Source organism: Apostichopus japonicus, chromosome 17 (genome assembly GCF_037975245.1).
Source record: "Apostichopus japonicus isolate 1M-3 chromosome 17, ASM3797524v1, whole genome shotgun sequence".
Classification (NCBI taxonomy): Eukaryota; Metazoa; Echinodermata; class Holothuroidea; order Aspidochirotida; family Stichopodidae; genus Apostichopus; species Apostichopus japonicus.
This window is the reverse complement of record NC_092577.1, coordinates 10,872,984-11,129,703: the sequence shown is the minus strand read 5'-3', so window position 1 is coordinate 11,129,703 and position 256,720 is coordinate 10,872,984. Positions and strand designations below refer to the sequence as shown.

Sequence of the window (256,720 nt, the reverse complement as noted above, 5' to 3'; positions counted from 1 at the left end):
TGGTAATCCTACATTTTTTACTTAATATGTTTATTTTTGTGTGAGCGCTACGCCTTTCCAAGTTGTCCCCACAAATTCAGAGTGATCCGACCCTACTCTCATAGGAAGGGTGCTACTTGTAATTTTCCCAAACCTAAAAAGGAAATATATTTGCCTGGTCACTGCGTTTTTGACTAGTTACATTTGCGTTAAAGGTGTGTCTTGATGCATACTTCAGGAGACGGACAGTGTTTGAAAATGCATTTATTTATATTATGTTTATCACAACATAAATTTGTTGTATCTTCGAAAAATTCGCTGCTTAAGAATCCAGCAACTGTAAAATATTCTTCGGACATACCTATATTACTTCAGCCAACACATCCTGGTTCTTAATAATGTGTTTAATTATGTTATCATCTTTCTGTGCCTATGAACTGCTCTGTTTTGATTGTCGTACAGTACAACGTATAAGAGTCAAGTTATTTGTTTATTGTTTACTCCATGGCGTATGTGTGTGTGTATGTGTGAGTGCGTTTGTGACGCCCAGCTTGTAAACACGATATATCAAGAAGAGAAGATCAGGCCAATTTCATATTTAGTGTGTAAAAGTACCACATTAAGTACAAGAAGCCTATTGTTTTTGGTGGAGGTCAAAGTCATTTGGGATCACCAGGGGTCAAATTATATAAACCTTGTAAATACGATATCTCATGAAGAGAAGATCAGACCAAATTCATATTTGATATGTAGAAGTACCACATTCAGTAGTATATTGTTTTTGGTGGAGGTCGAAGGTCATTTGGGGTCACCAGGGGTCAAATTGTGAAAACATTGGTCACACGATATCTCAAGAAGGGAATCATCGGCAGACCTCATATTTGTGGTGTAGGAGTACCACATTGTATAAAAGAAACCTATTGTTTTGGTGGAGGGCAAGGGTCATTTGGGGTCACCCGGGGTCAAATTATGTAAACCTTTTAAACACGACATCTCAAGAAGAAAAACTTGGGCCGACCTCTAATTTATTGTGTAGAAGTACCACATTTAGTTAAAGAAGCATATTGTATTTGGTGGAGTTAAAGGTCATTTGGGGTCATCAGAGGTCAAATCGTGAAACCCTTGTAAATATGTACACCCTCACTATACATTACATCAGATTTATGAAGAAACTTCTCATGTTACATCATCGAAAATACAATGCATTTTTGCATTCTGGTTCATAGTCTGTTTGTTTGTTTGTTTATGTATTTTTTCACGTAAATATTTGCAATGTATAGGGAAGTCTTCTGAAAAGCCTATACTGGTTTAACAACACAGAATAGGCTACTCCCAGTGAGAAGAAAGAAAATAAGGTGAAAATAATGATAATAATATGTATATGTTTCAGTTACCACTAATTAATAGTTAATAAGGAATCATAAGTTCTTTGATAAGGCATTTTCTAAGTATGGAGCTTGATTTCTTAGTTTTGAAAGCATTTGATAGTGAGTTCCATGTTTAGATTGTACGGTATATTATTCTGAGCATAACACTGCGTGCAAAATATAAGTAATAATGTGCGTTGCTAGCCGTTCTTGCATTATGATTATGGAACTCTCGGTTGCTATTTAAAAAAAACTGTTTGGTAATAAACCATTCCAAACCTTGTTTGTAAATGTCGCAAAATTAACTTTTATGATATCATCTAATCTCAATAAATCGAGTTCTCACAAAAAATGGGCTAGTAAGTAGTATGTTCACACGATGCTGTGTGAGATATATGACGTATTGCACACTTTTGTAGTGGCTTAAAGGTGAACTGTTTGTACCAGACCAAATAATCAAGCAGCATCATAAATGCAGTGCTATTTAAGTTTGATAAAGCATTCTGAGTATATTCTGGGGGAGGAAATGTTTTAGCGCTGCTAAAATGCTAACACATCTTGCGACGCTGGAGCAACATTTTGTAATATGGTCACTCCATGAAAATTTGCTATCAATATTAATCCCTAGAAATTTAATAGTTGATACTTCCTTAATTTGTTTACCGTCCATTAATACATCATTATTCCAATAATATGTTCTTCTTCCATGTTATCGTATATAGTGAGTTTTGTCTTATGAGGGGTGTAACAAGAAAGGATTGAGCCAGAAACCAGGACTTGAGAAACAGTACATGCGTTTTGGATATTATCCAAGTCATAAAGCAAAAGAAGTGGAGATGGGCAGGGCATTTAGCTAGGTGTCAGGATAAGAGATGGACACATAAATTGACAGATTGGACACCAAGGGGTTATGTTAGAGGCAGAGGTAGGCAGAGTAGGAGATGGATGGATGACATAAGATAATATGGTGGGGTCACATGGAAGAGAACAGCTCAGGACAGAGTTCATTGGAAAATTGGTGAAGAGGCCTTCCTTCTGCAGTGGAGCGAAATAGGCTAGATAATAAGTGGGTTTCGTCTACACTAAGTGATAACTTATTAGCAGCAAACCAGTCAGAAAATGTATTTAATTCAGTAGAGACAACATTCTATGTGCGTTTTTCAACTTGAAGAAAATAGAGGTATCATCGCCTGCGGCAAACAAAATAGTAGTAGCAATTTATGACAATTGGTAAATGTCATTGACATGTATAATTAATAACAGTGGTCCTAATATTGAGCCCTGCGGAACAGCACAACTGGTGTCAGCGTGTTCGGATTTGGGGCTGATATATGATATATATTGTTAACTATTTGATACCGTATATAGCTGCTTAACCAGTCAAGAGTTGTTTCTCTTACGCCTATTTACCGATTGTATGGAAATGTTCACGTATCGTCTACGTGTTAAAGGCTCACTTCAGTTTGAAAAGGTTATATTCTGTAAGATATTCTGTTATATTTTGGTATATTCTGTTATTTTCTGGAATATATTCTGTTATATATTCTGTTATATATTCCGGAATATATTCTGTCATATTCTGTATATTCTGTAAAGAAGTATTTTGGTTAACATTTTAGAAGCAAATATTTTATGATTTAAGCCAAAAAATACTGTGTACCAAATTTCTCCAGTTGAACATTTCCACCAAAAGAATGGGTTTGCCTTTCTTGCAAAATTTTAGACAAAATTTGCAAAATGATTTTCCTATTCCATAATGCGTAGATGCTTCGCACTGTTTAATTTACCAAAATAAAACGTAATATCTCTGTTTAGTTTCTGAAAATGTTCCACTCTCATAGCAGGCTGAGTGAGAGAATGAGTACAGGTCTGCATAAAATTGTGTTAATGCAGTCTTTGAGCCTGAGAAATTGTTAATTTGGCTTTTACGCATACTGTCAAGTTACAGCAAATATACGTAATTCATCATTTTATCTGTGTTTTGTGCGAATATTGCTTATAAAATGTCGTTATTCCATGTACATTGTCAGATTTAAAAGCACAAATGTGCACTCTGTGCAAGTATTACACGTGCGTAATACGCTCTCATTGACAGTTATACAATGCCATTAATACGCATTCACACCAGTAGAATCACTGAGGCCGAGTGGCACGGACTTAGGTCTGCACTGAACAATAGATACATTACAGGTTAGTATAGAGTATACAGTTAATTTACGAGTGACGCACCTTTCAATATATGGGGGTCCTCAAGAGAGGAGGAGAGAGGGATATTGTGACTTCCATGCATGTAGGGCACTAGGAAAGCGGAAGTTGAAATCGATGTCGCCCTTCCAAAATACATGGACAGTTATACAATGCCTTTAATACGCATTCACACCAGTAGAATCACTGTGGCCGAGTGGCCGGACTTAGGTCTGCAATTAACAATGGATACATACAGGTTAGTATAGACTGAATTATCGAGTGATGCACCTTTCAATATATATATATAGGTCCTCAAGTGAGAAGGAGGGGCAGTGGGACTTGTCAGGCGCATATTGGAGAGAGAGGGAGGCACTGAGTGGTAAACAGGCCGTAATTTTCAACCCTACACATAAATAAAATTAGTTTTTATCACAGTATTGGGTGTAGATCTTTAATTATAGAACTAATTTCAAAGCCTGAATGATGACTCAGAAGGCTCTGTTTCAGGTCAAAAATTATGTGGGAGGAAACCCAAGTACAGAGGGAGGAAATCCAGACCATCCTACAAAAGAGTCGGGTCCAACGATCCAGAACCACACCTTTGGACCCGCGCCTGTATTGACGAACAGTGATGAAGAAAAACAAAAAAGTCTTGACAGAAGAATACCATATTTTGACTTCCGTACATTAAGAGCACTAGGAGCGCAGAACTTGAAAAAAACGATGGCGCCCTACCAAAATACAAAGTTGCCCCAAATGCAAAGCAAGTAAGCTGGTAGTAGTAACTAGCAATCAAATCGTAGTAGATGGGAGCGATTAAATACCATCGGACTTTCGACTTGCTAACAGCAATATATGTATGTATAAGAGTGTTACATTCAGCAACATGGGAGTCCTTAGACAAATACATGATATTTCACATTCTGACATGACATTATGGACGAAATAAATTGAATAATTTGCAGAGACGTTCACACTAACAAACCTTTCTGTACCTTCAAAGTTTAGTTAAAAGTAATTTGTTTTGTTCCTACAAAGTGAATGAAGGATACTTAGTCAATGGCGTACGCAAAGGGTGTGGCCTTGGTTTTAGGCTGCTTGTAGAGACATATAGTCTAGATATGCCTCCGAATGCACCAGTTGACCTCTTAATTTTAATTTCCGGGTGGGAAAGGGGAGGGGGGACATACTCTAACATAAAAATTCATGTCACTACCTAAATCAGTCGGGGGAATGTTCGAGTTGTTATTATTTATTAACACAATCTTGCGTTAAGAGCTACTTGTATCGACCTAAGTTTATACTTCAGAATGCACCACTTGATGTTTAAAACTTAATTTATTTCTTCGATCCTGACATATTTGATCATTTTTTAATCCACAATAACTAGGGATAGTTTGGAGCATGAAAGCCTTTGGGCAAAGCACTTTTTGGAATCTTCTAGTAATGTTTAATAATTCTCAATATATGGTCGATACTCATAAAATTAAACTTCAAATTTACAAAGAAAATTCAAGTTATAGTTTCAAAAATGAGGAGACATAAGAGTAAGCTCCTGTCTTTCATTTTCTGGAAGATTCCTCTTTTTTTTTTTTTTTTTATGTATCTGGACTATATCGTACGATATTTAGTTCATGCATTTAAGGTATTTGTTTAATACATGAAAAAAATTATTTATTAAATATTACCCTGCGATGCACAGTAAAACTTATACAGTCAAGGAGTAGACATGATTCATAATAAACCTTAATAACTCCTTTCACCAACCCAATAAGGAGTTCAGCTTCATATGACAATGGTGTTTGTAGGACAGAAGTAAATATGTCCCTCATTCTTTACTACCAGTAAATTAAAGGGAATACTGCGGCTGCATTTCAACTGTTTTTTGTTGTGTTATATATGTATTTTAGATCCTCTTGCAGGCAGGAACTCGCGAAGAAGCCTCATTGACTTATCAAGGCCGCAAGCTGACCGAAGCCAGTCTCTTACATTCATATTTAACGTCCATGATTATGAATTGTCAACAACTCTGTAACTGGACGACTAACATTAGTCTTGGGTGACTTGAACCGGGGACCTTATGATACGAAGGCACCGGCGTTAACCACTGAACTAACACTCCCATAATGTTGGGGTATGGTTGGGGATGGGGATGGGGTTTGGTTTTAAAGGGTTGTATGGGAATGGGGTTGTATGGGGTATGGGGTATGGGTTTGGGATATGATCGGGTAAGGGAGGGGACAGGGTAAGATGAGGCAGTGGTCGGGTTATTTCTTTCTAAATTACATTCTACTGTTAACAGGACTATTACAACATATTTTCTGCTCATTGTGCCGCCCGGGGGTCAAATTGGGATTATAACGTTGCCACATCAGCGACCTCCATTTAAATTGTTGACATTGTGTGGCCTTGATAAGACTTTTATGTTCATGGAATGAAAAAAGGTATCAATATCAATTTAAAACGAGTATTTAGATGTCCCTGATCATATGTGCATACTTGGCAATATACTCTATTTTTTACTCATCAGTTTGGGGAAGTGGCCACCATTTTGTCCTCTCAGACATTAATGCGCAACTATGACGCATGGGAACAATATATTTGTGTAAGGATCTCGTGGAAGAAATACAAAGAAGCGGTGTTTTATATTTTACCACTCTTGTTTGGTGGCGCCATGCATTTCAACATGCAACTACATAGTTCAAGATCAAATCAAAATAAAAGCATAATAAAGAGAGCAGTGGCTATGAATAGTCAGCGGACTTTATGCTCACCTGTAAATTAATGAAAAGAAGCAATACTAAGGCAAATAAAATAACTATAAACTACCTGCACGTATCAGAGACAATGTTATCATCACCTAAAACCAATTCCAAAAGGAACATACAATGAGCATCATTATGACATTAACAATTCAACGACCAGTGGTGTTAATCCATTGTAGTACAATATTTACAGTACAAGTAGTTAAGACCATTACGTCATTGGCACGTGTACCAATTACAAAAACTTTAAAAAAAAATATATTGACCACATACTACTTTGACTACCCAACATATTCAAGTTGTGATGTACAATATTGCTTCAAGTTGCAAGCTCTAAAAGAGTAATGCATCACTGAAAAACACATGGGGCAATTACTGTACTCACTTGAACTTGGAGAAGGTTAATAGTTTCAGCTATAAACATACTATCCCTTTAAGACGTAGTCATCAATCATAAAGTTAACATGTATCTCTTAACAACATATGAAACAAGACTGCTGCTAAAATGCATCCTATTAAGAAGCAAGAGAATATTAACTCAAAGTACACATGAGTTCGACTTCAAAACAATCTCCCAGAATGTTATTTTCCTCACGTGGATACACGTTTCTACAGTGAAACTGCTACAAAGTTATCTTTAAACCATTATATCCACTTAAGTCATGGTATACATCTGTACTTAAGGAAACCCCATAAATACTATGAAGATTAATCACCAATAAAAGAAAGTTATCTGTGCTGTATTTAACGCTAGCTTAAGTAAACTCCCACACAACCCAAGAATAGAAAGATAGTACAACCTAGTCTTACCCAACGGACCTGGAAAAAGTCCGCAATCAGCACGAAGTTATGAAGTTACAAGGCTCAACTAAGAACATTCAAACTTTAAAAAAGTTGATAGTTAACTCTTATCCTCATATCATATCTTTTTTAGTTTACAACATCTGATCTTCAGATTTACAAAGTTCAACAAATATTCATACAATTTTGTTCTTGAACCATTGTTCTGTGTGGACAGTGTGGAAATGAGTCCTTGCTGCACTGTGTATGGAAAGCTGAGGCTCCTTCACATTTGTTAATTTGTATTATCAAACCAATTTACAGTTTCCATTCATTCTCCATGATGTTGCAACGAATTCGACAACCTTTGAGTCACTTTTTCCCATGGTCTAGACGTCTGTCATCAATTACTTAAAACTTTTCGCTAATATCAATAGCAGAAACCCTTTTAAATACGGAGGGCTTTTGTCGTTTATAATTGGTTTCATTAATGAAAACGTGAGCCAGGAATACAATATGTCGCATCAATTGTACTTTGTTAAGACAGTACAGCCTAGATTTGGCTTCTTTTTTATATTTGGCGGGATGTGACACACTACTTTAACAAAAAAAAATATGGTTTGTTGACTTGTTTGGCTTTCACCTTTAATAAGGTGTATTTTTTACGACCTTCCATATATTGATCACTATCACCAAGTGCGATGGACATCAAACATAAACCCAAGGAGAAGTAGGTATTTTTATGATTTCACCTTTTATGACCATCAATAACCTTTGACCTACTGATGTTAATAACAATTTTACCCCATAGTACATGTTACCACTTCACCAAGTTGGAGAAAAAATCAGCAAAGTATCTGTGACGGAATCGTAACCTAGGAACCATTACTAACGAACCAACAGTCAAACGCATTACCATGACAACAGCCCAACTATTAAAAAAATTACCTGTACATCGAAGATGCATCTATATCTCCCTTTTTCGCAGCTGCAGAACATTTTAGAGTTACCACTCAGTCCCCCGCCCCCTCCCCCTCCCACCTACACCACCCATGAAAAACAAAGTTGACGTGCTGCTGAGATGAAAAATACATTGTTTGTGAGAAAAATAAAAGCCAATCATATTTACGCTGAAAATTTCGCCAAGGATTGTTCGGATTAAAAGAGAAGAAAGAATCAAAAGTAAAATTGTTTTTAATGATGATTAAAGCTTATCAAAATTTCTTATATGTTGATTTGCTATTACATGTATGTAACTGATTTTGGTTCTGAAGTTTTATATTGTATGTTCGATCAATTTTGTACAGATGGATAAAATAACTTTCAATAAACTTATACAGTTACCAACAGAATACCGTTAGACTGTATGTTAACATGTTCCTTCAAAGGACTAATATACAGGAAATAGAAATGTATATGAAAACTAAAATTAGCCTAAGCATTTATCTCATATGTTTAAATTTGCTGGAAAATTGATAGCTGGTCATTACATTAGAACTAATATCTGTGAAATCTTCCATTGTAATATGTTATTTTAATAATCGGTGTATTATTATGTGCATATCTATTACTATTTGGGAACGGTTAATATTTGAGTATCAAGTACTACCGATAAGATGTACCTTAGGTACAGTCAGAGGTGGATATAACTACATAGAGGTGTTCTTTTCAATATATAGCTTAAAATAAGGAATGTGTGTATCAAGTATTATGTATAGTTTTAAGTATATATCAAAAACTATGTACCTGTATAGAAGAACAGGCCTAGTCATAGGTGCATGTACAGCGATACTATTTGACAATAATTAGTTTTAATTTGTTTGGTGGTTGTATCGAATACTGCGGATATGATATATCGGTTTAGGTACAGTCAACGTTTAATCGTTACTTCTGTTAAACATAAAACTCAACTCTATAAAAACAATTATAAGCAAATGCATTTTCGTCATCGCAAAGCTCATCCTTCCAATATACAAAAATAACCTTAGAAATGTTATTAGACATGCAAACAAAATCTTTAAGCTACATCAACGCAAATGTACACAACTCTTTTATCTCTTGCAAAAGGTGTTCTCCTATCTGAACTTAAGATCGCAAAAATTACACATGCTTTTAAATCTGGCATAGAGCAGCTGATTACACAAAATTCTTAGTTATACTTGACGGAGTGCGTATTAACGCATCTGATCATGCTAAATTTCTAGGATTGTATATTGATGCAAAACTCAACTGGCAAAACATGTGTTTATCATCAGCAAAAATGTTGCATATGCAAATAGTATAATTAATAGCTTGAAACTATTCTTACCTAAAGTCACTTTACTGACAATTTATAATGCACTTGGTTTGCCTCATTTAAACTACAACATCATCGTGTAGGGTAATTCTCACATGTAAACACTTTGTAGCTTATACAAGATCCAGCAATTGACATTTGTAATGCTTCATTTATCTAACATTCTGTGCGCTTTTCAAACACCTTGCTTACCTGCTTAGCCTAATTGAGCTCTATAATTATAAATTGGTAATTTTCTCCTCAGTTTTATTTCATTCATACAACACTCGAACTTAACATATGTTACAAACTCCTATGTCCAAAACTTAATTTGTATCATTCTGAGGTTAGATGTTCTGGTGTCGCCCTCTAGATTTCTCTTAGTGAAATTGTTAGTAATAACAAATCAATTTCATCTGATGAAAGACACCTGAAACATATTCTAGTCAGCGAATAATTTTCGTATAGTTCTGCCTTATAGTGAGCATTGTACTAATATGTCCTTTCACAGTTCTGTCAAACCCCTATGTGTGTGCTTTTCTATTTGTTTCTCTTGATGTTTTCTTTTCTTGATATAAAATTTAATTTTCTAGTTTCACTTTGTAAGGGACCAGACTCGAAAAGTTATCTTACTTCTGGTCCCGCTGCCTCATTGCTATAAATATGTTTAAACAAAAGCACATCATTGTGATTTAATGGTAGAAAAAAAACTCAACAAAACGGTGTTCATGGCAATACAAGGATGTCATGTTCAATAATTACGGTAGTTTAATTACCTTTTAGGTTGGTATCAATTACTTTGGCTATGATGAACTGGTTAAGTCCAATAGGCGCAGTCATTATTTGTAAACTATCAAATCGTTTTCTGAAATAGTGGTATTCAGGGAAGTTTAAGAAGATTATGCAGTGATCGACCATAATCACACGGTTGCCAGAAAGAGTAGCCAACATACAAATGTTTCTTTATTGGAATCATAAATCGGCTGACTGGAGTTTAAATTGAATTCAATTCGGCACATTCTTCATTCATTACTCATTGCTATATCTCGCTAAGTACATATTAGTCTATGCCATGGGCTACATTAAAAGAGGGGCCCACCTCCACACATGGGCTATTCCCGAAAACAACTGAAGATCAATGACTCAGAACTAACTTGATTATCATAAATTTCAACCAGCTGCTTAACTATATATATTGACAAAGAATAATATAATAAATTCAAACATTGCAATAGAACCTTAAGAAGTCATATTTCTCGCTGAACAAATTTCTGCATTTTAATCTAGTTCACCCTGAAGTTCTAACGTTGCCTCAAATAATGACTTGAAATTATTTCCTATAACTACGCCTCTTCTAGGTCGAACGTTTTGAAAGATGCCACCGTTGTTGATATTAGAAGTTTTTCCATTCCGTTCTCTTCTATCGTTGACACACAGTCAGCGTTATGATCTAAGTCTCTTTTTGTGAGTAACTTTCGACCATCCTGACTGTATTGTACCAGAATACAGCTCACCCCCATTGCCAGGATCATCCACAAATTCTGCCGCTGTGAACGTACATTCGAATGATGTGATTTGTCTTCTTTCCATAGCATGTATATGAACTCATTATTGTCTGTGCAGACACTGATAGGTCTACAATGTAACCCATAGCTCTCTGGTTTGGTGAATTCATGCATCAGCTTACTCTGTGATTCCTCCATGGTGACTGCATATGCTCTACCACGCGAGTTGTCACAGACCAGGAGACTATCTCTATGCACAGTTATATCATAAGATGCATCGATTACATTTGGTAGTGTAATCATGTGACTGTAATTCAACTGATCAGTAAATACATACACATGTCTTCTGTCTGTTCCTACTATAATATGATTCTTCACAGGATCAGTAGTTACACAAGTCACGCACTGATCAGATGGCCACCTAGTCATGACGTCACGAATGTTCTTCCTGCTAAATGCACCATCACGTACATCGTAAATACCGATGTCATACCAATAATTCCATGTTACAGCTTTGAAATCAGATAGCATACCACAGATGGGCATGCCAGTTTCAATCTTGATCTGATCATGTCGTTGTATTTCACCTTTCCTGTTGAGCACAGTAATATGTGAGTACCCTTCATATGCCTTATGAGTTATGATTATCTTGACATCTCCTCTGCTTGTAAAATAAGTAACAAACTCACCTTTAACTTTGATTCCTGCAACTTCAACCACTGGCTCTTCATGTAGAGCAATCGTGACGTCCTTAATAACCTTCGTTATATCACTTATAACTAGATCAGATAAAGATTCTAACTCTTGGAATTTTTTTTTTATATCTTCTATCAGAGGTTCACATGCTACTCTAATATCAGGAATACACTGAGCGTTTGTCCAATCGTCTTTAGAAGCAAGAATAGATGTGGTCGTTGCTGTGAAGTTCTCATACCGTTTAATGATCTGTTCACAATTTTCTATTAATTGTTTAAATTCATCTTCATTTTGATTAACAAGCAGGTCTTTTGCTGTTGTCAAATTCTTTAAGTTAGCATCTAGGCTGCCAAGTTTTCTAAAGAGTGCGCCCTCAGTTATATCACATTTGTTTATAAAATCTTTCGATTCCCTGTCATATTTTTGATTCGCTGTTGTCCTAATTTTATCATATTTCTTCCTCACTTGTCTCAACTCCTCTTCCAAATAAACAGTTATCTGACAGTCGTTTTCCCTTCTCCTGCATTCGATGCTCTCCAAACCAATTTTACGTTCCTTAGTAAATTCCGCAAGTTGATCTTTGATCTTGTGTGTCTGCTGCTTGTGCTGATTTATCAATGTTTCCTTCTTTTTCATGGCTTTTTCATTCAGCTTCTTCTTAGTAATTTGTATTTTCGTTGGTAAGCCGTATAGTTTACCTTTGTATTTATTTAGTTCAGCAAGTTCTTTTTTCAGTAATTGTCTTTCACGTTCTGCTATTTCAGTGACGTCATGCAGGTCATGACCTTTGTGTTTACTATATGTACAAGCCAAACACACTGGGACATTTCCGCAAGAATTGCAGCATAACTGTGCTTCATTTCTTTCATGAATATGGCACCTAGGGTCTTCCGTAAGTGACGTTAATTTATCGAGTGTCATGTTCTTTCCTTCTATGTTATCTAATCTCAAAATGTGGGTTTTGTGATCTGTAAACATTCTACTGCTAACGTGAACCTTGTAACATTGCTCACACAAGTAACCTTTGCACTTAAAACAATAAGCTGAAACTTCTGTATTCTTCAAACAGCTTACACATTGCTTTAAATCTTTATTTTCAAAAGACTTTTGCAATTGTATGAACTCAAGAACACTCTTCACGTGGAAGTCAGTCTTGAAATCGTCAACTCCATTTTCTGGTATGACGTGTTCCTGTTTACACAATGGACACTTAAGCATTCCATCATGGCTTCCTTGAATGACTGTCTTCAAGCAATTTCTACAATATCGATGAAGACACGGTAACTGTTTCGGTTCTTGAAATTGATCCAAACAAACGGAACACAGGAAAAAGTTCTCTGCCAGATCCGTGAGGAGAGTTGACGAAGCCATTGAGCTGATTGACGAGATTCTGCAATTTATAAAATAGACAAAATTAAAAACTATTTGAGTAATATTCAAATGATAGTAATTTCAATCATTTCCATAAAAATGTTTTAATAATTCAAGAAAGAGTAACCCAGGGAACAAAATAGTTTTTTATTAGGTGAACTTGCTGTAAATGTAGTAAAATTGTCCAGCTTTGCACGAACACCTTTTCTTGCTTGTAATGGATAAAAATGGGGTGGGGTAGGAGGGGGGCTTGGAAGGGGAGCTTAGGGAGGGGGATGGATGGCATCTAGTTGTAGAATGCTTAAGAAAGCCTTAAAAAATTAACATTTGTACAACTTTAATGGATAGACTTCTTAATCTGAATAATTTCCAAAGACGAATGACCAACAATTGTCGGAGTACGGATCGAGTTCAGACTGTGTGGTCTGGAGAGCGGTCTCTTCCTTTTTTTTATATTTTACTTACTCGTGAAGTATATATAGCAATACAATTTAGTGCACTGCATCATAGTTTGAACATAAAACAAAAAGGAAACAGTCACAGTAAACCATAGAAGCTATACACTGCGAGACTATCAGTTGTGTGTAAGAATGTCAGTTGTTACAACATAAAGAGTGTGAGGGTTCAATAGCAACGGTTTTGGGAGGTGATGGGTGGGGTGTGGGGGGACATAGTAGGTTCTGATAGAATTATGTTTCCATTCAGACTTCTGTATTCACCAATCGACGAGATGATGCGTTCATTAAAAGACGGTTTCATTCATACTTAGTAAAGATTCCTAAATCCTATTGGTCCATTCAGGTCAGCTGACCGTGGTTAATCCTGTGAGTAACGCACGGTAAAATTACCGGCGGATGAATACAATTGTTACCATGTTACCATGTTTTGTCTTCTGCTTTGATGAGCTATCGAAATACATCAAAAACACAAAATGGCTAATATAACGTTTGATTTGAACTTCGATTTGCGCACTTTAGACGAGGTAGACACTCAGGAAAACAATGGAAGATTTGCAAACCTGGTTGAGAAAGATTTAATTCACAGAAACGATCTTGTTCAAAAGTCTTGCAAGATGCCATCAGAGGTAAAGGACGCGAAAACATGGATCCGCACTCGAGTCTAGGCCAAAGTGTAGGCTGCACAGCTGTTGCCTCCAACAATGACATTAACGTTACTGCTGCTGTTAGGGCTGAAACGTCTGACATGTCCAAACTGTTTTCCAAATGTTCTTTCCAAAGTCCTGTGAATGTTTACTTCCAAAATTCATAGTTATATCCGTATTAAAACACCAAACAGTTGTGGATGCTTTGAGTTTAAATATATCCAGTATCTGTCCGTAATTAAATGTTCGCAAGGCCGTTATGCTGATCATAGTGTTATAAATTTAAAGTTAAACGACCGCAGTGCCAAGCACTGTGTAGTGTGTACGTTCAAGTGAGTGTACGTGTTCAATACAAGGCCTACTATGTTATCGTATGACTGTATACCATACGTACCTGTTTGTTCCTAGAATGGTTGCTATGGGAACCAGAAGCTGTAGGGTATTGATATGATGAAGCCAACTAGTAATTGTTTGTAGTTCCTTATGTTTGGCAATATTGCGGCCATAAAACTATTTTTGAAAGGTCTCAATAATATTAGTTAAAATGTTATTATGGTTCATCTTTTATGAATGACAGCCTTTCAAAGACGTTTCCTTTATAATTATTCACTATCATTCAGTATTACTTTATAATTGCACATGTACATTATTGTTATGCTGGTTGTTAATCGTTAATTCGACTTACGGGGCATCACTTTAATAAATCTTCGGTTATATGTAACCAAAAATGTTTTGTTTTATGATTTTTCCCCCACACAAACGGTAGTGTATGAATGAACGGGGTTAATCAACGGTCTAGCGTGCGTTACTCACATGATTAATGCACTCCGGGTGTTAATGCTATCGCTGGATGCACTCGGGCTCCGCCCTCGTGCATCGCTTGCATTATCCCCCGATCGTGCATTAATCCTGTGAGTAACGCACGCTAGACCGTTGATTAACCCCTTATTTATTTATATTTGGAAGTAGACACGGTAGATGTTGTTTTACGTGTGTCCTCGGATTCATCAATATCCTGACAAAATCTACAAAATATTGCCGTCACCGGTGAAACCTTATACTCATAAATGTAAATTTTTCAACACTACAAGTTCATCTTACTGTGACGTGGGAAATTCAAATAATAAATTCCCACTCGGGTTCTGTTAACACTTATGAAAAAAAAAAATGAAATGTAACAGTATGCTTATAAATAACGAAAATTTTCTATTGTACACTACAATTCACATAAGCTGCTTTGCTACATTAACTGTCTTTTACATAACAAAATCTGAACGTTTACTGGTGCCCTTCTTTTACTCAACAGAAAATGTTTCTTTTAACTAACGAAGTCGGTTTTTTTCTCCACGACACTTACCAGCTGTCATGTATGCATACATCTTTATACATCAATGCATAAATATCAGTGTATAATATTAAACAAAGTTGTAAGACAGTGTCCAAAGTATCCTTCTAATCCAAGAACAGCTACTCGAACAATACCCACATAATAAAGTAATAAGCCTACATTAGTTTTCCTGACGATAGAAACGGGCGGTTCCTGTCTGCGTTATTAGAGCGTAACTTACTGTTAGTTCGTTATGTTCATACCAACTGCTCCTCTGGTGACTTGAAGCTGTTGTCGTCTTACGATTTGGAGTAAACGTCAGTATGTCAAGTTTAATTTAAACTTTTTTGGTCTATTTTTCCTCTAATACTAGCAGAAACAGATTCCTTACGCATTCCACGTTGAAAGGAAAATGGCGTGCACTGTGGCAGATCTGTCACATGACCGATGGATTTATAAGATTTACATAGTTAGACTTTGACACTGTAAAGTACACGAAGTTAAACGTGTAAATAAAATGTTTTCAAACGTAAGACAGTTGCACTTCAGTTACTTGGACTTCATCACGATAAGCGTGTTCTTACTTTACCGCTATGATATCTGAAACACAATCATACTTTTCATCTGCTCAGATTGTTTGCATTAAACAACAACTAAACTTGCGGCTCAAATTATCCGCGTAATAAATGAATTCCATCCTTTACATATAGAGTTCGAATTTATAATGATGATCTTTCGCATCTTCTCCCGCTCTGACGATAGAAAGGGGCGGTGCCTCTCTGCGTAATTAGAGCGTAACTTACCATTGGTTCCTTATGTTCATACAAACTGCTCTTCTGGTCACTCGAAGCTGCTGTCGTCTTACTAATCGTAGTACACGTCAGATTATATCAAGTTACTTTCAACTTTCTTGGTATTTTTACCCTACAATACTAGCAGAAACAGTTTTGATATGCATTCTACGTTGACAGGAAAATGGGATGTACAGTGACAGACCTATAGCTCAATGTCACGCGACATATTTGTCAATACATTTTAGTTAGTTTTTTACCCCGTTAACTACACGAAGTTACACGTAGTATTAACAAACCAATTTTTCAAACACAAGTCAGTTGTAAGTTAGGAATCATCACGATGAGCGTGTTATTACTTTCCTCCTATGATATCTTAAATCTCAACAACCAAACTTGCCGCTATATTTATCAGCGTTGTAACTGAATTTCATTCATTCTTAAAAATTTAAAGTTCGAATTTATATCATTTATATTTACACTTCTTTTCCCACTGCAACTTTGTGATTCTTTACTTGATGTTAGTAAAAAACAATTCTACATCGAAATCATAATGAAGAATATTGATTAGGCAAGGCAATTGTTTCTGTCATTATCCCACTATAGCGCCATCACTTACAACTGCCATATCCAAGAAAGGCTTTCTGTGGATACTTCCTCAAAAGTGATATTATTATCCCTATCAATGGATGCAATTAACTGCCTTGATCTGTCTTGATTTGCTTAAGAAAATGGCATAATAAAATCATATTTTAAAATTTCCCAAATGTGATAAGTAGTCATTTGAATGAGTTGAAAGTAAGCAGAAGATACAAAAAGATGGTCATAACATATCCATCAGTTGGTATCGTTTCTAAATTAATATATCCATTTATGTTCCCGTTTTTGTAGGAACCTCACATTAAACAAAAATGAATTATTGCGATATTATCAGTTATGATCAATCAAAGACATCCTTTCTCTGTGACACAGTACTATATATGACAGACCTCCTTTTATCGTAGTGTGGGAGGCAATCGTGTTGAAAACACAAAGCAATGAAAGAAACTCGTAGGTCGTAACTTCTCCACTCATCATATTAACAACAGCTATTCCATTTTCTTCGAACAAATGATGTTAATGTGGAATAAACATGATCATGCATTCCGCTTTTTGGAGGAAGAAGAGATATTGTTCCATTCATTCTTCACCAACTCATTGAAGCCATTTTACCCTTAATTCAATAATACAATTTCACTGAAAAAAACTACTTCACAAACGTCATTGTTGAACAATATAGACACTCATTTTACCGAATTACCAAACACACCATAGCATATACTGGATACATCATTAACGGCATACGCCAATTGTTAGTTAAGGTTTCTATTTGGGAAGCTGGATTAAGCAGACTTTACCATAACAGCAGAGACTAATTACTTGTATTAAACTGACGTTGAACATTTAATGCGTCTATGCGTGTGTTTCTTAGTGTTGTGGAATGTACCCGTCCAGACAAACCCGATTATTTAGCACGAATACAGGTGCAATCGTCTGACGCAAATCACGCATTCTGTTTAGTTTCAAAGACCGTTCCGATCAAGATCATATATTTGTTTCTATTTACTAAAATAAGTGAAAAACTAAGTATCCTCTGACAAAATATTAACTTAAATTAGCAAATTTTATTTATGGTTTGTTACACCCACTTACGATTGAAATTAAATAGGTTCATATGCTATGTTACTGACATGAGATATAATATCTCAATCTGTATTAAAAAACATATATATATATATATATATATATATATCATACATGTTTCTAGAGACAGACGTTAAATATTAAGAGTAATAAAGAGAATGACTGTGTGTTAGAAGACTAACAACCTTAAATAATGCTTCACAAATACAGACACATAGCAGAACTTGTCAATGAAGGCAGAAGTGTAAAGCTAAATATAATGAGATATCCTAACATCAGTTTTGATGTCATGTTATGAATAAATGTCGAATGACTAATTGAATTATGTAATAAAGATAAATATATTTATATATATATATATATATATCTATATGTATATATATACATATATATATTTATATATATAAATATATATATATATATATATATATATATTGAATGTGTAGCAAGTGGTATGACAGATATATAGTAAATCAATAAAGAATAACACACCAGAAAAATTCCACTTCACGACCGGTTTCGTCCTTTTGGGACTCATCAGGCGGAGGTAGGAATCGAACCCCGGATCTTCGTGTCACGAACCTAAGCCCGTACCACTCGACCACAGTGATTCTACTGTAAGTTGTGTTAAAGCGTATAAATTGGCTTTGAATAACTGTCATTAAGGGCGTATTACCCAAGTATTAAGATTGTACAGGATTCGATTCCTACCTTCGCCTGATGAGTCCCAAAAGGACGAAACCGGTCGTGAAGTGGAATTTTTCTGGTGTGTTATTCTTTATTGATTTACTATATATATATATATATATATATATATATATATCAGATACCCCCCCCCAACTGGACACCGTCAAAGGAGGGAACACCGAAGAATGGCAAAAAAATCACCAACAGAACGGATGCAAAAGGAGACACATCGACAGAGGAACAATACACCAACAACCCTATAATCCCCGGTAATCCCTACGAAGAGCCTATATATTCATGGAGCATAACTTGAAGCTATCAGGTGTCTGATGATCGCTCAACACATGAAACTCTGAGTTATAACTACTAGTGTTCCACTAGTCTCAACTAGTCTACATAAATATACATATATATATATATATATATATATATATATATATATATATATATATATATATATATATATATATATATATATAATATATATATATATATATATAATATATATATATATAATATATATATATATATATATATAAATATATATATAAATATATATATAATATATATATATATTTATATATATATATATATATATAGATATATATAAATAGATGTATATATATATAAATAGATATATATATAAATAGATATATATATAAATAGATATATATATATATGTATATATATATATATTTATATATATATATATATATATATATATATATATATATGTATATATATGTATATATATATATAGGAATAACGGGAAAACTGTTAAACAACTATGCTGAATTTAGAGAAAGGCTGGATCTAGAGTGAGATACAATCATTGAATTAGGTAAGTGATTGGAAGTAAAACAGCCAATGTTTGGTTTTTGCAGAGCTTTCGAGCAAAACTAGCTCTTCTTCAGTGCATGATCACCGAAAGTGACAAGGAGTAGCAGGTATTGAAACTATTTTATAGAAAAGATTATTATCGGATTATTTTAATCCGCGTCGGATTATTTTAATCCGATTCTGTCGTAATTGCAAAGGAATTGTTTTGGTTTTTCTGGGATGGCAAATCTTTTCTGATGTTTAAACCGAATGGTGCCGTGGTCTTTAGGTTTAGTTCCCAGAAATTTTCTTTTCCTTTCTTAGATTTATCTGTCAAGAATCGTTCTGGTCAATGGCAATAACACGGGCTAGAGTACACTCTAGCCTCTGCCTTGGGCTACTTTCAAGAGGGCCCAACTTCAGACACAGAATATTCTCGGAAACATGTTGGACGTTAAAATCAGTGATAATTCTTACCAGGAAGATATTACTTGGATATCACTTCTCCCAACTGCTGAAATAACATTCATACTTTTGTTCTTTTTGGAGATTATCTGTCTGTCAGGAAATGAAAACAAACACAATAAAACAAGTAAAGAAATCAAACATTGCGATAATGATAATAATAATAATAATAATAATAATCGGGCACTAATTTTACGAAATGTTTAAGTAAATCCCGCAAAGGCTTATTGATAACAACTTTCACGTCGGGAGGCTTCCAAATCAACATTTTAACTCAAATTTGGAATCCTTTTCAATCTAGAGAGTCATTTCAGATGGGGAAACCGTAGATTGCTCTTTGATGAAAATCCACCTTACCATTATCCGGCCGGAAATGCAACCACGAACCTCTCAATCGCCTAGCCTCATTGCTTTAAATGTCATCTCCTTTATCCACTCGACCACAGCACTTGTATTTGGATAGAAAATTAAAGTCTTATTTCTCGATGAACTTGAACTTAAAATAATTTCCTTAATCTACGACACTACTAGGTTGTACGTGTACAACTCTTCACATCTCCTTGTTGCTATTAGAAGTTTTTCTAAACTGTTCCCTTCATATGTTGACACGCGGTAAACGTTATCATCTAATATTCTTGTTGTGAGTAACTGTCGGCCATCCTGACTGTATTGTACCAGAATACATCTCCGCCGATGTAAGATGTCTGCTTTCCATATCATGTAAATGAACTCATTATTGTCTGTGCAGACACTGATAGGTCTCCAGTGCAATCCATCAAGACCTGGTTTGGTGAATTCATACATCAGCTTACTCTGTGATTCCACCATGGTGACTGCATATGCTCTACCACACGCCTTGTCACAGACAAGGAGACTACCTCTATGTGCAGAGATATCATGCGAATCATCGATTACATCTGGTAGTGTAATGTTGTGACTGTAATTCAACTGATCAGTAAATACATACACATCTCTTTTGTTAGTACCGACAATAATATGATTCTTCACAGAATCAGTAGTGACACAACTCACGAACTGATCATGTGGCCACTTGATAATGACGTTACGAATATTCTTCCTGCTCTTTGCCCCATCACGTACATCATAAATACAGATTTCATCAGGCCAACAAAATGTTATAAATTTGAACTCAGAAAGCAGACGACAATAACGCCAATGTTGTATAGTCATGACCTTATCAATGTGTAGTTGTATTTCACTTTTTCTGTTGCACACAGTGATGTGTGAATACCCAGCCTTTTCAGTAATGAAAATCCTGGTATCTCCTCTGCTTATAACACCAATGATAGAGTTAATTTTAACTTTGGCCACTGCTTGTGCAATCGTGACGTTGTCAATAATAACCTTTGTTACATCACTGAGAACAAAATCAGATAAAGATTCTAACTCTTGATATTCCTTTTTCATTTCTTCTATCAGAGATTCAAAGGCTGCTCTAATATCAGGAATACACTGAGCGTCTGTCCAATCATCTTTAGTAGCAAGAATAGATGATGTCGTTGCTGTGAGGTTCTCGTATCGTTTAGTAATCTGTTCGCAATATTCTCTTATTTGTTTTAGTTCATTTTCATTTTGATTTACAAGCTGGTCTTTTGCTGTTGTCAAATTCTTGAAGTTAGCATCTAGGCTTCCAAGTTTTCTAAAGAGCTCGCCCTCAGTTTTATCACATTTGTTTATAAACTCTTCAGATTCGTTGTCATATTTTTGATTCGTTGTTTTCCTGAGTTTATCATATTTCTTTCTCACTTGGCTCAACTCCTCTTCCAAATTAAGAGTTATCCGAATGTTGTTTTCTATTCTTTTGCTTCCGATGTCCTCTAAACCTCTTTTTCGTTCCTTAGTACATTCCGCAAGTTTATCTTTAATCTTGTGTGTCTGCTGCTTGTGCTGATTTATCAATCTTTCTGTTTTTTTCACGACATTTTCATTCAGCTTCTGTGTAGTAGCTTTTATTTTCGTTGGTAGGCCATATAGTTTACTTTTGTATTTGGTTAGTTCAGCAAGTTCTTGTTTTAGTAGTTTTCTTTCACTTTCTGCTATTTCAGTAACGTCATGCAGGTCATGACCTTTGTGCTTAATATATGTACAAGCTATGCACACTGGTACATTTCCGCAAGAACTGCAGCATAATTGTGCTTCCTTCTTTGCATGGATATGGCACCTGGGATCTTCCGTTAGTGATGTTAATTTATCCAGTGTCATATTCTTTCCTTCTATATTATCCAATCTCAGAATGTGGCTTTTGTGATCTGTAAACATTTTACTGGTTACATGAACTTTGTAACATTGGTCACACAAGTAATCTCTGCACTTAAAACAATAAGCTGAAACTTCAGTATTCTTGAAACAGCTTACACACTTCTTGAAATCTTTATTTTCAATACACTTTCGCAAATGTATGAACTCAATCATACTCTTCATATGGAAGTCTGTCTTGAAATCGTCAACACCATTTTCTGGTATCACGTATTCCTGTTTACACAATGGACACTTAAGCGTCCCATCATAACTGGCTTGAATGACTGTCTCCAAGCAATTTCTACAATATCGATGCAGACACGGTAACTGTTTCGGTTCTTTAAATTGATCCAAGCAAACAGAGCACAGGAAGAAGTTCTCTGCCAGATCCGTGAGAGGAGTTGACGAAGCCATTTGTCTTGATGACGAGATTCTGCAATTTACAAAATAATATAGAAATTAACAAATACTGCTGCGGTCGTCGAGAGCATGAGTAAGACTAAAACATTAATTAAATTAGATGTTAAGTGCAGTTCTCTAGGTATATCATTATGCAGTTATTCAATTACCGGGATGGGAGGCGGGGTGGGATTGAGTATTGTCAAGGGTAAACTTTTGTTCAAAGACTTTGATTAGTATTAGTTTAAGTGGATGGTTGCCGGACAAATACCCCCCGGACAAATACCCCCGGACATATACCCCCGGACTCATACCCCCGGGACAAGTACCCCCGGACGATCACCCCCCGGACAAAAACCCCCGAGGACGAATACCTCCGAGGACAATTACCCCCGGACAAATATCCCCCGGACATACACCACCGAGGACAAATACCCCCGAGGATAAGTACCCCCAGACAACTACCCCCGGGACAACTACCCCGGACATACATCGAGGACAAATACCCCCGAGGACAATTAACCCCACCCCCAGCAATTACCTCCGGGGAAACTCTACCCGCACAAATACACCAGCACAGATTCCTCACCCAGGTTACTACCCGAACTAAACCAGAATACGCCCCAGCCCCCCCCCCCCCCCCACGAGCCCGTTAACCAAGCGGACCTTTAGCTGGTGAACTACGTAGTACGAAAGCCCATTAGGGCCATGAAAGACAATTTTCTTAATCTGGTATATCAGATTATTTTTCTGATATATCAGATTATTATTCTGATATGAAACGTTATTATAACTAGGGAAAATTAAATTGATTTCTTAGATTATCATCATTCTTTTTGCAAACAGAATGACCAGAGAATAGGTTTTTTCAAATGGTAGTGACGTCGTGGTCTCAAGCCTCTTTCTTTACTTATGTTTTATACAATCGTACATACTATTATGAAACCTTACAGGCAATTCTGTTGGTGTAACGGGCTTCACCGTAACCGGGTTTGACTATGATAGCCCAGCGGTCCATGAAACAATGCATGGGGGTACGGATGATGATCATGCACACTAAACTAGAGGGGTGGACCGTGGTTGTGCTTGCCCCGCCCCTCCCTTCTGCTCCTCCCATCCTAAAATGGCGTGCACTTACAGGAAAAAATAGCTTAGAATAAGCAAAACAAGAAGAGCGTGGAGGCCGAGTGGCTAATGCTTTTGTTTTATATATAATCCTGTTATGTTGTGTCCTTGGGCAAGGCACTTTTATCTCGACTGCCCCTATCCATTCAGGTGTATAAATGGGTACCTGTGAGGTAACTAATCTGTGTGCGCTGGATTCTCAGCAGCCAGCCTGATGACCAGGGATTCAAAGTGCTATGAGATGGCTGTGCCATATAAAGCGCTATACAAAAACTAACATAGCATAACAAATCATCAAGTAAAATTGCTCAGAAGAAAACTTGAAAATGGTAAGCCGCAATAAGCCTGAATTGTTCGGAGATTAATAATACAGAATAGTGTCACTATAACAAATAGTAAATTAATAGTTACCAGGCGCGTATCCAGGGGGGCGTTGGGGGCGCGCCCCCCCGGGTAAGGAAAAGAGGAGAGAAAAAAAGAGAAGAAAAAAGGGAAAAAGAGGGAGAAAAAAGAAAAGGAGGAGAGGAAGGAAGGGAAAAGAAAAAGAAGAAAGAGAGAAAAAGGAGAAAAGGAGGAAGTAGAAGATAAACGCCAAGACCTCGGGAAGAGAAAGAGGAACAGTCATAATTACAGCACTGATCCCTATTATATACACATGGTAGCCAGTGACAGATCGAAGATTACAGAGGGGACGTGCGCCTCACCCTACCCCTTACACCGACAACTCCATTTTTAGCTCATACCAGCATGCTTGTGTGAGCTATTGATACAGTGCGGCGTCTATCACTCTATCCGTCAACAATTGGTAAAACCGCTCCCACTCACGCAGTATTTAATGGAATTTCATGAAACTTGGACACAAGGACCATTGGGTATAGGGCCATCAGAGATGGTCCGAAATTGGGGTCAATGGTCACCTGTGGGCCGTAATGGGCCATTTTGTGGAAATACACAAAATGCTTCTTCTCCTACAGATTCTATGGTACAATGTTGAGGGTTTGTCACGATAGTACTATGGAAGTTTTACCTTCAGGGTGTTCATGAATTTGAGATCAAAGATCAACTAGGGATCTTTTGTGGCCCGGGCCGCCGCCCTATATTTTCAAATTGCTCCTGTTCGTACAGTGTATGACCAGTTATGATGAAACTTGGTCACAACGTTCCTCGGGATGAGGGTTATGAGGGGTGTTCGGAAAATTGAGGTCAAATGTCATTTAGGGGGTCATCAGGGGTCATTCTTTGTAATATTTTCAAATATCTCAATCTCCTCAAGATTTTGATGGATCATATTCAAAGTTGAACTGATGATTGTTGGATTGTAAATGAATAAGATGATGCCTAATAATTTTTGGTCAAAAGTTAATTAATTACAATGAATCCCCATTGTTTAAAAAAATCTGAGCCTTCACCTTTTGCCAAAGCTCCTTTAATTTGTCTCCCAGTCTCTGTAGTGTTTGTTTACATTTGTGGTTAAGCTCTGCAGAGGCTGTTAGTGGAATTAAAGCAGGACTGGGAGTTGTTATTAACTGTTGAACTGTAAGCATGAGAGCCCTATAGCCAATCAGCACTTGCGGATTCTTAGAAGTCTTTGAGCCTGAGGTATGTAGGCAGCCAGCCAAAATTTTGGCAAGGAGTGCTTCAGTATGGAACGCGAAAAGGGCAACCATATTTCGTTGTATAAACTAAGTTTGTTGCAGTCTAAACTAAAGTTGTTGCTGCTGTTTTACCACGTTGTTGCTCAAACTCACGTTGTTATTTTAACTTCCGTTGTCTAAACATACGTCATTGTCTAAACTTACGTTGTTGCTATCGGCGCTGTTCAAAATTGCTCAACCGCGTAATGTAAACCAGAATGCAAAATGCATTGAGGTATCGATGACTTCAGTACACTAGAAAGGTGTTAGTATAAGCAGAACTAGCTGTTACTATAGAAATGGCCCGAACCACCATTTTGATACGTTAAATAAACACAAGTCAGTCTATTGTACGTGGCTATACACACCTGCACCAAAAACAATAGGGGTCTTGGAGGTCCAAGTCCATTTGGAGTCACCAAACGCAAACTTGTGGAAACCTTGTTTTATAAGCTACCGTATCTCCCACAGCCAGCCTATCAGATAACATGTGCGTTAGTACAACTCATACGAATAGGAGGCTGCACGGTAAACAACTTTTAAAATGTTTTAATGTTATACTTATAGGCTATGCATATACGCTGTGAATGTCGGAAATCAAGTACAACGTCGAGTGTCTAGACAAAGTACCAGCATAAAAATACTGCATTTTTAAACTAATTTCATTGAGCCCCTCCAACAATGTGTAGAGATAATCTGGGAATGTCGGTAATCAAGTAAAAGGAGTGTCGAGACAAAATGCCAGCATAAAATACTGTACTTAAAATTGAATTATTGAACCATTACATGATGTCTGGATATATGTCTGGAAAACGAATGACAGTAATATTACTAAAGACAAATGTTTTCGTCCCGATCGAACACCAATTGCGTTTATTATATGACCTATACTTTTACTAGTGTTTATAGTTGAGAAGATGCGATATTATCACTGCCTGTACTTTGTGAATTCTCTACACAATATATATATATGGCGGATGCCATCCAGTGCCCTAGCTTCGCTGTTTTACAAGGGCGGCCGTCCGACCTTCATTTCGCCTGCCCTGCCACTCTTTCCTCCTCTCCAACTCCGTATATAGTACCTCGATGCTTTGACCTGCAGCGATTTCACCAGCTACCCCAACTCTTCAAATATCCCCGCAAATGTAGTGTGCATATCTCGCTAAATTCCACGCAATTTGTATTAGGCCTGTTCAAACTTCGGAGTTTCAACTGAAAATCCTGAAAATTTGTGGAGAAAAGATCATATCACCTTACCTACAACCAGGGACGTAGCTAAGGCCTGATGATTGGGGGGGGGGGGGGGTGTAGTGTCTGAAATTCCAACTGGATGGGTTTTGGAGCAAGAAAATTCCGACTGCTGCCTTGTACCCACCCCCCCCCCCGTACTACTCGTCAACATTAACATGTCGAACGCGCGCATAGCGCGCGGAAATTTTTTTTCGATACATTTGTACACAGGCCCTCACTTCACAAACTTATTAATCACTTTGGCTAAGCAAGTTAGCAACTGAGTAAAGTTATCTGCTTCTAGGCTACATAGACTACTAACTACAAAAGCTATGTTAATGTAACAAAGGGGAAATTGTTTTTCCAACAAATTATATTCGACGACATAGTGAATTACCAAAATATACAGTGCTTTTTACTGGCACGCTTAATATTGTTTTCTTGGGGGGGGGGGGGCTATTTATCACTCACATGAAAAACTTTCAATTGTTTACTTCATTCCAACTGAGCATTCAGAATGAGGTGAACAATTAAACATTTTACAGAAAAATGTCCAATTGACGAGATAGGCTATGATAAGTAATTGTCAATTAAACATTTTCAGAAATTTTTTCAATTGCTCAGTTAAAGCAACTGAGCAATCCAACATTTTTGATAAGATTTTATCTTGTTATCTAAACAATTTACTGAAAAATATCAACTTATGGGGCAAAGTTTTTCTTATTGATGGCACTTTTAAGCTTCCGTAGATAAACATTGCGCGTATACCATACAATGTATATCCTGAACTTACTTGAAGCTAGCGAACAGGGTCAACCAAACCAATAGCAAAATTAATACATGAATTAACCGAATTGAAGCTGGCGAACTTTGTACAGTAGTTCTATTAGAATTTTTTTTTTAGAGTATTCAAAATCATACGAAGTTTTGTATGGTGGAGTATAAGGATCGCGAGATACAATTTCTCAATGTGACAAGGAAAACGTGGTAAATATCACTGATCAAAGGTCAATTTTGACCGAAAATTTTAGGTCAATCACAAATTACAAGAATATGTGAAAATGAGAGTGCGACAGTCGGAAAATTAGAGTGCGACAGTTGGAAAAATTAGAGTGCGACAGTCGGAAATTCCGACTGTGGCACTGAAATTTTCCAACTATCGTCAGTTTTACCAAGATTGGGGGGATGAGACACCCCCACACCCCCCCCCCCCCCTCTAGCGACGTCCTTGCCTACAACACATTTACCCTGGATGCTTTTCAGTATTTAGAAACAACCAACTCCACGAAAATGATAGTATTTAAATAACATTTTTACGCAATGTCGAAACTTCAACGACTACTTTTGACGATGTATGACTGCAGTAGTTTATGCACACGAATTAGTGTTGCACCAGAATCATGACTTGAAGCACGTGGTCAAAGGGACCGCAAAACTTTACGCAAGTTTGCAACGAAGAAATAACTGTGGTATAAATGCACATTTTACATTATCAACTCTCAATATGGAGAGAACAAAACATACTGTGAGATTTAAAGTCCTTTTCAGTATCAGAGATGTTGTGGTAGCTTCCCACAAAATTCATAGATTTTCTCAACTCATAACTTTCTGTGATAAAACAATTATTCAAATATGACATTAACAATATAAATGTAAATAACGTCCTCGGAGTTGTATCAACTATCATGTAAATATCGTTAACAACGTGATTTTGTTCGACAAATCAGGTTGTTAAGGATATTTACATGGCTGTTGCTACAAATCCGGCATGACATTAACGATACCCCCCCCCCCCCCCTTTTCGCGTTACGTAGTTAAACCATCATACTTTGCGTTCATTGAGCACTGAAGATGCAAGCATGTTTGCAGACAATGGGTAAGGGACTATTAACCAAACAAATCTCGGGAAATTTGAGAAAACATCATTGGCTGTATTTAGCATGAAAATCTCTGTAATAGATATGTTGTTAGCACTGCACGGAAGCAACTTGCGGTTGATTGTTATAATTGTTTTGAAAAGAAAGAATTATGTTCGTTCACAATGTGTTCACAACGGAACTTTAGATAGCAACGAAAGTGTAGACATCAACGTGAGTTTAGACATCAACCGTAAGTTAACTTAGCAACGAAAGTTTTAGACATCAACGTGAGTTTAGACATCAACCGTAAGGTTTATAAATCAACGTGAGTTTAGACATTAAGGCGCGTTTAGTCGTCAACGTGACTTTAGACATCAACGTAAGTTTAGACATCAACGAACAACAGCAACATGGTAAACTAGCAGCAACAGCTTTAGATTAGACAGCAACAAACTTAGTTGAGGCAACGAAACAAACTTAGTTTAGGCAACGAAATACGGTTGCCCTTTTCGCGTTCCATACTTCAGGTCTGCTCAGGTAGAGGGGAGAAAGTTTAATAGGGTAGGTCAGTGGTATTGTTTGAGAGAGTGGGTAAAACAGGATTTAAAGGGGGAAAATAGGAATTATAGCCAGTGGTGTGGCCAGTATTCTGCTAACGGAGGGGGGGGGGGGTATCCCTCATGGGCCCAAAATTGGTGGAATCTGAAAATGGCATGAAATTTGGTGGGCCATAAAGTTTTGTGGGCCCTACATTTTAAAGCTCGAAAAGGTATGAGCTTCTGCACCATTGGTGCTCTAGTTGACGTTTCCATTTTTCCTCTCTCACTAATGTATCTATATATATATATATATATATACTATATATGGTCTAGCATAACGCGTGTGTGTGTCTGGACGCCTTGAACAATTGTTCAATTGTGCAATGGAACAAACTGTGGCTGGTCTTGAACTCGACCGAGTCGTCGGGGAACATGACGCATTTCGGGAAGGGGCGACCGCCCCCCCCCCACCCGAGCAAATTTTCTCTATGATATCGCTAGTAATTTAAAAATAGACAATGCTTAGATGCAACTTACAAGGCCTGTGTGTCATTTCCAGCGATCTGGGAGGCTTTTTCGGCCAAAATTTTCTTGTACGCTTCGCGCCAACTCATGGTGGCGCTTCGCTTAGATAGTTTGCCTACAGGCTTCGCCCTTCCGTTGGCAAATTACTCGCTACACGCCTGTTCGAATTTGTAAAGCAAAGAGCAGACATCACATAATATCAGTGAGCATGAAAATGCATGTTCAAAAATGAACAGCCTCAAAACTGTCTATGTGTGTAGTCAAAGGCGTAGGAGCCCAATTGGATTTGGGGGCTGTATAACGACTTGCCCGAAAAAATATAACCAAAATTTCAACATGTTAATGTCAATAGGCGGAGTGTATAGCCTAGTGGTTAAGGCCGGCGTCTCCCAGTCATGAGATCCCCGGTTCGATTTCCCGCCGACAGCAAGGTGTGTCGTCTGGCAAGGGTGTTGTTCAATAACAACTTCCCGACGTGGACGTCAAATGGATGTGTCCGTGAAAGTTGCGCAGTCATCCGCAGGATGCTAATGTAAACAACGAAATGTCTTATGTAGATGGAGAAAAAGCATACAGGTCCAATTATGTCAAAACTCTCTTTTACAGTAGTAATGGCGAATTAGTCTGCCAAGCTTAGAACTTTATTTTAATTACCAAGGAGATAATTTTTAAACTATTCATTTATTCTCAGCATATTGCCCGAATTTTCAGGGGAACAACTTTGGTGGGGGGGGGGGCTGCAGCCCCGCCTCCTACGCCTTTGTGTGTAGTGTTCGGTTTCGAAATATCTGATATCGGAAATATCTGGTATTTTTCATTTCCTTCAACGAAGTTTTATAATTGCCGTTATAAGAGGTTGTAATATTTGTACACCAATAAATTAACTGTGTCTGAATTTTCGAAAACTTCCTGAGCAACATTCTTCATCATACTTCCCTCTACTCGTAGCAATTTTGACCGGTCTGTTAGGGGTTGAAGGAGGTTTTTCTATATTGGTTGTCCATAGATTGAATTTTGTGCAACATTATGTATATGTTTTGAAGTGATTGTCTTCACGAGAAATGTGAATTTTCAAATTCTGAACAAATAATGGGCTTTAAACTTTGAAAAGTGGGGTTTTCGGATATTTTGGGCCGTGACGTAGAATCACCTACAAAAGCAATGATCAACAGGACATGCAATGAGGTCGAACATGATGTGTGACTGGTTACAATCTTCAAAAAGGTTATGGATGGAAAAAAAAAGTATTGGGAAATACTTGGTTCTCAGGCAAAAGTGTACATCTGGTTGGTCATTTTCAAGCCCGAGAAGTGCCATTTCCGGTGATCTAGGGGGTATCAAAACCTGAAATTTTCTTGTACGCTCCGCGCCAACCGATGGTGGCGCTCCGCTTAGATAGTAATTCACGCCCCCGGGTTAGAAAATCCTGGATACGCCCCTGGTTACTACCAGCATTGAGCAATTCCCAAACAAACCCCCGGGCCTCGGTCCATTGTCGAACCCAATCCAGGAGTTTTGGGGGGCTTATATATGAAAAGCTCGAATCTTTTTAAAAGTCGGGAGGAGGTTATAAGGGCCAGGGCACACGACGACCTAGTGGTGCCAGTTTAACCGTCACCCTGACCCAATTGTAAATATGCTCTCGGAGTTGCCCGAAGGACCAGTGTACACTGTTAAAAAAATTTCTGTAAATTAACAGAAAACGATTGGAAAAAAAGTTTCCAATCGTTTCCTGTTATTTTTACAGACATTCTGTAAAAAGTAATTAACTGGAAAATAATGTTTTCTTTTTACATAGTTTTCCAGTTAAAATTTTTACAAGAATAATCTGTTAAATAGAATAACATAAAAATTCTGTTTTATTTAGCATTTTTCTCATGTATATTTAACTGAATTCTTCTGATAAAATTACAATTTATTCCTGTTTGTTTACAGACAGTTTTATTGTGTTTTACTACCAAATTTTGTCTTTTTACAAGTTTTCGATGTTAATTTACCAAATCGTCTGATAAAATTACAATTTTTGTCTGTTTTTTTACAGACGGTTTTACTTCTAAATTCTGTCTTTTTACAAGTTTTCGATGTTAATTTACCAAATTGTCTGATAAAATTACAATTTTTGTCTGTTTTTTTACAGACGGTTTTACTTCTAAATTCTGTCTTTTTACAAGTTTTTGATGTTAATCGTTCAGTCAATTTGCTTAAATCTTCTGATAAAATTCAAATTTATGTTTTTTTTTACAGACGCTTTTAACGTGTTTGTCTACTAAATCTGTCCTTTAACAATTTTTTTTATGTGAATTATTAATGGTTTATCAATTCCATAAAAAAGAAACATAAGTGTGAAAATTTGATATTGACAATTAAAATAAATTGATGGGTTTTATCCGTCTTAGTTTACGGCAAAGTTTCTACAAAAAGTAAGTACATACTTAAGGAATACGCCAAAAATATACGGTAGAAGTACGTTGAAATGCTCATGTTTATTTTCACCCTTTATTTACACAACTTCTTCATTCATCTTGGAGTGAGGTCTTCCCCAAAAACATGCACATACAAAGGTGCTTTTAACCTATCACTTTTCACCACTTTACTAAAACTAAAAGCTTCTTAAGTAGATCCTAGAAACACAAAAACTCAATTATAAAACAACAAGTAGAGAACTTAAACTTCAACACTGAAACAATAATTCTACTTTTCAAGATTTGAGAAAAGACTGGTGACTGATATCACAAACTTCAGGCCAAGGCAATTACAAACCAGTTACAAAAGTCTGTATAGGAACAATAAGAGATACAGGTTTTGCAACTGTTCTCAAGAGGTGGTAAGATCACCTTACACCAAAAGCAACACATTGAAAGCTACTTCATTTGTTGCTATCTTTGGTTAGGGCCAATTAAGTTGCCCAAAAAAACCACAAACTATGTGACCCTTAATTTTACAAACTGACTGCAATTATAAACTTTCTAAATGGCATATACTGCAAAAAGCTCTTCACCGAATATTAAGCTAAAGTAAGATTTTTCATACAATAATATCCTTGTAATGTATTTATAATCATATACTATATTATGTCAACCTCCTCACAGTATTAAAAATTCTCCATAGAGTTGGTCAAGGCATGTGCCTTATGACCAACTATTCAACAACAACTATATGATCATCTTCTGTATATCACTTTCAAACATTATTTTTCAACCCATGAAGTGGAAGACCCCAGTTTGGGACGACAAACACCCTGAAACTATCCCAAAGTGGTCATTTCAAATGGAATACAATCATTAGCCAAAACCTTATTACATGGTAGGCTTAAGGGTTAATTGACGTTATAAGCTTCAAACTTTCTAATTATTATTACACAACTTTCAAACATTTTCATATAAAGCTGAGCCATGATATCATGAACATGCAATCATTTATGCAATGCAAATGTCAAAATGGAAACTAAAAACACAGAACTTAGTAAATCAACAAGGAAGTAACTTAAAGTCCAAAACTGAAACAGTAAACCTCTTTTTCAATGTTGAAAAAATTGGTGCATGCCAATATAAACTTCAGGCCCTGTCAATTCCAAACCAGATGTCTATGAATACCAAGACTAAAATATAAATTCCAGCCAGAAATGGATATTCTCACAAGTACATTAATAATTATTTGATGGAGTATTTCACTGGGGTAGGGGATGTAGAAAGGGAAAACTTGGTCTTAATGCATAGGCAGTGCAATTCCTATAGACCCTACACTACACACAGTAATAGACAAGCATACGTTAGTATAGTTTTGTGGCACTACACACTGTAATCACACTTTTTTTTAAATGAAGTAGTTTAAATAATATCACATAGTATAAACTCACCACTGAAAACGAAAAAACGTTAGTATAGTTTTGTGGCACTACACACTGTAATCACACTTTTTTTTAAATGAAGTAGTTTAAATAATATCACATAGTATAAACTCACCACTGAAAACGAAAAATGGCAAACATTTCACCATTTAAGGAATGGTTCAATGTGCATGAGCACTGGTATTAAAATGAACCCATTGTCCTTGTAAACATTTATACTTATTAGAAAGTTTCCTTTTGTGGCTACTGCCTTAATGCATGCTATGATCAGGAAATCCACTGGATGAAATTTTTCTTCAATTGAATAGCACTCTAGGAAGAGGATAGAAGGGGGCACAAATTTGCAGTCAATTCTTTGGGCAATTTGAAATGTAAGGTCATAGAAGGTGTCACATTTACTATCAAAAGTGAACTTTTAGCAGGCAGGTGTAACAATATAGTGTTAGTAATAGAACTTCATATTAATCAATACTTTATATGTCTGAATAACATGCCAACATGAATGAATAGAATTCCATAAACAAACTCTACAGTCTCATCTCCTGCTTGCTTCAAGTCCACCTTAGGTAGAAAATGTGATGCAAAGCCCATGAAAATGCATAGATTTCAGTTCTCTTTAATTATCTAAAACAAAATTTCATCTGAAACCATTCTGCTTTAGAGGCACAGAATATGGAGATTGGGGTGCAGATTATTTCATGTCTGTGTACTCAGTACTGATCGTAGTACATAAAAACATCATCCACCTGAACGTTCCTTACATATAAGCTGAATGTCTATATACATGAAGGAAACACTAAGAGTGGCTAAAGGCGACATTGAGGTTCCAGCCAGAAGTAACCATCTTAACTTGATTTTAAATGAGTTGAATAAAAACAAAAAAACAAACGTTTCTAAATGGTTCCTGTAGTAACTAAACTCGAAATAAGTCCACTGATCACCATACTACACTGTTTGATTTTTTTATTACTTTGTTGACTCATCCTTGATATGTCCCAAAAGAGACAACACTTTGGGATTTATGGCTGAGGATTTCCTACTTTTTCCTGATGTGGGTGGGTTGATTCCAACAAAGCACCTGCCAAAAAAAAAAGAGTTGATTTTTGTTACTTTTGGTGGGAATTAATATTTTCATCATTGACCTTGACACTTGACCAGTAGAAAACCATGTCTTTAAAACATGATACTTCTGAAAATTTGTTGCACATTAATTATTCACTTCACTGTTTCAGGTATAAATTAAATGGCTTCTCACACTGCTTTCATATTAGTTTGTATTTATAATTATGAAAGTCATAATGATTGTGGTCAAAACATTTTCAAGCATATTTCCTAATTCACAATTCTTTTATAACTTTTTTTTAGAGAACAGTTGTTGTTTATAACAGTCAATTCCACAAGAAGACTGTCCATGAAATCAATTTGGAATGTACAGTTTGAAGGATTAAAGCCTGGGTCCCATCTATACAATTCTACAAGCAGTAAATTTTAAACAAAGTCTGACGATGAAACACAAGAATCAACTTCAAAATCGACAAAATGCAGGTGGATTGTAGTTGAAAGGAAATAGGACACTGATCTTCTTGGAGCAACGATCAGGATCGACTTTTTCAACTGTGCATTTTGTTGCAAGTTTAATCCCAATGTTGATGGGACTAAGGCTCTACAAATGTCACTGCATAAATATTCTACGATCTTCAAATTAATGATGCTGTTACTATTTAACACTAAACACCTACTGCAGCAGTTCATCTAAACTGAGGTAAATAATTGTTAAGTTAGACTATGACCAAATTTCAAGTAACAGTACCTTCAATGGTATTCTAAGTTGGGATCATGATCTTCTCTCTAGACTGACAAATTATGACTTACTTGTGTAACTACTCAACTGAATTTTACACTGGTTCAAGTCTTTCCCAAGTGTTGGTAGAAACACACTATACAAGGAAAACACTACCATGAGTTACAACTCCAATCCCAGCTATAACCACTACTGTACAAATATTCATTCATATTCCATTAACACTTACCTCTGGATGAACTCCAATGTCACACAGCTGTCTGCAGGATACTGAATGTTTAAAACATAGTATGTGGCAAAGAGGTAGGCAAGGGCACTCTGAAAATCAGCAATAAGATGATTGACAACTACCTTGTCAACTGCGATCATATACTTCCGCCCGGCCAACAGTGTGGTTCCTGTGATATCAATATTCAAACAAAGATAAAAATGTCAATCCGAGTTTCACTTTGTCATTATTTTCCGAAATTGAATTTTTTTTTAGTGCTGTTACGGACTAAGAATATGTTTCCATTCTTTTACTGAAGGATTATCATGTAACATTCTCAAGAGTAGTAACTATTTTAGGGACCTTAAAAAAGGTATGTCCATTAAACACTTAACCTAGAAACTGCAATGACAAGATCAAAAGTGAATTGCAAGCAGAACCCACTGATTTTTCACTGAATGATGCAAAGCCTAAATCAGTGGACAACCCCTCCCCCACATTGGAAGAAAAAAATTCTCTGCCCTGCCTCTGTAAGAATAGGTATCACACCAAACAAGATCATTGGTCATCTATCTATTGCCTTGCATCTTGGATTCTATGCAAACCTTATGCATAACTTGAAAGGCCAAATGCAATTACCCCATTCTGACTACAAACCCTCTATACTAATTCATAAATATGTACACGTCATTCTTTTAATCTCAAAACAATGTTTCTGTTACATTTTTACCTTTACTACTGGACATTAACATTCTGAACCAACCTGAATGAGAGATTTGAAGGATTTAGCTGATGCTTCCAAGTAAGAGTTGGATGATTGCTTATGCCATTACACCAAACTGAGTCTAAATTACTGCCGCCAGACTAATCCCTAAATTTTGACAATGGTTTGTGGCATATTTAGAGCCACTTCCCATCATAGCCAGAAGATGTAACTTCAATAAATGAATCTTCTCTTTCATCTAAATATCACATTATACTAAATCTTGGCAAACTGCTTCTCAGTATCTAACAAGTATCTACCACACTGAAAGCTAGTACATTTATTCCCATGTCACATTTAGAACACTTTTGATAAGTATATACCTCTATTGCACAATTTGGAAAGGAAGACTTTGCATTTGAATTAAGAAACAGGAATTCCTACTTTAGTCTGAGCCTAGCAAGGGATCAATGGTAGGAAAAGACAGGCTTGGTAAAACAATCAGTAGTATTCAAAAAAAATGTTGAGCAGGATCCAAGGGATACTTTAAATCTGATGTGCTTAAATATTGTTGATGAAAATAACAAAGCTCTGTAAACAGAAACACCCGAAATGTACATTCAAGAAGCTTACCCGAAACAACACTACAGGGTGATGGAGAGTTCAAGCCAGAAACAGCCTCCTGATCACTGCTTGTCTCCTGGGAAAGTAAAATATGTGCAACTTGTATTTTAAAACCTGAAACTTATACAAAGTTGTCTGGTGGCAGAAATTGGATAACAATTTGATCTGGGCCCCATTCTACAAAGAGTAACCCACAATCTTAGATTTGATTCAGTCTGTGTTTAACTTTAAATCACACTCAAGACAAAGAAAAACTCTGTATGGAACAGGGCCCTAGTTAGGATATTATATAGCAGTTATATGTATATATATATATATATATATATATATATATATATATATATAGCAGTTAATTGTCACCTTAGTGTAGGTCAAAGTTCACTTCAGTAGCCATCATGATGGCAGTCTACATGACTACTCATTACTAAATAATGTTTAATTATTGGCCATATACAGCACACATTTTGACCAAGTCTGTATAAACACACTTAAAAGAACACATGTGGCATTACACCTCGAGTACACACATTGCTTTTGGCATGATCTAAGAACATATTCTGCACCTGTGGCATAGTCAGGTTGTTGTCATGGGGCTGATTTGCAACTCTATGTAAGGTGTCCTGAAAGGCTGATCAACATAACACTACAGAGACTATAACAATGTGACACTGAAATTTTACTTAAAATCCCCACTTTGCCATCCCTTGCTTAAAATGAGGCTTTCAACTAATCTATGGTTAGTTCAACTTTACCAGGGTGAAATTGCACTTTTTACTGTAGTCTTCAACCTTATCTTGCTATAATATTTGCCAAGTAATTTACCAGCATGACAACCTTTGCAAATAAATGAAATAGAAAAAAAATATCAGTTCACTTTATAGAAATACTCACCTTTGATAGGTACAACAGGGTATCTACTTTCTCCCCAAAGTAGCAAGTAAGTAGCCAGATTAATCCAGGCATCTCAGGAGTAAGATCGTTTGTTTCTGCTCTGGCAACTTCTATGGCATCAAAAACATCTTTTAAAGCTGGCTTTTTGGTAGCAACTTTCCTCAAATAGTGCATAACAGACTGACCTTTGGTATCTAAAGATTTAGAAAGAGTAGGCATCAGTTCAATACCAACCAATTCATGAAAGTGGCTCATCATACCAATGCTTTCCAGGAGAAATGGGTATTCTTCTATTATCCCTATGAGGGTTATGCTGTTTGTATTGATCATTGTGCGGATAGTGAAATACAACAGTTTCATGTTCATCTGAATGATGTCTTCATCCCACTTATCTTCATTTTCATACATTTCCTTTAGTTCAAGGGTTCTCCTTTTTTGAGATGTTTCGTCTTCCCTCTCTGGCAACCCTTTTGGTTGCCAGTTCTGACAACCATAAGAGTCTCGTTTTTTTGCTCGCTTAGGCTTCTGTTCTGAAGACTCATCATCTGATGTGCTGGTCAATGAAGACGTTCCTGGCAGATATGTTTCAGTCCGCCTCAGGTTGTTGATTCTGTTTTCCATTTGCTTAAGTACAGATTCAAAGCCATCTCCAATAACTTCCCCGCCTATGTCATCTCTAAAGCTTGCTGGGTAAGAATCAACAATTGTTTTTGAAATAATGGCAAGATTCTTACGGCCCGGATTGCGATTTTTCTTCATGATGTCATCACATATTATTCGTATCATTTCCCTTCTGTCTCTTGGTGATGGCCTTGTACATTTCTTTAATGAATCACTTAAGTTCTTAGGCATTTTGTTCCACTGGACTGTAAAAGTTTCCACCCAGTGCTTCTTTAGTGAGGTAGGAGTTCCTGGACTTGAGCTGGATGACTCTGAAGAAGCAACTGATCCGACTAGTTGAAAATCTTCCATTCCCAACTCCAGTTGGTGATTTAGTTCACTTGGGGTAGTAGCTGGCGAAAAAAAGGAAAAACTGAACATCAGGGCCTTGTTTCACAAAGAGTTATGCTCAGTCAAGTTTGATATGTAGAACATAAGTTAGCAATAAATCAAACTAAGACTGAGGGTAACTCTTCATGAAATGGGGCGAGGACTACCTCTAAAACTAACAGAAATGTTTTCAATGAATAAAAACATTAAATTTCCAAGAAATATGTAAGAACTAGTGTAGTCTCTTGTTGCCACATGTGTACATAACCAGTCTTACAATGATATGAAAGCATTAGCTACAAGCCAACAAACTTGCATTTCCTCATTTCTCTAAACAACTGCAATTGAAATTGATACAGAATACAAGTAGTGTACAGTATGCCATTGGCACAACGAAAACACTGTCTATCTGAAAACAAGGATGAGAATGTGTGGACATAAAAGCACTGGAATGTTTATTAATTACAAATTTAGAGTCTTGTACATATTTACACTGCAAAGTTTCAACTGTCCATGAATGATTACCTCAACTATAAAGCAGATAAACTTGCAAGATTACATGTAGGCTGTTCAAGCATGATCTAGTCACAAACTCTTCATTTCAGAACTGTAATGACTTTTGGTAGTGATTTTTTTGTCCTTTTGGTAAACATGATAGTTTCCAGGTCACATATTGCCTCCTCACTCTGCAAGTACTGTGCTGTGCACACTAAATTGGCCTACTAAAAGAAATGTACAAAATACTGGGGTCTGGACGATACAGTACCTTCAACCCTTGTAGACCAAGCTTTCAAAAGCTTTCTCCGCTGAATTGGTTTCAAATTTTGGAGATCCTCTTCTGTAACATACTTTAAATCTGCAACACTTTCAACTCCTGCTCTTATGAGCAGTTCTAGCACCTCCTTAATCTTGTAGGTGGGCAGTAGTGGAAAGACATCACTCACAGCACTCTCAATTGGACCAAGAAGAACAGTATCATCTGAAGATGTATCTGACAGTTCCATTTTGAATCAACACAAACCACTCTGCCAACAGCAAGAAACATATAGCTGACTGATTTTGTTAATGTGAACGTCTGTCACTATTGAGTTGACACCTCAAACTGACAAATACTAACTATACTATTTTTACACAATGGCTCAAGCAATAAATAATGACCACTGCATTGACCATTCCTTTACTATAGCTCAGATTACTTTGTTTTCCTGCACTATCAAGAATGTAGATCTTTGTTCAAGGAAAGATAACTACTCAGTACATTATAAAGCCTGAATAAATATGTATTAAATAGCAAATGCAGTCCCAAAATTTGAATTTGGTGGACTATGATAGGCCAAGTGAGGAGTGAGTGTTCACTCACATGAAAACAGAACTAAATGAATAAATTGTTGAATTGAGGCTAGGTGCAACATTTCATCCAAATGCTCTAAAATTTCTCAGAGAAGCACCAGCATTGATATTTGATAGGTTTATATGATGTTTGAAGCATTGTTGGGGAAACTGCATATATGCCTTACATGCAATAAACATACACAACTTAGAACGATATATGCTGAATGTACGGTATTGGACCCTGTGTAAACATGTGACATATTGAACACATGAGGCAAGGTAAATGCATGCACATACATTCATACCATGGCCAAATACCATCATCATTGTTGAGAAAGTCATGAGTGGAAACAATTATGCTTCAGTGGAAGCAGGAGTCTTCCTTGAACTGGATAAGCTGACAATGGATAATAGTCACAAAGTTCTGAAACCTTCAGACAGTCTATATCATTTGATGGTTGCAGCAAGTACACACCTAGTTCCTCAAGAAGGGTAGCATTATGCAGTTTAACAACAAGAAATGCATCATTGTTACATAAAAGAGTCAACAGAATACAGCCAAATTGCAAGACTGAATCTGTACATTTGCATGCCACAAACAAACCTGCACTGTACTGAGTACCATAGACCTTTAATTTGTTACTCACTGTGGCTGAATCAACCTGTAACTCTTTTGACTGCAGGGAAGCCCTAATTTCAGGACTAAAAATCTCAGGATTTAGTTGCTCACCTTTTTCAATGAAATTTTTTTCAGGAAACATACTCCCTGCACTATTATATGCCTGCAGCTGCTGATGTCTTTCTGACAGCGTATGTGTTACATTAACAAAGTTATGGCAATTCCTAGCACACCGTTTGAAGTAAGAGTGTTTGCTTTCAAACCTCAGTGTCCACACTCTGATTAAAGGGCCAAACTTAACTGTCAACTCTGGATAATGACAAAGAAAGTGATGTTTTGGTCTAAGCTTCACATCAGGAAAGATTTGTTTTCTTTCCTCATGGTACTCTTCTATTAACACCTTCAGATAAACAATTTCATCCCATGATATTTGAGGAGCACAAACAAGCTGAACAATCTCTCTTAAACGCAGAAATTGTTTCCAAACATTGTCAGATTTATCCAAAATTTGCTGGCCCACCAAAATTGGGAGAAGTTTAAGCAAACACCAGTTCTCAACTGCATTTCCACCAAGTCTGCTTTTATTTGAATTTATCTGAGCAGGCTTGTTATTGATGTCACTACCAGTGAACTTAAACAGTTCTAACTTTCTGTTTAAGTCTTGGTACGTAAACCAATGTCTCTGATTAACCCAGTAATCGATATAGAGTTTCAAATCATAATCCACTACCCCTTCAAAAAGGTCATGGCCCAAGCAAGGTGGCAGGCCAGGATTACAGACATGGAAGTAATTTAAATTATTGAAGAGGGAGTTAAATTTAATACCCTCAAAGCTATCTTCACCAGACTGTTGGAGATGTTCTACACATCTGTCATATTCGGTGGGACTTCTGCACTTTCCCAGAGCATATGGCTCACCTGACTGAAATTCAGCTGAACTCAGTAAGCAATACCTACAATAATGTTTAGATGAAAAGCTTTCAACAAATCCGCCAATAGTGTGTGAGCCTAAATTATCTCCTAGTATGCATGCCAATGAACCTTTCCGAATTTGCCCACCTTTGACCTGTACACCAGTTTCTTCTAGTAATTTCAAGTCTCTTAATAGCCTTTTAAATACTTTTTCTTGTCCATACTTCTTGAAATCAACCTCTCTACAAAGAAGTGCAAGTTGCAATGACTCTACCTGGGACCTATACTGAGGAGGAATGTTTCCCAGAGTGAAATACACAGCCAATATTTTATGTTTCTTTTTGGCAGATCCAAGTGGATTCACTACTTCAAAGGCATCTTGGAATAAAATAACCGACAATGCATTTTCCTCACTTCCAAAAAGTGTATTTTCTTTGAAAATTTTCCCATCTGTTATATCTGTAAACACTGGTAGCTGCATGTTGTGGGCTCTCCTGTCTGATTTTATTGGAATCAAGTCATTATCAATGAGAACTTTAATTGTCTGCAAGATGGGAACATAATGACAGTAATGCATTTTTCCTGAAATATCCCTCCCAAGGGGAACAGCTTCTGGGGAAACAAAATTCAGTGACTTAAAGTACTCTTTTCTTCTATGTTTTGAGCGCAGTTCTCCCTTCTTACTGTCCAAAGCAACATCCCACTCATTTCCCAAGTTAAGGTCATCTAATAATGAATGAATACGGTCATTACAAATGTTTTCGGCCCTTAATTTTGCTGTAAGCCTAACTTTAAGAGATTCTAGGCAAATGTCATGTATGGTTCTTAGTTCCTCTACAATAATTTGTACGGTTGATTCTGGGACTAATTGTTTCCCTTGCAGCTTAAGTAGAAATAATGCAAAACTTTTCAAAAATTCCCCTTTTGACTGATCAGAATTACTCTCAACTTCTATGACATTGTCATGTTCAGTTTCCCCAAATTCCATATCCAAACTTTCTTCTGCAGTAGTGGGCTTATTAGCATTGCCAGTTTCTACATCATAATTATTTGCTGTTTCTGAAATTACAGCATCAAATCTGAAACTTTTGCGAGCATTTTTCACACGTTTTGCACACCAATTTCTGTGGCAACGAGACAAATGAACACAAAATGTTGCCTTTTTGTGGTACCTTCTCTTGCATGAAACATACGGGCATTCAACTGTCTGACCATTATTCATGTGACTTTTGAGATGACTTAAAAATGCATGCAAATCAGAGCATTCTTTCTTACAGTATGCAATAGCACACTTCAGTGGTACATTAACAGAATGAAATCTGTTTGACTGCTCTACATGTCTCTGGTTACGATGCTTCCTTGTTATATGAACTTTCAGTGCTGTAAAAGTTGAAAATATGTATCTGCATCCTTGAAAACAGCACCGAAATTGAGAATTGGCTTGATTTCTATGGCGCCGTCCATGAGCCACATACTCACTCACTGAACGTGTTGTTACCTTGCAAATGTTGCAAAGTCCAACAAACATTTTTAGTCTCACGACGTACAGAACTATGAGAATACGAGTAGGAAAACCCTGCCAATTTGGAAAAGTTTGAATAACCTACTTATAAACCCACACCAATTTCATTTGCACTAACTTCGGTTGTTAAAGCTACAGTGAATTTACACAATTTTTATATGTTTGAAGTTGAACATGTACTGAGTACAGCTACAGTACAAGATATAGGAAAGCTCTTGCCTACTTGCTTCTTTTTGTACACATGATTTTGTCTAGATGCATAATCAATGCAAATGGTTGTGTCAAAATGATTGACAGACTGTGGTACTGGTAGTGTGGACAGGCTCAGTCCAACTCATACTGGTTCTCACACAGTAAAACTACTGTAGCATTACTGTTAGGCCCTAGCTTTGTTGGGTATCATAGGTTTTCAAAGCTAATGAGTAATGTTGGCTTAAACTTAATCAACAATTCGGTTAAAAGTAGCCTATTAATATTAATAGCCTAGGCTACAGCCGCACAGGCAATAGCAAAAACCTAAGTTTTTAAATTGTATATGGGCCAAGCCTATAGGCCTAGGCTATTATTTTATTTCATCAATATCGCTCCGGACTAAGACCACCGTTAGCCACTGATGCCTAACGTTATGCTAGGCCCTTCGCTATTAGGCCTAGCCTATAACTATAAAGCTCAGTTATCGCATCCGTTATACAAAAACATTTAACAGATTTTCCGAAACGGCAAGAAAAAACCTTCTAAGAATTTGTTATTGATGAATAGTCAATGTTTCTACCAACTTATTTGCTAACAAAACTTGAATGAACTTCCACTACACCCACCTCAGTCGAATATTGCAGAATTCTCCTGCGTCATCAGTGAAAAGGCAGCTGGTGTTGTGTACTGCATGCTGGACGCAAGTAGTAGTAGTGTGTACGTACGTACGTGGTCGGAGTTCGGTGCGCTGTTGTATTGTACGTATAACTGAAAAAGTTTCTTGTGCACTGATACGTCAGGCCGTGGACTGTTATTTTGGCGGGAAACGTTAATATGCATATGTTACACTCGTGAACCCAGGTGGAAACCGTGACCTTAGGTCACCGAGCCATTGCGAAACCACTGGACTGCATTAGGTGTGCCATACGCGCTGTACGTTGTTTTTCACGCCAATGCAACCTTTAACAACATCAATCTGTCTCACCCACATGCTCGCTGTATCACGAAATCGATCGGCATTTACTCAAATTTAAATTATTTGAAATAAAAATGCCCAAATTAAATAGAATGTTTTTCGTCTTTTTAGTGCGCATTCAATGCCAATTGAAGACAGTTAATAATGATCACAATTTTTTTAAACCCCAGAGCTTCCGTGCATGGGCATCGCCCAAAGGTCCCGAAAACACATTGACTAACCTAGGGCCCGAAGCGGGTCCCTGGACCACACACCCGAGATGAGCGCATCCCATATATTGTTCAGTCAGATTGTGCTTGAAGAAACATACGATGAATTGGTCTATAAAAGGACCCTATAGTGTTGCTAATTGAAATACTAAATATTTGTTTTTCCGCAAAAATGAAAAGTTTCTGTTTAAAAACATTTTTTTGTCGTAGTAAATACAAATTGATGGTAAAAAAAAACAGTGCGATCATGTTATTGCAATAAAACAGATATAAGTTGTAAATAACAGGATTTTTCAACTGTTACTTTAATTTACAGTTACTTCTGTAAAAATATTAATGATTGCAGTCAAATTTTGTTAAAAAATAGAAAATAATTGTTTTCTAAATAAACAGAAAATATAGGTTATATTACATTTTGTTTTTGTAGTAATACAAACTGTTTGTAAAAATACAGTAATTTTTGGTTAATGGGAAAAAACCGGAAATTTATGTTAAAAAAGTCTGTAAACTGACAGATATTTTTAACAGTGTATATGTTGAGCCCCGCGGGAAACTAAACTCGAAAAAAAGACGGGCGTATCCGTCGCTGTATCCGTCTCCTAAAGTTAACGGCATATGTCCAGGGGTATATTCGTCCGGGGGTATTTATCCGGGGGGTAATTGTCTAGGGGGGTAATTGTCTAGGGGGTATGCGTCCGAGGGGGTACTTGCCCGGGTGGGTACTTGTCCGGGGGGTTTTGTCCTCGGGGGTAATTGTCCGGGGGGGTTCTGTCCGGGTGGTAGTTGTCCTGGGGGTAGTTGTCCGGGATGGTATTTGTCCGGGGGGTATCTCTCCTGGTGGTAATCGTCCGGGGGGTTATTGTCTGGGGGGTATTTGTCCGGTCACGGACTGCATATGATCTACCACGCGAATTGTCACAGACCAGGAGACTACCTCTATGTACAGTGATATCATGCGCTGCACCGATTACATCTGGTAATGTAAACATGTGACTGGGATTCATTTGATCAGTCAATACATAAACATCTCTGCTGTTAGTACCTACTATAATATGACTCGTCACAGGATCTGTAGTTACACAGGTCACGTACTGATCAGATGGCCACCTAGTAATGACGTCACAAATGTTCTTCCTGCTAAATGCACCATCACGTACATCGTAAATACCGATGTCATACCAACCATCCCATGTAACAGCTTTGGATTCAGAAAACATTAAGCAGATGGGTATGTCCATATCAATGTCGATCTGATCATGTCGTTGTATTTCACCGTTACTGTTCAACACAGTAATGTATGAGTAACCTTCAGTTGCCTTATAAGTGATGACAATCTTGACATCTCCTCTGGTCATAATATCAGTGATGCGTACACCGCTAACTTTGATTCCTGCAACATCAACCACTGACTCTTTATGCTGAGCAATCTTGACGTTATCTCTAATTACCTTCGTTATATCACTGATATCGAAATCAGATAAAAGTTCTACCTCTGGGAATTCTTTTTTCAATTCTTTTACAAGGTGTTCACATGCTACTCTAATATCAGGAATACAGTGAGCGTTTGTCCAATCGTCTTTAGAAGCAAGAATAGATGAGGTCGTTGTTGTGAGGTTCTCGTATCTTTTAATAATCTGTTCGTAAAATTCTCTTAATTGTTTTAGTTCATCTTTATTTTGCCCTACAAGCAGGTCTTTTGCTGTTGTCAAACTCCTCAAATTAACATATAGGCTGCGAAGTTTTGTTAAGAGTGCGCCCTCGGTTTCATCACATTTGTTAATAAAATCTTCAGATTTGTTGTCATATTCTTGATTTGCTGTTTTCCTGATTTTATCATATTTCTTTCTCACTTGTACCAATTCTGAGTGATCTGACGGTCGTTATCTCTTTTTCTGTTTTCGATGGCCTCTAAACCCCTCTTTCGTTCCGTAGTACAATCTGCAAGTTTATCTTTAATCTTGTGTGTCTGTCGCTGGTACTGGATTATCAATCTTCCTGTCTTTTTCATGGCATTTTCATTCAGCCTCTGTTGAGTAATTTGTAGTTTCGTTGGCAATTCGTATAGTTTACCCTTGTATTTGGTTAGTTCAGCAAGTTCTTGGTTCAGTAATTTTCTTTCACGTTCTGCTATTTCAGTTACATCATGCAGGTCATGACCTTTGTATATATCAAAATGCATTTAAACTTGCAGATATAGTGTTATCGCGCCAAAGAGACATTGTGGTGGGAGTGTAAAAGTGAAAAATGCAAGAGTCAGTAGCAGTACCCTGGGTGGTCCTGCCTACCTTCCCACCCCACCACCCCCCCCCCCTCCCGCAACAGAAATACCGAACGAAACGAGGATCTTAAAGAAATCGTAAAAAGTAAAAAATAATTACCCAAGGTGTATTCAATACTTGGTAGGCTACTTATATTTATACCAGCGTGTGATCTACTTATCATAAGGTTTTCTTCTCTAGCCATATCAACCAGAGAACGACATTTCTCTGAACATGCTAAATTTGGTTCATTGAATGACACTATTAGTCAACGCTCCGCACATCACGAAAACTTGATTGTCGTCATTAATATAAACACAACATCTCCATTTGGGTCAATTACTAAAGATATATGAGGTATATGTGTGTCTACCTTCCCACTCGTACTGCTATGCTCATGCGAATGTTCGATATTGTTATTATATACAGGGCAATAGCCATCTGGAGAATGAGGACACATGTTTCCTCCCCTCTCCTCGGTCAAACATACAGTACTTCGGATTTTTTTTCCGAATTGTTTACATGTTATAACACACGCACGTTTGGAATATTAGATATCTCTTATTATTTGTAGATATCTAATATTAAATTCAGATTTCTGAAATTAAATATTTATTGTTAAAATGGGTCTCCATACGCACGTAAAGTAGTATCCACAAGTGTAGTAACAATAATGGAATGATAGCATAAGTTTGCGTCTAAATCCTCTTACCGTTATACCTCTTGATAGACACGCCAATGTGCCTAAGAGGCAGGTCTTCTTATATCCATGAAACACCATCATTTGTCATGACAATATCATCGTTGTGCAGTTACAAATATACTATACAATATATTGCCATTTCTGACTATCAAAAAAGAGAGCAGTTTCTTCTAGTTGCCAGAGTCTTTAGCCTACCGTTCGTTTTTATATAGTCATGCTAACTGCAACCCCCCCTCCCCACCCCTTGCTGCACCTATGTGGAAGGACCAAGCGCGAATGAAGGATAAAGGGAAGGGATGTGGTACTTGGGTCATTAAAACAGACTCTCATATGTAGGGCTGCTGGGGTTCCTTCCCCAGCAAAATCAACCAATATGCATCAAGTGATGTGCTGTGAGTCATATTTAGATTATAAAGAGGTCCATATTAAGCTGTAAACATAAAGTTTTGCTCAATAAAATACGGTTGAACACCCTAGCCATGCGCCTAGCTGCGTAATTTGAAGTATAATAACTTCGATTTCAGCATAAATTATATGTATGTATGAATTGTATGTATTTTAGATCCTCCTGCAAGCAGGAAATCACGTCATTGGCTTATCAAAGACGCAAGCTGACCGAAATCAGTCTCTTAGATTCATATTTAACGTTTATGATTTAGAATGGTCAATTGTCAACAACTCTGTTATCGGAAGACATACAATATAATACCTCTATTATAAAAATTGTCATTCCCGTTTTTAGAAAATCTAAAGACACAATGTTTGCATTGGGTTAGTATTTTATCAATATTTACTCAAAATGTATTAAATTGATCACACTTCTTGCTATAAATGCCACTAAAAGAAACCGTTTTATATAGGCTAGATGAACTCCATTTGTACTTATCACTTACTTCCATCTTTACAACATTATTTTGTTTGCTTCGATGTTGTTATCACATATACATTGCACTGCAGTCTCGTTTCATTGTCTCCCGTGTACATTTTGGTGACTTTTAATTGTTTTCCCTCGTAAAACATTTGATTATATTCAACCGGCGATATGTCCATAACCAGATAGATATGATGTCAGTGGCGGCGGAACCGGGGGGGGGGCTTGGGGGCCCCAATGAAAAAGTTGAGGGGGCAAATGCATGATAAGCCCCACCCCCCCAATATTTACTAAGGCTCCGAAACGTGCACCTGCCCATACACTTGTCGATCTGTCCGATGCACACGTATACTATATAGATGTAATAATTTTAGTAAATGCTGGGGGACCCTCGGCCCGTCCCCTGGCTATAGACCACATTGTCACCCCAACCGCGTCTTCACGCCCCGTGAAAAGTGGAAGCAGTGAGTGTGAGTACCGGAAAGCGCAACACAACTTCGTCTTAGGCACTACTCACTTTACACTACGAGTACACGCAAGGTGTGGAACATGGATCTATGTTTAAACGCAATCAATTATTAAACGAACAAAAACACAATATTAGCATTTCACCTGTACTGTGGTGCTTGGTTCATAGAAATTTGTTGGCAACTGCACATGGTTTTGGAATTACCCATTTGTTGACATTAAGAAATGCTTTCTGTTTTTTTCTTATAATATTTATTTAATTATTGCATTTAAAGTAGTAATTTACTACACTGAAAAACGTCTTTGCGAGTACACTACTAGTATAATAGCTACTCTCTTAAAAAACCACCGAATATACAAATTACAATGTTTTTACAGATTTTTACGTGCAGTCTGAGAAATTGCAGACTTGAAACCCATATTTTAGGGCTAGGTATTCGCAGCATGAAACACTCGGAAAGTGCCATTTCCGGCCATCTGTGGGTTTCAAAAACCCAAACATTTTTGTACGCTTCGCGCCAACCGATGGTGGCGCTCCGCTTAGATAGTCTCCACACATTAGCCCCCCCCCCCCCCCAATAATTTTCCCGTTCCGCCGCGCCTGCGTGATGTTGAATTAGCCTAGAACACTTCAATTTTTGTTCCAATTATGCTTTGAAATGAAACTATGCCCGCTTATGATCAACTCAAGAAAGGTACTTAAATTCAGATTTGTACTTATGCTGAAGTTTCAAATTTCAGTAGTTATACCAGATTCATTCTGTTGAAATCTATAAGAAATCAATGATTTTCAATTCATCAAATTGCGGAAAACTGTTCATCATGATCGAAATGTTATTAGTATGACAGCTGCTGGCAGTACAAACAGAAACCCCAGTCTAGCCAATTCCGCGCTACATTATGGAATACGGCCGTTACAATGGAACACAATGTACAGATTCCCAATGAGGATCTACTTGCTAGCAATTGCATATATCGAACGATTTCTGTTCCATGGCAAATGACAAACGGCAGACATTGACAAATATATTGGAGTGAATGTTCACTTACCTATTCTATCGTCAAGATCTAACACAAAGGTTGATATCAATAATAGTGTACTTCAAAAAAGATAACAACTGCAACAAAACACAGTTTACAATAATTTTTCTTGTAAGAATTACCGGTATCAATTTACATGCGGCTAAACTAAGAACTGTACTCTGTCTATATGCAAGTATAGTACATTTCAATACAGCTTGTATTGACGTATTTTGACGAAGTTGCAACATAGAGGGGAATTCCTGATAAATGGCGGCAATAATCCATCGGGGTAAGCTCGATATCGTTCACTGTCGTTGCACATATTTAGTACTACGGTTTGACCACATACTCTGATGTGTTTTCATATGTTAATTACAATTCTCGATGTTGGATGGTTCGGGAAGTGTTATCTGAAGTGTGAACAGAAATTTAAGACGGACTCATTTAGTCCGCTTTGCGTTGTTAGGACTTTTCCGACGCAGCGTTTTATATTATGTTGTGTTTTCATATGCTAATTACAATTCTCGATGTTGGATGGTTAAGGAAGTGTTTTTGTTTTAAGGAGTTAACAGCAGTTTAAGACGGACTAATTTAGTCCGCTTTGATTTTGTTAGTAAGAGCTAATCAAAATCCTTATCGTGTGTCTTGTGATATGTCAGCTGATACAGAAACTGCTTGGCTCGGCGTTATGTACATGCAAATACTGTGTATATGCAGGGAACAGCTCCCTGGTTTATGTTACGTTTGTACGTTTTTACAATTCGTCTGCATAACGTTCTGCATAACAAGAGAACGATGGCTGAAAGTCTAAAGAACTTTGCAGCCAACAGTTGGCAAGCTGACGTCAAATGAATTTGTAAAAGCAGTATTGAGGGTGGCAAATTTCCAAGAGAAAATAAATCAATCTGGTGAATTTGGTTATGATACTTGGAGGTGAACTTTTGGGATGTATGTATATATACATATATAACAATCAAAGTGGAGCGCCACCATTGGTTGGCGAGCTGCAACGTACAAGAAAATTTCTGGTTTTGATAGCCCCCCCCCCCCCAGATGACCGGAAATGACACTTCTCGGGCTTGAAAATGACCAACAAGATGTACACTTTTGTCTGAGAACCAAGTTTTCCCCAATTTTTTTTTTATTTCATTCATAACCTTTTTCAATATTTTCACCAGTCACACATCATGTTTGACCTTATCGCATCTCCTATGGACCATTGCTTTTGTAGGTAATTCTACGTGACGGCCCACAATACCCGTCAGCCCCACTTTTCAAGGTTTTAAGCCCATTATTTGTCAGAATTTGACAAAAAATTCACTTCAAAACATAATGTTGCACAAAATTTCATCCATGGACAATCAATATAGAAAAAAACCTTCAACCTTAAATTACCAGACTTGTCAAAATTGCACGAGTAGACGGAAGTATGATGAAGAATGTTGGTCAGGGAATTTTCGAAAATTCAGACACAGTTAATTTATTGGTGTACAAATATGAAAACCTCTTATAACAGCTACTATAAAACTTCGATATCATAAAAAAAATACAAAAATATGCTCGAGGGAAGGCGGTTCCTCCTTCGCCCCCCCCCCCCCCTTGGCTACGCACCTACACTCATACACAAGAAATGTACAGACATTATGATATTAATCATGAGTGACTACATGCTATACGGTCACAGGTCACAGAAATGACCACGAAGAGTCATTTACCTTGTGCAGCATGTGTTGGATGAAGTTTTAGCCACCGCCAAATACGTTTTGGATAAATAATCTCAGGCATTATTTTCTATTTATAGCCACAACAAAAACATATGCCACCAAATATTGGGGGATATTACATACTATATCCCCCACCTAAAATATTTGGGGATATGCCCCCCCCCCCTCCGCTCCCCGATCGTCGCCCATGATTCCTGTATTCAAGATTCACCAACAGATCGACTATATGCCTAGAATTTGCTTCCATGATTCAATACACAAACGATGAAGGTAATTCTAGGCATGTTACTAATAATCATTTTAGATCATCACTATATATGACAAGAAAGTATACATAACTTCCTCAAGTGAAAGGAATGCCAACTATGACAATTTAGGACAAGGCTCTTCAATACCATGCTACTACTAGTTTGCCTAAGACTAGAAGTGATTTACGTAGCACCCATGAAGGATAGATCGACAGCTACTTTATACTGGTATCTGTTATGTTATGATACCATTTATTTCATGGTTTTTGTTGTTGTCATGAAACAAAGAAATGAAATCAACACCAGTGTAGGATCGATGGGCAGACTAACGTTAGGCCTATCAATGTGCAATGTCGGCATAAAAGCCTAGGCCTTTGGTCTAACCTCGAGTCTTGGAGTAGTTTTTTTTTAAACATGGCCTAACTAAGCCCAAAGCATGTGTCTATGGCTGCTGGTAGTACTGGCGAACACACAAACAAATGTAGCGTGTAATGTAGCTTATATATTGGCCTCTTAGTATATAGGCCATATGTAATGCTACAATATTGCCTAGTCTCAGATCCCTTCGTGTATTTTGTACACCTAACAAAGCGAGTTGGCATTTGTATATTTCCAGCTATTTAGCGTCAGTATGGCACTCGATTTAGTAGCACCTATAGTCTCATTACAACTCTTTAAAAATTTGGAATAAAATATTTTATAATAAAGCATCTTGCTTGTTTTATTTTATTTTATGTTGATGCAAGTATGGTGAGGCCTTCTTTTAGGATGGAAAATCATGTAAAGTAGGATTGCATGTGTTCTCAAACCTTTGTAGTGTGTGTGTTTGTAACTATGCCATACCAAGAACATGGCTCCAGGCTTACACTGAAATAAATGGAATATCAGATGGCTTATTAGTCAGTTGAGTTCCAGTGTAGACAATTAATGTGAACCATAGTGTGATCGACAGGAAATTTAAAATACTGTATAAACCAAACAAATTTGGTTTCGATTTGTTGCAGATCAAAGTGCAGGCCCATCGTCGCCAAAGAAAAGGATATTTGCGATGCTTCATCTCCAGATATTTCACTGGCACAACAAAAACTTGTGGAAAATCAGGGCTCAAGTTTCTGAAAGCCTGAAGATGTGGTAGCGGGCAGACAGAACAGCTGTCTCAGTGTCTGACACGAGATGCTGAAAAACAGCTAAAAGAAGCTGCTGAACAGAGATGTGATGAAAGGATTAAAATGATATTGTCCAAGACATTCTGTTTACACATCATAGAGGAAGACTACTTCTTCCTATAAGCAATTGGATTTGGGTGTTGGTCATGTTGTCAGTGACGAGGAAGTCATATAACTCAGAAAGGATTGTTTTTGTAACCAAAGCATAACCTGGTTAGTGTTTTGTTTTGTTTATGTTTATCATTTTCTTTCATTTTAAAATTTGTTTATTCATTTGATCTTTTCCTTACCATTTCTTATTATTTTTTTTATTCACCTGACAATGAATAACTTACTTTCGTAGACTGAGGAGTTCCCTAAAGTTTCAAGGTGGCCCTGTGTGACCCTGTCTTTTTTAAACAAAGTAATTGTTTTGTGTGGTCCCTGTTTACTAGATACACATGGGCTGGCTCTAAGCCTCTATCACTTTTGAGAACTGTAGTGGAAAAATACAGCTAAATATCTATTTTGTTTTGGTAGAAATATTCCTGGTGATGGATGTGTATCTTCAAATTTGTTCAAGGACACTGATGAGACCAATTTATAAGTTTAGATACGAGGTTAAGTAATGTGTCTGGTAATTATTTTGTAAATTATTTTGTAACGTAATTGACAGCTGATAGGTCAATGGACCCCAGATACCAGGGAGTGAAGAGCAAGCTGGTTTAGAGCCGTCCATTGAGCTCACCTACTCCAGAGACGTCCCCCAACAGAGTGAACCTGCCCGGATGTAGCCCAAAGCAGCAATTATACTTCACGACTTTGTATTTGGTTGACCCGCGCCGCGATTGTGTTATTATTTCGTTTGGACTTTTAAGCATTTTATTTTCCAATAAGTTCAGTGGATTTCTTGTTTGACGTAACAGCTCTAGTAAGATCTGTAAGTTACCCACTTATATTATTAACATATTTCGTTTAGTTTTAAGTGTTTTGTGTGGTCCCTGTTTTCTAGGTACACATGTGCTGGCTCCAAGCCTCTATCACTTTTGAGAACTGTAGTAGAAAAATACAGCTTAATATCTATTTTGTTTTGGTAGAAATATTCCTGGTGATGGATGTGTATCTTCAAATTTGTTCAAGGACACTGATGAGACCAATTTATAAGTTTAGATACGAGGTTAAGTAATGTGTCTGGTAATTATTTTGTAAATTATTTTGTAACGTAATTGACAGCTGATAGGTCAATGGACCCCAGATACCAGGGAGTGAAGAGCAAGCTGGTCTAGAGCCGTCCATTGAGCTCACCTACTCCAGAGACGTCCCCCAACAGAGTGAACCTGCCCGGATGTAACCCAAAGAAGCAATTATACTTTACGACTTTGTATTTGGTTGACCCGCGCCGCGATTGTGTTATTATTTCGTTTGGACTTTTAAGCATTTTATTTTCCAATAAGTTCAGTGGATTTCTTGTTTGACGTAACAGCTCTAGTAAGATCTGTAAGTTACCCACTTATATCATTAACATATTTCTTTTAGTTTTAAGTGATCCCATTGTTTTTAACACAAGTCTCATGTGCATGGCAATCCTACATTTTTTCTATATATATTTATTTTTGTGTGAGCGCTACGCCTTTTCAAGTTGTCCCCACAATTTCAGAGTGATCCGACCCTACTCTCATGGGAAGGGTGCTACTTGTAATTTTCCCAAACCTAAAAAGAAATATATTTGCCTGGTCACTGCGTTTTTGACTAGTTACATTTGCGTTAAAGGAGTGTCTTGAGGCATACTTCAGGAGACGGACAGTGTTTGAAAATGCATTTATTTATATTATGTTTATCACAACATAAATTTGTTGTATCTTCGAAAAATTCGCTGCTTAAGAATCCAGCAACTGTAAAATATTCTTCGGATATACCTATATTACTTCAGCCAACACATCCTGGTTCTTATTAATGTGTTTAATTATGTTATCATCTTTCTGTGACTAGGAACTGCTCTGTTTTAATTGTCGCACAGTACAACGTATAAGAGTGACGTTATTTGTTTATTGCTTACTCTATGGCGTATGTATGTGCTTTTGTGTGTATGGGTGAGCGCGTTTGTGACGCCCAGCTTGTAAACACGATATATCAAGAAAAGAAGATCAGACCAATTTCATATTTAGTGTGTAAAAGTACCACATTAGGTACAAGAAGCCTATTGTTTTTGGTGGAGGTCAAAGTCATTTGGGATCACCAGGGGTCAAATTATATAAACCTTGTAAATACGATATCTCAAGAAGGGAATCATCGACAGACCTCATATTTGTGGTGTAGGAGTACCACATTGTTTAAAAGAAACCTATTGTTTTTGGTGGAGGGCAAGGGTCATTTGGGGTCACCTGGGGTCAAATTATGTAAACCTTTTAAACACGACATCTCAAGAAGAAAAACTTGGGCCGACCTCTAATTTAGTGTGTAGAAGTACCACATTTAGTTCAAGAAGCATATTGTATTTGGTGGAGTTAAAGGTCATTTGGGGTCATCAGAGGTCAAATCGTGAAACCCTTGTAAATATGTACACCCTCACTATACATTACGTCAGATTTATGAAGAAAACTTCTCATGTTACATCATTGAAAACACAATGCATTTTTGCATTCTGGTTCATAGTCTGTTTGTTTGTTTATTTATGTATTTTTTCACGTAAATATTTGCAATGAATTGGGAAGTCTTCTGAATAGCCTATACTGGCTTAACAACACAGAATACTCCCAGAGAGAAGAGAGAAAAAAGTTAAAGTTATGATAATAATATGTATATGTTTCAGTTACCACTAATTCATAGTTAATAAGAAATCATAATTTCTTTGATAAGGCATTTTCTAAGTATGGAGCTTGATTTCTTAGTTTTGAAAGCATTTGATATAGTGAGTCCCATGTTTAGATTGCACGGTATATTATGCTTAGTATAACAGTGCGTGCATAATATAAGTTATAATGCGCGTTGCTAGCCGTTTTTGCATAATGATTATGGAACTCTCTGTTGCTATTTATAAAATTTCGGAAACTGTTTGGTAATAAACCATTCCAAACCTTGTATGAAAATGTCGCAAAATTGACTTTTATGATATCATCTAATCTCAATAAATCGAGTTTCTTACCAAAAAATGGGCTTGTAAGTAGTATGTTCACGCGATGCTGAGTGAGATATATGACGTATTGCACACTTTTGAAGTGGCTTAAAGGTGAACTGTTTGTACCAGACCAAATAATCAAGCAGTATCATAAATGCAGTGCTATTTAAGTTTGATAAAGCATTCTTAGTATATTCTGGGGAGGAAATATTTTAGCTATGCTAAAATTCCAATACCTCTTACGACGCTGGAGCAACCTTTTGTAATATGGTCACTCCATGAAAGTCTACTATCAATAGTAATCCCTAGAAATTTAGTAGTTGATACTTCCTTAATTTGTTTACCGTCCATTGATACATCATTATTTCAATAATGTGTTCTTCTTCCATTTCATCGTATATAGTGAGTTTTGTCTTATGAGGGGTGTAACAAGAAAGGATAAAGCCAGAAACCAGGACTTTAGAAACAGTACATGCGTTTTGGATAATTTCCAAGTCATAAAGCAAAAGAAGTGGAGATGTGTGGAGAATTTAGCTAGATGTCAGGTTAAGAGATGGACACAGAAATTGACAGATTGGACACCAAGGGGTTATGTAAGAGGCAGAGGTAGGCAGAGTAGGAGATGGATGGATGACAGAGAATATAATGGGGTCCCATGGAAGAGAACAGCTCAGTACAGAGTTAATTGGAAAATTGGTGAAGAGGCCTTCATTCTGCAGTGGAGCGAAATAGGCTAGATAAGAAGTGAGTTTTGTCTACATTAAGTGATAACTTATTAGCAGCAAACCAATCAGAAAATGTATTTAATTCAGTAGAGACAGCATTCTGTATTCTATGTGCGTTTTCCAACTTGATGAAAATAGAGGTATCATCGGCAAACAAAATAGTATTAGCAACTTATGACACTTGGCAAATGTCAAATGACAAATGTCATTGACATATATAATGGATTGCAGCAAATATACTGAGACCTGTGCACTGTGTAAAAGTATTACACGTGCGTAATACGCTCTAATTGACAGTTATACAATGCCATTAATTCGCATTCACACCAGTAGAATCACTTTGGCCGAGTGGAACGGACTTAGGTCTGCACTGAACAATGGATACATTACAGGTTAGTATAGAGTTAATTTACGAGTGACGCAACTTTCAACATATGGGTGTCTTAAAGAGAGGAGGAGATATGGATATTGTGACTTCCGTGCATGAAGAGCACTAGGGAAGCGAAACTTGAAATCGATGGCTTCCTACTAAAATACAAAGTTGCCCAAATGCAAGGAAATAAGCAGGTAGTCGTAACTAGCGATCTAATATAGTAGTAGCTGGGAGCAATTAAATAACATAGGACTTCCGACTTGCTATCAGCAATATATGTGTATAAGAGTGTTACATTTAGCATATGCGTTGAGATGGAAAATCAAGAACAGTGAAAAAACTTCCAGCCTCCACCGGGATTCGAACCCGGGCCTCCCGCTCTGTACGCGGACACCCTAACCACTAGGCTATGGACGCTGATTGTACGTCCAGAGGTTCGAAACAGGTAAGGAAGGTTGTAATTCCACTGTATGCGTTTGTCACCTGTATCGAACAATACTAGTTCTGATTTTGGTGACATATTTGCCTTACTCTAGAGATCAAACATGATTCTAACCAACTCGAATATCATTTGTGATTCCTAAAGCTGGATCTCGAAAGAGATACTTTGAACATACTTTATGCTAATGAAATGAAGGTTAAAGACAAAGGCTAATGTGCATATATAATTGAAAATCGTAATGAATTGGAAAATCAAGCACAGTGAAAAAACTTCCAGCCTCCACCGGGATTCGAACCCGGGCCTCCCGCTCTGTACGCGGACACCCGCTCTGTACGCGGACACCCGCTCAGTACGCGGACATAACTTTGCCAAATCAGAGCCTTCTATGAAATTCTTGGCATTGTGTGGCCTTGATAAGACTTTTATGTTCATCAAATGAAAGACATTTATTGCCACAACAGACAGACTGACGCATTACCACGACGGAAGCTCAAGTAGTTAAGAAAGAAACCTACGGATCTGAAAGGAGATGCAACTACATCTCCCTTTTTTGCTGCAGCAGACATCTTACGGTAACCACTCCCTCACCCCCCCCCCCCACCCCCACCCCCACCCACTCCCGCCCACACCAACCCCAAAGCTGAAGTAATGCAAAGAAGAAAAAGACAATATTTTAGAGAAAAATAAATGTCAGTCATATTTATGATTAATAAGTCGACAAGAATTTTTCAGATTAATAGAGAAGAATGAAGCACAAACAACATGTTTTTAAATTATGACTAAAACGTTTTGCAATTTCCTATATGTTAAATATTTTTTTTAAATATGTATAACATATTTTGGTTCTGAAGTTTTGAATGTTTTTGCTTGATCAATTTGATCAGAGGGATAGAATAACATTCAAAAAGTTAAAAGTTACAAACAAAACTACCTAAGAGTGTATACTGATATATTCCTTTAAAGGAATAATATACAGACGTGTATTTGAAAAATAAATTTAACCTAAACATTTATCTCACATTATTTAAACAGGAACCGTCAGAGGTGCATGTAAAACGATACTTTTCAAAAATGTGTTTTTATTGGGTTATGTGTGTTTATCAAGTACTGTGGATATGATATATAGGTTTAGGTACAGTCAAAAGTGTTTATGGCAATACAACGATGCCATTTTCAATATTAAGTTTAAACTTTGAGACAAACTAAATTTGACTATGATGTGCCGGTTAAGTACTACAGGCGCAGTCAGTATTGTATACTATGAAATCATTATCTTAAATAGTGGTATTTACGAAAAAAAGAAGTCTAAGAAGATTATGCAGTGATCGACCATATTCACATGGATGCCAGAAAGAGTGGTCGGAATATTTCCTTATAGGATTTGATAGTAAATATTATCCTCTGCCATGAGCTAAAAATTTAAGAGGTCATAATTCTCGATTAACAAATTTCTGTGTTTAGGTTGATTGCGCCCTGAAGTTTTAAATTGCTTCTAATAATATTGGCTTGAAATAATTTCTTACGTCCACGTCACTACTAGGTCGTACATGTACAGCTCTCCCCATCTATTTGTTGTTATTAGAAGTTTTTCCGGCCCGTTCTCTTCTAATGTTGACACGCGGTAAGCGTTACCTGCTACTCTTCTTGTTGTGAGTAATTGTCGGCCATTCTGACTGTATTGTACCAGAATACATCTCCACTGATATGAGATCTCTGCATTCCACAGCATGTAGATGAAACCATTATTGTCTGTGCAGACACTGGTAGGTCTCCAGGCCAATCCATCAAGATCTGGTTTGATGAATTCATACATCAGCTTACTCTGTGATTCCTCAATGGAGACTGCATATGATCTACCACGCGAGTTGTCACAGACCAGGAGACTACCTCTATGTACAGTGATATCATCAGATGCATCGATTACATCTGGTAGGGTAAACCTGTGACTGTAAATCAACTGATCAGTAAATACATACACAACTCTGCTGTCATTACCAACAATAATATGATTCTTCACAGGATCAATAGTTACACAACTCACGCACTGATGAGATGGCCAACTTGTAATGACATCACGAATGTTCTTCCTGCTAAATGCACCATCACGTACATCGTAAATACCGATGTGATACCAATAATCCCATGTTACAGCTTTCAACTCAGATAGCAGACTGCAGGTGAGTCTGCCAGTTTCACTCTTCATCTGATCCTGTCGTTGTATTTCACCTTTTCTGTTGAACACAGTGATTTGTAAATACCCTTCATATGCCTTATGAATAATGACAATCTTGACATCTCCTCTGCTTGTAATATTAGTGAAATATCCAACTTTAACTTTGATTCCTGCCACATCAACCACTGACTCTTTATGCTGAGCAATCGTAACAATGTCTCTAATAACCTTCGTTACATCACTGATAACGAAATCAGATAAAGAGTCCAACTCTGGAAATCCTTTTTCCATTTCTACCATCAGAGGATCACAGGCTGCTCTAATATCAGGAATACACTGAGCGTCTGTCCAATCGTCTTTAGTAGCAAGAATAGTTGAGGTCGTTGTTGTGAGGTTCTCGTATCGTTTAATAACCTGTTCGCAATATTCTGTTATGTGTTTTAGTTCATCTTCATTTTTATTTACATGCAGGTCTTTTGCTGTTGTCAATTTCTTCAAGTTAATATCTAGGCTTCCAAGTTTTCTAAAGAGCTCGCTCTCAGTTTTATCACATTTGTTTATAAACTCTTCAGATTCGTTGTCATATTTTTGATTCGTTGTTTTCCTGAGTTTATCATATTTCTTTCTCACTTGGCTCAACTCCTCTTCCAAATTAAGAGTTATCCGACGGTGGTTTTCTCTTCTTCTGCTTTCGATGTCCTCTAAACCTCTTTTTTGTTCCTTAGTACTTTCCGCAAGTTTATCTTTAATCTTGTGTGTCTGCTGCTTGTGCTGATTTATCAATCTTTCTGTTTTTTTCACGACATTTTCATTCAGCTTCTGTGTAGTAGCTTTTATTTTCGTTGGTAGGCCATATAGTTTACTTTTGTATTTGGTTAGTTCAGCAAGTTCTTGTTTTAGTAGTTTTCTTTCACGTTCTGCTATTTCAGTAACGTCATGCAGGTCATGACCTTTGTGCTTATTATATGTACAAGCTATGCACACTGGTACATTTCCGCAAGAACTGCAGCATAATTGTGCTTCCTTCTTTGCATGGATATGGCACCTGGGATCTTCCGTTAGTGATGTTATTTTATCCAGTGTCATATTCTTTACTTCTATATTATCCAATCTCAGAATGTGGCTTTTGTGATCTGTAAACATTTTACTGGTTACATGAACTTTGTAACATTGGTCACACAAGTAATCTCTGCACTTAAAACAATAAGCTGAAACTTCAGTATTCTTGAAACAGCTTACACACTTCTTGAAATCTTTATTTTCAATAGACTTTCGCAAATGTATGAACTCAATCATACTCTTCATATGGAAGTCTGTCTTGAAATCGTCAACACCATTTTCTGGTATCACGTATTCCTGTTTACACAATGGACACTTAAGCGTCCCATCATAACTGGCTTGAATGACTGTCTTCAAGCAATTTCTACAATATCGATGAAGACATGGTAACTGTTTCGGTTCTTTATATTGACCCAAGCAAACAGAACACATGAAGAAGTTCTCTGCCAGATCCGCGAGAGGAGTTGACGAAGCCATTGAGCTTGATTGACGAGATTCTGCAATTTACAAAATAATATAGAAATTTAAAAATACTGATGTAGACGTCCTGTTATTTTAACTACATTCAAATGTGTTAAAACAAATTTGTCACGAACATGGGGAAATAAAACATTAATTAAATCAGTTTTTAGTGAAGTTGCTCTCTCTATATTGTTCCCCCAGTCATGTAAATACGGTTGGGAACGGTTACATTTTGGAAGTTCAAAGACTTTTAATTGTATAAATTTTACTAGATCGACGGAGAAGGCTATACAATTCTTCCCTTATAAGATCTCTCTCTCTCTCTGTTCCACGTGCACGATATAGGGATAGTTACAATATCCACTAACCTACACTTAAACTTTTATAACCATTCTTATCGCGTCACAGAATTTCCAACAGATAAGGCAAAGAAAGAAGCCAAGAAAGTAAATAAGTAGCCATGACATATTTAATAATTGGTAAGCGATTTTTTTATATACCTAGGTGTGATCTGCTATTCGTAGATTTGTCTTTTTAGCCATATTGAGCACAAAAAAAAAACAATTCTCTGAACGTGTTGAATATTTATTCATATGTTAGCACTATGAGTCAAAGTTCCGCACATCATTCGAACTTGACTGACGTCATTAATATCAACACAACATCTCCATTTGGGTCAAATAAGAAATATGGATGAGTTACTGATTTTTGTACCTTCTCATTCGTACTGTTTTGCTTTTTTGAATGTTTGATAGTAATTATATACAGGGCAAAAGCCATCTGTAGAATGGAGATACCTGCTTCCTCCCCTCCCACGGTCAAGCATACTTCGGAAAATTTCTTACAACTTGATTACATGCTATAATACTCACGCGCATGGAATTTTATATATCTCCAATTAATTGTAGATATCTGCAATTAAATTTAGATATCTGAAATTGTGGATTCAATGTTAAAATGGTTTTCCAAACGCACGAAAAAGTAGTTTACACAATTGTAGTTACAATAATAGAATGATATCATCATTTTGCGTCTAAACCTCTTACCGATATCCCTCTAGCCACGCCATTGTGCTGAAGAGGAAGGTCTTCATATATCCATGAAACACCATCATTGCTCATATGAAAATATCCGCATGTTAACAACATTGTCTAGGTATTAATCAATATACACTTTATTCCAAAGTTTCTGTGTATAGCAACTTAGTATCAAGAATATATATGGGTCAATTCAGATTTTCAGTAGTTACCATATTCGTTCTGTTGATAGTCCATAAGATGTTCAATTCATCGAATTTCGGAAAACTGTTTTGTACCACCATGATGGAACATTAAGTTAACTCAATAATAACAGTTATGTCAAAGAACATTTAAAAATTTGGCTTATAAAACTGTATATAATTTTGTTTGCATTATTTCTAAGAAATTCCATAACTTGAATAGCTAAATAAAAGCGTTATCGTTTAAGTAACGTTGAAAGAGTAACGTACTTTATCTACGTGTGGATTAGTAAATAGTGTCGGCACCTATATGACAATACTACTAATTTGGACATGTGTATGTACTCAAAATTTTCTTATTTTCCATTAGTCCACAGTATGATCAGCGGCGTGAGCATGGAGTGCCGAGACCACATCCCTCTCCTACTGTCATATTTAGTCTAGGTCTTTGTCAAAATTTAACAATATTTATGTAAGACAATGTAAAATAGCAAAGAAATTCAGGGGTAGAATGGAATTCGAACCATTGACCTCTGGATTACAAGCCCAGCTATACCAAAGGAGCTATCCAGTCATTGTACTTGATTGCAATCCCTACATGGCCATTTCGTTGCTAGGGGCAGTGGCCGCAATACTTCGCATGCCGTATAACCAGGCATCACACCCCAGTTTCCTTCGATACAAACCAGAAAAAGGCCTGGACTGGATTTCATGATAAATTCAGATAGACTGAATAAGTCAAAAGAGAGTATGTCTGTTACAATGGAAGTCAATGTAGATACTCCAATGTGGATTTACGTAGTCGATCAATGTATATATCGAACGATTATTGTTTCAATGCAAATGGCCAATGGCAGACATTAAAACATAGAGTGGAGTGAATGTTCACTTACCTTATTATATCGTAAAGATCTCACACAAAGGTATTGCCTCGGAGTTGTTTTCAATAAATAGTGTGCTTCAAAACAAATAGTAACAACTGCACCAATACACAACTTGAAATCATTTTCTTATACCACTTACCGGTATCACGTTTACATGAGGCTATACTGTACTCTGTGTTAATGCAATTATAATACATTTCAATTCAAGGTTGCTTGTGTTTCACAACAGACCGGCAGAAAACCAATATATATAATTAAACATAACAATGTGGATGAATAAGGTGTAAGCTTTTACATGTTAGAACACTCGTAGGGGAAATTCATGAATGTGTCAATCAATCAATCACATCCAACGATTTTTCATAGTCAAGTTTTTCGATGGTATGGAAAATGTCCACTTATCTTAGACGTGTTAAATGTTCATTTAAGCTTGACAAGGTTATATCCTGTGAAGACGTGATATTGATTATCATTTTAGAAGAGCACATATGTGATCTTATCACAAAATGACTGTGTACTAAATTTTACCACTTAGATATTTGCACCAAAGGATTGGGTTCGCCTTCTTTGTATAACTTCAGATAAAACTTGCAAAAACTATTACTTGTCCTGTAATACGTAGATTCCCTCCGCACCGTTTAACTTATTAAAATTAAACATCATTCTGCATATTTTTGGAAAAATGTCGACTCGCAAAGCAGGCTGATTGAGCAAATTAATAACTAGTCTGCACAAATTTGTTCATACTGTCAAGTTGTTGAAGGCTAAGATTAATAATAAACTCACCCCCAAACTTATGTTACTTTGCTCCCTCGATATTCCGCAATTCGCAGTGTCCACTCGAAGTTCGGGTCCAAACAAAGATGGCGGCGCCTAACGATATCTTCACGTGTGTACAGTAAAACGTGGCTCACGTAATGGAGCCTCCATTCAGACTGACACTTAATCCAGGCCCGTCCTTCGTAGTAACTCACTGCTCTTCCTAACTGATAAATGTTTATTTATATAATAATTCGGTTACTTGTCCGAAACGTAATAATTGCTCGCTAGTAGTAATAACTGTAAATATGCTAGGGTCTGACTTGCTCGCTACCGCTGCGTATACAGTACTGTAACGGCTATGTAGCTCGCGGCGACGATGAATACAACTGCTCGTAGTCGCGGACTTGTAATAGATAATTGCGAGATGTAGGCTCGAATATGAAGAGATGAATGATGCCTTGACTGTATAAAATCTCCACTAATTACGCTCCAGCTACTGCTGAATATAGCGTTGATATGTAGTCATTAAAAAGGCTGATGATTAATACATCTCTCCGGCATCAAACAGGCGCGGCGGAACGGAAAAATTATTGGGGGGGCTAATGTGTGGAGACTATCTAAGCGGAGCGCCACCATTGGTTGGCGCGGAGCATACAAGAAAATTTTGGGTTATTTCAAACCCCCAGATGGCCGGAAACGGCACTTCCCGAGTGTTTTATGCTGCGAATACCTAGCCCTAAAATATGGGTCTCAAGTGTGCAATTTCTCAGATTGCACGTAAAAATCTGTAAAAACATTGTAATTTGTATATTCGAGAGTAGCTATTATACTCGTAGTGTACTCGCAAAGACGTTTTTGAGTGTAGTAAGGGCAGTGGCGGAGCTAGGGGTATTGGGGGGGCAAGAATGGTCTGTAGGGGCGCTTTCGACACGATCTAAGCGGAGCGCCACCACAGGTTGGCGCGGAGCGCACAGAAAAATTTTGAGTAAAGATACTCCCTAGATTGCAGGAAATGACCCTTTCCGGGCCTTGCTAATTTGCAGATAAACGGAGAATAAATAGGTGTCGTCGCCATTTTGTCGGAAAATTACACCAACAGAATATGACAAATGTCAATAGGTATATGAGAGCGCAATAAAATAGTCAATAATAGCGAATAAGTAAAAAGTATAGTGAAAAGCTGAAAAGGGCTCCAGCAGTCCATTTGAGTCTGTCAGGGGGGGGGCATCCGCCCCCCTGACTGTATATATGGACGCTCCGCCACTAAGTAAGGGGATGTTGGAGAACTGGCTGAAATGAGGCAAGTCATTGGCCTAAGACGAAGTTGTGTTACTCTTACTGGTACTCACACTCACTGCTTCCACTTTTCATGGGGCGTTTGGGACGCGGTTGGGGTGACAATGTGGTCTATAGCCAGGGGACGGGCCGAGGGTCCCCCAGCAAAACTACTAAAATTATTACACCTATATAGTATACGTGTGCATCGGACAGATCGACAAGTATGCATTGAAAAATGGGCAGATGCACGTTTCGGAGCCTTGGTAAATATTGGGGGGGCTTATCATGCATTTGCCCCCTCAACTTTTTCATTGGGGGGGCTGAGCCCCCCAAGCCCCCCCGGTTCCGCCGCCACTGGCATCAAATCTTGTATGCAAGTGGTGTCACGCTGGAAGATGCATAGCGAGAAGAGTACCGCTGATTACGCAAGGATGTGGGCAAGTCCATTATGCAAAAGGGTGATGATCACTACAAAGTTATAGCAATTATAACTAATTCAAATTTGTCTGTGTATTGTGAGAATATTGCGTATAAAAAGTGTTAATTATGTGTATATTGTCAGATTTAAAAGCAAACAGGCACATTATGTACAATTATAACATATGTACAGTTATACAAAGCCAATAACACCAGTAGAATCACTGCGGTCGAGTGGTACGGACTTAAGTCTGTGACACGAATGCCTACAGTGGGATTTCAACGTTCTTTACCGGTTTCATACCGCTGGGCACACAATAAGCGTCCAAAGCCTTCTTAAGTAGGATGTCTGCATATCACGCGGGATACCCGGGCTTGAATCCTGACTGGATTTTTTTCACTGTTCACTTACTAACTGTTTCGCCTACTTACAATGCTGTGACGTAGTGCATAAATAATATCCGCAGCAGTTGCTTACCAAAATATAAATAAATTCTAGAACAAAAGAAACAAACTCATCTACCACCACAATGGCCTCATCTGCGCCACTTAAGGACTTGAAAGAACTTCTTGTCGTGCTCTGTATGCTTGGATTAATTTAATGAGTACAGTTCTTCATCGATAATAAGGAATGCTTTAAAAAAGTCATTCAAACCATTGGTGGTAAAAACACGTCATTGTCCGTTATGTAAAAGAGATTGCAACGTATCAGAAAATAAAGTTTTGAAGCTTTCCCAAACTGATGTATTCTTGGGTTTTTACAATTGCAAAAAGTTATGCGAAAATGAAGACATGTGAGCTACACAAAGGATACACAATTTCAACGTTTTGTTTTACATGTAGAGAATTTGTGTCTGATCTTTGTCACAATGCCCCCGCCACAACCTTATGTTGTATTTCTTATAGAAATCTACCAATTTGCTTTATTTGTAGACACGGTAATCACAAAGAACATGAATATCATAGACAACAGACCAAAAAGCCAAACATTGACAGGAAATGTTAAGTTGGAAAAAGAAACGAGCCAAGTAAGAGAGAATATGATCGTGTCAAAGATACAGCTAAAAGAACATTTGACGACGAAACCGAAGAGTTTATTAAAAAGTGCGACGAAAATGAGAGAGTACTTACAAAGAACTCTCAAATTTAAATGTTAATTATAATGAAGATGAAATAAAAAGAATATCAGATTATTGTGACCAGATTATTTAACGGCACGAGAACTTCAAAGCAATGACTTCATGTATTCTCGCTTCTAAAGACGAGTAAACATACGTTCATTGTATCCCTGATATTACAGCAGCCTGTGCACCTCTTAAAGAAGACATGGAAAAGGAATTTCTACATCTAGAATCTTTTTCTGATTTTGCTACCGATGATACAAGAAGCGTTGCTGTTGTGGATGTTCAGGGAATCAAAATTGAAAGTTGGTGGATTAATGGCATTGCGTACAGCGATGATGATAGTTGTAACAGCTTGCTAGCCTCATGAAGTCGGTTTATATGATGTCCGCGATTGTTCATACAACAAGAAGGACTTCAATGACATCACCAATCGCAGGTTTACACATCGGCAGGTCAAGAGGTTTGACCAAGAATCCTGTTAACAATCACATGATTGTTGGTACAGACAGCAGAGAGGTGTATATCTATGATGATCGATTGATTTACAGTTACACCATATCACTCCCATCTGTAATTCGTGGTTTGCATGATATCACTGTATATAGAGGTAGTCTTCTGGTCTGTGACTACGATGGTAAGAGAGCATATGCAATTACCATTGAGGGATCAGGGAGTGTGGTGATGTGTGAATTCACGAAACCTGATATTAGCGATGCATGTAGACTTCTCAATGTGTGTACAGATACGAAAGACTTCGTTTACATATTATGGAGAGCAAACATCGCTGGTCATGAGAATCGTGTCGTCGTACGGTACAGTCATTATGGCAGACAACTACTGACTACATTCCCTGTAGACGGTCACTGTTGTTGTATGACCATATCATCAGTGAATGGGGTGGAAAAGCTTATATTAGCGACATATGTGTGTCGGGGAAGTTATATACTTACGATCTTGTAGTGCAATCATGATAGCTTTAATGAAATTCCTCAATATAGGTACCTATCGAACACTAGAATGTACACTATGTACACTAGAATGTATTTTAATACTAATTATAACATGAGCATGTAAGTTTCACAAGGAAGGAGGTTTTTCCCCCTTTTAATATATCTGGTTCTTTCGAGTCGATTTCATAAGTATTTCACAGATGATAGGGATTTGTCTCTAACTGCCAGTCCCACATTTGATCTTTAACGGTTGGGAGCACTCCCATAGGTGGTTTATGTTAACCTCATAACACTCTTATATTGTATTTATTGATGAATTAATTGATTTTTGCACTTTTCTATAGTGTTCAAACTTTCAAATACAATACGCATATATACGTGTATACGTTAGTACCATTTGTTCGCAGAGATCATCCTAACAAATCTGTGTTATTTTTAATTAATACAGTTTTTATTTGCATTGTGCCAATAACTTTTTACGACCAAAGATGGTTTTTAAATGCTGCAACCACTTTGAAACCTCACACTAAAGTAACTATGTCTGTAATGTTCGATCGACAAGGCAATCACTGTACATGAATGTGAAACAAACAGCTATATAAGTGTACGAGGAAATGTGCACTGAGAGGAAGCTGTATAAGTTTGTATAATGTGTTATACGAACATTCACGTATGTATAATGTTTCTTACTCAAATTTGTTGCTAATTCTTTTCAATTTCCTTTAAGTTACAGACAAACTTTCAAATTCTGTAACCTTAACCGTATTAGAGTAACGATTTTTGTGCTCATTACACTTACGTGTGATGTCGTTCTCTTACTCAGAGAACTTAAATCACATTTAGTCAAGGATACTGTTCTGTTCTTGTCAAAATTGCTTATTGCACTTATTTATTCAATGAAGACTGTTTGGATAAATTCTCAACGCATGGAAAAAAAATTGACGAGTATGACCAAATTCAAGCATGGAGCCAACATTGTAATCAACCAGCATGTAGTTATTAACTACCCATATCTGTATTTTTAAATATTTGGTGTGATCGCCTGCTAACAATTAACGCGTCATTGGTGTGACTCATTCAACTATACGTGGATTCAAGTTAGCAGTAATACACAGCTCAAATCTGTGAACATAAGCTCTCATCCAGAGAAATGCCTACGCAATGAGTTGCGAGTGTTCGCAGTAATGCTAGTAGAGAATCATCTTTATGTTCCCATCATTTTATCAAAATAAAACGTTTGGATGTTGCATTTGTGAATGATAACTCGAATTGTGTTCATAAATTATTTAAACCATTTATTATCAAATTATCTAAAGTTCTAAGCCAATTATCTAAGTCATCTCCAGTTTCTGGTATTTACTAAGTAAGACGCAATGGATTATGGAATAAAAAAATTTCACAGTGATTGGTTTTTAATATTAGAAAAATATTCACCAAACGGACTTCTTTCGTCACTGTAGGCTCACCTCAGTGACTGTTTCATTAACATTTGCCGCCAGTATTGAAGCAAAAATATCCCTATACAATTGTGTCATATTGGTAAAGGAAGCAAGTTATGAAAACTGGCATTGCTACGACTGATCGTTTCTGTTGATTTACTTGCAACTCTTAGTCCGACACTTCAAATAAACGTATGTACTATCCTGTTCGGGCCTGAGCTGGACGAAAGCCTTGGACAAGTGGCCATCTTCGATTACAAAAACATGCTGAAACAACGATCGGCGTTAGCTATCGTATGCATCGATTGTACTGTACATTACGATAAGATTAATCGATGTGGTCATGTGACAGGATCTCTCTTACGTATGGGAATTCCTGTCAAGTTGATCTCTTTTTAGTAATTACATTTTGTTTTGTTTATTACAAATTTGTTTTATGTTTTTATGAAAGAATAAGCCAAAATATTCCGTCGCTCAAATTCTGTTACAATAAAACAAAATCCGAATTGTGTTTATCCTGTACTGTTAAACGCTTTGGATTACTCCAAGAACGTTATCAATGCGCGGCTTCTTAAGCCGTTCTCATTCCAGCCCGACACGCAAAATTTAAACAGGCTATTATATCTGTCGAGCAAAACTGATGTATACAAACACAGGGTTAGGTAAATAACAAATAACAGCTTAAAAGTTGCCCATGAGAGGTAACATTTAAACTTTAAACCCATCTGTTCATCAGAAAATTTTGATACCAGCTCGGATCCCATTAAATTCTTTCTGCAGGTAGAAATGTAAGTTATACTTCTGTGTACATATAGGCATGTGTTATTTATCTTTATTATACAGAATAACATAGGGAGATCTTTACATGGGATAATATACAACGTAACATAGTGTTTCTAGACTGTTTGATTAACGACGTGGGAGGATAAGAGAGCTTGCAAGTTTTATTTGTCAAGTTTTGTTAAATTTCTGTACTCCATCAAATTTAGAACTCGTGAAAACAACATTGTCTCTGTCAGTAATGTCTTTCAAAAGTCTTACAGCGTTATATTTCAAATCTAACACTATATTTGAGAAAAAAATTGGTTCTGTTTAACTCACACTTGTTAATCGATTGACATATTTTAAACATTCATTTTCAGATGCATTCGAATTGATAGCAAATCAAATTAGGTTCATTCTCATACCAGCACATCTGAATCAGTACATTTCAACTAGCGGCATATTTGCTTGTAACATGACTTTTTATTCAACTCGAACTTATGATCCGAATGAAGTATCAGGTTGCTTTTCATATCCACGTCTTATCATAATCATGTCGACTCTATATCAGTTTTCATCTTAACAAAGAATACAGAAACTACCCATAGTACAGTCAGCAGTATCGGCGCTCTATGTTATCAACGCTGTAAGGCTTTAAGAGTGTCACATATTATTATTGAACATTAATGGAACCACCTTTTTCTACCGCAACTGGGTTAAGACCATCATCAAAACAAAGGTGTTTGTATATTTAAATATATTTTCACAGTACATGTACAGGCAATGCAAGTTGTCGGTAACAACCAAAGCATGCTAAAAGCGTTAAACAAAATAAGTTCAAAGTTGGAAGTAATTTTGGTGATTTTGAAGTATCAGGACTATTTGGAACGGCGGGTATGTCAGGGGTAAGACCTTTTAATTAGTATTAAGTTATAGCATATACCATGCTGTCTAACTAGAAAAGTATTCAAGGTACCTGAAGTCCCAAATATTTCAATGAAAATTAAAAAGTAAATTTGCTTCAACTTTGGCATTTAATCCACTCGAGTAAACAGTATTTGACAAACAGGGTAAGTAATCCAACCATTACAGTTGCAATCCACCTATCGCTCTGGAGCTAAAGCACTTGTTCATCCAAGAATACTTAACCGTGTCTTCAATATAGACAATATGGCTATTTAACCGATATCACCAAGATATTGTAAGCACACAGATTGGTCCTACTGTACTACGACAATTGACCAATATAAGTATATAAGTATGGTAAGTATATAATGATACACACACATATATTTGACATGTATACATGAAGTATTTCTGTCAATTGAAAGGGTATTAATTTATTTTCAAATTCCACTTTCTTCATACATAACCAACGTTTAGATGACTGCACCGTGGATGGTTTAACTGTTATAAATCATAGAACATGAAATACCCATGCGCATGAATCTACCATAAAACCATATCATGTCAGCTTCTAAAGAAGATCCTGCTAGGATCGAAACGTCAGGACCTCTAACTTTTACACATTCTCTTACACGGCTCATTAGTGGACGAGCAGTTTGATAACAGGTTTGCTTTATTTTGATAAAACCATATATTATACTTTTAGCTTATAACTAATGCAAACAATGTCTGTAGTATTAAACATATTTAAAGTATTACAAAGTGTCAGTTAACCTTGTGCTAAACCGTAGCTCAAAAACAGTATCATTAGTGTAAGCAGTACAATATATATTTTAGGCGTACACAAAGGTAAAGTTGAACGTTCTTTATTTAAGACGAGCGAACACGTTCCTAGGAAGGCAGTGTTCCACGAATTTAAAATCACGTCACGAGCGCCTTCCCAGCTGTGTGGTCCGACGAGTCTGTAGGTTGCCGGGACAACGGGGCTGAAGAGCATATGAAGAGCTAAACGAGGATCAGAGATGAGTAGGGAGACAAGGGAAGGATAGCATCCCATGTCTCGTGCCAAGGCATCATTGTATCCAATTGCTTGTATCTGTAAAATGAATGAAATTGTATGAACATATAAATTGATATGCGTGAGCAAGAATAAAATGGTTGACGGGATATTATACCGCAATGATTGGAATATCGCAATATTATTATATTTTTCTTTGGTGCGCGCGTCATATTGACCAAAGATGGTAGGACCCATGCAGTTTCTAAAATTCTGATTTCTATCTATAAAGCATCTTCAATTTGTCCTGCTAAGGCTGACCTTGTAGGCGATGTGCCTGTTCGTAGCTGTTTTACGATCTCCTGGGATACAATCCACCTTACATCAACTTCCTAAACTTTCCTTGAAAGCATGGTTGTGTTATAGAACACAAATGAGACTTATGCATGACACGAATGCATATTCATGTACAAGAGAATAAAGCAGCAATTTCATACCATTAGGACGTCTCTCCCGTACAGCGCATGCTCTTCTTTTCTTCGCCGCGCTACTGCTTCAATCATTTCTTCTTTAGGGGGCAGCAAACAGTTTCCTTTCCAGACCTGTACAGTCCACCGTGTTTGCATATCTTGTACGGATACTGGTGAGCCGGATGACACGTTCTTGAAGAAACCAATGCAAGCTAGAGTCTTGTGTTTCAAAGTAGCAGGAAAGATGAGTTTGTATAGATCTAGTCCTGCTTTGGAGACTACGGAAAAAAGGATCGGAGAGAAATATTAAGGATGAACAGAATGCGAATTGCAAAGGATTTCTTTATATCATTTTGGTTTTGTTTTCTCACATTTGTAAGCAGGCCAGGTAATATTCTCCACTTATAGCATACTTCTCATTCTAAGAGATCCGCGAGTATAAAGTTAGTTGGTAGCTTCTATTGACAACGTTTACAACGTTTACAAGAAATGTTCTATGGAACACGCCATCTCTTCAGAGGTCTTAAACGTTAATCGTTTTTCTTTGTTTCATTTGCAAAACCGTATGCCAAATTTCCGGGGGAGGGTGGAGCGGCAGAGCCGTAAGCACAGGATGGAAATCACCTATACCAGTTTACTAACACCCCTCAAAAAGTCTTTTTGAGATATGTAAATTGTCTCCTATCTTGTTACTTGTAAGTAACCCTTTACATATTGACTTTTAGTTAAAAAGGTTCTTATTTATTTGAAAAGAAAAATATTATTCCCTTTAGAAAGATAGCTAAAAAATTGAAAATAAAAAAAAAATCACATTTGCTGAGAAACATTCAAATACTGGAACTTCTGCAACAAAATACACAGATGATTTGTATTGTCAAGACATAATATTGTGGTTACTAGCTTCCTTTACTTAAAGTCGCATTTGTCACTGCTCATGAGATGTTGAGACTCTTTCCAACTGCCGGTTCCCAGCCGTTCCCCTCGGCTTAAATTAACTTTCCTATAGCAACTGTACAATACGTTTAGTGCAGTAAGTATAATTTATCTCTGTAATTTCACCTGATGACTGCGTACCTTTTCCTCTTATGTTGCAAATATTTAGTAACGTCCTCATGAACGGTACGGTTATTGTTTTTGATCATCCATTTAAATTTCAACTTATACAGTGACTTTGCGTATAACTGCCTTGAATTGCCTTTAGTATAAATTTGGTGTATTCCCGAATAATTTGGCGACTATATTTACCAATTAATTATTAATGTTAATTGACTCACATATTGGACTGTTATCAGTGAGATAGGGGAACTCCATCTTGTAACCTGTACAAAATACTACAGCATCCAGATCAGAAATCGAGCTGTCATCAATGAATGACACGCCATGTTCCGAGAACCCTTTCACTGCTGGTTTCGGTAATATTCTTCCGCATAATGCTTGATTGACAAAATTGTCGTTTGCAATAACACTTGTCGGTAATTTCCCATCAGATGAACAATCTCGAAACCCCATCTCATGTAGAGGAAATCTGTTCCCATCCCGCCGTTTTCGTAACCAAGAGATTAATGATGGCGGCAGATACTGTTGATATCTACAACCGTAGCTGACGTCAGAGGGCCACCCATTGGTAGCTAGTAATGCGTACATATCAAACCCGTGACGACTGCTCATGTATGTCTATCAAAGAGTCAAAGGATAAAAATGATTGCTGAGCCATTTGGATCAAACGCATAATTGTGATTCATTCATGTAAGTATTACAAATGTTTTTTCTCGAGCGGGTATTATGCTTTGAGGGTCGCAATAAATTAGATTATATATATGAAATTTTAGCTCATACGTGTCCTTTCGCTAGATATTTTAACATATGGGATGCGAATACATAATAACTATTAAATGAGTAAACTTTAATTTACATACTTTAGATACGCCACATGACTAAACATCGATAAACAAATGCCTGCATTTGCAAATCGATGATGATTTTCAATTTTTAGTACAGGCCTTAATATGAAACATAGATCAAACTGTTTAAGACTCTAGTAACCCGGCCAAGCATGTTTGAATACATGTGGTACACTGTGACCACCAGTGGATCACATCCAACCCCTTGAGAATGGTACAATGTCTGTCTTTCATAATGAAATTGTCTTGCCAATGAGCATATTTTCCTTTTGAGGATAGTGTTTCTCTTGGTTAATTCTAAGGAGTTCATATACTGGTCTGTATGTTAGAGTAAGTAGTCCAGCCATTTTTATTGATGAGACGCTGGTTTCTGAAAGCTACATCTAAATCCCCCTCATCTAAATAAATTAAAAAAGAACGAAAATACCATTCATTGATAGAAATAGCACTGATTGATTGATTGATAGCATTGGTTTGTAGTCTGAGCGGCCTACAAGATATCAAGCTTAATCCTTTAATGTAATGTGCAGTGAGTTTTCGGTACTTACCTGCTTAGATACGTTGCTGATATCAATGGCTATATCTCCACCAGAAACTCCACCTCCTAAGAAAGAAAAACAGAAAGAAAACCATAGTCAAGCTAGTGCTCTTTCAGTTCAATCCAAACCTGATACCTTACCAGAAAAACCGATAACAGGTTTTGGTAACGATCAGTGTAATATTTTAAACTGGAATGGCTCACGAGGCACTTAAAACCCCAACAAGTACAACATGATAATACCGTTATGAATTATACTTATGTATAAGTTAGGGACTAGGAACAAAACGTTATTTATTATATCAAGAACCATGCCATATTGACGAGCCAGTGACCTCGTGCAAACTGAACACCCGATACTCATAGCTGGTACAGGAACTACTGTTCATTTCCTGTTACACATGTTACGAACACAAAGTAGTAATTGATGATTCACGGTTGTGGGACATGAGCAGTAGTTGCTGTACCAGCTGTGAGAATCGGCTGTATTGAAAGATCTTTGTTCTGTGATCGTGTCCAGCATTATCATTCTCTTAAAGAATGAGTCCTCTTGATTCTTGAATTAAGAGTGAAAGTTTACGAACGTACCTACAGGTTAAAGTGGTAAGAGTGAAATGCAATCCTAAAGAGAACTGATTCGTCCCCAACGGATTTTCTTAGAAATGAAGATAGTTTGACACTAAAAATCACAAGAAATTGAAAATTGTCTTGACTAGGTAAATTGCTGATCAGTTAATTTTAATCTATAATATGCGATATTCTATTATATAAATTGAAAACTGATTTCGTCATCATCATTCTAAATTTAAATATTTACCTACAACAAGTACTGTTTTATCAGCGTATTCTTTATTGTTCCGGTAGGCACTTCCAGTACATGCATTCCCTCTATAAATTTCCTGTCCGGGATACATGGGTAAGTTTGCGTGAGTGTATTGTCCAGAACATATCATAACCGCGTCAAAAACGTCTTCCTGCACTCCACTCGATGACCGATACCGTAGTTTCCATTGACCAGTCGTTTCGTAATCATCGCTTGGTGACAGGTGTGTCACCTCTGAATTGAACTTAATGTATCTTTCCAAGTCAAAAGTCTTAGCGTAATCCTGCATATGGTTCAAATTGGAAATCAAAAAGTGAGAATATCACCTGCATATTATGTCATGTAGTTCTGAACAATCGTCACTGTTTGGATAAGAAGTGATCTAGTCGCAGTGAAAGAAAACAAGCATCGCAATTCTGCATTTTATACAATTTGAAGAAAAAAATTGCAAAATTTTAAAAGAAAAATAGGAGAAGGATATGGAGAGCAGCAAGTTGGGACAACCTTCCAGTGATAATACCACTTTATATTGCACTATTATATATGCTTCTAAGCACCCGTACTGACAGTATGAACAGTTTCTAACCAGTAACTGATTCTAACGCTATTACCACTCTATACTGTCCCCTCATATCATGCTTTAAAGCACTGGTACTGACAGTATAAACAGTTCCTAATTTTATCTGATTCTTATTCTAATGCCACTCAATACTGTCCTCTCATAGCATGCCTTAAAAAGCACTCGCGCTGACAGTATGAACAGTTCATATCCTAAAGAAAAAGGATAAACATACTACTCATACAAGTTCTTTGAAACATGAATTGTCTGAACTGCGTGATGAACTGAATGCAATGGCAAAATAAATACAAAACATTTCTGCTCTTGTGGAGTTCCATGCTTTCCAGCATGCAGCAGGATGTTGGGGTGGTGGGCAATATTTTATATGGTTTTGTGGCCAAGTGGATAACGGCAGTAGCCTTTGAAGCAATAAGGTTTATCGGTCGGGAGGTTCCGGGTTCGATACCCGGCCGGGGCATAGTAAGGTGGGTGTTTCTTCCAAGAGCGTCCAACGATTTTCCCGCTCTGAAGTGACTCACTAAATTGAAAAGATTCCAAATTTGAGTTACTTTGTTGAATTGAAAGCCATCCGACATGTGAGTTGTAATCCATAAGCCTCTGCGGGCTTCTCCCGATACTGAGATTTCACACTACGAATACGTACCCAATTAGCCCCTCTATCCCTGGAAGTAAAGACACATCATGCATCGCGTATGGCTGACGTTAATTCCGTGGTTATGTTGGACATTATTGGGTTAAAATGTTCCGGGACGATTTTACACCAGTTTCAAATTTTCTCTTACACAAATGAAATATTGAGTATTGTGGTATTATGAGGATTAGTGTGTAATACTACGGCCTTATAATGATCATTTTCATCTCTCTGATAGAAACTATCACCGCGGCACCAATCCCTCTTCTACATTAACAAAATTAACAAAAAGTTAGTAGTATATGTCGTGCTACTTCACCAACCCCCCCCCCCTCCTTCAGGCGTCATTTCGGGAGCCCTTTTTTTAACTGTTTGGGAGTGTTATCGAATCCAACAACATTTTTTTTTCATTTATTATTCGAAGAAATGTCTCTAACTTTCATAATAAGAAGGATTACATTAGTAAAGAAGAAGAAGAGCTAAATGCAATTTCCATATAAATCCGTGGGCAATAAATCCACGTTCATCTCACCAACACTGTCCTAAAATTGACACAAACACCAGGACGCATTTACACATACACACACGATGTACTCCACACCTATATACCTGCAACCAACACGTCGGACGTCGCATGCATTGTAGGGGTTGGGGTGGGGTGGGGTGGTGGTGAAGCAATGTGCATGCTTAATACCTGCATATACGCCAGACACTTTTGATGTGAAACAAATGCTGTCCAATCGTCTGGGCAAGGGAAGTCAGTAAATCCGAAAAACGTTCTACTGGTATTAATCTTCAAACTGTCATAGGATGACGCCGCTTCGGGATATCGCTGATCACCTGATTCACGATAGACCCATACACCACCTTTGATTGGGTAAATACGAAGTTAATTAGCACATTTGAATTTCTAATTGATAATTAATGGTTTTGCCGTCTATAAAGGGTAATGGCGACCCACAAATGGTATGGCGCATATCTTAATTATCACTGTGTGGAAATTCGATTATATTCGCGAATTAAATTGAATTATATACCCGTATAAACTTGAAAATATACATAGACATAATCCTAATTAGTCCCACTAATGTGTAAAACGAACACTAGTGGTATATTCATTTACAATGTGTGACACGAACACTAGTGATATCCGGACATCTACAATGCATTGTAGTTCCAGTAATAACTGTTGGTGCTAGTGCAGTTTACCAAACTAGTTCTAATAACCAAATACACTGTAACTTTAGTATTTCTGCTTATAAATCATGTCTTGAGTATACTGTAGTTTTAGAATAATTTCGACAATTAATTATCACTTGAATAGTATCCATGTCAATAGAATGTACTGTATTTTATTTAGCACTGGGATATATATATATATATATATACATATATATATATATATATATATATATATATATATATATATATATATATCATACATAACATGATTGTCGCCGAATACGAGAAGACAAAAGTTGTGATGCCCAGAGAGAATGAATCAATATAAAAACCACCAAAATTAAGCTTTACTAGTAACTAATGACCTACCAAGTTTGTCTGTTCTTTCGAAGGCCTGTGGCTTTAATCCTTCTTCCAAACAGGATTTAATCGCTGCTAAGCCGCTCGGTCCAGACCCGATAATGGCAACTCGCTCAAGTTGCTTCATTATGCTGTCACTTTTCTCTGACGACGTGATGCCACATCTCATACGGTTGTGCGTGAGGGTAGCCATACACAGCATGTAGCTTACTGTATGTATGAAAACATCAAATAAAGCGGTTTACACACGTTGAGTGATTTCGTAGCGACCAAGGGTTTGCACTCATTTTACTGGTCAGAGACTCCACAGACCATACGTTAGGAATTTGACCTGTGTATATAATATTGTCAACTTCTACCGTTAACGTATTCCACTTCACGTAGGTAGTCGTACATACAGAATAATTCCACCAATTCTATAACAAACCATGTCTTATACGGTTGTGTAAGAGGTTAGCCGTACACAGCATGTAGCTCCCTGCTTGTATCATGAAAACAACAACTAACGCAGTTGACACATGTTGAGTGATTTCGTAGCGACTAAGGATTTGCACTGTTTACATTGGTCAGAGACTCATAATACCATCTTATGAGTTTGACCTTACATCGTCAAGCTGTGAGCGTTGTGTTATGGTGAAGTGGTCAAGGCAGCGGACTTGAGATCGAAGGTTTGCGGTTTCGAATCCTGACCAGGTCACTACGTTCTGTCCTTGGGCAAGGCAACTTATCTCCATTGCCTTTTTCACCCAGGTGCACCCTCCCCGGGCACACGTAAATGTGTTGCAGAGCAGTGCCCCATGAAGGATTGTTTGAATTGTGCGAACTTTGGTATGTGGGTATGATAAGTTACCAAAGACCAGGGGTTAAGTTGTACAGTTTTGTGGGACTTCAAACAAGACGGTAATCTTTAACTTCAACTTTTCACTTGGTCACAGGCTCGTTACAAGGGAACTGGGATTGAAAGTGAAGCAGTTAAGTCGTTTGGTTTTCGTGCCCAGGTATTTATCTTTGCTGATTTTTTTCAAAAAAGTATCATAGGAATTTTACTGGCATCTCTATGCAGATTTAAATTTGGAATTGAAGGGAGTTATGGAGTTAGCATCTTTAAAGGTTTGGTATGCAAAATTCCATATACCGATCCCAGTGTTTATGAAAATGCGGCGCGATATTTCTGTGGTGGACAAATTAGTACGAATTTGTTTAGAAAAATCGTGTGTAATGGGTATGAATTTCGCGGTTAAACTTAAAATTATGCATCAAAATCGCGGGGCAAAAGTATGTTTACATACCTGTACATGAACATACCAACCTGGAATTTCAAGATATCGTAGATAGTTAGGACTTTTAGATTTAAAAAAAAAATGTACTACTGTGGGCATGATAATTACAGCTCATCACCATTCGAATGGCTTTCTTTGAGAACGTGTAGATGTTGTTAATAAGACGAAAAAGCATTTTCCCAGATAATGTTACAACATTAAAATTTAGAATGGATAAGGGATTCATATAATCTTTTCAGGAAATGGGATGATACTTAATTAACGATTTTTATGAAATATTCCAATGACCTTGGAAATATTAGAACACAGTTAGTCAATTTGATTTTTCCATGATTTATGGGAATCTAGGTAAACACCGAGAATCTTTAGTTTTCTTGTTCAAATTTACTTTACTGTTCTCCATAAATATGTCAATCGAATTGACTACGTTGAATGGGACGAAATATCATGAACATTGTTTTTACTTACAGTTAATGACAGCTCGTTAGCTCTAAACCATGCGGATACAGAACTTAACTCAGCCTCCATTTTGTTTGCCTGTCATTAAGTTCGGCAACGGTGTGGCATAAAAAAGCTTGTGCTTTGCTCCAGGTATTTGTGTGTCCTCTCTAGGGTTGTTATCCGTTCCTTTATTTCTTGTTGTTTTAAAAATATAGAGTCTATTTTATCCTAAAATTTCTGAAAAGCTGTGTCCATTGATGCATGGAGATCTCGTATGGATTGCTCCTGAAAATTGTGCACCGGTATATCTGCATAGGTATTGTAACGTAACGCTGGGGAGAGTAGTCGGGACTGTACATTGACTATTCAATCGCACAGTCACAGTACACAACGCCGCCACAGTACGTAGCAATTTCATTTTCACATTGGGGGCGGGCGGAAAGAAAAGTTAGTAAAAATTCACCGTGTCAGTTTCGTAAATCATTCTGGAAATTTGCTCCACAAAAGATCATAATTGCTAAAAATATTAATAACTGAAGCAAAGATAACACCAATTTAATTTCATACTATACATGTACATGTACGCATTGTCTGTTCACAGCTAACTGCGCGTTTCACGAAAGCATACACGCATACACATAAGTCTCACACCTTTGTGACCCCTGTTGGGATTTGAATGATTCGTGAAGTGTCTTTGGGCCTTGAGAGAAATGGGCATGTGCCAGTTTTTTCTTTCTTCATTCAGCCTGGTCCCTCAAGGTAAGGTTATGATTGTTCCTGAATTTTTACAATTTAATTTTAGATAACAATAATTCAATGTTTAATATCTACAATTTCAATTTTTTATAACTACAAGTCTATTTCAGATTTATCTAATTCCATTTCCGATATCAATAATTACATTCCAGATATTTAGAATTCAATGTAAGATATCTAAAATGGGATTTCAGATTTCTACACTTCAGTGTCAGATTTGTTGTACAATTCAATTCCAGATATCTGTAATTCAATTTTAGATATCTACAATTCAAATTACAGATATCTGAAATACTCATCAATTATAATTTCAGATATATTAAATTGTGGATTAAATGTTAAAATGGCTTTCCATACGTACGAGCTCCGTAACATGGGGAGGGTCCTACATGAGGGATGGGGACACGAAGAGTATCAACTTTGGAATCAAACTGAAGGACATTTAAAACGGATTACTAAACGCTAAATGTTAGTTTCTTAGTCATATTTTCAGTCTACATGAAGTTATTTTTCTTTTGAAAACACAAGGCGCATTGGCATATGATTGATCAGCTTACCTCATGATATCACGGTCGATCAACATAACGAATAGGTTCTTTGAATAATTTTATTCAGACTCACTACTGTCGATCCCACTTGTGAACTCCTCCGCATACCGTACTCGACTACAGATGTCACGACGACCTCTGCAAAGACACCCGATGGGAGCAGGCCATGGTACCATTTAAAGTGTTTATTGCACCCTCTCTTGCATGAGCAGCTAGTCCGTTATGATACGTCCACGCGAGATTACTCTTTGGCAGCGGGGCTGATTTATCTGTCTTCATTGTCCATCCATATTCCTGTGGTTCTGGAAGTTCAGACTGGGTTCGTGTGCTGTCTTATCAATCATGGTTGCATACACTGTTAAAGTGCAAAAGAATTGAATCTTCTGTAGGTGGCAGTTCAGGTGTGGTTCCTTGTTCTTGAGAAATTCAGCCAGAGTTGGGAAAAGATGACCCTTCATAAGCTGAAGAGTAGACTGCATTTAACAGATCTCTTACTTGTTTAATAACTGCATCTGGACTCTGTAAAATCAACTTCCCCAAATCGTGCTAGATAATCTATTGGGACGGTTTTGGACATTTTAAGCCATATATACTTTTCTTCTTAGTAAAGTACGGATGATTCGTAGTTCCCTCTCACTGAGGCTGAGGGGATATGTGGCGGAGTCTGACACATCTCGTCATCCCAGTTTGCTGCTATCTCGTGTATAAGTACCTATTTTGTGTCTTCGTCCACAGCTCATGCAAACTAAACTCTTGAAGCATCCTCTTGTAATAATAGATGCTCAATATGATAACTACTGTACTATGTGCATGGATCACTATGCGTTTCACACCCTCTTTCTTTGCAGCATATACTGCATGCAACAACGGTCGCGTGTCTGCTTCCTCTTTCAAGCTCTGCGAATTGAAGAAGCACAGCTATTGATACATTTAAGACACTCCTTGCTACATCTTGGAAACCTCATGCGAGGAACAATTTCATCGCTCCAAGTGGTGGATTGCTGTCTTCGCCAATTTACCAATTTTTCGTCCGAGTAGTTGAGCAAGAATGCTTTATTGTCAGATACATGGAAGAATGTTTTCGGATCAGAAACACAGAATTTATTACTGACTTCATAAGCCCCTCTCCCCCCGCCCCCTCCCGATGTTCTTCTTTTTTCGCTCGGCTGACTTCAAACTATCGGCATTTTATCTAGAACAGCCACAATGGACAATCTTGGTATTGCTGGCAAGATCCATACAAAATAACTGTCGGTACCGGTTAGCTACGTCAGGAAAAGGACCACATCCTCCCCACCCCCCAAAAAATATTTTCATCAATCAAATATGACATAAAATGTGACAGTTACCCATCATTGACAAATAACTTAACGAAATGATCTAGCATGGATCTATAAATGATCCATGTGCCGAATTTACTAGAGTTTATTGGTCTTAAAGTTAAACTGTAGATATCAGTGAAGTAGGTTGTACTATAATAGCTCATCTGTGCACATAGCCTACTAACAGAAGTACGTTCATTGTATAAACCTATTAAACAAAAATAATGATGAAACATGGTAACGTTTATATTGGACTATGGTTCTTGATACTCGGAACCTTAAGTACTGAGAATTCCTCGGCACTCCATTACAGCTAAATCATGGTTTTGATTGGACCATCAAGAGTTCGTGATCCGAAAAATTTGCTAGGTTGTTCCATACGAATAAAAGCAAATGGAAACCTTCGTACAATATTATTGCTACTCCAATATTTGACAAAATACACTGTTTCTCAATTTAGTAATGATCTTAATTGACAAACCTGCTTTGTTTTTTTTTTACTTTTTGATGACAATCACGAAGATAACCTTCAATTTGTCAGTAAGAAACAACCAAGTGCGGACATTAAGATTACAGTTGTCGAGGTGTAACCATACCTCCACACGAGTAACCCTTGTCAACATGGACACGAGTTGAGTTCCACTCAACGTTACCAGCCAATTGAACGGATGCATGAGAGTATTTACAACAACATTAAAGGGCAACAGTATACTTAGCATACCAACAAATTTACGTTCAAATGTGCGTTTAAATCGCACTTTGGGTACTTGATACTCGGAACCTCTAGCACTGAGAACTACTTACTACTCCAATGTTTGAATATACTTTTGTCAATCTATTACTGATCTTATTTGTCGTCTGTGCACAGCATACTTATCAAAAAAAAAACGTTTAAAAAACCTGTTTTTGCCTAGTGACGACAATCCTTGAAGCGTAACCTCGGTTTGTCAGTTAGAAATAACGATGTTTGGACATAATTTGCATAAAGTTTACATTTGTCGTAGTAGTAGTAGCATACTTCCACACGAACAACCCTTGTCAAAATGGACACGAGTTGAGTTCCATTCACAGTTAACATCACCTAAGCATATTATATGAGAATATTTACGACAACATCATACGTCTATTAATATAGGCTACATACGCTAAAGGGAATACAAACCAAAATATATCAATAACTATAGAGTAAGAATACAAAAACATTAAAATATACACGCCTTATTCAAAGCAAGTTTGTTTTGTTTTTATGGTTATGGATTCACCGCCTTTCATAGGATAATACAAAGAAAATTCTTATCTGGATGTTTTCGATGCCAGTAACTGTAAGCCATATTACATAAACTATACAATGGTTCAATCATTATTTTTCAATGATTATTTTGAAAAATAAGGGAAAGTGGTAGCAGATCATTCGAACTTCAAACGAACACGCTGTTTAATGATCAAGTCAATGTGGAGGATTACTAGATTACGATTGTTCCTGTTATCACCTTGGTTTCAAACATTTCAATAATCTACTTAGCTACCAGACCGTAAGTGTACAGCTTTCCCGAGTTATGTGTTGCTATTAGAAGTTTATCAGAATCATCAACTTCTAATGTGGTTATACAACGAGCATTATCATCAACTGATTTTGTTGTCAACAACTGTCGGCCATCTTGACTGTACTGTACCAGGAGACATCTCCGATGGCCTGAGGTACTTGCCCACCATAACATGTAGATGAATTGATTCTTGTCTATACACACACTGATAGGTCTCCAGTTGCATCCATCTAGTTCCGGTTTCGGGAATTCATACATCAGCTTACTCTTCGATCCCTCCATGGTGACTGCATATGCTCCCGCACTCATGTAGTCACATACCAAAAGGCTATCTCTACGCACAGCGATGCCCCACGATCCACTGATTGCATCCGGTAGTGTAATGGTGTGACTATAATTCAATTCATTATAAAATACGTAGAGGTATCTGAGGGTGGTACCAACAATGATGTGATGTTTGACAAGATCAGTAGCAACACACATTACCAACTGACCTGCTGACCAGCTTCTTGTCATGCCACTGATGTGCTTCCTGATGTGTGAACCATTACGGACATCATAAATACCGATTTCATCTGCTTGACAAACTGTTATAACTTTGAACTCTGATAAATTACAACAGTAACGGTTCGGGTAATGCATGCGGTTATCCATCTTGATGTGATCCTGTCGTAGAAGTTCTCCTCGTCCGGTGATGAGAGTGATGTGTGAGTGCTCACGTGATTCGGCACCAGTAATAACGATTTTACCATCCCCGTTGCTTATTATACTAGTGATCCACCAATTTTTGGCTTTGATTCCCTCAACATCAACATCTGACTCACTTTGGTCACTGATTCTTACGTCATCAAATTTAACTTTCTTGATTTTGCTAATTTTAAAATCAGACAAAGATTTTAATTCAGGAAAGTCATGTTTCATTTCTTCTATCAAAGTGTCACAAGCTGCTCTAATATCAGGAATACACTGAACGTCTTTCCAAACGTCATTAGAGGCAAGAACAGACGTAGTCGTTGCTGTGAAGTTCTCGTATCGTTTAATAATCTGGTCACAATAGTCTGACCTTTGCCTTAGTTCTTCTTCATATGGCTTTGCCAGCAAACCATTCGCCGTTGTCAGGTTTTTGAAACTGACATCTAAGCTTCTAAGTTTTTCCAAGAATGCTCCGTCTTTTTCATCGCATTTAACATTAAACTCTTCGCATTCTTTATCATATTTGTTTTCAGTTCTTTCTCTGATTTTATCATATTTCTCTTTCAATTGGCTCAACTCCTTTTCAAAATTAAGACTGGTTTGCTTGTTTTCATCTTTCCTTCTGTTTTCAATTTCCAATATCCCTCGTTTTCTTTCTTTGGTACGTTTGGCCAGTTTTTCTTTTATCTTGTGTGTCTGCTGTTTGTGCTGATTCATAAACTTTTCTGTTTTCTCATCAATATTTTCCTTTAGTGTTTGAGCAGCAATTCCGACTTTCTTAGGTAGTTCGTATAACTTAGCTCTGTACATGTTTAATTCAGCTAGTTTCGGCTTGAGCAATTCTCTTTCACCCTTTGCTAGTTCAGTTACGTCATGCAGGTCATGACCTTTGTGCTTACTGTATATACAGATAATACAAACTGGTACATTTCCGCAACTGCTGCAACATAAGTTGGCTTTCTCTTTCACATGTACAATGCACCTAGGATCCACTGTGAGTGCTGCTAACTTTTCCAGTGTTAAGTTCTTTGTTTCCTTATTATCCAATTTCAGAGTGAGTGGTTGATGATCTGTGAACATCTTACTGCTGGCGTGAACCTCGTTACAGTCATTACATAAAAAGTCCCTACACTTGAAACAGTATGCTGAAACTATTGTAGTCTTTGAACAGCTGATGCATTTCTTCAAATCTTTATTTTCAAAAGATTTTTGCAACTTTATGAACTCAACTACACTCTTCATATGAAAATCAGTTTTGAAATCGTCAACTCCATTTTCCGGTATGACATAATTCTGTTTACACATTGGACATTTAATTTTTCCATCTTGGCTGGCTCCAATGACTGCTCTCAAGCAATTCCTACAGTATCGATGGAGACATGGTAACTGTTTCGGTTCTTTAAATTGATCCAAGCAAACAGGACACAGGAAAAAGTTTTCTGCCAAGTCACTTAGAGGTGTTGACGAAGCAATCGTTGTGGCAGGCATGGTTTCTGCAATATACAAGGATACATATTAGATAGATGGATGGATGGATGGAATTGGCTATGCACATGAAAAGGAGCAGTATACTAATAATAAAAGTCTTAACCTCGCCTACTGTACATTATTGTGTTTCTGCTCACCCTATAATCTATAAAGAAACCGTCGTTTTGTCGAATTTAATTTATTTGTAACTTGAACCAACCTATTGCACCATGTTCTCAAGAAACAGAGAACCTACAATATCAGAAATACGCAATAGATTTGGCCTGTCGTAGTCAAAATTGGCGTGCATTTTTATTTTATCATTATAACTACTATCAGCAGTAGTGTCACTCGATGGCGTTTATGATGAACTATCAAATAGAACTTTGGATAAAGCAGTAAAAAATTGAATGATAATGTAAATAGCCTTGGTCTTAACAACCGATAAAAAAGCAGCTTCAATATGTGCTTGTATACACTTGGTTACCTCTCTAGTGTTAAAGGCTATAGAAGCGAATATTAACGGTTCCCTGGTAATGATACTCTCAAACTCGCTTTTTTATACTTCTTTTGTTCTGCACAACCTGTTATTTTTGTAACCTATAACGGTACCGTTTTTCGTATTTATATAATTTATTTGTAACTTTTACCTATTATATACGGATCCTGTCGCACGAATGTCCTCAAGAAAAAACAGAAACCGACAATATCAAAAACACGCGACAGACTTGCTCTCAAAGTCAAAATGGCGTGCTAATTTATTATATTAACTATTTATTATTATCAACCGTAGTGTAATCGGACGATTTTTTACCATGCATTATTAAATAGGACTTTGGAATAAGCAGTACGGAATTGAATGGTAATATATATAGCCTTTGTCATAATCAAACAATAAAAAAAAAAAACTTCAATTGCGGCTGCTGGGTCGCCTACATACGCTATTGAAATTTCATTCCTTTTATTCCTTTACGTTATAGGGCTAACCTTTTCACTACATCAGTTCCATTTTGGGACATCAATGACAATTTAAACGCCAGATAACTAGACATTCCAGATTGTTATTTTGTAACACTTGAAAAAACCTGGATATTAATGTATGTATGTATATGTGATCTTCCCGCAAGCAGGAACTCGCGAAAGAAGCCATGGAGGCTTATAGACTCGCAAGCTGACCGAAGCCAATCTCTCGGCACACATCCATTTAACGTCCATGTCGGGAAGTTGTTATTGAACAACACCCTTGCCAGACGACACACCTTGCTGTCGGAGGGGAATCGAACCGGGGATCTCATGACTGGGAGACGCCGGCGTTAACCACTAGGCTATACACTCCGCCTTAATTGAAAACTTGGATTACCGTTTGATAAACCTAGATTTTTAAAAACTCCTGCATTATCGTTCGATAAATCTGGATTTTAATGCAGTATTTATGTTTCATTCCTTTATTCTTTAACCTCATGGTGCTGAACGTTTCAGCCTTCCACTTCAATTTTCGGGTTCATCATAGTACATTATAGTTTGACCTATGCGTTTTCCACGAACTAAAGCAATGTACATCATTCCATGTACACGCAGAGCCAATACATGAAAATAATAACTTGTATAACTTACAAGGCATTAAGGCACGAATTAAAGTTTGTATGTGTGTAGACCCTTTTAGGTCCCCAGTAACCTCCATGAAGACCTGGTCTCATTAATTCATCTATCATCTTCCTCTTTTGATCCGTCCCTCCATGATGACTGTATATGCTGTATCGTAGAGTCACAGACCAGGAGACTACCTCTATGCACAGTGACACCATATGTGATTTAATGTGTTAGTGTGATGGTGCGACTGTTATTCAACAAGTACACACACACGTTTCTGTTGTTATTACCAACAATGATGTGATTTTTAACATGATCAGTAGCTACACACACCACTACCTGACCTGTTGGCAGATGTTCCTGACGTCACTGGTGCTTTTCCTCTCATCACGAGCATCATAAATATCGATTTCATCCGGAGTACAAATTGTTACAACATCGAGTTTTGATAACAAACAGCAGTACCGAAAATGTAGACTGCTGATTAGACCTAATCTGATCCTGTTTTTGTATTTCTCCGTATTTTGATGATGACAATAATGGGTGAGAACCCACTGAATGTCCAACCAGTGATAACAATGATGATATCCGTATTGCTTGTAATTCAATTGATCCAGCAGTCTTTAACTTTGATTCCCTTTACAACAACAACAGACTCTCTATTTCAGCTCTTTAACTAGCAAATATGCATCCAAGTTTACTAAAAGATCGCCCTCATATTTATCGCAAATATATTTTCAAACTATTAACGATGGTGATATCAATATGCATTCAAATTTACTAAAAGATCGCCCTCATTTTTATCGCAAATATTTTTTCAAACTATTCATATATGTCATCGTATTTACTTTGAGATGTTTCTATATTTCTCTCTTAATTGGTTCCTTATCAAATTCCTTATCAAAATAAACATTTGTTGGAGTGTTTTCATATTTTCTTATAGGTTTTCGATGTCCAGTATCCCTCGTTTTTCTTTCATTATTACACTTGTTAAGTTTATGATTAGTTTTCAGCAAAATGGATAAAGTGTTCTCTCTCAAGATAGCCATAGATGTAAAAATTAGTTTTTTTTTATTTCTCTTCTTTTTTTAAATTTTTAAGTTTTTTGTTTAGAGGGTGTTGGTTTAAGTGGATCATAACGGCAAGTGCCACTTTTTTTTACCGTTTCTCGCCGGGATAGTGTGTCTCGTCTTCTGACCTTTTATGATACAAATTCTGCAATTTAAAACTGTGCATCACTTTTAACTTATAAATGTGATGTCTTATCTACGATTTCGTATCACAAGGCATCGGGGACTAAAGGAGAAACAGTTCCAGCTAAATATAAATAGCACGTAGAAATTATATTCCGATTAAGTTTTCCAACATTTTGAAATGCAATGCAGTGACCTTTTATACTCTTCTGTACCTATATACTTCCTCAATTACGTAACATACTTAACTGAAACGATACCCTCGACTCGAATCCATTTGCCCGTGTTTATTCCCTTAACCAATTCGACCAACAATGCAGAAGAGCAGCCTTAAAAATTGTAAGATAAAAATAAACTGGACAGTCCAATTATGATCTAATCACTTTTGATGATTTTATTCATTGAACGCCGTACTCACGGATTTTTTATGAGGTCAGAATCATTAACTTCACGTTTATTTTAAAACTGTTCTACGGGGTGTAAACCTAAACGGCTAAAACCACTAAGTTGAAGTACAAGTTTTCAGTCCTTTAAATAAAAAAAAATGCAAAACCGTTTAGGCCATCAGCTGAACTCAAAAAGAAGCTGTAAATTCAGTTTCGTTCCAGCAACACTGGGACTAGATTGTTAAGGCATTTTTGGGTAGTTCAAGGCATCACAGACATATCAAAAGTTCTTCAAAAAATTGCCTGCAGTATATTTGTAACGCACCCTCGAAATTGGGTATGTTATATAGACATTACATTCTACGATGCTATGTATTTGGAACACCCTAGCGTTAGATTTGGTACAGTGGTACACACAAACCACTTTTTTCTTATATAATGTTTAATTACGACTGAATTATGTACTTTGAATAATAGTTGGGTCGGGGCTATAAGAATAGTGGGAGAGGATTCTGGGCTAAGGGTCAGGGAGGGGTGTTTTCAGGCATTACAAGTGGCCCCCCCCCTCCATTTTCGCCAAAATGGTAAAAGTGCACACTCTCAACTTTTGAAATATGTAATACAATTTTTACACATTATAACTTCATAAGGGTTTTAATTATAAAAATGTACCACTTTTAATAAACTCAGATATAATGCTCTGTAATAAATCAAATATTTTTCTAATTTTTGTCTGTGTTTTGAATGCATTTCGTTAATGAAAAGTTCCTCTCCATAATTGTTTCACTCCCCACCCCAACTGTTCTACACATGTGACCCCCCCCCCCTCTATTTTAAATGTTGCTAAATCCCTGCTTACAGTGAGATGTGCCAATGCCCCACGACTGCAGTGAGCTATTTCTTTTGTATAAATCAATATATAAGTTGGCACAGTAAGACGTCATGGCATATCGTAGATGTGAAATAAAGTTATAGTCGGTATATATCCGTTACCTTCGTACTCCTTCCACAGTCTTCTGCAAAACTAGGTACTTCCTCCCTGTTACGGAAACAACATGTAAATTATTCGTATTCCGGCAGAAAGAGTTTCCAAGGGAGTTAACGCATAAAAGAAAAGATGGACGAGGTTTCGAATGGTATTTTGAATAATAATATTTCTATATTCTACAAATAATATAAATAATAAAGGTGAATGGTACAAATAAGTGAATAAAAAAGACAGTTAACTTAAGGCGCCAGATAGAAAGAAATAACTTATCTATTAAGACTGGGTCTGAAGTCGATGCACTCAATGGTGTAGTAGAGCTGGGCCTTTGCGATGATACGAGGTAGTGAGTGCCTCATCATTTTTAAATGATTAAAAGTTCATCCAAGGACAGTTGTACTAGTTATAACGGGATCCACTTCAATTCACTGGATGGAAGTCAGATATGGTATGGAAAAGGGAAAGTCCATTCCGTAGTAGAAGTGAAGATAATTAGATGAAATAAAAGTCACTAAAGACTTAAGGATCCTTCAGTCAAAATTTGAAAAGATGCACAGAACGTATTAACAATAGGAATAAAACAGGTAACGCAATTTTACGGCAAAACAATAACGAACCGTATTATTGGAACAGGGTCAGAGGCGATGGTTCCCAACCAACGGTATATAAACCTCTGACTGGTATCAGGACGCAGTACTTGCGTCATCGTCATCAGTAAATGTAGTTGTGAATATGCAGGAGGTAAAGCATGACCATAACACTCCCCCCCCCCCCTCTCAGAAAAAAAAGGGTGTGATTTGAAAACATGTGGATATTTATCATTAGGTGTCTGGTAGGTAAGGTATTCTACGTAGAACTACTAATAGCTAAAATGAATATATGAATAAGATCATGTTTCCTGGTTCGATTAAACTTTGGAGAACAAAATAATGACAACATGACTTAAGAAAAGTTAACCCTCTACACAAACTTCAAACTTGAATAATATTTCAGACTAAGATATCAAGATTTAACACCATCACAGTTAATCCTCCAAATCATCTTCCCCTGCATCAACAATCTCAACATCTTCTTGGAAGTTGCTGCAATTTTTACATTTACAGAGGTCTCTACACGGCAACTGTGCATTCATACAGGAACATCTTCCTTGACATTTGCCGACCCTACAGCTACTGCTGACACACTGAAGCAAAACATCTGGGGCAGGTGGCTTTGACATCCAAGTGATTATAAGGTAAGCATTTTCAAGTTTCCATCCATGTCCTTCTGGTGAGAGTGCATCAATCCTTTGCTGTAATGCCCTACTGTAAATAGGAGCCTGGTAGGTGCAGCGCTTCACATGCAGGATCAGAGCATTTTTTGTTAGTCGTTAACTCTGCTCTGAGGATGGAGATGAACAGAACACCTTGTACCATGACATTGGATATTTTTGAGTCTCACATTTTATGATGGGGTACCGATATAATTACAATTCAGCTAGAAATATGTTGCAAATTACTTTAAGAATTTCAATGGAAAGATTAACCTGATATTGCATCTCAAAGCATTTAGAGAATTTGTAAACTTTTTCTTGGGGGAGGACCCCCATATTCCAAAAGTCCTAGATCCACCCCTGAACACTCAATGAACCACACATTGAAGACAGTACTTTACCTTTCAGGATCTGTATCAGTCTTCCTTGTCAAGAATCGTATGTAGTTCCTATAACATAGAGAGTGGTACCTCCCTTCAATGGCAACACAGTCTTTCCCTCTAAAACGCATAAACCTGGGCTCATCTATTTTCCGCTCGGCTGCTTGTTGAAGCAATCCTTTAATAAAATGATATAAAAAAAGCAAATTGTTTTGCATTTTCTATTGATAAAAATGTAAGTTTGAACAAGTAAGAACTAAGACAATTTCATTTATACACCACGTGATCTGCTCATCTTCTATGGACGAACAAAGACACATAGGTAGAGATATTATATTAGTTATTTTTCTAACTAATATAATATCTCTATCATTCAAATAATGGGCCACAGTAAGAAAACTATGAAGCCTGTATTTAACACTTAGGCTAGTGCCGCAGAAGGAGAATTTGAAACAAAGTTTCCATGCCTACCACCAAATAATAAAACATATCAGATGACCATGCCACTAATTAAATTATGTTCAGGTCATACATTGTGCCCTTTGACTTGGATTTTATCCCTCAAGAGCTCCTGATGTTGCATTATGCAATTTCTCTTAACACTTCAACTATGCCACTGAAAGATTGCACTCAGAACTCATGGCTCATTGGACAATTCATATCACATGATACAGATATCTCACTGGCGCACGACTTTTGAACGTAACACGGCAAGTTTCTTAACATACGCAATAAAAAATATAGTTTAATCATTCGAGCGGCATTGCTAACAAACTGCAGGAAAGCACATGGAGAACTTTTGTATCATTAATCTTTATTAATTTATGTATTCAATGCTGTAGAGAAATTTTAGTCCCGCAGTTGCTGGAACGAAACAAGCGAATTTCGACCTTCAGCTGATGGCCTAGTTAACAACTTTAGGAACTTTCCACCGTCAAGCTTTCTTTGAGTAAAATAGAGTACTGTTTGAATGATTGCATTTTTTGCTGAGCGATGGTTTACCGAGTAGACCGTACTATTGTATTGTACTAGTACAGCGTATGTGGCCAGGGCACAGTACAAGAAAATAATGTAAACAGATATTAGATCAATTTTTGATTAATTTTGTATACAAAACTTCAGCAATCAACAAATCATTCCATATCATTACTAATGAAAACCACAGCTATTCAACGTGTACTTTTTAAGAAAACTCACCCAAAAACTGAACCATGGGCATCAAAACCAAAGAAGTTATCCGCTCTCAACCACAGTCCCCTTACATCGAGACTGGGAGATCATCGTTAGGTGTGTATCACGGTTCCCACTATTAGGGGAACATAATGCTACTTTTGAAGAAAAGTCGACCAGGTAAAACCTGGTCACGGAAAACCACACAACCCAACCACTGGTCCGCTCTCAACCTCAGTCCCCTTACATCAAGACTGTGACTGTGTATCATCATCAGGTGTTTATCACGATTCCTCTTTATAAGAGAACAGATACTACACATGATCTTAGCCAAAAGGCCGAGAAGCGATAGGCGATAGGAGAAATGCATATTAATAAGTATTGTAGACTCAGAGCCAAGTCAGTTGGGCCTATTTATACAGATATTGTTTATTTAAGATGATAGTGACCACTATCACTCTAGTTTAGCAAAGACAAGTACAGTTTTCATTTAGTACTTTCATATAAATGCAATACTTTTAACAGCCTACATGGTAAGTTAAACACATTGAATTCATAATTATGCACCACAATCACAAAACGGGAATTCAACCCCCACAGTTTAGGTAACGCCTTCTCTATATGAATATGCAAATTAAACAATGTCCCGATGTATGTTAATTGACAGAAACCGGTTAATATATGTACTTGTAGATTCACAAAAAGGTTAAATAGTGAATATCAAGTTATTTACTCACCGTTGAAGACAGTTTATTCTGAATAAACGTTATTCAATTAAAAGTGCATTTTCACTTGTTATCCTCCGACCAATGGTGATTATTAATTTACGATATGATGGTACTTTTACTTCGATGCCAACCTGTTAGTTTACAAAACGGCCAGTGACGTGAATTAAAAATGAATGCACATGCTTTATAACAATTTCCTGTCATTTAAAACACTGTCATCATATACAAACGGCATGCCACAGTCATATTTCGTCAAAATTTCACATTAAATTGTTGTGCTTTTAACAGTGTAGCCACACGAGCATAGCCTTAGTTACATAATATATTTCTATCTGTAGGAGTTGTACCCAGGGCCGTCTTAAGAGATCACCGGGCCCTGGGCCCGGCAATGGAGCGGGGCCCCTCAATCAAGTGAGTTCGAAAAAAGTTGCGTGGAAAATTGACATCCTTAACAATCGCTCAGCCATAGACATGCCTGCATTTAGCACCCTCCCTATGTCGCCCATAAAGCATAATACTTTAGCTGAATAACATACGTATTACACAGACGCGGCGGAACGGGAACATTTTTGGGGGGGGGGGGCTAATGTGTGGAGACCATCTAAGCGGAGCGCCACCATCGGTTGGTGCGGAGCGTACAATAAAATTTTGGGTTGTTCAAACCCCCAGATGGCCGGAAAGGGCACTTCCCGAATGTTTTATGCTGCAATACCTAGCCCTAAAATATGGGTCTCAAGCCTGCAATTTCTCAGATTGCACGTAAAAGTTTGTAAAAACATTGTAATTTGTATATTCGATGGTGTTTTAAGAGAGAAGCTATTACTCGTAGTGTACTCGCAAAGACGTTTTTGAGTGTAGTAAGGGAATGTTGGAGAACTGGCTGAAATGAGGCAAGTCATTGGCCTAACACGAAGTTGTGTTGCGCTTACCGGTACTCACACTCACTGCTTCCAATTTTCACGGGGGTGAAGACGCGGTTGGGTGACAATGTGGTCTATAGCCAGGGGAAGGGCCGAGGGTCTCCTCAGTATTTACTAAAATTATTACACCTATATAGTATACGTGTGCATCGGACAGATCGACAAGTATGCATTGAAAAATGGGCAGATGCACGTTTCGGAGCCTTGGTAAATATTGGGGGGTGGGCTTATCATGCATTTTCCCCCTCAATTTTTTCATTGGGGGCTGAGCCCCCCCCCCCCCAAGCCCCCCACCGGTTCCGCCGCCACTGACGTGATATATCTAAAAGCTGAAATACATTATACAAAGAGTAATCTCCCAGTTGCCCTCCATCCCTTCCCTATAACAATACTGGACTCACCATTTGTAACAACCTTGTGTTGAGTCTTTCAACTGGGGAAACTAACGGAACTTGCGGCATTTTTTGATCGTAAACTGTTGTATGAATGGCTGAAAGTCAATCTTTTTGAGGATGTTGCTTTCTGTGCACATGAGAGAGGGCCTATTAAGTCGTCTTTGCCCCATTCTATTCCGGAGATTATTCTTATTTAGTATTAACCTTGAAAATGAACGTTACCTAGTACAATTTGTAACCATCATTCGTAGGGCAATTCGCGGACCCGAGTTGCCTGGTGTTGTAAGCCTTCGGGGCATTGTATATTCAAGGGATGCCAACTCAGATTCGAATATTTAATGTCAAACTCTCAAGTGTTTCACCAACTCTCGTCACAAGTTGTCAAGTATCGAATTCAATCAGGCATAATGGCCTATTCAATAAGTTTTCCTCCCATATTAAGACATGGGGTTACTACGATTGCGGGGCCACTGACATCGCGGGGCCCTGGGCCAGGGCCCAGTGGGCCCATGCGTTAAGACGGCCCTGGTTGTACCCGACTTAGTTCGAACAGGATTGCCCCCTTTGTTTCACAAAGTGTTTACTGCATTTCTACCCAGTTTTTACTACCAGAATATAAAATGGAACTGAATTACTAAAATCAAAAGGGGAAGGTATTTAATCATACGGTATCTATGCAATCTCATATTCGTTTCAATGGTTTTATACTGTTTCAATTAAAATTTGCTGGCATACCAAGGCTGTAGACCGAACACGTGTCATAATGATTGCCAGTTTCCTGATTAAAGGCCATTTCAATTGAATAATACAGTGAACTGCATATGACTAAACGCTACAAGGTTCTATATGACAAAAAAAAAACAATATAGCAAGATTGTACACAGTAGAAACGTATGAAGTTTCAATTATAAAAAAAAGACATGCGTGATACTTTTTGCAGGATTCCCCGTTTCCGAAAATTTCAATCTTCATAGACATTCCCTCAAAAGCCTAAAATGTATTTTAATTGCCTCGAATTTCAAATCCGTAACTGAACTTAGACGAAAAGGAATCGATTTGATCTTTCGTATTAAGTCACATCCTTAATGACAACTATCAGTTCTACAAACATATGTAATCCGTTCTTCCTATTCTTTGCTCCTCGGTCCACGTCCTGTATGGTCATGGTTTATGTGGTTGTATTTCCATCAATGCTACTTACACTTATCAAGCATCATACTTTCATTGTGCTACACTTTGTACTTTCATTCCACTGCCAAGTATTGCTGACAAAGGTCCCAGTCCTAAGTATTTTCTAGAAAAAAACTCCTTATTTGTCAATTATGAGTCATGTCCTATGTCTCTGCTTTTGTCGAATAATAATAATAAAAAAAAATAAATAAATAAAAATATATATATATATATATATATTGTACCTCTTTTGAGATCCGGCCTTACGAATCACAACTGATTTCGAATTGGTTAGCATCATGTTCGATACAGGTGACAAACGCGTACAGTGAAATTACGACCTTCCTTACCGGGTTTCGAACCTCTGAACATACAATCAGCGTCCATGGCCTATTTGGTTAGGGTGTCCGCGTACAAAGCGGGAGTCCCGGGTTCGAATCCCGGTGGAGGCTGGAAGTTTTTTCATTGTTTTGGATTGTCCTTCTCAAAACGTTTCCGTATATATATATATATATATATATATATATATATATATATATATATATATATATACATGGTTCAAAATCAGAGAATTTTAAACATGTTCCCTTTATGCAGTAAATAATATCAACCCAACCAACGAGACACATGGTAATAGATATACTACCTTTGACACCTATATTTTGAGCGCAATGAGTGATCTTCATCGCAGTGAATTAATGTCTATTTACATGATATTCGTACTTTTTTAATTTGGCAATCATTCCCTGTACAAGTAGTTATACCAGCAAATACAATAATACGTCTTGAGTTATTACCTAAAAATTTAACCATCACAAAGCGATGCTTCATTGTTTTAATTAATGTTTCTTCATTAAGTTTATACGTCTCTCGGGAATATTTTATTACATTTACCTTAAACTTTAAATACGGCAATATGTTCTATTATGAATAATTTATATGATGAAGATTCTTGTTTCTTTTTTTTTTGTCATGGAATTTATTTGTAGCTTAAAGTATACCGTGATGTGGCAGTGTTAGACTCACGAATGGTTATCTATTCCATGGACTTAATTAAACTATTGCAGGATAATTCACTACAATTTTTGCAGGAAAAAAAATTGTAGCACAAATGTCACAAATATGGATTTCTGAGTCAGCATAAAATGTAATGCAAAACAGGAACAGAATAAGAAATTAACTTATTAATAATAAAGTATTATAATGTATATATAAATCAAGTGACTGTAACATCATACCCGATGACTCCTTAAGTAACGACTCATATTTTGACATTAAAATTTAAAACTTACCGGTAACAATCAAAAGTCCTCCTGTATAGAGAAGATATGTATAATACGGTAGACTGTCTGTGACCGAAAAACGAAACGTTTATCAACTTTTAATCCCGAATCCCTCTTACATTGACACTGCAACAGCCATGTGATTAGACGGTGTTACGTAAAGTGAAAGGACTGGCACCTGTTCCCCCTGTGCCAAGGATTACATATATACGGCACTATGTAGCGACACAATGTATAGCCTTATGCACTGTACGGATATACAAAATATCATCTTACCCAAAATCGAATTACACATATCTCTGGTAGGACCTTACGTGCAAGCGAACGTCTTTCGTTAAAATATCTAATTATGTAAGAATAATTACACCCCCCCCCCCCCTCCACCCCACCCCCGACCTTCACAACACACAATGACCACAACAGATGTTGTGTATAACAAGTGAAAGTAAATTGTTTACAAAATAAGTTTATTAGGTATAGACATTTTTTTGTGAAATACTAGTCCTGTAGTAATTTGCATATGAAAGCTTTCATAATGTGTAAAAACTTGGTAATTTTATACGTGGACCCGCCACAATGAATATTTACGGTATTATGAACATTATAGAAGAAAATTCAAAGCAAAATTTTCAAATAAACGATGAGTTTATGTGATCACGTGACGTGGTATGGTCTTATGAGCAACTTACAAAGGAAGCAACAGTCTCTTAGATTAATAAAGATTTTTTTTTATTTACAGTTTAACGTCTTGTCTGTATATAATGCATGGTATTTTTGGCTTAAGATCATGTGTGAAATTTATCCCCGTTTTAAAGGGACTCGAGTTATATCCCTTGACCTATCACCGTAATGATCACATGGTCATGCAGTCCTAAATCTAAAGGTGTACTGGGCACTGAGAGTTGACTAGCAGGGTGCGAGGATGATGAAGATCGATAGAGGGTTTTCTTGACAACCACTAACCATTAATAAAATAGCGAATATAACTTTTTGATAAAAGGTTTCCGTTCTTGTACCTGTATTTGTGTCAGATTTTGTCGCAATCTGCTGGTATCAAATACAATATTATAATACTCAGCGGTAAAAATAAAATCTACATATTCGTCTGATACGTAACCAAAGTTCAACAGAGTAGCCATATAACGTGTTCATAATATACAGACAATTAGACAGTGTCGCCATATACCGTGCCATAATCGCATACCAGCTAATATCCAAATTAATTTTGCCTGCTATTTATGGAAAAGGTCTGCCTTTGATAGAAGTTGACAATCAAAAACATCACTAACCATGATGAATGAATATTAATTTATTCTCTGTCATTGATTGACAATGAAAGGTAACCGCATTGGAATCATCGGAGCTGGGCCGAGTGGGTTAGCAGCGATTAAGGCTTGTCTGGAAGAGGGATTCAAACCTGTTGCATTTGAAAGAACCGACCAGCTAGGTAAATCTAACCGACATTTTTTAGGCAATTTTTCTATCGAAAAAAAAAATTCGTTTATAGATTGTTAACGCAGTAGGCATTCAATGAGTGTGCGGGTTCATTATTGTTTTTGCTTTGTTTGTTTTTAATTGAAAGAGGGTTAGATGAAGGTGTCTTTAAAATCCCTCTTTTTGTTTTGTTTTTTCCGTTTTCTGTCTTGATAGCATATCTGCAAAGACGTATTACCTAAGCCATGATGACCCCCTCTATCCATGAGGATCGGGTTTGTTATAGCGTGGACTGTATGATACTAAAGGTCAAAGGTCAATCAGTGTGTCAGTATGTTCTGTTAAATTCATTTCAGAATTGAAATCGTCAAAACTCGACACTGACACCATCACAGGCCGAAGCGGGCGTTTTTTTCTTTCTCAAAAGCCACAGATTTGGTAGGAGGCAAATTAACTTTGTTTTAATGTAATTTCAGGTGGTTTAATTGAATCATATGTCTATATGATCTCCGAATTCTTCGAAAAGATCGATATTTGCATTGTTTTAGTAGTACTGGAATAATATGTTGTGAGTTAATTAAACTGAAATTAAACTGAAAATATGGCAATAGAACATTGTGAACTTATAATTACTTAAACGTAACATTTTTGGGAATTCTATATACGGAAACTAATTTCGTAACATATGGACAGAATATGTCGGTTTTAACTGCAAGTTTCGAATACGTTATCTGCGGATGTCAATGGTACAAATAGAAAGGATAAGAGAATGTTGTACCTTTTGAGACCAGCATTACGGAACCGATGACGTCATTTCCTTTTCCTTAAAGGAGCATTCCAGGGAGTAAGCATATTATGAAGATAAACATCTTGACATCCTGAATAGATATAGAAACAAAACTAAAATTCCATTTTTTTTTTTTTTTTGTATTATTAACATGGTTCCTTATATAGCGCAAATACTATAAAATATATATTTTTCATATGCGCTGTACATGATGAAGAATAAAACAAGAATAAGAATGAATTTTAAAAAAATATTATACTTTTGAGATATCTCAAAAGTATAATTCTGACTCAAGACATCTTTTAAAATGAATTGCAGTAAATATATCGTGCTTCCACTAGGTTCTTAAATGGGAAACAACCATGATTGCTTTCCGATTTTCTTTCACCTTAATCAACTGGGCTATTAATGTTGTAGATGTTAATTCTACTACCCAATGTATATGGCTTGATCAGTTTGTACTGTGAATAAGTGACAACCGTTAATCAGTATAAAAAGAAGTGTGTTATAACACTGCAACACATGTTAGACCTGTCAGCAGATGCTACTGTGGAAAATTTACTAACAGACAAATTCATTACTCAAAGGCTGTTTCAACTAATGACTGCTTTGGATCCTAAGCAACTGTCCATATCTTTGATTAGTAAGTATAGATGGTAAAGATGGTTCAAATTGCAAATGTTAAGCGTTTGGCTGTAAACTGTCATTCAACTTTCTGTTAAAATGTGTACGAAATTATCGAAACCTTTAGAGTAGCCTGGTTAGTCCAGTCAATCATTATGCATAGAATTGTTTGTTTAATTTGTTTTCTGTTTGTAAGTCCTTCTCAGTAGCTATTGGAATGTAACACATGTTAAGAAACTATAACACATCAGTTTTAACCGATCAACGGGTGCTCATCTTTACCAGTTTAAACTGATAAAACCATGAGAATCGGATGTTCCTATAGAATGGTGGGCTCATAATTGACGCACTTAAGGATTTGATTAACGATGTCCATCAACGAAAAATCCAAATCACTCAACTGTATGCGTTTTTCAAATGTTAAGTTCCTCAGAAATGTAATAATCTCAAAATAGTTATTGTTCAGTGCCTACGCAACGTACAATTGAGCAGGATTTGACCACAAAATGTCTGCCGTGTCAAGTTATTTCATACATTGACACATTCGTCAATAAGCTTACTGTAGTGTAGGCCTAAGTATACATTCATTGCACGCTAAGAACTGTTGGGCAAATTTAGTTGGGTAATAATTTTTTTGGCAAAAATTGCCCAACTCCTGAGAGTCAATTACTATGTTTGTAAGCAAAATGTTGCTTCATGCACTTAGCAAAGGGTTTGTGCCAAATAGTTGAGCACAAAGAGTGTTGCGTGCAACAAATTCGTTTGGCCTTCATTGTTCTGCACTGCAATCGCGCCATACCGTACCTGTGCGCAGTCTCAAGCTCCGAAAAGCGAACGGTGATTTGTCGTAATACTTGCTCTATGGCCGTAATTCATCATGTCAGAGCCTGAAGTCAAATCAGTTCTCACCAGATGGGGAATGGATGAGCTAATAGAGACTTTTGAAGGTAGTTATTTGTAATTTCCTTCGCCAAAACCGTAAAACTACGCATGTGCGGCATACACGATTTTAACTTCCGTCCGTTGGCCTAACGCGAGGCTAGGTCGCCGTTACTATTTGTTGTAGGCATATACGTTAGCCTAGAAGTAGTAACAGTAACGTTTTAAATTTTAGCTAAGCAAGTAGGTATTATTAGTGTTAAGATGTAATGTGAAGTCTTATGTTATGAATATGATAATGGGCTAGGCTAGTACACAGAAACTGTGGTCACGCTCCACCGAAAGTATGCACCAAGGGCCTAGTCTTGGCCAGACATTTCGTACTCATTCTTTGTGATAGTGATGATTTGGTGAGCCTAACACCATGATTAGCCTAGGCCTAGTTACAGAGTTTTTACCAGTTGAAATGTTGCTTAGGCCTAGGTTGCAATTGAGACCTGTAATAGGCTAGCTATGCTGGATTACTGGAGGTCCAACATAGGACCAGGCCATAGCCCAGCCTACCGCAAGTATGCTATATCACCACTCAGTTATGGTTTAGTTATTTTCCTCTAGTCTTATTGGGAAGTTGCTGCCACTGAGGGAGGGGGTGTCCCATGCATGACCACTTTGTAAAGCTCAAGCCTGTATAACATTTGACCTAGGCCGACATTGTGTGAATGAAAAGGACAATTACCCGTTCTTCGAGTTCTTTAAGGAAAATCTGTAAGTTTAAGAATAAATCATGTACTTATTTGAAAACCGTTAAGTATTGTGAGTTGCTACAGTATTTCAATTCCCAATCCGTTTTCATCCTGTATGGCCTAGTCTGTTCCTCGATTTGATGTAAACATTTCTTTATTAAACTATCTAATTAGCAGCACAAATATAGTGTTTAGATTACATTGATAAATTGGCAAAATCAGTCAAAATCCAAACCTACTATGTACAGCAGTTTCGCTGTTGTACATCTAGCCTCAAAAGCGCAGTGCACAATAGGTATAGTGTAATCAAATAGAACTTGCATATTAAACTGAGACTGCTCTGTTTCATTGATTATGAATCTGCTGTGCGACAAATAGTAACACGTACAATACTACAATAGCAGTAGGTTGGTTACGCGCAAAGTATGTTGGCGATTGTAGGCCTATGTAGGCTAACTATATGAACCGATGCATTATGAAAGTTTGTTATTGTAGTTTGCATGACTATCATGATAATAAGATTGGTTTTTGGAAAATTATAAGAAACTATTAAAAGTAGAATTTTGAATTTTCTATCAGGAATACCTGTAGGCCTCTACGGTAGAGATTTGCCCGCACCAAGTAGATATAAAGCGCCGGGCGGGATTTTTTAATAATTGCCAGGCGGAAATTCCTAGGGCTGGGTGGAACCGCCCGACAGGGGCACATCTCTGGAAGAAAAATGGACAGCTGACAAGTTTGCTTGTTTTGATTTTTTATTCAGGAGTTGGCTTGTGCTTTGTTAGTATTTACAGGAATGGTGGTCTATGTTTTCTTTAATTTGCATTCAGTTGGTCTTTTAAAGCCACCTAGGTTACCAATTTCAAACATTGGTCAGTAGTTTTCTCAAATTGTTTTGATCACATTATTCACATAAATATGAATAGGTGTTAAAGTAATAATGTTTTCTTTCTTGTTTGTTGTTTCTTTCAGACAATGAGATCGACCTTGAATCATTCAAACTTCTTGATGAAACTTCACTGAAAGAGCTGATTCCAAAAGTTGGGCTACAGATTGAAAAGCTATGTTAGTATTATGACCACTGTTTCTGCATACTTTACTTTACTACTTATAGTTACTATCATGTTATTAGTATGCTTCAAGTGTCTGGCTACATTACAAGAGGCAAGTGTAGAAGCTCTTCTTGGTCATTTAAAATACATACATGGCATTCATTCCGGAACTGGAACAAAAACTAGTGTGAGGGGGCCAATGGATGTGTGTGGATGGGGGGGGGGGGTTATTATCTACTTATAAGCCAGAGTGACACTATCTGTTGGTGCATATTGTACCCCCTGTGCTGGATTTGCCACAGGAAATATCCAAATAGACTCAAATTTTGCACCAAATGTGGGCATACTTACAAAACATCAAGTAATATTTGATAACCAGTGTCAAGTAAAAAGGGAATTATTGTAGTAAACACATTATTGCAGATATGTTTAAATTTTTGAAGGGATTGGGATAGTTAATTGTGAAATTGGTGGTATTTCATTTTCACAGGAGGCATTTTACACTAAAAGCACCAGTGGGAGACCAGCGAGCGGATGGTTGGAAGAGCATCTTAAATACAGTAGAAAACGAGTGAAGAAATACAGCACAACTGAAGAAGCAACATCACTAGAAGGCAAGCATGATAATGATGAAGACACTGGTGAGTGTGAAACACTTGAGTAACTTAGTCAACACTGAATTGAAGGGCCCCTCACCAGTGGAGGGTAGGGGTGGGGGAATAAAGAAAGAACCTTGATAAGAAAGCATTATTGTACTGCAAACTTGGGATGTTCCATAGGTTTATGAAAGGTTTTGATCCCCTTGGGTTATAGGAGCTGTTAGGGAGTGTAGAGAATGAGAAAATTCACCCGCACTAGGCAGTTGAACAATTTCTAAATGTTTTTTTTATTCTCTTGGTAGATGGAAGGGGGTCCCAACTGGCTGGTCAATTTTTAGTGAACATGTTGATATGTAAGGAAGATTCATTGTGCTGCAAGAATAATGTTTCACACTAACACAGTTTTTAATCCTGATGTTGATGTGAATGGGGGGGGGGGGGTTCAAGGTGGACTTGGGGATTTGAATCTTGGCACTCCATTAATATCTGGAAAAAGCCTGGATGGATGAGCAAATAGGAGTAACCTGGTAGTGGGGTGTTAATATAAGAAAAATTTGTGCATTGAATTTTACTACATTCAGATCACATTGCTGTCTTCAAAAAGTAGTGTTACAATAAGAAATGCTTTCCTCAACCAATAGTATCTGTCTATTTCGGTGCTAACATTAAGTTTCATCACAACTTAGTTTTATGGTTTCAATGTAAAGAGAAGCATATGCATTCATAGTGGCTTATGTGTGTGTGTGTGTATGCGTGGGCATATGCATGTGTGTATGTGCTCAAAACTAGAAGCTTAGTCAGATCTCATATTTAGTTGTAGGTGGACCATAGAACCCTATTATTACCTAATTAAAACCGCTATGCATTTTTGCATTCTGATTTCAGATGATTCTGTGTCTGAGGAGGACACCCAAAAGATGAAGACGTGGCTTCAACATAATGAGCAGCCACGTGCTACTATGGAAGAGTACATGCTAAAGACAGCAAAGAGAAGACAGATACTGATCAAATCAAAAGGCTTCAAAGAAGCTCTTGTGGAGTATCCAAAGATACTACTTCCAGGCATGGTAAGTATTGAAAAGTCAGCATATTGTAAATGCTACTAGGATGAATGGGTTTGTTCATTAATTTCTACCTCTGCAGCATAACTTTTGTGATGTTTTATGGAAGTAGCTGTTTTCTAAGTCACAGCTGTTGAGAATGGGAGGGTTCTTATGTCTCAATGACAGTGCTCTTGAAGCTGCTTGGAGCATAGAAAGAATGCAACTTTAACATAACTTTTAAGAATATTGTGCTGAACAGTGATTGACTCAGAACATTCCTTGATAATAGCTGTTTGACCCATTTTGTAAGGATTGTAGATGTTTCCAACATCTTGGAGCATTGATGACCTGATACCAGGTTTGTGCTATTAATTCATAAATGGTAATGGTTGAGTTTGGAAGACAAATATATGTCTTATTGTAATACGTTACATTTTGGCTGCCCTTGCAAATTCATTCAGGCTTCATGCACATCATTACAGGGGTGGTAAATGAAGGATTAGATATAGGCCTACAGATATATGCAGTGTGACAAGCTGAAATAAGACTAACCGGTATTCTCCAAAAAGATGAATACACAGTTTTGCTGAGTCAAAGCTGAAAGATTAAATGCACCAATTCTGCAAGAAAATGCTGCAAACATATGTAGTTATGGTCTACTTTCTCCAATTTGTGATTTGAACGATTGGAACGAATGGCAAGTTAGCCTTCAGGTGAAAAACGGTTTCTCATGCCTAAATTCCTGATATGTGCTTTAACTACAATTTCTTGTTTCTCAATGCCTTTTTGCATTGTGTCTTTCTAGTAGTTTTGTGTGATTGACATTGCACTAACCTCAGCATTACGTCAGTGCAATCAGTGATTTACCAAATTATTTCCCATTCCATTCTCCAAATGCTCTCCTTTAGTGAATAGTTTTCTTTACTCTCCCATCTTAATGTATATACAGATTGAACAAGATTTCCAAGTACTTCAACCAGAATCAGCAGAAAAATTGTATGAGAAGTGGCCAGCTGTCTGCAAGGTCATTTTATCATATACGGAAAAGAACTTTCCAGGATGGATGAAAGAACTTCCTTGGGACTGCACACTTTGTAAGTTGGATTAAGCATCACAAACCAGTAAAAAAGTTTTGTGTAATGTTACCAAAGGAGAAAAATTTAGACAAACAGCTTTTGACTAATAGTATGAAGTATGGGTGTGTTTGTGTGTGAAAAGAAGGATGTAATTGTCTATATTACCAATTGTAAAACCTTGGTAAATTCAAGGTTCATATGACACACACAGGAGACACACACATTGAGCAATTCCCTTAATCAACTGCCTTTGACTTATGTTTTAGCATATATTTTTCACCCCTAAAAATTTGGGCATCCCATCCCTGCAGTAAAATGGAAATGGCAACCCATGATTAAGGGCAGTGCACTCACAAGGGGTTTATGCAACTATTTATAAAACCCTGCAAGTTCGTAACAGTCTATATGTACATTTTTATTTTCTGCGTTTTGACAGTGACAGAAGAGGAACTTGGATTTTTTGCTCTGCCATATGTATTTCAGAGTCGGCACAAGAGAAAGAAGGGCAGAGGATATATGTCAGTTTCTGCCGGTGTAAAGGCATTCATAGACATCCGATCTGTAAGTATTGAATATTCATTCAGTTCATAGATGATGTAGGCTGGATATTTATGCAAATCTGCTGGCACCCTATGACCATGTGAAGCTACACTTGTGATATGCCACAATATGCTGTTAAACCAAGATTTATTCACAATATTTGTAGCATTATTTGTTATTACACAGTTAGTAGATATTGATACTTCAAGGTCAGCATCACAAGCTTTTTCATATCTTTGATGGTATCATCGGTCAACAGGGGATATCATGAATTTTGGTGTCACAAAATGTTTAGTATTGTCAATGTTTTTCATTACAGTGATGTCTACTCAGTTGCCAATATCAGTAAGCCATTTGTCTGATATGCATTCATTTATGCTAATAACAAAACTTTATTATGGTTATCGTGAAATAAATTATTGGCCTACACTTTTTCCATCGTTATATCTGCCATCAGTCTGTTGTCTGTCTGTCTGTTGGTCAGCTGTGTCTCTCTTTCAGTCAGCATTTATGTGAATGATTTATACATCCTTTATCATTACAGAACGTGACAAACATCAAGTCCTTTTGTGGAGATATAGATGAAACGGTACATCCACAGCCATTTACTGTAGTTCTTTGGGACTTGAAGCAGAAGTCTCGTCAATTTTTTGTGCTGATTGTGAGAAAGGCTCTACCAGCAACCTCACTGTTGAAAGCCATTGACACATGCTTCAAGATGCACTTTGTGTTCGATATTGAGTATCAGCCTGACTGTGAGGCATCATGGCAATTTCTGCAAAGCATTATTTATGAGTTGAACACAGCTATCACAAAGGAAATAAGCTCTGTGAAGGCTTTCCGTGCCTATTACAACTCAATGTAAAGTATTATACCACCAGCTGCTATACGTGTAACTGCTTGCATTGATAACCCTGTTCTACTGTGTTGGTTTGTAACTTTTCTGTTGTAAGTTCTATAATGGACTTTGTTTGCTGTAATGATTAAGTTCGCTTTTCATGAATATTATGTGTTAGTTTATCACTTTTATTCAACATGACTTGACTAGTTTGATGGTTAAGATTGAATTGTTTACCTGAATATTATTATTAATATAGCAGTTGATTATGATTGAATAGCTTGATTGTGATATTATGTATCATTGTTTATGACTGATTGGTTTGGTTACCATTGCCATGTTGGTACTGATTTATTATGTAAGCTACATGACTGACTAGTTTGACATCACAAATAGTATGATAGTTAATTACAATTAATTAGCTTGATCGACAGTCAGCATAAAGATATTTCATGGGTTATACATTGTAAGTTTGATCAACATAACATGTAATTACCATATAATGATTTATTAGTTCAACTACATGAATGATTCAAGTCTCTGACCATCAGGAATATGGTGGGTTTTGTTGGTCAACATTGTTGTTTAATTGATTGGTTTCTTAATTAGTATCGTGTGAAATCATATTGTTGTTGGGTTTTTTGAAGTCCTCAGATAGAGTGGTATTGATAAACCTGTTATTTTGATGAATTCTTTATTTAGGCATAGATACTTAATATGAGGTATGAAGTATATCATAAGTTGACATCAGCAGAGGCTATAAAAACTTAGGTACTCTGCCTGCACATGCAGGGATTGCAAAGTCAAGAAGCATTTGGATATATATAGCTCAATTTCAAAAGCCCTCCATGTATTGTGTTCCAGGCCCTGAGATTTTCCTGACCTAGCATTGCAATGAAAACTTAATTGTTAGATATGTTTGTTAAAACTGTCACTTAACATCTACCACCTCCTGAAAAATAAACAGTTATAATAATAACAACAACAACGATATAAGGGTTTATATGACCTCACTATGAAAAGGAATTTCATTAACATCATCAAACTCTTGCCATGTTAGTCAAAGATTTCAGGCCTGGTTTACTTGCAAACTCTACAAAATTTACAGGCTACATTTTACAGTGAATGATAACAATTTTTAATTTTTTGGTATCACATTTTTGCTTGTTCAATTTAAACCCAAGTGATAAATTCTTTTGGGGAATGTTTATGTATTCATATTATATATGTGCAGATACACTTAAAACTTATATCACAAGATAGAAAACAAAAGAATAAGTAACTGCAGGAGAAATTGTATAAATTGCAAAATGTTGCTTAAGAGAAAGTGAAAAATAAAGCAGTTTGCGAATCAGAAACTTACTTTGGTCCATTCTGTGATTTGATTTGCATGTTTGTAATTGCTGTATAATCTAAAAATCAACTGTAGCAAAAAGTGACCAACATTGGAGAATATAATAGTGCTAGAAATTGGGGAAACATAGCACGTAAGAATTATTAGCACTTTTTGCTGAACTGTGTTTAGCACAGATTTTTCCTAAACTTTTTGGTAAAAATATTCATAAATATTGGGTAAATGTGACATTGCCCATAGTTTAGCAACTCAAGTTTTGCCCAATTTTTAAGAAAAATGTTACCCAAAAGTTTAGGAAACACCTGTGCTAAACACAGTTAAGCAAAAAATGCTAAAAAAGTTTCACGTGCTATGTTTCCCCAATTTCTAGTAATTATATTCTTCAATGTTGGGCAATTTTTGCTACATCGTTCTTAGCGTGTGACTTTGGGTGCTGTTTTGCTATGCTCTGAGCCTCTAAGCTCAGACATGTCAGGTCCCAGTGAGTAGTGGTATCATATTGAGGTAATGTTGGTTATTTTTAGGGAGTAAGATTTCCCAAATGCCAACAAAAGGTGCAAAACTGGGGCAGGGTGTTAAAAGCATTTAAAAAAAAAACACAATTTGATCAGCATATACCAGAAATGGATTAAAACTCATCAAATATGTAACTCTGCTTGGCTGTAAAAAGTTTAGGTTGCCTGCTGTATCGTTGGTAGTAATATTTGACGGTGCGTCAATTACGGAGATGCGTCAACTATGAAGTCTTTACTATACATAACGAGGAATGTCTCATGCATTTAAACTATGTCTAGGCGTAAGCATTAACTAATTATGAAGAGTGTACATGATCTTGTTTCCACGGATACAAATATTAATGTCCAAACGTTTACGACCACCCACAGCTATTGTTATATTTTGACTAACCATCTACACAAGTATTTCTTAAAAGTATAAAGTATTTAGTAAGGCAACCCTGTGAGTTTAGAGGGCTCATTTGATTAACCCCGTTTAAAGGTGGTGAACGGCTCCCATATTTCCAGCATTGCTGAGGCCCTGCAAACCTGCCCTGCACTGAGTTGGACTATCGAGACTGGATCTAGCTGGAGACGGATCCAATGAATTGGACTAACTGAACTGGGTCTAGTTGGACATGGATCCAACAGATTGACTAACGGGACTGGATCTAATTGGACACGGACCCAATGACATTGACTAACAGAAATAGGTCTAGCTGGGCACAGATCCACAGTATTAGACTAACAGGACTTCGTTACGGCCTATCTATGCTAAAACAGTGACAAGGAAGGATAAATTGCTTTACCAACAACAGGTCCATTATTATATTGTATCTATATATATATATATATATTTAATCTATATTATATAAAGACCAATCTTGTTTGATTTAGTATTACGTCATTCTTGTAGGAGGAACATGGGTGTATCGCGAGGATAGCAAGACTGATTACCCGGAAGCGGGGGCTGTGTACAACTGCTTGAAAACCAACACCAGTAAAGCGTTCTTTGGATTCACGGATTTCCCTTGTCCCAAAGAGTGGTCTCCTTTCGTTACACATCGAAAATGTCTGGAATACTTTCAGGTAAGTTTATTCTGCTGAACAAGCAAGCATTAACTCTTCAAAATATGAACACATTTTTTCATTTCATAAATTAAGTAAGTAAGTTCACTCATTTGTTGAAAAATTGCAAACTGAATTAAAATGAACTATGCTTATATTGGGTGAAAAGTTGCTCCTAAAAATCTCTGGGCTTTTGTGGTTGAGAAAGAAACATATATCAGTTAAAGGGGCTGACGTTCTGTTACAAGCAGGACTCTTCAGAGGTGGATGAACTGAAACTAAAAGTAGAAATATGTGAAATAAATCAGGTGGGCGGACAACCTAACTGGAAAATTTAGCAATGAAAATATACGCACTTAGACGGAGAAATATGCGGTAAGATATGACGAAAGTTTCATCGGCTACCGGACTTTGGAAGGACCACCTCTGAGGAACATCTTACTAGGATCGACACATCGGGCCTTCTTACTTTTTGTATCATTAAATTAATCAGGCTTGTTTACAGTAGATTTGCAGTTTGTTTGGACTTTTTTCCCTGATTTAAACAAGAAATAATAAGAAGAAAGAAACAAGTATAATGTCAACAAGTAAAATGAAACCTAACGTAGGTTTATAATTATACTAAAGCATTTATGTTATGGAAAAGTGACACTAGCATACCAATCATACTAACACATTTATATTGTAGTAAAGTGACACTAGCTTACCTATCATACTAACACATTTATATTGTAGTAAAGTGACACTAGCATACCAATCATACTAACGCATTTATGTTGTGGTATAGTGACACTACCATACCAATCATACTAACGCATTTATGTTGCGGTATAGTGACTACCATACCAATCATACTAGAGCATTTATGATGCGGTATAGTGACACTAGCATACCAATCATAGTAACACATTTATATTGTAGTAAAGTGACACTAGCATACCAATCATACTAACACATTTATATTGTAGTAAAATGACACTAGCATACCAATCATACTAACGCATTTATATTGTAGTAAAGTGACACTAGCATACCAATCATACTAACACACTTATATTGTAGTAAAGTGACACTGGCATACCAATCATACTAACACATTTATATTGTAGTAAAGTGACACTAGCATACCAATCATACTAACTCATTTATATTGTGGTAAAGTGACACTATCATACCAATCATACTAACGCATATATGTTGCGGTATAGTGACACAACCATACCGATCATACTAACGCATTTATGTTGTGACACTTGAATATATTCCATGAGTATTTAAAATGGTTGAGCGTAGGCATAACTCAGTCGGCCGGGAGCTGACGTAGTAAAAGGAACCACCTCCTACCAATACACCCCACCCCTCCTTGAGTGTCACTCCAGGCCCCAATGGCTGCAACTAAGCTTGGGCGTCAGACTAATGTCGAATCATTCTTTTTTCTTTTCTTTTTCTTGTGTGCGCTTACATCCGTTATAGGAATACGCTAAACATTTTGACCTATCCCAGTACATACGCTTCAATGCTGAAGTACTGAAAGTCTATCCAACCGATGACCACGAAACGACTGGACGTTGGAGACTAAGGTACCAATCAGGGCGTGAGTACTGCGAAGAGATTTTCGATGCTGTCATGATATGTACTGGTGTATTTGCTCGGGCAAACTTACCAAGGTACCCTGGTCAAGATTGCTTTAAAGGTGACATCTCTACGGGGAGTAAATATCGCGAAAATACCAAATATTCGGATAAAAATGTATTAGTGGTTGGTGAGTATGCATGCTATCTGCAGATATTCAGTTGATGTTTCGTATCACTAATAATGACAAACAGAATATGTTCCATTTAACGTTGTTATTATTATAATGATGAATGATTATTATTATAGAGTGTCTAATATATTACCAAATTTTATGGATATGATGTATATAGTACTCAACCGGTTACAATTACTTCGTACAGAGTACTCCTTTGACAAAGTTTCGGAGGATATTGTGGTGTATGATTATAATAATAAAAATAATGTATGTAGTTATATAAAGCTTTACACAATAGAATATCTCACAACACTAAACATGTACTATAGTTAAAATCTTAATAGAAAAGTACAAATATAAGATACATAAATTAGTACTAAACGATTTCGTAGGTCTAATTGTATGCTCTGTGTTCAACCTTTTGGTATTTTGAGATTCATGTTCGAATTTGTGATTGTATTCATTTTCCACACAATGTAAATGGCACAGTGGAGTATATACAAAACACAAGAGGGTGGAGGAGCAATGAACAAGCAATGCCTTAAGAGTATTCCCTCTTTACAAAAAAAAATAGAGGGCAGATGAACAAAGAAAACGAAGTGAAAAAGCTAGAAAAAAAGTGTTACACCAAACGAACTCAATACTGATAAAAAAAAACAGTTATGTAAATGAGAATCAAATTTGCATATAAAAGAACCCCATAGTTAAGATTGGGCATTTTGTGTCCTTATCTGTGTTATTCCAGATAGTGCGACCACCGTTAACAAAATGGCGTCGAGATATTTCACAGGTGGTCAGATTTGTGAGAAAATTACTTAAAACACATGTGTTTATATTGGTATGAATATCTTAGATAAACTTTTAAAAGACAAAAAAAAAATTGCAAAGTTGCGAGAGAAATATTTATAGATTTATTTATACATCGACAAAGATAATTGCGATTTTGTGAATATCACACACAATCAATATTGTTAGATTCTGAAAAAGGAGTTTAGTGTGACAAAGGTATAAATATGTGTTAGTTTACAATAGAATAGTTCTTTACTGATTTATTAGAACATCAACAAATGCGTTTGTTTGGGGTCGTATATCACGCTAGCCATGTCAGAGGGGAGTGGGAAGGGGCTGGTTAGGTTAGATTTAGAGTTGTCGGGGACCGACGAATAAACTGACTATGTTGAAGATAATTCTTTATGGTGACACCTAATTTGTTAAAATATGCTCAAATGGTTCAACGTTCAAAAACTGAGCACAAGTAAACAACAATTCATATACAATTTGGGAATATTTATTTTACGTGATATTCAAAGTTTTTGGAAAAAGAAGTCCTTAAAAGGCTGATATGAGGCAGAAAGTTAGTCTCCATTTGGAATATAATGTCGCCCTTTTTTCAATAATTGTACTGAAAAGTTTGCTTACGAATGTTTATTTATTTTTTTGGCGTTGTGCCTCCTCTCTCGTATCAAAGGTGGCGGAATTTCAGCTGGTGACATTGCAACCGATATAAGTAATATATCAAAACAGGTAAGTAATAAGTTAACTTATTACCGTCATTTCTTACCCTCGAGCAATGTACCTTGATCAATGTAGTGAATAAAAGCAAAGTACCACTCAATACAAATTAGACACTGCTTTCAAAAAACCATAAAGAAGGAGGTCCAGTTGGCAACAGTGTTAATAACTGGCAAACAATGAACGGACAGATACATAAGATGTGTTCAAAATTTACAATTGTAGATCAATATTTTAATAGGGTGCCCTTAATCAAATTGAATATTATTGTAAAATAATGTACCTCTAGCATGTTTATAATTCCTTTCAATGAGACAGACGTGATCAATTTACTGTGTTAAAGGGTGTGAAGACTCGCGCAAAAAAAAAACATCTAATGCCGGTAATCTGACCTATTTTTGAATGAGGTGTAACAGAAGTGTTAGACACCACCATCGATCCCAGAAAATACACACACAACTTGCTACCGTCGTTAATTAGACACTAGTGTACAGTCAGTAAATGCAGCTGCGGTCAATACCCACAGCACAGTGCACAAACGATACAGCGATGGACATCTCAGTTCCAGCTAAAGATAACAAGGTATCACGTTTCATTACTGTCTGCATTTTGTAGCGACAAGCAGAAAACTTCACTTGCAAGCAACGGATCTCCAATGCCTTTAATTAAGATACTGGTGTCTCATCAGAAGAAGACATGCTTTATAAGGTTATGGTGAATATTCTTACGAAGTTCTGCCACTAAGGAGGATATTATCTCATGAATTATCGCTAATATCAGACTATAGTCTTATTAATATACAAAAACAGTTATTGATAATTAAAAAAACACAATTAAAATACTCAAATTCAAACAAAGAAAGCAAACTACATTAGTCAAAAGGTACGTAGCAGTAAACCCCAGCATCTTCGTCGTGTCCGCAGTTATGATCTCCCCAAGCTTGACTAGGACAGTGCTCAATGCGTGTCTCTGTTCCTACACAATCGACATTGTCTAACCAAATTGTTCCCGACCCAAAACCAAACCCAGAAGACACGCTGGGGGTTCCTCCGTTCCTGTAGCCTAGTTGACGACACGCTACTGACACATCGTTTACATCCCAACCGTCATCACAGATCGTTCCCCATTGACCGGCATGGTAAATTTCTAGTCGCCCTTCACCAGGTTGGACACCATTAACTAGACGTACTGGAATACAAAAATAAAACAGTCAGTAACGACATCACCTTTTTTTAGTCGGTGCATTAAATCCTGCTTTGATGGCCATCGAGGATTTTCGATATGCGCACTACTCGGTGTTACACGATGTTACACGTAACCTGTAATGTTCCTAACATTTCAATGTTACACGTAACCTGTAATTATCTTAACATTTCAATGTTACATGTAACCTGTAATGTTCTTAACATTGCAATGTAACACGTAACCTGTGATGTTCTTAACATTTCAATGTAACACGTAACCTGTAATGTTCTTAGCATTTCAATGTTATACGTAACCTGTAATGTTCTTAACATTCCAATGTTACACGTAACCTTTAATGTTTTTAACATTTCAATTTTACACGTAATCTGTACTGTTCTTAGCATTTCAATGTTATACGTAACCTGCAATGTTCTTAGCATTTCAATGTTATACGTAACCTGTAATGTTCTAAACATTTCAATGTTACACGTAACCTGTAATGTTTTTAACATTTCAATGTTACACGTAACCAGTAATGTTCTTAACATTCCAATGTTACAAGTGACCTGTACTGTTTTTAACATATCAATGTTACACGTAACCAGTAATGTTTTTAACATTTTAATGTAACACGTAACCTGTAATGTTTTAGCATTTCAATGTTACACGTAACCTGTAATGTTATGAACATTTCAATGTTACAGGTAACCCGTAATGTTTTTAACATTCCAATGTTACACGTAACCTGTAATGTTTTTAACATTTCAATGTTACACGTAACCTACAATGTTCTTAATATTTCAATTTTACACGTAATCTGTACTGTTCTTAGCATTTCAATGTTATACGTAACCTGCAATGTTCTTAGCATTTCAATGTTATACGTAACCTGTAATGTTCTAAACATTTCAATGTTACACGTAACCTTTAATGTTTTTAACATTTCAATTTTACACGTAATCTGTACTGTTCTTAGCATTTCAATGTTATACGTAACCTGCAATGTTCTTAGCATTTCAATGTTATACGTAACCTGTAATGTTCTAAACATTTCAATGTTACACGTAACCTGTAATGTTTTTAACATTTCAATGTTACACGTAACCAGTAATGTTCTTAACATTCCAATGTTACACGTGACCTGTACTGTTTTTAACATATCAATGTTACACGTAACCAGTAATGTTTTTAACATTTTAATGTAACACGTAACCTGTAATGTTTTAGCATTTCAATGTTACACGTAACCTGTAATGTTATGAACATTTCAATGTTACAGGTAACCCGTAATGTTTTTAACATTCCAATGTTACACGTAACCTGTAATGTTTTTAACATTTCAATGTTACACGTAACCTGTAATGTTTTTAACATTTCAATGTTACACGTAACCAGTAATGTTCTTAACATTCCAATGTTACACGTGACCTGTACTGTTTTTAACATATCAATGTTACACGTAACCAGTAATGTTTTTAACATTTTAATGTAACACGTAACCTGTAATGTTTTAGCATTTCAATGTTACACGTAACCTGTAATGTTATGAACATTTCAATGTTACAGGTAACCCGTAATGTTTTTAACATTCCAATGTTACACGTAACCTGTAATGTTTTTAACATTTCAATGTTACACGTAACCTACAATGTTCTTAATATTTCAGTGTTACACGTAACCTGTACTGTTCTTAACAAATAAAAAAAAAACTAACTCCCGACCAGTGAACCCCTGGTCATTCGTAACTTGTCACACCCACTCCCAAAGTATGCACAATTCAAAAGAATCCTTCCTGTTGTACTACAGGTTACCTCGCAAGACCCCATTCATACACCTGGGTGACTAGATAGTCAATGGAGATTAATTGCCTTTTGCACAACGCAATGATCTGGCCATGGCTCGAACCTGCAATCCTTTGATCACAGGCCCATTGCATTATAACCACTTTAACACACCGCTCTCATTCAAAAGACAGTCAGATCATATAAAGTACGACAAACTAGTGGATAACCAAATATAAACAACAGATCAAAAGTAATGTTTTTGTTGTCAGTAGTGTTAATACTATATATACAGCTCAGATTTTGCACAATACAGGGAAGGACAGGAGTTATAATAAAGACATATTTGATTCAGGCCCGCACGTATGGAAAGCCATTTTAACATTTAATCGGGTATTTTAGATATCCTAAATTGTTTCTTATTTTAGATATCTAAAATTCTATTTCAGATATCTAAAATTAAATTCGAGATATCTTAAATTGAATTCGAGATATCTGAACATTTATTTCAGATATCTGAAATTTAATTCGAAATATCTAAAATAGATTTCAGATATCTCGAATTCAATTTCAGATATCTGAAATTCTCTGGTATCTCGAGATATCTGAAATTGATTTCAAGATATCTTCAATTATTTGAAGATATCTTAAATAAATAGGAGATATCTGTAATAGCACATACTAACGATAGTATCAGATTTATCAGCCCGGCCAGTTTTTACTGTGGTACAAAGCTTTAAAAGTTACAGTAGTTACTGTAATCTCTGTGTGAAATCTGCTGGCCTAAATCATAATATGCAATCATCACTAACTGCGTAGTTTGCTGTCCTCTGTTCTCCCAGTATCGATTTAACACTTTAAAACTACTACATCCCTTGTCATTTAGCCTTTGAAGAAGATCCTGCTAGGATCGAAACGTCAGGCCAACTTACTTTTACACTTTAAAACTATTATAACAAGTCAATATACCTTTTGTAAAGCTTGATGGGAGTATGCTGTGAAAAGAACTCAAGAATGAAAAGATATTGATTATACTCTACCTAAAAGGAATGACATTGATCAATCCTTTCGATTACCTAATCGGCCCCTTTTGATATGCGGAAGAAAGGTTAATTGCCAGTACTTGATGAGGTTCGTGTTACATCAAGAGACCAAACTCTAGTTCAAGGTGAACAATTCATAGAAGTTTTAAATTTTACCTGTTATAGGTTGGTTAGTTGTGCTTTCATCCTCAATTGTGGTGTATCGATTTGCCGTATCAGTGCTCCTCCCGAGAAGATTGGCAGTGTTCGCATCTGTAATGGTTATTAATGAAATATTTGTCATGGAAGCAAAAAGTGAATTTTCAATCTCTATGAGAGAAAAAAAGAGAATTAAAATCAACAGAGAAAAGTGAATGCCGGTACTTTTGTCTCTAAGGGTAACTAGAGAGTGAACTTGAAACAAATGATTTATACTTGTTATTTTATCTTGGTTAGTTGTAAAGCTTTCATCCTCCAGTGTGCTGTGTCTGTCCGAGGTTTGTGTGCTGTTCCTGGGAACATCGGTAGACTTTGTTTTCTCTGCATAGATATGAAAGAAATGTTTCTCTTGGAAACATAAATTGTAAAGTTCTATGAGAAAAACATTAAAATCAACATAGAAAAGTGAATATCGTTACTTGTATCTCTAAAGGTAACTACAGAGTGAACTTTAAAAAAATGATATGTACTTGTTGTTTTATATTGGTTAGTTGTCAGGCTTTCATTCTCCAGTGTGCTGTAACTGTCCGTGGTTTGTGTGTTGTTCCTGGGAACATCGGTAAACTTAGTTTTCTCTGCGTAGATATGAAAGAAATATTTCTCTTGGAAACATAAATTGTAACTTTCTACGAGAGACACAATAAAATCAACATAGAAAAGTGAATACCGGTACTTTTATCTGTAAGTATAACTACAGAGTGAACTTAAAACAAATGATTCATACTTGTTATTTTATCTTGGTTAGTTGTCAGGCTTTCATTCTCCAGTGTGCTGTAACTGTCCGTGGTTTGTGTGTTGTTCCTGGGAACATCGGTAAACTTAGTTTTCTCTGCGTAGATATGAAAGAAATATTTCTCTTGGAAACATAAATTGTAACTTTCTACGAGAGACACAATAAAATCAACATAGAAAAGTGAATACCGGTACTTTTATCTGTAAGTATAACTACAGAGTGAACTTAAAACAAATGATTCATACTTGTTATTTTATCTTGGTTAGTTGTCAGGCTTTCATTCTCCAATGTGCTGTGTCTGTCCGAGATTTGGGGCCCGGTGCTTCTGGGACTATCGGTAGACATTGTTTTCTCTGCATAGATATGAAAGAAATATTTCTCTTGGAAACATAAATTGTAAATTCCATGAGAGAAAAATTAAAATCAACAGACGAAAGTTAATACCGGTACTTGATAAGTATTCTCCAACCGATGTTTTGTAAGAAACACAGGTGTAGTTCGAGGTTTCAACAGGATTTGGAAATAACATGTATGTTGTACTTGTTGTTATATCTTGTTCAGTTCTACTTTACATCTTCCATTGTGTATGTTTGCTGCTCTTAAGGGTGCTGCCCTTGAGAACATTGGTAGTGGTTTCCGCTGTGTAGATATGGAGGAAACATTATCATGGCAGCAAAGATTTGATGATATTTTATCCATTTTTGTTTACCCATCTCGTTACTTCAACCTATAATGGAACCTTAAAGTGATGTCCAATGCATTAATTACTTTGACAAGGTTAACATACATAACAGATACAGAGACGGCAAGAAACGTTAATTAATCAGCGGAAAACAAATATTAAGCCCATTAAATCTCATACTATCAGCCTTATAGATGCCATAGACATTTTTGTCGCAATCGATTCTTCCGTTAGGTTAAACTAGAAAATTGTCAACTTTACTTGTGATTTGATCTATGTCAGTTGTACGATCATTCTCCATTGTGGTGTGTCTGTTCATCGATTGTGTGCTGCTGTCAAGTGAATTGGTACTGGTTTCCTCTGTAAAGATATGAATGAAACAGATCCTAGTTTAAATGTCCATGAAAGACAATTAACTTAAAATCAAAAGAGAAAAAAGTCGATAAGGGTTTTTGTTAGTCAACGTTACGTGTTTTATCAGAGACGAAAATGTGGCTGAAGGTAACTACACAGCGAACTTGAGAATAAGAAGACTGTATGTGTTGTTATATCTTGCACAGTTATACTTTCATATCCGGTTGTGCTGTGTCTGTTAGTCGTATGGTTGCTGCTCTCAAGAAAATCGATACTGAAATTCTATGAACATGGATGAATCTGAAGCATTTGTAATGAAACAATAACTGACATTTTTAATTTACGCGAAAGACAATATAAAATCAAGATAGGAAAGTTGATATCGGTCCTCGATAGTTTCTTTAACCATTTTATGTTTCTTTTTGAATAAGGGTCAGAAATCTTGTTCAAGGTAATTACATGGTGAAAAAGTAATAGGTAAATTGTTCTTGTTGCTATGTCGTGGTTAGCCTTGTGCTTTCATCCTCCATTGTGGGGTATCTGTTCGTCGTATAAGTGCTGCTCTCAAGAAAATTGGTAGTGGTTTTCTCTGTACGGTGCTGAAAGAAACAATGGTGGTCATGGAAGCAAAAACCGATATACTTTGTTTTTCAATTCCATGAACGAAAGCTTCACAACCTCAGAGGAAAGTTAATACCGGTACTTGATAAGGTTCTTCACCCAACGTTTTGTGTTGAATAAGAAACAGAAATCTAGTTTAAGGTAAATATAGGGTTAAAAAAAGAAATAGGTAAACTGTAGCTATACCTGGTGTTATATCTTGGTCAGTCGTACTTTCATCTCCCGTTGTACTTTGTCTGTTCGTCATAAATGTACTGCCCCCGAACACATTGGTAGTGGCTTCATCTGTACATAGATGAAAGATAAAGTTGTTGTGTTTAGAAAGAGATGATTAAGTATAATTGTTGTTTTTATTACAATCTAGTTTATTCAACCCTTTAATTTAAAAATCTTACAGTTATGAATTAAATTACTTAAAAAAAGATGGATTGGTAAGCTTACAAACTTGGTACAAAACTAGACAGGCAGAGGCACCGGCATAGGCATAGGCAAAAACACCAAAGAGAACCTCTTTGTTTGCCTTTTAGAGATATTTTAGCTTGCTAAACTACACTTTACAATGTTTACAATTTTTGATGATGAGATTTGAATTGCCACGTAAGACAGTTTATGTGCAACAGAAGCAATGATAGTACTAGTGTTTGATTAGTTCTACGTCGGCGTTTTGTGTTTCAGCACAAGATACACACAGAGAACACAGTTACTACTGTACTATTTAAAGTTTTGTAACGCAGTAAGATCTGGATCGTGCTAGAAATCGGTAGCATGTGCTATTAGGATTGCAGTAAGAACTGAGGATATGTGTAATTCCAACAAATCCAGTTGTTAAGATTTATTGGGATTGCACATATCCTCAGTTCTTACTGTAAACCTAATAGCACATGCTACCGATTTATCAGATTTGTCAGCACTATCCAGTATTTACTGTGGTACAAAACTTTAAGATTTACAGTAGTTACTGTAATCTCTGTGTGAATCGGCTGGTTTCAGAGACAGTCCTCGTCGTCATGGTAAGTAACTACAGAGTGAACAAGAAATAAATCAACTGTATACTTGTTGTTATATCTACGTCAGTTGTACTTCCATCTCCCATTGTACTGAATCTGCTGCTCTTAAGGGTGCTGCTCTCGAGAACATTGGTAGTGGTTTCAAACTCTGTTTAGATATGAAAAGAAGTATTTCTCTTAGAAACTTAAAACTTGATTTCCATGAGAGGCAAATTAATATCAACAGAGGAAAGTTAATACCGGTATATTGATAAGTTTTCTCCAACCAATGTTATGTAAGAAACACAATTGTAGTTCGAGGTTACTACAGGGTGAGGAAATAATAAGTATGTTTTACTTGTTGTGATATCTTGGTCGGCTGTACTTCCATCTTCGATTGTACTGAATCTGCTCCTCTTAAGGGTGCTGCTCTCGAGAAAATTGGTAGTAGTTTCAAACTCTGTTTAGATATGAAAGTAATCATTTGTCATAGAAGCAAGAAAATGATGACGTTTTCATTTCAATGCAAGGAAGTTCCAGGTTTGATATATTTTTAAATATTATTATGGTTGCGTTGTTAGACTTCCATAACATGTAGCTAAGGCTAATTGGTTGAACAGTATTAAGTATTTCATACATATAAGAGACTTCACAATAATGAAATCATGAGAATCAAAGGTCAATTAGAATTTCTTTAGACAGGTGGGTTGGTTCCGGTTGCATATAATTCTTTACAGTACTACGTCCCTCGATCATTTTTCATTGTAATTTTAGGAGCTATTACTTTATGAAAAGTCGAAGAGAAAACATATCAAACACACAGTAGACGGAAGACATTTTTGTAGACGGTAGACTGATGTCATTTATCTAGAAGTATAGGCTATATAGAGAAACATTCTTTATGTTAGCAACGAACGGAAGCAATATATATTCCACGATAAAGGTGTAGCCACGGAGTCAAAATATAACATTGACATAAAAACCGTAGAATTCTACTATGCATTTATGGTACCTGTAATATTCTTTGTATGACTGAACTGGATGTTACTAATATGATTCACTATGCATTAATAAGATCAAGAGGCAACCATTGTAACAAGCACGTGCAGACTGACAATAAGTTAAGTACTGTGCTATTAGAGAAATGACTTACAATAATCGATAGAACGATAATATTGATCGGTATTCAAGTATTCATATCCTCAGTACTAACCTTGTCAACTATTTCTTCCCGTAATTTTCAGTCAAATGATATAACGAATTATAACAACTGGAGTTGAGATAGCTTGGTTATTGAAGAAATATTTAGATATTTTGTTTTTAGTAGTTTTTTCCCTTATTCGTTGATTAAAACGATTTTGATGCGCCTATTATTAGGAACTGGTGAAGTTACTTATCATTAGTAAATATAACAATCATATCTTTAATTTAATTATTAAAAAACATTTGCAGCCCCACCCCCCCCCTCCCTCCACCCAGTGGATTCCTATTGATGGGGAATGTCTTACCTTTTGTTGACCCACTGTTACAACGTAATTCGTCACCAAGTGGAAACTGCTCGGCAAATTTGCACAATTCTGAAGGAAATAAAACTCGCCTGATATACTGAAGGTAGTTGGTAATGCGTATTATACTTCAGGTGTTGAGTGTAGAGTACGGAGTTGAATAACATTTCAAGCGAGTCATATTGCTTTTGAGCACATGCAACCAGCCGGGAGGAGGGGGGGGGGCCTTTCTCCTCCCCTACACTCACAAACAAGCACACTACCTATAGTGCATCCTAGCGCAATATCATAAATAACAAGCGTATATATACATATATATATATATATATATATATATATATATATATATATATATATATATATATATATATATATATATATATGTATATATACTTATGTACCAAACGGAGATATAATAAACTACAATAAGATATATAAGAATATATAAATTAAGAATATATAATAAACAACAATAAGAATACTAAGAATACTTACTGCCAACTGCTTGAGATGTATCTACACATAAGATGTACAGTACAAAATGGAAGATAAATGTTTCTTTTTCCATGTTCCCGCTCGCGGTATACTTTCTTGGTGCTGTGCAGTGTTTACTGTGAACTAGATTTCACACAAATCTCTGTTAGATCTCCTTAATTTGTACAGCGTTTCAGCAAACGTGTTTTCTAATAATGTCTTCTCATAAAGTACGCATACAGTATAAAAGTTCTCAATTAACTGCTTTCATTCACCAGAGGCACTTAAAGATATTCGATACAGACAGCTAATATTGATTAGCATTATTAGCATTATGTTGATTATCATCATAGTGAAAAGGTTGAAGAAAGAGAAATAATAATGTTAATGATAAACAAAGTAAATGATTTAACTACGAACGTTGAATTAAGTACACTGACAAACATAAAAAGTGTTTTAGTGGCGACATCAATAAACTCGATACGATCATAAGAAAGGAAATGTCCGAAAAAGCTTTTAACTCTCCGACGTAGTGCCTATAGATTTTCAGTTGTAACTGTGATGAATTGATACTATTAGACCTAAAGGGATCGTCATGTTTTAAGTTTAACATTTCAATGCAGTGCGATCCACACATGTGTCTATTGTCTGGCCGATTTCTGTTCACGAAGTAATTGGAGAGGGCCATGGGCATCAATGGCAAGTTCGGGTCCAGGAATAATAATGTTGCCGGGCCTCCTCTTTTCATATCCTTTAAGAATATCATGAAATGATAATAAACCCGACTTTGCCCTCTACGCATCTTTCCTCCTCGTCCTGCCACTATACCCTCTCGCTCGTGCCCCCCCCCCTCCCCACACCCTCCGCCCCCATTGAAAATACTACTTTACGTACCTGCTGCGGTGTCGTGGTGAACAGCATGGTCAGAAGACGTGCATTTGGTTATGCCGTGTTTGTGAAATATATTGGCAATTATTGTATGTGTGTTTATGTGTTCTGTTCAGTGTGCGTGTGTATGTATGCGTGGGCTTGAATGTTCTTTTTATTTCGTAAACTCTTAACAGTGGATTCCGCGTTAGGCTCCTACTTTCTGTTAGCATTATTATAATATTATACTTTTTATACAATGCAACAATAAAGAAATACTTTTCATTTTTCGTAATAGGTAATAATTTTAATTTTCGAATTATTTTGAGATATTTCTATGAAATAGAGTGATATATATATATATATATATATATATATATATATATATATATATGTATATATATATATACATATAAATATATATATATGTGTATGTATATATATATATATATGTACATATATGTGTATGTATATAATATATATATATATACATACACATGCCACACCAAAAATCCGTATATATATATATATATATATATATATATATATACATATATATATATATATATTCCACTTATGACGTCATGTTTATTTTTATCAGACATATATCAGCAGTAGAAATGGATTTTACTGCAAGCCAGTGATTGACTCTAACGGTTGGCCATTCGATGTATTTCTTGGCACGAGATTAATACAATTATTACCAAATTGGATAAAAACATGGTTATCTGAAAGGCAAAGTTATAAAAGGTTCCGATGTGAGGAGTTGGGCCTTATTATTCCGTCTAAAGATGGACCAAATCCAACGGGAGCAATACTCAACGACAACTTTATCAATCAAGTTCTTTGTGGTAAAATTCTACCGAAGCCCAGTATTCGACGATTTACTGATACTGGAGTTGTTTTCAACGATGGATCTAAACTTGAAGATTTAGACGCTGTTATGTTCTGTACCGGCTACCATAGTCAAGTCCCATTTCTTGACGAGGCCTCAGGTGAGCTATCGAATGTGTTATAGTATTCCAGCCTCCAAACCCCCCCTCACCCCTCCCCCTGACCACCCCCCCACCCCTCCCTCACCCCCCCCCCCCCCCTTAACTTCCCTCACCCCCACCCCTGCAACAACACCGCCACCTTAAAAGTCCTAGCGTGTAAACCCTGAATATATTTACACAACTGAGCAATAAACCGGAGATCCTCGCAAAGGCCATAGTATTGAAATTCTGTAAGAAAACTAATGAAAAGTATGTTTGAGGGACAAATGGAGCAAAGTTAAAAATTGTATAAATTATATTGTGCTAATGAACTTAACCTGGCGGAAGGCTTCACGTTTCAAATACAACTTGTTTATTTTAAGCGAATCAAGGTAGTCTCACACGGTCGTCTAAAGATTTAGACGCTGTTATGTTCTGTACCGGCTACCATAGTCAAGTCCCATAGTCAAGTCCCAAATAAAATGACGAGAAGAGAAATCCATTGTTGTGGTATTTGAAGCTGACATCTAAAATTGTCTATTTTGATACGGCAAAGTTGCATTTTTTTGGGTTCAATTTTTTATTGAATATTTATTGAAAGTCACACTTTGAAATAGTTATGTATAGAAACGTGAAGGTGTCGTCAAAATGTTTAGGTCTTTTTCGTAAATAGAGTAGCAATTTTGTAGCAAAACGAATAATTGTTCAGTGCTTGCAGTGAAGATATTAACAATTTGCAGCAAACTAACAAATTTGTTAAATCTAATAAGTGAGGTATTCAACATTGTGCTATCAAATGACAAACTGTCATTTCTAAAATGTCGTCAATTTAACAATTTGTAGTAAAGTGATTAAATTATCCATATTTTGCAATAGCATGATGAATTACGCTCACATTGAAATGTCATCATTTTCTAAAGGTTTGCACCAAAATTGAAACAAAGTTCTGATCATTTTGAATGCACCTTTGGCATTTGAAGATTAATCGGTAGCGCATTCATGATTCCACGGAAGGGTGCACGGCAGGTAAAATATCTGTTGACGCCCAAAAATCTTGCGAAATGGCGATGAATTAGAAACCGCTCCAAAGTAGGGATTTCCTCGAAAGACGCTGACCCAGACATTACATATTTTATCAAAATTATATTTGCAAGGCAAGTTTTAATGAAAAAAAGGTAAAGGGGATCTTTCTAGGCAATAGCTAAAAGGCCCATATACAGTTCTGTTCTGTTTTTCTTTCCTTCGTTTTTACATGTTTTAGTCTGTGCATGTTTTGTTTTTAATTTTCTAAAGGAACTCCGAGTCAGCGAGATATCTATTCACTGATATTCCCTGTACACCTAAAACATTCAACATTAGCGTTGATAGGATTCTTCAAAAATACAGAAGTTGGTTCTCCTGTGACTGCATCAGAGATGCAAATTCGATGGGTGGCGCAAGTATGGAGTGGAAATTGTTTGCTGCCCTCTACTTCAGAAATGATCGCTTCAGTCGCAAAAAGACGCAACAAAGAACGTTCAATATACGGTCGAGTCGTTTGTCGGGTAAGTAGATGCCCACGCTCTTATCAGTCGTGTTGGACTTGGGTTTTTTCAGAAATCCAAATTTTAATTTGTTTCCAATCGCTGAGTACTCTTTTGTTCCGCCCCAAGAGGCATAGAAAGCCAGTCCGGGGCCCCTGGACCATGATATGGTCGAGCCCAATTTATATCATTTATTTCCCCTTAAGTAGATATATTATGAAAATGAAAATACATTATTCTTCATCGCATATTTCCCTTGGACCCATCATTTGATCCCAGGTCACGAAGCTACCCCTGTCCGCTAACACCCCACACCCTCCTCCTCCCTTATCTACCGATCCATCTGATCAGGCATACCTCTCCCGGATTCCATTTTAAAAGTTTAAAGTAGATGTTCGCGTTTATTTGCATTACTTCTCCGATACTAAATCTAATCCCAAATGAGTATACAGTTCTTTGTCAAATGTTACTTTCAGACACTGTCAGGAGATCAAATGTAAATTTTGAGATGCAAAATGATCATTTACGTTAATACAACACCTAATTGTATTCTGGTCATTTGATTGGTCAATTGCTCGTTGATTGCATGCAAAATCCGCTCTATCCCACTCTATGAAATAAATCAATAAATGGGTTATACTTTTTTGGTAGGACTTTTTTCAATGGTAAGAGAGCAGAGAAGCCTGTCTGTTCAAAACAATCTGTTGCATGAGTGCATTTTACCCATCTTAATATAATATGTTGTATAAAACAAATAATGAATGGTTTCCATTCGTGCAATAGTGCAAATATTGAATTCGTTGAAAGATGTAATTTGTTCCATTCAACGAGGCGCAGCCGAGTTGAATGAAATATTTGCACTATTGCACTCATAACCATTCATTATTTGTTTATTAATATAGAATATGTTTATGACTGATTTTAGAAAGTGTACTCGTGACATTATTTTACAGGAGATCCAATCCCGATCATGCATAATCCTAATCAGTCTATGTTATAGTGACACTATTGATGTATAAATTCCTACCCCCACCCCACAAAAAAAGCTAAAGGAAAGTCTAAAAGCAACATGACTGAACAGTTGAAACAAGTCTTAATATGACATCATCGAGCCATATGCAGTGTAATCTTTTGCTTTCTACATCACAATCTCTATTTGCGGTGATAGAGATAGGTTTCAGTGATGCACATGACTTAATGCTGGAAATCTGATAGGAAAATCAAACGGAAAATCAAACGGAAAATCAAAAATCGGATAAAAAAATGGAAATCAAAAATCACGGAAATCAAAAATCAAATCAAATCAAAAATCAAATCAACGGAAATCAAAAATCAAACGGAAAATCAAAATCCATCATCCAGTTAGTGGCATTGTGAGCAGGACTTTCAAACTTGCAGCCTTTGTGACAAGATACTATCTCATAGGGCAAGTAGGGGGTGTATCAAGTACTCGAAGAGGGGATGCAGCCCTGGGTTTTTTAATCCGTCCCCTCACGCTGATGCAGGAAGGTATAGGGGAATTGTCCCCCAGGAAATAAAATACGACTTCAAATGGTGCATTGTGAGGCATACCTAGGCTATTATATGAATAAGGTATAGTATTAGGTCTATACATGTAAGGTTATGCTCATAAGTACTTTTAAATAATTTGTGTGGGGTGAAACAGGGGGGTGAACGCTGCACACCATCCCCACCCCGCCCCCTTCTCACCGGAATTCACTTTTTTCCTCGTGGTTCCTCCTGAAGATATCAGCCTTTACCTTTATGAATATAAAAGGGTCTGGAAGATTTTTCTTGTCTATATCAGGGGGTGGGAGAGGGGAGTAATCGTGGTTCCTCCTCAAGATTGCTTTCTTTACCTTTTAGAATATAATAGGGTCAGTAACTGTTCGTGAATCATTGTAATTTATTTTGATGTCATAGTTCAGGCCTATAGCCAGGCCATCGCACATGGGATATTCTCATACGCCCCAACCCAACTCCCTCCCTATACCAACCTCGTGAGCAGACTATCGTGATTGATGGATTAAGTTTTCTTACAAAAAGTTTCATTTATCTTTCAGATCGATGCCCTGCGATACACAGATTATATAGCGACTAAATTGGGATGTTACCCTTCCCTTGCCTCTCTGCTCGTCTCAGACCCTCGCTTGGCCATACACATGCTCTTCAGCCCCGTTGTCCCAGCAACGTACAGATTGGTCGGGCCACACTGCTGGAAAGGCGCTCGTGACGTCATTTTGAATTCCTGGGGCACGACTTTCCAAGGAACGCGGACCAAGGAAGTAAATCGCACTGTATCAGAATTTTCGAAGATGAAAGTGTGCGTTATACTACTTACCATGGTTATAATGGTTTTGAGCTACGCTATAGTGGGGTAAACTATAGGTGAGTATATAAAAAGGTGCATGTGTTCACCTTGGTCTAATAACTAACTCTACACCACCTAGACCTACCTTAAGTGAAGACTGTTTAACAATTCATTTGTATTTCTCACGGTTATCTGACTACTGTTCATATTGTCACACATACACATTTTTTATGCTTACAGCATCTTTGTTTTTTGTTGTTATTTATTGATGTAAACTACACCCTGCAAGTGGCGTCACAGATGTTATTCTCCCCCCCCCCCCCACCCCCTCCCTGCCATGCGCTTCGTTATTGTTTATACTGCCCAATACCCTATGCCTGTCAAGCACATATGCGCATTGATCTAAACTAATTTGAAAGAAAAATCAAGTAGTTTCATTTCATTTATATGTAAACATTTTGAAATAGGTAAATATTTTGTTACGTACATACCTATACCATGATTAATTAATGTACCATGGGCCTCTCTTTAACACACCCATCACTCACAGACCCGTTAATGGGTGATATGAGAGGTATTGTTCAGCTGTACATGGTCAAATTAGGAGGCCAGGAATTAGATAAGGAACAAGGTATTGTCTTTAGCATTATATTCATCAGGAAAAATTAACTTCAAAACTAGGGACAAGACAAGGGACAATATTGTCCCTAGATCCCAATCTGGGCTCCCCTGCTCAGCCCTTTGCCCCTCTGCCCACTTCACACTCCTATCCATCTCCCCTGCCCCCCTCCCCTATGACTTTGCATGTATGGTTAGTATTTTCTCCTATTTACAAGAAACAAGACACTGGAAAGGACAAGTGAAATTAATTTTAGATCATCTCTTTTCAAACACATCAAACAGAAATAAATTTACAAAACAGTGTGTCAGATATTCAAATGAATAAATAAAAAATGTATATTCATTTATGAAAATTTTAGTAACACATTTTATAATCTTTCAGAAAATATCAAGGTGATGGAAGAAAAGCTGCTGAATATCATTTCTTAGAGCAAAAAGGGAGAAAGAGAGAGTAGATAGATTTGAAAAAAAAAAGAAGAAGATGAAGATGATTATATGATAATTGAGATGGGAAGGATGCTCTGGAATACACTTTACTTAATGTTTACGATTTCATTAAAAACCAATTCTAATGCTCACCTCCATTATCTAGTCCAAATCTACAGTTTTTGCACTGAAAAGACTAATAGTTTACCCTTTTTCTTAATACCATGTTTGACATTTATCTTGTAATCATTGTCAAGTACAGATGGTTGTTAATTTTTAATTTAGCATGTTGGATGACACAAAGAAAACAATTTCAAATGCAATTGAGGTTAGATGAAAATGATAAGATGTCAAATTTGTGTAATATTTAAGAAAACGTCTAAATTCTTCTTCTTTTTTTTCAAAGTGTGAAACATTCTCCAGGTATCGACCATTTACTGTGACATTGTCATATTTAATCCATTTTGTCTTCTCCACTAAACAAGGCCTTTTTGCACCATTTTGTCATTTATTAAACTAAACGAGATATTAATGACTATAATTTGAATAGTTTACAATGAACAAAATATCTCTCTTCCTCATATGTTATCTATTTAAGAGGAAAGCATCTTTTGAAAGTCTTACAAATATTTATATAAAAATAGATTAAAATCACTTTGTCGCATATTAATTTTACATACTTGATTGATTCATTATTGCAATTAATACCGGAATATAAGAAGTGAAAATTCTCAATGTCAATCTTTCCAAATCAGATATTATCTTAAACATAAGACAGATATGATGAAAAATAAAATGTTCAGGAAAATATGTTAAGAGCAATACTGTACATCTTTGGTACCTTCGAGCTGGTACATTACCATTAGGCAAGTCCATCACAAGGCCAATTCAACCTGCACCACTGCCGCCCCCCCTCCCTCCCCCTCCCCGGCACCTATACCCTACCCGAACAACAATTGATTGGTCCCATAAATGTACTCGCTCACTCTCCACTGATCACTTAAGCCCCACCACAACCCCACCTTCCCCCCCTCCCAACTATTGATTAATTCTATTTTTAAAAACTGTACACATTATGGCATGCTCAATTATATCTCTCTTTTTCTTACCAACAAAGAATATGATTTAATAATCATGAAATAGCAATATACATTTATACAATGCTTTAAATTGCGACTCAATTTCCTTGCCAAAAAAAAAAATGGATTTTAATATATAAAAGCATCATTTTAATAAGGTTAACATTTAGACCTGTCTCTTTCTCTCCATGTTAAATGTTTCTCAGCTTTTCTGAAGGTTATAAAGAATTCATCTTGAAACGTCACCCTCTATTTATTAAATGAAGTTGGCCAAGTGTTGTCTGTGCCGATATTCACAGCATGTCTCTATACTGTAGCGCCTGGTCATGCCTGGGTAAAGTGTTAGCCATTATTATTCCGATTCCCACAATCATTATGTGTTGGTTTACTAATGAAAGAGTTACACAGGAAATGGTCTTTTTTATAAATCTCAAAAATAACCTTTCAACTGTCACGGTTTCATTCTAAAATTCCACCGCAAAGACAATTTTTATTGAGAGCCCAAGATTTCAACTCATATCTATGAAATGAATTTGACAGAAATTAACCTAACATGAGCCTCCTTACAAAGACACTGATTTCTAGTTACATTTTCGACTTCCATAAAAACTACCCTCATTCATCCTTATTGATCGATTCCAATTCATATTCCAGAGGTCGATCTTTGACGTGTGAAGGCCTACCTGTACATGCATGAGCTGCTCAAAATAATTAACATTCCAACGATTTCAATAAACCCATCAACCAGTCACAAATTATCATCGGGTATTCCTTACATGCCATGAAGCCTATATTGTACCTTGACACCACCTTCTCTGGGGCCAATGGCAATTAATATTTGACCGATTGAGCACCAAGCTAAACTTTATGTATTTCTGTGTCTACCTTAGGATTCTTCTCCCCGTGGTCATTACCAGCTTGCTCTCTATTCCCCGCAAACGTTCAAAGCAAATCCTTGATTTCTTGACCGATATGACTCGGAATGCTGTTGTCCCTTTCAAAGTTGACCGTTTGAATCCTTTCGTTATCTTGTAACATCTTCAAGATGGCTTCCCCTCCCGTTTCCCCGATGTCGTTTCCCTCTAGGTTGATCTCGGTCACCGTCTTGCTGTCTGCGACGGCTTCACAAATCTCCCGGCATCCTTCGTCGCCGAGTTTCATGTATTCAACGCTCAGTGTTTTCAGCGAGGTGTTCTCCCTCACGCCCGCCGCCAGCGCCAACCAACCGAGTTTACTAGCGGCATTGTCGCTCAGGTTCAGGTTTTCCAACCGTGACGGTAATTTCAGGAACTCGGCTAATTCATTGATCCCTTTGTTGCTGATCTGGGTGTTGCCGAGGTCAAGGTGGGTCAAAGCGAGTCCTGGTTCGCCGTCTTCTTTCGCTCTCCCGTTAAGCTTAATCAGCGACTGAACGATGGCTGTTAATCCTCTGTCCTCAATCGGATTACTTCGAACACTGTACGAAAGAAGACAAGGAATTTAATACCTAAATATTGAAAATATATAATGAAAAAATAATGATCATAACATTGTTGTTATAGATGCTGTATTGCTTACATCACATAGTGGTAGGCTGGTAGGCTAGTAGGCCTAACCTTTAAGCAAAGATGAAAATATATAATGAAATATTAATGATAATAACATTGTTGTTTATAAATGCTGTATTGCTTACTTCACATAGTGGTAGGCTAGTAGGCCTAACCTTTAAGCAAAGATGATACAGATTCATTAGCATTTGGAGATCACTGTCCAATTCACTTATAAACAATCACATTATTGCAATATACATATACTGATGCATTACATATTCTTATTAAGTATTATATCTTCAGTAAAAAGTTGACCTCTGAGCCTGCTAGTTTAATTGAATTTCCGTACAAGTTTAAGTTCCTTCTGCAAGTCTAAGAGAACTTCGCTAGCAGTGGTACTGTAGTACTAAGCATTTTTCTTTCAACGACTATGAGATAGCGTGTAAGAACTGTCCCTTTCTGTTAAATTGCTCCTTTCTCTTATTCCATTCAATTATGTTCATTACATTAAGATACAGATTATATATATTATGTTGAAGTAATAGAAAAAAAGACTACTATGTTTGTCACATATATGTTTGTATTATTATGCGACATTAACAGAAGCCAAAAAATTTTTCTTAAAAATATGATTGTTACGCTAAGAGAAATATTATGTTCATTATATTGTTGTATCAAATGAACAAACAGATCATAAATAAATTGAGAACTCAATATTTTTTATGTATTTGTCTGTCTGTCTGTCTGTCTGTTTGTATAGATATATATATAGATATAGTAAACAATAGCTATTGAATGCAATATATCCATCTCTATTTTACTTTCAGCAATTAATTTTTATTAAAAACTGCCTACTGTATGTAAAGCCACAGCTAATTTTGTCGCAAAGCCACCCTCATTTCAATTGTTTGCTTTTACTAATGCAAATATAGCTTAGTACACATAAACTTAATTTCACTTTCATAATTTCACAAAGATGATTAGTCGATCTATTTTCATACATATTCAGTTTAAATCAGGATTAAGAAGAATATATGAGTATATGAGTAAGCAGAATATATGAGTATTTAGTACCAAAAAAAACACTAATTATGTATTAAGTAAAGGTTTGATACTGGCATGACTGCAAATGAAACTTTGAAGCGATACTGTTTTATTTACGTGCTTGAATAAAAATGCTGATTTATGTCCCTACCACCAAGTGCTCCGATTGCCCGGGTATGTATGTCACCCCCTCCTTTTCTCCACATTGTGAGAAAACATGAATGATTTGTACAGTACCTAAATGGCAATGCTTACAAATCAGCTGTTAAAATGCAATATGCATTGTGTAATCAGAACAGTTGTTACTAAATGAAATTTGCCTTTCCATAATCATCTTAGAGTAGCTAGAGGGCCAAACCGCTGTCAAGAGAAAGTTCCCACTGATTGTATTTATTACAACTTTGTCGGAATTACCAACTAGTGAACTGGTGTAAAGGGGTCGATCCGATGCTCATCATGCTCATCATGCTTATCATGAAAAACCTGGATATATGGGGAACCGATGTCAACGAAAACTAGTTTATCGAGATGTTGCATTAATGCCATGAATGTAGCTGTGCAGATGTTAAATAAAATTATCTTAAAATCTAAAAAGTCTGTTCTTTCAATCCAACATCAACCCTGCTAACTAGACCTTCCACACTTTTACAGCAGAGATATTGAGCCTAGCCATCTGATTTGCACACAAAGGGTGTGAAGATCATATCTAAAGTTGTCAACCTCTTGCAATATGCATGTAGCTGCCTACTGGTTCACTGCAGACATTCAGATGGAAAGAGAACAATTTTTAATTCCTGACAGAGACATTGTTCAAGAAACTTGATTAAGAAATGAGTGGAGTGCTAAGTGAAATATGGTTATCAAAGGTATCAAGCCCACGTAGTTATAATATTTTCGTTGACATTGCCATTAATCCACCATACAAAATCCTCACCGATGTCACCATGTTGTGAACAAAACTCTACATGTTGAAAAGTTGAAAAAGAACAATCCTGATATTTCTGCAACACATTTGCCGATGTTGTTGATGGCTGACATTATGATGACCGATAAAGAGGAAGACATATTCTGGTTTTTCTGTGACAAATTCTGTTTTTCGAGCAAATTTTTGGGAACAACTTTAGAAGGAAAGCAACTTACAGTAGGTACTGGACTTGACTGTATCTTTGCTTCAACAGAGAGGCGGCCAGCTTCACAGCCCTGTCTGAGGTGATTCCCTTCTCGTTTAGATTAAGGACGGTTACAGCAGATTGTGTCTGTTAAGAACATGAGGAAAAGTGTAAGTTAACAACAGGAGCATGGTGCATAGTAGATCAGAGTGTACCGGCTGTGTGGAGACAGGTAAGTTAGTAGCAGTAGTAGTAACGGAGATAGGAGGATATATGATGGTGTTCAAAGTTACAAAGTGAGCACTGATCACATTCACACGTTCGCTGTTTATATTCACCACATTCACTGTTGACATTCATCACATTCACTGTTCACAGTTTGCAGATTCACTGTTCACATTCTGCACGTTCACTGTTCACATTCACCACGTTACTGTTCACATTCTGCACATTCACTGTTCACGTTCAGCACATTCACTGTTCACGTTCAGCACATTCACTGTTCACGTCAGCACACTGTTCACGTTCAGCACAGTCACTGTTCACTTTCAACACATCCACTGTTTACAGTTTGCACATCCACTGTTCACATTCACCATGCTCACTGTTCATGTTCAGCACATCCACTGTTCACATTCAACATGTTCACTGTTCACATTCACCACGTTCACTGTTCATGTTTAGCACGTTCACTGTTCACATTCTGCACGTTCACTGTTCACGTTCAGCACAGTCACTGTTCACATTCAACACATTCACTGTTCACAGTTTGCATGTTCACTGTTCACAGTTTGCACATTCACTGTTCACAGTTTGCACATTCACTGTTCACATTCACCATGTTCACTGTTCACATTCAACACGTTCACTGTTCATGTTTAGCACGTTCACTGTTCACATTCAGCACATTTACTGTTCACATGAACAAGGCCAATTTTAATTCTGGAGGGGAGCTAACTGACTATATATAAATAAATACTTCAACTGTGTGATGGGACATTATTTTACTTCGGTAAGGTATGCTGCATCCTTTAACTCAATCAATAGTTAAGTCGTGATTTGAAATGCTGAATGGGTTCAACTGCTTGGGAAGTTGCTTCGACGAATTGAGACAAGGTTATTTCATGTCGGTAAGGTATATATATACATGTATTAACTACAATAGTAGTCATCAAATAAAAATATTAACCTAAAAATATATATTTTTGATTCCTGAATCCCAGCATCAACTGCTTAAAAATCAAATGATTTTATAATCTAAGAGACAGAAGAGTTTAAGCAAAATTGACTTTCTTCTTGTTCTGTACAAAAGATTGCTTCAAGCCTGAGAATTTTCAGCAAAAAGAACCGGGATTGGTGTATTATGACTGCTACACACAAGAGTATGATGCTAAGATACACCAATCCATAATTATATCAGATTTAAAAAGGTCATGCAAACCATCACTTTATCATTTAGTTTACAGGTTTTTGGGGTAGTATTATTAATATAGAGAATAAATTTAAAATGTAGCATATAACTACCAACTACTTTGAGCAGGATAGTCAGGGCCACGGTGGCAACTCTTGAAATTGTATACCATGCAAAATATCAGAAACTGATATTTGAGCAATATACATTGAAAATAAGGCAAAAATATTTAGAAACTGATAATTGAGCAATACATTGAAAAAAAAAGGTGATACACATAATAATAATTAATACTATATGCTGCTAGACAGACTATTAGAAACTGCATTAAACAAAAGCTTACAGTACCAGTACATACTGTAACAATGAAATATATTATAAAATAGATATAGTAAACAATATCTATTGAGAACAATAAATCCATCTCTACTTTACGTTCAGCAATGAAATTAATATTAAAAACTGCCTATGTAAAGCCACATATAATTTTGTCACAAAGCCACCCTCATTTCAATTGTTTGCTTTTACATATCCAAATATACAGTAGCTTAGTACACATGAACTTATTTTCACTTTCATAATTACACAAAGATGATTAGTCGATCTATTTTCAAACATATTGAGTTTAAATCTTGATTAAGAAGAATTCTCAGCAAAATATATATATCAAAAAGAAAATATTGAATTTGCAATTTTTTTTTAAGCCATTTCATTCTAAAGCTTCTTCATTGATACCACAGTGAAGTTTGCCCAGGAGTTTGGCAATCGTTGTGGGTTTTTTCGGTGTTATTATATTGTATTCATGAACAAAAGTACCAGAATCACAATATTCTGCCCTTTTTTCTGTTTTATTTTTTGCTAATTTGATTTCAGAGATATTCCCCATGGGAAAAATTAGGAAAGACAGTTTTTCATATTAGAAGTTTTGGTGGTCAAATGAAAATTAATTTATACTTACAACATGATAATAATGATACTGTAAGTTCACACTAATATTTTCTTTACTTATTTGAAAACTTTTGCTTGATAAACTGTGATATGTATGTAGGCATAGTTCTAATGGTTATAATTCTTGTTAATGTCCAGTGGCAGCACACGATACCAAACCAAAAGAAAAGATATGCTGGCAATTGAATGGATACTGTGTATTGAGATAAACAGGCAAAACAACCTAATAATGCCAATTATTTGCAATGAATCATTGTTATGTTAATAAGCTTGGTTCTATGTGGCAGAAGTTGATGGCATGAATCTGGAAGCATTTGTCCCTGCATGCATTATTTCACTAGCTTTAAATACCATACACTGGGAAGCATAGATGTGAATATGTAACGGTGTGGTAAATTAAAAGTTCATGAAAGATATGTCGTGACGGCAAAGGGGAGCGGTACCATCATGGCAATTAGCCAAGTTTTTTTTTTTTTTTCCCATCCCTCTTTTACTAAAAACAAATGATTTGATTTTGTAAAACTTAGAAAGATATCATCTATATAATGAAAGCAGTACTATGATGAAACCTGAATGAGGGAGCAGCTACATAGTACTGTCAGCGTTAGACTGTGTTGGAGTGTCTGGGTAAGTCAAAGCATGAAATGGGCAAACCTGTTGGCAGATAATTCAAAGAAGGGTAAATACACCCAATCTGAGAGAAGCTGAAAGGTTAGGTTAGTACACAGACCATTCTAGCCTCCAGCTGTGCATATAAATAAATGGACAAACCAATACCTATTTATAAAAGGTAAGGACTTTGCCAACCTCTCACACTTACTTCATCATCATCTGAGCTGGAAGAACTGACAGCTACCTCCTCTCCTCCATCTTCATCTTCGGAAGCTGACCCTCCGGTTTCTCCTTCCTTGTCACTCTTCGCACTTTCCTTTTCCTCTGCAGCGTCGACAGACTTCTCTACTTGTTGCTGTTGTTGATCTTCTTCTTCAATCACTTCAGCATTAACTACCTCTTCACCTTCTTTGACCCCATCTGTGTTATCATCCACCTCATCCACCTCCCGTGGAACATCAACTTTGGTCACAGCTTCTTCCTTCACCCCATCGTCCTCTTTAGTCCCTATGTCGCTCTCAGACTGTTGCTCCTCTATCCCATCATTCCCATCAACATCATTGATTTTGTTTTCATTCAAGTCCATGTCTTGTTTTGACTCCTCCTCTTCCTCAGAACCTTGGAGGGCGTTGTCCTCCGAACCGGCGGTTGAACTCCCTTCTGGCTTGTAGTTCACGGTTACCAACGGAATCCCTTCCTTGGGTAAAACCCTCACTTCAGTACCCTCCAAATTGGTAACTTCCTTCTCACCTTCATCCTCCTCTTCTTCCTTTCTCAACTCTGATTCCTGAATCACTTTGCCAACTGTTTCTTCTGTCTCTTCTATCTCTCTGACATCATCACCTCTGTCTGTCATCTCATCGCTCCCTCCTTCACCGTTTTCGCTCTGATCGATGTCCTTCTCTTCACTTGCGACAGCACTACCAGCATCTTTGTCTACGCCCTCTCCCTCATCACTCGGTACACTTCTTCTGAGCTCTTCTTTCACTTCATCCTTCTCCTCTTCTACATCTTCTTTCATACTTGCAGCTGCATTAGATTCATCCTCCACATCCACCGTTGCCTCTGCCTCCTCATTTCTTTTCTGATCGTCTTCCTGGGACTCCTGCTTGGGATCTGAATCTCTCTGACTCTCTTCATCTTTCTCTGAATCTCCCGCCCGGCCAGTCTTCTTCTCCTCCAGATTTTTGCGCTCTTTGTGCGCTTCATCCTTTGATTCATCTTCATCTTCTCCCGGCTTTTCTTCATCTTCCTTTTCCACATCTGATGTCTTGTCTGCCTCTGTTAGTTGTGAGACAACATCCCCAGAAGTTTCATTATCCTTGCCTGACTCACTATTAACAGTTGAATCGTCTTCCACTTGACCATCTTCTTTGACTTCATCCTCCTCATTGACACCGACTTCAATTTTACTGTCCTCTTGTTTCACACCATCAACCACTTCATCCTGGACATTTCCTACCAACTCTTCTCCCACCTTGTCTTCATGACTCCCCTTTTTCATCTCCTCTGGCCTGACGGCAGTCTTATCCCCTTTTCGGTTTTCCTTCTCATCCTCTGAGTCTGATGACGATGATGATGGTGACAAAGGTCTGTAATCATCTTCCGAATTACTCAGAGAAGCTCTCGATCTTGACCTTACACTCGTTACCTCCTCCTCATCCGATGACCCTGGTTTCACTTCAGACTCAGACTCAGAATCCTCTTCTTTCTCTTCCATTCCTGGAGTTGATACGACTTTTTGCTCTTCTTCTCTTCCTTCCTCATTTCCTCCATTACTTGCTTTCACGCTCTCTTCTCTTTGTCCACTGGTGACATCCTCATGAATCCGTTCTTCTGGGTCACTATATTTCTGGTCTGCCTCCGACTTTACCGAGACCACATCGTCAGTTTCTGCACCTTTATCAACTTTTTCTCTCACAGATGCTTCACCTCCATCCACATCCTCTTCTCTGACTGATTCTTCACCTTCTTCCACATCCTTCGTGACCTCTGACCTGAGAGATGCAACCTCATCATCAGTTTCTTTATCTGTTGTTACCTTCTCATTGATTGATCTATCTGTCCGACCAGCTTCTTCTTCAACTTCACTGTGCACATCTTCACTACCGTCCTGTCCGCCATTAGTCTGCTCTTGAACAACGACTTTTGAACTGTCCTCTTTATCCGACTCATCTTCAAACTCTGAGTCGCTGTATCCCTCTTTATCCTTCTTCTCTGACTTTTCTGACCCAGAGAAAAAGTGATCTGATGTTTCAACCGATTGATTCATAGTCTGTGGAGCCACAGTTTCATCTAAGATGTATAAAGAAAAGAACAAAATTCATTATCTACTTGATCACACAGGTGATCTAGGTTTCTAAAAAGATCAGACCTGTTCTAAAAGCGGGCAGGACATGAAAAAAAAAAAACTTTACAATTGACATGTACAATTCTTCACAAGAATAATTCTCACCTGACAGCAAAGGTAAAGTTAAGAGAAATAGAGCTTTATTGTTTATGCAAAGTAAACCTGAAATGAAAGAATAGAATGCCAACAAGGACAATGAACCCTCAATTTTTTATTCCTCTGACAGTCCAATAATCCTTTTCAGTTGGAACCTTTCAAGTTGGTACCTTTCAAGTTGGGACCTTTCAAGTTGGGACCTTTCAAGTTGGGACCTTTCAAGTTGAGACCTTTCAAGTTGGGACCTCTAAAGTTGGGACCTTTCAAGTTGGGACCTTCCAAGTTGGGACCTTTCAATTTGAGACCTTTCAAGTTGGGACCTCTAAAGTTGAGACCTTTCAAGTTGAGACCATTAAATCTGGGACCTTTAAAGTTGGGACTTACAGTAGTGATGTTGTACGACCTAGTCTTACGATTTGAAATCGCACATAGCCACTACAGATAAAACCAACAGTGAGGTAATGACCTCAAAATTGGCTTTTGGACAAATGGCCATCTTCATTCTGACAAAACAGAAAGTGCCACAGAAACCAGATCTAATCCTACTGATCAACACACCAAAGGTCACCAAAAAGAGACAATATAGAGCAATGTGGAATATGTGAACCATTTGAATACATAAATCAAACAAAGTACAAAATGAAAGTAATGTGGATAAATATAAAGGCCAAAGCAGAGTTAAAGGATTGGTTCAGGTGTCTGACTTGTCTATCTTGTATGAAAGAGCTCAAAAAGGCAAACAGAACAGTGAAGAAACTACCATGATAGCATGCTCTGTTTAGGAGATATCACGCTTTGAAAATATAAAAATTTCTTTGAAAATGACTGGTGTAGAAAGACTAACTGTGTGGGTGTGATGTCATGTCCTCACTTTCTTAACATGTGTGAATATATTTCAATAAAAATTAATTACATTTTTTTCACAAATCTAAAAAAATATGATCAAAAATTCTTCAGATGTAAAATCTCTGATACTCGCCTTGACAAATATGAGATCCACACGATATATCTTTTGGTTGTAAGTCATAAAATCTCACAAAACATTTTAATAAAATAACAAAGACTTTTCAGAAATGTGAGGATGTGACATCACAGCTAGTCTGATTTCAGCAGTTTCTACACAATCAGGTAGAACTTTAAACTTGAATATCTCCATAACGGAATAAGATATTTGAACAGTTTCTTCATCATTGTGTTTCTTTTATTGTCTTCTTTCATATAAGATAAACATGTATGACACCTGAACTTATCCTTCAAGACAACTGAACAAGTACAAACTCATGGAGGATATAATTTTGCACTGTCTACTTTTTTTCTTTTATTGCAGAGAGAGAGAGACAATGCCAGTTGGGAGAGGTGGGGGGGGGGGGGGGGGGTGAGGTAAGGGTTAAAGGCCTGAGAGATATTACAGGTGTTCCATACAACCTGTTATGCTGTGATTTCTTTTTCAAGCACAGGGGGCAAAACATGATATTAAAAAATAATTATAACGGCTGAATTACCTGAACTCTCCTTTCCCTTTGCTCTGTCAATTTCATCATCTTCATCAAAGTCATCCTCATATCCGTCTGCATCTTAAAACAAACAGAGAGAAGAAGATATTCTTTAGAATTTACATAAATTATAAGATGCATCGTTAATTGCAACCACTGTAAAGTGCATAAACAGATAATGTTACTAATTCACAATGTGGTAACCTATCGACCCATTTTTTTTCTTAAACTCTTGGTAGTAAGCAAACTTTTGGGAATAAACCTTTACAAAATTGCGCAAATGAAATGGATTTCTATGGTGTGAGACTGCCGTTGTTAATGATGTTATGGCAATTAATGTTAACTATGAGAATCTTTTCTATAGTATAGGATAGAACAGAATGAATTGAAGTACATAAATGAACCAGAAAAATGGGAGGTGGAGGAGAGTGGATGGGGATGGACACAACTGGAGGAGACCTAGGTTGGAGCTTTTTGCAAGGAATTTCAGAGACATAGAAAAGCAAAAATTGTAAATGGTCAAAAGAGAGAAGATTTCAAGAAGAATTATAGAGAATGTTAGTAGGAATAGATATGTAGACAGTTTAGTCCCCACAGAAACCACTGGAAGTTAAAGTTGCAACAAAAATGATGACTTAGGTTTATTCTTCGAAAGACAAAAGTTTAATAGCAGATGATAGTATTCCAAGGATAAATCCACAGTACTTGGTTCTTTTCTTTCCAAATTCTTTCAAAAGTACCACAGACCACCTTTCAATAATGTGCTTTTTCAGGATATGATTTGTATGCTAATGAACACTTCCCCCCCCCCCCTCGCACTGTAACTACACCTGTCTCTTCTCCCCCCTCTCATTAGAAAATCCCACTCCGCATCCCCCTCCTCCTTCCCAATGAAGAAGAACAAGAAATAGACAATCCTTCATATTTGATGTAATTTTTGCAAGTTGGATCCTAGTTGGATGGGTAGACTGGGAACCATTGTTTTATCCCAAACTTTCAATTTTTGGGTAGATGTGAAATTGTATACCATAATGTTACATGAAGTGTGTGCAACATTTATGGACCATGAAAGGCACCACCACAAAATCAATTTCATTGGCTCATAGCTATCGTGAGGTTTAACTCAGGTCAGATTTTTGTTCTCAAAATTCCCCACAAAATATAAGAATCGTTAAACATAAGACAAACTTTCTTTGTCTTGTTCTGGGTGTAATCTACTTGTCAAGCACACAAAGATTTTTTCAATTTAACTTCCTTTCACTTTAAGACTTCTTGTTCTCACTTTATACTGTGTTTGTTATGTATTAATTGAATGAAAAATCAACAAATCAACTGACATTGAAAAATGAGCTGAATGTAATATAGCTTTCTACGAACAAAAAAAAGAACGATGCCATAATGTTAACAGGCCGTACTAATTTTGTGGAACCAGATCTAGAATTTTGCCTAAAAGATGAGCGGTTGCATTTTATAAGTAACTTATAGTAAAGGACACTAGTAGTCTGCATAAATAGACAACACTAGGTTCTCATATTGTACTTTATAGTTCTGTTACAATGTTAAGTATGTTCCCTCCTGCCAGGTAACAATTACCCTAAAGACTTGATCAAAATAAGATCCCCTCATGCCTCCCCCTCACCCCACCACCACCCCCAAAACACCTCCCATCTGATTTTCTTCATATTCATAGTATGCTAAGCCTACAATCATTTACTAGGAATCATTCTGCAAAAGCATGCTTTGTTTCACATAAAAGCTGAATTCCTATCATATTCAATATCTTTTACAAATTTGATACAATAAAGTATTAACACTCTTTATTACGCTAAGGATTTGAATAGCATGCATGATTTTTTTTTCTATTCTTTTGAAGGTCTTTTTCTTTTTTGGTTTTGTATTGTATGGCATTGTATTGCATTGTTGTGCAAATACCACAAGCTGCTTAAACAAAGCCAAACCACCCCATACAATATGCCAACTCTCTTAAACTAGAGTTCAAAGACAATCCCTCCCCACACCACCTACCCCCACCCCTCCGCCCCCTTTCTTAAAGAAAATGAGCTTTCACAATTCAGAAATAGAAGAATCAAGAATAGAGAATACTTACCACCATCATGATTCTACAAACCGATCAAATTAGCATAACTACTGAAATGTTGTCTTATTTCAAAGGAAGGTGATGGACTTGAATATGGATAACCACTTTTGAGCTACAAGAGCTAAAAAATAAACACAAGCAGAGGCGAGAAGCGGCAGAAGAAATGGATCGAGAATAAAAACAACAACCCGAGGCCTGAGAAGAATGACGGCGAGATAAATAAAGGTTAATAAAATGGGAAAGAAAAGACAGATATAAAAAGATGAAATGAAATGAAGACACAATCTTTTTATTTGAAATTAATGCAATTATAAAAATTGTTTGTGAAGAAGAGTTAATAGGTGATAAGAATTCATAAAAACAAACAGCAAATACCACCCAAAATTGTAAACTTTATATTATCAGAGATCTTTGACGACTGAAGGCAACCAACAAGAAATATTCTTGCATTTTATAATAAATCCTCTATTTCCATAGATATGAATGACATAATTTGGTGAAAGTGAAATTTTTGGATAAGTGATGAAAATTTAGTTGTTGTTGTAGTTATGACCTCTGATTATATAAACTATGATGAAAAGTGACGTTATTGGTTTTAATATGATGTATTTGTAGCAAAACCTGTATCGTTCAGATATTCTTGCGACCGAGAGAGATGAACAATAAAAAAAGAATACTTATAAAGGAAGCGGGATCCTTCAAGTTTCATTTTTCCATTACCAAAATCTTCTGTGTTTTTTAATCTATCATATATTTTTTTGACCATAACAATAATCCAAATTTTATAATTCACAAAGTGCCATTCACATATCACATTATACAAGACTGAGTTACTAATTTTAATCTCTTTTTTTTTTTTACATTTTGCTCAAGGCTATAAGTGCAAGCAATTATTTAAGGCAAACTCTATCCATCATTATTATATTTTTACAAAAATTCTCAATTTTGTGCCATAATTTTCAAACATTCACAAATATATATCTTTGCTTTACAAAAACCATCCAATACATCGTTACATTAATAACATTAATATTTATGTTATTTAGTACTTTTTCATTAGTGGCCAACAGCATTTAAAATATACATATACTTTAATAAGTAAAATGTGATGCATTCTGGAAAAGAATGAGAACCAGAAAACAAAAGAAAACAGACTTCTTGTGCACCTGGACGGTTGACACTTTTCCAAAATAATATATACATTTAAAAACGTCAATTTCGTACAAAACATATATATGAGTTGGGTTCATCTGTTTTTAATCAGTGAGTGGAAATTGTTTTTCAAAGAAACAAAGGTGGTTCAACAGATATTAGCAGAAAATAAGAAAAAACTAAAGAAAGGAAGAAAGGAAAATGTTAATAAGCAACCACACAGGTTACAAAGACTGAGTTAGTTGTAAAATTCCTTGTTAGTGCAATTGACAAGATAACGGTGAAAGCGTCCATACCGTTTAAGCAGGAATGATTTGATAGTTTGGAATGCCAAAGGCGAGAGATGTTTGGAAAAACATTTTTTAATTTTCAGTCATAACTTTCCCACATAGATACAACTTGAAATAACCTGTTTTTTTGTAACGCTCAAATGATGGCTCGCAGCAGCTTAACATTAAATTTGGTCTTATATTTAATTCCTATTGATCTTTTACAACACAAAAATTTTTCTATTTTTACTTACACTTTTGTAGATCTGATGGTAATGATGCACCAAGTTATGTGTTTTTAGTTTATATTAATATCATATTTTTAGTGACTTGCTCCTATGCTCATTATAGATGTAAGAAGCGAGAGGTTTTTGGTTGTTTCAGACAGGGTGCATGCAGCAAATTCCTGACTTAATAAATTAAAATGGTATTTTGGTATTTATCATATTTATCTTCCTTATGAAGTCCAGAAAATCTGTACCGGCTTGGCATGTCTGCCAAGGCTCACAGGGTTAGAGAATAAATTTACCAAAGTGTATTTGGTTAAAGACAAGTTGTATAACAAATCATTATAATCCAAACACAATTATCACAGCATCACTTTAATAATACTACAGAGAGATAAAAATATGAAGAGAGAAAAAATACAAGTGATTGACCCACTCCACCTGGTCGTTTTCCTTGGAGTAGACATCAAAATACTTCAAATATTTAACCTCAAAACATTTTTCAAATATATATATATTGCAAAACAAGGCATCTTGATTTAACCTGAAAGTGCACAGTCAACTTAAACATCATTTATCTTCAACAATGGTGACAATATTGAAAACCAAAAATTAAAAATTGCAAATGAAAGACTAAAAAAAACGACTGTAAACGACTGTAAAGACTGTAAAATCCATATTACGGAATGACAGACTATACTAAAAATTAATAAAGTTATAGTCAAATGCACTTGCTTAAAAAGAATGAATTCAATTGTTTTTTATTTTGCTATATCTTGGTGTAAGAACAGTATAGGGAATAATCATTCCCATATTGACTGGTACTTGCAAGTGCAAAGATTTGAAGCGGTTTTTGTACGCAGTGCACAATTCCATACTGCGATATTTCACATGACAATGTTTAGAGCAGGGTTTCCCTAACTTTATCCCCCAACGAACCACCTGTGGAAGTCAGAGTTGTCTACGAACCAACTTTTCGAGACACGATCTGAGTCATTATTATACTATAATACGTATAACAGTGCTTTGTAAAAGATCAAGTTCATAGTTTAATATTGCAGAGTTTGTCGATAGGTACGACTTTTGTAAATTACTTACTTATATGATGTATCAGATTTTAGATCAACAAAAAGTACTCTAGTTTTGACTTTCAGAAACATCTCAAGAACCCCCTGGGATGGACTCACGCACCCCCTGGGGGTTCATGCACCCCAGTTAGGGAACCCCTGGTTAAGAGCCTTCAACACAACTACACAAGACTTGAACACTAAGCTACTGCCCGCTGTGTAGCTGTGAAGACAGATACCGGACATACAAACTCCTTGTCACATTCGATCAATCCACTCTTTTATTTCTATCTTTTGTAAAACTGAAAGCTAAAGTCCTGGGTATTAATGGTTATTAGTAAAACATTATTAACCACAACTGTGGTAAAACGTAGGAAAACCAAATGCAAAACGCATTGGATAGAGCGCGGCTTTATAGAATCAATGCATAAAGAAGTTAAGTATATTTTCAAAGTTATTGAGCAGTTAAATGAGCGTTCAACTCTTGAAACGATATATCAGCTAAGAACAGGCCCAGATGCATTTCCCATTGTTTTAATTCTGACTAATTAGGTTTTCTTTTCTTTTTTTGGCTTCTGTTTTCACTGTCAAGATATTGTGGTACTGTAAACATGTGAATGAAACCACCGACACTCTCTTCTCAACTTTTGAAGATTCTCTCAATGTAAGTTAGAAGTATATGATACCAATTATTCAAGAAAGAATTATTTGAAACTTGATAAAACAGCTGTTTACCAAAATACCAAATAACCCAAAACAATTTCAATATTTTTGGGCGAAGCAATTCTTACAAAGCAATACTGTTCTCTCAAAAACACTAACTGACAATTAAGCTTTCAAATTAATGCTTCCAGCTTGTAATGCTTTTTTTTTTACTTGACAAGTTATGCTTTCCATTTTTGTTATGCTTTCATTGTTAAGCAAGTCCTGTTGTCTTTAAATGCACATTGTAAAATACTCACTGTATTGTTGTTAAATTGCAATTGAAAACTGTGTTTTTCTTACAGCTGACAATTAAGCTTTCAAATTAATGCTTTCCATTTATTTATATTTTTATTTGCTATTATTTGCTATTTTTTTCTATGTTATGCTTTTATTTTAAAGCAAGTACTTTTGTCACTAAAATACACATTGTAAAATACTCACTGTATTGTTGTTAAAATTACAATTAAAAACCGTGTTTTTCTTACAGCTGACAATTAAGCTTTCAAATTAATGCTTTCCAATTTTTTTTTTTTTTCATGCTTTCATTGTTTAGCAAGTACTTTTGTCTTTAAAATAAAAAATTGTAAAATACTCACTATTATGTCGTTAAAATAGCAATTAGAAACTGCGTTTTTCTTACAACTGACAAATAAGCTTTCAAATCAATGCTTCCAGCTTTCAATGAATTTTTTACTTGACAAGTTTTGCTTACCATTTTTTATATGCTTTCATTGTTTAGCAACTCCTGTTGTCTTTAAATGCAAATTGTTAAATACTCTCTGTATTGTTGTTAAAATTGCAATTGAAAGTTGTGTTTTTCTTACAGCTGCCAATTAAGCTTTCAAATTAATGCTTTCCAATTTTTTTATTTTTTTATGCTTCCATTGTTTAGCAAGTACTTTTGTCTTTAAAATGCACATTGTAAAATACATACTGCATTGCCGTTAAAATTGCAATTAGCAACTGTGTTTTTCTTACAGCTTGCCAAAACAAAACTTAAACATACAAGCTTGATAAGTGTATAGAAACACAGTTATATCTCTAGAGTGTGAAAATAATTGCAAAGACTACTTTAAGGTGCAAAAGAGGCAAGAATTTTGACTAAATTAGGCAACATTAATTGCTCAATGTCCACTTAAGCCTGACAAAGAAAAACAGCTACTGCGACTGAAAGAGTAACTGATACTCTAGCTCAAAACAACCCAGGGACAAGCGTCAAATTTCAACTGGTTGAAAGTTGAAATATATTGTAAAAATGTTTTTCTTGGGCTTTTGTTTTTAAGTTTTATGTTTTCATAGTGCCAAATCATATTTAATTTAATTTTCCTCCTATTCATTCTTTAAAGTGTGTTTTTTACAAACGTGCACGGTACATCCTTTTTAGCAGCCCTAACAGAATCCAAGAGACATTCCATCAATTTATAATTACCAGGACTTTTTGAAACTAAAAACTAAAAAAAAAACTAAAAGAAACTAAAAAACTTCTGAAATGTTCTCATCTTCAGAGCCCAGAATAACCGATGCTTTCATCCTTTGACCACATCCTCCTTCACATCTGCATCACAAGAAGTGACTTTTTTCTCAACCTATCCATCCTCTCTTTATCCCTCCATCTGTACCACTTCTACGCTCCCTGACCCCCTGCGCCGGCGCTCGCTTCACCTATATCTACATCGCCATCTAAATCTTTGCGATTAGACCAATCGCTGATCCCCTAACAGCTAAATCGTGAGGTTCTAGATTTCGGGGGGAGAAGCGGACTCCCCGGTTCCTCTCACCCTACCCGAGGAGTTGATGCTCCTTCTATTTGACGATCTACCTTTGACTTTCTCATTAGTCTCCTCCTCATCACGACCATCTTCGACAATACCATCGCTGTCTAACCTGCTGCTAAACCCGTCATCCCCCGTGCCACTCCCGGACCTATCCTCCCCACCGAATTTGAACCCATACGCTGCGTCACTGTCAAAGTGTTGCAAATGACCTCTCCGGTCAGTGTTTCGGGAACTCGGGTCACTTTTGTTGCTCTCCGAGCGGCTACTATCATATTTACCCGAGCTCTTTCGGGTGCCCTGGCATTTTGGAGCTTCGTCTGTACCAGATTTTGACCTATCTGAATATGAACTGAAACTGGAACTTTTATAATTAAACTCTTCGTCACTCGTTCGACCGTTTATATTCATAGCGTGCATTTCTTCCGCCAAGATCTCATTCGCCGAATTGGACGATTTGGAACTCTTAGAGTGAACTTTACTTTCTGAATCTGTCGTAGAAACAGATCCTGCCCCCCTTGGACAGGCCCCGGGGTCAGGAACCTGTTTTCTAGAGACCTCTGTCCCACTGACCCCTGACACCCCTTTAGAGAGGTCACCCTCCACTTTTCGATCCCCCGGGTGACCTTCATCATCTGACAACTTAGGGGTCTTCCCCTCTGTACTATCAGATGTGCCAGGTGACCTTTGACCTTCACCCGACATCGCTGACGAATTTCTCCTTTTGCACCCTTCCCCTACGGGGGAGTCGCTGCTACAGTCGGTAATTGTAGCGAGAGATCTTAAACTCTCACTCGATATTGGCGACACCTTTGAAAAGTCAGTAGGACTGGGCTCACTATCCCCTGTGGGTGTGCTCGAGGGGCGGCCCTCAGACGACCTTTGAACCTCACCTTTGCTCTCTTCTTCGCCCGTTTCTTCCGTCTGGGTAGCGATCACCGTCATCTCCGGTTCTGGTTCCGGCGGCGGGTCGGGTTGGTCCGTCTGTGTTCCTCGGTACCTCTGTCTCTCTCGTCTGGCCAGCTCCGCCTCCACCATGCACCTGTGGAGGAGACATCGGACATAGGGAGTGTTAGCAACGCCGGTGCCTTTCAATCATAAGGTCCCGAGTTCGAGTCACTCCAAGATTAATGTATGTCGTCCAGTTACAGAGTTGTTGACAATCAACAATTCATAATCATGGACGTTAAAATATGAATCTAAGAGACTGACTTCGGTCAGCTTGCGGCTTTGATAAGCCAATGAGGCTTCTTTGCGAGTTCCTGCTTGCAGGAGGATCTAAAATACAATACATACATACATACAACAAAAACAAACCTTGTGATAGAGTATTCAAAGACACCTGTTTGAGAGTGAACTCTTATGTGGGAACAGAATGCAGACACCACCTTATCTTCATAATTGCAAGGCTAACTGATATCTTTCCTGATCACAAATATGGAAACACCCCCCAATCCCCCCCCCCCCAACAAAAACACCCAAAAAACACAGACAATTTGTCAATATGAAACTATATTAACACATACTTAATAGGATACCACACCACCCCAGGGGCCCTCTGCCACCCATAAGAAGTGGCATGCCCCTTACACCACCCCACCACCACACCCCCTCCTCCCAAAAGAAAGTGAATTATCCCTGCCTCTCTTAAAAGTTTAAAGAGTTTTTTTCTCCCCCCTGTTTACCTGTAGCAAGGGGATGCGCCCTCGACCCTGATGAACTTAAAATGACCTTTGGCCCCTCCCAGGAGACAGTGCGGGGTGTACTTGTATTCGCAGCAGGCGCTCAGACGAAGAGATTGCACTCGGTTCACAAAGAAGGTCACGCTGAACGGATAGCCGCGATGTCGACGAGATGTGAAAACAAGGTCAGCTGTTAAAAATATAAATCCAAAGATTATATTGATCACCTGTCTGGAAAATAACTTCAAACGGGGAGCGGTAAAACAAGGAAAATATCAAAAAGAGGAAAGACACCAAATTCTGTTGCTATGCATACTTATTTATCTAACTATATGGTACGTAGCACTCAGGAATCTATATAATTTATTCCGTATCGCATCATAAAATAAATCTGTAAAATGAGTAACTTTGCTTTACGAGTGCAAAGTTAATAATATAGCAATTTATGTACAAAGAAATCATTTAAGTATTTCTAAGAGACTTCAATACTGCTATAAGAGCATTTGAACGATAAATTACTCTCAGTAGATGTACACAGTATCCTGTACGCAAATACATGTATGGAGAGAAACAGAAGTCAATCTAGTTACACAAGGAATCCTGTACACAAGGAATCCTGTACACAAGGAATCCTACACCAAAACCTTATTGAGCTACGATCCAGTCCGAAATTCAAGCCAATCCTTACCTAACGATTTCTTTTGCATGGATCACTGAGTAGAAGCCACACTAACTTGTGTACGGTGTGATTGAAATACCACACTCTGGTTAATAGGACACATGGGATTTCAATAAACAATAATGGCTTTCTTAAGAGAGTGTAGCTTAGAACTGTTAGGTTGCACAAGTGAAGAGCGTTTCCCAATTGGGTTTTATGTGAGCAGGGCGGGCGCCTGTTTTGATACTTTGAAGAAACTTATGTTGAGGGGTTGACTCAACACCCTATCCACCTTAAAATATTAGCCAATACAAAGAAATTGTGGTACCTAAGTCTGCAAGAAAATACTAGAAAGTTAACTTTTGAAATAGTCTGTATGAAAATTCACCAGTTCTGCCTGTTTGATAGAAGAATGATACAACTTTAAAGCAGCTCTCCAAACTAGTCAGTTATTCACAGAAATTATTGTGGAAATTATTGCGGAAATCATTTTAGTTCCTTAATATTTTTTTGTTCAATGTAACCTTAAAGGAGCATTCCAGTGACAAACTCAGCATACTTTTTTTAGCCTCCATATCTTCAAACCGGGAATATAGAGATGATGCATTAGGTACTAGCAGTGACATTTTTTTCTAGACTAATATTTTGTCCAACATTAACAACCCAGTAATTTTAAATGTTTTTCTCGAATACACTGTTTTATTGGTAGTGAAATATGTCCATAAGCAACAACAAACTCCACACAAAACGTTGAACTATAATGCACTCCAATAACATAACATTCTATCCCGTTTCCGCTTGATTCAACAAAATTAGCCAGAAATGTTTCAAAAACTGAATGGAAAGAGGAAATAAACTATCAAACTAACTAGTTTTTGGGGGTTTTTTAATCGGGTGTAAAGTCTTACTAAAGTATGATCAAATGTGACAGTAAACCAGAAAGGATGTGTTTAAATGATAAAAATCATAATAATAATACAGCGTTACAAAGCGTTTAAATGCTACGGTTGCTATCCCAAAAGAACTACACAGAGTTATAGTGCAGTGGCTGTGTGTGGACAGGTAAGAGACAAAAATTCTCTACCACTTCCCTCACCCCTCACGCCCCCCCCCCAAAAAACATAACAAAAAAGAGGTTACAAAACTTACTTCCAGGCTCTGCCATTCCTTCAAACACTATCAAGTTCTCTCCACCGCAGTGCTGTTGGTATACCATTATTTCGTCTCGTAAATCTTCCCGCTCGTATTGTAATTTCAGACTGCTGCCACGGTAACGGACGGTCACATCGCAATTCGTCTGCAGCTGGCCGGCGTGCGGGAAAGCCGGTTCCTTGCGATGAAGAGTCAGAGAGCCCTATGAGAGACACGAAGGTGAAAACTTTGAGGACATGTAAAAGATCAAACGGGATATACATACAAATATATATATATATCATATATATATATATATATATAGATATAAATAATAATGTACACTCGTACAAAGTTTGCGCTATTACTCGAGTTTCATGCTTCTTCGCAATCGTCAGATAGCTATCTGACGATTGCGAAGAAGCATGAAACTCGAGTAATAGCGCAAACTTTGTACGAGTGTACATTATTATTTATATCTATCCAGCTCTATACCCAGGTATATTGAGCACTCTTCACCTGGAATTAATGTCACCTATATTATATATATATATATATATATATATATATAAATATTTATATATATATATATATATATATATATATAAATATTTATATATATATATATATATATACATATATATATATATATATATATATATATATATATATATATACATATATGTATATATATAGGGAAGCAGGTAAACAAGAGATGCTAATTATCAGTAAACCACCTTCAGCACTGACCAAAGAGCTACTGACACACTTGACTTTCAGATTGAATAATTAATCAACAGACTGTGCTAACGTAACAGTGAGTCTGCAAGCCAACAAGTGACTGGCAGATTCCCTCAACCTGCCAAAGTAAAGATTTGTTTGGTCTTGTTTTTTCATTTATCATTTATTTATTTGCAGTATAAATATAAATATTTATAAATATGAGTGAGTACATAATAAGAAAATATTATTTTAAAATGTTAGTGTAAAAAAAAAAAAAAGTTTATACAAAACGTACAAGTGCAGCTGTCTACAATAAATTATCCAGATTACCATTTTGTAAATAAATATCAGCACGATAAATAAAACTATTTCTATACACATTAATTCTGAATTTTGGTGTTATTGCTTTGTTTCTCAAATTATAGCTAGTAGTTTCTCGAAGTAGAGAGTTAAGTTCGGTATGCAAAGAATGTCTGTCATTTCTCTGTATGCAATTTACACTTCTAATGAACTCATTTTTAGCAGCATTGTTTACAGTACTCATAAGAAAGTTAAAATCTATATTAAAAACAGCCAATTGTTTATGACATGTTATCTTCCAAGATTTCGGCCCGACACGACCCGACCCGACGCATACCTTGTGAGATTTCGGTCTCAGTTTCTTGCCATCTTTATTAATCACCGTCTTGCTCTTCTGGGGTCTCGGGCGGGACCTCTTTGACTTGACGTGAGCTGTTGGAGGGTGAGGTTCGAAGGATTGGTTGACCTTGTAGGGGGCAAGTCCTTCTCTGTCTTCTGGTCTCATGTGGATTGAGACATTGTTCATTATTTTGGGGTCGAGCTTCAGAAAAGAAATTAACGGTGGGGGGGGGGGAGAAAAAATCAATGTATTAATGTAATAGAGACATCACTCCCATAAAATGTTGTTTAAAATTATTCCATGCGATGTTATACTTTCGTTGTATACATATTTTTATATATTTTACAAAAGTCTGTGTGAACCATCAACTACCAGGCACTGAATTCAGAGGGGGTGCTGGGGGTCCACCTTCCTTCCCCACCCCCTTGCACCCTCACAAAGAAAGAGTAGCTATTAACACAACCTTGTGTGCAACCTTAATTATACAACAAATTTATAGTCTAAATATACCTTCAGAATGCTTTATTTCACTTCTCAATTTGCAACTACAGTAAATATATACATTTTTAATATTAAATGGACTATTCCAGCATTATGGCTATATTTTCCACACTTTTTTTTTTTTTTTTTTTGACAAAACCAGAAAATTGAGTTTGGGTCTAATAATATGATGCAATATTTTGCCAACTATTACCTACATTCAACCTTGAATGAAAAGCCGAACCTAATATTTCCATCTCTTCATCACATTATTTGAACAAGGAAATTTGATTATACGACGAACATAACTGAGTATTGATCAGTACATGTGTGACGAAACAACCTAGTGAACAACATCGCAGGTTGTTGTACAGATGAAGTGATTCAATTGTAGTCTTTATATCTTAACAGCAAAACAAGCGTACTGTACTAAGCTGGAAGTTGGATCCATGTGCTTTGTTTTGCATGATCTTTGCTTTATATATAAATATATATTTTTGTACATTTTTAACTCTCAGCCTTTGATATCCCTTTAATCACAGTGCTCTGTGTGAAACCTTAGAAGTACTTCCTAGCAACCAGACATGTTCAACAGACTGGTAACTAACATCAATCACAAGAAAACAATAACAGCCTATTGTTTGCAAATTAGATTACGCCTATTGTTCACCTACTGTGTGAAAGGGATGCAGGCTTTTAATCAAAACGTTGATGTTTTCAAAAAGGAAAATTTGAACAGTGTAAAGCAATGTACAAACCATGCGTAACAACGTAACTAAATGTCAATGCACAAATTTGAAAAGTGACCACATGAACCACAAGGTTGGATATTAACGAGCCACAAGCTTGTACCTGTCTACTAAATACCTTTAAAGACTAGTAAAGCAGAGACATAAAACCAGGGCTACCCAAAAGGCCTTCCGAAATGGAGAGGATGCATGTTAATGTGACACACACTAAAAGGTGAACAACACAGGTCCTTCAAAGGACGACCAGGAATGAACATTTGTACAGATCACAAAGTCCACATTTAGAAAACTTAATGATAACAATTATAAAAATAATAATAGTAATAACAATAATAATAACAATAACAATAAAAATAAATATAGCAGTAGTCATAACAACAATGATAATAATACCCTGTAATAATAAATATCATAATAATTATAAAAATAATAATAATAAATGATAATGATAATAATAATATAGTGCTTCACATAAAAGGATATCTCAAAAGCAGTTTACAGAGTTTCTACAAACAGCACTTTTTGTAAGTAATGTTAAAATTATTACAAAATTTGTACTGGTTTTATTGAAATTTACTCACCTCCCTAAGATTATGCGAATCAATTTCCTCGCTGGTATTGGATCGCCGTCTCTCCCTGTGTATAGGAAAGCCATCTTCATCAACATAAACTGTATTCTAAAATATGAAAGAACGACACAAAAGTTCTAATTAACACTGATTATTAAACTGGGATGGATTGTCTGAGTGAACTGAACAAGTAATTACTAAATTTGGGATTGTAATAAGAAATACATTAAGAAAAAAAATTAAAATCTCAAATTGATTTCTAAAAATAGAAGGAAGAAACGAAGGGAGGCAAACTAAAAGCAGTACAGTTTGAAAAATGAAATATAATTATAAATGGGCTGTTCTACACAATAAATTGTTATTGGACTTAATCAAGTTTGCATTTTTGCAGTTTTTAATTACTTTTTTTAAATTTTTTAACGGATAACAACCTTTTTACCGCAAAAGACATACTGTATACTGTTCATCAGTTTAACAGTTGATAAGGAACGTAGTAGCATCACCCTTACTTTAATAAGGAGAACTGACGAGAATAGTTTGCATTTTAGTAACAACAAGTATTAACAGTTTCTTAATTAATAGAACATGAGAACCGATACTGATTTAAAACTGGGCAAATTTAAGTCCATAAATGTTCAAAAATATAACCAACAAAAACTTATCACTTCTTTGACAAGATCAAAATTACCACCAACGTTTTGGGCAATATCTAAATTACAGTACCATGTAGAGAAGTTGTCATATCATAAATAATGACAGATAACTCAATAAAAATGATGAATATTAATATAAAAATTGCATAGAATGGTGTTATTTTCACTGAGCTTTTAGTAAGGGCAGTAAGCTGGGAAAGATCGAAGTGAAAATTTGGCAAACACACATTGAGACTTAAATTAACCCATTTTCAATTTTTTTTCAAAAAACAAACAATTCAAATCTTTTTTCCCCAAAATCTAATCATTTCAGACAATCAAATGTCTTACCTGAGGAAATATGATTGCTCTCACAGGCAGCACCACTGTCAATATATCCCAAAATAATTGGTCATAAATGACATTTTTTTTTAAAGGCCTTTTTAGGTATAATGGCATGTAGTAATATGGATGCACTTTAGTTAAATGCCATTACTTCAACAGGAGGCAGTTATATAAATATCTTAGCGACCCTCTGACAGAATAAGAGACGGATATAGTTCATCTCTAGGCTACAACTGTCAGACACTAAGTGTATATGAATAAATATTTAAAAAGCCTTGCTCATGCAGTAATTGAGCTTAATGGATATGGGAAGGTACTTAACCACTCTTGTGGCATATAAGAACATGTTTTGATCAGCAGCGATATGTCGAAAGGATGATAATAATCAAGCCACATGCTATGTTTAAAATGATGACTTCTATGCACATACTTTAAACAGTAGTCTGTGACTACATTGATGGATAAGAATGTTGTTCTATTATTAGGTACTGGACTCAGTAAAAATACTGTGTCTCTCAAACTGTAGATACTGGCCTCGGAGGTACCTATCAGTATAAATACTGTGTTAACATTTAACACTAGGCTCTGCTACATTGATGGGCAAGAATGTTCTATTATTAGGTACTGGACTCTGCTGTTGGTACAATACTGTGCTTTGTTATGTAGAGACTGGACTCTGATGTACATATCAGTATAAATACTGTGTTGGAATTTAACACTAGTCTCTGCTATATTGATCGGTAAGAATGTTGTTCTATTATAAGGTACTGGACTTTGCTGTCGGTACAATACTGTGCTTTGTAATGTAGATACTGGCCTCGGAGGTACCTATCAGTATAAATACTGTGTTAACATTTAACACTAGGCTCTGCTACATTGATGGGTAAGAATGTTCTATTATTAGGTACTGGACTTTGCTAACGGTACAATACTGTCTTTTGTAATGTAGAGACTGGACTCGGAGATACCTATCAATATGAATATTGTGTTAACATTTAACACTAGGCTATTCTCTATTGATCTGTAAGAATGTTGTTCTATTATTAGGTACTGGACTCAGTAAAAATACTGTGTCTCTCGTAATGTAGAGACTTGACTCTGATGTACCTATTAGTAAGAATACTGTGTTAACATTAACACTAGGCTCTGCTATATTGATCAGTATGAAAGTTCTTTTATTAGATACTGGACTCAGTAAAATAGTGTGTCTCTCGTAATGTAGATACTGGACTCTAATGTACCGATTAGTATAAATACTGTGTTAGAATTTAACAACTAGGCTCTGCTATATTGATCGGTAAGAATGTTCTATTATTAGGTACTGGACTCTGCTGTCGGTAAAATACTCCTGCTTTGTAATGTAGATACTGGACTCGGAGATACCTATCAATAAGAATACTGTGTTAGAATTTAGCACTAGGCTCCGCTACATTTATCAGTAAGAATGTTCTATTATTAGGTACTGGACTCTGCTGTTGGTAAAATACTGTGCTTTGTAATGTAGATACTAGACTCGGAGGTACCTATCAATATGAATACTGTGTTAACATTTAACACTAGGCTCTGCTACATTGATCGGTAAGAATGTTCTATTATTAGGTACTGGACTCTGCTGTTGGTACAATACTGTGCTTTGTAATGTAGATACTGGACTCGGAGGTACCTATCAATATGAATACTGTGTTAACATTTAACACTAGGCTCTGCTACATTGATCGGTAAGAATGTTCTATTATTAGGTACTGGACTCTGCTGTTGGTACAATACTGTGCTTTGTAATGTAGATACTGGACTCGGAGGTACCTATCAATATGAATACTGTGTTAACATTTAACGCTAGGCTCTGCTACATTGATCGGTAAGAATGTTCTATTATTAGGTACTGGACTCTGCTGTCGGTACAATACCGTACTTCGTAATGTAGACACTGGACTCTGAGATACCTATCAGTAAGAATACTGTGTTAGAATTAAACATTCAAGGGTTATGCAGTTTTGATCGGTAAGAGTGTTGTTCTATTGTCCTGGTCCAGGTACTGGACTCGGTACAAATACTGTGCTTCTGCAGATACTGTGTTCTGCAGATACTGGACTCTGAGATACCATTGATCAGTATGACTGCTATTTATAACGGCTGACTAAGTACCTTTGTCTCTGGAACCAAATGTTTGAAGAACTAACGGAAGATAAGTGCGTTTAGCTACTGTAAGGCCATCAATAAAATAAATACATTACTGTATGAATTAACTGTGTAGTTATAGAGATCTGTACCAATGTTGTGTTTTTTACAAAATATTTTACAAACACATTTTGAAAAAGGAAAACAGCTATTAAACCACTCCTTATCTATGAACAGTGAGTTTAACTGTCTGTATGGACAACAACATGGCCTGATATTTCATTTTAACAGTTTAGAAAAACTTTAAACTTGGAGAATCTTCTTCACTGAAGTGAACATCAGGTCATCCCACTTTCACAACAAGCCTGAGCAAAAGTAAGCACAAAGTGACTCACAAATTATATGTTTATCTTTTCACGATTCCTAATAGGATAGATAGCTGTACTATCAATCAGTATAAACAGCTAACTGAAATTAACGGTAGTTAAAATAAGCCATTTTGAAGGACACTACATCAAAAAATTTGCCTTTTTGGGAAAATTTAGTTGCAATTTAAGTAGAAATGGTTAATGATACACTGAAGATGTCTCTGAAAATGGAAAATGACATTTTAAAATTTCTACTCCCTAATGAGGGATACTGTACACAAGTCACAGATACCACATACCACACTGAGCAGCCGTGACGAATATTCCAAAATATCGCTAATAAAAATCACTGCTAGCGTTACTAAGGTAACCATGGAATGAGACCCCCGTACAGATTTTTACGATGGTTTCATTTGGCTGCGTGGAGCTACATTTCCACACCCCCCCCCCCTAAACTTGTCGTCACATGTAGAGTCGCTTTCAATTTTCATGAATCAAGCAATAAACACATACATACATCATTCGGAAATGTTTAGATTAGCTTTCTCGTATCAACTTACTCGCTAAGTTGCTGATCAATCATGGTTTAATTTACATCTTAGACTCAGTCTGTCTGCAATCATATTCCCATTACGCTACTTAAGAGGATTGTTCAGATTTCAAACTCATTTTTTGACACATGTATGAAAAAGGAGATATTTAACTATCTCTAATATACTGTAAATGGTGAAATTTACAAATGAAATTTCCTAATTCTCGATTTGCAAACTGTATGTTCAAGATTCCTAATTTCTTTACCGATGGTGAACTTAAAGCAAACAAGTACATGACATCGCAAACTTGCATTGTGCCTTCTAGGACAGTTTGTTTCAGTGGTGGTCACCTAATTTGATTTCTGTCATCAGTGGTTATCGTGAGTGAAGCAGTTAAAGGTAGCTGTTTGCATAACAATGTGTGGTGGATGGGTTTTCAGAGGAGGGATTGTTAGGCTTTTGGTGGGTGCAGGGAGGAAAGGCAAGTTCTGGCTTAGAACTTTAAATTACTGAAATTTCTGGTATTTATAGCTAACGAATGGCAGATCATTTAACATTATGGCCAACTTTCTAAAGACACAAAGTATGTTCTACTATTTTAGTAAAACTGCATATACAGTGGCTCTCTAGAAACAATTTAGCCCACTATAAATTGGGCCACGATCCCAAATTTCTGCCCATTAACTCTAAGGATAAACCCCAAGAAATATTTTATAATTTGTTGAAGTTATGTTACCTCTTCTTGATAACTATCAGTAACAGACTTGCAGTGAATTTGTTAGGTTTGAATTTGGTACAAATTCTAAAGATTTGTCTAGAGAAATGACACAAATTACAAACTACCACGTTAGCATGGACATGTAAATTACCCTAGCAACCCCCATGGCTAATTAATTTACCTGTCTGTCAGATGATGTCTTATTGGTGGGTGCTGTCAAAGGCCTCTGGTTGGAGCCAAGTCTACTCCTCCGTCGTTGGGCTTGAGCAGAGTGAGGGCGCCCTTGAGGTGCTCTGGGGGAAAGGAAAGGTGTAATGTCCTCATCACCTTTCCTGGCTCTTTCGAACTGAAACCAAAAAGGATAGTAAGAAGTGTGATTTAAAGTGTCCAAAACACTGTATATATATATATATATATATGTAACCTTTGAGTATAAATATGCACCAGTTGTATGTTCATACTTATGGTGAATTATGTAAATTTATGTAAATTTGCCTAAAAGTTCATAATGTCGAATTAACGGATTACACATATTTTGCGAGTCATTGTGCTCTGCTTATGATTTGAGGCTCCTATAAAATTGCTTTTTAGAATTAAATCATAATTTTAAAAATATATGCACAACAGAAGCAGTAATTACCACCAAAACAGAATGAAGGGGTTAACATTTAACTCTCCCCACCCCATTCCCACTTTTGTTTTTGCTTTCCTTTTTCCATTTCTTGACATCATATTTGTACAGTGCCTTTTGTTAAATCCCTTTACATTTCACAGAAATTCTCAGGGCCAGTTTCAGAGCACTTGGCAACTTTTGTCTTTCTTCTGATAAAGAACAGAAATCAGTGAAAATCAGTAACAAACGATAAACGTCGGGAGGGAATGAAGCAAGTGTCTTCCAAATTATCTCTTTTTTCTTTTCTTCTTTTTTTTCTTCTTTTAATTCCTTTTTTTTTCCCTTTTTTTTTCTTTTTTTTGGAGCAAAGTTTGTAACATAATTCAACAAAGACTCAGTACTTGCACAGATTATTTCATCATGAACCAAATCCAAACAAAACGACTCCTTTCAAACTTACTGTACCCATGCAATATTGATTGACATATTCCAAAACTGTTAACGACTAAGCTCCTAAGTGTGGAATTTGGTGGCCGTTTCAGCACTGTGAGCAATGGCTATGTCACTATCTAGATCTCTCTGCCTCTTATGGCAAAGTTTGCTAACTATAATTGATAACTTGTACAGTGGTCCTGACTTCCTACAAATGTGACATGTACAGTACCCGAACTCTTTGGACGAGCTTCACTTTAGCGATTTCTTCCAGCTTCCTCTTGATGGATGCCTGTCGGTGCCTTTCCATATCTAAGGCCTTGTGGACTATCGCCTGCGCCATGAGGTCCCTCACGTGACCCTGGTGTTCCTTCCGGGCCATCGTGAGCCGGTAGGAGGACTCGGTGACGATCTCACCCCTTCGGTTGATGAGGCCGGACTTGCGAAGGTGTCGTCGCATTCTGTTGTTGTTGAAATAGCCCACCAGGTTCTTGTCCTGTAGGCTATTATAAGCGGCCATCGGGCTAGAAATAAAAGGCCAAATTGAAAATATGTTAGTCAATTCTGGACACATCTAGCAAGCTTTCTTCAGGGAAGAAATACACAGTACGATCCTCTTATCTAATATATGAAAGAGACATCCATTATTGAGAAATATACATTTCATATGAATTTTATTTCAATTTTATATGAATTTTACATTCAGCAGGAATTGTTTAACTGTTTTCGAAATATTGCTTACTTTACACGGTTGTTCCACATGGAGTTGATAAACGGTAAACCTACTAAAGGTTCTGTTTAAATGACATTACTGGATCATTCAAACTCATTATGCACCCCTTTCACATTACTTACACGATATGGCCAATTCACATACCGTACATTAATTATCCTACATGTGATTTTTCACAGTACTCACACGATGTGGCCAATTCACATACCGTACATTAATTATCCTACATGTGATTTTTCACAGTACCTACACGATGTGGCCAATTCACATACTTTACATTAATTACCCTGGTACTGTACTGTATGTGGGTTCTTTTCACTTACTATATATTACTGTATGTGCCCGACTAAAATGCACATATAACATGAATTATTATTAACTGTTCCATATATGTGGTATAAATCGGTTTTTTTTTTTTTTTTTTTCTTTTTTTTTTACTGTACATATTGAGTGCGGACAGTGTTTCATACACACCTGTACATGGCTAAACATGTACGTAATCTGAGCTTGTAAGAACATCTGTAAAGTATTCTCATATCAATCGTTGTAACAATTTCACAATATTATTTTTATATTACATGACAACTATTAACAATTAATTAAGTCACTTTAATGGTGTCAAAATAATTTTTTTCCATATTCAGTCCCCTATCTGAACGTTTCAAGAAATGAAAGTCTACTGTATATGAAACATGTAAACAAAAATCCATTTGTGATTCAATCCTCACCAATTTGTTGATCAGAAAGTTTCATATATTATTAAACCTGTATGTTAATTACCAACACTAGCAATTGTCACCTATTTTCTTTTTTTTCTTCCTTGTTTTAAACTATTTCTTGATAATTTAAAAGTTGTTATTCACTGATCAAAATAACCACTAGTATCATTATTGTAATTTTATTCTTGAATGATTTTTATAAAAATGTTATTATCAAGCTCAACTCTACGAGATGCTTTAAATCAAATGAAGGTACGGCATCTTATTTTCCTAGGAATTAAAATACAGCAGCTGTTTGCATTAGCAGCGCTAATAATGAGCATGTTATCAATAAATTAAATGCGCTTGAAGAGTATGTTAATGGTCAATACTAGCAATTGTCACCTATTTTCTTTTTTCTTCATTTTTGAACTATTTGTTGATAATTTAAAAGTTGTAATTCACTGATCAAAATAACCACTTGTTTCATTATAGTGATTTTATTCTTGAATGATTTTTATCTATGTTTTTATCAAGCTCAACTCTACGAGATAACTTTAAATCAAATGAAGGTACGGCAAAACTTATTTTCCTCGGAATTAAAATGCAGCAGCTGTTTGCATCAGCAGCGCTAATAACGAGCATGTTATCAATAAATTAAATGCGCTTGAAGAGAACCGGATCTTGTGAGCGAAGCTTGTTGCAGGTTACGAGCAGAAGGAGCCACGGGTGTGTGATTGTCCGATCTCGAGGAAAAAACGATGTACGTAGTACATGTCGCAAACAAATTAGCTTCAAACTACTGTATCACCTGCACAGTACACAATACATATGACCTAATGTAAAGCCTAGCCTACTTTGCATACAAGAATTGGGAGAAAAGTACAATATGTCCTTGTTATAAAAATATTGTACTGAATGTGATATGTACTACTGTACAGTAGCTAACTATCTGTGGTTGCAATGTTTAAGTAAAACAAACTTATGAAGAGAAAATTCAACAGTTCACAGAGAATATGGACTCTTAATACTGTATATACAAATGCTTATACATGTAAAGACATGAAATTTAACATAGAAACTTTGCAAACACTGTAGTGTAAACCTACAAAACACATGAAACAGCAAACACCCACACACACACACTTTAAACTGTTCTTGCAATGTTTAAGACAAGAAAGAGAAAATTCAGCAGTTCAAACAGAACATGAAGTTGAACTCTAAATATAAAGCATCTATGTATGTTAAGACATGAAATTTAACATAGAAACTTTGCAAACACTGTAGTGTAAACCTACAAAACACATGAAACAACAAACACCCACACACACACTTTAAACTGTTCTTGCAATGTTTAAGACAAGAAAGAGAAAATTCAGCAGTTCAAACAGAACATGAAGTTGAACTCTAAATATAAAGCATCTATGTATGTTAAGACATGAAATTTAACATAGAAACTTTGCAAAAACTGTAGTGTAAACCTACAAAACACACGAAAGAGCAAACACCCACACACACACTTAAAACTGTTCTTGCAATGTTTAAGACAAGAAAGAGAAAATTCAGCAGTTCAAACAGAACATGAAGTTGAACTCTAAATATAAAGCATCTATGTATGTTAAGACATGAAATTTAACATAGAAACTTTGCAAACACTGTAGTGTAAACCTACAAAACACACGAAAGAGCAAACACCCACACACACACTTTAAACTGTTCTTGCAATGGTTTAAGACAAGAAAGAGAAAATTCAGCAGTTTTCAAACAGAATATGAAGTTGAACTCTAAATATAAAGCATCTATGTTTGTTAAGTCATGAAATTTAACATAGAAACTTTTCCAAGGCTCTAAACCTACAAAACACACGAAACAACATGTAAAGTACACACACATTCTATATACGATACATGACATTATATAAGGTTCACACTGTAATTTAACTGATTTATCAACAGTACATGACTCTTTCATATATGTAACCAGGAGCTCCAAGATGCGTACAGGCTTCTAGTGCTACCACCTTTATCTACTGTAATGGGAGACCATACTGTAGTCCTGGCTGGTGTATTCAGTAACCCCTTCCAAGGGCAGTAAGACTTCTTTCCTTAAATACAGTTTTATGTATCTGGCTTTAACATTAACTATCTGTGTATTACTATATTTACAGAAGAGCCCCTGGCTGCTTCACAGTTGTCAACAACTCTTTCAAACGCTCTATCAAACCTTACCTGTTAAAGGACTGAACTTTCGTTCTTAAGCGCTCTGTAATTTTTCTGCATAAGGTGCTATATAAATCTACTCCTTCAACAACTTTTACGAAGGTTCTCTCAAATCTTACTTGTTAAAGGACTGAAGTTATTATTACTATATTTTTACAATACATTTTTCAAACCTGTCAGTATATCATACACATATATGTCAACAGTACATTAATGCAATAATGCATCATGCTTAACATGTCTGTCCACAGATATAACCTACAGTACGTACCAATTTTTGTAAAATATTATTAAACTATTCTTTTTCATTCTTTAAACATACAGTACCCTAGTGAATTTTCTTGAGTCTGTTAAGTCTGTTCCCAATGTTACTGTACGCTTCTAATAATAAATGAGACTTAAATAGTGCCAAATCAGTAGACAAAAGTCACTGCTCAAGGCGCTTTACAAAGAAAGCAAACAATACGACCTTCCACTACCAACACTCACAGATAACTTGTAATTATTCCATTTCACCCCATTGTCAGTACAAGCGCACATACTGTACAGTATCTACCGAACCAACTAACCAACTATCTTAAACTTCAAACATAAATCATCACCTGTTGCCGATACCATTTGAGGTGCTACGTCCGTCATTCCAGTTAAATTCCCTCCACACTAAATTGAAATTAATCTTCAATAATTCCTCCTCCACGACCAGCTGCTTCTCGATGGCTCTTCCCTGCCTCCGAACTTTCGCCACGCAGCAATGACAGGGCTTCTGGCTGAACGTACCAACCGGAATTTGCTCCGATGGTAATATTTCAGACGTTCTTAAACGAGTGGGATCCATCGTGGAAGTGTTTTTATTAACCGCGCATCTTGCACTCGTCTCGTTTCCTCACTAACGCCGGCTTTGATTTGTAGCATGCTTTATACCAAACAGTCGACGTCGCAGAGCGGCGAAAAAAAAACCAGCACGACCTCGGCAGTAATTACAGGAATATTTAAACGACAAACGAGAAACTAACAAAAGAAAACCTTACAGTGAGCCTTGCTTGTCTTTTGTTTTCCTTTCCTGATTTCCATATTCCGGTATTTTATTACGTACAAGTCGTTAGTTAGATAATGCTAACGGTGTTATGTCTGTCTCTCTCACTAGGACAAGAATATTTCACTGTATCCACGATGCAGTCATCTAGACACAAATCCATGCATCGCTCACATGATCTGGAAGACCTTGTTTCTTCGTCTCTCGCAAACAACAACGTAGGGATAATTTCTGCCGAGTGCTGTCAAATGTAACCTAATTTCTATTTACGCTCCCAATCAAACCTCTGAGATGGAATTCTTTTTGCCAGTAAACTGGTTTTTTAGCTTCTTTTTTTGGTGGGGGTTTAGGAATTAAAGTACGGATGTTTATGCCAATAGCTTTTGTGATGTAGAAGTTCATGTACTGGAATTCTCTGCTGTTTTTCACTAAAGTGTCATTATGATTTTGCGAACCATAGAGAAAAAAAATAGAGTGAATCCCTACCATTGTCAAGAAGCCTTTGTCTGCCACCATGAATATTAATGAGGTCGTTTTCAAAATTAGGAAAATACTGTTCTAAGCATGATATTATTATTATGTACTGTAAATAGCCATTTCCACTTAAAATCATAGATCTGTATTGTATCGTAAAGCCTGCCAAGTTGTTAACTGTAATACAACCTCAAGTGGATCAGAAATGGACTTAAAATACAAGTTCAGGAAATATGTTTCATTTTGCATTGTCCTGATCTTGTAGATAAATATGTTATTGGGGACTATACTCACAAACTTAAAATATTGATTTCGATGTAGGGAATGCAGCTACTGTCAAGTCCAAAACAACAAACAAAAAAAGGGAACAATTGATGCATCATTCCAATAAAATCATATAATGTGTAACGTAAAATGTACAAATCCACAGTAAACTAAACCAGGGCCTGCTGAAGTAAGTTGAAAGAAGTCGCTCTCAGTACGGAGACAGGTACCTTACTACACTGTACAATCATACCTCGCTTTCTTCTCTTTTTCAGAATATTTGTCTGAATTTGTAAAACCACAAAATTGGCCGACTTGAGAAAAACAAAAATCAAGCCTCCTACTGTACACTGTAGGTCTCAAAAGTCACTGAAAACGGGAGCAAATTCAATTTGAAGATTTCCGAACCCAAAATTTGAAGAAAAGAAGAGAAAACAAAATGTCTTTCTTTTCCACAAAATTTCTTCTGACTACAAGACTATATGTAGTACTAAACTGAAACCTTTCCTCACGTACAAAAACCATTACACCTACACAGATTTCTCTAGAGCTGCTTTGGACAGAAAACTTCACAACTGAAGATAGATGACGGCTTTGCAACTGTCGATAATTAGCAATTTTCCTTGTTCTTTTTTTTTTGCTTTGGTCCCTGTGAGGTTTTATATCAAGAAATTAATTCACTACGGATAAGAGGGATGGTAATTTCCTCCATAGAGTCGGCACGCTAAGGCTTCTAACTATAAAACACCTCCGTGAGTGTTCTCCTCTCCCGTGCAGACTTATCTAGTTGCCATGGCAATGTATCTTTACCGAACTCATTACATATATAGTCTGCTAGAAGGACCATTCCCTCGAAATACAAAGAAAGGTAACTTTAAAAGCCTTTTGAGATAAAAAGATATAATTTACATTCTAATCTACCAGTTCATCTGAATGGTGAATATCAATGTGTTTTCTTAACCCAAGAAAAGTCTTGCTTCCTCTGTAAATGTCTGAGAGAGAAATGTCTGAAATAATAGACAACAACATCGTTGCGCAAAATTTACATTATATAAGGCACTGTTTACACTGTACAGCCTCTCAGAAGCAAGGTCCCTGCTGATCTGTTTGAAAATTAATTTCTTCAACTTGCCGGTTACAAAATAGTTTAAAAAGCTCTTAGATGGATTATATGCACTGTCATGAATATTAACAAACAAAATCCATATTTGTGTTCTCATACATGATGATGGTAAGTTTTGCATCATTCAAGTTCACTACTTATTGAGCCTTCAGACATTTTGTAAGAAAACGTCCTCGCAAGTGACACGTTCATAATATTCATAACTATGACAGCTTCTCCTTTTTGAGAGTGTAAAATGCCACAGGTCGTTACAAGGAAATTGCAAATAAATAACCGTCGAAGGATCTAAAACGTTAGAACATAGAGCTCCAGGTAAACTTCTGCCTCTTGTAAACTTTGATGAGAAGTGACAATTGATCTGGATATCCGCCGCGAGATCTGTCATCGTCGAGATTCTGCGTGATACACCGACCGATACTGAACTTGGCTAAAAAATTATGTTTTCTAGGCCTTCACTGGTCAGATGTTCTACATATAACACATTCACTGCAGTGAAACTCATGAGTTTGTTATAAATACCAAATTAAAAAGCTAAAATTATTCATATTCCTTTTGCTCGTATCGCCTGGCCTCAAACAAAATTTGGTCTGTATATAGACTATACGTAAATTGGTTTCCATGGTGATTAATCAGCTCTTGGTTATATCTTTTTAAAACTAAACAAAGTTAAAGTACAATTAAATTACTTTAATAGGAAACTGACTGATAAATTATAAACAAACAAATATTTGATGGCCCAAAAAAATTTTAAAAAGAGGGGAAAAAAGTTTAAAGTCTATTAAAAAATTAAGGGAAAAATAAATTCAAAAGTTTTCAACATGGGTATACAGTACTGTACATGTTAGCTGGAAACTAAACTTATAATCAACTTGTGAACGTGTAGTCATTTATTAGCTGATAATAATGGTAAAATTATCTTATAGATCTATTTATATATGAAACAAAATGGCCGCTCGTGGATGAATGTACGTAGGTTAACTCTGTTGTCAGAGGGTTTTGTGTTTGAGAGCAAATCTCAAATATATGCCAATACCGTCTACTGTTGTAGTGTATAGTAGTAAATAATGCTGCAAAATATACTTTCCATTTTGCGTCTACTGTGATCAACTTTAATAAATACAAAAATTCAACCTTCCCCCAGCCATCCCCACACCTTCTGCCCCAATAACAAATGATCCCTCTATAGTATCACATGCTTGCAAAAGTTCTGGAGAACAGTGCTATACACTTTAACAGTATTAAAAACAACTATATAGCATTATCTGAGAGCAATGCAAGAAAATTGGTCAATTATTCCAAACTTTTGTGAACACTTAAATGTCAACTTAAGCATGGACACATGATTTAAATTTTCTTTTTAACATGTTCGCTTCACCTCATGGCGGGGGAACTAACCAGCAATACTTTCCTACTCGTGAATTATTTAAACAATGTCTTTTGAACAGTTCAGCGTACTTTTAACTGATGTGTAATGTGATAAAAGTTGGTAGCGGCTCTTACCAATCTAATTACCGCAATATCTATAGTTGTAACCACAGTAACCAAAGGGAAGTTAACAACGAACAAGCCGTTTCTTTGAAAGAAGCGATTTGGTAATATGATAAACAAACAAGGTCGAAAGCAGCATCAGGGTCATCTGGGAAACGTTAACGACGACGAAACGATCTATACCGACTGTACGCGTATGTGAATTAACGCATATTTAAATGGCCTTTGTTATGTAAATTATCAGCACTAAAGTGCAGCATATTTCCCCTGTAACTTAAGAAGCACATTGTATGTCACAAAGAAAACCATTCAGGCTACATGATACAGCCGTCTTGAATTTAAAGACAAGTGAATATTGCCTTGGAATATATGCCAAACAGCATGAAAATGGTCACCTTGGTTATGGCAGTAGTATCACACCTTTGTTCACACTCTTTTATGAAATTTTTTATTTTGTTTTTTTGTTTTTTTGTTTTTTTTTTTTTTTTGCCTACTTGACTTAGCTACAGTTGATCAAATTTAACTTTCAAACTTATGCCCTTAAATCTGAGGAATAACTCCTTGAAATAGGTAAACAGTTCATCAGCTGACTACTGCTGATGAATGTAATACTACTTTGTTATGTAAATTATCAGCACTAAAGTGCAGCATATTGTATTTCCCTGTAACTTAAGAAGCAAATTGTATGTCACAAAGAAAACCATTCAGGTTACATGATACAGCCGTCTTGTATTTAAAGACAAGTGAATATTGCCTTGGAATATATGCCAAACAGCATGAAAATGGTCACCTTGGTAACGGCAGTAGTATCACACCTTTTTTCACACTCCTTGATTGATTGATTGATTGATTGATTTTTTTATTTTATTTTATTTATTTATTTATTTATTTATTTTTTTTTTTTTTTTTTTTTTTTTTTTTTGGTCTACTTGACTTCTAAGCTACAGTTGATCAAATTTAACTTTCAAACTTATGCCCTTAAATCTGAGGAATAACTCCTTGAAATAGGTAAACAGTTCATCAGCTGACTACTACCAAAGTGTTGCAGTCATATACTTTCTTACAGCTCGTTGTAACTTAAACACGACCAAGACTTGAGCCAAAATGTAGCAGTACAGTAGGATTACCAATCAAATTGCAACAATATACAACATACATTTACTTAATGAACTATTGATCATTGACAAATTATCAATATTAACAAGTTGATAATTTCATTTCACATACAGAGAAATTGAATTACGCCTCACAAAATCAAATCAAATTTTATTATGGGATTGCTGGTATCCCTTGAATCAACAAGTTTCCCCGATCAACTGATGAACTGATGCCCGTCCTTGGAAATTAAGGCTAATTACTAGCTAATTAGACAGTATTGTGGACCGGGCAGTTGAAAGTTAGAAAATACCAGCCTTTTCAACTTTTCTATACTGGTTCAATGCTGCACTGTATACAGTATTGTGTCCCAACTCTTAACAACTACATATCTTTGAAAATGAGTTTATAATTTTCTAATGATGTATTGTTTTAATTCTGTGTCATTTTGCATTTTGTTCAAGTCAACAGCCAACTCCTCCATTCATGAATTGATTGTTAGACACACTGTACTGTAGCTATTGTACAGTATGTATGTGTGTGTATGTGTGTATGTGCGTGTGTGTGCAATTGTACATGTGTGTCAGTATGTATGCAAAATTTGCTGGCCCTCACAAGCCTAGATATTGCACTAACTACATTAATTTTGTGTACACAGCAATCCAACAGTATTGAAGAAAAGAGGGCAGTATTGCAAATTCTTGAATTATTTTTTTAATTTTTTTTTGAGTTTTGAAAAAAAATAATCTTGAATTGCAAAATCGGATGCCGGAGCTCGAGATCAAAATAACAAGTGTGAAATCTTGGTAGATCGCAACGACCTGTGAGATCATGTTGTAACATGATGTCATGTCCCGTCTCTTGCCTTAGGAGTAGAGCCCCAGCTGATACAATAGTGCATACATAGTTCTATTGTATATGGAAACATTGACCTGACTACATTAGATTCCTGTTTGGTGATCACCCATATAAACGTTTACATAACATATGAAAAAAGTTAAACGTTGCGAAACAACGAAAGAAGAAAGTCTAATGTATGTAGCAGGGTTTGCAGGTTTCTTCCGGGGGTGGAAAAAAACGCGGTTTTTTCCACTCGGAAGAAATTGGTTTCTTCCAGTTTCTTCCGGACAAAATGGAAGAAACTCATTTTTTGGGGAAAAACTGTTGATAAAGTTTCATAACAACCTGCAATGATTTCTTACTATGTAATAAATGGACAAGAAGCACTATAGTGTCATCTAGAGGGTCTATATATACAGTAGGTTTGGAGCACATGACCTGCCTCCTGCATATACTGTACACAATATAGTAATAGGCTACTGTAGCATCAGACAATTAAGGGAACAACTATGGGCAAGCAATATTTTGCAGACCAGAATGGTCCTGATTATAGCCCAGTTCTTAGTTAAAAACTAGTTTCTGAGTGGAGGGACAAGTGTTCCCTGGAAACTAGTGTACTGTAGGCCTACTACAATGCACACTCATTACTACGATTACATTGACCAGTATGATCATATTTTGTGGAGATTGAACTCAAGACATGAGGGTTACAGATTCGATTGGAAGTTGTAGTGTGAAATGAGGGCTGGCTCATGGCCAGCTGTGTTTAATTGTGGATGTTTGTTCTTTTGCTGTAGGGATGACAAGTCCTATTAACTACAAGTTGTTATTTAGGGAGTTGCAGAAATGAAACTGTTGCCTAAATCTAATAGATATTGTTCGGCTATTTGCTTGGTGTTCATTGTATTAAATCCTCAGTGCATGGGCCAATCCAGGTTAATCATTCATAAAGTATGGCCAGTTATGCAATTCTGGTTGATGGGGGATCGCGAGATGATAAGTAATCCTTCAATATTGTGATTTATAAGCAAACATCTTTTGGTGTAGAAAAAAAAACAAAATTATAATCCAAACAAAAATATCATATTTTGATGGTTTCAATGGTATGCATTTCAGTCAGATGGTGGTAAGCTATTTGTCTCTTTATCATGTATGTGGGTTGTGCTGCCTATATGCCAATTTTCAGTTTCTTCCAGTTTCTTCCGGTTTCTTCTAGTTTCTTCCGCAAGAAACTGGAAGAAACCTGGAAGAAACAGGTTTCTTCCAGTTTCTTCCACGTCCCCGGAAGAAATAGGTTTCTTCCGGAAGAAACCGAACCCTGGACTATGTAGCCTATGTACACTGTTGAAGATGTAGATTTGGTGAACAGAACACCCAACTTTGGGGCCAATGAAACTGCCCTTCAGGTGGAACCCAGGCCTATCACTAGTCCTGTATTATTTCAGTATCTCAAAAGGTGATACCAATTTTATCATTTTGCATTTTCCTTTTAGTTCAGTACAGTGCAATCTGAATTTGATGTAAACAATTAGCAGAACCTCCAAAGCTAAATTTTTGTCATACAAACAGCAATTGGTTTGTCTCTTACAGTACTTGTAACTGGACCATCATTACAAAGTTGCCCTCTAACACTATATTCAAGTATCTACAGTATGCATGTTGTTACAGAAGCCATGCAAGGAATTCCACCCCCCCCCCTCCCACCCAACCTGAAACACAGTGGAGTTTGCCTTTAGTATGTATACTGTTGTACCGTTTACTGTTACTCAATGCCAACAAGGAATGAAAACTCTTCACATAACAGTCCATGTCAAATCCTGATGTTCGTGACAGATTTATATATTGTCCATTGTTACACTATATGCTTGTGTGTACTGTACGCATGTTATAGAGGCCATACAAGAAATACCCCCCCCCCCCTGCCACAGTAAGGTTCACCCATGATATAGACTGTACCATTAACAGTTACTCAATGCCAACAAGGAATGAAAGCTCTTCACATATCCCGGTCCTTGTCAAATCCTGAAGTTCTTGACAGATCAATGTATGTATTGTCCATTGTTACACTACCAAGGGCGTAGGAACCGGGGGGGCTGGGGGGCGCCAGCCCCCCCAGTGAAAATTATGGGGGGGCAGAAGTATCGTTCCGCCCCCCGCTCCGCAAGTCAGAAAACCCCTTTTTCATTTCCAAATAAGAAAAAAATCTCATTTGAAGCACCAAATTGCATCTAAGGCCAGGTGAAAATGCAAAATTCTTTACAAAATGGAGTGGGTGTTGAAGTGTGCTATATTGCACCAAATTGCATCTGAGGCCACCTGGAAATGCAAAAAAATTCCAATGGGGGAGGGGGACACCCCCTCCCCTTAGACCCCTCCCCCAGGCCGGCCATCAGTCTTCAGCCCCCCCACTCAAAAGTACCTTCCTACGCCACTGTACACTACTGTATATGCCTGTGTGTATATACTGTATGTATACATGTTTTAGGCCATACAAGGAATATCCCCTTCCTCCTGCCACAGTAAGGTTCACCCATGATATGTATGCTGTACCATTAACAGTTACTCAATGCCAACAAGGAATGATAGCTCTTCTCATATACCAGTCCTAGTCAAATCCTGAAGCTCTGCACAGGTTCATACTGTAAATTGTCAACATGTACCCAACACCTAGATCTAACATACATGTATGTACCGTACATTTAAACCATAGCTTGACTGTATGATGAATTTTAATTAAAAGCAAATTTAGGGAGTTATATTTTACGGCTGTGATTGATGTTGAGTTGTTTACTCCCACAGATATCTATATTAACTGCACACTCCTGGATGAAGCCCTTTGTTGACATGTCTCCGTGACAACCTATAACTTATTAAAGTTAGTACTTATTCATTGTACTGTACCATAAGTACAATTCTACACAATGACGCAATTCAGGCAACAACGTGCCGCAGGAGATCTGCTGATATTAATCTCGTCAGTCAAAGGTCTTTATTAATTAATTTAATATCCAATTTAAGAGGTGACATGATATGAAGTATCAAATACAAAAAAAAAAAAGTTTTTTTTAAATTATGAAAGAGATTACAGCTGGCATATAGAACAGATGGACAAAAGACATTGCCATGTAGTTTAGAGGTTTAGTACAATGGAGCTTAATTAGTACCTTCATTTGCATATTGTTATCAACTGACAATATAAACTAAGACTGAACAAAAACAGTTGGCTTTTGAAGGTGATTGTATATTTTCTTTTAATTAGGTAATTAGGGCTAGTTGATGACCTGAATTAACTGTACGTTCAATATTTAACACATGCAACAGGACTTGACATTAATAATAAATTCTAGTTAATTCCTAGAACCCCCCCCCCCCCACCAAAAAAAAACTGATTTCATCAGATTCCATCAGGATCAGAATTATCCTAATAATAATCCTAATTTCATTAGATTGCATTAGTTTTCATCAGAATAATCCTAATAACTATATCCTAATTTCATCAGGATCAGAATTATCCTAATAATAATCCTAATTTCATCAGATTGCATTAGTTTTCATCAGAATAATCCTAATAACTATATCCTAATTTCATCAGGATCAGAATTATCCTAATAATAATAATCCTAATTTCATCAGGTTTCATCAGGATCAGAGTTATCCTAATAATCCTACTTTCATCAGATTAATCAGGATCAGAATTATCCTAATAATAATCCTAATTTCATCAGATTGCATTAGTTTTCATCAGAATAATCCTAATAACTATATCCTAATTTCATCAGGATCAGAATTATCCTAATAATAATAATCCTAATTTCATCAGGTTTCATCAGGATCAGAGTTATCCTAATAATCCATATTTCATCAGATTAATCAGGATCAGAATTATCCTAATAATAATCCTAATTTCATCAGATTGCATTAGTTTTCATCAGAATAATCCTAATAACTATATCCTAATTTCATCAGGATCAGAATTATCCTAATAATAATAATCCTAATTTCATCAGGTTTCATCAGGATCAGAGTTATCCTAATAATCCATATTTCATCAGATTTCATCAGGATCAGAATCATCCTACAGTATATATACTAATTATATTAATTTCATCAGATTCATCAGGATCAGAATAACCCTAATAATTTATCGCAATAATTATCTTAAAAATTATCCTAAATAGAGGATCAGAATCAGAAAGTACTTTTGAAAACTTTTAGCTTCTTTTCACTGTTTTTTATGACGTATCAATATAAAAAGCAAGCAAGTAGATTTGTAGTCATATCTCAAGTTTAATGTGAGGAATTTTGCTATTTATGGTATTTGAAATTCATGAATTCTTATTTATTATGAAAAGTGTCTGAGTGACATAATTTTGATCTAATCAAACCTTATTGAATACAAGCAATTATACGGCCTACAGTTCATTCCCTCACACTTTCATCACTTGGTTGAAATTTCTGGGAAGGTGTGATTTATTTCGTTCAGTTAAACAAATATTTCTTTCGTTTTGTTCAGTAACTTCTCGGTAGCCCTGGCAAATTGGGTCAACCAAAGCCCGGGAAACCAGCTGCTTGTTAATTGGAGAAGAAAGTAATATCCTAAGGCCAATGAATTTATTAGTCTTCTATAGTTTTGTCCCTTTTAAAGGAAATTTTATTTTCTTCTTTTGAACTAAGGTATGCAGGACTTAATACAAAGAGAAGTATCTCAAGTGAGATCAATATCATACATACTGGTTATGATGAAGGGAAGATTTGGAAAGCATCTGTGTTTTAATACAAATATATATACAATAAAATCAATGTTAAAGTAATGCAAGTTGAAGGACTTCTGTATTGTACATAGGAACTGTACAATATATCAACCTTACATCATGTGATTAGTTTAGACATCACATGCAGTATGCATCATCAAGAAAGGTAGGTCTGTTGCAATAAATGGTATTTTCTTTTTCACTGATGGAAAAGGGATTTACTTCAAGTAAAGTAGAACTTGTACTTCTTCACTAAAATTATAAGACCAATAATAGACCTTATTGCTACAGTCTGCAAGCTACAGTATTGGGCGTGACCGAAAAGTGGGGTGCAAAACAGGCCTTGGTAGGTCGTGGGACTTTGCAAATGTCAGAAAATTTATTTGACAGTTTTAGAGTTGGCCAATGTCCTTATAGTCCTTTCATGGATATAAAGGATGAGGGAGGAGGGTGTAAAAGTTTGCGGTCTACTAGACACTAGTCCAATTCCCATGTCAGATCCACTGAGGATGAGCAAAGACACAGAATTATTTTTGATGTATGTTGCAGGCCTCTTACAATGACTATTGTCTTTTCAGGATTACTTTGACAACTTTTTCCTTTTTAAGAGAGAGAGAAAATTCTTGAGCCTGTTAACATCAGTGGCTCATAAAGTGTGTCTACTACTGATTAGACTAGCAAACAGACATAAATAATTGTAATCATCAGCATTTGTTTTTACCACGCTTAATTGACCGGAAATGTGGATGAAGCCTTGAAGGGCCTATGGATTACAACTTTCACGTCAGGTGGCTTCCAATTCAACATTTTAACTCAAATTTGGAGAATCTTTCAAATTTAGAAAGTCATTTCAGATGGGAAAACCAGACTGCTCTTGGATGAAAACCCATGAAAAACCCATATTACTATGACCCAGCCGGGCATCGAACCCCAAACCTCCCGATTACTAAGCCTCATTGCTTCAAATGCCACCGCCTTAATCCACTTGCACACAGCACCGGTACAATTATATGCTAGCTAGCTCCTCCGTACAAAGCAACACAAAATTCAATAGACTGATGTGCATAAACAGTTCATGAAACTCAGGGGTATCCTATGAGTTTCCAATGTAGTCCACAATAGTGTGATACAAGTATACTTGTACAATTCTGTGTACAAGTAAATGTGTGATACTACATTGTAAGGTAAAATGATATACTGTACTAAGATGTGCATATATACAGTGTAGACCTGTTAAGAAACTTAAAAAGTACTGTATGTTCTATAAGCTTTATGGTATCAATTTAGTTGTTATCTTAATGATCTTTATTGTTTCTCATCTCATTCTCTTGCCATTCTTGTTGGTATTTCCCTTTCATTTTATCCTTTCATCATCACTGCTTTGCTTTCGTTTTAAGCCCTTTGCAAAATTTTCAGTAACAATGAATAGCGAATTATCAAAATAGATTATCATTCTCAACTTCAGACATCTGTTAAGTGTTTTGAACTCATTTAACTGATTTTCGCAAAGTAAGCTGCTGTTGCACATGTATATGCCCTACATTACAAATTTGTGGGGTATAGTGTATGCAAGAAATGATTTTGTTCCTGATTTTGTTTTAAATTGAATGTTACATAAACGATTCTGTTGTAGTTATGTAATTATTGTCAACTAATTAAGTTTTTTGATTGTTAATTTTATTGTCTTCTGTAATTTTTTGGAATACATGCAGTAATGATTTCATAGTGAAAACCTACATTACAAATTTGTGGTGTATAGTGTATGCAAGAAAGGATTTTGTTCCTTATTTTGTTTTAAGTTGAATGTAACTTAAATAATTCTGTTGTAGTTATGTAACTATAGGCAACTAATTAATTTTTTGACTTACTAATTAATGTTATTGTCTTTCTGCAATTTGTATATATGCAGTAATGATTTCATCTAGTGAAAATCGGACAGCCACACATGTAGAGTGATATCTAGACTTCTAGAGTGAATAATATTGAGTACAGCCTATACTGCAACAGAGTGCACAATCTACTGTAAGTTCTCTGCTTTGAAATCTGATTTAACTGACAGACATAAGACAATGTGAAGTTACAGGGCCTGACTTTTCGATCCTAGCAGGACCTTCTTCGGAGTTAGCCTCTGACGAAGATCCTGCTCGGATCAAAACGTCAAGCACTCTAATCTTACATTTATTTACCTGCGCAGGCTTCTTGCAGTCTCCAGATAAGCAGTTTTCTTACAGTTTTTCTCTCTGAGACGTAAACTGACTCATAAGAGTTACAAGTTGATCGACAATGGATTATCAAGTAAAGTTCAAGGTGTTTTAATGTACAATAGTGTATTACCTATTATTAGAAGTGACAGCTACTATTATTGAAGCAAAAATGATCATAATCCTTTGTTTTAGGCTTTGGCCGCTGGCCCTAGGAGTCAGCGACTCCATGTACGCATCACAACTCCTTGGTCATTCAAAACAACAACCACAAAAGATTTCGTACAAAAGTAGGCCTGTCGACACCATCGGCCCATATAGCAGTAATGACTATAAGGCATATAAACATATGTAATGATGAGTAACTATAGTGCAAACCCTGGTAACAAAATGTATCAATCCCAAACCACAGTAGGAGAAACTCTACCCCTCAGATGATGTCATAATGGTTGACAAGTTGCCATACTTGATCTAGACCTCCTTGACTACAAGAGTTACTGTGTACATTCATACAATGCTGTTTACAATGCTGTTTATCAGCAGAGTGGTATCCGACTCCATTGAATAAAGATCTACATAATTACACTCTCCATCTCTTTGTACTCATTGTGATTATTTCCTTCATTGGTTTATACTGTTTGTAGTCAAGAACCAAATATTACACTAGTTATTATAATTAAATATGGTCTCATTATAAAGCATGAATATCAATTTAGTTGTTATCTCAGTAATTATCTTTCTGTCTTTTATCTCACTCATGCCATTCTTTCAGGTAGTCCCTTTTATTTCTTTTCACAGCATCTTAGGCATATAAGGTATATGAACGCTGAACCTGTCATAGTATTAAAATCAACGTACAGTACATACATTCACTATGGAGAAAGCATACATAGTGCATAGGGGCCTAGATATAAATATCCCCTGTTGTAACTACAGACAAAATATAGAGCAATCATGTAACTTTTCAACAACTAGTAGCATGGACATTCCGAGTTCAGAGACATAAACAACATGAACCAGTTAAGAAATTGAAGAACAAAAGTTTTTTGTTAGCTGAGGAGTACAAGTCAGAGGTGGTGAAATGTGTATCGTGATTGATTCGATGATGGCATTTTCTATGCATTTATATCTCACACAATGTGCAAAGTTATTGAGAGATGTTTCCGTCCTTAAAAGGCCCCGACATGTGATTTTGGTACAACAAAAATTTCTGTTTAGCACACGTAACACAAGTTGCATATATGTGCAAACCAGATCACTTTCAAACAGAGATTTTTGAAGGTTTAAATAATCTGTAGTTGAAGCCTATGGGACGAGGCCAAGTATTAGCTTGAAAGGTTCTTAGATATTGCTAAACAGTACTGAGTACCCTACACTGAAGGTAGCAGTAGCTCTTTCTAGCCTCAGTACACTTGCATCATAAACAGTGTTTGGGCCTAGGCTTCTTTCGGTTCTTAATGCGTGTCCATTACTAGCAATAGGCTACTACTACTACTACTAGCAAGACGTTCGGCCTAACCTAACGTTAGGCTTACAACAAGTTACAGGTTGTTTAGACTAAGGCAAGCCTATAGAAAGATCACAGAGTGAAAGTGTATTACATGAACAGACTGTGCAATGAAACACAACTCACCCGGGATCTGTGTGCGACATATTTCTTTCTTCTTTTCTGATGATTTGCTTCAGATACAGTACAAGTTAAGTGACCGCATGAAAGAAACAAATTAGGAAAATACGGCCGTCAAATAATGTATTGATTACTTTCACGCAAACAAGTGTATCACTGCACTGTGCAGAGCTAAGCCTTAGCGAATTTATCGCTTGGCTGGTGCATGCAGTGTCGGTCGTTTGTACTGTTGTTATGACGATAACGATATGAAGGTCGCAGATAAAAAGTACGGATACCTTTAAATCGCATAATAGGTGACAGTGGATTTTTACTATTTCTAAAAGATAAAACATGTCTGTAATCCTAATAGTGCATCGTACGCCAATAGATAAATGCATTTCAGTTCAAACTTCAGATAGTTAAGTAGCACTTGACTGAAAGGTGGCTAACTGCCGCTAACAACTGACATGATGAATCAACTGCCATATGTGTGTTGTGAGCTTGTAACTGTCTTCCTGGTACCACGAGTGTTGACAAATCTGTCTGTACTAATCGGCAGCTCTTCTGTATTTATCATTTTCTAGTCAATGTCAAGAACTCAAATCCTAAAGCAGAACGTCGAAAGGAAATTTAAGTATTGAAGGTAAAATTTATCATCAGTCAAGAAATGTTTCGTAAACTTTATCGTTGTCTAGGTTTTCCGTCATTTTGTTTTTACTCGTGTCAGGAAAATGTATGAATCGGTATGAAACCTAGCCACTACGGTAGAAAATGTGTTTCAAATAACCACATACAAACTGATCGTGAGGGGTCCAAACATCCCCAAAAATTAGAGTGGCAATGGGATGGGATGTGGGCTAAATGAATTGCTGAAACTGTTATTATATCTTTCCAGCTATATCTGAAGTACTCACCAGCCACCCCCACCCCAACCCACCCCACCGAAAAGAACACCTGTAACCGCCATCATAGCAAACTCGGGTTTCTGTTCTCATACATTTTTTTCTTCTTCTTTTTTTCTTTTTTAGTGTTCTCCTTTTTGTCTTTCTTTCTTTCCTTTTAAATAATACATCCAGACAATTTTTTTTTAAACACTAGAAATTTGAATTAAACTATTTCTTCCTAAGTGATGTGGGACACTGGTGTGGGGGGGGGGGGCTTGTGGAGACCGTGGAGAGGAGCTGCATCACCGATTATTCATGACAATTTGCTCATGATGGTTTACATATTTTATTAACCAGAATTGTGTTCCCAGGGGCATCCGTGTGATTGTGAAAAGCAAAAAGTTGTCCCGATCATCCTAGTCCGGTCTATGCCCTAGATCATCAAGTTTACCTTAAAGGAGCGTTCCAGACATTAAATATAATTTAAATGTGAGAGACTAGAAAAGGCTCAGTATAGGAAAATATCCTGTAACTTCCTACCACGCCCAGTTCTCCGCATTGACACACACACACTCATAAACAACATCATTCGAACTTGTAAATGTTTTATTTCATATAAGTTATGCATAAATATATCATTACCATGCATCACTTTCACACTCGGCTTTGTCTTAATTTATTCCTTAAAACGGGACTATAAAGGACAGTGAATTGTATCAAAGTTTGACGATACTTTAAATATCACTAAAGGCTGCTGCCTCATGTAGTTCATTTTATTATATAAAGTTTTACGTACACAAAAAGGTTATTACAAACTTAACCCTATACCGTGCAATTAAAACAGTCACAATGTATAGAAGCGGATCCAGGTGTACTGGGGTACCCACCCCCTTACTCCCCATCGCGTTTTAATCCTTACAGGGAAAAAACTCAAAAGTATTCATAAACACAACCTCGCGATTAGACGTAAGTATATATATAACTAATTTACAATCTAAACATGCCTTAGAAGGCTGCATATGACTGTATGTCTATTTGTGTGGGATCATTAGTATTGTACAGCGTACATAGGAGTCGTCTTTGACGTCTATCTCTGTGGGGTCATTCCCTATTGGCCGCCTAATTTTTTATTCCCAGGATGGATAAGGGTTTCAGGTTTTTCAGGAATTTACAAATTCGTTTGAAATCAGAGTTAGGGTTTAGAAAGTGGGTTAGGGATCTACCTCGTATGAAAATGAAGGGTTGTCGTTCATAATGTGGGGTCAAAACTAGGAAAAAAGATTCAGAACATGTTTTTTGAAAAAGCGTCACATGTTTGGAATCCAGGGATTTGATTGGCCGATGCCCTTATTCGTCCTAGGAAAAATATCACGCCTATTGGCCAGCGTCTGTTTGTGTAAGATTATTCCCTATTGGCCAGCGTGCATGGTCGGAGTCGGCGTCAACGACAGGGTAAAACCCGCTCCTTTTCAAAATCCTAAAGTGTGTTGAAGGTTTGGATACATCAAAGGCCTTTTCAGCATATATATATACAGCAGTGTTTGTCTCTTACTGTACATAGTCCCTTTAAGTGACTCCTAGTGCATATCAGTATCGTTACCGTATATGAGTTCAAAGAGCAGATATATAACGCAAAATATAGTAACTTATTAATTGTTAAGACGGAACGATATAACGTACGAAGCTTGTGGGTGAGACAGTTATAACGTTAGAAATAAGCGAGATGTTTATCTTACCTCATGGGCATTGTTCGTCAAATGAGTATCTTTTATTTTATATAAATTGTGTATATGAATTATATCAAATTGTCGACAAAAGTAATTTATCATTCATAGCCAATCATAGGCAAGCAGCACTTGCTTCCGTGATCGGGTAAATTATACACGTCATATGTATCATATAACCACTCGAAAAGAGGCAAGAAACAACACATGGATTATGAAGCAACAAGTTAAATATTATTTCATTCTCGGCACTAGAAAAATATTTTAAAAAATTAAGAATATTCTTTCAAACAATGTATAGACCATTGACCCAATGATCTTATCTTATCTTATCTTATCTTATCTTATCGGCCTAAACAAATGATTAAAAAGGATTATTAATAATCAAGGTTACGCTAAGCTTCAAGAATTCGCCCAAGTTAAAGATATACACAAGTATGAGACTATATACATAAAATATGGAACTTCTGTCAAAGCCGTAAACTAAATAGGGGCAGTGGGGCCCTCTCCCCTACACAGACAGATATGCCCCCCACCCATTGCGCCACCACCATGTGTATAAAAGCTCCACAAGTTACAGCACACGCGTTTTGTGCACCCTTTTAAACACTTGGAAGTTTTGTCCAGCCACCACCCCCCCCCCTCCGCTCCCTCTCCAGCTGTGAATTCCTGGTTAGTAATCTGACCTACGGTATTGCTATATAACAATTGTAGAAATGTTTAAATTGCGTGAAAAGTATATACACATCACTCACTGTACCTTGCATAAATGTTCTTCAAATTTTTGTTCTACTATTCACTAGAGACCTCAAAGTAAGATTCTCTCCATTTTCACTAAGAAAAGGTATATTACCAGATTATAAAGCAATGCACAAACCTGTAAATCTTTGAAATATGAAAGAAAAGAGTTAAGTACAAGTAAACTCATTCTACCTTTTTGTAATATTCTCTCAAGTTTTGTTGGATCACAATATAAAACTTAACAATAGGAATGTTTCCATTTTCTCCAAGAAATTGACGATCCTTATCTTGGATTCCTGACACTTCGTTGCAGATATTTTACCCTAAAGCACCTACATGCCTTATGTAGATGAAGGAATAATGAATATGTATGAGCAGAAACCTTAGTTATACAAACACTTAAAATTGCATGTCAGATTTTAACCCGTCTGTTGACCCCAAATGACCTTTGAACTAAATAAGGTAGATCCACGTATTGAGTTTGAAGTAAATCCAAGCTTTACTTTTTGAGTTAGAGGGTTTACAATCCAAGGCGTCACACATACAGCCACACGCACACACACAAACCCACACGCCATCACTATCGCATAGATTCCTTTCTCCCCCCCCCCCCACGCTCCTCATCCTCCTCCTCCACGCTCGTCAGGCATGGGCGTGAAGATGATTACTTCATCTCGGTTGGCGGTAACGAAATTGCAGGATTCGGAGGGCGCTACGAACACGGGGTCCAGGAAAATAAGGAGGAAGCCGGGAAAAATATTGGTTCTCATTATAGTAAACTAAAACTGGTAAGTACAGAGGGGTTCGGAGTCATATATGTCTCGGTTGCCTGACCTGACTGGTGACGCTTGACCATCTAGGAGACCATGTTCGTGATATTGTTAGACTTCAGCTCTTATAGAAGACAATAACCTCGAATACTAATGGATGTCTTCCAAAATCGCGTCACATTTTGACCAAGCCGCGTCATATTCACCCATAACTGTATATTCATTTGTGTGGTTAGGACCAGTTGCTTGCTTCTACTTATTGATTTGTTAACCGACTAACCCAATACAGAAATTTTGTGTCTCAAAAATAAAAATTCAATGGCCTTTGTCACATGTACAAACCATTGCACTGGGCCACGTCTACTTTCATCGTTGATCTGTTAATGTCAGCGATTATTAAATTGGCCATCGTCGTGTCTTCGTTCGTTTGTTCGTTCGTCAGTCAGTCCGTTCTTTATTAATCTAAACTAACCGAAGTTAAATGGCTCATTCGGTTGTTCGTTCATTTATAAATTCATTCATTCATCCATTCATCCATGCGTGCATGAATGGATGCATGCATGCATGCATCCATCTATCCATCCATCTATCCATCCACACATCCATCCATCCACCCATCCATCTACACATCCATCCATCCACCTATCCATCCACCCAACCAACCCACCCATCCATCCATCCATCTATCCACCCACCCATCCATCCGTCCACCCAACCATCCATCCATCTATCCATCCACCCATCCATCCATCCATACATATATCCGTCGACCCATTCATCTATCCTTCCATCCACCCATCCATCTACACATCCATCCATCCACCTATCCATCCACCCAACCAACCCACTCATCCATCCATCCATCTATCCACCCACCCATCCATCCGTCCACCCAACCATCCATCCATCTATCCATCCACCCATCCATCCATCCATCCATACATATATCCGTCGACCCATTCATCTATCCATCCATCCACCCATCCAATCATTAATTCATTCGTTCATTCATCCATACAGTTATCATTCACCTATTAATTCAAACATCCATCCACTCATTAATTTATCACTCATTCACGCATTCGTTCATGCATCCATTCAATTATTCAGGTGTTTTATCTTTCGTTCTAACGTACTAGTATATGGTCCCATCAGCTTGTGACATACTCAACTTAAAATGGAGCTTCAAATATCAGAGTGATTTTGATCCTCACACTTCCAGGCTGCTAACTTGCCATTATATTGTGTTCATTTATATAAAGCTTCAACTTTTCGACCCTTTCTATAATGGTATCGACCATTTCGTTGACGCCGTCATTTTCGATAGTTTTCCAATACACGGTGTCCCATTCCAGTGATCGAAGCAAACGAGATTTCAAATCTTCGGCAAAAATATTTTTCATAATTGATTTTGGAATCCTGTGAATTAAGAAAAGATTGAAAAACAGGAAATTTGGCAACTTGTAACAACATGGAGTGGTTTTATCCATGGTCATATACCTACATGAAGCAGATATATATTTGGGAGGTGGTATGGGCGAACAGCATAGTTCTTATTTGCATATCAAAATATTCAGTTGCCATTGTCATCTATGATAATGTACTACTAACCGGTTTTTGGGAAAGCAAAAATACAACGCATACAGATATTCCCGACAAACATTTGTTGTAGTTTAATTTGCCTTGCTGTGGCCGAGTGGATAAAGGCGGTGGCATTTGAAGCAATGAGGCTTAGCAATCGGGAGGTTCGGGGTTCGATTCCCGGCCTGGTCATAGTAAGGTGGGTTTTTCATCCAAGAGCAATCTACGGTTTTCCCATCTGAAATTACTTTCCAATTTGAAAAGACTCCAAATTTGAGTTAAAATGTTGAATTGGAAGCCACCCGACGTGTAAGTTGTAATCCATAAGCCCTTGCGGGTTTCTCCCACATTTGTGGTCGCTTAAGCGTCGTAAAAATAACTGCTGGTTATTATATTATTATTATTATTATTATTATTATTATTATTATTATAATCATTAAAAGCACCGGAACGGCCAGGGTTATGTACCCTCAGTCTGAAGCTACAATGCAGTGTGAGTTTGTCAAAGACTGCTATAAGGTGATAATGGTTTATCCTGACCCCCCGCCCCCCCCCCCCCACGAGTGACATCTTCAAATATTATGAAATGACATCTTCATATAAAATGTATTATGGAAATGCTATTGCATTATTCTGTATCGGATCATTTCTAGGTGCCCCTTATTGACCCCGGGCTCAAACGCTGTAGTCACCTGATCCGCCCCTACCCCACCCCAGCACCACATATAGTTTTCCGAAGTTCAGTGATAAACATCGCAAGAGTGCATGAAGAGAGAAAAACTTACAATCCGCAGTTTTCACATAACATTATAATAGGAATAATAGGACTTTACTTTGAATTTGTTTCTGGGACGGACTCCGCTAAATGGGAGCTAGCTTCAACAATCTCATGTGCCACATCCCATCCTTTTTCAAATGCCACTGATTTGGCATGAAATACGCGATAAAATCAGCGACGTAAAGTGGAGGGCAGTATTGTTCTTTCCTTTCTCTAAATCAAAATATCAAGTTTTCTTTCATTGAGATTAAACCTTTAACACATATAATTCTGATATTGTGATTACATGTTACTGAGTGACATGAAATTTTGTTTTTAAATATGACGGAGACAAACCCTTATCAAGAGAGACAGAGACATTTACCGCAGAAAGATCGAATTACCTTCACTCGTTCAAGATTCATTCACATTGATATCAGTTTAGTGATCCCTTCCCCGCCCACTCCCAACCCATACTTTCGCAAGTAGTGAGCAAGTAAAGTGGAGGGGGTTGATGTGGGACTACGTAGGGGTAAACTTGCAGTACTTACATTCTGATTCCTGTCAATAGTTCGTAGTTGAGATGGTCAGCTTTTCTTCCAATATTACCAGCATTATCTAAGAGGACTAGCTCGCTAGGATTGGATTTTGACGTCAGAATATGAACTAAGAACCGTTTGTCTACGTCATCACAGCTGTCTAATTCCTTAAGGATTTCATTTCGGAAGCACCCCTCACCCTCGTCTGTGTCGTATCCACAGCAGTATCTATCCAACCGATCGTGGTTCTTTAAAAGGCAGAAGAAGAAGAAATAAATCATAACAAAAAAGAAGTTAAACCGGCAGGCTATGTAAAGTCAACACAAGTTGTTATCTAACACAGTTCATCATGCCTCTACTCCAGTGGAGGCATTTATGATATATATATATATATATATATATATATATATATATATATATATATATATATATATATATATATATATATATATATATATATATATATTGACGCCGTGTCTAGGTCCTATTACACCGAGGGGCCCGGCCCATGTCTGGAGTACGATAGTGAACATCAAGCTCCATGACTCCTACTACCTGAAGTTCAACCAGTCGTCAACCTGTCATATCTCGGCCGAAACTGATCAACGTCGACTGAAGAGAGGGTGTGGGGATGGGGAGGGGGTGGGGGAGACACGTCGACCTAACTTTAAGTTCGTTTATTAATCTTTTATTATATTATTATTAAGTATAATATAGAATATCAAACCTGCATGATAAAATCCAACACAGCCATCCTCGACCAATCAGAGTAGTTTACATCTGTGCAGTTAAACCCTTCAGTTAAATTACTGGGGTCATGGCATTTGCTTAATATTTCTTGATACTGTCTCCATGACAACTGCATCGAATTCTGATCTTTTTGAAACTTTCCTCGGTGCATTAAATCTCTCGCAAACCACATGACCGGAAATACGACATCAGGATTATCACCTTCAAATTTCAAATTATCTAACTCAATTTGCATAAATTTCCTTCCCGTGGCGGGTAGAGCTCTCTCAATGCCCAGAGTCCTATCAACGTGAAATGCTAGAACTTCATTGAGATCTTTTGGCCTTTTTATTGCTCCACATAACGGGCACGATTCTATTGGTATAACGTTGTGAAATAAGGTAGGCGCATCGAAAGCGACTAATCTTAAATGTTCGTGATGTTGAATAGAATATATTTCGCGGATCTCACCCTGTGCTAAAAGTGTTAAATATACCTTATCGACTTGGCTAAATGGACTGTACTTCAATGACTGACTGAAAGAAATATTTACTTTTTCATCCACAAATTTTATTAATTTAAATTGCCCATCTTCCGAAACAGAATATCTAGGTTCACTGTAATTGTATTGTAATAGTTCAGCTGGTTTACTGACAGTTTCTATATTCTTCGCTTTCGCTGTTAACGTGTCACCCTCCATTTTAATATCATTCTCTTCTTTCGATGATTCGTTATTCAGTTTATTGATGGGTTTATTTTTTACAATCTTTTCCTCAGACGTTTGTTTATCACCTTCAACTTCATCACCGTTAAGAGGATTGTCCTCTTCCTCTTCATGAGTATTTATTGTCGACGTCTTATTAACAGTACTTTGTGATTTTTCTCTGACGTCATCCATCATTTTGGCTTTCGCCTGGTCGTCTGCTTGTTTCAGATCCTCATGGTTACCAGAGGAATTTGTATTTGGCGCCATTTCCTTGTTATCATCATCTTTGTCAGCGTTTGCAACGTCTGCATTTGCACTGATTGTATCATTAACATCTATTTTGCTGCTAACATTTAAATGTCCAGAAAACTGTGTAATTGTTTTATTTGATGTGGCAGTCGTAATGACTTGATTCGTTAACGATTCTGACGTCATTGGATTACGATCGTCTGCTCCCGAAAGATTATGTGAAACATTTCGAGATGAATTGTTGGTGTGTTCTCTCGTAATGTCATCTGATGCTTCAACGTCTGCATCACCTGTCGGAACGCCGACTTGAAGTCTTTGCTGTCCTGATACCTGAATTCCGTCGATTCGAGTTAATTCGGAATCTCGTCGGGACAATTGCCAGAAAGATGTGACAGCAACGACGATGAAAACAGCAAGAAGCACCCTCTTAACACGCCTCCTCCGCCTCACGCCAATAACTCTTTGATTCATGGTGTCGTCTGCACAAGAAAAAAAGCGGGAAAAATCGGTTAGACGTTTTAGATTTGATTAAATCTGCGGGTGGAAGATGAGTTACATTTGAGGGAAACAAAGCCAGATCCGTAGCCAGGAATTGAAAGAGGGCCGAAATATTCCTGTCATTAAAATGTTTGAACTTTTCGTACAAGTGGTGCTCGGTGAAACATAATTGAGAGGGGTGACATTAGTCTATATGGTTACAAGACGTGTTGAAAGTCATATACTCTCCGCCACGTAGCCTTTTACGTTTCCATGCAGCTTTCTATAACTGCATTCACTGATACTATTTACAATTTCCGTCCTTGATGGCATGGACATGAAAACAACAGTTTGCTTAATGAGCATCTACGACATCACAACTGTTTGCTTCGTTTCAAATTAAATTTTGTCGCGATCAAAAAATTATCAATTTCAAATGCTGTTACTTAAAAAAAACTGTACCCATAAAGTCGGATGCATATTTCATTTTCATTCTCTCATCAGTCACATGCGTATCCATTCTTCACCTCCATCGGCATCCCACCAACCCTAATCTCACCCTCCCCTTGGAAGATACCGTCGTTACAGAAGGAAGACAGGGATCAAGCCGTTGGTTTTGTTCGTTTTTCATTCCATATTTAACTTATAACCTGCTCAAATTTAAATCTATACGACCATAGCCTCATTAAAGGAGACTCACACACACACATGAACCATGATTATTGGTCTATATGTGATAGAGATAACTGTCATAAATAACTCCCACCCCCACCCACACCTCCTACATCTCACCTCACCCCCAGCCAGGAGACACAAACCCAACCATCATTATTGGTCTATGTGATATAGAGATAACTGTATAGACAACTTCCCTAAAACACCTAAGAAACTTTTAATATTCAATTTGGGAGATATTAGCTAATATCTCGGAATTTAATGATTCTTTACACACAAGGATTAAAATTTGATCAAGTCTATCATTATGACATCATCGAGCCACGTGTGCTGCAGTCTTTTACATGATTCTCCTAATATATGTATTCATTACAAGTTATAATACTGTAAATGCAGATGGGTTTTCCAAGTAAACATAATAACCTAACGATGACAATGGTTTCAGTGCTCCATTAACATTCTAGCTTGCAACATAGAAAAATACGAAACATATAGAAAGAGAGAGACAAGGAGAGTGAAACGGATTTAGATCCTAGTGGTTCTCTGACGTCACAGATTTACAAAATATCGTTTTGAAAATCACGACTGTTAACTTGCTAGAATATCTCCCAAAAGGAGAAAGAGGTTTCTTACCTGTTTTGGGTGTCGGGGGGTGGGTGGTGAGTTGTCTACTGTCAGGGGAAGATCTGTCCTATAAGCTATAGATGAGGGTTGGGTTTGTGCCCCCTTCCTCTATTAAAACGTACTGATCTACTGGCATGGTTGAGTCATACAAGTATATAGACACTGTGATAATGGCATATATATGAGTGAGAACGTATTTTGCATACTACTCATGACTTTATTTTTCCCCCACGATTCTCCAACATGGTGTTACGCAAGAAAGGCATGCTGTTACGACATACAGAAGAAAGGGGGTAGGGCAGAAAACACTGGAAACGAGAATCGTAAATTAAACGAAGTTGAGTCACGTAAATGCCGAAATAATTGATGATTTAGACAGGACCAATATATACTTACCTTCATACATATCAGTTCCGTCGTTCTTCATCGTCTTAATTCAAAAGCCATCCGGAAATCTTCCACAAAAACACCACTCCTTTGGAAACGCGATCTTTCAAACACAACCTCTCCGTAGCTTCAAGTTGACTCGTATGTATCACGCACAGTAGATAATGTACTGCGATGGCGCATGCATGTTCTCAATTAAAGATATTGACATAAGGTAGGTCAGTACAACAATTAAAATCCAACTTTATTTATTCTGTAGTCCAATGCGTAGTAGTAGTATTGTACATTTATGTGTACATCGCTACGAAGATCACTTTGATTAGCTGATGTAGCTTCCGAACAGTTCAGTGATTAGTCAACTCCTCACTTAGATCTTAAGAGAGTTTCTAATTGATACGTGACAAAATAAGAAGAGATATTGTAGAGAGCCGGCGATTTTGTAACATTAACTATAAACTTCTCATCAAACAAAAGTCTCTTGTATGTCATTGTATAAAAGCTAACACTAATCATATACCACGGAGCACTCGAAACGGATTTGAAGCACTTTTGAAAACAGTAGCGTGCACTTTAGACTTTGCTCATTGCTACATTCAACAAACCTTTGTATATGCCTTATATCTGTATTCATTCTGGAAAGACACGCGAAGGTGAGAACGAACCGCATAAAACCAGATAAACAGCTATAGCCGATTGATGTACCCCTGAAATCAGTATAGCTATTGTTCTGCAGTACCCCCCGTTTTATCACATGATCAAAGGCAGGTCGAGGTAGAGGGCAAACATTGCTATGCAGACGGTAGCCCGCAACGACCTCAACTGAACCTTTAGTGTAAGTTTACTCCCGCTGAAACAACTATAAACGATGAATTGTAACAAAACCAATCAGCTTTCGGTACCTGGAAACTCGGCGCGTTTATGTGTATACACGGTTAACAACAACAATTGTGTTATTATTTAGTGTGGAGAACGGAATCTGGGTTGTTCTTACACATTAGTACATAATGAATTCAAAGGATAACTTTCGGAAGTAGTTTAGTATACATTATATGTCAAAGTCTAAGATATATAAAGAGAGCGAGTGTTAGCAATGCTTCTATTCAGCTTTTCCGGTTTTCAAGATATCTGTTTAAAATGTCTGGAATGCTCTTTAAAAGCTAACCTGTTGATCCCTGTCGGTTCCTGCAGTGCGCTGCTTACATTTTGATCAAGTTAATCCATTATTTTATATATTCTGATGCATCAAATATAACAATAATCATAATCATAATCATAATCATTATCATACAAATAATAATAATAATAACAATAATAATAATTATTATTATAATTATTATTATTATTATTATTATTATTATTATTATTATTATTATTATTATTATTATTATTATTATTATTATTATTATTATTATTATTATTATTATAATAAACATTTATATAGCGCTTTACATAACGAATATCTCAAAGCACTTTACAAAGAATGCAGAGAAAAACCACTTCTTAGCAAAGAAGAAGGTTTTGAGATGAGACTTCAAAGTTGGAAAATGATCAAGTGCACGAAGAGACTGTGGTAAGGTATTCCATAAACGTGGCGCGCAAACATGGAACGCCTATCGCTGTTTAACTTGGTATTTCCGATAGGGCGTATGGTCAGTGATTCTGTCATATAAGCCGGTGCATTAATGTTATATTCAATCCGCTGCTGAACTGGAAGCCAGACTAAGTGTAATTCTTACAAGACATGAGTAAAGTGATCCCTTTGGGCGGGGGGGGGGGGGGGGTAGTTACAAGGCGAGCAGCGGAGTTTTGCAGAAGTTGAAGTTTTTGAATTTGATGCAAAGAAAGGCCGAAATGCAAACTTTTGCAATAATATAATCAAGAGGTGACGAAGGCATGAATAAATTTAATGGTAGAATTTTGATCGAGGCTATTTCGAATTTTGGCAATTTTCCAAATAGCATATGAGGCAGACCTACACATATTTGCCATATGAGTCGCCATTGGTTCCCTTCAACAGACACCGTTGGAAGACATTCAACCATTATGTTCTTCACAAATTTGTAATACATGTGGAATTGAAGTCCTAAAAAGTATGTTGTTGTCGTATTGCGTTTCGTGTTGCATCTGAGGAAATTACATAAAGTGGTCTGTGTACTATAGGCTAAGTAGTTCAGCCACTTTAAATGATGAGCCTCAGATGTTTCGAGTTAAAAGGTTCATTTCTCAAAATATAATAGAAAGGGAACTTGGGCTGGTATCAGTGTTTCAAAAATAAATGACAGTTTACAATATATCCAAATTATTTGTGTGAATATTTATGCATTCATTAAATTTCCAAAGTTCGAAATCCCTACAAAGATTGTCCATCACATTAGAGGCGTTAACATTAACCTTGACCGACTATTTCAATACAGGAGGCGCGCCAAAACACGCACCAACCATGGAGGGTCATGTGACGTGCACCGTTGTAGCACTCAACTCTTATAGTACTCCTTGAATGTATATTCTACAACAGTATAGGTCAGGATCTCATGGCTGTGCACCTTCCCAATGAAACTACGCGAATAGTGTGATTTTGTTTAGTGACTCATTTTCCCAATGTTAACTGCAGTTTTCAATTACAAAATTGATAGTTTTGAGTATTTTCATTCAAATAGTTGAACTGCAGCTGAACGCACGCAGCTTATCGGGAATGTACACAAATGTACATAGACACAAGAAGCAGACGACAGGATTCGTTGTTCCTTAGCAACACAAGTCCTCCTGGACAAGTTTGCACGTAATATGATAGGAGTCCCCACCATATGAAATCTCTGTCAGTAGATGTTCGCATAGTAACCCGGCTGCAGCCGGGGGGTCCATGCAGATCAATGGGTTTTTATGGGACGGAAGGTTAAAACGTTATCATCCAAACCTAAGAAATGTTCTCAAATTTAGCGTAAATGCCCGTTATAGTGGCGTTCTGTTGTCTACAGAGAGGTTATCTCTTCGAACTGACGAAGGGCCAAATAATGTGTTTGTAGCACCTGGGAGCACGTCACATGACCCTGCATGGGTGGAACGTTTTCGTACTGTGGAGTGCTCCTTCCAGGACATACTTAACTCGATGCCTGTAAAGGAGACACACACTCACCATCATCTTTGATTTTTATAAGAGATATCATGTGAACAATGACTGCCCCGTGCAGCGAAGGAAAGCCTTACTTCGTTTTGAAGATATCCTAGTATATAGTGACATGGTTGTTCATAGGTAGCGGGCTCCCTGCGTGGTTGTATGTGTTTAATATTTTTCGCGTTCCATACTCGCCTCACTAACTCTGGATATTTCATGATACTTCTTAGCTTTATTAATAGTACGTAAACTGGTTACATAACTTAGCAGGGCTTTTTTTCTCGCAAAAGCAAAAGTGGGCCTACTTCCGACACCCTAAAACATTTCTTAATTCTCTTTCTGACATTAGGGTCGTTCGTGAAAAGTGGCAAGATGGATGCTGCTGCCTTTGGAACTGCAGAAATCGAAGCCATCGAAAATGCTTCTAAAAGAGTTGAAAATATGTTGAAGGTGCATTATTGTTTACTTCCTGTCATACTCATATTCATAGGGAGGATATACCAAACGTTCGCCCTAAGCTAAGCAAAACAAAGTTTAGGCCAGGCTAGTTTACCGAGTACTAGAAGTATTACTACTGCCTAGACTAAGTCACAGCGTTTAATACTGAAAAGTCATCCAAGTCTGGAAGCGAAAACCAAACAACTTGATCCACTCTCAAACCCAGTCCCCATATATCGAGACTGGAACCACTGTGTAATGATGACAGTGTTACTGGCCCCCTATGTGAGATAGGCATACGCCTATCACAGTATATCAGTATTATAGTTCACAAGAATCACAGTCTAGACAGATGAGTCCCTTTGAAAGGGCCGGAACCATCTTATCATATGCCTAGCTTGAGTAGGCCTAGCCTAGATACTAATACTATTACTAGCACAAGATCATGGTGATAGAACCTTGGGTGACCTACTGTGTACATTTGATAGCTATTATCCCACTATTATTAATCTTGTAGTTACTTTTATTGAGAATGCAGAGTACAAATCTTTGTTTTAACTCTTTGAGGATGAAGTACAATCAACACAATCAGTTTCACATTGCTTTTGGGCAGAATTCAAGCTTTAGTTTAAAGTTATTGTAATCATAATTTTAATATCTCTCACCAACGTATGAATCGGTCCTTGTGAGAGGACAAGGGTTGGTATTAAGATAGTAATTATAATAAACTAATTTTGTCTGAGTTATAATTTTATTACTTCTCAAGAATATCCATTAGTCAGCACATGCATTTAACACAGTTTCTCTTTAAGAAAATCAGAAAAGCTAAGCGGTCACAGCTATCGAAATTTAACAAGAAACAAACCACAAGAAAAGCAAAGAATGTGTGCGGAAAGTTAATAACATAGACCAACTACATTGTGCAAAATACTTTGAGGGTGATTTAATTAACTAGTTTTTCTCTCTCAACAGAGACCAGACCAACTGGAAAGAGTGGAACAGTTAAGAAGAAAAGAAGCCCGGAAGAAGGTCAGGACAAAGTTTTTACATTATAAAGGGTGTCTCGTAAATGAAGGGGAAAAAAGGGGGGCCTTTTTAGACCTCTTAGCAAATCTATATGCTCCATGTTTATATTTTGATCAAGGCAAATTTGAGTTTTGAGTTAACCTGATGTATAAAAACAGTAAATATTTGTTTATCTCAAATGCTGTTGTTTACTTTAATTTAATGTGTACATTACATGGTTGATAATTGGTAAATATTTCATGATTATGCTTGTGGCACTATTAGTTAGCAAGAGGGCATCTGAAGATTCCTACTATAGATCAAACTTCCTACAGGCTTGGAGATAAAGTAATAATACTTTTGTATTTGAACAAATATGGGATAGTGAAGCTTGATTGAATGAGTAGCATCCATGTGCAGTGATGGCACAGAGCATCATTGCAGGATTTATTGACATTGGTAGGTTCAGTTTTGAGCTGGCAATACTTTGATGATATGAAAGGAACCCTCGTTCAATTGGTTTGATACCCTCAAATAGATGATATTCCTAGACAATAAGTGTTTACAACAAGTATGGTGCTTCATAGAATGTTTTAGATCATTCTTTTCTTTTCAATCTAATAGACTCAAAATAAAAATTTTAACTTACAACAACTTGACTACTTTTCATAAGTCATAAAAGATTTGTTTTTTCTTATATATCGTAAAAACTTGTGGCAATTGAGTTTTTCTCTCTCCCTTTCCTTGTAGGCATCTGTGGAAGCTCGTCTGAAGACTGCCATGCAGTCTCAACTGGATGGTGTGAAAACAGGACTCATCCAACTGAATGGCGCCCTCAATGGGATCAAAGAAATACGCAAATGGTACATATGATGGAAATCTACTTCATTATAAAAAATATTTAGAGTCTCAACACACTTACTTGCGAAATCTAGTTTAACTTTGCCCGATGACTGTTTTTATATTTGTAGCCTGATAGAAACATGGTAATGTATGAATTAGTATTCTGCTGGATAACCGTGGTTGTATAACCTTATCATATAGAATTATAGATGAAGGTGTTGTAACCGTATGTCAGATCTGCAATGTCACTATGTAGCTTACACCCCACCTGTGCCTAGATTAATTAGGAAATACGTCCCACGACAAAAGGCATCTTTGTCATGGATTTATAATTTAGTTAGCTATTTACCCACTGGCTGCTGTTTATATTAGAGAAGAAATGCTAAAAATTTGTTTGTACAGAATAAAATGTCTAACTTTTCAAAGATTTCAAAGTCAAGTAAATGGATGTCCAACAGCAACTAATCATATTTCCCTTTTTTCCTTTTTTCATTTCTTCATTTTTCTCTTCTCCTTTTATTGTTGTTGACATTTTTAGGATCGTTGAGGTTGATGAAATGTATGAAGAATGCTCGGAGCTGACGTCCAAGTTGGGAGACGTGAAAGACGTCGCAAACGAACACAGCCAGGTCAGTGATCATGTGTACTTGTCATAAATACATATCACAAGTTAAAGTGAAACTCTTTGACAATTAACTCTAATACCAAATGTGAAGCAGGCTTCACCATCCACAAACATCTGTCAGTGAGTTTGACATTTTTTGTTTTTTTTTCCCGTAGTACCTCAGAAATTGTGTTTATATGTACAAGATCCTCAAGTTTAACTTATTCCTAGATATTTAAATTAGAGTAAATCAATATTGTAATTTTATGTTTTGAAAACAAGAATATGGATTTGTAATGCCCATAAGCAGCCACCATAATTATATAATATTTAATATCACCATGTGCGATATGCCCATCTGTAAGGAGCAAACCTTGTCAAAAATTAAATTTCTCATGAAGATTGGTGGTAGAAACAATTTTCAATCACCACTTCCAAATTCTACTCATTACGAGGCCTGTTTGTCGATGATTTAGGTCACTGATTGGTTAATTTTGGCATATTTTATATTGATGTTGAATGAAGCTTCTGCATTGGGTATGTTTTGGGAGGCGGAGCATGAACTCTCTGGAGATTGAAAAGAAGAAACAAATACCAACTATAACATTGGTCAGTGTGATACAAATACTAGGGATGAGCAACATTCCCAAACAATTTTATTCTGTTCAGAAGATATCAGAGTCATAATTGTCCATCATGTATCTAAATAGACTTGAGTAGACTTGAACAAGTCCAAACAGACTAAATATGACTTGAACAAGTTTAAAATAAGACTTGGACAATCCGAAATAAGACTATTTAAATATATTATACTATTGTTATTTCTGCTTGATGTTGATGATATTATCCTTTGTTCTCCATTATTATACTATTGTTATTTCTGCTTGATGTTGATAATATTATCCTTTGTTCTCCATTATTATACTAATGTTCTCTCAGCTTGAAGTTGATCATATTATCCTTACTTTGTTCTCCATTACAGTTGGCAGCTGCTGTAGACAACCTCAAGCACATCTTTACGGTTCCTGAAAATATCCGACTGACTGAACAATACATCGAAGACGAAAAATACCTTTTGGCTCACAAAGGGTAAGTTTTTCAGGATGACACAGTGGGGGAGGATTGGGGTGGGGGATTGGGGTAGCGGGATAATAAAACATAATTATCATTCTCATCAATCTGGTCAAATACCTTACAATTACAAGGAAACAAAAATAAATTGCTAACTCTTCCCCCCCCCCCCTTAAATTTGGTGTTTAGTTTAGTTGGTCATTGGTTCGTAAACTCTCTAAGCTCAAACGTTTCTCTTGATGTTTGGATGAAATGGGCAGAGGAGAGGTGCATGGATGTTAGAAGGAAATCCTCTAGAAAGCTTAGTTGAAATTGTACAGAATTGCTGTGTGAAAAACTCTACCATAACATCTTATAATATAATTTCAAGGAAGGTTCTTTAAATTGTTTTTTTTTTTTTAAATTGCTTTTCTTTTCTTTTCAGATTAATGGAATTGGAAAGTTCCAGAGACGACCTATTTTATGAGCTTCACAAAAATCCATCTAATGACGTCTCGGACGATCTGGTGAGCAAGTCATTTCATTTTTCCTTTCAGCCTCTGCGTTTCAGGGAATTTTGACAATTGTGAGCCTGTAAGTGGTGTGCTTGATGGTCGCATAATCTTTGATAATTTCCTTATTGTTTTCGGAAAGTATTTAAGATTGAGATGTTAGCATTGCATATATAGCTCAAGCATGCCTAATAACAAAATTACCAAAATATGAGAGTTCCAATGTTTTGCCCTTTTTTGGTTTTTTTTTTTACAATTATTATTTAAAGACTACCTTAAAATGAGAGGCCAAAGCAAAACATTCTCAATTTTCCAATCTCTTCAGTAGTAGCCAAATTTCTAATAAACAGAGTTAAATTAATTTTTAACCTCATATCAATAAAATGAAGTAATGACAGCAGTTTTCCCCACCGTCTAGATACGTTTACGAGAACTTGTGGGGTACCAGACACAACTATGTTAAGGTGCAGTTAGAAGCCCATCCTAATGCCCAAAGGGGTGGGGGAGGGGGACTGGGTGTTTGAAATAATTATGTAAAACGGGAGATTTTCATTAACTAATGTCATCTAATAGTTCAATTGCGTCAATCAGACTAAATTTGATAATTTTTTTGCATACAAAATCATTTTTAACTTTCATTTTATTTTTCAGCTTCTAAAGAAATATTTCGAGAAAGTTGAGACCCTATCAGTAAGTTAGCCATATTTGCCTTACTTATTTTCATACAGATACACAAATACCATCCCACAATGCATCAGTACTGATGTGTAGAATTGAATCAGTATTAAATCAAGCTTGATTATACAAATGGTAAAGTACAATGTTCAAAGACCCTGCAAGTGAAAAAGAAGTGATAAATCCAAATTTGGACAAGTTATTATTTAACCGATATGAAATATCCTGATATCAGTCGAATAATTGCACAAAAGATGCTGACAAGTATCACAGAATAAATTACAGTATATCCATGGTTTTATCTCTGGAATCATACTTTACTGTGCAGGTTTGTTAACAAAGCAACCTAGCCTAGGTTAGGTTAGAAAAAGACAGCAATTAAAAATTGAAAATTTTTCTTTCCACAGAATAACTTATTTTTAAAGATAAAAAGTTTGCTGCAACAATTGCTGAATGCTGTCCAGACACGGCCTGCTCTGATCGTAACCTGCCTCCGGATAATCGAAAGAGAGGAAAGGTTGGTGTTATTAATGCTTCAATTTAGCACCCTCCATGCCCTCTCTCCCCCTCCCCTCCCTCCTCCCTATTGCCCCCTCACTACTCTTCCTTCTCTTAAAGTTATCAAAATTATAATTTAATTTTTTTTTCAAAATTTATAATTTTTTATAAATTTATAATTTTTTATAAATTTATAATTTTTATAATTTTTTTTCACAAATTTATAAATTTTATTTCAAAATTATAATTGTAATGTTTGTTACGTTTTTTTGGTAAGGACACAAATGTTTCCCATTCATAACTATAACAGTTGTTGTTACTGTGACTCTTTGTACAGTAGCTGTTGTGTCTTCAAAGGAAAGATTCTTTACCATAAATGGAAAATTACTCAATTAAATATGGAAGTAGTGAAGTAACCATTGTTCAGTCCTGAATACTGCTAGCAAATTCTTACATGCCATAGAAATAGCTAATCTAAACTGTCATATATGAAGATTCACTCACTGCCTAAGATGGACCCTAAAAAATGTTCACACCATTTTTGTCAAACTGCAGTTGCCTATATTCTACACTAGACAGATTTTGTGGGTCGGCAGGCATCTTTAAGGCAGTGTAGAATTTTACGTTAGGCTTTGTTTAAAGGGCCGAAGGTTTTTGAACATCTAGTGCCAACAGCTCTATGTGTTTTCGAATGGGACTAAATCATAGATATCTCTATGTTATGTCCAAACTGATTTGACCGTATATACGAAAGTAACAGGTGGGTGGTGATCTTTTTCTTGGAGAATTGGGACTGAAAAGTAGGACATTTGGAACCTATTTATTTTACTTGTTCCTAATAATTTGTCCCCTTTTTTTTTGTATTATCCATTCTGCATTCTGTTCTCCTAAGATTGGACAGGAAATTCTCGGAACGGAAGAAAATGAGCGATTTTGATGCTCCTGGGAGACCAAAACAATGGAAGCACAAAGTTTTTGAAATATTAGAGAAGAGTGCAAATTCAAGGTAGACAAATATCATCATTAATAACATTCACCAATACTATTAATATAACCTGAGAACTCATTGCATAGCCTTAGGTCTTCCAGATGCCATATAGCTTTTATTTTGATGGCATAATGGCCAGCTGATTGAATTCACATTATCAGAGTTTAGAGTGTTGTGGTCAAATGGCTAAAGCAATGGACCTGCAATCCGATGATTATAGGCTTCCCCCCCCTCCCGCCCTCCCCTCGCCAAAGTCTTGGCCAGATTATTACCTTGTGTCCTTGGGCAAGGCGCTTAATCTCCATTGCCTCTATTCACCCAGGTGCTTAATCTCCATTGCCTCTTTTCACCCAGGTGCTTAATCTCCATTGCCTGTTTTCACCCAGGTGTATAAATGAGGGCGCCGTGTAATTATAGTTGCGTGACAGTCTGTGGCTCCATCATGATAACAGCATGAAACAAACAGATGATACAGACCTGTGCGTCTATATATTTATCCTGGTACCTAGTTTTATAGTGTTATTTATGAAGAAGAATAACAGACAATTTTTGTTTCACATATTTTTAATTAATTTAAGGATAGAGGGCAGTCAAATAGAAGATCGCAGAGAGGAGAGGATGTGGTTGGTTCGTCATCTTGAGCTGATTAGGCAAAACGTCTTCAATGATTTGAAGATTGTCAAGGTGAGTGGCAAAGCCTCCAGTCACTTTTATGTCGTTTATCCGGACGGTGCCGTGTCAGATTAGGTAACCGAAAAACGATTTTGAAAAGAGGTGAGAAATTTGACGTGAACAGCGGGATTTGAACCATTCCAGTCCTGAGAAAATTGGTTCAAATCCTGTTAGATCCACACAAAAAAAAGTACATTGTTTATAAGTTTTTGATTCAGTTTTACATGTTAGTTTACCATTTTACAGACAGACAGATAGACAAACAGACAGATAGATATGCATTCACACCAGTGGAATCACTGCTGCTTAGTGGTACGGACGGAGTGATATATATATATATATAAATATATAAATAAAATATATATATATATATATATAAATACATATGTCATATAGATCTAATATAAATAAAGAGAAGTTAATGGGCCTGACATTTCAATCCTAGCAGAAAAACACAGGAAACAAAGATCATTTCAGATTGCCTCTGGAGTATCAAAAGATCAGACCCCCTAAATTACAAATTTAAACAGTTTTGTTAGCATTTTATGTCTCTATTATTAAAACTACATAGAAATCTGTATCTCATCCAATAAGTCTGTAACAATGTCCCCTTCCAGCACAGACAATACTGATTTCTGAAAGCCGAATGTAAAATCTTTGTATTTTTGTCTCATCTCTCCTGATTCCAGTTTCTCTGCACCCCCTGCTTCCCTCCGGACTACAAAATATTTAGCACCTACGTCGGAATCTATCACAAGGCTCTCCAGGGACATGTGAGTAAAAAACCAATTTGAAGATTCTTAATACTATATCTGTATCATAATGTCTTAAAACTTTTTGTGTTTGGCATAAAAAAGATCTGATAAATAACTTTTGCAACCTCTACCGGGTACTTCATCCTAGTGATATAAAATCTTGTGTAATAGATATGAACAGTCGTGACCCTTTTTGGGGTCGCCCTAAAAAATATTTTGAGTGGGTTGCCCAAAAATTCGGAAGTAAAAAAAAAGTCGCCGATATCTGAGAATGAGTGGAAAAATCGTGAACATAAATTCACCTTCATTAGTTGCAAAATATTACCATTTTTGCAACTGGAGCTAACTTGATAATCATTTTAAACTTATCAAAGGACGGGGGGGGGGGGGGTAACCCAACATGGGAGGGTTGCCAAGATGATAAAGGTGGAAATTGAGGTTCACAGAGTAAAAAATAAATTGAATCCAGAGATACATATTAATTTCATAGGCATGACAAAGTCTGACATTGAAGATACCTATAACAATAGAGCTTGTGAAGCAATATGCATTTTGATCATTGTTGAGCTATAACATATTACAGATTCATTCACTTTTTATTTTAATAATGCATAAATCTGCGATGTCATACACTGTTCCACCGCCCTGATTAAACTTTATATTCGGAATGGATCTTTCACGATAGGTCCGACTCCCGAAAATGAGGGTCAAAAAGTTGTGAAGTTAGGGGAAGAAGGAAGCATTTATATTCAAAATGAATACACAAACTTTAAATTTCCTTCTAAAACAGCTTGAAGAAATGGTTGAATCTGAACTGGAACAGAATGAAATTATTAACCTGCTCACCTGGCTATCTGAGTATACGTGAGTAGAAGCCATCAGTGTCTTCATTGTTTCAATTCATTCGTTTTGGTTTCCTACAAAGACTCGGCACTTGATAATTATGCAAACATCGTCCAATCTATTGGAAGATGTTTGCGCATGTAGCACATATTGTACTCTCCTATCTGCCTATTCCAACACAGTGGATGTTTGCAGACAGTGGATTGATACAATTGAAACATGTTTTCTCGCCTCCAGACAACATGACAATGTTTCCACATGTTGCCAGGAAAAGTCACGGTTTTTCATATGTTTTTTCATTGAATATTTTTCCGGGATATGCCTTGTCGTGTGCGTTTCATGCCATGTTAGCGTTTGGACTGAGAGGCCCCATCTGTGAAGTAATTGGAAGGGAAAATGCAATGTCGGAAACAAGAAAAGATACTTATTGGTCAAATCCCCATCTTGGTGAAATATTCAGTCGGTGAGATGTAAGATGACGCCAAGATGGATTTGTTTAAATGCTGAATGTTAGAATGATATAAAAAACTTGGGGACTGCATACCATCAACTGTTTTGGATGTAACATTTTAAGACTTTGTAACCCCTGATCCCACCTCCTCCCCAAGTAAATTTTCTGCTTTCAAAATAACTCTTTATCTCATATTTTGTTTCTTCCCCCTCTCCAGAGGACCGTTGTGTTTGGGTAATCCCGAACTTGGCATCAACCTAAAAAATGTAAAACCTCTACTCTCTGATCAAACGGTCGATAAACTTCAGCAAGAGTGAGTTTACCATTAAAAAGGATGACTTGTAAAGCAGAATTGTAGCCTTGAAATGTTCTGTAGAGTGTTTTGTGTTGGATCTAAGTAACTGATCTTTAATGGGGGCGGGGGTGGGGGGTTAGACTCAATAGTCCAGCCACTTTTATTGGGGGTCCTATGTGTTTAAGCAGTCATTTCTCAAAAAAACTATAAAAGTGGCATAGAAATGCAAATCTGGACTTATAGCAGTGCTTTTTCACTTTTTTTTCATGGTCTACAAAATATCAAAATTTATTCCTTAATTAAAAATAATTAAAGTCACCTTATAGTGGAACCACTTGATTCAAAGAAGAAGAACTAATTGTGTGAATCATTTTACATCTCATGTGGCGACAAAATTTTAGACAATTTTGGAAATAAAGAAGTATTCAATATTTTTGTTAATATTAAAAAATATGGGGAAAAAGTTAATCAGAATAGGGCAACTATATTTGTATTAATCAAGTTTTCTCTTTTCTCTCATTGTCTTTCATATAATTTTTTTTTCTTCTCAGTCAAATCATTTTATTCATGTTCATGTCCTTAATCTAATATTTTTTTCTTTATTTTATTTTTGCCTGACAGTTTTATGCAAACTTTGCACAAAAACATTCAGACTTGGATGAAGAATGCTCTCGATTCTGACTTTAAGGTATGTACCCGATGCATATTCATTTTTCTCCAGAAATCATGAATATTTATATTGTTTTACTCTTTTCACTTTTTTTCCTTATTATCACATGTCCAAAAGAAAATGCATTTCCATCAAAAAAAGAATGCGTTTCTTTTCCATGCAGCCTTCAGAATATTTTCCATGGATATTTTCTAGGGAGGGTGTGGATAATTGGGTGGTTATTTTTATTATAGGCATTAATGGTAAGGGTACATTGGAAAAAAAGCACATGTATTCCTATGAGCAAAAGAATACTGTACATTTGCTTCACATACTCTTCACAGGAGAACGTTTCTATTAATAGTGTGTGAGTGGGGATGGGGGTGATGTGGCTTTCTTTTGGGGAGGGGGGTTTGGTTTGGACCATGTTTAAAAATTTTTGGCAATTTTAAAGTGACATCAACATCCTACTTTTTGATGTGATTTTGAAGTGAGCATGAATGTTTACTAAGTCTTTCCTAATAACATTGTTCAACATATCATGACGTAAGTAAATGAAGAACGGAAAACTTTGGGCCTGTGACCCTTGAGAGGTCTCTGTTTCGAATCCTGTTCTAACCGTACATTTTCATATCTCGTTTCCCAACAATATGGTCGTGACGAATGTTAAGGTTTTCTTCTTCTTCTTTGAAACATTAAGAATCATTTACCTTTCCATTTTGAAGCGGTGCTTCAATTTGTCTTTTGGATCGTGGAATCTCATTTCAACCTCTATCTTTAATTTCAGGATTGGCATCAAGAGATGGAACCTGAATCGGGCAGCGATGGCTTTTATCTGACTCAGCTGCCTGTCATTATTTTCCAGATGATTGAGCAAAATGTGAGGATTTTATAAATACTTTTTGTTTTAAACATTTGACCTGTCTAATAACCTAATTATCAACGAAGAAAAAGAGCAGAAAAAAATTATGACATTTATTTTGGTCATATTTGGATCCCAATTCAGCATGTTTACGATGACACAAGAAATTAAACATCAAATTAAATATCAAATTTTGATATAGCGGTATATACGAAGATGGCAATGTTGATAGTACTAGTTATATTTGAACTGTTTGAATATAACATTACATTCTCAGATAAAACTGTCATTTGATGTTGATGTCTTTATTTTTATTTTATTTTTAATTTAATTTTTAGTTTTAGTTTTAGTTTTAGTTTTGTTTTATTTTTATTTATTTATTTATTTTTATTTTTATTTTATTTTTTATTTTTTTCATGAATCGTTAATTGTTTTGTATTGTTTTATTCATTGGATAGCTTCAAGTTTCAAAGCAAATGAACGAAGATTTGACGTCTAAAGTCGTTCTCATTTGTGTGGAAGAATTGCAGACTTTTGTGGCAACTTACAGAGGTGAGACATCTTTCCACTTATTAAGAGATATCATAAGTTGTTTACAACGACTGCCTCAGTTCAGGTAGTACTTTGAGTTTTTTTGACCTACCGGGTGTGCTGCCCTCCCAAACGCATCTGTAGGTGTACAACGCTAGATAATAATTAGTATACTTGATGTATCGTTGTGGCGGCTCGACGTAATTGGAATAAATTACTCCTTGAAACCAGGTATCATACGTTTAAGGAGAAACAAAAACGTTATTTAATGGCTCATGCTTTTGATGACATTTTTGTCATTTCTTTCATTGTTATTGTATGTATGTGTGAGTGTGTGTCTGTCTCTATATGTGTGTGTGTATGTCTGTATATTGCTTTCTCATCATCATCATCATCATCATTATTATCACCAGCACCATTATCTTCACCACCACAATCATCATCACCACCATCATCACAAACATCATCATTATCATTTACACCATCATCACCATCATCATTATCATCATCATCACCATCATCATTAGTATCACCATCATAATCATCACCACAATCATTGTTACCAACACCATCATCATTATTACCAACACCATCATCATTCAGATTCAGATTCAGATTCTCTTTATTGCATCCCAAGCTGGGCAATTGATTGCTCACAATATAAATCATACGTACATTACATAAAATACACACAAAATATATCAGACTCTCAAATACAAAGACATAAGACTTAAAACAAAGCTGGCAAGATACGTAAAAATGGTAAAATACAAAATACAGTAAAACAGCACCAGAGATACTTGTGAAACATTGGATTGCACAATGAGCAAGATTACTGACCAAACAAGTAAAAGATACATTATGAAGTTTAATACAACGAGGGATAAAGGAGGATTTGTAACGATTCGTAACGGCAAGGGGTAGTCTCATCCGCCCACTGCGGGGTAGTATTGCACTTTCCAAATTAATGTGTAGAGGGTGGCTACTGTTGTTGAGAACCCCAGCAAGTTTACTTTGAAGGTGAAGATGATATGACGTGTTCACTGACTGCTGACGTTCGTCTAGGATGCGACTGACTTGGCTTATAATAGAATCTATCCGTTTTCTGTCGGTACCATTGACATTACCTCCCCAACAATTAATGCAATATGACCACACACTGAAAATCACAGAATTGTAGAAAATAGAAAGAATGTTTCTACTGATGTTGAAGGTGTTCAATTTCCGCAAGCAATAGAGTCTTGGATTGATCCGTCTTTCCAAATAATCAATGTGGTCATGCCAATTCAGCTGATCATCCAAAACTACGCCAAGGTACTTATAGGACGAGACACGGTTTACAGCCAGGTCTTTGATAACAACAGGAGGAGGTTCATGATCTCCTTTCCTAAAATCAATCACCATTTCCTTTGTCTTCTCCACGTTAAGCTCAAGGAAATTTCGATCACAATAGTCTACAAACCAATTTATTTGAGACAAGTATTCACTTCCATCATCTCTTGTAATCAAACCCACTAATGCAGTATCATCAGCAAATTTAATTAGAGGGCAGCTGTCATGTGATGATCTAGCATCTGAAGTATAAACAGTGAATAAAAACGGGGCAAGAACAGTTCCCTGTGGTGCACCAGTGCTCGAAACTAATGTGTTGGACACACAGTTGGACTGGTTGATCCTAACATTATTACCAACACCATCATCATTATTACCAACACCATCATCATTACCACCCCCTTCACCACCATCATCGTCGTCGTCGTCATCATCATCATCATCATCATCATCATCATCATCATCATCATCATCATCATCATTATTATAGTATGAGACTTCAAAACCAGACATAATAAAGCTGCATTTTGTACAAACAAAACTGTAACAATGGACTTGTACTTGATATTATCGATGCACCATAAAGCAAAACAAACTCACAACTTGTAATCAATATAGTCACAACTGTGACAAGTCACGTCACAGGTACCGACACACTCACGACAACAGTGAGTTTACAGTGACTGTCGTGAAATTCTATCACCTTGTCTCCAAGGCGAACTGTCCTTCCCTAAATAGTGACGTATATTCAGAACCAACATCCTTTGAAACAGATCGATAACAATAATTTTAAATCGTCGCAAATTAACAAGTATCACACCAAATTTATGAATAATATAATATATAAAAATAATAATAGTTTATGAAATATGACTGATACTCCTCTATTGATCCTTGTCATCGTTCATCAGAAACCATTCAGGAATACAAACAAGAACATCTCGCGGACAGGAACTTCCCGCCGTATTTCTTCCAGTACATGGTAGGTCCTCAAATGTTTGTATCCCAAACATCCCATCATAATATCTGAATATTCAACAGGTAAATCAATGACAGACAATGGACTTGGAAAATTTGAATAAAAAATATTGAAAAGGAACAAAGCAATTTTGTTTGGCTTAGAAACAGTATTCGAACTAGTGACCTCAGCTATATGTATGTATGTATTTAGATTAGATCCTCCTGCAAGCAGGAACCTTGTGAAGAAGCCTCATTGGCTTATCAAAGCCTCAAGCTGACCGAAGTCAGTTTCTTAGATTCATATTTAACATCCATGATTATGAATTGTTAATTGTCAACAACTCTTTAACTGGACGACATGCATTAATCTTGGAGTGACTCGAACCGGGGAACTCATGATTGGAAGGCACTGGTATTAACCACTGAGCTATATAAATGCAATCCTCGAGTCATTGAATCGAGTCCCATTTCAGACAAAAATCGGGTGTGGGGAAATTTGTATTTATCAAGGGTATTTGATACTGCCAGTTTTGGAGCAAATTAACTTGATGAGTTTGAAACCTATTACATGCCAATTATATGGATACAAATTAATGTCTCTGAAGCTGTATTAAAGGAATATTATCAGATTTTCCATTTTTTTTCAGAGATATCCTTTTATTTTTCTAATGCATGTTCTCATTTTTTTTTCAACTTGTTTTCCAATCTACAGGTTGCCATTGCAAATAATTTTCATATTTTTGTGGACTATTGCCAACAACTTGAGGTGAGTGATTCATTCAAAAGCTAACAGGTTACAGGGTATAATGTTATAGCTTGTTAATAATACATATAATTTGCCATATGAGTAATAAGTATTTTCTTCCCATGTTATAGCTAATATATATCAATCCATTGTCACCTTTAGCTGCAAACTTCAGTAAAATAACTGCTTTCCACACCCGATAATGCAATATCTAGTCCCCCTTTTTGTTTTTGTCATATGATTTGGTGAAACGCTACACTCCAGCTAGGGCATTACGGTCCCAAAGTCATCTTTCTCTAGTCATTCCTCGTACTAACAAAGTCACATATGGAGATTGTTCTTTCAGTGTAGCAGGTCCTAAACTCTGGAATTCTCTTCCTCATCACTTGAGAAATGTCACATATATTGACAATTTTAAGAAGCATTTGAAAACTTATTTTTTTAGGCTTGAGTATGGGCATTAATCTTATTTGTTGTTGTTTTATTCACATTACTGTGCCCATTTTTGTGTATATTTTTATGTTCTTTATTGTGCTTTATAACCCTGTCTTATATCATTTTTTACTTTTATTGCTATTGTTATTACTTTTAGGTTCTCTTAAGTTTGGTAATTTTATATTCCCAGGTATTGGTTCTTTTGTACAGTTCTCTTGAGCATGTTTTATTTTGGTATTTATTTATACCACTTGAAGTATGTCCCAGACAGTGGCACCAATGAACAAGCTAACTATAATACATTTATACTCGTGACTTTCTTAAACAGTGAGAAAGTTTTGGTACAAAACTTAAAACAACCATCTGACTGACAAAATATGTGGAAAAGGTCATGAAGGGAGGCGGTAATTTATAATTTGAGGTCTGTTTTTCTCCTAGCGTCGTCACTTGAAGCTTCCCCTGGGTGAGACCAGCGGGACAAGTCTCTTCAGAGGTCTGCTGGACGCCTACCATAACTTGGCGGGAGAATGGTATCGTAGATTTGCAGATTTTTTATCCTCTCTCTTTTCACATGGCGTGGTGGGAGGGGAATGTTTTGTCGTCTTTGGAACTATAATTTGGTGGAGGATGGTACAAAGAGTTTGTAAAATTTTCTTCTTAAAGGGTTGTTCTTTGGAACTGAAAAGGGAAAAAAAGTTCTCATAGTTTTGTTAAGTCGACCTTGTTGTTCAAAAGTGCAGAATTTGTTATATCATTTTTTGTTTTAAGTGGAAACTCTTTTGTAAAGTTACAAAGGAATTTGAAGTGACTGGATCTTGAGCAAAAGTCACACCATTCTCAGTTTGTTAAGTCAAGTTACTCACAAGTGGCCAGAGAGAGGAGTGATGGTGAAAATACCTGAGATAGATCTGGACAGGGTTGTCCCTCCATCTATGTATCTGTCTGTCAGTTCTAGTTTCAACTATTCATTTTTGTCTTCTTTGGTCTCTCTCAGCCTCAGAGATCTCCTAAATGAAATGTTTATGGACCTGCATCCCCAGTTTAAGGACATTATGAGTCGTCAATGGTGAGTACTACCCTCCATTCAACCCCTCGTCTCTCACCGCCCTCCCCCCCCACCCCTCAGCCTCAGAGATCTCTTAACGGAAATGTTTATGGACCTGGATCCCCAGTTTAAGGACATTATGAGTCGTCAGTGGTGAGTTACAGTTGTACTTCCCTCCATTCAACCCCTCACCTCACCCCACCCCTCCCCCCCCCAAACCCTTCTGGCCCAAGTCTCGGTCAACCACATGTCCCTTTAGGTTAAAGCTGGTAGAAGTCTTTCCACACCTTGATCTCTAAGTGCTTTGAAGCATGATATGAGAGGACAGTATGGAGTGGTATTAGCATATTAGAATCAGATAAAGATTAGGAACTGTTCATACTGTCAGTATAAGTGCTTTGAAGCATGAAATGGGAGGACAGTATTGAGTGGTATTAGCAATTAGAATCAGATAAAGATTAGGAACTGCTCATACTGTCAGTATCAGTGCTTTGAAGCATGATCTTGAAGTACAGTATTGAGTGGTATTAGCATTAGAATCAGGTAAAGATTAGGAACTGTTCATACTGCCAGTATGGGTGCTTTGAAGCATGATATTAGATGACAGTATAGAGTGGTATTAGCATTAGAATCAGGTAAAGATTAGGAACTGTTCATACTGTCAGTATCAGTGCGTTGAAGCATGATTTGAGTGGTATTAGCAATTAGAATCAGATAAAGATTAGGAACTGTTCATACTGTCAGTATGAGTGCTTTGAAGCATGATATGAGAGCACAGTATTGAGTGGTATTAGCATTAGAATCAGGTAAAGATTAGGAACTGTTCATACTGTCAGTATCAGTGCTTTGAAGCATGATATGAGAGCACAGTATTGAGTGGTATTAGCATTAGAATCAGATAAAGATTAGGAACTGTTCATACTGTCAGTATCAGTGCTTTGAAGCATGATATGAGAGCACAGTATTGAGTGGTATTAGCATTAGAATCAGATAAAGATTAGGAACTGTTCATACTGTCAGTATCAGTGCTTTGAAGCATGATTTGAGAGCACAGTATTGAGTGGTATTAGCATTAGAATCAGATAAAGATTAGGAACTGTTCATACTGTCAGTATCAGTGCTTTGAAGCATGAAAAGGGAGGACAGTATAGAGTGGTATAAGAATCAGATAAAAATAAATTGCTGTAGGATATACTCACAATAGACTGCCCAGTGATACAGTTAACACGGGTAACAGGAGAAGAGAATAGAACAAAATTGAAAACTATTTTTAATAAAAATCAAATGTTTCGCTTCTTCTTTTTAATCTATATTCATTTCACTTTGTTTAACTTCCGTCCATCCGTCAGGCTGGAGGAGCAAGGTTGCATACAAGTGGACACGATATGTGCAACCATCGAAGATTACTACCACGACTTTATCCATCTCAGAAAAAATAACTTTGAAAGTCTGATCAAGGAGCTGGAACGTAAAACATTAGCGTGCTACCTAAAAGCTGTCGTCGTCGATGGGTAAGATTGTACCTTCTCTCGGCTAGGACAGAATAATAATAACAGATGGCATAAACAAGTCGTCCTTTCAAAATTGTTTATTTGAACCCAGGAACTCTCTTAATATTTTTTTTTGTCTTTTATGAATAAGCATATTAATACCCATTTTTTCAAAGAGAAACCAAGAAATTTATATTTGGTCATTTTCATATTTCTCGACAGAAAGTTGAATTTTAAGACGTACGAGGAAAGGAAAAAAGCCGGAGAGAAGCTATGCAAGGAAGGTGAACAGTTGCAGGCCATGTTTGAGAAAGTATCCCCTGAGAAAAATAAGGTGAGGTCTTTTTGCCAATTTTTCTTGTTTTGATCAACTTTTAATAATCACTTGCGGTTTGATTTCGATGATAATTGTAACCTTTGCATTTATGATGGCGTATATGTGTGTGTGTGTCAGTGCGTTTGTGACGCCCAACTTGTAAACACGATATCTCAAGGAGAGAAGGTCAGACCAATTTCATATTTGATGTGTAGAAGTACCACATTAAGTGCAAGAAGCCTATTGTTTTTGGTGGAGGGCAAAGGTCATTTGGGGTCACCGGGGGTCAAATTGTGAAAACCTTGTAAACACGGTATCTCAAGAAGGAAAGCTTGGGCAGACTTTATATTTAGTGTGTAGGAGTACCATATTGAGTAAAAGAAGTCTATTGTCATTGGTCATTTGGGGTCACCAGGGGTCAAATTGAAAACCTTGTAAACAAGATATCTCAATACTGGAAGCTTGGCCGACCTCTAATTTAGTGTGTAGAAGTACCACATTGAGTCAAAGAAGCCTATTGTTTTGGTGGAGGTCAAATGTCACTTGGGGTCATCAGAGGTCAAATCGTGAAACCCTTGTAAGCATGTAAACACTCACTATACATTACGTCAGATTCATGCAGAAAAACTGCTCATGTTACATCATCGAAACCACAATGCATTTTTGCATTCTGGTTTAAATTTATTTTTATTATTTTACTTTGCCACAATCAACCATGAGAGGAAAGATAGGGGTGCCATATAACAAAACAATAATCAAAATACACAAAATTGCACCAAAGAAGAATTAAATTAGACTTTAAATTCCAAAAAAAAAATTCAAATGAAAAACAAAGCATTACATAACATTAAAACAAGGCAAGACACAAAATTGACTGTATTGAAATAAATGGTTTTTATTAATCGCTAAGTAAGGAAACTCCCAGTTCCTGATTGTGACCAGATATAAAAGCGCTTTAGTTAGAAAGGTTATGTGTTAGTCAATATGTGTTGTGTGTTAGTCAATATATTAGAAGGTTCCATTAGTATATGTGATAGTCATGTGCGAATATTAGAAGGTTCCGTTCAGGTTATGTGTTAGTTATGTGTGAATATGAGGAGGTTCTGTTTAGGTTATGTGTTAGTTATGTGTGAATATGAGGAGGTTCTGTTTAGGTAATGTGTTAGTCACGTGTGATATATTAGAAGGTTCCTTTAGGTTAATTGTGAATATTAGAAAGTTCTGTTTAGGTAATGTGTTAGCCAAATGTGAATATTAGAAGGTTCCTTTAGGTTATGTGTGAATATTAGAAGGTTCCGTTTAGGTAATGTGTTAGTCACATGTGAATATTAAAAGGTTCCTTTAGGTTATGTGTGAATATTGGAAGGTTCCGTTAGATTATGTGTGAATGTAAGAAGGTTCTGTCTGAATGTGGATAACCTATCGCGAAATTCCTGCGGCTTGTTGGTGGGGGATAGTGTCACAGATGAATTGTTTTAACTCTTGTTTTGTTTTCCCCGTTGTTGTTGTTGTTGTTGTTGACAGGACAATTCACAATATGAGTCGATTCCAGCAATGGCAGAAGTCATCAAACTTGAAGACACCATGCTGATTTCACTGGAAATATCAGTAAGTATTAAAATCACATTATTTATAATATTTAAGTTATAACCTTTGTCTTGTAAAATATAGGTTATATCAACTGTTTGCAGTTTTTCTCAGGGACCTTATGGTGCTATGTGAACATGAGTTCCATATATTTCATTACATTTCCAAGGTTTATTATTGGGAAGAGGGCTCAGTAGAAGCTTGGATAGGGGTTGTGTCAGGGGGAGGGGGGTGGGGGTTAGATCAATGGAGGGCGCCTGGACAGCTGGGAAGGAAGCTTCCAAAAAGTGGGGGGCACAACATCAAAGGGGCACTTTCTACACCACTCGTTATGCTATAAACCAATACACACGGGCCATATTACTTAAATATATATGATGTGTTAGAATGCTATCTATACTATTATGAAGCGCTGCAACATTGACTATTTATTTATTGAGATTGTTTATTGTTAACCGTGCTACAAAAAGATATGGGATGCCATTTTAAAAATAGCATGTACAGATTAAAACTAAATAATTAAAATAAACTATTAAAATTAACAAAGGCTTAAGATATCCAAAAGACAGTTCTTCATGAAAGGGGCACATTTTATTTGCCAGTAGGGCACATTTGCTATATTGGAAAAAAGTAGGGAGTGCACATGCCCCCAGTGCCCCCCCGATCCTACCCCCCTGAGCCTGGACCACCTCTTCCGGGCAATTTTTGGGTGCACTTTAAATTGCTAGGAATAGAATGTTGCTCAAAACAAGGTACGTGGTCAAACAGTTAGCACAGTTAGCGTCCTGGCATACCTTAAAGACCAACTATGGAGACTTTTCGATGAACATAAAATCCCACCATTTTTCATGTATGTAATCCTTAACTGACTCCAATTACATTGCTGTAATTAACTTTACCAATTTCGGATGTTAAATAAGTGAAAAATGGGACGAAAAGTCTGCTTCTATTTCAGACATTCCTGAAACATTCCTAAGACATCAGGTGACCATGTGACGTCAACGTTTGTATACCTCACTCACAACTATACTTTTAGTGTGTAAAGTCGTATGCTTGAGCTGCCAAAAACATCAACGATATTACTCCTTTTTCCTCAAAATGTCACAATTCTGTGTTGTTGGAGGTTGCAGTTATACCTCATCCAACAAAAGCATCAGCTTTTTTAGATTTCCGAGTAAAAGAACCGACGTAAAACGCCGCAGACTTTGGATCAATTTTTTGAGATCCACGCGGAAAGATTTTTCAGCACCCGGAGTATCTCATGCCCATGAGTCCACATGCATGACCCTGCTTCTGTGTATGCTGCATATGTCTCATTCTGTGAAAATTATATACTGTCGATAGCTGTGTCGGACCATGGTCGGACATAGCTAATGTGAAATTGACCGTAAACACGCCCTGGACGTCCTTACATGTAACATTATATCACGCAATTGACAGTAATATATTTACTGTAAGAGATGACCGTATATACCGTGCCAAGGGTATAGCATTGTTAGTACATGTACGGTAGTTAGTTACAACTCTCGCCGGCGTTGGCTCACAGCATGTGTAAATAGCCATGTTAGGATTTATCTATTTCATTTGTTGTATTCCAGTATCGTGAGTTCCTGATACATGTGTAATATTGTCCGTTCTGTTTATTCCGACATCTGCATGGTCCAAGGAGTTGAATAAAAACGGTAGTATGTAGCGATCGGACGTTTTATTTCGTTAGTGACTGTCTTGTGATTGTGGGATGTTAGTACTGGGCAAGGCCTGTTTCAACTAGACCTAACTCTATGGAATTACACAGACTCACGGTAGTTTTTCGCCCAGGATTAAACAAGAAACGTGGATTAGGATATTCACTGCTAAATTTGTTTATTGACAGGATACTTTTTCTGTGTTTGTATACTTTTGGATATTAAAACGAGTAAGTACTATGTAAGTATATTGTACCGTACGGACCTATTGACGCTATACGCTATGTAAAAGATGCCTCCATTTGAGTGGAAATTTTGCTAATAAAATAAGCAATTTAACTAAAATTTCTGCTTATAATTGTCTTAAAACTTGTTGTTAACCTTCTTGTGTTCTTGTTTTAAGCTAACAGCTTTTCAAACTCTCGAAATTGGAAGTCAAAAACAGTACAATTGTTCGCTATCTGTGTACAAACAGTGCCTATATCAGCGTTTGATTTTCGCGGTATACACACTTTGACGTCACACGGTGACCAGAGGCTCCTTTGGGTCAATCTCTGTTTTCAGACATTCCAGAGGTTCATGTCACGTGACTACCCAAAATGTCCATTTTCGTGGTCGTTTTTGATGGGTTATAGTAGGTTTTCGAAGATTATTTTTTACACATGTTGATTATGGGTATGTAAACTCCTAAATTAATGGAAAATCTCAACAACAAAAATTGCCTCCATATTTGGTCTTTAAATCTTTAAAAGTGAATGATAAGCAAAATTTTTAAATATCTTAAAGAAAGACCAGGATGAACAAAAGTTACGGCTAATCATTTGAAAAAAAAAAAAATAAAGCTGATATGCTGTTAAATGAAATGAAGATTTTTCTTTTCAGAATATGAAAGTTAAAAGCTGAACATTTTATATGAGTTTTGTTTATTTTATCGATAAATCCGTTCGATACTACTCACGACCCGAATTATGTCATTTCAGACACTGCTGGGTCAGTTTCCAGACATGAAGATGGAATACTTGACCAACATACTGACCATCAGGGAGGACGTCCAGATAGGTTTCGCCAAAGAGGTTGGTCTTGTGTAACCCAACCCCCCCCCCCACCCCCTTTGAATCCCCTGGTTGTGTGTTTAGAGTGGGATCTCTGAGTTGGTAGCAATACTCTCTCTGAAGTGGAGGTGGGGTGAAATAAAAATTATGAGCTAACCCCCAAAATGTTCAACTCTTAGAGCATTTCCCTACTTCGTTCCAATAAAAAAATATATAAAAAAAAATTGAAGTTTGTTTTTTGCAAAACTTCTGGAATTCAGGCAACAAATTTAGTATAAAACTACCAAAAAAGGAAACTAAGGTAAGGCTAAAATAAAAAAATAAAAATAAAAGTGAAGAATACATTTGTTTACATGTACTTATTTTTTTTGAGCCCTATCACAAATGTTAACACTTTTCTGGGGGTTTTTACTAGCATAATTTGGTATATTAAGTTTTGATCACATTTTGGATAAAAAGGTAACCTGATTCTGGTCTCTGATTCTCTCATTTATTGCAGCTCGTTGCGGAAGCCTACGCTGTTCTGACTCCCGAAAAGAGGAAAATTAAGACCATCTTTTCCTACATAGGGCGATGAGGTGTCCTCAACCACTGATAACAGTTGTAACTTCCAGAGACCAATGGAAGCATTCTGACACAAGGACGACTCTTTTTTTTACCCCTTTTGTGAGGATGTTTTGTATTTAAATCATCCTGTTGTCCTCTGTACAACACCAAATCCAAGGGATATGTGCAATATCATTTTTTTTATTAAGGTTAGAGTTGATACTTGCAGCTTGTACTTAAATATTAGCAGATTATACTTGCTAAGTACTGCTTCCAACTACCAATATTACCTGCAATACGTAAGTTGGGACTTGTCGTGCAGCAGTTTACAATGTGCGATTCACAACCGTTAAATACCCGGTTATGAAGAAGAACCATAATGCAAAAATGCATTGTGGTTTTGATGATGTAACATGAGTAGTTTTCTTCATGAATCCGACTATGTAATGTATATTGAGGGTGTATAACATACTCGATCTTAGTAATGCAGTGAAAAGCAGTGTGATGTGACAAACAATAAATTCACAATGACACGGGCTGTCCTGAGATGACCATTGACCTCAACAACAGGCTTCTTGTACTAAATGTGATAGGTACATCAACATACTAAATATGACATTTGTCCTTGTTGAAAAATTGTGTAAACCATGGTTTTCACAATTTGACCTCTGAACCCATCGAAACCAAAAACAGTCAGCTGGCAGATTCTCTTGACCGGTTCAAGCTCGTTTCTGGGCAGAATTCTGTGAGTGAGTGTCTGCTGTGGATTCGGCAGGTCAAGTGTTATATATCGGGAAGTAGGGTTCGGTTTTCGTATCGTCACTTGTTTGGAAACAGCTCTGTTCACCATTGCTTTCCTTTACTTGCAGTGATGATGAATGGGGGTTACATTAGCCTCCAGCAGTAGTTGGGAAAGTGGTCAAATTTTGAGGTACAATCTTGGCTTCTGCTGTAGAAAGAACTACAGAACCTCAATTGAAATGCTGTCCATGTGATGATGATGGTGGATGTACACCAGCCAGCAGCTTATAATGAACCTTTTCTTTTCTTAAAGTGTTCGTAGAAATAACAAGGCAGACGTGTAATTAATTAATGCACCCCTTCCAGCTCCTACTTGCACATGCCCAATCTCTCGTCTGATATTGTACCTTAGTATTCTGATCATTCTATCAAGTACCGAGGGAGTTTAAAGGCATCCCGTACTTCATCACTGCAGTGCACCCGCAGGAATAAAGTTGTTTTGAAGTGAGAACAGAACCAAACCCCCAATTCGCAAACCAGAAATACCAGATTCGTGGAAGAATTTCCTAAAAGACATGGCAGGTTTAGTCTTGCATCTGTGGCATGCATGGTTGCTTTCATGCAAGGGATCAATTTTATTTGGTTAAAGGAGCTCCTCATACTCATGAAAATGGGATTTTGATAGACTGACATGGTTGCATTGCTAATCTGTTGTAGGTCTACAATAGCTGTATGATATGTTTTGGTTAAATGTAATTTGTAGGAAACATATAGCATGATACGACATGTATACTGAAAGTTGTGTTTCTTAATAATTGAAGGAGCATGCCGTGTAGCGAAAAGGGGGTGGGGGCAGGGGTGGGTGGTGATATGCCCCAAGGTCATTTAAGGGACCGCATATATACTATATATTGTTTTATAATATACGAAAATGGGGGCCAGGTGCCATAATTGTCCCAGGGTCTGAGCTGGTTCCAGACGTCCCTGGTTGTCTGCTAGGATTAAACTTTTTCAGTTACGATAGCGGACAGAATTTGACCAGGCCCAAATGAAAGTATCACGTCATTTACAGCCATTATATTGTAAGGAAATATGTATTTCTTCATATTTTGCATGCCAACACTATTTAATGGAAGACCTAATATATTGAATGCTGGAGAAGTTTCCAAATAAATATGTTACGTTGCTTGTGAATGCAAGGAGTACAATTATCAAGTTTTTGCCTGTTTTTGTCAGTTGCTTGAAGAAAACTGCAGAATGATTCAGGTATATGAAGAAAAAGGTTAGAAATGTTCTTTACGATGTCTTTACCAAGATATGTGATTGAAGAAAGTGTACCACTCACTCAATATTTCTCCCCTCTCCCTCCCCTCCCCCCCCTGAACTAATAGGGTCATCTAAATAAAAGTGAAAAACAAAATTGCATTGCTTGATGGGTCAAGAACAATTCACTAAGCACGACTTGTCCAGTATTTGGCTTTAAGTCGTGACCATCAAAGTTGTCACTTAAAGTTATGAACACTATTGAAGTTGCTTTTGATAAATTGTTAAAATAAAACTTAGAAATCTGCTAAATTTTTTAAACATTTCTGGGCCATTGTAACATAGCTAGCAATTTGTTTTTCACTTTATTTAGCATAAACCTTCCAGTTTTATGTATTGCCTCACGGTGTGATCTCTAAATTTCACACAGAAAAATCTTAACGGGTAGGGGAAAGGAAAGGGGGGGTGGAGCAGAGGTGGTAAAGAGTGGACTACGTATTCCCTTTGAAGTCTCCTGCAATATCCCTTTCATTCCCATTGTTCAGCAACTTTTACACCTGTTTATAAATCTCCCCATTCTCTCTCTTACAAACCTGTGAAGCATCGGCCTACTCTGCACGAATGAAGCAAACACAAATAAACAGTCATTTTTTTTTTTTGGTATCTTTTTTATTTCCTTTCTATAAAGCATTTTCATTTGCAGTGTCTTTCTTTACATTTCTTGAGAAGTTAAGTCATAAAATAAAAACGGTGAATCTTATCACATCGATAGAAACAGAAATATATCTTAGAACGTGAAAGTTAAGTGCAGAAGTAAGTATCGATAAAACATGCAGGAGAAATTTCGTTCCATTATTTAGTCATTAGTCGAAAAATAAAACACGACCGAGTTGTGTTCGGTCGTGCTTAGTCGAGATTGTATCTTAATCGGATTCTCGAACTAAATGATGTCGAAAATTGACCACAATCAAAGAAAACAGAATGCTGTTGAGACTCAGTAAATATTAGCAAGCTAATGAATTGTACAGACACTTGTTTGTCCTATAGAGCACAATGATCACATACTGTTACATATCTATGGAAGAGAAAACAGCACAAAACGGTCACCATGGAAACGAGGGGGAAAAATCAACTTGCTCACAACAAGTATAATAGAATTTAAAGTGCTAATTGCGATACGTCCACCTAATGTTGCCTTATTCAAAACCAATTCCCTTAAAAATATTCAATTCATAATTACTGGCAATTCTATTTCAATTTCTATGCATATCATTTACATAATTAATCAGCCCCCCCCCCCCTCCCTCCATCATATTGGTGTGATTTACAATCACATTGTGACTTTGATTGAAATGTACAATTAATTTTCAAAACTACTCATGCAAGGATGATTAAAACAAAATGGAGCTGTCCATTAAAACATTCCTTTTTTCAAATTTGTCTTAAAATTGCAAAAATCCAGGATAAGCTAAGATTGTTCGGAGGCTGAACAAGTTGTCTGCACTTGCTACACACCCCATGTTGTTTTGCTATACACTGTATTAAGTGTGCAGAAGAATCTTATGGTATGTGAATGTGTTACCAGTGCTACAAACCCACATTTTGGGGCTAAACTACAACACAGTACACAGTACTGGTGTAGAAGTGAGATTTCACATATTTTGTTACATAGTTTAAATACCATATATGATCATATGTTAGAAGGGTCATATATGGCATATTTGTATCAATTGTATGTAAACATGATATATCTGTGAATGTTTCACTAATGACACCCAACCAAGCTGAGTTGCCACACTGACTACCATATATGTAGTATATATATATATATATATATATAGCGAGTAAGCACAATACTCAGCATGCCTTCATACATAAACTAGCTAAATTCAGAAGATACTTGTCCACCTTCCATATAATCCTTCGGACAAGTTTCTCATAATGGTAAACATTTAAATATCAGACGGTTATTATGCCGGGAAGGAGAGAATCACTCTGTGAGAAATGATATTTAAGTAAAACCACAGACGCTGCATCAATTTTGATCTATCTGGCATATATGAAAGATCCTGAAACAAATCTTAGAGTCCTTGCAAAAACATTAACATCACCAAGTTTGATTTTTTGGCCATTGCTAATGACAAAACCAGCCCGATGACTGTCACATGGTCAGAAGAAAACTTCTTTAAGGTTTTACAAAAAAGTTTGCAAAAGAAAAAAACCCATCTTGAGATATACAATTTTATGAAACGCAAACAATGCAAAGATTGAGTGTCTGACCTTTTTAACACTGCCGATGTGGCGATGACCTGCGAAGGTATCGACTTATTTATTTATACAATATTTATGATCCTACACACCTACTTCCACACCATTGCCTAACAGAGTTTCCCTCACCTTCTCACCTCCTTCCTCATCGTTCGCAACCCTTTGATAATCTCGCCAACCGTATTATACAAACAAATAATTACAATAACACTTTCCTTTTAATTGTAAAAGGGTCACCCCCCTAAGTGCTAATTTGAAACATCCTTTAATAAACCTTCTATGAGAAGGACTCTGACCATAATCTTGATTATCTATCGGAAAATATGCAATATCGATATGAAATGCCTACAGAAATCATGACAACATTCTAACCATTCCGAAAAAAAAATGTCCAAAGAGGAGAAGGAGAAAGAAAATATCTTAAAGAAATAAGCTTTTTTTTATTATTAAGTCTACAGATATTTACAATGAATTTTTATTCTTTTCGCTTTTGGTATTCAGCACCGAGCCCCCTCCTCCCCCCCCAAATAAAAAAACATTGATACTTTACAACATTATTCAACTCTACTCGATTCAACCAAACTGTAAGATAGGAATAATAAAAATATAAACAAAAAAGGGTATTGTGTAACACAATAAAAAAGAAAAAAAAAAATTGCACATGCCTGTTTAACATTTTTTTTTAGTTATATACACCCTCACACACTTGCACTAAATAGTTAGGAAGGGGCATATAGAGCTGCAAAGGGTTGCTATGGGAATCACATGGTAGTATATAGTGCATCATTTGAACAATGTGCAGATACAACTATGAACAACGTGCACACAAGGCTTTTGCCACTCGATCCATCATGATATTAAGTGAAGTAGCATAGTAACGTTCTTTGAGACTGACAAGTTTAACAAGCATGGGCACAACCACCGTTGTTTGTAATTGGGATTAAAATACTTTGTCATCAAGGGATCGGAGATGAGGAGTTCCCCTACTCCATGGAGATTTTTTGTTAAATGGAAGGAGCTTAGATGCAAAATTGTGGTATATTTTGCAACTCTTGAAACAATGTCAAATGCAACTGTTTAGATTGTACCGCACAAATATGTTGCATATTTATGTACTGTTTACTAGGATTTTGGGCTGTGTCCCCCCTCCCTTGTGTTTATTCTGGGGGAAGGGCACAAGCTCCCTCCCCCTCCCCCAAAAATATAAATGATTGTGCCCCTGTCACCAAGGTAACATAAGGTCTATGAAAGCAACAGCTTAACACACATGAAAAGACCGTAACACAGTGGTATGTACATCTGAAATACATCCATGGCAAAAGTGATTATCATTCTAACATACTTTCTACAAGCAACGATTTTTTACTTTTTAACGTGAATCATGTCTCTGAAACGAGTGATTGATATAGACACTTCACCTGCAGATACGACTGCTACATTTGTTATACCCATATATCAAGTGCGTAATCTCTGTTTTAAATGTCACCCTTACATTCGTGCACTAGCAAATTTACTTAGTGTTGGACTTAACGTTTCGTCTCGGACTACGTTTCGTTTAATACTCTCGACATTTATTTTATTTTTACTTTTTTGCTAAGTACACATTTATTTTGTTCACTATACATGACAGACTATGAATTTTCAAGAAATGTTTGGCTAATAAGACACATAGGGTTTTGGTCAGTAACTTATACAAACACCCCATACTAATTCCGAGTCCATGCATGCATGTTATTTCATTATTACTAAGTAACGCTATAATTTAATCAATGAAACCACAGAATTAAATGCTGGAGTTGTAAGAATAGAATAGTTTAAAGCAGTATTCATTGGTTTTAATTGGTTACAATCAGGCTAAGAGGCATACCAAATAAGGAGAGTATGAAGTAACAAAAATATTTTTAAGCTCCTTTAAGTGAAAGCTGTTTCCCTTTTTAAGGGTCACGCTAAAATATGCACACAACCATTACTGTATCTGAAGAGAATTACATTCCATATCCCGATTGAAGAAATATCCAAATTGCAATACGGGTGAGGCGTAGAAGTATTTTAATTCCCAAGTGAGATAATTATTTACAGTCACGCAGGAAGTCACAATTAAATTTACTTCCAGTTTCCTCACCCCCCCCCCCCAAAAAAAATATCAACCTTTTGTGGTGTTGAGCAATAAAGCCAGTTACCACAAAATTTACATGTTGTTTTATAATTTGTCGCATCTTGTGGTAATTTGCAAAAATATGGCCCCAAAAATTATGAAACATGTCAGTGTCATCACAAATGAAAGTTTGAGATGCAGAGCTATGGGGGAAAAAACCCATTAAAATTGTAATGATTTTGTTGTTTATGTTGATAATTATAGGCAAATGTGGCAGAATATGCAAAAAATATCCAAAACTTTGTAAAAAGGAAACTACAATGTCATTGGAATTACGGAACCCATCTATGAATGTCGCTTTCGCTGAGACGCGGAGCTTAGGGTGCTAGAAAGAAAAGATTGCAACAGAATTGCCCATTTTTATCCAATAGTCTCCTACACATACATACAATTGGTATGTCAAAGTTTGGTACCTAAAATATACAGCATTTCGCAGAACAAAAGTGATCGGAATTTCCTCTTCTAAGATAACTTTATAACAATTTCATATTTTTTAAAGTGAAAAAGAGAAAAAATATAGATGCTAACTGACAAGATGGCAAGTTTTTTCTTTCTCGATTTCCGAATGACTCGATAAACTAAAACTACCGTAACCACCTAAAACTAAATTGCATTGCAGTGGATTATTTTTTGCGTATCTTTCTTTCAATTCTTTATTTATTTAGTTATTACTTTTTGCCTTGCTTTGTTTTTTTTCATGTTTGTTTAAAATATTGCAAGCAGAAACTGTCTACGAATAAATTTGGGTTAATACTACTGGGAGAGAGAGTCGATGCACGAGGAGGGCATCCTGCCCTCGAAAAATGAAAAAAAGAAGAAACTAAAAAAGTGGAAACTGCAAGTATCAACTCCTCTTGAGGAATTGTACTACCTGCATCTGTCCAGCAAGTACAGTATAGTATTAAATCTAAAAGGATATTAGGCGACATTATTTTCACCCTGTGCCTGATCGATATCATGAGGTTCTTCTCAAGTATTGATATCGATAACATGTACCATCCCACACCCCTCACCCCCCCCTCCACCAGATTTCAACCATGCTGCTGAAATTATGCAGTCTATATGGAAGAAACATTTCCCTGTAAGGTCGCCTACAAGATAAACAAATATTGTTACATGCTTTTTTTTGGGAAGGTGAGGGGAATTGCATCCACCCTACCCAACCCCCCCCCACCTCTCCCCCTCCAGCTTGAAGTTTACTTTCAGTTTTCTGTCCATTGTGAAAAAACTAGTTAATTTCCTATTCATTAAATTTTTTTAATTATTTATTTTCTGTTTATTAATTTGATTTTATTTTGCTAAATTATCAAATGTTACACAATTTAAAAAAAAATAATTTGGAATGAAGACATCTTAAGTCTGTCTTGACCCACCCACCCCCCCCCCTCACCCTTCAATGTTTTCTCTCTAACTTAAAAGAAAATTCCAACTGTTTGTTTTGCATATTTATTTTGACTGATTGGACCCGAATGCACACCCCGACAGATCTACCTGTCGGGGCCAAACGTAGTTTGTATTTTCGTTCTATATAGACTTTACAAAGCAGTGCGTCTCCCCCCCCCCCACAAACCCTACAGCCTATCTTCCCTTCCTCCCCCTCCCACCATCCCCCTACCTGCCATAAACCTCACTGATCAACTGATGACAATAATAATCTTGGCCCCAGAACTTTTACATTTGCAAAATACACGGAACAGATCGTCAGCAGTCTACTTGAGACGCATGGTAGGTCTAAACCAACATGTCTTGACTTTAGGCTTTGAAAGTAGCAGTTAATTCTTTTGAGATATCAAACACCTGTTTTATGCACAAATGCAACAAAAAACTTTAAACAAAATTTGCTTTCATCTGACAGAAGTTAGCTGCAAAATTCCCACACCAAAAAAGATGATCTTTTGAAGTTACTTTACCAGATCAATAATATTTGAAGTTTTGAAAGGAAAAAAACAACCTTAAAACCATCATTAGTAATTTTTCACATTTTTCTGTACACAAAACTCGACCAGCTGAGTCTAAGTGCAGAAGGGACACACAAGTCAATCCATCCATCTGTTTTAAATCTGACAGAGTTGCTTCCAACCTTCCTAAAATTATCGATCTTGACTTCGAACCCTGCATTAGGGATCGTGCCCTATCACCGTTTGGCCTTCATGCTGCTTATGAGAGAACCCAGCTCTTCTAGTCCCGTCACCTCCCCCGTGTGTTTGCTCAACAGATGCTGTTTGAACCAAGTATAATTACGCGATACGTAACCGCAGAATCGACATTTGAAGGTGCTGTAGCCCAAGTGGCGCCCAACGTGTCTCTTCAGGGAGCTCATGGAGGTAAACCGCTTGCGACACTTCAGACATTTCAGCTGATTCACGTTTATCAACGCCTGGATGGCCTTGGCCTTGCGGGGCGCGGCGTCCGGGTTCGACTTGATCTGCTCCGAGTGGTTGTCACTGGGCAGCAGATGGAAACGTACGTGGCGCTGCAGGGAACTTAAGTACTGGTACTGCTTGTTGCAGGTGATGCAACGGATGTTCTTCTTATCCATGATGGCTTCCAGGAACACCTTGTCCTGTTCGCCCCATTCCAGCTCACCCTTGACGGGCGTCCCTAACGTGGTGGCGTTCTTCGGTGAGAGGTTCGTCCGCAGCTGACGCTTGCTGCCGTCCCGCGGCGTGGCCGTCGCATCGGCGGAGCTGCACTTCTTGGGGGTCACCTGGGGCGAGGACTGCGGGGTGCTACTGGTGGGCCCATCCTCGGAGGCAGTCTTGCCTACTTTGGGAGCCTCGTCTTTGATATTTGTCTTCTCCGAATCGGAGGGGTTGTCCGACGAAGATTCGGTCTCTTGTTCGGCACCGCTGGCACCCTCCTCTTCATCCTCGGATCCTTTCTGGGCGCCACTCTCTTCGTCCTCCTCTGTCTCTGTCCCTCCGTCTTCCTTCTCCTCTTTGGATTTGCCTCTCTCTTCCTCGCCTTCAGATTTCTCAAGCTTGATGTCTTTGACGGCGACTTTCTTGCTCGTGGCATCCACAGATTCTGCACCGCCCTCAAACTGAGCAAAGTTTATCCATATACCGACCTGGAGGTACAACGATATGAGAAAAAAAAACACCTTAAAATGTCGGCATAATGAGTAATGTTTTCCCCCCTCTCTCCTTCCTTCTCTCTTTTCATTTAAGTTTAGCAGTCAACTCAGTTTTGTACCTTCCCGACAATAGACATTTCAATTCTAATAAATTACTCACGTTTGCACATTTATCAGCCTTTTACATTGCCAGTTTTGTTAAGAGGGGAGGGGGTGGGTCGAGGGGAGGAATGGTCTTGGTATATAACACTCAAGCAAGTTTGCCAATGTTGCTCAACTTTCTGAATTTCCACTTTGTGAATCAACCTGTGAAGCAGCATCTATTTACCCTTGCATGTGGGTTTAACAAAATTTTCTTTTGGGGAGTGGGAGTGTGGGAAGAGGAATGGTGTATATAAATCAAGCAATTGTGCCAAATATTGTCACATTTCTTTCTTGGAATTTTTATTGTTGCCCTTGCCTCCTTTAAAACACTCCACAAAATAGTTAGGATACTACAACAGAACGTCGCTGAAAATTGCCAGCCAAAAGTTTTCTTTCTAAATGAAAGGTCAAATTTGACGGTTAGCTTATTGGGGTCAGAGGGAAACAATGTAAAAATTGAAGATGGAAATGTATATGTACAGTGATCTCACTATGTGGATGCCATGGTAACAGACATGAACTGTAAGAAATTAAAGGATGGCTGTAGCACAAGATATATCAGTTTGATGTACGTTACTACTGTACAGTTTACTTTGAGAAATGTTAGCTAAAATAAATATTACCCACTCCCGTCCGTCCCTGTATAAACCCAGATCTGGATTGAAAGAGGAATGTTTTTTTTTCCACCATTTTTTTCCTTTATTTTAAACTTTTTTACATCCAGCCCTAAAAGTTTCCTCACAGTACTTACATGTATGCAATCATTTCCTCTATATTAAACAAATATACACACAAACAAACTAACACCACACACAAACACAAAGACACACACAGGTATCATGGGAGGCCCTTCCTGTTTATAATATTTCCATTTTCCTTTTATTTAAAGGAAGCTCAGATTACAGTTTACAAAAGTTGTAAACCCTTTCGGTTTTGCCATTCGATAAATTTTATCTCCTATTTGGTCATGAGTGCTACCTACCTACCTGCACGTGTAACACAGCTCGGCAATGTTGGCGTTTAGTACCTGTTTAACTAGGTCAACAACCTGATTAAGAGAGGTTCTATCATGCATCAGGCTGACTAGTTTAAGCAGATACTGTATACTGTACTGTATATATTCATGCATGCACAATGTACCCAAACAGAAGGCCAGTTTGAACTATGGTATGCCTACTGAGCTAACTAATTATGCCACAGCTAGTACTAGGTCATTAGGCCTACTCACATCGTTTCCTCAGTGCTGATAATCAGTTAGAATCACACAGATAGCACACAGTTAGGGTGGATTCGTTGTTTGAAGGAGTTTTTCTGGGTTGGTTTCAATATTTACCAAACCTACCACAATTATTCATTTGAAGTAACATTAGAACTAAGAGGATCTCAAAAAATTTCCCAAAGGCAAAAAATTAACAAGTTAATAATTCCTATTTAGTCCTCAATATGTTGTTGTCCTGGCAACCTTTAATGATCATATTAATGACATGCTTGTTCACACTGTTGCCATAGTGACATATACCACATGACCAACATAGCCATTGATGGATGTTTGTTTCATTAGACATGTATGTTTCAAAGGAGCATTGTGAGTCTGTTCAGCACTTTGTCAGAGCTACAGTATCGAGTATCAATCAACATTACTGTACAGTACTGAGTATCAATCAACGCTACTGTACAGTACTGAGTATCAACTAAAGCTTCTGTACAGTATGGAGTATCAATCAACGCTACTGTATAGTACTGAGTATCAATCAAAGCTACTGTACAGTACTGAGTATCAAAGCTAATGTACAGTACTGAGTATCAATCAAAGCTAATGCAAACTTACTGACTATAAATCAAAGCTACTTTACAGTACTGTACCTTAGTTTTGATTGATACTCAGTATTGTACAGTAGCTTTGATTGATACTCGATACTGTAGAGTAGCTTTGATTGATACTCAGCATTGTTCAATAGCTTTGATTGATACTCACTACTATACAAGTCTTGATTGATACTCAGTACTTAACAAGTTTTGATTGATACTCAGTACTGTACAGTAGTTTTGATTGATACTTGATAAGTTGTACAATAATTTTGATTGATACTCCGTAGTGTAAAGTAGTTTTGAATAATACTCAGTATTGTACAGTATTTTTGATGGATACTCTATACTGACCAATAATTTTGATTGATACTCAGTTTTGTACAGTAGCTTTGATTGATACTGTACAGTAGCTTTGATTGATACTGTACAGTAGCTTTGATTGATACTCAATATTGTACATTAGCTTTGATTGATACTCAATACTGTACAGTAACTTTGATTGATACTCAGTACTTAACAGTTAGTTTCGATTGACACTCAGTACTATACCAGTTTTGATTGATACTCAATCTGTACAGTACTTTTGATTGATACTGGATACTGTACAATAATTTTGATTGATACTCAGTACTGTAAAGTAAATTTGATTAATACTCAGTATTGAACAGTAGTTTTGATTGATACTCGATACTGTAGAGTAGCTTTGATTGATACTCGATACTGTAGAGTAGCTTTGATTGATACTCAGTAGTGTACAGTAGCTTTAATTGATACTCAGTACTATACCAGTTTTGATTAATACTCAGTATTGAACAGTAGTTTCGATTGATACTCTGTTTTCCACTGACATTTAACCTCCTCCACCCAAAAACAAAACACGTATTCTTGTCCTCATAAGTCATAACAACAAAGTCACATTTTATCTTTAATCATTTTCCTTTTTTTGATACCATTTTTGGTATTTAAAAGTTTTTCCTACTTACAACTTTGCTGACTTTGAATTTACTCTAGAATTTTCATGGTGCTGTGTCATATGAGTGTGGTACATTTGGTACCATTAGATAGAACAAGATTAAAAGCAGACCTTTGCTAATACACTTTCATACAAACACATATGCACACAACACAAAAATCCTCCCCTCACCCTCACCCTCCCAATCGAATAAAAAGAAAACAGCCTAAACAAATCAATCGTTCTTCAAACTGTCACAAACGAGTATTTCATCATGGGTGTCTCACTCACCCCGGTTTAAACGGTTCTAACCGAGAATCGAATAGACCTACCTTCATAGATTTAATAGCACCAGATATCTGTTGAATGGTACGGAACTGCCGGCCGTGTTTGCCCATGATGTGTCTCCTCATCTGGGTGTAGTCGCTGTTCTCGTACGGGCACGACTTGCACCTGTACCGGTTCAGACCAAAGTGGTTGCAGACGTGCTGATGCAGCCGTCTCATCGACGAGAGGTTCTTGTGACACTTGCGGCACATCAGCTTTTTCTCGTCCATTATCTGCATCACCTTCATTCTAGCCAGGTCCTCTTTGCTCGTCTGTGTCTGCTCCTTGGGTTTGCCCTTCGGCGATTTCTCCTTGTTCCCCCGGTTGTGGATCTCCATGTGGCGCATCACGTTCCGCCGGTTGGCAAAGGTCTTCAGGCAGATATTGCAGGTGGGTATGTTGCCCTCGGAGATCTCGGTGGGGGGAGGACGGTAGGACTTGCCGGTCCTCTGGGAGGGGTTCAGCATCTTGTCCACCCACTCCTTGGAGAAGTGATGGGTCTGCTGGAGATGCCGTTTCAGGTTGAAGACCGAGACAGCCTTATACTGACAGACTGAACATTTGAAGAAAGGTCTAGTGTGTATTCTCATGTGCCACGCTAGGGCCGTCCAGTTTTTACACTTCTTCTTGCAGATCTTGCACACGTTTTCTTCTCCGTAGGTATTCCCATCTCCGGCTTTGGTCACTTTGGATTCCTTGGCGGACGCCGGACTCTTCCTCGGCGCGGTCACCTTGACCGAGTCGCCGGCGCCCTCGGGACTCTTGACTGCTTTCTGGACGGGACTCTTCATGGGCGGGATCACCGCACTGTGTTGTGCCTTCTCCTGCAGGCTGTCGACCCGAGTCTCTGATTGTTGTTGGGTCGATATCTGATTTTTGATCACTTCATGCAGGGTCTGCCGTTTCTCCAGGACAGACGTCTTACGCGAGCGTTTCACCTGTTTCATGGCGATCTCCCCGATGAGCTTCGAGGCGGTATACTCCTTCTGGTGACTGAACATGCTCATGTCGTCGATGTCGGCTCTCGTGATGATCTGCTCGGGGGTCACGATCTGTTGTTCTAACGCCTGAGAGGTGGACGGGATTTTTCTCAATACGATAAATGAATTCTGCCGCCTTTGTAGCGACTTCCCTCTACTCTTTGAACCACAGCTGCTTCCGACCGAATCCTCGATGCCCTGCGGCTCCACATACACCGCCTCTTCGCTCTCGCGGGAGTACAACTCCTGGAGGTCAAAGTTCACATTCTGCGAAGACATCACGTCGGGCCCCGTGCCCCTCGAACAATACTTTTTCTTGTGATCCACAAAGTTGATTACGCTCCGGAAGAGACTTCGGCACACCTTGCACTCCAGAATGACGTCGGACTCCTGCAAGAGCATTTGCCTGATCTGCGGCGTGCCGACCGACAGACACTGCAGGATCTGATGGATCCCCGAGTGGGATGTGGGCATCGGGGGAAAAAGGACCGAGTGATCAATCATCTTGTTGGCTCCATGTGTCGCTCGGGTCTCTTTAGATGAACCTGCTGTTTCTGTGTCGGCCATCTTCCTTCTTTCAAAATGACCCCTTTTTCACCACATTGACCGTTTTCAGAATAGCTGTGAAAGCAAGAAGAAAAGGCAGGTAAAGGAGTGTGCCAACTGAAAACAACGAACCGTTACAGCATTTTTAACATATAGTATTAATATTAACGAACCACTACGGCAATTAAATATACGGTCAACTGCACTGAATTAGAAAGGCAATGGGCTTCTAGTCATTCCTTACCTATTTAAAATGTGTGTAATAAAATTACATGAATTTAATCAGAAAAATAAATGCTACCAATTGTTAAACATTACGTGACAACAGTTGTTAGAAAAAATTACATTTTTAAATTTTTAAAAATTTTTAAAATTTTCAAATTTTTGAAAGCAATTTTAACAGGCTCTGAATTTGTTCTATTAAATATAAAATACAGTTACTATGGTTTCTGAGTACAAAAACATATGTTTGCACTTGTGTACACCATCTGGCATAGCATTTTGTGGTTGTGATGTGTTCCCTGTGTTAACCTATTTCATTAAATACAAGATTTTTACAACTATGTTTTTGTGTGGGCATTCTCTTCGAATAAGGGCATAACTTGACCTGAAAAAGTAACACAATAAATGTGGTTATTGTCACACACTTTACCTAACCTGATTGCCTTTTTACCCTGTTAATTAGGCCGATGGATAAACTTACATTCAACTAAGTATCTGTAAAACACTAGACTAATTTAAGTGGAGATAACCAGGTCTTTTCATGAGGATAGTGAATAATACATCTATGTGGAATGCAATTTATACAATCTTTTCAAGTGTAACATGTTCAATGTGACCTCTTACCTAGTTTTCAATAATAATGAGCCACTTCACAATTTGTCAAGTTGAATTGTTTTAAACCTACAGTACTGTACTTTACTGTACTGCACTGAACTGTTATGCACTGCACTGAACTGTTATGTGCTGTACAGTATTTTTATATACTGTACTCTGTAATGTACTGTTGTATTGTACTGCTCCGTTATGTACTGTACTGCTCTGCACTGAACTGTACCGTTATGCACTGCACTGAACTGTTATGCACTGCACTGAACTGTTATGTGCTGTACAGTATTTTTATATACTGTACTCTGTAATGTACTGTTGTATTGTACTGCTCCGTTATGTACTGTACTGCTCTGCACTGAACTGTACCGTTATGCACTGCACTGAACTGTTATGTACTGTACTGCTCTGCACTGAACTGTACCGTTATGCACTGCACTGAACTGTTATGTACTGTACTGCTCTGCACTGAACTGTACCGTTATGCACTGCACTGAACTGTTATGTACTGTACTGCTCTGCACTGAACTGTACCGTTATGCACTGCACTGAACTGTTATGTACTGTACTGCTCTGCACTGAACTGTACCGTTATGCACTGCACTGCACTGTTATGTACTGTACTGCTCTGTACTGTTATGTACTGTGCTTTTATGTATTGTACTGTGTTGTACTGTAGTGCTCTGAACTGTACTGCTCTGAACTGGTATCAACTGTACTGTTATGTATTGTACTGATCTGTACTGTATGGCTCTGTACTGTACTGCTCTGTACTGTTCTGCACTGTGATGTTATGTATTGTACTGCTCTGTAATGTTCTGCTCTGAACTGGTATGTACTGTACTGCTCTGTACTGCTCTGAACAGCGTTGTACTGTACTGCTCTGTACTGTTATGTACTACCCTGTACTGTACTGTGCTGTTATTGTACTGCACTGTACTGTACTGCTCTGTACTGTACTGCTCTGTACTGTACTGCTCTGTACTGTACCGTACAGAACTTGTTGACAATCTAAGCATTCTGCTAAAAGGGATGGAAGTTAGAAATATTCCTTTTGACCAGTAATAATTTAATATGACCTTCTTGCAATTTTTGGATTGAATTACAAGTGCTTAAAATATAGAACAGTGTCATCTCTTGCCACATATCATACAGATGAATCCATCTCCTTAATACCAATGTCTTCTGAGGTTGTGTATACAAACAGTATAGTACACAAGTGCACATATATAGCAGGACGTGCCAAAATTCTGATATTCTCATACCAGCATGTAACACAACAGTTTAAAGCTTACATACAGGATTACAAAATTTGTGTGTGATTGATGCATTGGACATTGTGTTCTTTGAATAACTTGCCTTCAGTACCAGGGTACGAGTGTGTAGAAAGTGGGGCAGTGGTAGAATGGGAGGAAGGAGGGTTACTGTATGCTGCAAGGTGTATGAAGGCCCATCATTCAGACATTTATTAGGGGGCCGGACAGATCACTGCCAACAGCTGTGCTTTGAACCCTTCCCTCCCCTCCCCCAACCCCTCTCCCTCCCCCAACCCCCATTTAAAGAGAGAGCCTTTAGATTCAGCAAAAATTGTACGTCTAAAAACATCCCGTGCGCACAAACTTCAACAAAGTATTGAGATATTTAGCAGAACAGGTATATACACATTATATATGTTACAACTGAAAAGAAATTGGTGTAAATTGAGCAAGCCAATAGACTAGGTCAGAGATCTAATTCCATGTGTATATAGCTTCAATGCATGATTTAGTACAATTGCTTATGTTTTTGAGAAATATACCAAAGCAGTGCTCTGCATTTAGTGCACAATTTTACAAAGAGACCAACCAGACTTAAAACTTTTTTAAAAAATAGCAAATTTATGATAAATACCAATTCAGCCTTGTAGTTTGTTTCCTTTTTTTTCACCGCAGGAAGGTTAATGAGGGAGACATTATTAATACAAGTTACTTCTAATAAATATTTCGTTGCATCGATATTTCGATTGAAACGCATCGCAGTTGGCACCGAGAAAACAATAGCCCAACAACTGAGAAACTGTACATGTAAAGTCAAATATTTAATAAACAATGACAACCTATTTGTAAATGGTTAGTTCGTCCCTGTGCCGCAGATTAGGTGCGAAATGGCCTGTACGCATTATGGACATGTACAGTGTGCTTCATCGTTGAATGCACACACTCCAGAAAATTTTGATTCAAGTTGAAAATAGCTCAGTGAAAAGCTTTAAACAGAATTTGTAACACTTTGAAAGGCAAATGAAAGATCAACACAAAGTGTTCAACAGGGCATTGAATTTGTGATGTTACAATTTAAGCAAACAGTTTGAAGATGTAATGACCTGACCCCCGCCCCCGCCACCCTACCCGCCTGAAGAAAACAAGTACAAACTTGCTTGAGGATCTTTTCACAGCCCTAACAAAATTATGACCGGCTATGTTAAAATCCAGACAATGATAACATTCAAATGAATTCACATTGTTTTCCTCTCAACGTAAAAGCTCCGTCTTTCTTCTCTTTATTCTTCATAAAACCAAAACATTCTCTGGTACTTGAAAAAGCTTGAAAACCCAAACCATACAGAGTTCTTAGAATATCATAAATATCACAAGCTCATTGTTTGTGAATCGTCGGCCGTGTGTTTGTAAGTCACCACGGACGGCTCTACAAAAATTGCTCTCCAAAAAATCAATTATCCAATACCTTAAAACACACAAAGCACCTTTCTTTGTTTCCACTCTAACAACCTATTGTTACACAGTCATTAATTTGATATCAGTTTGCAGTATGCTGCGTTGTAACCAGAAGCTGAACCCTCCCATCTAGACGCATGGTAGGTTTGAACAGATAAGGCCAGGACCAAGCCTTTAGCATCATGCAGCACTGTTAACTAGGATTGTAAAACTTGCGCTCCCGGGACACGACATATCAAAAATTGTTTGCGTTCCCCTAGGAGCCAAAACACGTACGTCCCCACAGTCACTCCATGAAATACTCCACTTTTCAACTGATTTAATGGAGCCCTTTAAATCCGGTGGAAAGTGTATATAGATTTCGACGGAAAAGAACGGGACCCCTGGAAGGCCTAGCATTTGCTCACAATCCCTGTTGTCAGTCACCTTTTAACAGTTTCCCGTAGACGCAAATTTAATTAATCTATAAGTTTTGTTTTAATGCTGAGCCCATTTTCCCTATCCCCTACAGGCAAGTCGACCCATCCCCCCCACCTATTCCGACTTTTCACACAATTTAGATTAAAAACACCAAGCTTGAATGGACGCTTTAGACACTGTACCCATGAAGGAATTCAAACTCAAATGCTGCACAAAAACATATACCCGAAGCATGTGGTCCGAGGGACGAGAAAATTGACGCAAGTTTGCGATGATGAAATTGCTGTGGTTTGATGAAATGTACGTTTTATTTTAGCAACTTTCAATGCGGAGAGACAGAAAATACCGTGAAATGAAAACTCATTTTTTTCAGAATCACAGACATTAGTTTCCCATAAACTTCATAACATGTGATCTAAACAATGATTCAGATATCATGGGATATTCTCAGAAACAATACAACCGCAAAGTTCTGCAAACCATGAATGCTGAATGTCGAACCCTGGGACAAGACCTAATGTTATGATATTTGTGTACACACATGTGATAGCCTATAGCAAACACATCACTATCGGTACACAGGGAAAGCCCCTTTGACTACTGGAACAATGCCTAATGTTATGGTATTTGCGTACACCTATGTGATAGCCTCTATAGCAAAGACATCACTATCTGTACATAGGGAAAGCCCTGTTGACTACTTTTTAGCATGAGAATCTCTGTAATGGATATATGTTGTTAACTCTGTAGTAAAGCAACGCAACTTGCTGGTGTCTGCTACATTGTTTGTTGCTTTAAAAGCAGTCCTCTGTAAGACTGGAAGAAATGTTGGTTCTTTTGAGAAGGAAGGTTTTGTTCATTGGAAAAGAAAGATGTTCATTCAATCATAATATGTGTTGTTATGTTTTGTATAGGCCTAGTGGTGAGTGTGTGTACTTGGGGTTTGTTTCCTCACCAAAAAAAAGGTAGCGTCCATCGGACACTTGTAGCCGTTTGAAGATTTTGGGTCAATGGTTCAAATCTTGCGCCCTGGACGCAGAATCCTGCTTTCATAACGATGCTGGTCATTTAAGTGGATAAGTTTATAAGTGTGTAGGTGTGTTGCATGTTATGTTAGAATTTGTATTATGACTTTCCACTCCTAGTTAGTTCAATGCCTCTGCTGTGGGAAAAGGTTCTTATCATGTCACAAAACAGCTTCTCCAGGGAATAATTGATCCAATATGGCATAGAAAAAATGCTATACAATATGAATATGGGCAAATTGCTATACAAGTGCAAATAGCTAGGCTAATATTCTTATCCCCTCAGTGAAATAACTAGCCAAACTTCCTTTTCCCAAATTTCCAGGAATTTTCTAATTATTTTTTTCAAACCTACTGTACTGTCTTGGCGGCCATTATGTAGGGCACTTCAAAAATGACGTCAGTGAGCCACATCCTAAGTTTAACAATCTCCTCCTCTATGCATATGAACTGTACACTTGCTCTTGGAAATTGTTCAGAAGTGCCAAGCATTTGGTTGTGTAAACAGGAGAGACATTACGAGAGAGATAACTGTCCATTGCCTGAAAGTACTATTTTCTTGCCATATTTATGTGCTCTTAGCAAACTTTTTCTTCTGCTCAGTTCTAACCATGGTGGGGTTTCATTGGAGTGCAGATAGTGTCCCAGCCTTTGCTCTGTTAGGTCTGATACACGCACAATTACTTTAAATACAGTTCACCAATCCCTAGTTTCTTCATACCTTTCTTCTCCATTTTGGCAATTCCTGGTCAATGACAGACAACCAAGGTGATGAGGCAATTACAAACAAACATATCAGCCAAGCCAGAGTCCCCCCCCCCCATCCCCCTTCCCAAAAACAAAAATCATTCCTCCTCAGTGTCACAATGATCCCTTGTGAGCACACAGACTAACACAAACTTTAAAGAAGACACCAAATCCTACCATCATCTTTTAGCATGATATCTCCCTAAGAATCAACTCTTTTGACAGCGGAGCAAAACGTTGCTCTGTACAAAAGATATCTTGGTTCATAGGTCGTTTCTCGATGCTGTCATTGTGTTTAAAGGGTGTGAAGACTCGCGCAAAAAGAAACGTCTAATGTCGGTAATCTGACCTAGTTTCGAATGAGGTGTAACAAAAGTCTTAGGCACCACCATCGATCCCAGAAAATACACACACAGCTTGCTACCGTCGGTAATTAGACACTAGTGTACAGTCAATACATACAGATACGGTCAATACCCACAACACAGTGTACATAGCAACGTGGACATCTCAGGTCTAGATAAAAGATAACAAGGTATCACGTTTCATTACTTTCTACATATTGTAGCGACAAGAAGAAAACTTCAATTGCCAGCAACGGAAAGTAACTTTTTCAGAGCGCGGCATGCGGTTTGGGGCAAGTCTGCAATGCCTTTAATCTATGATGTCATATTGTCAATAGTGTATGAAAAATATTAAAATTATTTTCCCATTTTTTTTTTTTTTATATTTTCATAGTAAAAAGTTCACATTATTGACACTGCAACATCAAATGCAAATGAGCTGTAAAAAGTGTTTTAACTTTGTGGCCATTTATCATAGATCTAGCTAATTTGTTGTCACTAAATAGTATATGTACAACACAAAGTGTATGACAGTGTAAAGGTAAGGGTACTGTGGTAGCATTACAGCATGCTTCCGATATGAAACATCATAACAAGAAAAGTTTGTCTCTCTGTAACTTGCAAAACAACTTTATAAATTCTGCCCTCAATATCTATACTACAGGACTGACCAATGCATAATGTGTACATATTACATTACCAAATAAAGAGTGTTTATGAACTTTCTACAAAAGATACCACTAATTCGACTAAATACATCTACCACATTATATGACCGCTGAGCTAGCAAAGGCTTAATATGAGGAACATAAATACAAGTCTCCACATTTGCAAAATGAAACTTCCCACATCCTGTTCACGATAATGTAGCAACAAATGTTGTTTATTGTATGTCAATGCCCCCCCCCCCCGCCACCCCTACGAAAAGTGACTTAGCCCTGTTGTCTGAAGTTCTTCAAATTAGTTTCAACTTAAAGATTTACTTCTGTTCTATTGTCAAGATAAAGACTATCTTAGACACAGGAAAGAAATAACATTTAACATAAAAACACAACTGTTATGTTGTCAAGTACTGATGCTTTCTTGTGCCACTGAAATTAAGACTTATAAAACATATAATCTACACTCAGACTGAATAGTTACCCAGGAAGCTGTATTTTATTCTGTTAGATGAGTGTCAATAGTCTGGAGGTCCACCGGCACCTGCTGGGCCAGTCTTTGCCCTAATGTAAATTATCTGCACATAAGGCCTAAGTTTAGGCCTAGCCTAGGCAGTTGACCCTAGTATTAGGCCTACTGCTTGCTACTCATAGCGAATGACAAAGCAATACAATGACAGCGACCCTCAACGAAAATGTACGAGTTGAAGCTGCCTAACAACAAAAAACGTCTACTGCTACTAGCAAGGTTATCCGCATCATGTGTGATTGTGCGTGTCCTAACCTAGGCCTAACTCGGTGTTTCCGATATGACTGTCGTAACAACAATCTCCATATCTGCACAGAGGCCATAACCGTAATAAGGGCACAGAACCGACGAACAGGCTTAGGGTAACGTTTCAATTTGGCACACAACAGTTCTTTGTTTGAGACTATGGCCTCAATGGCATGATCTAAACACAGTACTTCAACAGAGCATACCATTCACGGGGTCTTAATGTGATATTTTGAGCAGATATGAAGGTTTTAATGACGGATATGATTCGACAACCGTCGTTAATTTACAACGTCTCGTGTGACGCATAGCGTCTCGGCATAGGTCGACTGTAAGCCGCAGACAGTTACAAAATCGCTCTCCAAAAATCACTTGCAGTTCTTTTCCAGTGCCTAAAACTATCAACAAAATTAGCGCTAAGTCATGAAGAAGGTATTGATATGGTCGAAGACATAAAACTTGAACAAAATTAGAGAAAATTCGAGGAAACTTACGAGTCGACACACGCCGGCTTCCGCGCCGAAACTGAACGCCAATGTAAAAAGAGTGAATATGGCGAATCAATGATTTGCATAACAAAACCCACAATGCAATGCGGCTTTGCCAACCCGCCCGGCAAGAGAGCGACGTTACAATAACACAGGAAAGGTCGGGCGCTTTGCCTGAGCGTTTTAATAATGAGAACAAAACTCAACTACCTCACATAATCCAACGATTTATAGTTTCTTCGACAGATGTTTGGAGTTTCAAATCGAATGTGATCTTTAAGGTTGTAATAAAGGAAACTTTTCAATTGACGGAAAGTTTAGAGACGTTTGAAAGACTCGATATCGGCTTGGGGGTAGATTAGGACGCGCCCGACGGGGTGACGAAGTGAGACACGAAGGAAACGATGTTTCATGTCTACGTGCACGGTCTTTTAGCAATCACAGTTTGACAAAGTTGCAACATGTTTCTTTCCAAAAATCTGTTGTCGGCTTTACGCGACCAAACGTTTGCTTATGAATTAATGTGAAGAAGATCACAGGCAGTGCCAGAGGTGTAGAAAAATCAGGTCACGCCTTAAATATAGTAACAGAACTCCTCATGTTTCAAAATACATGAAGAGGATAAAGCGAAGTGTTTCAAAACCAAAATCAGTATTTGAGCAATAGCCACTCAACCGGAACATGGTTAATTCCAAAAGGCTCCTTTAACGACGTGGGGAGACTTTGGAGTGGGGTTGATGGCGAGGGGTAGGAGAGGGGAGGAGAGTAGAGGGGAACTGCGGTCCGGGTGTACGTTGGTTCCTCTCCTATCATGAAACTCATAAATTCAGTGACTCTTTGTCCTTCATTTTCACCGTTCTTCCTTGTTTTATCTTTCTTCTTTCGTTTTGATAAATGAACTCATGGAGCAAGTACTCCTTGGATGTTTAATGTTTGTTAACAGTTTGAGCAAAAATGAACAAAGAATTAGAGAATATGAATCGCCAACCCAACCTACTTCTGCCAAAATGTTTTTAAAATAATGAATTGCTCGCCCTACCCACAAAGTGTTTGATGCATTGATAGCCTAACGTTTTTAAAATATATATATATTTATATAAAAAAAATAGGAGGTTCATTAGAAGAAGTTTGCCACAGTGCAGATCTATATTTTTCCGTGGACGTATAGCCAAATAATATGTTAGTCCTTTTCCAGTCACAAACACCGAATGCCTATTTGACGAGGCGGCGCAATATATACTTCAGCCTAGACCGACGACCTGAACTATTTTTTTCAGGCGATTGGATTTTAGGCACGTCATTAGAATATCTTTTTCAGAGGAAATACTACCGTGGTCTTACTACTGTGAATAATTAACGCACGGTCCATTCCGTACGTGACTATGAATATTATCTCTCTCACATTGAAACCAGGAAGTCGCTTGCAATACTCATTTTGACCAGACGATGACGTCATAGTGAACTGCTCCATTCGTACGGGGGAGGTTTATCCGTTTAACATTTACTTTCACGTTACCGCCACACTCCAGCACGCAGTATATATATTAATATAAATATATATAACTATATATTGCTACGAAAAAACACAATTTACGGTCGTAAGCTATAAATTACATGAAACCCGTGGAAACGCATTTACCATTTTCAAAATAGGGGGAAGAAGGCTCATTAACTGATTATCCAGTTATCATAAAGGGAAGGATGAAATTAATTTTCGGTTGTCTTTGTTTAAAACGGCAAGCATAATGTTGTTGGTGAAAGATAAATAAATAGTTGGCAGGCTCATTGTTTATTGATTAACCAAAGAAAAATAAAATTTGTGTATGTAAATTAATTTTGAACAAAATACCATCTTGTCGGACTGGTATATATATATATATATAGGCTATTAGCAAAAGACCGCTTGCATCATGATACTCGAATTAAAGTACTCAACATGTAAAGAGTTGTGTAGGCCTAAATTATATTCGGCGTTGGCATATCATTATTGCCGTATAACGTTTTATACGATCGATATTATTCCGCATGGTGAAAGAGGAAATTGTCGCACGTCGCGGGCGAACTTTATGACAAATTTGTTTCTATTTGAAAAAAAAAAGAACTTAACAGGATGATTCATGACAAGGGTTAAAAAATAATCCTCAATTCTTCTTCTGGCAGGATTATTAAATGTATAATTATTCGGGGGTTTTTGGGGGGATTTTTTTTATTTTTTATTTCTACTTATTATCTCCCATTGTTTACGTAATAAAGGATGATATATTGTCTAAGAAATAATTATAATATATTGTAGACAGTTAAGTGTATTTACAATATCAGTTTTATTATGTTTAAATATACAAAATTATAGTGTTCTCCACTAATATAAAGTTATGATGTATTTGTTGTTGTTTTTGGTGCTGTTGTTTTTAGTGTTACAAATTACTGTCAGTTTAATACAAAACCCAGGCCTGGATCCAGGGATGTAACCCCCCCCCCACCCTCCAACCCAACCCCACCCGAACCCCCCCCCCCCTCATCTTCGTTGATTTCAACCCCGAGAACGAATTAAAGGTAGCATTTTCATTAGAATCACAACCAACCTAATTTGTTGCCTAAATATTCCTCAGAATGCGCCATTTTGACGTATAATGATTCTTTTTCTTGGGGGGGGGGACCCAAATGCAGGCATCCTGCATGGGAGTCTTGTTCAACACAGCAGGACAACACATCCTTCTTTTCTGAATCATGACCCCCCCCCCCCCCTCCAATGGACTATACGCTAATTGTTGGATGTTGCTATGGTACCGTCGGTTAACAGGCCACGAGACCGAAGGTCCGCGAGACCGAAGGTCCGCGAGACCGAAATTGAAAAAAGGTCCGCGAGACCGAAATTAAAAAAAGGTCCGCGAGACCGAAATTAAAAAAAAGGTCTACGAGACCGAAGTTCCGCGAGACCGAAGTTCCGCGAGACCGAAGTTAATTAGGGGTCGACTTTTAACCTCTAGCCCGTAACAGTTGATACAATTTCCTCATAATAAACCAAACGTCTATTTTACTTCCGAAAATGTGTACATTTTGTAGCAGATCGCATCTAAGGACCTTCAATTGTTCAAAAAAATCTCAACAGAGACCCCTCCCACATATCAATCGCAAAATGTGCTCCTCCCTTTCAAATTTTTGGCTACGTCGCTGTCGTGGGGCCTAGTAATAGTTTCGGTCTCGCGGACCTTCGGTCTCGAAGACTTTCGGTCTCGCGGACCTTTTTTAATTTCGGTCTCGCGGACCTTTTTTTAATTTCGGTCTCGCGGACCTTTTTTAATTTCGGTCTCGCGGACCTTCGGTCTCGTGGACCTATTTTTAATTTCGGTCTCGCGGACCTTTTTTTAATTTCGGTCTCGCGGAGCTTTTATTAATTTCGGTCTCGCGGAATTCCCCGGTACAGTCTGCTCTGCGGTGAAGGGCGGGATTCCGTGTCCTGCTTTAATGGATGACTCAAAGACACGATATTAAGTCGTGATATGTTGTAGTCCCGTGTATATTTACAACACTTGTAATTTCTATGAAATGATTCTTTAGGATTCGAGGAACAATCAAGTAAAGACTGGACTATATATACTATAGTACTCCAACATATATATAGAGACTATATGCTATAGTTCAGTTCATCTTAACGTGAATCCCAAAGGAAACGAAATACTATTATGGCCTAAATGACATATTAATAAATGTATTTTACATTTGTCAGGGACAAATGTTGCAAGTATGATGCCGTCTATAGAATTCTTTTATATTTATATAAGGTTTAAGGAAGTTTAAAAACAACAGATGGATTAACATTGACATTCCAGCCTCAACTCATGAGCTGACGTCATCACAAGTTGGCCTTAAAGGAGCGTACCGGGCATTGAGAATATTGTAGAGGAAAATATATTGAAAGACTGTAACAACTACAGAAACATCGTTTGTTTGTTTTTTCTTCTTCTTGCTTGGTTGGACTATGACGTATCAACACTAGAATTCACGCTAAAGACAACCTTTACGGTCTAATTTTTGCAGCGACTATCGCCTATTATACCCCTCCCCCACCCCGTCATATACTTGTCACCCTAACCGACAATGATAGGAACCTCTTTGTTTGTTTCTTTGTATTTGATTGTTTGTTTGTTTATGTTTCTTGTTGTGTTTTGTCTTATACAGTTGTTTGTACTTACTAACACCTTTAATATAAAATCAGCGGTGATCCGCGCCACATAACGGGGTGTTACTGTCCACAATATAAGTGGCGATTCAGTGTGCCGTGTTGAAGACTCAGGTCGCTTCCGTGCTTCGATTATAAGTGTCGGGTTTTGATCCGCGTGCTAATTACATTTCCATTAGCCATTTGATCCCTAATAAATCGTCCTCGGATATATATATATAGATTCATAAGGATATCAGGCATGTAAATACAGCATGAGTACAAGGAAGTAGAATGAAGAATGGTATGTTCCGACTTGGGATCAAGTCCCACTCGTCGCCGGTCTGTTTTGGTTTTGGACTATACCATTCGATAATAGGTTGGCGTCGAGTTTAACAATTGTAAAAGGTTCGACATGGGTTATGGGATTAGTAATATCAATATTATTAATTCAGTAATTAAAATACGTTAGGGGTGTGAGGTGTGCGTCGTTCTCACATAATTTGTCTTGGAGATTTAGGGAAGGGGGGGGGGGTTCCAGGGTCCGAGCCCTTACTTCTGACTAACACTCTTTAGCATTAGACACAAACGTAAATTTTGCTCAAAACAACGTATATAGTGGAAATATTTGTGCACGATTCGAGGACGCGCATTCTTTACTTTTGCCTGATTTTTCTTTTTTCTTCTTCTTCTTTCTCTCTTTTGTTTTGTTTGTTGTTTTTTTTTCACGGTACGACCTCGATATCCACCGATAATTGTCTCCCGGGGCAACCGAGTGTAATGAATTCGCCAATGTAATATACTGCTGACGTTTAAAGGTCTATTAGTAAACATCATCGTTGCAATGACTATAGTATGTCATCAATCCAGTCAATAAGACTTATTTCCTTATACAATAACGCCGGAAATGTTTCCAAATTTGTCATCCACTTTATAAATAGAAGTTTGTGATAGCTCCTGTATATCGGGTTCCCATGATCTTTAAATTAAACAAGATTGTTTAATTCTCGACAAAAGGAAAAATGACGTGTAAACTGCAACGATTACGTCAACTTATTGATGACCTTAATGTAAGCTAACTTCAACACAGTTTTCTGTTCCCAAAGCTTCTACTAACTTGCACGGTAGACTTTACTACGAAGTCACGTCAAGTGACAGTGTTTGCTAGTCCTTTATTCGTAGCTTTCAACACGTCATTTCTGAAACTATAAACAGGAAAGCTATTAAGACAAACTAGATGTGTATTTTCATTTGTTTGATACAGTTTGGAATATTATACTCTGACCATAAAATATGACCTCATCCGACCGGAAATGTCTATATTATCAAATATAAACTTTGTTATTGGTCACGACTTAAAGCAGTATATTGTTCCGATTCACTTTCTGGTATTTTTTTTATATTTTTTTTTATCATTTGTTGATCATATCTTGTGGGTTAATCAGAGATTCTTCGTCGCGTTTGGAAGGGACGGTAGGGGGGGGGGGGAGATTGGAAGGGGAGGTGCGAGGCATTGATGTCGCTAAGGGGTGGCCCGGGGGGGGAGGCAAAACAAATCCATAAATTATTGAGCATCGAAAGGTTATGGGTGAGGGGTGAGAGGTGAGGGGTGAGGGTTGACGGGTGACGGGTGAGGATGAGGGGGATGGATATTGGGTGAGGGGTGGGAGTGACGGGTGACGGGTGACAGGTGACGGGTACCGGTGAGGGGAGATGGATGATGGGTGAGGGTGAGGGGTGAGGTTGAGGGGTGACAGGTGACGGGTGACTGGTGACGGGTGACTGGTGACGGGTGACGGGTGAGGGGTGAGGGGTGAGGTTGAGGGGTGACAGGTGACGGGTGACTGGTGACGGGTGAGGGTGAGGGTGAGTGTGAGGGATGAGGGGTGACGGGTGACGATGAGAGGAGATGATATCGTTGATATTTGAATTAGAATTCAATTTAGCGCTTTGGTTCCTCCTGAAAATGGTTCTTGGGACTCGGTTCTACAATTGTAACGTGTTATACGAAAGAAAATAAGGTAAGTAAAAGGGAATCTAAAAATATTTACATTTCATAATTAAACAGACGCATACAAATGTAAACATGCAAGAAAGCAGAAGAAATATCATTACTGGCCTATCGCTGATATTTGTATTAGATTGCAGTTTACAGTAGCCTTTTGCCGTTTCTCGTAAAACGTAGGTAGTCTAGGCAACTGTTCTACAATAAATTGTAACGTGTCATACGACACAAAGTAAGGTAAACAAATGGGGATCAAAAAATTAATTAAAAATTAATTATTAACAACCGTGTACATTAAATGTAAACAACCAAGAAAGCAGAAGTTTCATTTAATGACAATTGGTAGGAAAGAAATCAAGTTATCGCGGAACCAGCATATAGTAGGTGGTGGCATGTATATGAAAGATAATCCTATACATTCACTGGGAAGGTTTCACTTATCTTATTATGTACACAACTTGTTCATATTGAAAAGGAAGGAAGCTTAGAATTTTGTCGAAAGAGTTGTTTTCTGCTTGGTTTTTAATCATTTTCGACATTCCTTCTGTTCAAAGCGTTATTAGGTGTGTCTTTGTCTCCACGGAGATCATTCATTAGAAAAATCAGAATTTTTTTTCTTGATTTAATCACAAATACACAGGTGGAGCACACCCTTTCACGCAACTACAAAAAAACTCCGAACATATCAAACTTCCTTGAACCAGTGGAAATATTACTTTCAATGCAACAGTGATTTATTTATTGACTTTATAATACAGATAAAAGTTTTTAAAAAAAAAAAGGAAACTGGTTAAGAAATTATAGACTTTTGAAAATATCTTTTGCTAGTACGTGGTTCGAACCAATGCACGAAGCTGGACTGTAGGACTCGGGCTAACTGGACGCGGATGTTCTGGTTTGACTACAGCTTGGGGATTGATCTTTAAAGTACCGTTTTGAGTTGGCTCCGACCATTTTGTATTCAATTCTGTTTTCAAATTTACAATAAGAATGTTAAGCCATGGGTCATTACAAGGACCGTATAGCCAAGTTTTATATCGGAGTGTTAATGGAAGTTTCTAAGTTGTGTCGTCGCTTCATTAAGACAGACAAAAGTTATAACGAACGACGTTTATAAATGAACCGCGAGAAATGGAATCATCCATGACTTGGTTAGTAACATTCCCTCTATAGGCAAAACTCTAGAAACATTCTAGGAATGTGTATTAAATCTGCTTAATTATAAACTTACGTAAATAATCGCTCGCAAGGATGGTGCAACTGGGTGGAACTTGAGTTGAGGAGAAACGGTGGGAAACGGTACTTTCATTGACATACATGGGCAATTATAATTCATTAAAATGGGCAATTTATGGTTTGCATATAGTCTACAAACCTGGAAGCATGAAAGCCACCCCCCCCCCCTCCATTCCGGCTCCGCCGCCTTTTGAATACTCGATTGGAATGGCAAGTTAGTAGACCATAATGCACTTGTTCTAAATTCAAGATTAATTTTAAACCACCTTTTTATATACTTAACATTAGGAGTTTTTATTTCATATGTAACTGCTTAACCCGCTTATAAATGACGGGTACTTCAGAAATAATCCAAATTGAAAGTTTACATTATACGAAATAAAGCTTTGGCGCGCCATTTATGCATATTATTTCACTCTGGTTGAAATAAGTTAACTATATAAATCATCACTGCAATACTTCCTTCATGAACTCAGACAGCCTCGATACTGTCTATGTGAACAGATAATGGTAACAAACGAATGAACTAGAAGACAAAAATGAAATAAACAATACAATAATGAGGCAAAAACGACATAAAATATATAGAAATTTCACCTTTCATTAGAACAGAGACATTTTATTTTTATGATACAAAATCGTCCTATATATATATACATTTTTTGTTGTTGCAGAAACCAATATTTCAAACTAGGGCGTAAGAGGAATAACAAAGGGGTTATTTTAGCGAGGATGGCGAGAAAAAGACGCTATTAAAAACACGGAATGACATTACATGATTGCACTGGTGAGGTAGAAAGGATCTATGTTATTGTGGAAAGATCAAAGGTCATCCTTTGTTTGTGTAAGATCTTAGCCCAGAGTCGCGTTGATCCCCCCAAAAAAATTCGCACTCTTTGTCATCGACGAACAAACCTATGACGTCGGCATACCGCCAGTGCGGGGTGAAAAAAAATGTTGACATGCAAAGTGTGTGGTTGGATGTAAAAGTTGTGAGGTCAAACGTGGAAACATGTGCGCCACCTATTTAATATAATGAGGGGTATGGCACGTGCCAAGGGGATTTCAATGCACTGTAGGCTGAATCGGTAGATAAGTGATAATCATAACAGGCTTTTATACCAATTACCATATTTACGGTAATATTCTTGATTTTTTTTGTTTTTTGTTTTAATTTTCTGAACTTTCATGTGTAGTGTCAATGTATATGCATATACTTGGTCATTCGCAAAAACACTGCGTAGGCTATTAATTAAGTCACCCCCACATCTGAAACCTATAAATTTGCTTCACCATTTGTAAGTGAACGAAAAATATACTAGCATAGTTTCATCCTCAAGTAGGCATACGGCACCCTTTCACGGAGTCCACCCCCACCCCCGCACACTAGTATATGACTTTCATTGCCGCTTAAATCCTTACCCTCATGTTCCTATTTTCCTTCTTTTTTCATCTCTTGCCAACTTGCGCCCCCCCCCCCCCCGTTCCTTCCATCTTCTTCTCTCAAGTCCCTTACCTCTCTCTCTCCTCGCCCATTTTTTTTTTATTTGCCCTCCAAACTCATCCTCATTCTCCTATTTCCCTTTCTCCTCCACTTCCCAGACACTTTCCTTCTCTCTCTGTCACCCTCTCTAACCGCCCACCCCCCCCCCCTTCCGCACCCATCCACCTCCCTTATCGATAGGAACGGATAAACGAAGTCTCATTGCAATACATTACTACTAACACACTGAAAATGTCAACTTTCAACTTGAAGCAGTCTTTCTGCAAACTACTTCAAACACCAAGTCTCGTGTTCCTTTAAGTGTATGCATACTTAAGCCAGCTATGACTCAGAAGAACATTATCCGTATGACAAGCACCTACGCGTCACATTAACATAACGTCAGGCCTACTTTACGCATATGAGTGGACACATGTGTATATACGAGACTATCCGAAAAGAAATGTTGTAACAAATTAGTGCACTTTGGCGAGCAACAGAATAGAGAAAGTGTACACATTATATATATATATATATATATATATATATATATATATATATATGGAAAGCTACATAAAACCCGCATAGAGGGAACACACATCGCATATACTGAACAGAAATAATAATTTGTTTTTACCCGGAATCTTAAATGAGTCTTTGGTGTGCGGCCACATCAAACGGTCTGAAAGTAAGACCGATCAATTAATTAAACAGGAAACTATAAAAAAAATCAAGAATAAACAATTAGGATCATATAAATGTAAATGTCATTCTATTAAAATGATATATGATTAAATAATAAAACGAATATTAATCAAGAAACATTGACAAATTTAATTTAATTTAATCTAACTGAATCTCTATTTCTATTTACAAGAGAACAAAAAGCAAACAAAGAAAGAAATTGAAAGACGAGAAAAAAACCTATTTTGTTTTAAGAGCACATTTCCACTACTTATCTGTATAAAATAATATCTCCCGTCTCATAACCCCCCCTCCCTCCCCTCCCCCATATCTTCGTCCCTAACAATATTATTTCCCCTCCCCCATCTCCCATTTTCCCGGCTCCCCAAGACCCCCATTTTCCTTCTTTCTTTTTGTAGTACAACAAAAAGTACACTTACAGAGAAAGCAACAAAGTGGTCTGTATATGACACACCGCGCATGCGAGGACAACACACACGGTCAATACCAACTTAATATTATTTAGGCGTTTTGATATAATTACCAAGCACGCGCCGGGAACACGTTTCCTTCGTTTAAAGAGGTTATGAAATGAAAAAAAAATCTTTATCATCGTATTCTGTACACTCGTAGCTTTCCAATGATACCCAATTTGTGTCAAACGAAGCTTGCATTCTCGAGGAATAAACGATCAAAAATTCGAGGGTAATAAAAACTTTCTAAAAATTGTTGTATTTACGGTAACGCGGCGTGACGTCAGTCGAGGAACTCAGCTCACTTCCGAGACGCTATGTTTACATTCTTAAACGTCTGAGAACACACACCATTACACTGTTGCATTGCTCCGTAGTAATTGAGATTTGGTGTTTGGAGTTTGTTTTTACGTAAATTTATCTCGTAAATGTTAAAAATGCCGAGCCGATATGTGGTATCAGGTTGCTCCACCACAAGTAAAGACGGATTTCTACTGCAAGCTTTTCCAAAAGATGACAAAATCGAAGAATTTGAACACGACTCGCTCAAAACACTACACATACACAACGTTACGAGTGCCTGTAGGCCTATACTGTTGCCAAATTACTTGTTATGACCATAGCCTAGGCCTCCTTGATACAGCAAATGACGATTTTTTTATGGTTACCTAATATTTCGCACAAATTTTAAAGCCAGTTGGTTTAAGAACAATCAATACTAGATCTGCAAGTTTTCTTTTGTGGTAAAACTGGCGTTGCGTTGTGATTTTACGTAACAGTTGGATGATACAATTACACTGGCTAGCCTGTTATACAACGTCTATTAGTTAGGTCTAGACCCCATGTTACCACTACTAGTACTATAAGGTTGCAATGTACAGGATGTCACATTTTCCTTGCACTGTAAGACACAAAATTCTAGAAGCTTCGCTACGAAGTTAAGTAGCAGGATCATCGACATTCGAGATAATTTAAATCATATGATGGTCTTAATAACGGTGGTTTTGTTTATGCTCAACCGACCAGTTTCGGTTCAGGGTCGTCCAACCGTTCTGCTCGGGGACTTCGATCGGCAGCGACGAGTCTCGGCCACCGGGATCGTTTTACAATTCTTCTGCAAGGGGCTCAATTGATAGGGAAAAACACCGATATTATCTTCATCACCCTCGAAAACTATTTCCTCCTCTTCTTCCTCAAGAAAATAATTTTCGTCAAAGCTTACGAATGTCCTGAGAGATTTCCTCTGAATCGGAAGATTCGGGAGAAGACATTTTCAATTGATGAGAAGAGTGTTGTGGTTACATGTAGTAAACTGTGTAACGCCGTATCGGTAAACAGCGGGGAGTCGGCTTTGGCTGAAATGGTTCCTTTGATGACGTCAGATGAACTGCGGTGGGCAGCTTTGCTTTTTTTTACGAGTGGCAGCTCGAGAGGTCTCTGGGGAATACTTTGACAGCGAATTTCTGGCGTTTGAAGCCGTATTTACGGAAAGTTGTGCATGGATGGTGTTGTAGTAATGTAGATAAACCATTCTAAGACATGAAAATTTTTCATTTCATAACCTCTTTAAGTTCGTTGCCTAAAATTGGTATATTGCAGTCAAGGCTATATAGTATATTCCGTCTAGCTATTTATAAAACAAGGACTATATGGTTAGCTCTCTCCTTTATAAGTAAACTTAATTCCCGCGCACAGAGGACTCCATTAGAGGGAAACTCCGTTGCCAAGGCTTTTTACCATTGGCCGTCTGCAAGACATTTTATATCATATATACAGTTTCCCCCGCATAGAAATGTGAAACGCAGTATTTTGTACACAACAATGCGCTTATAGAATGCCGTCGATATAATTAAGTGATCGGCGTGTTGTCGATGGCGGGCGGTGAATAAGTTGGTATATTAAAGCAATACAGCTCTCAGTGATATAACTCTTTTTGGGGGGATTGTTTTTTAAAAGACGACGTTTAGGTCACGCATTGCTCAATATAATGTTGAATGCAAAATGATATGAAAATGTGGAATAGTCTTGTGTTAACACATGTGTTCGATTAACCGATGTTAGTGGTTAGAAGTCATTTGGCGACTGTTTTCTGGATTCTACTGAACCGTCGTTTCACAAACCTGACCCGCTAACCAGCAGAGTTATTGGTTCGTGCGGTCAGTTTCGAAACTACGTCTAAGTGTGTCTCATGCCACCTGCAAACAATTTTGTATAGTCATAAATAGATGCCCTGATGTAAAGCAAAAATATCTCTTTAAAGACTTGACTTGTTCTATTTAAAACAGGGCTTGGTTATCAATGTCGGACAAAATATGTGACTAAACCCACTTAATATTGATGGAAATCTGATTGCAAATAAGAGTACAAAAAAGTGAAATACTTATACCCTAGTTAACCCGTAATTAATTAAATTCATTCATTTTATGCATATACTTCTGTCGCCCAGAATAAATGACTTAGTGCCGTCGAGGCCCATATACCAGACTTTGAATTTTTGAGCACAAAATGCAGGCCGATGTCCGTCCTGGGGAGGGAGGGGTCTTAGCCCTCCCCCCCCCCCGCATTTTTTTGGTATTTTTGTCTGCATGGGTAAGAGGGCTTCGGTGCAAAATGTTACTGTCATGTAATTTCGATCATGTTAGCTAGATTTGTCTAGCACAAACTTTCATTGTTAGTGTCCTTAAAATATAGCCAATTTCTTTTTGAAAACATAAGGGGCCGAGGAGGGGGAACGTACCGCCGTGTCCCCCGCCACCTCCCCCCTCCCCGCCCCGTGTGTACGGCTTTGATGACGTTGTGGTGAATCCTGCTCTCACTGATCATGACGAAAGCTATATATAATTTAGTCGAACCATTTTAACCATTTAATAAAACTTTAAACCATGAAAGGTGACGCAAGCAGTGACGTCAGTTGACAATTTCAGTTAATTCTTAACTCTTTCAAATGATTATGTTACTGCATGTGACACATCTCTACAGCCTGTGAGGTTTGTTCTCATCTGTGTTGACTTACAAAGTCCATAAGCATGAATAATCAATAACGTATACGTGTTATATTGATAATTTAAAAGGACAATGTTCTAAAAGAAAATCTTTTTTTTTCTTTTTGATTTTGAAGCATCGAAATAATTTCAAACTGACATTCAGTTACTGCACGAAGATATTTTCAATATCGGTTTACAAAAAAAACAAAAAAAATTATGAATTTAATTTGATTTTTTTTTGGTAATATTATTTTCATAATTTCACAACAATGCTTGGTTAGTCAAGTTTAATTTCAAATAATTTAATAAAAAGACGGCAATAGATTATAAAAAATCGTCAATCTATTTGGGATCGACTCAAATCCTTCATTTTCTTGCTCGCGATCCTTCACTTGGTGCAAAACAACCTAACGTCGTTTTACTTTTCCATGAAAACCCTTCCGCCAAACTAGATCGTCTGTCTGCGTTATGTTATTTCCAGTATTTGAGTATTTTTCAACGAAATGGCCCTTTTTAATCACACTTTTAATTACACGTTTATTTATTTATTTTTAACAAAATGCACGTTTTAAATAACAAAGGTAATTTTTTCTTCGTATTCATGAAAAGGGGGAACACAGGTTCTTAACAAAATAACAAACAAGTTGGGACACGTACCCACTTTGCCATCCCCCGGGCCATGGCACCACCGTCAAAGAAGCTGAAAGTCTTATTGCTACATCTATAAAGAATATGACGTTGTGTCAAAGTAACTAAAACCATGGTAGATAAAAAAAAAATATAAAAACCTTTGTTTACACCAGGAAATGGGTCACATATTGTGGTTTTTGGATGTTACCATGACGTCAACAAGAGGTTAACTTTCAATTTATCATCTTATTGTTGATTTCTCAAGGAAATGTGTGATACAGTCGGAATGTTTGGTTCAAGCTGTCAAAGTACTTTGAGTTTAAGTATTTTTCAACCGTTTAATTTTTAGTAAGAAAAATTAGTACCTGACTTTCAGGATAAATGGTAATTTTCTCTACGTTAAAAAGGATACAAGAAAAAAACATGTCAACTCATTTCAAAGTTTAATTGATGTAATTTACTCTGCTGTTGCCATATATATATATATATATTATGTATATTTGCTGTACCTCATCGTCAATTATAATTTTAACTATTATCCATATATGTATATTAACTGCCATCTGCGTACAGACAGGCGACCGACATTTCACACGTCAGGACAAAACAAAAACTGAGAAAATTTGATCACATGTACCCGGTCAATTTTAACCACAACGCAGTAATGCGCTTTGAGGTGACTGTCGCGTATCACAGGGTTTAGCACGATACGTACAACATTTACATGTGACTGTATGACCTAAGCACAAAGCCCCACTATAGAAAAACTAGTAGCCCCACCTGTCCAACTTACAACGGTCACTCTCACGCCAGACGTCAACCCCACGACAAGCCAAACCCCTTTGTCCATCCGATCAATGCGACGGAGAGCGGCACGCACCTGCCTTGTTTTTAAGTGGTGGCTTTCCTTACGTTACAGGCATAAATATATATATATATATATATATATATATATATATATATATATATATATATATATAAATATTCGTCGTTCAGTTTCCTTATCCAAATCCTATACGGGTTCTTGTCTCTCTAGGGAAATGAATGGGCCAGAGGTCTGTCGCCAATACGTCCATGGACGCGCGCACGCTTAGTTAAACCATGGAGCTCTGTTATAGCTCCATGGTTAAACTTAACATGTCACTGCACGGAACGGTCCGCTATATTAAACCATGGAAGTCGAGACATATATACGTCAGGCACAATATTTTGGCCATAAAAAGACAGTCTGGTCATTTCCGTTGGGAAAGAAAGAGACGCATCGTTTTTCCTCTCTTTCTCTACTTCTCTCCCTACATCTCTCTTGTCTCTCTGTCTCTCTCTCGCCTGGGCCGGAATAGTCAAATAATTAATACCATTCATGATTGCCATCGGTGAATGAAAGTATAGTGTAGAACAGATAAATAATGAGCGTAAGTGCATTGTATATACAGGCGGATACGGGATATTAAATAGGCGTGATATTGTCCTTGGTTCGTTGATGTCCGACTCCCATAAGGGGGGGGGGGTGACTCCCAATGAACAAATCTCCCAGTAAAAACAAGTAACAAAATCTTAAAATTGTAAACGTGAAATTGTGCACCTCATGTGGGTATATATAGGCTTACCATTAGGTCTATAATTTGGCATATACGCAAGGTTGTGTTAACAGACCTAACTCTACTTTGTGTGTGTGTTTGGGGGGGGGGGTGGTTGTAAAGGGGGACGGGCGGACACCCCTACACTCCCCCTTTTTACGCACCTGATATTCAATGCTTGTCGCTCTCATTCAGGGCCGGGTAATTTCCCTAGTCACTTTAGTTTTTCGTTCACGATTGACTCACAATAAATAGTACACGGTCGGTGTATTATGGACAATTTTCCGGGGCCGGCCAAGAATGGTCACCTTTTCGGTTTTCTAAACGTCGCGGTTTGATCTTGCCCTTTCTAGTTCATTTCTATTCATTTCATTTACATTTACACGTTGAGAGCTGAACCTTCTTCTATGATGGTGTAATGGTTGGCGGGCTTGGTTGGGTGGGGGGGGGGGGGGGAGGTGCAGTAATTCATTCATTTACGGACAAAGAAAAATAACTTTCATTTTCTGCCGATATCAAATTGTTTAAGCAATCTGAAAAGTATCCCCCGACCCAGTTGATATAAAAAATGTTTAAGCTCTTTTCTTGGAAAATGATTTAACCACAAGATTCAATATGTATTTGAAGATTTCTCAATGTCATATTGGCACCAAGATTCTCGGAGCGGATAAATCCCTTATTATTTGTGGATATCTGAGATATATTGTAATAGAATGATATTTCTATTTCAGATTTTCTGAACATAATTTTGAAATCTAAAATTTTCGGATGAAACGTGAAAACAGTTTTCCACACGAAATACTTATATTTAAGATGACTTACTTCATTTAGAGCCGACTTCAGAAAAAATGCTCCCCCCCCCAGAAAAAACAAGAAAACATCTGTTTTATCAAACAGGATCTGTTTTTTGTTCTGTCTCATTGGAGGGGGGGGGGGGAACTTGGATGTCAGAGTAAGCAAATGGAAGTACACATAGTGCGAACAATGGGTTAATTGAGTCAATAGTACGCCAGTTTGTCTTCCAGGAGCAGAGCACCTTAAAACGTTCCACTGGTGAGTATAGACGCTTGTCTACCAGTGACGAAAACTTTTGGCTCTTGTGGCTAAAAAATATATATTGTCACCGTAACTACGGAAAATAGAAGGTGCCATCAATGGCCATCGTGTCAGCTATCCAGTGTGGTTTAGCTAGTGGGGTTTGGTCAGCGAGAACTTCTACATATGGAAGACATTACTTGTGCTGTTATAGTGTGTAAGTTAATAGGGGCCATTAACATTGAGTATGCTACCATGCGTTGGGAAATTCATTTTCCTGAGAGATCGCATAGTGTGTAAGTTGTATCTAGGCCTATTGTGGATATTACATTGACATCAATTAGCAGTACACGCTCTCACATCATGGACTCTAAGTCAACGTTTACGTTTCGTCGCCGATTTTAACAAATTACGAATACTATGATTAGAATGGATAAAACTGAGTAATCATTGTATTGTTTCCGCCCAATTAACGTTAACTATGACCTCAATATAAAAAAAAATAGTATTACACATAAAAAAGGCGGCGAGTAGGCTTTATTTTATTGTTAGCTACACCCGGTTGCATGGTTACTATATACACGTTTTTACCAAGGCATGACATAATAAAGACAAAGAATTGTTCGCGTTTAAATACATTTTGCTTATCGCAGTCCGGGTTGCCATCGCAACCGGCAGACGTATCGTTGGTAGATTTCAAAACAATATTTATATACCTTTCAATGATTTCCTTAACCAGTTGGGGGAGGGGACTGGGGTGCAACTGGTGCGCGAGCCTACACCCCCCCTCCTCACCCCCAACGATGCGCACAGCATTCAAAAGTGACACTGCGGTTCATTATCATCAAGATGATTTAGGAACCGAATTTGCGCTACTGCGATCTCGCAAATTTCTCGCTTCATTCGACCCCCCCCCCCCTCCACCCGTGGCTTCAGGTCTCCAAGTTAATCGTTCAACTTGAAACATGCAACTCAGTTACAACGATTTTTTTATACAACAAAGTATCCATAATTGTTCTGTTTGTATCTTTATCACTCAAGTCATACCTTACATCCTGCGTGATGAATGTTGTTGCCATAGCGACACCGACTTTGTAAGGCAATCCTCCTCCTTTAACTGAAGTTTAAAATGACGCTGACTCAGTTTTCCTTCAATAAGCTAGTATAAGTATAACGGTAACATAGCCTATGCGAGGCAGTGAACGAACTGTACTCCCTTCATCAGAAAACCGTGATCCTCAATTATTCAATAGTATGAACAGCGGCCGTATTTCGAGTTGCAAAAGGAAATGCCAAATTTTCTCTATACGTCTGAATTATAATTTTTTTAATGTTTTTTTTTATAGAAATTCGACAACAAGTGTTAAAAAGAAACATGAATTATTTAGCTATTTATTGGTTGGCTGGTGGGAAAACGAAACCTTTTAATAATTAATTTTACCATTCAGGAGTAACATATCGTGCTAGCAATTTACATATATTAATGACACGAGAAATGCAAAGCATTCTGAGAATAAAGGAATATAATTCGAAGATCAGGTGGGAATGGGGTAGGCATGGGCGTCTCCCTCCCCCCCCCCCTCAAAAACAAGACTGTATTCGAATGGCTTTACACATTTAACAACATACGAACAACATAGAAGCTTACACAACACAAATGTAGTAAAATTTGAATGATGGAAATGATATAGCGCCACTCCAACACATTCT

General features: G+C 37.0%; 13 protein-coding genes and 1 pseudogene across 22 annotated transcripts; 3 read left to right on the top strand and 11 right to left on the bottom strand.

The window, feature by feature from the left end:
• Positions 1 to 6,174: 6,174 nt before the first annotated feature.
• LOC139984812 (uncharacterized) lies at positions 6,175 to 17,935 on the bottom strand. 4 transcript variants are annotated; one of them, XM_071998887.1, is made up of 3 exons: positions 15,596 to 17,935; positions 13,944 to 14,255; positions 6,175 to 12,944 (listed from the first exon to the last, which is right to left on the bottom strand). In XM_071998887.1, exon 3 carries the CDS (start codon positions 12,923 to 12,925, stop codon positions 10,697 to 10,699), a length of 2,229 nt encoding a protein of 742 aa, XP_071854988.1. In that variant the 5' UTR covers positions 12,926 to 12,944; positions 13,944 to 14,255; positions 15,596 to 17,935; the 3' UTR covers positions 6,175 to 10,696. The 4 variants fall into 4 exon arrangements, with proteins under 4 accessions (XP_071854988.1, XP_071854990.1, XP_071854987.1 ...); XM_071998889.1 differs by having other exon boundaries at positions 13,944 to 14,178; XM_071998886.1 differs by having other exon boundaries at positions 13,944 to 17,935.
• A 1,356-nt stretch (positions 17,936 to 19,291) lies between these two features.
• On the bottom strand, positions 19,292 to 50,048 carry LOC139984552 (uncharacterized). Its single transcript, XM_071998490.1, has 3 exons — positions 49,546 to 50,048; positions 20,157 to 22,491; positions 19,292 to 19,892 (listed from the first exon to the last, which is right to left on the bottom strand). The coding sequence occupies exon 2, from the start codon at positions 22,470 to 22,472 to the stop codon at positions 20,316 to 20,318; it is 2,157 nt and encodes a 718-aa protein (XP_071854591.1). The 5' UTR covers positions 22,473 to 22,491; positions 49,546 to 50,048; the 3' UTR covers positions 19,292 to 19,892; positions 20,157 to 20,315.
• LOC139984836 (uncharacterized) lies at positions 31,838 to 44,429 on the bottom strand. The gene is made up of 6 exons (XM_071998935.1): positions 43,637 to 44,429; positions 39,200 to 39,458; positions 37,444 to 38,456; positions 36,562 to 36,628; positions 35,247 to 35,415; positions 31,838 to 34,294 (listed from the first exon to the last, which is right to left on the bottom strand). The coding sequence occupies exons 2-6, from the start codon at positions 39,435 to 39,437 to the stop codon at positions 34,183 to 34,185; spliced, it is 1,599 nt and encodes a 532-aa protein (XP_071855036.1). The 5' UTR covers positions 39,438 to 39,458; positions 43,637 to 44,429; the 3' UTR covers positions 31,838 to 34,182.
• Positions 50,049 to 58,018: 7,970 nt separating the features above from the next.
• LOC139985235 (uncharacterized) lies at positions 58,019 to 65,479 on the bottom strand. Of its 2 annotated transcripts, XM_071999502.1 has the most exons (3): positions 63,874 to 65,479; positions 63,097 to 63,161; positions 58,019 to 61,019 (listed from the first exon to the last, which is right to left on the bottom strand). In XM_071999502.1, exon 3 carries the CDS (start codon positions 60,997 to 60,999, stop codon positions 58,810 to 58,812), a length of 2,190 nt encoding a protein of 729 aa, XP_071855603.1. In that variant the 5' UTR covers positions 61,000 to 61,019; positions 63,097 to 63,161; positions 63,874 to 65,479; the 3' UTR covers positions 58,019 to 58,809. The 2 variants fall into 2 exon arrangements, with proteins under 2 accessions (XP_071855603.1, XP_071855604.1); XM_071999503.1 differs by lacking the exon at positions 63,097 to 63,161.
• An 817-nt stretch (positions 65,480 to 66,296) lies between these two features.
• LOC139954820 (flavin-containing monooxygenase 5-like) lies at positions 66,297 to 78,671 on the bottom strand. The gene is made up of 7 exons (XM_071954778.1): positions 78,217 to 78,671; positions 77,360 to 77,532; positions 75,449 to 75,737; positions 74,642 to 74,697; positions 73,467 to 73,866; positions 72,220 to 72,470; positions 66,297 to 71,821 (listed from the first exon to the last, which is right to left on the bottom strand). The coding sequence occupies exons 1-7, from the start codon at positions 78,407 to 78,409 to the stop codon at positions 71,495 to 71,497; spliced, it is 1,689 nt and encodes a 562-aa protein (XP_071810879.1). The 5' UTR covers positions 78,410 to 78,671; the 3' UTR covers positions 66,297 to 71,494.
• Positions 78,672 to 82,419: 3,748 nt separating this feature from the next.
• Positions 82,420 to 86,280, bottom strand: LOC139984771 (uncharacterized). The gene has a single exon (XM_071998811.1). It carries the CDS (start codon positions 86,277 to 86,279, stop codon positions 84,069 to 84,071), a length of 2,211 nt encoding a protein of 736 aa, XP_071854912.1. The 5' UTR covers position 86,280; the 3' UTR covers positions 82,420 to 84,068.
• Positions 86,281 to 93,486: 7,206 nt separating this feature from the next.
• LOC139957805 (U2 spliceosomal RNA) lies at positions 93,487 to 93,564 on the bottom strand (annotated as a pseudogene).
• Positions 93,565 to 98,908: 5,344 nt separating this feature from the next.
• LOC139985237 (flavin-containing monooxygenase 1-like) lies at positions 98,909 to 129,873 on the top strand. 2 transcript variants are annotated; one of them, XM_071999509.1, is made up of 8 exons: positions 98,909 to 99,157; positions 110,090 to 110,262; positions 111,715 to 112,003; positions 113,460 to 113,515; positions 124,534 to 124,927; positions 126,200 to 126,450; positions 128,493 to 128,817; positions 129,744 to 129,873. In XM_071999509.1, the coding sequence occupies exons 1-7, from the start codon at positions 99,043 to 99,045 to the stop codon at positions 128,808 to 128,810; spliced, it is 1,596 nt and encodes a 531-aa protein (XP_071855610.1). In that variant the 5' UTR covers positions 98,909 to 99,042; the 3' UTR covers positions 128,811 to 128,817; positions 129,744 to 129,873. The 2 variants fall into 2 exon arrangements, with proteins under 2 accessions (XP_071855610.1, XP_071855609.1); XM_071999508.1 differs by lacking the exon at positions 98,909 to 99,157 and adding an exon at positions 100,115 to 100,574.
• Positions 100,733 to 107,161, top strand: LOC139985239 (uncharacterized). The gene is made up of 6 exons (XM_071999512.1): positions 100,733 to 101,502; positions 103,150 to 103,242; positions 103,720 to 103,870; positions 104,714 to 104,895; positions 105,821 to 105,965; positions 106,384 to 107,161. The coding sequence occupies exons 4-6, from the start codon at positions 104,746 to 104,748 to the stop codon at positions 106,536 to 106,538; spliced, it is 450 nt and encodes a 149-aa protein (XP_071855613.1). The 5' UTR covers positions 100,733 to 101,502; positions 103,150 to 103,242; positions 103,720 to 103,870; positions 104,714 to 104,745; the 3' UTR covers positions 106,539 to 107,161.
• Positions 113,299 to 123,867, bottom strand: LOC139985238 (uncharacterized). 2 transcript variants are annotated; one of them, XM_071999510.1, is made up of 12 exons: positions 123,087 to 123,867; positions 122,595 to 122,663; positions 121,445 to 121,546; positions 121,154 to 121,255; positions 120,287 to 120,385; positions 119,387 to 119,485; positions 118,689 to 118,796; positions 118,435 to 118,539; positions 118,181 to 118,285; positions 117,927 to 118,031; positions 117,669 to 117,764; positions 113,299 to 114,691 (listed from the first exon to the last, which is right to left on the bottom strand). In XM_071999510.1, the coding sequence occupies exons 1-12, from the start codon at positions 123,157 to 123,159 to the stop codon at positions 114,375 to 114,377; spliced, it is 1,380 nt and encodes a 459-aa protein (XP_071855611.1). In that variant the 5' UTR covers positions 123,160 to 123,867; the 3' UTR covers positions 113,299 to 114,374. The 2 variants fall into 2 exon arrangements, with proteins under 2 accessions (XP_071855611.1, XP_071855612.1); XM_071999511.1 differs by lacking the exons at positions 118,181 to 118,285; positions 118,435 to 118,539.
• LOC139985232 (uncharacterized) lies at positions 129,606 to 179,906 on the bottom strand. Of its 3 annotated transcripts, none has more exons than XM_071999497.1 (12): positions 179,692 to 179,906; positions 161,372 to 161,663; positions 160,276 to 160,440; positions 155,393 to 155,488; positions 153,580 to 153,783; positions 152,238 to 152,442; positions 150,434 to 150,620; positions 149,642 to 149,790; positions 141,468 to 141,539; positions 137,728 to 139,814; positions 134,580 to 134,695; positions 129,606 to 132,322 (listed from the first exon to the last, which is right to left on the bottom strand). In XM_071999497.1, exons 1-12 carry the CDS (start codon positions 179,709 to 179,711, stop codon positions 131,809 to 131,811), a joined length of 4,107 nt encoding a protein of 1,368 aa, XP_071855598.1. In that variant the 5' UTR covers positions 179,712 to 179,906; the 3' UTR covers positions 129,606 to 131,808. The 3 variants fall into 3 exon arrangements, with proteins under 3 accessions (XP_071855598.1, XP_071855597.1, XP_071855596.1); XM_071999496.1 differs by lacking the exon at positions 179,692 to 179,906 and adding an exon at positions 165,392 to 165,720 and having other exon boundaries at positions 141,468 to 141,533; XM_071999495.1 differs by lacking the exon at positions 179,692 to 179,906 and adding an exon at positions 165,392 to 165,716.
• Positions 179,907 to 184,110: 4,204 nt separating this feature from the next.
• Positions 184,111 to 191,430, bottom strand: LOC139984767 (uncharacterized). Its single transcript, XM_071998808.1, has 4 exons — positions 190,520 to 191,430; positions 187,391 to 188,826; positions 186,676 to 186,911; positions 184,111 to 185,205 (listed from the first exon to the last, which is right to left on the bottom strand). The coding sequence occupies exons 1-4, from the start codon at positions 190,548 to 190,550 to the stop codon at positions 185,013 to 185,015; spliced, it is 1,896 nt and encodes a 631-aa protein (XP_071854909.1). The 5' UTR covers positions 190,551 to 191,430; the 3' UTR covers positions 184,111 to 185,012.
• A 2,452-nt stretch (positions 191,431 to 193,882) lies between these two features.
• On the top strand, positions 193,883 to 218,438 carry LOC139985234 (exocyst complex component 3-like). The gene is made up of 25 exons (XM_071999501.1): positions 193,883 to 194,072; positions 195,033 to 195,089; positions 195,816 to 195,928; positions 196,447 to 196,537; positions 197,495 to 197,601; positions 198,008 to 198,089; positions 198,726 to 198,764; positions 199,157 to 199,266; positions 200,140 to 200,253; positions 200,814 to 200,919; positions 201,597 to 201,680; positions 202,453 to 202,526; positions 203,174 to 203,269; positions 203,873 to 203,939; positions 204,688 to 204,780; positions 205,221 to 205,314; positions 207,537 to 207,607; positions 208,298 to 208,351; positions 209,204 to 209,295; positions 209,760 to 209,831; positions 211,160 to 211,321; positions 211,523 to 211,634; positions 213,141 to 213,224; positions 215,869 to 215,961; positions 216,440 to 218,438. The coding sequence occupies exons 1-25, from the start codon at positions 193,995 to 193,997 to the stop codon at positions 216,515 to 216,517; spliced, it is 2,223 nt and encodes a 740-aa protein (XP_071855602.1). The 5' UTR covers positions 193,883 to 193,994; the 3' UTR covers positions 216,518 to 218,438.
• Positions 218,439 to 221,328: 2,890 nt separating this feature from the next.
• LOC139985233 (uncharacterized) lies at positions 221,329 to 238,861 on the bottom strand. 2 transcript variants are annotated; one of them, XM_071999499.1, is made up of 3 exons: positions 238,751 to 238,861; positions 229,227 to 230,822; positions 221,329 to 225,983 (listed from the first exon to the last, which is right to left on the bottom strand). In XM_071999499.1, the coding sequence occupies exons 2-3, from the start codon at positions 230,766 to 230,768 to the stop codon at positions 225,048 to 225,050; spliced, it is 2,478 nt and encodes an 825-aa protein (XP_071855600.1). In that variant the 5' UTR covers positions 230,769 to 230,822; positions 238,751 to 238,861; the 3' UTR covers positions 221,329 to 225,047. The 2 variants fall into 2 exon arrangements, with proteins under 2 accessions (XP_071855600.1, XP_071855601.1); XM_071999500.1 differs by lacking the exon at positions 238,751 to 238,861 and adding an exon at positions 237,966 to 238,331.
• Between the last annotated feature and the right edge of the window lie 17,859 nt (positions 238,862 to 256,720).

Coding starts and splice junctions, on each gene's coding strand:
- LOC139985232 (XM_071999495.1), bottom strand. CDS start 165,624: ATGGATCCCACTCGTTTAAGAACGTCTGAAATATTACCATCGGAGCAA. Junction 152,443..153,579: donor TGAGACCGAAATCTCACAAG/GTATGCGTCGGG, acceptor TGTCTCTCATAG/GGCTCTCTGACTCTTCATCG. Junction 139,815..141,467: donor AAAGGGAAAGGAGAGTTCAG/GTAATTCAGCCG, acceptor TATACATCTTAG/ATGAAACTGTGGCTCCACAG.
- LOC139985237 (XM_071999508.1), top strand. CDS start 100,454: ATGTTAGACCTGTCAGCAGATGCTACTGTGGAAAATTTACTAACAGAC. Junction 113,516..124,533: donor TAAGTAATATATCAAAACAG/GTAAGTAATAAG, acceptor TATTTTTATCAG/ACATATATCAGCAGTAGAAA. Junction 126,451..128,492: donor ACGGTCGAGTCGTTTGTCGG/GTAAGTAGATGC, acceptor TTTATCTTTCAG/ATCGATGCCCTGCGATACAC.
- LOC139984771 (XM_071998811.1), bottom strand. CDS start 86,279: ATGCCTGCCACAACGATTGCTTCGTCAACACCTCTAAGTGACTTGGCA.
- LOC139984552 (XM_071998490.1), bottom strand. CDS start 22,472: ATGGCTTCGTCAACTCCTCTCACGGATCTGGCAGAGAACTTCTTCCTG.
- LOC139984812 (XM_071998886.1), bottom strand. CDS start 12,925: ATGGCTTCGTCAACTCTCCTCACGGATCTGGCAGAGAACTTTTTCCTG.
- LOC139985238 (XM_071999510.1), bottom strand. CDS start 123,159: ATGGAAAAAGAAACATTTATCTTCCATTTTGTACTGTACATCTTATGT. Junction 120,386..121,153: donor TGACGTAGATATAACAACAA/GTATACAGTTGA, acceptor ATCTATGTACAG/ATGAAGCCACTACCAATGTG. Junction 117,765..117,926: donor TAACCAAGATAAAATAACAA/GTATAAATCATT, acceptor TAACCATTACAG/ATGCGAACACTGCCAATCTT.
- LOC139984836 (XM_071998935.1), bottom strand. CDS start 39,437: ATGGAACTGTCAGATACATCTTCAGATGATACTGTTCTTCTTGGTCCA. Junction 38,457..39,199: donor TTGGTCTACAAGGGTTGAAG/GTACTGTATCGT, acceptor TTTTTTCGCCAG/CTACTACCCCAAGTGAACTA. Junction 35,416..36,561: donor ACCCTGTAGTGTTGTTTCGG/GTAAGCTTCTTG, acceptor TTGATATCACAG/GAACCACACTGTTGGCCGGG.
- LOC139985235 (XM_071999502.1), bottom strand. CDS start 60,999: ATGGCTTCGTCAACTCCTCTCGCGGATCTGGCAGAGAACTTCTTCATG.
- LOC139985239 (XM_071999512.1), top strand. CDS start 104,746: ATGAAGACGTGGCTTCAACATAATGAGCAGCCACGTGCTACTATGGAA. Junction 104,896..105,820: donor AGATACTACTTCCAGGCATG/GTAAGTATTGAA, acceptor ATGTATATACAG/ATTGAACAAGATTTCCAAGT. Junction 105,966..106,383: donor TCCTTGGGACTGCACACTTT/GTAAGTTGGATT, acceptor GCGTTTTGACAG/TGACAGAAGAGGAACTTGGA.
- LOC139954820 (XM_071954778.1), bottom strand. CDS start 78,409: ATGCTGTGTATGGCTACCCTCACGCACAACCGTATGAGATGTGGCATC. Junction 77,533..78,216: donor CGAAAGAACAGACAAACTTG/GTAGGTCATTAG, acceptor ACCCAATCAAAG/GTGGTGTATGGGTCTATCGT. Junction 74,698..75,448: donor TAAAACAGTACTTGTTGTAG/GTAAATATTTAA, acceptor TTTCTTTCTTAG/GAGGTGGAGTTTCTGGTGGA.
- LOC139984767 (XM_071998808.1), bottom strand. CDS start 190,550: ATGAAGAACGACGGAACTGATATGTATGAAG. Junction 188,827..190,519: donor CGGAACTGATATGTATGAAG/GTAAGTATATAT, acceptor TTTCTTGTGCAG/ACGACACCATGAATCAAAGA. Junction 185,206..186,675: donor CTATTGACAGGAATCAGAAT/GTAAGTACTGCA, acceptor CTTAATTCACAG/GATTCCAAAATCAATTATGA.
- LOC139985234 (XM_071999501.1), top strand. CDS start 193,995: ATGGATGCTGCTGCCTTTGGAACTGCAGAAATCGAAGCCATCGAAAAT. Junction 196,538..197,494: donor TCGCAAACGAACACAGCCAG/GTCAGTGATCAT, acceptor TCTCCATTACAG/TTGGCAGCTGCTGTAGACAA. Junction 197,602..198,007: donor TACCTTTTGGCTCACAAAGG/GTAAGTTTTTCA, acceptor TTTTCTTTTCAG/ATTAATGGAATTGGAAAGTT.
- LOC139985233 (XM_071999499.1), bottom strand. CDS start 230,768: ATGGCCGACACAGAAACAGCAGGTTCATCTAAAGAGACCCGAGCGACA. Junction 225,984..229,226: donor GTGCTATTAAATCTATGAAG/GTAGGTCTATTC, acceptor TTGTACCTCCAG/GTCGGTATATGGATAAACTT.